This window comes from Lacerta agilis, chromosome 11, assembly GCF_009819535.1.
Source record: "Lacerta agilis isolate rLacAgi1 chromosome 11, rLacAgi1.pri, whole genome shotgun sequence".
NCBI lineage: Eukaryota > Metazoa > Chordata > Lepidosauria > Squamata > Lacertidae > Lacerta > Lacerta agilis.
This window is the reverse complement of record NC_046322.1, coordinates 8,196,065-8,410,656: the sequence shown is the minus strand read 5'-3', so window position 1 is coordinate 8,410,656 and position 214,592 is coordinate 8,196,065. Positions and strand designations below refer to the sequence as shown.

At 47.1% G+C, this 214,592-nt stretch overlaps 5 protein-coding genes across 6 annotated transcripts; 3 read left to right on the top strand and 2 right to left on the bottom strand.

Annotated features, from left to right (window-relative positions):
• The first annotated feature begins 873 nt into the window (after positions 1-873).
• On the top strand, positions 874-12,636 carry ATP5F1A (ATP synthase F1 subunit alpha). The gene is made up of 12 exons (XM_033163713.1): positions 874-1,026; positions 3,984-4,062; positions 5,496-5,665; positions 6,395-6,568; positions 6,661-6,827; positions 7,364-7,512; positions 8,017-8,168; positions 9,253-9,477; positions 9,613-9,720; positions 10,603-10,747; positions 11,784-11,934; positions 12,320-12,636. Exons 1-12 carry the CDS (start codon positions 967-969, stop codon positions 12,399-12,401), a joined length of 1,662 nt encoding a protein of 553 aa, XP_033019604.1. The 5' UTR covers positions 874-966; the 3' UTR covers positions 12,402-12,636.
• Positions 12,637-17,262: 4,626 nt separating this feature from the next.
• Positions 17,263-72,648, top strand: PSTPIP2 (proline-serine-threonine phosphatase interacting protein 2). Its single transcript, XM_033164601.1, has 15 exons — positions 17,263-17,596; positions 42,676-42,776; positions 46,018-46,095; positions 49,531-49,565; positions 55,475-55,581; positions 58,221-58,283; positions 58,621-58,719; positions 62,032-62,077; positions 63,495-63,574; positions 66,325-66,423; positions 67,390-67,486; positions 67,823-67,901; positions 69,386-69,420; positions 70,536-70,598; positions 72,592-72,648. Exons 1-14 carry the CDS (start codon positions 17,525-17,527, stop codon positions 70,586-70,588), a joined length of 1,044 nt encoding a protein of 347 aa, XP_033020492.1. The 5' UTR covers positions 17,263-17,524; the 3' UTR covers positions 70,589-70,598; positions 72,592-72,648.
• Positions 72,649-79,233: 6,585 nt separating this feature from the next.
• Positions 79,234-154,582, top strand: EPG5 (ectopic P-granules autophagy protein 5 homolog). Its single transcript, XM_033163774.1, has 44 exons — positions 79,234-79,341; positions 89,738-90,640; positions 93,060-93,318; positions 94,805-94,941; positions 95,531-95,638; positions 97,099-97,172; positions 97,320-97,428; positions 97,514-97,628; positions 99,107-99,257; positions 102,093-102,248; positions 103,221-103,378; positions 104,737-104,891; positions 105,198-105,338; positions 107,092-107,256; positions 108,805-108,924; positions 110,179-110,438; positions 111,734-111,874; positions 113,048-113,192; positions 114,900-115,097; positions 116,517-116,627; positions 117,489-117,608; positions 118,553-118,719; positions 121,240-121,467; positions 123,828-123,951; positions 126,185-126,329; positions 128,192-128,363; positions 128,686-128,848; positions 129,637-129,779; positions 130,265-130,421; positions 131,164-131,358; positions 132,732-132,945; positions 134,508-134,668; positions 136,456-136,663; positions 137,405-137,480; positions 138,560-138,663; positions 140,720-140,895; positions 142,107-142,292; positions 143,573-143,782; positions 145,077-145,221; positions 146,962-147,204; positions 148,062-148,281; positions 150,532-150,747; positions 152,297-152,411; positions 152,511-154,582. Exons 1-44 carry the CDS (start codon positions 79,285-79,287, stop codon positions 152,691-152,693), a joined length of 7,734 nt encoding a protein of 2,577 aa, XP_033019665.1. The 5' UTR covers positions 79,234-79,284; the 3' UTR covers positions 152,694-154,582.
• A 6,051-nt stretch (positions 154,583-160,633) lies between these two features.
• On the bottom strand, positions 160,634-163,809 carry SIGLEC15 (sialic acid binding Ig like lectin 15). The gene is made up of 2 exons (XM_033164724.1): positions 163,410-163,809; positions 160,634-161,043 (listed from the first exon to the last, which is right to left on the bottom strand). The coding sequence occupies exons 1-2, from the start codon at positions 163,807-163,809 to the stop codon at positions 160,634-160,636; spliced, it is 810 nt and encodes a 269-aa protein (XP_033020615.1).
• A 12,340-nt stretch (positions 163,810-176,149) lies between these two features.
• Positions 176,150-206,292, bottom strand: SLC14A1 (solute carrier family 14 member 1 (Kidd blood group)). Of its 2 annotated transcripts, none has more exons than XM_033164620.1 (10): positions 206,227-206,292; positions 199,225-199,404; positions 198,245-198,380; positions 194,709-194,898; positions 192,827-192,955; positions 187,766-187,958; positions 181,862-182,009; positions 180,611-180,745; positions 178,215-178,264; positions 176,150-177,252 (listed from the first exon to the last, which is right to left on the bottom strand). In XM_033164620.1, the coding sequence occupies exons 2-10, from the start codon at positions 199,396-199,398 to the stop codon at positions 177,070-177,072; spliced, it is 1,338 nt and encodes a 445-aa protein (XP_033020511.1). In that variant the 5' UTR covers positions 199,399-199,404; positions 206,227-206,292; the 3' UTR covers positions 176,150-177,069. The 2 variants fall into 2 exon arrangements, with proteins under 2 accessions (XP_033020511.1, XP_033020512.1); XM_033164621.1 differs by having other exon boundaries at positions 198,245-198,377.
• Positions 206,293-214,592: the final 8,300 nt, after the last annotated feature.

Below are 214,592 nucleotides of genomic sequence, written 5' to 3'. Positions count from 1 at the left end.
GTGCCTACTTTATGTGTTTTCCCAGATAGTGTATTATTATAAACAGAAGACGTACCCGTCCTCTCCCACTCCCTAAGAAAGAGGTAACTAACTGGCAATGAGGGCCGCCTTTACTCAGGAGTAACACCCAATGACTTGAAATGGGGTTATTCTCAGTCATTTGGGATTTTAGTAGCGCAGCGATTTTAAGAGTCGGGAGCGATAAGCACTCTGCACGTGCTCAGAGGAGCTTCGCTCACTAGGGAAAAGCCCTGATCATGGAAAGCAGAGGGCAACCAGGGTTATTAAGCAGAGGCTCAAATCACAAACAAGCTACTACTGCTCGGCTGTAGCTGACAACGCAGCACCGAGCAGCGAGCCACGTGGACCTGGTAGGGGCGTGGTCAGGGCGTTGGACACGCCCCCTCGCCGGCAGTTTACACCTAAGGGGTGGGGTTAGTCCCTTGGGACCACGCCTCCCTCTTGGACGACCTTCGCGTCTCGGTGAGCGTGGCCTGCCCTCGCGAGGGGGACCGTCGGGATGCCAGGCGACCCCATTGGACTCCAACTCCCAGCATGCCTAATAACCGGCCGTGTCGGATGGGGACTTCTGGGAGTTGGAGTCCAACAACGCTCTCTGTCCCCCCCCCAAAAAAAAACACACACACGAAGAAAAATTGCAACCGCAGATAAAGAAACCGGAAATAATAATAATAATAATAATAATAATAATACTGAGGTAAAAGGCAACAGCAGAAGCGCTTCCGGGTCGTGACTTTCTCCCCCTCCGCTAGGCTTGAAGGAAAAGGGGCGTGGCCTCTTCCGGCAAAAAAGGGGGCGGCGCTGCGCGGCGGCCATTTTGTCCGCGGGTCCCTGGCGTGAGGCTTCTGCGGCGGCTGCAGGAGAAGCAAGAAGAAGCGGCAGCGGCAGCAGCAGCAGCGGCGTCTCATTCTCTCCCTTGGTTGTCCGCCTCCCTCTCCCGCCGCGATGCTGTCCGTGCGCGTAGCCGCCGCCCTCGCCCGCGCCCTGCCCCGGCAGGCTGGCCTGGTGAGAGACGCGAGAGGGGAGGGAATGAAGGAGGTCCGTGTGAGGCGGCCGTCGGCGCCGCCATCTTGGGGCCCTGCGGTTGACATTGAGGAGCGGGGGGGAGGCTCCGTGCTCTTGCGGGCCTCGCTCCCCTGCGAGGCTGCCTCGCCCTCCTCTCTTGTCCCTGGGCTCCACGGCGGGATGGGGAGCGGGGTTGTGGGAGCTCCCCGTCCTCTCGATTCCCTTCGCCCCTGGAGGCCTGGCAAGGTCACTGCGAAGGGAAACGGGTCCCCTTAAGCCGCTGCACGTTTGGGAGGGGGGGGGAGGAAAGTGAAGGCTCTGTGCCCGGTGTTTCTTCTTTTTAAATAAAGCCTTGTGATTTATTCTGACTTTGAAATGCGCAGCTGTGCTAGGCATTGGAAAGCATGGGTGGTTGGTTGTCAGCGTTAATAAATAAATAGCAATAGTAGTGGTTGTTCTTCCAAGATTTCGCCGTTTATTTTTTTTTTTTAAAGTTCGCAGGAGAGGCACTTTACACCTCTGCCTTGCTTCTCACTGAGCTGCGAACATCTTGGGCAGAAACGCAGTTGGGGTCCCTTTCCCTTTGAGGGTGCAACTGCTGCTGCACCTGCATTTCTGGCTGTCCCGGAACACGTTATCCAGTCCCCGTCCCCCGCAGTGCCTCCGCTCGATTTCTTCTTAAGTTTATATTTTCAAAGCAATTCCGTTTCTGCATCCACAGTCACCACGGAATGGTAGAGTTGGAGAAGACCCTGAGAGTCATCTAGTCCAGCCCCCTGCAATGCAGGAATCTCAACTGGATCATGCACGACAGATTAGTGTTAGAATATTGAGAAGCTTAAATGTCTTTAAAATGGAATTGAAAGCCTGTAAAAACAGAACGACCTGCAGCTGCTGATTTTGCAGCGACGGGAACCCAGATGAGGACAGAGTGGGAAAGAGAGAGGGGAAGGCCCTCCGCACAAGAGGAAATCCTTGTGGATACATGGAGCATGCATGGGCTCCTGGGTAGGGGAGAAGTAGCTGCTGTTGCAAGCATACTTGCCTCGCCTTGCAGCATGACAGCGCTTGTGGTGGTGTCAGCACAGCACCGTCTTTTGGTATTTGTGACCTTGGTGGCATCTAATAAGAGAATCCTTTGGCATTGCCTTTTTATGAGCTGCAGTTGCTCACCTTTTGCTTTTAATCGGGGATTGAGAAAACTTCCTTCCAGACAAGTTTGGGAACTTTGTTTCCCCCCTTAAAAAGACAAGTTCAGGGGTTGCAGTTGTAACCACTCATTTGGGGTCTCCCCTGTAGTTCTACATGTCTTGAAAGCCTGTCAGTGGTGGAAAGTCCTAGAGTTCCTCCTCTGTTTTGTAAGATAGGTTTATATCTTATTTATTTCTACTACTTATAGTTATTATTTATTAAAAATTTATGTTGCCCTTCCTCAGCGGATCATAGGGCAGTTTACAGTAGAAAACACTAATACAGCATTCTTTCTTGACAAATATTTCATTGTAAATCTTCATTCATTCTTTCCACAATATACTTTGGTGGTGCAGCCCTAGGTTTCACAGCTGTGACTGCTTCTACATATTTGACGGTTCCATCAGCTCTTCACAGTCCTGTCTTCACATTTGCCATTACATTACAGAGTTGATATATTTGTCCTTGTTATTCTTTTGGACCAATTAATGTTGAGAGAGTCCATGTGCAGTATTGCTAGTAGATTGTACTGAGGGTCATTCTTTAGAAAAGGCACCTTAAATGAAATTATTTCAGAATTCCCACATAGTACATGAAAAGAGCAACAAATGCTTGCATCCAATTTCACATGCAAGGCCTTACATGGGAGAGAGCTTTTTTAATAAAAAAATAAAAAACAAACCTGGACATCTCTATCCAAGAAGGTGTCTGTGATTTCCCCATATTTTCCCAATTTTCAGTACAGTGACTATATAGGCATTTCTTTTGTCTTGTGAATAGGTCTGTGCAAGAGTGATGCTATGAAAGAAACCTTTCAGATGGCAGGGAGCTAAGCCCATTCCTTCTTCCAGGATTCTACAGAAGGGGAATGGAGGATGCCACTAAAATCAATATATTTGGGTTGATTATTTCTCTTGCAATACCTTCCAGCCGCTAATACTGAGTAGTCTGTACAAATCATTAAGATTTTGTATCTTCTTTCTCTGTGTTAATGGTGCCAAAACCTTACTTGTTAAAGTCACTTGCAGCAGTATTGAATCTAAAGCTACAATCTTGTGCATTTCTACCCCATTTGCTACAGTGGGTATATAACCCCAAGTAAACCTGCATACTAGAAATTGACTGTACCGTATGTTCCAGATACTGCGGTGATGGATAACCTTTCAGAAACTGAGTGCCCAAACTGCAACCCAAAACCCACTTATTTATTGCAAAGTGCCAACATGGCAATTTAACCTGAATACTGAGGTTTGAGTTTAGAAAAAAAACACCAACTCATACATTTTTGGAGTGTGAGGAGCAGCCTGCGTGATGCGCACAGTTGGCTCTGCCTGACTCAGTCGAGGGGCACAGAATGGAGTAGGAGCAACTGGGCTGGGCAGAGGTGCGGGTGATGTGAGAAATGTCCTCAGGTGCACATGGAGAATGGGAGGGGAACAGCCCAGCCCCACCTCCCTCTGGTTTTCTAGTAACAAACTCTGGCGAACTCTGTGCTGGGGTGCTGGCACACGTGCCCACAGAGAGGGCTCTGAGTGCACCCTCTGGCACACGTGCCATAGGTTCACCACCACTGAGATACTGTATACCAGTAATATACCTTTATGGTTGAAATAATCAATAGCTGATATATAAGAGCTAATAACTGGGATTAAGTAAACCCTGCAGGGAGATGGAGTGAGGAGTAGCAAAAACAGGAGTGTGATTTCATAAATGTCAAGAAAGTGATAAGTTGAACGTAAATGTCAAAAGATTTTTCTTTATGCTAGGTTTCTCGGAATGCTTTGGTTGCATCATTTGTTGCAACAAGGAACCTCCATGCCTCCAAAACAAGTCAACAGAAAACAGGTGAGTAAAAATAAATATTTGGAAACTCAACTTTGGTAATAAATTACGGTAGTGATCACTGTTAATTGCAGTTACAGGTAGGTAGCCGTGTTGGTCTGCCGTAGTCGGGGGGGGGGATTCCTTCCAGTAGCACCTTAGAGACCAACTAAGTTTGTTCTTGGTATGAGCTTTTGTGTGGTTGCACACTTCTTCAGATACCTGTTAATTGCAACTAAGCATTGATTTGCTGAAACATTTGGACCCAAAAGAAATACCGTATTTTTCGCTCCACAAGATGCACCTGAACATAAGACGCACCTAGTTTTTAGAGGAGGAAAGGGAAAGTCCGGGTTTTTTTATTATCAGCTCCAAGTTGTGCAGCTTCTTTTGCAAAGGGGGAAAGCCTCATTTGGGTGGGGGGTCAGCTCACAGTTTGCAGCTTTTGCAAAGGGGAAAGCCTTGTGGGGGGAGGGTTCAACTCACAGTTCTGCAGCTTCTTTAGGAAAGACAGATAATCCAATCAGCCAGTCATATGCCGCTAGGGAAACAAACAGCCTCCGTCTGCAGATCATTCAACAATGAAGGCCTGGGCAAGGGGGCGGGGCAGAAAGGGAGCCTCATCTCTCTCCCAATTGTTTGCTGATCAGCTGTTCAGTGGCTTCCTTTCAACAGCCCCTTCCCTCTTTGTAAAAAGAAAAAAGAAAAGCACAATCTGCTTTTGGCCCCATGGCAGTTCGGCTCCAGGGACCACCATTCACTCCATAAGACGCACAGACATTTCCTCTTACTTTTTAGGAGGGAAAAGTATGTCTTATGGAGCGAAAAATACGGTACATCGTTTTATGTAGTACTGTATAGCAATTACCTAACTGGTTACACTTCTAAATGTTTTGGATTAGGCATATTAACTAAAGTTTTAATTGTCTGTTGGAGTTTTAAGAAATAGCAACAGTTGGGCAAATAGAAGAGCACTTTGATTACCATTTAGCTTAATCATATTCATGCGTGTACAGAATCAAGAAATGAAACTGTTAAACATTCCATCCAGCTTGCCTAACTCATGCAAGCTTCATTGAGTAATTTGTAGAAAAGTGAGTCAAATGTTCAAATACACCTTGAAAATCTTGTTTGAAGGGTATAACAAGTCCACCCCAAAAAGATAAAACAATAAATTGTTTTTTTCAGATTTTACAATTGTAGATCTGTTCTCTCTATATATGGTGTCTTGCATGCCATTGGCTAGATTAGAGATGGACACCTAAGCTTTCATAGACTAGATAGAGTCTTGTCACCACACCACACAGAAGGATGTGTTATAAGCAAGATTCAGACCTAACCTATCTTGTTTAATCCAGACTACCAGAAATTTCACTTTTGATGTAAAGCGAGCCAAGATTCTAATGAGTCTCCCGGTGGCACAGGAAATTTCATTGTCATGACTTAAATTCTGCCAGGCACTGCTGAAGTATCCTCAATTCTTGAAGAGCGCATTCTGGGCGCTGACACCTCTGCTGAACTTCAAGAAACTGGCCGTGTGCTTTCCATTGGTGATGGTATTGCCCGTGTGTATGGCCTCAGGAATGTTCAAGCAGAAGAAATGGTTGAGTTCTCTTCTGGGCTTAAGGTAGGTTTCGTTTTCATTGCATCTGTATTTTTATTAAGTGCCTGTGTAAAACTTGTGATTCTTGGTTTGAAGGTCTCTTCATACCCTTTGGTTACATTGTGAAAGATACCTGATTATGAGTAATGTTGGGACTGGAAATTTGGTTTAAAATCAACTTGTTACAAAGAGGCTTTGCTCATTGAAGATACGACACCTGCTACTGTGATTATAGCTCAAACCTAATGTGCTCAGCCATCGCATATCTTATATGGAACTGTCATCACTGTCTGATACTGTTTTCAAACCTTATAGCAGGGGTCCCCAAACTAAGGCCTGGGGGGCCAGATTTGGCCCAATCACCTTCTAAATGCGGCCCGCAGACGGTCCAGGAATCAGCGTGTTTTTACATGAGTAGAATGTGTCCTTTTATTTAAAGTGCATCTTTGGGTTATTTGTGGGGCCTGCCTGGTCTTTTTACATGAGTAGAATGCGTGCTTTTATTTAAAATGCATCTCTGGGTTATTTGTAGGGCATAGGAATTAGTTCATATTCTTTTTTCAAAATATATTCGGGCCCCCCCACAAGATCTGAGGGACAGTGGACCGGCCCCCTGTTGAAAAAGTTTCCTGACCCCTGCCGTATAGCTTGGTAGACTTCTGTTGGTTGTGGGAATCTGCCCTGCCAACACTTGACTGGAGCGTCTCATGAATGCATCTTTTCAATTCCTTCTTAAATTAACTTTCTTTCTAGGGTATGTCCCTGAACTTGGAGCCTGACAACGTTGGTGTCGTCGTATTTGGTAATGACAGGTTGATTAAGGAAGGGGATGTTGTGAAGAGAACAGGAGCCATTGTAGATGTCCCAGTTGGTGAAGAGTTGCTGGGGCGTGTTGTAGACGCACTGGGAAATGCCATCGATGGAAAGGTTGGTGTGGCAACGATATTTACTGCTTTTGCGTGTCGGTTATCAGTAGTGAGCAAATTTGGGAAAATGACAGTGTTGTCTTCCTTTTAAAGGGTGCCATCGCTTCCAAGATTCGCAGGAGGGTTGGTCTGAAGGCACCTGGGATCATTCCTAGAATCTCTGTGCGAGAGCCCATGCAAACTGGCATCAAGGCCGTAGACAGCTTGGTACCAATTGGTCGTGGTCAGCGTGAACTGATTATTGGAGACAGGCAGACAGGGTAAGGAGCTAGTGTCTTGCGTAACTCAAACTGCTTTGTCCTAACTGCTGTTAAGTTTTCTGTAATAACAAAACTGCCCTGGGAATTCAGAAAAGTGTCTTATTCTCAAAGCTCCCATTTTTCAGAGATCCCTTCCACACGTTGATTTGTTGGCCAAGGACCCCAATCCCCCTGTCTCAAATCTCCTGGGCTTCGTAGAAGGCTCTGGGGCATGTTTTTAAGGTGTATCCAGTTCGGGCAGTGCACTGCCTCTACAACAATCTGCCAATGAATTCCTGATTATATTCAGCTCATTGTAAAATAATATTCATATAGGCAGAGAAGCTTGTCCGTGATTATTAAGCTTGCACACAATTATGTTGTAAACTGCCCTGTGATCTTCAGATGAATGGTGGTATATAAATTTAATAAATAATAGTTATAATCATTTCCTCATTGAGGAAACCCGGGGTTCCCCAAAATATAGCTTGAAATCCTTTGTAAAAGCTTTGGACAGGCTTTAGAAAACGATGTTAACTGACCTATTCTCCTTGCAGGAAAACTTCAATTGCTATTGATACCATCATCAACCAAAAACGATTTAATGATGGGACTGATGAAAAGAAGAAACTGTACTGTATTTATGTTGCAATTGGCCAGAAAAGATCCACTGTTGCTCAACTGGTGAAGAGGCTCACTGATGCAGGTATTTTGCACAAACTTCCTAGATGGAAGTGAAGTCTGTGGAAATTGATAGCATAAATGTTTTTCAAACTGTTTTTATCTGTGTATGATTGATCTATAACTGTTTTATGTACACAGCTTAGATGTTCTTGACGGCAGAATTTTTGTCAAGTTCCATGTCCCCGTTACCTTAGTACTAAGCTCTGTTAGTTAAAGAGCTGCTTTACTTTCCTGAAACAGCAGCTTAATTTTAAATGCTAAATTTGCACAACTTACAGTGTGCCAGGGTAAGGACAAATAGGAGAAAACATTCCCCCCTAGTTCCTGCAGATACAAAGAGAAATGACACGCTTTTGTAAACTCTGCCATATACTGTGGTATAGCCTCCCACTTTAAAATACTGTGAGAAAATGGTATGGTGTGATGGGAGAAAATCTAGTAACTGAATGGCTGTTAGCCAATCTGTTTCCACTTCCATTTAATTAGAAACTGACACTGGCAAAATGTTTTAAACCATTTTTTCCAGATGCCATGAAGTACACTATCGTGGTCTCTGCTACAGCCTCAGATGCTGCCCCCCTTCAGTATTTGGCTCCTTATTCTGGCTGCTCCATGGGCGAATTCTTCAGAGACAATGGCAAACATGCTTTGATCATCTATGACGACTTATCCAAACAGGTTTGAATGTGCTATTGGCTTCTGAATTTGGGGGGGGGGGGGGTGGGTGCAAACTTGGACCTTAAGATTATTCTTGGAGCAGGTGAAACAGATGTAACGTCTGTCTTGCATAGAGATGTGAAGGCCCGGGGGAAAAAAACCAGAACATTTTGAGGGGGAAAACTGGGTTTTTTTCTGCTTATTTCCTGAAGCCTTTTTTGTTTTTTCCCGAAAAATTGGAAAAAATAAAAAATAGATTATGGAATGTTTTATTTTAACATGATGAATAAAATATTTTAAGATAAGGGGTTCAAATATTTTATAAATCATTTCTAAAAAATATATATGGTATCAGATTATTCTAATTTCTGTGAGGACTAGCAAGTCCTAGTTACAAACTGAACTCTCCAATGCAAGAACAAGATACATTTCTTCCTTTAGGAGGTGCTGTTGTCACCAGAAAAGAAAAAGGTTTTAGTTTTGTTTTTGCATGTGTGTGGTATGCATTGGTTCTGTTCCTCTTCACTAGGCCTCAAAGCACTGGAAGAAAATATAGAGCAACAAAAAGGGCCTGAAAGTATATACTTAATTACAGCTCAGAAAATGATTCTGATTAAATTTCATGCTCATTCATTGAAACTTAGTCCCACTTCCTTCTTCAGTTCTTTTTATTAGAATTTTTTATAAAAAAAAATACTGTGGAGAGGATTGTTACTTCTGGATTTTAAAAAATTGTTTTGTGGAGTTTTTTTTTGTTCCACATAAACTAGTAAACAGTTCAGGAGATTGTTGCTCCATGTGTTACAAATACAAATAAATATTATTTTAAAAGTAAATTCTGTTTGTAATAATTGTTTGGATACACTATATTTTTAATATGCTAGTTGTGATAATTTTATGCCCATTAAAATTGTCCATAGTTATATTTTATGTTTCTAAAGTAACAGAATGACTTTCAAACTGGAAAAGAAAAAAGAAGTGCTAACGTAGCAAAAAAAAAAAATTCAATTTTTTTGAAAATTTCTGTTTCCCCCCCGAAAAAACGAGTTTTTTTCCGATCTTCAAAATTGCCAGAAATTTTACATCTCTAGTTTTGTATCAACAGGCTGTTGCCTACCGCCAGATGTCTCTGTTGCTGCGTCGTCCACCTGGCCGAGAGGCCTACCCCGGTGATGTATTCTACCTGCACTCCCGACTTTTGGAAAGAGCAGCCAAAATGAACGATTCCTTTGGAGGTGGCTCTCTGACTGCCCTTCCTGTCATCGAGACTCAAGCTGGTGATGTGTCAGCCTACATTCCAACCAATGTAATCTCTATCACCGATGGTCAGGTAGGATCCCAAAGCACTTAATTGAGAAACCACATACAAAATGTTTTGGGATGACCTCAAGTCCATATTGGGCCCAATTGCACTTCTTTAGTCACATTAGTGTCCGGTAAAATATTATATTGGTTTTTCCCACAGATCTTCTTGGAAACTGAGCTGTTCTACAAAGGTATCCGCCCAGCCATCAATGTTGGTCTGTCAGTGTCTCGTGTTGGTTCTGCTGCTCAGACGAGGGCTATGAAGCAGGTAAGTGTAAAATCTTAGTTATATTGACACTGGTTTAGCTAAGCATTCAGTTTCTTGCGTTTGGGATGCAGGATCACAGCAGCAGTATTGTTCTGTTCTAGCATTTCATTATCTCAATTAGAACTGTTGAATAAAAGAGACTCACGTGGCAAGCTAGTGAGTATTCTCTGGTTAACATACAGAATTGCATATTCCATGCTGCTGTCTTTGCAGGAATGGGTTTAGTAAAAGTTTAAGTGGAGGCTAGTTTAGCAAAACCAAGGTTGGAAATTTCTTGAGCAATAGCATGATATGCCGGACCTTTTCTATATCGATTCTGCTTAGGCCATTTTTGTCAAATTGTTGTACCTCCTGGTCCTGGCTCCTCTGACTTTAAGCAACAATTTCTGTAGGACAAGAGAGTACTCGTGAGTCACTTGCAAAATATTGGCAATGATATCTGACTGATATCATTAATCTGACTGATTAACAATGACAATAACAAAAAGGCACTAAATTTAGCTGCTGCGGATGACAACTGCTGAAACGAATTACAACTTCTGTATGAAAACATTGTGAGCTTTGTTCTGGTACTGAGAAATGTTTGGCGGCAGCTTGTTCCTTAATTCTAAGCCTGTGTTGGGCCGCTGAACTTCCATTTTGTACCTAGCACCAATTGGTGGACCTTGGCATCCTAGTAAAAACACAGTTGTTTGCCCAGGCCTGAAGCCTGCCCATCCCTGACAATGCCATATTTACTCTAGATAGTTAGCTGTGACCACTCCTATATTGTGATAGCAGTTCTGATGGTCCAGGAGGCAGCTGAAGACAGACTGGCAAGTGGAAAGTGTTCAGAATGATTTGCCTAGAAGAGGCAATAAGCCTGCCCACTCTTTTCTCTAGGTGGCCGGAACCATGAAACTGGAACTGGCTCAGTACCGTGAAGTAGCTGCTTTTGCCCAGTTTGGATCAGATCTGGATGCTGCTACTCAGCAGCTGCTCAGTCGTGGTGTACGACTGACTGAGCTGCTTAAACAAGGACAATATGGTAAGAATTCTGCATGACTCCTAGTTCTACCACACCCTCCCCATGTCACACAGGGGTGAGGAATATTTTTCAGCCCAAGGTCTGCTTTATTCCCTCTGGACAATCTCTTGGGGGGGGGCCCAGTGGGCCAGAGGCAAAATTGTGTAGTTTTCCTTTGTATTTTCTACACACTCACCTCTCTGTTGTCCAGCCAGGCAAGCAAGAGGCATTATCAGAGTTCAAGGGCACATTGCAGCCAGGCAGAAAAATTCAAGGATTGTGTAAAGCAGGGCCTCTGGAGTGTAGCCTGGGGAGGAGGTCCTGAGGGCCAGAGAGAGATGCTTGGAGGGCTGCGTTTGGCCTCTGGACCTGAGGTGCCCTTTGCCTGATGTAATAGGTGAAGGTTTGCTGAATGACTCCTCAGTTTAGTTGAAATCTTGCTGAGCACAATAAGTGTAGAAATGAAGCAGGTGCCTGCTCACGTTCCAGTGTTTAGAATGAGGTAGTCAGAAACCTTTCCTGACTTTGCAGAACCTTGGGTCCCCTCGGGGAGGATATAACTTCTTCCTTCCTCTTTTTCTGAGCTGTTAGGCCTAATGTTGTAGCATTGCCTAAATCCATCACTATCACTTCGGGTGGTGCTGAACAGAGCTTATGTCTGGGCAAAATAGAATAATTAATACAAAAAACCTTTCTCTTTTCCTGAATCAGTTTTTTTTGATCAAGGGAAAATGCTTATTTGCGGAAGATGAAAGAGAAGTTCATTGTGCATATGCATGTGTGGGGAGGGGGAAAGAGAAATGTGATTTTCCTGTGTCTGGTTAGGAATCTTGGCAGTGTTAAGAGGTTTTCCTGGAGGTCTCTGAGCAGAGAAGTATCTGCCTTGAGCAGCAGCTTGATCCTTTCTATTAAGGGGAGTGTGAAGTGTTCTTAACTTTCTGTACCAAATCCTGTTGCCCCCACTTAACTACAGTTAGCATAGGCACAGGTTTGCTGTGTCTTGTGGCTTGCTAATGACCAAGTGGTCTAACCCAAGTTTGCACATTTCTCTCTCTAGTTCCCATGGCTATTGAGGAACAAGTTGCGGTTATCTATGCTGGGGTCAGAGGCCACCTGGACAAGCTGGAGCCCAGCAAGATCACCAAATTCGAGAGTGCTTTCCTTGCTCATGTTCTGAGCCAGCACCAGGCCCTCCTCTCCACAATCAGGTAAAATAGGCTAGAAGATTTCAGTACAAACTCCTACTTGCTTGTGAGGCAGTCATATATTTCTATGGAACAACTGGAAGTTCTTACAATTCTGTGCATTATTGTTAAAGAGCAGCAATGACTTTATAAAAAAAAACAGTCCTAAGTTACACTTGGAAGAGCTGCTTCAAGAGGCTGCCTTTGGATGGCACACAGCACTGCATTTAATATTTAGGTTAATTTTATAATATTGTTAAATATGGTGATTTATGAATGATGGTGGGGGTGGGGGGAAGAGAAAGCTGGTGGCAGTAGAAGTCGCTGCAAAAGGGTTGAAGTGAAGGAGTAGTTGCTACACAGTCTGCTGTGGATGAGAGTTGAAATTTGTTTGGTTTTGCCTTGACAGGACTGAGGGGAAGATCTCTGAACAAACTGACGCCAAGCTGAAGGAAGTAGTCACAAATTTCCTGTCAACATTTGAAGCATAAACTCTTTAACAGTTCTCTATACAAGGCATATTTTGTCACTGAACGCTGGTAGCACTCTGGTTCCATTTTTTACCAGAGGCTTAATAAAAGGTATGTGTGAGTTGAATGTACAGATCTCATTGAGAATTAAAAGTTCCATGTAAAGAAGTCTCGTGGCCATAGTGCTCACTGCGATAGTGACCTGCTGGCAACCAACATAGGTGTGAACATGGCAAATAAAATCTTGCAAACCATACTGATTTTTCGTTAGGGTAATACTTTTAAAACTCGGTGCAAACATTGCACATTGTCAATTAAAGAACAAAAGCGTTCTTCTAAAGGCCATTTACCGTTGATAATGTGGTTTGCTACACATGTAAAATTAGGTGATAAAGGTCTAAGGGGGTTAGGCGGTTGGAATAGTAGGATTGGAGGGCGGGTATGGGTGGCTGCAAAATGGGCATCCCTGGTTTTAATCCAATGTACAAGCTGCTTGTACAGGCCAAGCTGTAGCCCTGCACCATTCTAAAAGGGGTTTACTCAGGTGGCCAAAACCACAAGTTTCGAACAGCCTCTTTTTTTCCTTTCATTGTCCACACCACCAATCAGAGACAGTCCACTCATGAGGCAACCACCTTAGGTGGCACATCAGCCTCCAAGAAGCACATCGCCTGCCGACACATTGCCAGAAAACTAGTCTCACCCCTATTAGAAATGTTTTGGCCTTGTAGAGAGAGAGAGAAAAAAGTATTGGAAAGAACCACACACAGGCCACTTCTCTAAAACACATATTGGAAAGGTAGGTGCACAAATGTCTCAACACAGCTATATTTTTCCCTATGTGTGTATTCAGGCCTATGTGCAAAAAGGTTGGGGGCATCTACTGCACCTTGAAACTTTGCTTCTGCCTTCATCCCTCAATGAGACATCACATCCAACTCAAGTCTTTCTGGCATGTTTTCAAGCACCTAAAACTGCCCTTAGCTGGAGGGTGGGGAAGAGAAGTGGTTCTCCAGTTTGCACATTTAGGATTACATGGCTTGTTTGACTGGGAGGTGCTTTTCCTTTGACTCTAGAACAGAATTTCTCTGGTTTTGGACTACAATTGCCATCACCCCTAGCCGGCAGAACCAGTACATTAAATGTATGGACCAGTAGAGGGCAGCACATGTACAGAAAATAAACCCTAGGGCACGGTGCAATAAAATACATGAAAGCATTGTGTTACGTGAACATGCCTGCTGCTTTGGCTTTGTTCATTTGACTTCTTGAAACCAATTGCCCAGCTTCCCAAGCTACTGTTCTTCTCCACTGCCTTGTAGTTAATAGCACCCAGCCCTTTCCTAGAACTTAGATAATATACTCCCTCAAAACCTGTTTCCTCATTCACCACCTCCTCTTTCCAGCCTTCACCATTCCTTAACACCCTGCAATTCAACCTGTTTCCTATTTTGACTTTACCCAACCACATACATTCCAGGTATTTTGGGCTAAGACTCCCATCAGTCCTAGGTACCGTAGCCAATGGTGGGAATTAAAAAGTCCAAAACTGGAGAGCACTAGGCAGGAGAAGGCCATGACTCTGGACCTGTGAGTTTCCTGACCATAAATGATTGTCATGCTCACTCTAGATCTTGCTTAGCCTCCTTTCCTTTTCATTTCAGGGAATGTGCTGCTATGGCAGGCATAGGCAAACTCTGGCCCTCCAGATGTTTGGGACTACAATTCCCATCATCCCTAGCTAACAGTACCAGTGGTCAGGGATGATGGGAATTGTAGTCCCAAACAACTGGAGGGCCAGAGTTTGCCTATGCCTGTGCTATGGGAACTAATAAGGCAGCAATGGGCGACCTGTTGTCATCCTGGTGCTGCTGGATGCCCAGCTCCCATCAACCCCAGCCAGCATGGGATGATGGGAATTGCAGTTCACCCATGTATCCAGGGCCACAGGTTCCCCACACTTGTTCTAAGGCAGCAGTCTCCCCTACTCCCCAGCAACATGACCAGAGGAGTTTGGAATCTCCCACGCAACAGCCCTTTGCCAGTAATGTGCAAGTGAGGCCTTGGAGCAATGGTGACCAGACACTTTCTCCCCACCCCATCCCATGGACCACATGAAAATTGCTGAGGATCTTTGTGGACCACCTAGTGATTTTTCCGTCCTAGTCATTGCTGGACGGTTTGTAATTGTATTTTATTGTGTTACAATTCCATAGCATTCAATATGAAATGCAATATAAGAAATAAAAGAAGCAATACAATTTAGGAATATTTAAGGTGATGGATATTCCTTCTCAAGCCACAAATCCAATGACACACTACAGACCAGGTGAATGAAGCTCGTGAGCCATGTTTTGGGAACCCCTGCCTAGAGATTAAATCCACACCTCTCAGCATGTGTGCATGGTGTGTGAGAGAGCAACTTTGGAGATGATAAAGAGGCACAAGATTAGAGAAGTCACACATGGAAAAGCCCCAGCAAAGAAACCTGACACGTACATTCCATTTCCCAGCAGTCAAAAAGTTTCCTTCCTAGCCCATGGCTTTTTCCTCTTCCATCAGAAGTCACGTATGTGACGGATGGCCAGTGCTCCATCTTGTTCACCTGTGCTGTGGCTTGCACAACCAGAGCACACATTTCCAGATCCCTTTTCGAAACCCCTGACTTAATACATTGTAATATATTTTAAGCCAATGCTGAGGGTTGAGATCGCAGCACTGGACTCTGGGGAAAGATACATGATTGATCCAAAGGGTCACCCACTAACCCTTGGATCTTGTTGGAAGAGGGGGGGTAGGTATCCCTCATAATAAACACACAGGGCCAAATAAAACATTCCATTGTACTGTGGAGCTGTTCCTGGTGTTAAGAGAAAAATAACTGCTTTAACATGCTGTGGGGTGTTAGGGGAGGGGGAGTAACTGGTGGGGGAGACGTCGTTTTCCTTCTGGGGTGGTTTGTCCACCTTTGTTCCCCACCCTGCACTCAGCTCTCACCGGTGGCTCCTAGAAGCTGTCGGTATGCAACAGCAGCCACACCCCGGGAACGGCTTCTACTAGTTGGCTAAACCAGGCATAGGCAAACTCAGCCCGCCAGATGTTTTGAGACTACAATTCCCATCATCCCTGGTCACTGGTCCTGCAAGCTAGGGATGATGGGAGTTGTAGTCCCAAAACATCTGGAGGGCCTAATTTGCCTATGCCTGGGCTAAACCAAGTGAGGGTAGCTGATGGGTCTCAAACCCTCGGTGAGTTAGGGAATTCACCTGCATGTGAAGACAGGCTCTGGTGGATTGAGCGGACGAGACCAATAGTGGGTCCAACAGTCAAGAAGGCGGTTTCTGCATGTTCTGTAGAGGGAAGTGGGAGGAACACGGGACTCATCAACCTGGGAAGGAAAATTCTGATCCTAAACCAGGGGGACTGACTATATATATATATATGTATCCCCCCCCCCGACAGAGCCTCCACAGGGGTACCATTAAGGCTCCCAGCCTGTGTGTGCATGTAAGCAAATGAGCACGTGTGTGTGTGTGTGTGTGCCAAACTGGGTCTTTTTTTTTTTTTAATAAGAAATTATTAAATTTTAACAGTAAAAAACACACAAAATACAACAAACATTACAAAAAAAGACTACAAAAAATACAAAAAACTTACAAACAAACACTTATTTAACTATCCTTATCCTATTTATAAACATTATTTTGGGACCTCCTCACAACCTCTTTTCTGCGTTCATTTCTAATCTTCTTTAGTAACTTTATAACATTGTAAAATCTTCCTTCTCACCTAATCTTAAACATAAACATTGATCAACATTTAACTCTATTTTTAATCTTAGTAAAAATCAACATAACATAATTCTAACTACTTCTTATATCCTATCTTAAGCTAACTTCTGGCATTACTGTAGCCTTAAATGTCCTCTGATTTCAATTTCAAATGTCTATCTTTTCGCGTTGTTTCAAATAGTCTTTAAATTTCTTCCAATCTTCCTGCACCGTTTCTTCCCTCTGGTCTCGGAGTTTCGCGGTCAGTTCTGCGAGTTCCATGTATTCAATCAACTTCATCTGCTGGGTCTTTGACCCGGGTGAAGGAAAGCCTAGTTTCGCCCCTGCTAAACCTCCGCTGCCTTGTGGGATATCTTTGGAAGAAGAAAAGACTAAGGCAGGAGTAGGCAACCTAAAGCCCGGGGGCCGGATGTGGCCCAATTGCCTTCTAAATCCGGCCCGTGGACAGTCCGGGAATCAGCGTGTTTTTACATGAGTAGAATGTGTCCTTTTATATAAAACGCATCTCTGGGTTATTTGTGGGGCATAGGAATTCGTGCATTATTATTTTTTTCAAAATACAGTCTGGCCCACCACACTGTCTTGAGGGACAGTGGACCGGCCCATGGCTGGAAAAGCTTGCTGACCCCTGGGCTAAGGAGTAAACCCTACACGAATCTGGAGTGGAGTCTTGTTCTCTTCCTCCTGGCAACTCCTGCGGCCAAGCTGGTGCCAAAAGTATTGTTCTGCTTTCCTTTGGACCACATCAGCGTAGCCAAGAGGGGGTTCTTCTCATCTGGGTAACCCAGAAACCTCCATAGCCACTGCCCAGGCTTGTGTCCCAGGGACGTGAGTGGTCTAAACAGGTCTAATATCGGCCTTGGAGCGAGATTAACGCCACACCCCATAGTCCTTTAACTGGACTAAACCGTCCAGGGGTCCTTTACATTTATTTATTTTTTTAACCCAGGGAGGTCACTTTGCTGCTGTTAACAAAATGGTTTGTCTTCACCCCTGGGGGCACACTCCATTGTCTGTCCAGGCAGAGGGATAACAACCACCACCATGGTATCATTTTGTGTGTTCATCCCCACGTTCCACCTAGATTAAGGGATGTCACTTATCCAATAATTGTGCAGCTTCCTGGGTTTCTGGAGACACTTTCCAGGAAAGTACACCTCCCTGCTAGTGTTTTCCCCACCTCCATACTCTTGCTCCATAGACTTCCTTGCTGTAATATGACCCTTGCGGGTTAATCCTCCCAGGACACCCAGTTTCATTCAGGTCTGTTCCGTAACACTCAGTCGCACATTACATCAAGGCAGCCTTCTTGGGTGCAGGAGAGACAGGAAGGAAAAGAGGACAGGAAGGTTCATGGATTTAATATGGAACACTTTTTCTACGGTGGAAAGAACGCTCTTCAAAGAAACATCTCTGCCAAAGGAGGTAAGAAAGCGATGGTTGGAGAAGGAAAGGAAGCACAGGTGATTTGGGAAGAAGTATTAAATCTTTGTTGTGAGTTCTGGCTAGAGGTCCTTTGGGGTTTACATGGGTCATCTTGGAGTCCCATAGCTAGCTGACAATCCTCCCTGCTGTTTCCTAGTGCTATAATAAGGAAATTTCCCGCAAAAAAAGGGAAAAGGTTGACAGCTATGTCTTGGACATATTCCAGGGACTGGGCAAAGGCATTTCAATCTAGTGACAAGCACATCCTTTGCAGGCAGACAACCGCCCAGATTTAATCCCTGGCTCAGGCAACTGAAAAGATCAGGCTAGCAGGTAGAGAACGTAGCTTCAGGCTGGATCTAACATGCAGCAGAATGAGGTACCGTAGTAGACTCCCGATGCAGGGTAGAATGCAGTTGCGGATCAAATTTACGAATGCTATAAAAGATAAAATAGAGTAGAGACAGCAAGGGAGAGCAAATAGTTTCTCCCAAATGGCTAGTTTTCTGCTTCTAGTTGTTCTTACTCAAGGGACCATTAAAAATAGTCTCTTCCCTTGCAGTTTGATTTGTACGGTCCATTCTGCCATCTCATATTGTTAAATATCCAACCTGGGCTGCTGTGAGATGCTGCCGGTCAGAGCAATCCAGCAGTCTGTCTCTTCATAAGGCAGCTTCATGTTAGCCTGTTGCGATTGTCTAGGGGTGCTTTCAAGACTGCCGCTGGTTTAGGGTAGGATCGGGTCTTTTGCAATAAAGAACGTCCTGACTCATAGTTCAGTCTCTTAGACGCTGTGGTACGCAAGCCGCTTTCAGACCTTTATTTCCCCCCTGTTCACACATACAAACACACACACACACACACTAGTAGTAGTAGTAAAACACAGCTTGCAGGCTGTTCGCCCACCAAACCCATTATTTGCTTACAGCCATGTGAAATCTGCCTCCCCCTCCCCCTTAGCTAGCAAAATCTTAGCGACCTGATCAGGAACAAGATTACCTGGGGGGTAGCTGTGTGGTGGGTCACGGGAAATTGCCTTAACACCCTTGTACTTCAGCTGTCTGCAGACAACTTCTGATGCAAAAGGACGGCACTTAGTCCAGAGCCCTCTTTGGTTTCTGGGCTGGCAATGTGGGGAGGCCGGTGCCCATCCCTCGAGGGAGGACGGATTAGTCTCGAGGGCTTCTAGTTGCTGACCCCTCTTTGGAAGCATTCCTCCTGAGGTTGAGTTACGATCAACAACAGAAAGAGCGTGTTTCTGTGTGCGCTTGGGACTTCCTCTTGTATGTATTCTTAACTGTCATAACCTGGAAACAAACCAGGAGATTGTCCTGTCCGACCTTCCTCATTGTTCAGCTGTATTTTTAGTAACTCTTGTCAGGCCGGGCAAACCGGGAGAACAAGTGGAATCTCCATTCTGTGCCAACGCATCTGACACATTGTGGATTGCAGTGCCTCTCGTTGCAAACTTTGCATGAGAAATGCTCCTGTAATTTCCATGTCCCAGTGGTGGGTGGTTTACTTGCAAATACAGCCGTAATCATTTTATCAGCTGTCAGCTTGTGGTGCTTTGAAAAAGTTGTTTTATCCTATGTTTTAAAATAAAATAAAATATTGTTTTGTGTTTTTATGTCTCGTGAGCTGCTTTGTGAGGGTTTTATGCCATGAAAGGCAACCTTAAAAATACTTTTATCTGTTCATGAGCCCGATCACTACCTTTTCTCTGGAGTTAATTGGTGCCTGCAAATGTTCCCTGGTCTCGCCAACACTCCAGCTGATCCTCTCAACGCACCTCTGCTCCAAAATGAAGCTCCTGTTGTTAAGCACAGGGTTGCCAACTTTTTTGTCCGACAGGGCTCCTCTATCTGTGCAGCACACGAAAATTCAACCGATGCAGCCTTTTCCTGGGCAACAGTCAGTAAGCGAGAGCTCCACCTGTTGAATGTTTGCCACTTATCAATCAGAACTACACCAGAAAGACCACAATCTTAACAGTCCCACCCTAACCATGTTGACTCTAAACAACCCCCCTGCTGGATTGCAGTGGAATTTGCATTCAAGGAAGTAGTGCCTTTAGCTGCTGCAGCAAACAATGCTTATTTGGAAGTAAATCAGTGTGGCTTAGTCGCAAGTAAGTGTGTGCAGGAGTGCTGCCTTGCCATTAGTCCAAATGAATTACCATTTCCAATGGGAGTTACTGCCAAGACAGTGTGCCTAAGGATTGCAACTGTGTGGCAATTGTAGTTTGTTAAAGTCGCTGGGAACTTTCTCTCTCTTTGGGGTAAACTACAGTTCTAACTACAATCCTAAATCTATACAATCCAAACCTGCTTTCTTGGAAGTAAAGCCCACTGAAATCAATGGGGGTTAACATCTGAGTAAACATGGTACAGATTTCCCAGAGGGAAAGCCTGCTAGTCTGTTGCAGCAAAACAAACTTCTGCAATACGTTAAAAGACAAACGAATTATGCTATAAACCTGTACGGACTATAGTCCACGCCATCAGACTTATAAAGTGTTGCTCTGAGTTATAAGTCTGCATAATATATATTTATTGGGACCTGTTGCTGCAAATTTGTTAAAGTTACCAGGAAGTATAGTTCTGTGAGGAGTGAACTACAATTCCCAAGGTTCTTGGGGCAGGCGTTTTAAATATCTAGTGAGTATGAAGCTTTAATTTTGGATCTCTCTAACCTGACTTTTGAAACTTGTGATCATGTACACGATTGTTGGGACTCAGCCTCCTCCTCCCCCCATTAAAATATCGTGTTTTAATTGTAACCTGCCCTGGGACCTTCAGGTGAAGGCTGGGCAAAATAAAATAATAATATAATTATTATTAACACCCCGTTAAACTCAGTCACTTTTGAGTAGCCACATATAAAAGGATGACGCTGTCCGTGCTCTGGAGTAGTCCTCAGATTGCCCCTCCTCCAAGTCAAGGGAAAGCCTCAAACTCCATTCCCCCCCCCCACCTCAATGTGTGCAAAAAAGAGGAAATTTGAGCATGCATTTCTTAGCCCTTTATGAGAAGCTACACACACAGAGAGAGAGAGAGAGAGAGAGAGAGAGAAATCCTTCTACACATTTTTTTTTATATTTTATTTTCATTTTTCAACATTGTTATTTGCATTTAAAACATTTCCAACTTTTTACACATCTGGGATTAATTGAATCCCCGGCCTTCCCCCCCCCCACCCCGGTTTCCAGTATCTCTGTTCTTTCTACTGCATCTAATTACATTTTCCAAATTCATTTTATCACATCCACTTTTAACATTAACCTTATTACATTACAAGTAATCCTGCTGACGTCTTTAAATCTCCGCAATGATCTTTAAGGTGCTCTGTGAATTTTTCCCACCTTCTACACAACTTTTAAAGACGTTTTGCTAGCGGGCACCAACTGCATCTCAGGGGCCTAACCCTCCCCCCCCCCCCCACACACAACCTTCCCCTTTTGTCCAATTCAGAGGGAAAGAACGGGTTCCCTTTTTTCGGGCTTTAAGACCCAGCAGAAAAGGGAAGCAGGGAAGGCACGGAAAATTGAGGAACTTGCGTGGAGCAGCTCGGCCGGGCAGCAGAAGCGGCAGCGGCAGCGGCAGCAGCCTGGGCACTTTTTGCGCACCTGGCAGAAGGTGGGGATCTAACCTGTTGCAGCCGCTCCGCAGCCACCATGCGGGAGACTCTTTTCAAGGACAACTTCTGGGTGAGAGGGGAGAAAGCGTGGGAGCGTGTCCGGTGTCTTGGAAGGAAAAGTTAGGACCCCCCCCATTAAGGCTTAGTTATAAGGGGGTTGGGGAGAGGGGGGCGTTTGGATACCTGCAGCAAAGCTGCACAGATGCAGCAGCGCAGACCCTGCGCCTCTAAGGGCGAATCCCTCCAGGTGCGCGCGTCCTCCCGGCGATGCAGCTGTTTTGTGTGTGTGTGCGCGGTGGTGGAGGGGAAGCACAGCTGGCGCAATTGCTCCCCATGGGCAGCTCTTAGAGTCACAAGGGCTGTTTGGGGGACTCAAAAGGGGAGGCGAGGCCCTAGAGGCTGGTTTGAGCCCTGTGTGGCGCCTCGAGCGAAGAGTCTTGCCCCAGCTGGAAGGTTGAAAGTAAGCAATTTATTTTGGCATAAAAGTTTTTTTTGTGCAGGTGAGAGCTGAGGAAATGGACCTTGGTCCCAGAAATGCGTGCCGCAGCGAATTTGTGCTGAGCTTTAAGGTGTTGCATAGATACGTAGAGTCACAGAATTGGAAGGGATCCTGAGGGTCGTCTAGTCCAGCCCCCTGCAATGCGTGAATTTGCCCCCTGCAAGGATCGAACCTGTAACCTTGGCATTATTGGCACCAGGGTCTAACCCATGGGTTGGTTGTGTGTTTGGGCTGTATGGGGATCTGGATTGAGCAGCGGCTGTTTCTGGCTGCTGCTGGTCCCACGCTGTCCTTAGGTCTTCTGCTGTCCTTCTCAGTCTCTTCCTTTTCCTGCCTGCCTCTTCCTGCTCATTCTCCAGGCTCTCAACAGAGAGGTGTGCCGCTCGAGTCCAGCATCCTGTTCTCACAGTGGCCAGCCAGATTCCTGTGGGAAGCCTGCATGGTGGACCTCAGTGCAACAGCATTCACGATTCCAGCCAGAAACAGTGTGGCGTAGTGGTTAAGAGCGGTGGACTTGTAATCTGGTGAATCGGGTTCGCGTCCCCGCTCCTCCACATGCAGCTGCTGGGTGACCTTGGGCTAGTCACACTTCTCTGAAGTCTCTCAGCCTCACTCACCTCACAGAGTGTGTGTTACGGGGGAGGAAGGGAAAGGAGAATGTTAGCCGCTTTGAGACTCCTTCAGGTAGTGATAAAGCGGGATATCAAATCCAAACTCTTCTCTTCTTCTTTGTCAATTGATATTGAGAGGCATAATGCCTTCGGAGCAAGATGCGGAACTTAGCCATTTTTAGCCTTCTCCTCCATGAATTTGCCTAACCTTTTAAAGCCATCCACTGTTGGTGGCCATTGTTGCCTTCTGAGGGATTGAATTCCATGGTTTATTAAACTCTGTGCTGGGTGAAAAACTTCGTCTGATCTGCCCTTGATCAACTTCTTTGGATGTCTGAGTTCCAGTGTTATGCGAGAGGGAGGAGGAAAGCTTTTCTCCAGCCACTTTCTCCATTCTGTTGCATGGGACCGTTCCCAAGTTCTAAAATTAGAGAGAGTGAGAAAAACCGTATCTGCTTTCTTCACACCATTCATAATTTTATAGACGCCTCTCGTGTCTCCCCTCCTTTTGCTCAGCTTTTTAAAAACTGCCAAGTCCCAGATGTTGTAATCCTTCCTCAGGCGAGTTGCTCCAGTTCCTTCTTGATCATTTTGGTTGCTGATTTTGGAATCTTTTTAAGCTCTACAATATCCATTTCGAGGCACAGTGACCAGAACTGTGGTTATATCATAGATTTGTCTTTTATTTTCCTGCCCATTCCTTATTATTCATAAAAAAGAGTTTTCTTATCCACAGCTGCTGCACACTGGATTGGCATTTTATTTAAAGTGCCTGCCATGACCCTAAGGTCTCCTTTCTGGTCAGTCACCGCTATTTCACAGCTTGCTAGCATATATATTCACTTAGAGGTTTTTTTTTGTTTTTGCCCTAATGTGCATCAGTTTACAGTTGTTTCCGCTGAATTTCATTTGCTATTTCAGAGCCCGTTCAACCAGTTTTGAGCGATTCTTTGTGGAGCTCTTCACAATCCCTTTGTTCAGAATGCCAGGATTTGGCCTTGGCTCATCAGTTGTTGTAATGGTCATGAGCATGTGCAGAGTGCTTCCCTTGCACTGTTGAGTTGTCTAGAGATAGGCCAAAAGATTCTATGATTAGTAATGGAGAGCCTCTCAGCTGGAATAGCGGTACCGTATTTTTCGCTCCATAGGGCACACTGGACCATAGGGCACACCTCCTTTTTAGAGGAGGAAACAAAAAATATTTTTCTGGTTTTCCTCTTCTAAAAGCCCTGTTTTTTTGAGGATCATCTAAACGTTTTGCAGCTTTTTTGCAAAGGGGGAGAAGCAAAGAGGAAAAGCCCCATTTTTATGGGGTTCAACTCACATTTCTGCAGCTTCTAAAGGAAAGGGAGCCTTTTCTACAGTTTCCATACAGATAATCTAATCAGCCAGTCACATGTTGCTGTGGAAACAAACAACCTCCCTCTGCAGCACATTCAACAATGGAGGGTGGGGCTGAAAGGGAGCCAGGACTCTTATCTCTCTCCCAATCTCTTGCTGATCAGCTGCTGAGTGGGGTTCTTTCAACACTCCCTTTTCTCTTTGTAAAATAAAAAAGCATGATCCTCTTTTGGCCCCTGGGCAATTCAGCTCCAGGGACCACCATTCGCTCCATAAGATGCACAGATATTTCCCCTTACTTCTTATGGAGCGAAAAATACGGTATATATCTTTTTTCTAAATTAGCCATTGCCAGCCTCCTCCTCTGACTTGCAGCTATTTTCTTATTTGGTAAATGCATTTATGGAATGCACTAAATTTATGCAGTGAATACTGGCATTTTCCTTCTAGCTATCCTAATAGGAACGATTCTGTTCCAGTTCTGTTCCATCTGCTTTAGAATCTTATTTCTCTCCCACTCTCTAAACTGGTGTACCATAGTGGCAAACAGTCCAATCCCAGATACAGTACGGCCTTTTGGTTGATCCTAAGTTATTGTCAGGGATGCTGGTGGCGCTGTGGGTTAAACCACAGAGCCTAGGGCTTGCTGATCAGAAGGTCGGTGGTTCGAATCCCCGCGGTGGGGTGAGCTCCCGTTGCTCGGTCCCTGCTCCTGCCCACCTAGCAGTTCGAAAGCACGTCAAAGTGCAAGTAGATAAATAGGTACCACTCTGGCGGGAAGGTAAACGGAGTTTCCGTGTGCTGCTCTGGTTTGCCAGAAGCAGCTTTGTCATGCTGGCCACATGACCCGGAAACTGTACGCCGGCTCCCTTGGCCATTAACACGAGATGAGCGCCACAACCCCAGAGTCGGACACGACTGGACCTAATGGTCAGGGGTCTCTTTACCTTTACCTTTAAGTTATTGTCTAACTGTGGATTTTGGAGGGGGTTTTTTTCTCTCTCTCTTATGAACTGATCGACCACTTTGAGAATCATAGCTCTGTGAGGGGAACGGGGTGGTCTCCTAACAACTCTCAGCAGCCCAAACGAAACACAGTTTCCAGGATTTTTTTTTTTTGGGGGGGGAGTCATGACCATTTAAAGTGGGATGATACTGCTATAAATGTACAGTGCAAGTGGCATCTCAGTGGATTTACAAAGCCAGGAATGCCGAAAAGGATACAGACCAGAGGAACAGCGAAAGGTGAAGGACGCAGCGATTGGGCATACAAAAAATCACTTGTACCATTTCAATTCCTGCATATTTACATAGTAACAAAGACACACAACGGACCTTGTCTCCCAGGGTTTAGGATCACACAGCAGGAGAGAATCTCTTGAAGGCCAACCATCTGAACTCTCTGCTTAAACCAATCCCTCTTCCCAGGGAACTCTGCGAATTATGCCTCTGGGAGGGGAACAGAGGTGTCTCCTTTCAACTCGCAGCACCCTTTACAAACTACAGTTCCCAGGATTCTCTGGAAGAAGCAGTAACTGGTAAAACTGGCCAGAAATGTCAGGGGGCAGCTGCCAAGTGTGGTTCCTTGGGGGTACACGCTCTGCATATCCTCAAGTGTTTTGAGGGGGCTTGCTTTTCACTTTCTACTGTTGCGACCTTCATTGTCCTGCCCTCAGCATCTTGGCCTGCCACATCAAGTGTGAAGCAATTCTCAGAAAAGGACCAACTGGAGAGATGGTTGGCTGGAGGCTGCCCTACCTGGCGATCACTCTGCCCCCCAGCCGGCAGCCGGTTGGGTAGCCGGGGAGGGGGAGGGGCGACGGTCAGCAAGCAAAGGGGGTGTCACCCAGGCACAGGTCACAAACCCCACCCTCTGCTTCGATGAGTGAACTGTCATTCTCCCAGCCCTACCTGAAGATGCCTGATATTGAACCAGGGGTCTTCTGCATGCAAAACAGATGCTCTACCACTGAGCTACAGCCTTAACTAACATTTTTTATCTGCAAGGAGTACTCAAGAAGCTTCTCTTAATCTCCTAGTCCAGCCTTTGTTAACATGGCACCCTCCAGAAGTGTTTGACTACAACTCCCAGCAGCCCATGTCACACCCTCTAAATTCTAAATATGCCCAATGGACCCCAAAAGTTTGGGGACACCCCCTCCCCGCTCTATTGCATACCTCCCTTCTTGCTTCTCCTGCTCCTTAGAGCTCCCCTTCTCCAATGTCTGCCTTCTCTCTCCTTGCAATCACCTCAGTCGGTAGAGCACGAGACTCTTCATCTCGGGGTCACGAGTTCAAGTCCCACATTGGGCGAAAGATTCCTGCATTGCCGGGTTTTGGACTAGATGACCCTCAGGGTCCCTTCCCACTTTACGATTTTATGATTTCAACACCACACAAAGAGGGTGCCTCTCTTCGCAACCGCTCCCATCTTTGCCTCATTTTCACCTCTTTCCATTTCCTCCCACCGCCTTGTCTTTTCAGGCTGAAAACCCGTGGGAAGGATTTGTTCCTTTCGCATGCACTTAACCGTACAGCACCTACTGACTGAGGCGGGTTAAAAATAACAAACGCTGTGGCACTCATGCTAATAGCAGATGCAGGTGGCGACAGCTGACAGAAATGGAAACAAGAGGCAGATATTGACATACTTGGCGTGTGTGTGTGTGTGTGTGTGTGTGAGAGAGAGAGAGAGAGAGAGAGAGAGAGAGAGAGAGAGAGAGAAAGAAAGAAAGAAAGGAGGAAACCTCGGTTTGCAAAAATATGAAGGAAATATTTAGGAAGGAGAAAGAAACCCCACGTTTCAGACTGAGGAGAGGGGCAGTGCCCTTCCTGTCAGGGGAGGCACCATTATATTAGGAAGTGCCTTGTGAGGTTTTTTTTTGGGGGGGGGGAACCCAAGTGTGGTGTAGTGGTTAAGAGTGGTAGACTTGTAATCCGGTGAATCAGGTTTGCGTCCCCGCTCCTCCACATGCAGCTGCTGGGAGACCTTAGGCTAATTCTGGGTTAATTCTGTGTCCAGGGCAGCTGTCTACCAGCTCCATCTGGAGCCAGTGTGGTATAGTGGTTAAGAGCGGCAGACTGGTAATCCCCACTGACCTCACAGAGTGTTTGTTGTGGGAGAGGAAGGGAAATGAGAATGTTAGCCGCTTTGAGACTCCTTAAGGGGAGTGAAAGGCGGGATATCAAGTCCAAACTATTCTTCTCTTCTTCTCATTGCTTGAAGATGGAACTAGAGGACACCTCAGCAAATGCATAATCGCAACCACGCATCTGTTGAGAGCAAGGCTGGTCCAGGACCTTTTGCCGCTTGTGGCAAACCAGAAAACGGCGCCCGCAACTCCCCCCATATGCCGCAACTGTCCCGTTTTAAGCGAGACACCCCCAATTGGCAGAAGCCACCCCAGCCTGTTTGGTTTTTATTTATTTGTGCTTCTGATACAATTCCTCATCAAAGAGAGAAACAGAAATGAGGCAAGAAGCAAAAGAAACAACAACTCTGAAATAGAAAAAAATAACAATGTTAGGATATCCAAAAAATAAACACAAAACCAGAAAGCGTTCCTCAGCTGACTTCACCATCCTCGCCTTGCATGGTTCCTTTCGTCTCCTCTTTTTCTCGCGTTTTCTTGGTTTGCCCCGTCTGTTGCAGCTGCTTATATAAACTTTAGTTAATTCCTACTCTGCTGAAGAAGCCACTGGAGGTGACCTGGGGAAATGGCACACAAAGATTGCCCTGTCTTTCTGGATCTGTCGCCCCTCTGGGCTGTCCCCATTAGCCTGCCGCCTGAGGTGGCTGCCTCAGCCAGGCTAATGGGTGGACCGGCTCTGGTTGAGAGAGGAGGTGTGTTTGAGGAGGTGCCTGTAGGGCAGAATCCATGGGTTTCATTGATAGATTGGTGACTACCTGTTGAGCAACCGTTTCCTGCACTGCAGACGTTTATTATCTCTGCGTTGGCAAGTTTACGGCTTGATTGCCCATCATTGCTGCCTGCAAAGGGTCACTGTGCTTCTGTGAATTCCAGCTGAATTGTCACGGCCTGCCCTTTTACAACTGTTCATCCCTCTGAGCTTGTGGCTCACCATCCGCCCACCTGCCTGCCCGGTTTGTAAACGGTGTTCCTGCAGCTGAGGACTGTACCTCATACCTGTGATGGAGGGGTCAGCAGCCCACGAAGTCTTATGCCGTGATAAATGAGTTTAGTTTTAAATGCATGCCATGGATGGGGGTGTAGGGGGCCAGCAGCTGGCAACTGCATTGCTGCCTGCTTTCGCTTTCCTCCCTTCGCCCTTTTGAAACAGCACCTGCCACTTCCTTCTTCCTCGCCAACTTCTCCCTGTCCCTCTTTAACCTCGCAAAACGGTGCCTGTGAAAGGGCAACCGGAGGTTTGCTCTCTGGAAGGCTGGACGTGTCGAGACGGTGGGCGAGCAGTTGCTCTTATTTATTATTATTGCATCTGATTTATTAATTGGCTTTTGAACCACTGTCTTGAGGCGATTTGCACATAAAACAATTTGAAATGCCAAAACAACAGGTTAACACACCGGTTATCTGTTACATCGACAGTCACTTCTCAGGTACAGAAGCAAGGGGGCTTGTCGGACTACGACTCCCAACATCCCTGACCAACTGGTCCTGCTAACTAGGGATCATAGAATCATAGAGTTGGAAGAGACCCCAAGGGCCATCCAGTCCAACCCCCTGCCAAGCAGGAAACACCATCAAAGCATTCCTGACAGATGGCTGTCAAGCCTCCGCTTAAAGACCTCCAAAGAAGGAGACTCCACCACACTCCTTGGCAGCAAATTCCACTGTCGGACAGCTCTTACTGTCAGGAAGTTCTTCCTAATGTTTAGGTGGAATCTTCTTTCTTGTAGTTTGAATCCATTGCCCCATGTCCGCTTCTCTGGAGCAGCAGAAAACAACCTTTCACCTTCCTCTATATGACATCCTTTGATATATTTGAACATGGCTATCATATCACCCCTTAACCTTCTCTTCTCCAGGCTAAACATACCCAGCTCCCTAAGCTGTTCCTCATAAGGCATTGTTTCCAGGCCTTTGACCATTTTGGTTGCCCTCTTCTGGACACGTTCCAGCTTGTCAGTATCCTTCTTGAACTGTGATGCTCAGAACTGGACACAGTATTCCAGGTGAGGTCTGATGGGTGATGATGGGTGTTGTAGTCTCACAACAGCTGCAGACCCAAAGTTGAGAAAGGCTGCCTTAGGAACATAGAAAGATACCTTGTCCTGAGTCAGACCATTGGTCCATCTCAGCCTACCTGGAGACGGGGTGTGTCTTCTGTATGCAAATCAAGATGCTCAGGATTGCCTCTCTCCCTATGAACCAACCTAGACCGTGGCATCATCTTCTGAAGCCCTTCTTCGCGTGCCTCCTCTGAGAGGTCTGGAGGGTGGCAACACAAAAACAGACCTTTTCTGCAGTGGCTCCCCATTTGTGGAATGCTCTCCCTAGGGAGGTTCAGCTGCCACCCCCATTATACACCTTTAGGCGCCAGGCAAAAACATTCCTCTTTAGCCAGGCCTTTGGCTGATTCACATCCAATGCCCTTTTAAAATGTGTTGGGGGGGGCGGATTACTGAGTTGCTCTTGTTTTTGTTCGTATTATGTATTTTGTGTTATATACTGTATATTCTGGCGTATAAGACTACTTTTTAATCCAGGGAAATCTTCTCAAAAGTCGAGGGTCGTCTTATACGCTGGGTGGAGAATCTGTGGTCGAGTATATCTCAAACTTTATATTTTAACTGGAAAAGTTGGTATTGTGGTTTTATGTTGTGAACTGGGACCTGTGGGTATAGGACAGTATACAAATTTTTAATCATCATCATCAACATCATCATCATCAATAATATTATTTGAGTTACAGCCCTCAAAGAGGACAGCTTTTGAATTGAGTCCACTTCTCAATGAAATGATTAGAGGACAAACAGGGTGCCTGGTCTGTATTAACAGAAGCTAGAGAATGGAGTTAAGCAGGACTGTGATTGGAAAGAAAAATGAAAGTAAGAAAACAGGATATGGGGTCAAGTCTGGATTGCTTAATGTGCTAATGTGAAGCTGCTCCGTGCGCGAGAAGTCAGGAAGAGAAGCGGGAATGGTGGCCAACACTTTTATTATGTGTAGAGCAGTGAAAACAAATCCCTGGCCCCGTCAGAGGATTCTGTGCTGCGATTTCTGTTGCGGAATGGCAGAGTTCAATGCAGCCGGGCAGTTTCTGCTGCAATCCTTCCTTGCCCACCCCACATATTTTAAAACTGCATTTTAATAACAGCAAAGAAATGTAAGAAAAGTTAGTTTGAGAGAAAGGGCAAGTTGTCACAGTTGCCAGCCAGGGGCGGAGCAAGGGGGTGTGTTGGGGGCGTTACGCCCCGTGTTCCACCCTGGGGGGGGGGTGGCACTCGGCGCGCCTCCCATGACTCCCAAGCCTACAGTGAGCAACGGCCATGACGGCCTATGCGGGCTGCCGGCAAAGTGGCAAAGCTCTCCCCCTTTCCCCAGGCTCGTTGTAGGCTTAGGAGGTGGGGGGCGCCGTTGCCACACTGCCCGGTAAAAAGCCTCACTCCGCGGCTTGCCGGTGGCAGTGTTCCAGTGCCATATGGACAGTGCCGGGGTCCTCTGCTCGCGGCTGCAGCCACATGCAGAGAAACCTCTGTTCGTGGCTGCGGCGCTGGAGCAGCACCGCCGGCAACCCGCAACGTAGCGCGCATGCACAGTGTCGCTACGTAGTGACGCATACGTTGTACGCATTGATGCTGTGTATGCGCGCTACGTAGCGACGCCCCGCCCCCGGGTGCACGTCAGGTTTGCCGCTCCGGGTGCCCGAGCAGCTACCTATGCCACTGTTGCCATTAAAGATGTATAGGATACATCAATACGATTTACTGAGATGATAACAAAATGGACCAAAAGGAAGTGAGGTCCGTAATTCCAAAGCAGCTTTTCTTAAACTTGGATCTCCAGCTGTTGTTGGATCACAGCTCCCATCATCCATAGCTACCAGGACCAGTGGTCAGGGATGATGGGAGATGTAGTCCAACAGCAGCTGAGGACTCAAGTTTGGGAAACACTGTTCCAAATGGTTCCATGGTTTGAATTGAAACAATTGAAATTTTTTACTCCAAAGGAGAGGGTAAGGAATAACTCTGAATTGTACTAAATCCCGACGCTCGCATAGAGCTGTGGTACCTGATGCTTCCGAGTCACCGTTTAGAATAAAATTAGGTAAAATGGCAAAGAAGCAATTTCGAGCACTTTGGTTCCCGGACACTTTTAGCGAGGTTCCTCCCCTCCAAGAACAGTGATTTGTTAAGTCTTGGAATGCCAATTGCAGAATCCTAGGCCCACTTCCTTGGGAAGGAGCCCCTCTGAATTCAGCAGGGCTTACCCCTGAACAGGCATGGAGATGGGTTGGAGCTCAGTGGCAGAGCATTTGTCTTGTGTGCAGAAGGTCCCAAGTTCAATCCCTGGCATCTCTAGGCGGGGCCGGGAGAGACCCCTGCCTGAAATCTTGGAGAGCTGTTGCCAGTCAGTGTAAAAAGAAAAGAAAAGAGAGAGATAAAGGTAAAGGACCCCTGGACGGTTTAGTCCAGTCAAAGGTGACTATGGGTTTGTGGTTCTCATCTCGCTTTCAGGTTGAGGGAGCTGGCGTTTGTCCACAGACATCTTTCCGGGCCAGGTGGCCAGCATGACTAAAGCACTTCTGGGACACTGATGGAAACCAGAGTGCATGGAAATGCCACTTACCTTCCCGCCACAGTGGTACCTATTTATCTACTTGCACTGATAAGCTTTCGAACTGCTAAGTTGTCAGAAGCTGGGACAGAGCAATGGGAACACACCCCGTCATGGGGATTCGAACCGCCGACCTTCTGATCGGCAAGTCCAAGAGCAGGGGTCGGCAACCTAAGACCCATAGGCTGGTAGCGGCCTGCGAGGCTTGTCTAACCACCCCATGGTGACCCCTGCTGCCCCCCGCCGCCCGCTCTTACTGGCGTGGCCCAGCATGGATGTGTGGCAGAAATAGCATGTGCGCACACGTGAGGGACAGAGAAGCGCCGTGCGCACAGGCTATTTCTGGTGCACATCCGGGTCGGAGGAGCGGCAGAGATAGCGTGTGCGCACGGGCGCTCCTCCGACCTGGAAGAGCACATGTGTACTGTGCGCACATGCTCCGGCCCATCCTCCAGACGGAGCGTGGACCGGCCCATCGGCGGGTAAGCTTGCCGACCCCTGTCCAAGAGGCTCAGTGGTTTAGACCACAGCGCCACCCACATCCCAGTCAGTGTAGACAATACTGAGCTAAATGGACCTTTGGTCTCATTCAGTAGAAGGCAGTTTCACAAGTTGCATTGTAAGTCTCAGCAGAGGTGCCAGCTTGCACTGAATATTGGGAGGTCAATGACGTGTGCATGCTGCCAGGAGCCGGGGGGGGGGGGAGCTGAGCATGGTGGCAGTGCCGACTCAATGGCAGGTGGCTCCTCCTCTCTTGTGCTCGGCCTCCTCCTGCCTCTTAACTGTCCTCGGCTCTGCACTTGGCCTACTCCATCCCCTGTTTGTTCAGAACATTGGGGGCCCCAGCTCCTTCCTTCCCAAAAATATTGGGAACCAGGGGACCCCAGAAGAGATGGGCCCCCAGGAGTCGGCACCCCTGAGTCTCGGTCAGTTCAGTGGGACTGTAGGCATGAGCAGAGTTGTGCTGTATCTGGAATTTGGTTTCCATCTGCCTCCGGTCACTCTTTCTGTTGCTCCAAGGACTCATCAGCGGCTGACTTGTCACCTTGAAACAGCCTGCCTACAGTTTCCACCGATATTCCTTCAAACACCTCCTCTGGGGTTATTTCTGTTTATAGCTGTGCCACAGATGGTGACCTAGTTATGTTCCCAGCCGAAACATTTGCACTGGCTTCTCTGCCTCCGGCACTGGTGAGGAGACATTGCAACCCTGATGCTGGGCTTTGTGGCACTTGGCTGCTCCAGCCGCATCTCGGTGGAGGACTTTGAGCTTTTAAAATTTCAGAGGCGCCTGTGTGATGCCAACATTCGGCAACCCCCCTGTCCCTTGCTTTCTGTTGTTGGTCATGGTTGCAGTTTCCCCTAAATCCACCTCTGCCCACCTGAAGCTCTCTGGTTATTCCAGGAGTGTTTAGGCTGGACCTAGCAAGGAGCAAATATGATCCTGCTGTTGCCAGTTTTTTAAAAACAAAAAACCAGAAAGGTGTGTGTTTCAGTCTCGTGACCGATTTACACCATCAAGTTCTCCTGTTGAACAGGTGCACAAATGTTTGCTGTGCCGTCAAACAGCCCGGCGCAGTTCTCCTAACCAGTGGCGAATCGGCTGTGTGGATTTGGGAGAACGCCAGGAGAGTTGTGCCGGATCAGGTCAAAGGCCCATCTAAGTTCAGCATCCTCTTCTTGCAGGTGACAAAGAGGTGACGTGGTTTGAGTTTCAAAAATGGCATTGAGAAAGAGGATGAAGAAAAACGCTTATAGTTTAATGGTGAATTTTGGATATACAGTGGTACCTTGAATTACGAATAGGTCGAAAAATTCGTAAGTCGAAAAAAGCGATTTCCCCATAGGAATTCATTGGAAACGAAAAATTCGGAAAAATTCATAAGTCAAGTAAACCGCATCTAAAATTCGTAAGTCCAGTAAACCCCATCTAAAAACGCCAACGGATGTCCTTCGGATGTCGGAAAATTCGTAAGCGTGCGGGCACATTTTTCATTCGTAAGTCGAAAAATTCGTATGTCGAGTAATTCGTAAGTCAAAGTACCACTGTAATGGAGATGTAAAAGATTTGGATTATTATAAAAGATGCAGGAGGAAATGATTGATATAGGATACACAAATGGGAGGAGGGAAATCCAGGAGATTCTATGGAATCTTGTCTTTATGTTGTGTGTTGGATATGTGATTGCAAAACTGTAATTTGAAAAACCAAATAAATATTTATTTATTTTTTAAGAGAGAGAGAGGGGATGAAGAAAACATTTTCTCCCTCTCTCTTAACTCTGGGAATTGTGGCCGCCCAATTAAGCTGAATGTTGGAAGATTCATTAAAGATAAAAGAAAGTCCTTCTTCACACAGCATCTAGTTAAATGGTTTAACTTGCTCCCACACGGCTTAAAAACTGAATGAGGCAAATTCGTGGAGGAGAAAACCATTGATGGCTACCAGCAGGGGATCCAGCTCCTAGGGGCCGAGTTCTTTTGAGCCCCTCTATATTTTTGGACTCCTTCATGGATCACTGCCTTGTTGTGGCGAAGGGCCTTGAATAACTCAGAGAAGCTATGAGCTGTGCCGTGCAGCGCCACCCAAGATGGACAGGTCATAGTGGAGAGCTTAGACTAAACGTGATCCACCTGGAGCAGGAAACTGGCAAGCCGCTCCAGTATCCCTGCCAAGAAAACTCCATGGACAAAGACAACAGGCATATAAAAGTTATGACGCTGGAAGATGAGCCCCTCAGGTTGGAAGGCGTCCAACATGCTACTGAGGAAGAGCGGAGGACAAGTACAAGTAGATTCAGAGCTGATGAAGCGGCCGGACCAAAGCCGGAAGGTCGCTCAGTTGCGGATATGCCTGGAAGCGAAAGGAAAGTCCAATGCTGTAAAGAAAAATATTGCATAGGAACCATGGTCCATGGGGTCACGAAGAGTTGGACACGACTAAATGACTAAACAACTAAACAACAACAACATATTGTTGGGGCCGGACCTCCTCCTTCTCGGCCTCCATACCCAAGAGATTATCTCATGCCCCAATAGCGTGGAGCCGAAAAGCGGAGCGCAGTGTGACTCCAATGGCCGGCTTCTCCTCCTCCTCTTCCTCTTGCCGTGGTGGGTTAAGGAGGGTCGATGCAACCTCCTGCCACTGGTGGTGCCAAGAGGAGGTGGACGGGGAGGCACTGGCCATTGAACTGTGCAGCCGCTGCATTCTTCTCCACCCCTGGCTTCTACTCTGACAACATGCGCATGATGTTGCCCCCCCCCAAATTGCCTTTGCAAGCTGGCACCTCTGGCAACTAAGAATGATAGAGGCTAAGCTCTGCCTCCACAGCTGGAATACCAGTTGCTGGAAGCCAAGGGAGGGGAGAGAGCTTTTGGGCTCAAGTCCTGCTTTCCTGTTTCTCTTGCTGGCTGCTGTGAGAACAGGATGCTGGACTAGATGGGCCCCTGGCCTGATCCAGCAGGCTCCTTCTTATGTACTTACGCTGGTGCTGAGCAAGGACTTGAGTCTTGCTCTCTCCAGTCAAAATTTCTCCGCCTAGGGCTTCTAGCACGCCTTATGAACCTGACTTACACTGAGTCAGAGCATCTGTCCTATGTAGGCCACTACTGACTCATCCGACTCACAGCAGCTCTCTTGAGATCTCAGGACAGAAGCCTTGTGGCTGCGAAGGATTTGCTCTGTTTCTTCAAAGAAGCTGTTTTGGCACATCACCCAGTTAGCCTCAAATGTGTCAACCCGGGAACAAAAGATTACCTTGTAGTCGAAGAAATAAATTTGGGGAAGGGCTTTTCTCAGAACCCTGAATTCCGGTTTCCTCGAGTTCTTTGCAACACTGAGGCAATGTGATTAATGCTGGAAAGGGGATCTCTGGTTCTCCCACACTGGCGTGACAATGCTGCAGATCGTGGTTTTGACGCTCAGCGGAGAAAGCTGCAACTGCACCTTTGCACAAACTTTCGTGGAAATTAGACAGTGTTTGTGGGAACCTCTCGGAGGGATTTGCCTGTGTGGTGCCAAACTTTGGACAGGTCAGGCTGCAATAAATATTGTTTCAAATGATTTCAGAGGGTTCCAGGCATTCACGCACGGTCTGTGGTCCTTTGGAAAACAGAGACATGGTGGAGACTCTTATAGCTTTAAGAAATGTGGTTTATTTGCTTATTTACACCTTCTGTCTGCATGGGAGGAGTCCAGATCTTACAGCATGGCTCTTTCAAGAGCCTTGTACCCCACACCAGTGCGTCTCTCCCAGCCAGCCTTCAGCCAGCCTGCCCAAGATGGATCCCAGTCTTTCTTCTTCTTCCTTGTCCTTCCCATAACATCCTGTCATTTCACACCCAGTTACTGTGGCAACCTTCCAAATCCCCAATCACACAGTGAGGAGGACAGTTCTCTTGCATTGTCAAGGGCTCTCAATGGCCCTGCATTGTTTCTTAATGGCCCTAGCTTGGCCAGGTCGTTTTGCATAAGCTAGCTCAGGATTTCCTCTGCAGCTTGTATTTCTCCCTTCACACCCCAAAGCATCAAAATCCTACCATTTATTAACTTTGAGGGTTTAGGGGTCCCCACCCACAAATCTCTTAACACTGTTGTAGTAACGTGGGGATCGTGATTCAGCAAGTGATTTCAGCTCTGACAGCATCTTCATGTAACACTCTTTATTCAGACAAACAAGTCTGGGGAACTGAGGAGAGGGATGCTACATTTATAGGGATAGAAAGACTGGCTAGAAAGGATACATTTTGGAGGGAACAATCTCAAGCAACCGCAAAGCTGCCTTTTGGTGGGAACCAATAAGACTGAGGATCCAAATGCAGCAACTTGAATGAACCAATAGTAGCTGTTCCTTCTGGAACAGGAATGCAGTTACTTTCCCCTAATGTGAATACAGGCAATAGTAATACAGATTTTATAACCCTTGTATCAATACACAACAACTGTGTTAGCTTTTTAAGAGGCACTTTGCCAAATCAGTGCCCTCCAGCTACCCCAACCAGTATGGCCAGGATAAAGCTGCTGCCAGTCAGTGGGGTGGACCGACGAGCAGATTCTTATTGTGCTAATCTGAGGGTCTGCTTGTGCATGGTAGCTGTGAAGAAGAAATTTTCCTGACTTCCTCTGTCGGAGGCAGGAATGCCTCACAGATGAGGAGAGCTCTGTTGCGCTCAGTTCCTGCTTACAGACGTCCCAAACGGCATAAAAATGAGCCGCTGATCAGATCTGGCAGGGCTCATTCATTTGTTCTTCTGTCACCCAGCCATTATGGTCCATGTTGCTCTGTGTTGTTGTGGGGTGTGTGTGTGTGTGTGTGTGTGTGTGTGTGTGTGTGTGTGAGAGAGAGAGAGAGAGAGAGACCCTTGCGCCTGACCATTGCAAATGCTCCACTGTGTTTTAGACAGAATCTCTGGAGTCCCCTTATTTCTCAGCCACCTCTGAGTTTCAGTTCCTCCACCAGATTGGAATCATAGAACCGTAAAGGTGGAAGGGACCCCGAGGATCATCTAGTCCAACCCCTTGCAATGCAGGAATCTCAAATAAATAGAACCATAGAATAATTTCCTGCCCTGGTCTGTGATGATCCTCTGTGTTGGCCTTTCAGCCTATCCCTACTAGGCAGCAGAGCTCACTGATGGCCTATATACGGTGGGGCTGAACAGCTGGAATTTGCTCAACCCACGATGGATGCAAGTTTTGTTTTTGGGCAGAGTCAACTTCCTAATCATCACATATGTTTTTATGATCCACTCAGAGCTTTTTTCCTCAGATGAAGAGTCCCATACAGTTTGTAATGCACTGGACTTTTTGCCATCAATCTGGTCTTGTAGTATATTTCAGCTTCATAGTCACACTGTAATAAAAGGGTGGCCATGAGACTCTTATTCTTAGGGTCATTGGTTCGAGACCCACGTTGGGCGAAAGATTCCTGCATTTCAGGGGATTGGACTATATGACCCTCGTGGTCCCTTCCAACTCTATGATTCTACGCGGGACTACAACTCACATCATCCCTAACCACTGGCCTTGCTTGCTGGGGCTCCTGGGAGTTTTGGTCCAGAGACATTTAGAGGGCCACAGGGTCTCTACCACAGCTGTTGAACTTTGATGTGCAGAGTGGGGCATGTGAATTTGGCTGGAGATCTCGTTCTACCCATTGCAATCACACCACGATAGATAGAGGTAAAAAGGTAACGGTAAAGGGACCCCTGACAGTTAAGTCCAGTCGCGAATGACTCTGGGGTTGCGTGTTCATCTCACTCTATAGTCTGAGGGAGCTGACGTTTGTCCGCAGACAGTTTTTCCAGGCCATGTGGCCAGCATGACTAAGCCGCTTCTGGCGAAACCAGAGCAGCACACGGAAACGCCACTTACCTTCCCACCACAGTGGTACCTATTTATCTACTTGCACTGGCGTGCTTTCAAACTGCTAGGATGGCAGGAGCTGGGAGTGAGCAACGGTAGCTCACTCCGTCGCGGGGATTCAAACCGGCAACCTTCCGCAAGCCCTAGGCTCAATGGTTTAGACCACAGCGCCACCCGCGTCCCATTCAATACAGCGGTAGAGAAAAGTAATTAAAGCTGTTTATTATAGGATAGGACTGTTTCTAGTTCTAAGCTAAATAACTGGTCTGGAGAAAGTAAAATCAGCCGTGCTTGCTCATTTGTTCTCAGACCACGGGGACCTCTCATCCCTAGGCATGAGAGAAGAGAGGGAAAAGGAAGTTGTAAACAGGATGAAACCTAAGATGTATCAGTTTAAACTTCAAAGGATAGAATCACAGAATCATGAAATTGTAGAGGGGACCCCCGAGGTTCCAACCCACTACAATGTGGGAATCTCAACTGTATCATAAATGACAGATGGCCACCCAACCTCTGCTTAAACATGAAGGAGAGTCCACAACCTCCTGAGGGAGTCTGTTCCTTTGTCGAACAGCTCTTACTGTCAGAAAGTTCTTTCTGATATTTAGTTGGAATCTCCATTCTTGTAACTTGAAGCCATTGGTTCGAGTCCTACTCTCCGGAGCAGGAGAAAACAAGCTTGCTCCCTCTTCCACGGGACAGCCCTTAAGATATTTGGAGATGTCTGTTGTACCTCGTCTCAGTCTCCTCTTTTCCAGGCTTTTGTTGTTTAGTCGTTTAGTTGTTTCCAACTCCTCATGACCCCATGGACCAGAGCGCGCCAGGCACTCCTGTCTTCCACTGCCTCTTGCACTTTGGTCAGACTCATGTTGGTAGCTTCGAGAACACTGTCCAACCATCTCCTCCTATGTCACCCCCTTCTCCTTGTGCCCTCCATCTTTCCCAACACCAGCGTCTTTCCCAGGGAGTCTTCTCTTTGGCCAAAGTATTGGAGCCTCAGCTTCAGGATCTGTCCTTCCAGTGAGCACTCAGGGTTGATTTCTTTGAGAATGGATAGGTTTGATCTTTTTGCAGTCCATGGGACTCTCAAGAGTCTCCTCCAGCACCATAATTCAAAAGCATCAATTCTTCAGCGACATACCCAACTCCCTCAACCGTTCTTCATAAGGCTTGGTTTCCAAACCCTTGATCATCTTGGCTTCCCTCCCTTTATTTTAACCCGATACAAACCCCTGTCTGCTAGCTGAGTTGTGCCCAAGCTTCCAACCGCTGCTCCAACACAAAAACCACGGGTAAAGTCAATGCATGGAGATTTGATAACCAAAGGAGGCCAATGGCAGCAGAAAGGATGGTGTAGTGGCTGGGTCTATTTGAACTGGTGGGACAGAAGGCAAGGGAGCCCAACAGAAGTAGTAGCCACAGCCAATCACTGGCCGAGCCCAATAATTTCTTGTCTCCATCCTCTTCCCTGCTGAATTGTTACAAGGTCAACATTGAGATTAAGGACTGGGAGGAAGGTGAGAGACAGGGCCACCCCCAAGTAAGAAGGCAGGCAGGTGGGGGAAACTGACCTTGGTGGGGCACTGCTTGCCCTAAAATGTGGGGATAACCAGTAATTCCCGGGGTGCCTGCTCCCACTGGTTATGATTGGGTCCGCTGGTTATGAAGCTGAAGGTTGTGAGAAGTTGTTTGGAGTTCGTTACGAAGGTTTCTGAAGGTTTCCGAAGGTTCCAGAGAGGAAAGGATAGGCAGAGCAAAAAGGTGTGGCCAAAAGTAAGCGGCCAAAATAAAATAAAGAATAAAAGACTAAGAGACTACAGTCAATGGTGGAGTTGCGCTCTCCCAACTACTACTCTGTGCAGCTTGGTTTCTCTTTCGCTTTCTCTCTTGCTTGTCTCGCACGGTTGTTCTCTCTTGGCTTGTCTCGCACACTCTACAGAGAGCAGGGGCCATTTATTGATAAACTGAACAACGTCATAACATTAACATACACCAATCACAGCATTGCATTTGGCTGAGTTTCCGGGCAGGAAACCGCTCTCCGACCGTTACTAGAGGCTTTTCTGGCGCACTTTGTTGCAAGCGCGGAGGGATCCAGATAGCAAACCTTGGCCGGATCTCTTTACCTTCCGTGCATTGCGCGGAAGGTTTTTGTGCTGCGGCAAAGTGCAGGAAGCACCACAAACGTATTCCCACACTAAAACTTCAGCATCCACCAGTGGGAAGGTAACAATGGACCAGAGCCATTGTTTCCAGTGGCGTAGTGGGGGGGGGCGAAGGGGGTGGGGAGCCCTGGGTACCACCCTGGAGAGGGTGACACTCTGGACGCCCCTCCTTGGCTCACCTCTGCCCACAGGCAGTGCGCCGCTACAGAGCGCTGTGCGCCACCAGCGAACCCCAAGCAAGCCTGGCGTGCAGGCGCAGCGTGCGGACGACGCATGTGTCGTACGCTGTGCCTGCGCACTGGGAGCGGCACACTGCCGGCGGGCCAGCCTAGGACAGGCTTGCTCGGGGCTCTCCTGCCAGCAGCGCACCGCTATGGAGCATTGCACGCCGCCGGCAGGCCCCGAGCAAGCCCGTCTAGGGCTCGGCCGCCGGCAGTGCGCCGCTCCCAGCACGCATGCATCGGACGCACACTGCGCATGCGTGCTGGGGGCAAAACCACGCCCCCGGGTGCTTCCGGGTTTGCCGCCCCAAGTAGCTGGCCGGCTTCCTCCGCGCCTGATTGTTTCTCAAGGTCTCCAGCAGGTTTGGAACTACAACTCCCATCATCCCTAGCTAGCAGGACACGTGGTCAGGGATGATGGGAGTGGTAGTCCAACAACAACCGGGGACCCAAGTTTGAGAAATGCTGGATTTGAAGCACGGCCTAGTGTTCAGGAGTTACAATAAGATGTCCTATTGTAGAGCGCTCTTGTTGCAGGTTTCCAGCCTCTCTTTCCCATCCCCTCTCCTGTTCCTCCTTGCCCGACAGTGAGTCATCATTCTGTACCTCCTGAGCTTCTAGATCAGGGGTCCTCAAACTTTTTAAACAGGGGGCCAGTTCACTGTCCCTCAGACACTGTTGGGGGCCGGACTAAAGAGGTGCCAGAAACATGCTCTTTTTCATGTATTTTTTTAAATAAAAAAAAAAAAACCTTGTTTCAAAATAATTGCCAGAACAGACACACAACAGGCGCTATCAGTAATAATATAAGTTACCTATACCTCACCTTTATACTTCATTTCTTCTGGGTTATTTTTGATGTTGTTGTTCCTCATGCATATGACTTTCTCTGCGTCAGGGTTCAGTCTGATTCCTCTCTTTCTGTATAAGAACAAGCATTAAGGAGGCCTCCTAGCCCGCTCACAGCTCCTTTATAACAGGCATCCCCAACCTGCAGAAGAAGAAGAAGAGTTTGGATTTGATATCCCGCTTTTCACTACCCGAAGGAGTCTCAAAGCGGCTAACAATCTCCTTTCCCTTCCTCCCCAACCAACAAACACTCTGTGAGGTGAGTGGGGCTGAGAGACTTCAGAGAAGTGTGACTAGCCCAAAGTCACCCAGCAGCTGCATGTGGAGGAGCGGGGACGCAAACCCGGTTCCCCAGATTACAAGTCCACCGCTCTTAACCACTACACCACACTGCAGCCCTCCAGATGTTTTGGGACTACAATTCCCATGACACCTAGCTAACAGGAGCAGTGGTCAGGGATGATGGGAATTGTAGTCCAAAATATCTGGAGGGCTGAAGGTTGGGGATGCCTGTTTTATAAGACCAGTGGTAACATTTGGCCCTGGAAAATATTAACCACTCTCAATTTTACCCCTGGACTGCCACCTGTCCAGATTTTAATTTGCTCTGAATTAATTTTAAGATGTATTTTAATTAATTGACTGCCTGTTCTTATGTTCTTTGTGTACTGTGTTAGTTTTATGATTCAGTTGCAGGTAGGCAGCCGTGTTGGTCTGCCATAGTCAAAACAAAATAAAAAATAAAAAAAATCCTTCCAGTAGCACCTTAGAGACCAACTAAGTTTGTTCTTGGTATGAGCTTTCGTGTGCATGAGCTTTCATATCTGAAGAAGTGTGCATGCACACGAAAGCTCATACCAAGAACAAACTTAGTTGGTCTCCAAGGTGCTACTGGAAGGAACTTTTAAAATTTTAAATTTTGTTTTTAGTTTTATGATGTTAGCCTCCCTGAGCCTGGCTCCCTCCGGGTAGGGCAGGGTAGAAATAAATTATTATTATTATATTATATTATTATTATTTTCAAATTTGGGGAAGTTTGGGTGGAGAGCTTTATTTTAAAGATTAACCCGCCACTATTTACATGGAGATTCCCTTGCACAATCAGCCGTTGTGATTCAGACTCCTCTTCTTGCTGGTTCTATTTGCATATGTTGCCTGTGTTTCTGGTGCTTCCCTAACTTTTAAGGTTGCCAAGGCTGCCACATGGGACCCGTGCGCACGTTTAGGAGGCAACCGGCTGGCGAGGCGCTGCTCTGGCGGGCATGGAGCTGGCCTGAGCGGAAGGGAGTAGGTTAGGGGCTGGCATGGAAGGGGTTCCTTCGGTGCCGTCCCACCCTCTGGCGGCTTAAAGGGGCAGCATGCCGTTATCAAGCAGCCAGCGCCTGCGGGATCGACCGCATTACCAGGGCTTTGTTACACGCACACATTTCTACCTTAAGTCTCTTCCTGCCCGGCCACTTCCAAGCCTTGGGCCTTGCGGGTGGTCCAGGTTCAGGACCCTGGCAGGCCGGATTTGGCCCGCGGGCCGTAGTTTGAGGACCCCTGTTCTAGATCCTTGCTGGGCTGTTTTTTTTTTTAAATAAAAAAGTTATATTTCTTCTAAATATCTTTTTCAATACCCTTTGCTCAGACTACAGATTTAATCAGCACAGCTGGTTACGATGGCATCATTCAGCACCTCAACGACGGCAGGAAGAACTGCAAGGAGTTTGAAGACTTTTTGAAGGAAAGGTATGTGCTGAAGACTTGTTGGACTTGCCATATCTATATCTATATACAGTGGTGCCTCGCAAGACGAAATTAATTCGTTGCGCAAGACTTTTCGTCTTGCGGAAATTTCGTCTTGCGAGGCACCGTTTCCCATAGGAACGCATTAAAATTTAATTAATGCGTTCCTATGGGGGGGAAAGTCCGGGGGGCCCTCCCGACCGGCACCGGAGCCACGCGGCGCCGCGTTTTAAGGCTGCAGGGAGCGAACAGCAGCGCTGCTGTTTGCTCCCTGCAGCCTTAAAACGCGGCGCCGGCTTACATTGTTACCTCGCCAGTTGAATTCGTCTTGCGAAAGACAGCCATAGACGAATTCATCTCGCGAGTCAACTAAAAACTTGCAAAACCCTTTCGTTTTGCGAGTTTTTTGTTGTGCGAGTCATTCGTCTTGTGGGGTACCACTGTATCTATATTAATATATTTATTAGTGTGTGTGTGTATATGGGTGTGTATGTGTGTATATGTGTGTGTGTGTGTATATGTGTGTGTGTGTGTGTGTGTGTGTGTATACCGTATAATGTATTATTGGTTTTTCATAAATTTATACACAATAATTTTAACCATTCCAGAACATAAAAAGAAAAAAAAGGTTCTTTCGAACCTTTGGATCTCCTCCCCTCCCTCCGTGGGTTCCATTTCCAAAAACATTCACCTTCCCCCCCCCCCCCGCATCCTTTACCATTATCCATCAAGTATATAATCATGGTTACCAAAGTTCATTTCGCATCACAAGTGTCATTGTATCCCTGCCAACGATTTTAACTGTCTACAGTGATCTTTTAAGTGTATTAAGAAGTTCTTAGAATATTTGGTCTTCCTGGTTTCTGATCTTCCCCATCAGTCTCGCCATTTCTTCATATTCCAATAACTTGGTCTGCCATTCCTCTCTAGTCGGTAATTCTTCTTCCTTCCATCTCTGGGCTAAAAGCGTTCTCGCTGCCGAAAAAGTCATTTATCTTCTTTTTGGTAGTTCCTCACCTATTACACCTAGCAAAAAAGCCTTTGGTTTTTTTGACAAAAGTTTTCTTAAACATTTTCTTTAACCCATTATATATCATTTCCCGTAACATTTACTAGTTTGTTGCATCTCTATCCCACCTTACCTCTGAGGAGCTTAAGGGGGTGTACTTAACCCCCCCTCCCTGTTTTATCCTCTCAAGAACCCTGTGAGGTAGGATAAGTGTCTTACAGGGAAAGGCAAGGGGTGAGATGGCTAAAGATAGCCTTGTCATGTATAACGAGATAAGAATCCAATGTCTTTGTTCAGACCAGGTCTCTCCATGGTTTTAAGTTTGGTGATTAGTTGCAATTCAGCCACTTCTCTTTCCAGTCTATTTCTGAAATTCCTTTGTAACAAGACAGCTACTTTGAGATCTTTTATAGAATGTCCTGGGAGATTGAAGTGTCCTCCTACTGGTTTCTCTGTCTTGTGATTCCTGATATCAGATTTATGTCCATTTATCCTTTGGCAGAGGGTTTGGCCTGTTTGTCCAATATAGAGAGCTGAAGGGCACTGTTGGCATTTGATGGCATACACAATGTTGGAAGATGAGCAATTAAATAGTCCTGAGATGGTATGTTTGATGTTGTTTGGGCCAGTAATGGTGTTGTCCGGGTTTATGTGGCAGCAAAGTTGGCATCTGGGTTTATTGCAGGCTCTGGTACCAGTGTCCATGTTGAGACCTGTTGTTATATTATTGTGGGTGAGGAGTTGTTTTAGATTGGGTGAGGTAGGGTTAGGCTGAGAGTGAGTGACTGGCCCAAGATCGCCCTGGGAACTTCATGGCTGAGTGGGAAGTTCGAATCCTGGTCTCCCAGGTCCTAGTCTAGCACTGTAACCACTATGCCACACTGTCATTCTACAATGACCCTCTCTGATGGAAGAGGAGCCTCTGTGACACTCTCACTCCCCGTTTCAGACTGGTTTGCATTTTTAACAATATAGCTAGAAGCGTGCAAGGGAATATTGAAAGATGGTTTCAGCCCAGCCCCTTTTGATTCCTGGTTCGGCTTTCATTTCCGGCAATTCGTGATCCAGATACTTTCCTTGAACTCTAAGTGACAGTTAATTGGAGTTAGCTTGTTTCACAGAGGTTGAAGATACAGTGAGATCCTTGTCTCACTTTTTGGAGGGCTTCACTTTTAAAGGGAGGACCTTGGAGCCTAGGGATGTTTAGCCTCTCATACAGTTGTGACTTCCTTAAGCTTTGCCATTCATTGCAGGGGCGCCGGAGAAATTTTGGGTTGCCTTGCACAGTGTGCATAGCTCTCCTTCGAAATTTGCACTTCTCTGAATTTCGCAGAGCGGTTTTCCAACCGTAGAAAATGTGCACGTTAGCGGAAAGTGTGCATAGATGAATGACAATAACATTTCAAGTTCTCCAGGACTCTTAATTGGGCGGCAAACAAAACAAGGGAGGAGTGATGGGGAAGGAAAAGGCTGGCTGAACAAACTCAGCCGCTTCAACAGCTCTGCCAGCTACTGGTCTGTTTCGAGGCATAATTCAAAGGGCTGGTTTTGACCTATAAAGCCTGATATGTCTTTGGCCCAGGCTATCTGAAGGACTGTATTCTCCCATACGAACCTGCCTGGTCTCTTGAGATCTTCAGGGAAGGCCCTTGTCTGGATCCTGCCACCCTCACAGGTCGGAATGCAAGAGAGGGCCTTCTCGGTGGTGGCTTTTCCCAGGCTCTGAAACTCCCTCCTTGGAGAAGCTAGGCAGGCTCTCTCCTTGTTGTTCTTCAGCTGGCAGGTGTTTTATTCCAATAGGCCTTTTTTTGTTTTTTTTAAGGGAAGGGGTTTAATTACGCTGTTTCTCATCATCTGTGCTTGGGTAATTTTTTTAAATAAAAAAAATATTGTTTCAATTCTGTTGAAACTAACGCCTCTCCTTCATGGAGGTTTCTAAGCACAGGTTGGATGGCTATCTGTCATAGTTGCTTACCTGAGATTCCTGCATTGCAGGGGGTTGGACTAGATGACCCCCGGGGGACCCTTCCAACTCTGCGGTTCTATGATTCTATTATTGTGCGAATCACTTTGTACTTGTTAATCTTCTACTGTATATGTTTTAGGCTTTCCCGTATTTTATATGTATTGCTTTGATTTCTGTATGCCAACCTGGAGTCCCTAGCTGGGGGGTGGGGGGTGGGGAGGCAGGATATGAACAAACAACCAAAAGCTTTCTCTTTTCCCACGCAACAGGGCATCTATAGAAGAAAGATACGGCAAGGACCTGATTAATTTATCGCGGAAGAAACCCTGCGGGCAGACAGAGCTGAAGTGAGTGGCTGCGGTCCCTAAGACTGTGTTGTTGTTTGAAAAAAAATAAAGGGGGGGACCCCATTTTTGGCTCAATCTCTGGACTTCCTTTGAATGAAACTCGGGGCAGATTCCAGCAACGTAGTTCCATCAACACAAGACGTTCCAGCTGTGTGATGGAAGGCGCTCGGGGAAGGGCCCCAGGTTCAAATCCTGGCATGTCCAGGTAAGGCTGGAAGGAGCTCCTGCCTCAGAAGCACTGGACAGCTGGCCGCCAGCCAGTGTGGGCGATTCTGGCCTGTGGAGTTCTGCCTTGGAATAAGGCAGCTCCTTTTGCCCTTACGAAGGCCCCCTCCACGCTTCCTGCACATTCCTGAAAATCTCTTCTGCCCTTTGGAGCAGATTTGTGGGTGTGAGTGGGGTACACATGGGGAGAGGAGGAGGAGAGGGAATTCCAATGTGCCCTCCGAAAATCACTTTGCTAAAAGGGAACTGCTTTGCAGAGAGCAGGTCTGTTTTTGGTCCAGAATTCGGACAGCCGCTTGCCCCTGGTCTAAAAAGTCCCTGAGTCTATTGTGAAAGCGAGGAGGGTTTTTGCTGGAAAAACACTTGCTGGTCTAAAAAATGTGTGTGACGTAACCCCAGTTCCCTTCATTTCTGCCCAAGTAGGCTCTTCCAGTAACTATCATTGCCCGTGCTCAGAATTCAGTTCCTGCTTTAGTGGAAACGAGAAAAGCATGTGGTTTCAGGGAAGCTCCACTGTTTTAAATTGCCCATGGTGCCTGGTTTTGCCGTACGGCGAAGCAGCCCTTTTGGGGAGCTGTAGGTAAAAGGGGGTGGGAAGGAATCCTTCGGCTTTTGTGGGTTCAGATGTGCTCGTAACCAGTGCTGGATTTACGTATAAGTTAAACAAGAGGCACGCGGGTGGCGCTCTGGTCTAAACCACTGAGCCTCTTGTGCTTGACGATCACAAGGTCGGCGGTTCGAATCCCCATGACGGGGTGAGCTCCTGTTGCTCTGTCCCAGCTCCTGCCAACCTAGCAGTTCGAAAGCACGCCAAAAAGTGCAAGTAGGTAAATAAGGAAGGTAGACGGCATTTCCGTGCGCTGCTCTGGTTTCAGTGTTCCTTTGCGCCAGGAGCGGCTTAGTCATGCTGGGCACATGACCCATGAAAACTGTCTGCGGATAAACGCCGGCCCCCTCGTCCTGTAAAGCGAGATGAGCGCCACAACCCCAGAGTCATCCGTGACTGGACTTAACTGTCAGGGGTCCTTTACCTTTACCTTTTTAAACAAGCTATAGCTTAGGGCCCCACTCTCTTGGGGGGCCCCCAAAAAATTAAAGAAAAGAAAATTGGATGTACATTTCCAAAATATAAGATAAAAAACAAATAAAATAAAACCTACATACAGCAACAGTGTTTTGTGTTGTGTAGGCTCCTATGATGTACTGTAAGTAATGGGCCCCGCCTGCTAGCCTGCTCCTTAAAATATCACTGGTTTGCTCATTTCTATATATAGGGTGCCTACATTCTGCATGGACTGGTTGCATGGCAACAGGTGCAAATGGCTTTAGATACCTCTTAGGTCCATAAATTACCATATAGCATATATTCAGAAAAAAACCAGCGACAATTTGTTGTTGACAATGGACAGCTGGACACATAAAGGGCCCCATTACCTTCAGTAGCTTAGGGCCTCATCAAACCTAAATACAGCCCTCCTCGTAACCCTTCTCTTGTTACCCCTGAGTTGTGTCTTGTATTTTTAAACTCCAGTTGTGTGACCATTAGGGCACGTGCTGGGAGCCATGGGAAAAGCTCTTAGGAGGCGTTTCCCTGTGATCCACTGACACGGGTAGGATTTGTAACTGGGCACACTGTTACACATTCAAGCTCCCCCTTTTTCGGTAGCCACAATGCACAAATAGCCCCTTTAAGGGGACTGGGGTCTCCGAAACGGAATGTGCAAGCCATGCTGAGTTGGGAGCCAAAGGAAACATTGGGAAATCCAAAGTGACTGGGTGCTGGTGTAGTGGTTAAGAGCGGTAGACTCGTAATCTGGGGAACCGGGTTCGCGTCTCCGCTCCTCCACATGCAGCTGCTGGGTGACCTTGGGCTAGTCACGCTTCTCTGAAGTCTCTCAGCCCCACTCACCTCACAGAGTGTTTGTTGTGGGGGAGGAAGGGAAAGGAGAATGTTAGCCGCTTTGAGACTCCTTCGGGTAGTGATAAAGCGGGATATCAAATCCAAACTCTTCTTCTTCTCCTTCGGGGCACAGGAAGCTCTCAGATACATTGGTTGCCACAATCCTTTTGTAGCGAGCAAAGGGTAGCCTTACAATTGATGTATTCTTATTTCATTTAGAAATACTGATACATCGCTTCATCAGAAATCAAAGATGTTTACGCCCGCTAGTATAAAATAATTACTTCAAAAAAACAGTGACAGAAACCACACATTAAAAACAGTCAGCGTAATAAAAAATATGGAAAAAATCAGCAAGTATTTATCCCTTATTTCTTTTTAGCTGCAGTTTATTTTAATCATCTTTTGAATATTTTAAAATAACCAATAATTTTAACATTTTGTTTATTTATTTTTAAAAAAAACAACCAGAAGTTTTTTTTTGGGGGGGGGGGTTCCCCCCTCATGGGAAACCACTTTGATTAAATTGTAGAAGTTTGGAAATAATTGGAATTATTTTGATATTAATTGGAATAACTGTGTAATTGGCAAAACTGTGGTAACATTGGGTAAATATTGGGAAATCAATAAAAAATAATAACCAAGTTATTTATTTATTTTGCAAATCAAGTGATATATAAATTTAGTTAAATCAATTAAAGCAACAAAAAAAGTAACAAAATTATGTACTAGGCCTGCCTAAAACAAAAGGGTTTTGATATCCCCTCTTCCTAGGTATATAACAGAGCAGCATTGCATGTATTTTTTACAAGTGTTACAGTGGAGAATGGGTGGATCTCTGCGGGGTACAGCCTGCTTATGGGGCAGTGTCCACTGGGAAGGTCTCTTGCACAACCCCCATGCAGCCAAGAGGAGCTGTGCAGGAGACCTTCCCCATGTTAAATCATCTGTGTGTTTGAGGGGGGGGTGTTGTTTGGATTTTGAGCCTCGGTCCCAGCCCCTCTTGAGAAATCTTGGCATATCTACGCGGCCGCCAAGTGCTTTTGAGGAGGTCCCTGGCAGTGGAAGAAAGAGACCTCACGCCTAGCCGTAAAATTTGTCCTCTGAATTTCAAAGGTTGCGTCACCCAGTGTTGAAACAAGGCCGGTTTATGCAAGTTCACAAGGAAGTCCTCTGTTCTTCGCCTCCTCCCGTGGCGTGCGGCGTAAAAACAGATTTCATGACTTCTTGCTCTCTCCAGGGTTTCCCAGATTCTAACTGTGTGCTTCTTTCTCTCCCCCCCACCCTCACTCTTTCTGCATTTCCTCCAGCACCCTGAGAAGAGCTCTTGAGGTTTTTAAGCAACGTAAGTAGCTTTTAAAGGTCTCTCGAACGTGCAAAACGGTGTCTAGGGTTGTGCGTGAAGCTAATGTGAAGAGATGGACAAACACATACACAACAGAGTGAAATCACTGGCTCGAAATACTTTGATATTTGCAGGTTACCTGCGGGGAGGGGGGGAGGAAGCAATGTATTTTTAGACAATTTTCTCTCCTCTCTCCCCCGCCCCCTGAATTTAATGGAACTCTCTGGCATTTTCATTTCCTTTACCCCATTTCCTCCCTAGAAGACTTACAGCAGATTGCAAAGTCTTATTTACTCTAAGAATGCAGGCAGTGGAGCTGCGTTCCCATTTCACGGCTGGAAACTGCCAAAGCCTTCAGAAAGCAGTGCTTATTGGGGAGGGGCACCCAGTACCTTTCCTTTTCTTTACCTCCTTATTCCATTTATCTTCCACCTTTCCTCCGAGGCGCTCAGTGCGGCACGCACAGTTCTCCCCCCTGCCCATTTTATCCTCACAACAACAGCCCTGTGAGGTAGGTCGGGCCGAGAATGAGTGACTGGCGTAAGGTCGCCCAGCGAGCTTGGTGGCTGAGCAGGGATTTGAACCCAGGTCTCTCAGGTCCTAGTGCAACACCCTAAACCACTATACCAGGGGTCAGCAAACCTTTTCAGCAGGGGCCTGGTCCACTGTCCCTCAGACCTTGTGGGGGGAGGGCGGACTATATTTTGGAGGGAAAAAATGAACGAATTCCTATGCCCCACAAATAACCCAGAGATGCTTTTTAAATAAAAGGACACATTCTACTCATGTAAAAACACACTGATTCCTGCAGCCCCGTCTTATCCATAGGGGCTGCTGGCGCCGGCCCCTCCAGGGGCGCCCCCACGAGCCCGTCGGAATACCGTCCGCCCCCTCCCCAACCCGCCCCCGCCCCCAAGGGCGGGCGGATGGGCTCTTGTGTGCCGCCAACGCAGCCCATGCTGCTCCCGGGCGGGCTGCGAGCTGGCTGCCCTCGCCTCCCATCTTGCGCGGGGAGCCCCAGCTGGAGCGCTGGAAGGGCACACAGAGCATCCCCCCACTCGTCCACCCCCCCTCCCGAGGGACGGCTAGCGCGGGAGGGAGGTGGCCCCAGAAGCGGAGAGGCGGCACATCGGGGGTGCCGGAGGGATCGCTGTGCCGCGGCGGCCGATCTGCCTAAGACGGCCCTGGATTCCTGGACCGTCTGCGGGCCGCATTTAGAAGGCGATTGGGCCAGATCCGGCCCCCGGGCCTTAGTTTGCCTACCCATGCACTCTACACCATGCTGGCTGTCCTTGCAGCCCTCTCATATTGCAGCCCTCTTAGCAGGCTAGGAAGGGAACAGTTGGGTAATAATAATTGGCGTAGTGGTTAAGAGTGGTAGACTTGTAATCTGGGGAACCGGGTTCGCGTCTCCCCTCCTCCACACGCAGCTGCTGGGTGACCTTGGGCTAGTCACACTTCTCTGAAGTCTCTCAGCCCCACTCACCTCACAGAGTGTTTGTTGTGGGGGAGGAAGGGAAGGGAGAATGTTAGCCGCTCTGAGACTCCTTCGGGTAGTGATAAAGCGGGATATCAAATCCAAACTCTTCTTCTAATATTAATACCCTGCCCATCTGACTGGGTTGTCCCAAAATTGAGGAGCAGGTCAGGATGCATGTTCAGAGCTTGTGAATGTCACGAAGGACCTCCCAAACTAGGCCGGGACAATTTTGAACATAGTTGCTAAACAGGAGATGTTAATTGCACCGCATGTGACTCTCTGGAGTTTAATAGTTCATGGTGTCCGATAGGGGACTAGAGATATCAGCAGCGGAGCTGAATGGGCGAAGTTGTCCACCCAAAGGATGTGCTCTGTGCTTCCCTGAGATCCTCTGACTCATTATAAGCTAGCATCATTTGTTTGCTTTCTTTCCTTTAAGAGAGGCTAAGGCACCTCATAGCAGGATCTGCCCAGCCTCCGATTCTGCCACAATCTCCTTGTCTTGATTTGCTTGATGGCTCTCTCAGCTACCTTGGTTTGCTTGATGGCTCTCTCAGAGCTCCTGTCTTTCCACCCTGGGTACATGGAACAGAAATAAACACTCGCACCGGCGACGAGAGTCATGGGCACAGAAAAACTGGCACGTGTTAAGGATCCTTGGGCGGAAACAGAGAGCAGTGCAACGCCAGGAATGCCTGCGTTTCAAAATGCATTTGTGGCACCTGGGCAGCGGTTCTGCAAAAGTCCACGGGGTTTCTAGGAACCCTGCTTGCCTGCAACGTGAAACGCGGGTTGGTGTTTTTTCCCTGGAAATTCTCAGCCTCGGAAGGCCACCAGCTTGATAGACAACCTCAAGGCAGGGGAGTTTCCCACGCTGCCAGTTTAGCGGCATTTTTTTGGTGTTGGCTGGACTGACCCTGGAATTCCCAAAGTCTGCTTTGTTCCTCACAGGGAGGAGCTGGCGAACAATGGTGAAAACGCGACTGGGGAAGCGTGAGAAAGGTCTCGTGGGAATCAAGGGCTCCTTCACCCTCGTTTCAGGCGTCTGAAGGGATTAGAACAGAATTCTATCAAACCCCTTTCGGCAGTTCACCATAGCCTTTTTTAAAAAAAGCATCAGTGAAGACTGTACAATAGGATAGAAAAGGCGAGCGGCTAAGGAATTGTTTATTTATCCATTCGAAATTCTTCCCTTTTCATGCCGTTGCTCAGCGATTCTCAAACTTTTTTTGGGTGCTTCCTGCCTCCCTTCGTTCCATAAACTCGTCCCTAGTGCCCCCTAAAAATCATTATTCAGAATAGCAATCCGAACAGTAGCCATTAATTGCACCTTCATTCCAAATTCCAATTCGAAACATTAAGTTTAATTCAGCAAAATTTGTGAACTTGAACCCATGGTACCAGTTTTGTAAAGTTTGATAGTCATTTACACCCAGGGGCGTAGCAAGGTAAATTGGTACCCGGGGGCAAAAAAAAATTGTCAACCCCCCCCCCAGGCATGGGATGGTCAGGTGGTACCCGGTGCAGAAAATTTCTTGTCAACACCCCCATTGACACCCCCCCCCCCCGCAAAAATGGTTTTATGTTATTTCATATTTTCTTACAAAGGAATAATAACAAATAATAAAAAAACTTTTTATTTATATCCCACCCTCCCCAGCCGAAGTCGGGCTCAGGGTGGCTAACATCAGATACATAACACTGGTATAAAATCAAACAATAATTAAATTACCTCCTAAAAACATCTCAAAATCAAATTAATTAGATGGCTTTCCACAGGGTTAGGGTTGGGAACAGTAAGTGCTCCACTGAACTGAAATTTCAGCCTTCATGACATAGGAAAACGGCCAAGTGAACAGCTATTTTGGTGGAGGAGGGTCAAGATATTAACCGATATGCATGAAATTTCATATATAGCTATATAACCCCTAGTATAGTAAGATAAGACCTTCGGAGCAGGCATTAAAAAAAAATTGTTTCAAAAAAAATTTTTTTTAAAAAAATTGTTCCTTGATAATTTGTCACCCCCTCCATTATGGGTTCCATGATCACTGCAGATGGTGACAGCAGTCACGAAATTAGAAGACGCCTGCTTCTTGGGAGAAAAGCAATGACAAACCTAGACAGCATCTTAAAAAGCAAAGACATCACCTTGCCAACAAAGGTCCGTATTGTTAAAGCTATGGTTTTCCCAGTAGTAATGTACGGAAGTGAGAGCTGGACCATCAAGAAGGCTGATCGCCGAAGAATTGATGCTTTTGAATTATGGTGCTGGAGGAGACTCTTGAGAGTCCCATGGACTTCGAGAAGATCAAACCTATCCATTCTCAAAGAAATCAGCTCTGAGTGCTCACTAGAAGGAAAGATCCTGAAGTTGAGGCTCCAGTACTTTGGCCACCTCATGAGAAGAGAAGACTCCCTAGAAAAGACCCTGATGTTGGGAAAGATGGATGGCACAAGGAGAAGGGGACGACAGAGGATGAGATGGTTGGACAGTGTTCTCGAAGCTACTAACATGAGTTTGGCCAAACTGCGAGAGGCAGTGAAGGATAGGCGTGCCTGGCGTGCTCTGGTCCATGGAGTCACGAAGAGTCGGACACGACTGAACAACAACCATTATGGAACCCGGGGTGGCCCGCCCCCTCGCCCCCCCTTGCTACGCCCCTGTTTACACCTCCAGTGCCCCACTCCTTGCTGCCCCTCTTGCCTCTTAGCACTGCCCTCCTTGGTAATCCTACTGCCTCCCTAGGGCACCTGTTCAGCCCCATATTAATTTGGTGGGGAGCACCTTAGCTGGACGGGAGCATCTCTACTAAATGCTGCTAAGCCCTGTCCCTGCAGACTGGTGTTTCCTTAGGGGCTGTATTCTGCAACATGTGACTGACGGAACAATTGTGCCTTAGTGGTGGATTTATACTGGAGCGTTCACATGGCATCCTGTTTTGCTAGTTGTTCTGCGACGGTGTTGTAAAAATTCTGTAACTGGGTCTGTCTCCAGAAGGGAGTCCGTAACCCCGGGAAGAGCGCTATAATTTAAGAGCCCCTTCCCGACAACGCAGCACAAAGACGAAGACAATACCGAGTCTCCCAAAGCAAGGCAGATGCCCCTGGTTTATTAGGAACTGTTGCAACAGGGTGTCTTGCAAGCAAAAGACCTAGAACAGTGGTGGCGAACCTTTTAGAGACCGAGTGCCCAAACTGTAAACCAAACCCCACTTATTTATCACAAAGTGCCTAAACTTGTTGAGCTTTTCTGGGGGGATCGCACAAAAGTTGCTTTGCTTTTGGGGGGCGCCCCAAAGCTGCTGAGCTTTTTTTGGGGGGGGGGAGAACAGAAATAAATGACAAATAATACCTTTGCTGGAATTAACACGCAGCGCCGACATCATCGTCTGCCAAAGCGCCAAAAAAACCCCACACACACAGCACAATAAGGGTTAAAAAAACGAACGCTGTTATGCCCAATCAGAAACAACTACTGACGCAGCAAATTGAAAAGCAGAGCAATCGCCGAACACAATCTCCAGCGACTAGCAAAAAAAAAAAAAAAAAGTTCAAGGTTTCAACAGCGGACGCAAGCCTGGGGAAAAAACAACAACAACAGCACGGATGGGCCACTGGTGCGCGTGCCAGCAGTGAGGGCTCTGCGTGCCAAATCTGGCACGCGTGCCATAGGTTCGCCACCACTGACCTAGAACAATGGAGCACAAGCTCCTATATAGACTTTTGAAATTGCCCCGCTCCAGCTCAAGACCACCCCCCCATACATCATACATACATCAGAATTACCGGTACATCACAAATTGGGATGGTCAGAGGAGGTAACCTGAGAATTCTCACACCTGTGCCATCCCTCCTTGACCCCTCCCAGACACACATTTCTGCAAAACAAAGGTTTCCTGCCCTGGCTGGTAAGGCTAATGGCTGTTCCTTTGTGAGGGAAATGGCCCATCTTCAGGCAGAGACTTCTCACCTCCTCCCTGCAGATGAAAATACTTGGCCAGCTAGGAGTCAAAATGGAGTGAGGCTTGTCTTTCTGTGCTGTTTTCAGACATGTGGCCTTATTTGTTTGGTACATTAATAACTATTATAATATATATATATGAAAGACCTTAAAATTCTTACAACAACAGTTCCCCAACATTATTGTTGCCGCTATAGAGCAATTAAGCAAGAAATAAAGTAACGAAACCTGCAACATTCACTGTATAAAAAATAACAATAAATCACAGTGTTTTAGTCGGAAACTCCGCGTCAGATGACCTTGGGAATGTTGTTGTTGTTGTGTTTCGGCCTCGGTTTCCCTTCTGCAAAGCGGCAGTAAAAGTGACGTTCCTTCCAGAGTTGGGTGGCTAGGAGGAATGAAGCCTGCCATTTACGGTACATTTCGTCCCGGTGATTCTTTTGTTCTGCCGCTCCTTGCTTTCAGAGGTGGACAGCGTTGGGCAGAGCCACATCCAGTTGGCCCAAACGTTGCGCGAAGAGGCGAGGAAGATGGAGGACTTCCGGGAGAAGCAAAAGCTGCATCGCAAAAAGGTCAGGAGCACGAGAGGGGCTGGAGAAAGTCATTGGAGACAGACGGGGGCGGCCGGTCCCGTTTTGCCGCCTGAGGCCTGTCCCGCTTCTCCTTCCTAGAGAATAGGGTATTCCACAAAATGTTGTCACTTGGCTTCTGCACTCGGGACAGCAAAGATGAGCGACAATGGCACTTGCTGGAATGCCTCCCTATTGTCGGTATTTTGGTGGCAATGGTGGGGTGGGCAGAACCCCACCTCTTGTGCTCCTGCCACCTGAGGAGGGGGCTTCACCCCCACCTCATGGCCAAGACAGGTGTGATACTGTTAACTTGGAACAAAGGTCCGAAATCGTTGTCCCTTCCCGACCAATGAGAACAAGGGACAGCGGTTGGAAAGGTAAATAAGAGTTTATTCTTCGAATCCAGAGACAGTAAAATGTGCATAACCACTGTCTGTGCAGATCCATCCTTTCAAATCCCTCACATCCAGACTCCCAGCAGCCTTAGCCAACCAGGCACCTTTCAGGTGTTTTGGATATCTGTTCCAGGAGGTTGGGAGTTGTAGTGCCAAACATCTGGATGGCACCAGATTGGGGAAGGGGGAGAGTGGCCCCTGGGCCGGATTTAGGTTTGATGAGGCCCTCAGCTACTGAAGGTAATGTGGCCCTTTATATGTCCAGCTTTCCTTTGTCAACAACAAATTGTCACTGTTTTTTGTGTTGAATATATGCTATACGGTAATTTATGGACCTAGGTAACGATAAAGATACTCCTGACCATTAGGTCCAGTCACGGACGACTCTGGGGTTGCGGCGCTCATCTCGCTTTATTGGCCGAGGGAGCCGGCATACAGCTTCTAGGTCATGTGGCCAGCATGACTAAGCCGCTTCTGGTGAACCAGAGCAGCACACGGAAACGCCGCTTACCTTCCTGCCGGAGCGGTACCTATTTATCTACTTGCACTTTGTGCTTTTGAACTGCTAGGTGGGCAGGAGCTGGGACCGAGCAACGGGAGCTCACCCCGTCACGGAGATTCAAACCGCCGACCTTCTGATCGGCAAGCCCTAGGCTCTGTGGTTTAGACCACAGCACCACCCGCCTCAATATCTAAAGCCATTTGCACATGCGGAATGTAGGCACCCTATATATAGAAATGAGCAAACCAGTGATATTTTAGAGAGCAGGCTAGCAGGCTGGGCCCATTACTTACATCATCATTATCATCATCATCATCATGTATACCCCGCCCATCTGGCTGAGTTCCCCCAGCTTATACAACACAAAACACTGTTGCTGTATGTAGGTTTTATTTTATTTGTTTTTTATCTTATATTTTGAAAATGTACCTCCAGTTTTTCCCCCCTTTAAATTTTTTGGGAGCCCCCAAGAGAGTGGGGCCCTAAGCTATAGCTTGTTTAGCATATACGTAAATCTGGCACTGGGTTGCCCAAGATTCACGTCTGTAACAGGTCCGACTTTATATCGCAAATAAACGCAGATCCACATGGCAGCACAGGGATTGCTGAGTTCAGGAGCACACATTGTGTTCTTCAGGTACAGGTAATCTCCACCATCTTTCAGTACAAATAATAAATAGGGTGCCCCTCCGGGGAGTGAGCACACAAACACACACAGTTGTGCTTGCCACTCCACCCTGCAGGTGGCAATTGCAGTTCCCGTTGTGTTTGGGAGCCCTAAAATGTGATGAACTCTGGTTCCAAGAAGATAAGAACCTCCATTCAGCACCTGAACTTTTCCACCACTGTTGGACAAGGCAGAGTTTTTTTTTGCCTGCCCATTTTAATTTCCTCATTCCTTTCACAGCTACTTCCCCCCTCTCCTCCACTAGTGGAACAAAATTCAGCTTGCACCTTAACCGCATAGGGCTCAGACCAGGTAACACAGCACAGCTTCCTTGTTTGAGGGCGATATCTTGCGTTTCTGCATTTCAAAGCTCTGGAGGAAAAGCTTTTGGCTTTGAATTTCCTTTTTGAGTTGAGAGCTTCCATAATTATACCCTCCCCGTTGAAAAACGGAGGGCAGGATCCAGCTATGAATCCATTATTGTATTGCACATTTCGGTTGGTTTTTTTTAAAGGAACAGTGAACTCAAAGCGACTTAGTAGTAAAATATAAAATTTTGGAACCAATAAAAAAATAAGAACCATAGTAGTATCGTAAAACTCTCCAAGATCAAGCCCAAAAGCCTGGCTGAAAATCCTGTCTCCTCTGACCTGAATCAACAGGGAAACTCAACTTTGGTTAAATTAAACCAAGTTTCTAGCCGCCATGGGTCTGCAAAGGGAATGAAAGAATTTCAAGCAGTACATGCGGAAGCAAAGTGAAGCTGCTGTGCTTTCGGCACGGTTGAATGTCTTTCGCCGGCGCTCTGCTTCAGTTATCAGGAAACGCAACCCTTTAACAAACCTCAAAATTCGGTGGAATTCAGATTCTCTGTTAGAAGTCCAAATCGGAGGCCTGTAACAAAGACATGACAATTCAGTTTTGCAAGATGAAGCGGAAGGCGTCCGCGGTTACTTCCTATCCTTGTAAAATGCGTGCGGCCTTCTATATTTAGAAAGGGGAAACGGATTTCTCTTTCCTTCCCTGTTTTGCTGAGGAACAAAAGGCTCCACTAACCCTGGTACTCTTTCCACAGATCGAACTTATAATGGATGCTATTCACAAAAACCGGAATCTGCAGTACAAGAAAACCCTGGACGTGAGTTAATTCTCCTCTGGTTCTTAAAATACCACTCTGGCAGTGGCGTGGTGAAGCAGGTGTAGAAAGCCTCAAAGCGGTTGGCAGAGAGAATAAAACAGCAATCGAAGGCACCTGCCTGGTGTCAAGAGGCAGGGAGTTCCAAAGGATCAGTTTCTTACAAACGCAGGGCAGATATTATATGTGACACCTGTGGCTGCGTCGCTGCCACAGATCGAAGCGATCTAGAGAGCATTGATGGGACGAGGCCGATCTCACAGGTAGCCTGGTCCCAAGCTGTTATGGTCTCTGTTGTAACCCTTTGATGTACATCCTTTGCAACCTCTCGCATCCTCAGGCCAAGAGGCTGTATGAGCAAAGGTGCCGGGACAAGGACGAGGCGGAGCAGGCCGTCCACCGGAGCGCCAACCTGGTCACGCAGAAGCAGCAGGAAAAGGTTAGGAAGGTGCAAGGGGTGGGGTTCGTGGGGAGAGGGAGCTGGGTCGGGCTGAAGTATGGCCCAAAAGTAAACGAGGCCAAAAAGTGGGAGATGAAAGAGGAAGGGCCATAGCTCAGTGGTGGAGAGCATGCTCTGCATGCAGAAGTTTGTGGCCCTGATCCCTGGCATCTCCAGTTTAGGCGTGGGAAAGAATCCTTGGAGAGCTATTGCTGCCAGCCAGTGTAGGCAATATGGAGCTGGGTGGGCCACTTGTTCTCCTCTCTCTCTCCACCACTGAGGCTGAAACGGACAGAAGGGATGGGTCAAAAGGGAGTGTGGGGATTTCCCCAACTTTAAGTGGACTGGAGCAAGGTCTAAGGGGAGGGGGCTGGTGATGTATGTTGGGGGGGGGGTTTCGAAGAAAAGCAGGGGAAGGGTTGCAAAAGGCTTAAGCTTCAGAGGGCCCTAACCCCAGAAGCGACTTTAGCCCACGTTGCTTATAAAGTTTGCTTTAAAAGGTGTGCCATGCATGTATATAACACGTCCCCAATTTCCCCTACTTTTCATACGCCCACCCCCCAAAGGGACCACAAGGATCATCTAGTCCAACCTCCTGCAGTGCAGGAATATTTCGTCCTGCGCGGGACTTGAACCCATGACCCTGAGATTGAGTTGTCTCATGCTCTGCCAACTGAGCTGTAACTCAAAAACAATAAGCCACGGGAAATTTGTATTTACACCAGTGACTTTGACATGTGAGGCAATTCAGTAATTTTAATCCAAATCTGAGATATAGTAGCTTTTTTATTTATTTAAAGAAATTGCGGTGATCTGTTTTGGAACAACCCCATGCAAGAAGACAACAGCGGCTACCTACACCTTGCTGCTGGTTGCAAAGCCCCCCTGCCCCAATATCAATTTGAGCTTCAGGGCCCCCAAAATGTAGGTCTGCCAATTGCCCGCCTTTCTCCTTTGTACCTTTGTACCTCTGACTTTGTGGAGAGCAGAGGAGAAGTGGGGAGGAGGACTGCAAAGGGTTAAAAGGATCCACGCAAGGCAGGCTTTAAACCTCTGGTGTTCAGTAATTTTAATCCAAATCTGAGATATAGTAGCTTTTTTATTTATTTAAAGAAATTGCGGTGATCTGTTTTGGAACAACCCCATGCAAGAAGACAACAGCGGCTACCTACACCTTGCTGCTGGTTGCAAAGCCCCCCTGCCCCAATATCAATTTGAGCTTCAGGGCCCCCAAAATGTAGGTCTGCCAATTGCCCGCCTTTCTCCTTTGTACCTCTGACTTTGTGGAGAGCAGAGGAGAAGTGGGGAGGAGGACTGCAAAGGGTTAAAAGGATCCACGCAAGGCAGGCTTTAAACCTCTGGTGTTCAGATTTTTGACAGGACGGGAGGAAACCCATCTGTCAGTCACTTAATCTCAAGGTTCCGGGTTCGAGTTCCATTCTGGGCAAAAGATTCCTGTATTGCTGGGGGTGGGACCTTATAATTCTAGGCTTCTGTGTGATGTCACGACGGTGTCATGGGTCACCTTGTCAATACTGGCCCTCAGCATGGGAGACAAAAAGGTTCCTCACCGTGATTCTAGGAGTTACTGCAGGAGATGGCAAAGTCTAGGGGGTGGGGGGAGTTTAGCAGGAGGGGATGTGTGGGGTTGTAAGGGGTTTGCGAGGACTGACGGAATATTCTTACTGTTAATATTAGCAGACAATGCTTTATCTCTCTCCCCCCCATCCTCATTCTTGTAATTTTTGCAAAAGAATTAAATTAAACAAAAAGTTCTAATTTTTATGTTTAAATATAATTAACGCGGGTGGCGCTGTGGGTTAAACCACAGAGCCTAGGGCTTGCTGATCAAAAGGTCGGCGGTTCAAATCCCCGCGATGGGGTGAGCTCCCATGGCTCGGTCCCAGCTCCTGCCCACCTAGCAGTTCGAAAGCACGTCAAAGTGCAAGTAGATAAATAGGTACCGCTCCGGCGGGAAGGTAAACGGCGTTTCGTGCACTGCTCTGGTTCGCCAGAAGCGGCTTGTCATGCTGGCCACATGACCCAGAAGCTGTACGCCGGCTCCCTCAGCCAATAAAGCAAGATGAGCGCCGCAACCCCAGAGTCGGACACGACTGGACCTAATGGTCAGGGGTCCCTTTACCTTTACCCTTTAAGTTCTATTTTTTATGTTTTAATATAATTTTTATTAATTTTCAATTTAACATCATATCATTATTATCCACTTTACCTCTGTGGAGAGCCCTTCGACCTCCTTCCCTCCCGCCTTGTGGCTTTCAAAATCGACCTTTGTATCATTGCATTTTATACATGTTCCAATTCTGATTTCACTCAACGACATTAAGATTTAAATAAAAAGGTTGAATATTTCTCATTACGAGTCTTCAGACAAACCTGCTAATGATGTTAATTGCTTACAAAAGTCTTTCAAATATTGTATAAATTTACTCCAATCCTCTTGGAATACCTGATCACGCTGGTTTCGGATTTTTCCTGTCAGCTTCGCCAATTCCGCAAAGCCCATCATTTTCATCTGCCACTCTTTTTTCGTTGGGCGTTCTTGTTGCTTCCATTTTTGGGCTAAAAGGATTCTTGCCACTGTAGTTGCATACATAAACAGTCTTTTATCTTTCTTTGGTTTCTCTTCACCTACTATACCCAACAGAGAAGCTTTTGGTTTGTTAACAAATGTATTTTTAAACATTTTCTTTAACTCGTTATACAGGTGAAACTCGAAAAATTAGAATATCGTGGAAAGGTTCATTTATTCCAGTAATTCAACTTAAAAGGTGAAACTAATATATGAGATGGACTCATGACATGCAAAGCGAGATAGGTCAAGCCTTTATTTGTTGTAATTGTGATGATTATGGCATACGGCTGATGAGAACCCCAAATTAACAATTTCAACTTTGGGGTTCTCATCAGCTGTACACCATAATCATCACAATTACAACAAATAAAGGCTTCACATATCTCGCTTTGCATGCCGTGAGTCTATCTCATATATTAAACTCCAGTAGCTAATGAAAACAATTGCTTACATAAATGGACTTTTCCACGATATTCTAATTTTTCGAGTTTCACCTGTAGATCACTTCCTAGAAAGCCTTCACCTCTTTGCAGGTCCACCACATGTGGTAGAAGGTACCTTCTAAACAAAATGAAAGTTCTAGGGACGGCTGAGGCCAGGCCTCCTTCCCTTAACCAAGATGGTGGTTGGAGACCCATCTGCCCAACTCTTCTTCACAGAGCTGCTCTCCTGGCTTGGCCAAACAACGACTGACCTCCTTCCTTTTGCTTCCCTTCCAGCTCTTCGTGAAACTGGCTCAGACAAAGACAGCCCTGGAAGATTCGGGTGAGTTCACGTCACCCGGAAAGTTGGCTTGCCAACTTTTGCGCGGACCTCTGCTCCGCTGCCTTTAGCAGCAGCATCTTGATCTGCAATGGGCCCTTCCAGCGCTACGTTTCTGTTATTCCGTTCAAATATCTGAAGGGCTGACAACATGGTGGAAGGAGCAACCTTCAAGTTACAAGAAAGGAGATTCACACATACATACATATCCTTTATTCGACCGATAGTCAGAAAAAAACATTTCTCAATACAAAATTATAGAACTAAAAAAACATCAGAGGGATTCACAATCAAAATAGGACAGCACTAGTAAACCTCATACAGATAACCCACATCGAGACATTCGATTTTGCGCTTCTGACACTTGAGCGCCAGGAAGAGGAATTTAGCCACACATAAAGCTATTTTCCCAGTGGGCTTATTCAGCAGATATGCTGCCTGCCTTTCTCTTAATCGAGAGCTAAACTGAGATAAATATGGGGCCATGAGATATTGCCTTAAATTGTTATAAAAGGGACAACTCAGTAGAATGTGTTCTGTGGATTCTACCTCTCCTAAAGCACAATGGCATGTTCTCTGATCATATGGAACTCCTCTAAATCTTCCCCTCAAAACCGCCGAGTCAAGAACGTTCAGTCTGGCCGCAGTGAGAAGTCTGCGGTATTCCACATAGTGGAATTCCCCCAGAAACATCCCAGGTTTCACGTGGGCTATGTCCTCGTGTCTGGCGATATCCCCCAATGTCTGAGCGACCATCGCTTTAGCATGTCTATACGACATGGACTCTATATAAAGGGAGGACAGTCCGCACTTCTGCACTTCCTCCACCACCTCCCCTTCCCATGGTGATTTAAAATTATCCCTCAGTATCAGAGGGGCCAAACCCACCGGTCTAAAGCATAACTTGAGCCATAGCCATAATTTCGCTTTCAGGGCCAGATACCCAAAGGCTTGGCAGCCGGTCGTCAATCTCATGACCGCACCCGCAACGGAAGGGGGAATCCTGAGAATGGCCCTGAGGAATTGCGATTGGATAGATTCCAATCTTACAAAGTCTCTACGTGAACCCAAAGCAATGCCCACCAGTAGTAGCGGAAGGACTTCCATTTGGAAGAGTCTCAGGGCAACTTCCACTGTTTATGCCTGTTTTCTGACTGAACCTGATGTTCAGAAGAACTTTCTGATGGGAAGAGCCGTTCAGTGGTAGAATGGAGTCCCTTGGAAGGTGGTGGACTCTCCTTCCTTGGAGGTCTTTAAACCGAGGTTGGATGGCCAACCGCCAGAGATCCTGTAGCTGTGATTCTTGCACTGCCAGTGGGCTTGAACTTGACCCTTGGGGTCCCTTTCCAATTCTATGTGTTTGGCCCATCTTCTCTTGACGTGACCGGATTGCTCTTTTTTTAAATTTCTCCAACTGCAGACAGGGTGTATCAGACGAACGTTGGTGCCCTGGAGAAGATCAGGGAAGAATGGAAGAATGAGCATGTCAAGGCGTGTGAGGTAAAAACGAATATAACAAAGGTTTGGCTGCCTCTCCTGAGGCGATGGGATGCTGGGGCAGGCGGTATAGCTCAGAGAGCGGTGTTGTCACAGAAATGTTTTGTTCAATCCGCCTCACAAGTGTTTTTGCCCGACTGGAATATGTCCTCGAAACCTTGATAATGTCTCTTTCTTGCCTGGTGTGTCTATGGAGAAACTAGCCTACTGTTTTTTGCCCTGGCCACTTTTTGCCCTGGCCCCTGGAATGCGGCCCCTGGAAGATTTCCTAGAAGGGAATGTGGCCCTTGGGTCTTAAAAGAAGCTCGCCTGTGCCTGTAAGAAAGGGTGTCTGCCACTAGCCGCTAGTCCACCCCCCCCAAAAAAGCTGTATGGGTGGAACTGAATGTGGCTACCAGAAGGGTACTCACAAGGGGATGTGGCCCTCAGCCTGCAAAAAAAGGTTCCCTGCCCCCTTATCCCAAATACTGGATTCTGGATTCGAATTCTGAACAAAAAGAAATAGGGTGGAGGAATCCAGATTATCCAGCAACAGCCAAAACACAGAAATAAGAGTGTGGAGGAAATTTCATCCCCCGCCTTTGAATGTTGTGTGTTTTGGATGGCGCTTTGGATGTGCGTTTGTGTAACAAAACAGAGGATTGCCAGTCACTTCCTCGAGCGGGTGAGGTTTCTTTGAAAAGCTGCAGGGAGGAGACCCACCCTGCCCCACGGAAAAGGGGGCAGCCCACAAGTAAAGTCAGAGTGTTGCAAGAAAACCATTTGCTGGGCAGGGATTACTTTTTAGATGCCCTCAAGTTCTCGAAAGCATGTCTCATATCTGCATTCTTTCTTGGGGAGTTGGAAATAGTGTTAAGATTATTGCATTCATGGCATTGATACACTGTGCAGGGAATTCCCTTCCTTCTTCAGAGATGCAGGCAGGATTTAGAACAAAACGTTTTCAAGAGCGGGGCTCTTTCCAGATGTTGAGGTGTGTGCAACACTGGTGGGGTTGTAGTTCAATAACACCTGGAGGGTGCCAGGCCGAGGTAGACAGTCATGACACGATTTTTTTTTTAGGGGGGGGGGAGTGTTATGTACTTTACTTTAGAATGCCTGACCAGAGCCCCTAATTGCTCATGTTCAGACTCTCTTCAGGCTTTTCAGTCAGCCTAAGCATATGAAAAAGAACTGGATTTCAAGAGTATAAATTGATGGCTCCCTTTGCCAGTTATGATCAGATTGGAAACCCAGCAGCAGTTTTATAGAGCTGCTTCGGTGTAGGACTTACTGTGCTTGGCTAAGATCCGGAAGACCAAGGTTATGTAACATACATAAGACGACCCCCGACTTTTGAGAAGATTTTCCTGGATTGAAAAGTAGTCTTATACGCCAGAATATACAGTAAATAATTTTCTACAGTTCAAACAATGCACCCAAGGCACCTTACATGATAGAAGAAGACCACATGATTGCAAAGTAACAAAAGTAGTAAATAAATCATCAAAAAATACACAGCCAAACTGAACAATTTCCACATAAATTGTTAAGATCTAAAATAAAGATTTTTTTTTAAAAAAATGACATCAAAAAGGCAAAACAAAAACCCAGTCCAAGAGTCTTAGCTTTTGTAGCTGGAGTCAGTCCGGGCCCTTGCGGGATAGAAATGTAAGTAACAATGTTATATCTGTAATGATATGGTAACAGATAATCCTAACAATGGCTGTGTGTGGATGTTGAGGAACATTCCTAAAAACAATGACAGGTCCAAAGGGAGTGTGATGCTTATGTCACAGTGCAAATTTGAAGGAGTCTTAGTTATTTTGACAAACAATAAACAAACAGGCGGTGTGGGTGGAGCCTGTTCAGAATCTAGCATTGGTACTTCATTTTCTCTTCCTTTTTTTTTTTTGAATATCAATTTTTATTATTGTTTTACGAAATGCACAGTAATAAACAGTAAGTTGCAAATAAAGATAAAGAATTGTACAACACAACCAGTTACAATTATTGTGTTTCTTAACTTCTAATACACTTTCTTCTTTTGTTGTTACCCCTATCCGGTATCCAATTCCATGTGTTTATACAATTCTGAATATTTTATATACTACTGCATTCTGCATGGTAGCTTATCTTAACTCATAAAAGAATTATAAATGCAAAATACATAATAGAACAAAAAAGGAAAAGACAGAAAAAAAGAAAAGCCCGACCTCCCCCCACCCACCCCCAATGTTGAAATACCAATAATAGATAAACAGTCCCAACACTATCAACAAATTTCCAATCCCTTCCGACTCCCTGTCATATCCCTGTCATTTATGAGTGTAAATCATCCTGTCCACATATCTTCAAATAAATCTTTATAACACTACAATTTCGACCCATACAACTTGCATTGTCTCTTCCTAGCTATCTGAGAACACAATTTTATTGGTTGTGTCAGTTAAATGCTGTCTTGCAATTCCCCCCCCCCCTTTGCACTAGTGAGTAGTCCCAGACGTTTGCACAATTTTGGGATTGCTTTTGAAAAGTTAGATTGACAACTTTCTGCCGTTTCTCAAGTCCGACGCTGATTGTTTCATTTGCTGATGTTTTAAAGGTGGGGTTTCTTCGGCATGGCTTTAGTTTCGTAATTATTATCTTTGCGTAAGGTTATAATTACTCCCAACGAAGGGAAAAAGACCAAAGCAAGCTTCTTTCCAAAGGAATTCAATATTGATATTTTGCCTCTGCATTCAGCGTTGTCCTCCGCCTCTCTCCCCCTGCAGTTCTTCGAGAGCCAAGAGACCGAAAGGATAAACTATTTCCGGAATGCTCTGTGGCTCCACGTCAACCAGCTCTCTCAGGAGTGTGTCAAGAACGACGAGGTAAGTAGAGGACCTCATTGTCTGCATTCTCCAGGACAGGGCTGAAAACCAAGAACTGCCCTCATCAGCCCTGGACAGCATGAACAATGGTCAGGGGTGATGGGGCCTGGAATCCCTCAACATGTGTGAGAGCAGTACATGTGAAAAGGATCTAGGAGTCTTGGTAGACCATAAACTTGACATGAGTCAACAGTGTGATGCAGCAGCTAAAAAGGCCAATGCAATTCTGAGCTGCATCAATAGGAGTATAGCGTCTAGATCAAGGGAAGTAATAGTACCACTATATTCTGCTCTGGTCAGACCTCACCTGGAATACTGTGTCCAGTTCTGGGCACCACAGTTCAAGAAGGATACTGACAAGCTGGAACGTGTCCAGAGGAGGGCAACCAAAATGGTCAAAGGCCTGGAAACGATGCCTTAGGAGGAACGGCTTAGGGAGCTGGGTATGTTTAGCCTGGAGAAGAGAAGGTTGAGGGGTGATATGATAGCCATGTTCAAATATATAAAAGGATGTCATATGGAGGAGGGAGAAAGGTTGTTTTCTGCTGCTCCAGAGAAGCGGACATGGAGCAATGGATTCAAACTACAAGAAAGAAGATTCCACCTAAACATTAGGAAGAACTTCCTGACAGTAAGAACTGTTCGACAGTGGAATTTGCTGCCAAGGAGTGTGGTGGAGTCTCCTTCTTTGGAGGTGTTTAAGCAGAGGCTTGACAGCCACCTGTCAGGAATGCTTTGATGGTGTTTCCTGCTTGGCAGGGGGTTGGACTGGATGGCCCTTGTGGTCTCTTCCAACTCTATGATTCTATGACATCTGGGGAACACAGCCCTGGACACAGAATTAACCTGCACCTCCATGGACAGCTGTGAGTCCAAAATGACTCCCAGGCTGTACACCTGGTCCTTCAGGGGCACAGTTATCCCATTCAGGACCAGGGATGACTCCTGCTGTTTTTCACCTTGCAGAACTACGAGGAGATCCGCAAGAGCCTCGAGCAGTGCAGCATTGAGAAGGACATCGAGTTTTTTGTGAATGCCCGCAAAACCGGCACCATTCCACCAAGTAAGTGGACCCTTGTCAGGTTCTGGAATCGCAGAGAGCATCACAGCAGTGGGTGAACCATCTCCCTTTTCGGTACCCATTTTTTTCTGAGAGAGGGGGAATGTCACTATGTCTGGGTCAAAAAGTTGCACACGGGATGGGGGGGGAGGGTTCTGGGCCTTTCCCCATTCATGATTCCTCCCAGCATGTTCTGCCCCCCAGCTGTAACGATTGTAGTGGCTTTCCCGTCCAAAATTTGGCCAAGAAGCAAGTGGCTTTTGCCGATGGTTCTGCAGACCGTTTTACAAAAAAAAGGCCGCTATGCCATCTGCCTGCTCTCCCTTCCGCTCTCTGCAGATCCAGTGGTCTACGAAAACTATTACAACACGCAGAAGAATGCAGCGCCAGGGAGAAATCAAGCCCCCGCCCCTGGGAGGTAAGGATAAAGGAGGGAATTGCAAGTTAACATATTGATTAAGTTGCATCGGGGACACCAGTGTGGCGGCAAGAATCGCAGTCATTTTGGTGGTGCGCTGCCTTTGCACAAAAGGAGCGATTCTCGCAACTGGGAAAACGGGAACACATCTCAAAACCAACTGTCCTAAAAAGAGTTTCATAGCAGTGCAATAAAACAGCAGCATAATAGCTAATGTAGCAACATGCAAAAAAAACAAAACAAACCCTCAACCTTTCAGTAGTATAAATATAAGATGGTATTAATGGCATTGCACCTCCTGGCAAGAACAAAAATGAAAAGGGAGCTGCACTAGTGCAGAATGTCTGTATGATACTGTGTTAACATGCAAGTGTGATCATAGTTGTAAACCGCTTAGAAGGCTTTTTGACATAGGAGTGAAATAATAATAATTAATAATAATAATTAATAATAATTAATAATAATGCATCCCCTAAAAGCTGAATTCTATTAAGTATTTTAGTAAACCTCTAGGTTAGATTACTGCAAAGCATTATACTTGGGGCTGCCTCTGAAGGCGGTTCGGAAACTTCAGCTGATGCAGAATTCGGCGGCCAGGTTGCTCACCGGGGCAAGACAGTTTGAGCATAGAACACCAATCCTGTGTGGAGAGTATCAGAGTCTAAAGAGTTAAGTGCTCTGCTGTGACGCACTGGTCACTGTGTGGGCAGTTCACATACGGGCTTTTGGTCTTTGTCTGTGTGTGCTGTTTTCTTGGTTTCGTTTTCCCGACCGGAGCGGTCATGGAACTGAGCACTCCGGGAGAAGATTTATTGTTTTTGTAAATAAACTCAGCTAGTTAAGAAGACAACGCTTCTGTAAATTATTGCTGTGCTGCCTTGGCAGTTACACACAAGCTTTCGCTGTGGCTTTGAACTCTGCTAATAGCCAGGAGTTGCCAGGCACAGAAAGCAAAGCAACGCAACGCAAGCGTGCCGGACCCTGGTAAACGCTACAGATTGTGGAACACCCAATTTCACAATCTAGCATCCTGGCCTGGCTGCCAAGTAGCTTCCGGGCCCAATTCAGAGTGCTGGTTTTGACCTATAAAGATCTCAGGACCGCAATATCTCAAGGACCGCCTCTTTCCATGTGAACCAACCCAGACCCTGCAATCATCCTGCAAGGCCTTTTCTGCATTGGCTCCCCATTTGTGGAATGCTCTCCCTTGGGAGGCTCACTTGCCACCTTCACTGAATATATTTAGGCGCCGGGCGAAAACTTCCCTCATCTCCCAGGCTTTTGGCTAATTAAATAATCTATGGCCTTTTAAAACTGTGTGTGTGTGTGTGTGTGTGTGCGTGCGTGCGTTATTGTTTTGTTTGTTCCCGTGTTAAGTATTTTTGTGTTTTTATACCGCAAAATTCCCTGTGATTCTCAAATGAAGGGCAGTATAGAAATTCAACAAATGAAAAAATAAATGAATTTTTCTTCTCTCTCTGCAGGAGGCCAAAGCTACCTATTCCTTCCAGCGGGCCATGTAAGCAACCAGAATTTTTCTTCCAAACCAGCTGCATTTTTTTAAAAAAGAATTTTGCTGCTGCTTCTTTTTATGTTTTTTTTTGGGGGGGGGGAAGAGCCAACACAGATCTCCATCATCTTGTTCTGCCCTGAAGCTCCGGGAATTCCTGTAGTATGATGGTGCTGTAAATTCTCTGGTCACCCCCAGACGTATCAGTATTTTCTGGGAGAGATTCAAGTTCATACCAGAAAATTTAGGTTTGCTCGCACGCTTAAAGTGGATTAAACCGCTCTGCCACCCACGTGCAACAAACCCGCTTTTTTTTTTTTAAGGTTAAGAAATTGATGGGGAGATTCACTGAAAAATGTGAGATGAGCTAATGTTTATTGGAAAGATGCATAACCACGAAGAATTCAGGATGAAGGCTATTTCTTTGTATAACCTCCCTGCAACAAATGCTCAGTAATGACCGGACAGAAGCTGAACCCGGCGATTCCCGAAGTTTTTGGAGCCGCCACTTTCTCGGTTCCATAAACTCATCTCCGATTCCCTCTACCCATCCCTATAAAAAAGCATTGCTTAAAATAGCGGTTTGCCCAGCCCACTAAGGAAGAGAACCACACTGCAAAATTCAGAACAATTGCACATTCATTCAAAATCCGACTGAAACGATTTAGTTTAACGGATTCAACAAAAATAAAAACCCCAAGGTTGAAATTGTTAATTTGGGGTTCTCACCAGCTGTACACCATAATCATCACAATTATAACAAACAAAGGCTTGACATATCTCGCTTTGCATGTCATGAGTCTATCTCATATATTAGTTTCACCTTTTAACTTGAATTACTGAAAGAAATGAACCTTTCCACGATATTCTAATTTTTCGAGTTTCACCTGTACGTAACACCTTGTTCATGAGAGTGCTTGGAACCCTGTTCTAATGAGTGTGAAGAAATGGTTTAGATTGCAAATAAAGAATAACAGAACCCCACCCACCCCAAAGAAAAGTTTGGGCACCCCTGGCGTAAGCAAAGCAAGATGCATGCTCAACAAACAGGTCTGCCGTCTTGTCGCGCACGTGCCCTTTCCATCTTTTGCGATGCTAATTTATTGTTCATCTGCTTCTTACAGTAGACCCCGAATACTCCACAGTGGATGGATACAGTTTAATACATCACCACTAGCCCAGAGAGTGTAAGTTTGTTGATTCCAAAAGGGACTTGATGAGAGTGGGATGCAGCATAGACGGGCCTGGTTTACGTCATGTCATTCACGGCTTATTTTTATTATTTATTAAATTTCTTTACCACCCTTCATCCAAGGGTCACAGAGCGGTTTGCAAAATAAAAACACAAAAATGCCTAACAGACAAATGCAATAATGCCTCCCCCCAGTTTAATAGGCCATGGATTGGTTAATTATCCGAAGGCCTGGGAGAAGAGGAAAAGATTTTGCCTGGCATCTAAAGATAGGTAATGAAGGCGCCAGGCGAGCCTCCCGGGGGTGAGAGCATTCCACAAATGGGGAGCCACTGCAGAAAAGGCCGGTTCTCGTGTTGCCACCCTCCGGACTGCTCATGGAGGCATGCGAAGAGGGGCTTCAGGGGATGATCTCAGGGTCCAGGTTGGGTTTGTATGAGAGAGGTGGTCCTTCAGGTATTGCTTTGTACAATAGGCTTTGTTGCAGCCACACCGAAACCAGAGGTTCCTACACAGGCATACATACCTCTCTCTCTCTCCCCCTCTCTCTTTTGGGGGGGTAACAATTTATTGATTTTCCAAAAATAACCAAAAAAGAAAAATATCATAAACAGATTAAACCATAATTTTGGGGGGGTCGACTTCCCTCCACTCCCCCTCTTGGTTCCATTATAATATAATGTGGTGACCCGCTAGACGAAAATAATTCGTCTTGCAGAAATTTTCGTCTAGCGGGTTTTTCGTCTAGCGAAGCGGCAATGACAGCCGCGCTTTCGCTAAACGAAAAAAAAAAGACGAAAATTTTTCATCTTGCGAGGCAGCCCCATAGACTTTTTCGTCTAGCGGGGCAGCCTTCCGCTAGACGAATGCCTTCGTCTAGCGAATTTTTCGTCTAGCGAGGCATTCATCTAGCGGGGCACCACTGTACTTGTAAAACCTTATATACTTAACAATCCAATATTAAAACCTTCATCTTATTACAAGTGACTTTTAGAAGTTATACTAATGTAAAAGTCTGTACACAAAGCTTTAAAAAATATGCATTGAGCAATTATCCTTTTTTATAATAATATGTCCTGCATAGTTCAGTAATTTATTTTGCCAGTCTTCTTTATTTTCTTCTTCATCTTCTTTGGTCGAGGCTTCTTCCTCCTTCCACAGGGGCTGGCTGGTCTTGGCCTGGCATCCAGTCTCTCCATCGATCTGCTTCCCCTTACCTGTGCAAGGCACATTCCTACTGTCATGTTAGTTGCAGAGGTACAGGTGTCTCCCCCTCCTGCTGCGACAAGATCTCCTCCCCTCTGGTCTCCTGGGACCAGAAGAGGCATGAAGAGGGAGGAGCAGAAACAGCTGCATTGGCGTAGTCTCAGATTTCTTGGGGGGGGGAAGGAACATCGGAGAGGAGGAGACTTAGGCAGCTGTGGGAAGTTGGGGACCGTCACCCTTCACAACTGCCTCATAAGGGCAAGACCTACTGTGAAGAGCTGCTGTGCCCATTATGTTTGACTCTCCTGAGTAGACCTAGGTTTTTCCAATAATGACTTGACTTCACTGACACCGTGTGAGTTATTGCTGGGCTGCTCATGACACCGACTGCCCATTGGAAGTGAGCCTTGTTCCAGCTCAGATGAGCATTTAGCGACCCCACTCCTGATTGTTCCTTTGAAGCCTCTCCCCACAAGTGACATCATCTAGGCCAGGTGGACTGGGCTTCCCCCTAAAGGCCTGGTGAGCCAAATGGGGAGGGCTGGCGGGCCAAATTTGTCCCTTCGGTCGGCGGTTCCCCCGCCCCTGTAAGAAACCCTCCAGCTTGGTCCGAAAATGAATTGGAAGACAGTTCATTCGGCACAGAATGGATTCCCAGCAACCTCCAGGATGTGGACTCTGCCATTCTGCACTCGCTAAAGCTTGCGGGAGCCTGACTGGCTCAGAAGTTTCCTTCGGTTTAGATGCACTTTGCTCACTTTCCATATCCTTCTTTTCTCCAGATCTTGAAGCCGTTCTGCCCAGCTGCCCCTCCCTGAGGAAAGCAAGAAAGAAAAGCCTGTTAAAAGCTTGCTTTCCAGCCCCCCCCCCTGTCCCTGATGACTGTGTTTTCGGCTGGACTGTTTAAAAGCAAGATCTCCAGAGGAGATTGTTTCATTCACAACGGAGGATGTGTGCCAGCGACGGAAAACAAACGAACAAAAACTCTGGCTTTTCTCACAATAAATCCAGAAGACTTTTCATTTCAAGGAGAGGGAGTGGGGGGTATCCTTAAGTGCTCAACAGCTGACGCAGTGTCATGTCTTGGCCGTTGGGTTTGGGTATGTGACTTCTGAATTCAGATCCTCATCTAATAGGGAAAATACAATGTGACCTTTGGCACATTGCTCGCTATCTTCCTGACCTACCTCACAGGGTTGTTGTGAGGGCTAAATGAGACAATCCCATTATGTTGTCCTGAACTCCTTTCAGGAAAGGTGAGATGCTAATATCAAGGCTAGTTTTGCTAGGATTGAGAAAAGCAGGTTGGAACGGGAGAGAGGGGTATGGCCTTGATTTTTCTTTTTTCTTCTAAAAGCATTAATCTGAGTCTAGTGAGGTCTAGAACTGAAGGACTCTAAACAATTCGAGCATTTAAAGGATTCCATCTTTCAATGAATCTAAATCAAAATCGGATAACGGCGCTAACATCCGGGGTACTTCATATTCTCCACTGCTGCGTGAACTCTGGTGGTGCAGAACGCAGCTTTCTGACAATCTTTCCATTTTTAAAAGAAAGGCAAAGGGTTGCTAGTCCTCATGGGGGTTTTTTTGAGAGGTGGAAAACGTTTGTGTCTGCGGCTTGTTGAAGGAAGAGGCCCGCAATCCAGAGAAAACCGCGGAGTGAGGCTTCCGTCCTCTCTCCCCATGGCTTCCAATCCCTTCTCCCGTGCCCAATTTCATTAACTAGCCTGGGCATGGCCCTACGTTTAAAGCATCGCCTTGTGAGAGGAATGGAGGAAATGTTGTGGGAATGAGGCAGCTACTGGTTATCTGGTACAGTTGTGGGGCTTCCTTCACACATCACCCCTCCAGGTGCGCTTGTGACAGTATCGGGGCAGTTATTTGCAATGCCACTTTTATTGCCGTATTTTTCACTCCATAAGACGCACCTTTTCCTCCTAAAAAGTAAGGGGAAATATCTGTGCATCTTATGGAGCGAATGGTGGTCCCTGGAGCTGAATTGCCCAGGGGCCAAAAGAGGATCATGCTTTTTTATTTTACAAAGAGAAAAGGGGGGGGGTTGAAAGGACCCCGCTCAGCAGCTGATCAGCAAGAGATCGGGAGAGAGATAAGAGTCCCGGCTCCCTTTCAGCCCTGCCCTCCATTGTTGAATGTGCTACAGAGGGAGGTTGTTTGTTTCCCCAGCGACATGTGACCGGCTGATTAGATTATCTGTCTGGAAACAGTAGAAAAGGCTCCCTTTCCTTTAGAAGCTGCAGAAATGTGAGTTGAACCCCATAAAAATGGGGCTTTTCCTCTTTGCTTTTCCCCCTTTGCGAAAAAAGCTGCAAAACTTTTAGCTGATCCTAAAAAACAGGGTTTTTCCCTTTACAAAAAAGCTGCAAAACTTTTAGCTGATCCTCAAAAAAAAGGGCTTTTCCCTTTGCAAAAAGCTGCAAAACTTTTAGCTGATCCTCAAAAAACAGGGCTTTTCCCTTTGCAAAAAAGCTGCAAAACTTTTAGCTGATCCTCAAAAAAAACAGGGCTTTTAGAAGAGGAAAACCAGAAAAATATATTTTTTCTTGTTTCCTCCTCTAAAAACGAGGTGCGCCCTATGGTCCAGTGCGCCCTATGGAGCGGAAAAATACGGTACTTCTGTTGCCTGCATAAGTTTGGGGGCTGATGCGCCACTTTGTGCCCTGCAATTTCCTGCTGGAATCCTGGAACTTTAATACCAGAAAGATTCCGTTTTAATTTTTTTTTGTCCCGCTTTTGTGCCATAGCGCAAGAGCTCCCCTCCTGACAGCAATAGTGGTGACAACGTGGGGGGGGGGGGAAGAGAACCATTGCGGCCCAACCATGGAAGCAGAATGATGTGGAGAATGATTTATACTAGTGGTGTCCAAACTTTTTTCAAAGAGGGCCAGATTTGATGAAGTGAAGGGTCATGGGGGCCAAACTTTTTTTTTAGGATTGAAGTTCTTTTGCTTTTTTTAGGGTTGGAGTTGTTGAGGTTTTTTTTTTTTTTAAAGATTTTAACCCAGGAAATAAACTGCCACAGGGGCCGGATTAAACCGACCGGCGGGCCGGATTAAACCCCCCGAAACAGACTTTGGACATGCCTGATTCATACAGTCTAGCATAAACCCACCGCAAATGCGCTATTACTGCATCAAGGACATGCTGCGGAATAGACCCAGGAAACGACGAGAGAAATCTCCACTCTGGAGGGGCACTTGCAGGTATCTTTCCTGTGACTCACAACCATTCCAGATTCTTCATGGGGGAGAGGAAGAACAAATGCCTACAACCAAACCAAACCTGTTTGTACAAGCAGGCGAACCTTTATTTCAGTTGCAGAACTTTGTTTCCCCTGCTGCAGTTCCCCCCCCCCCCATCCCTCTCTTTAGCACTGACAGCGGCTTTCTCGAAAATGAAGTCGTGCTAACACTTCCCTTGGCCTTGTAGAACGAGGAAGCAATGGTTTAACATGTGTGTTGTCTGGGCAGTTTGCATTAGCCGCCCTCTGTGGTCAATTTCCGCAACTGGATTTCAGCAGGTCTTGGGGGGAAATGTCTGGGCTTTCCCTAGCTTGTTTCTCAACTTAGGTCCAAACTGAGAGGTGTATACTGAAGGTCTTGGATATATGCCCAAATCTCTCTGTGTGATGGGATATCTTGGGGCCCCAAACACTGGGCAGGCAAGGAATGTCTTCTCAGGAATGAATGAAGGTCACTGGAGGCTGGTGGTGCCGACGTGGTGTAGTGGTTAAGAGCGGTGGACTCGTAATCTGGGGAACCGGGTTCGCGTCTCCTCCACATGCAGCTGCTGGGTGACCTTGGGCTAGTCACACTTCTCTGAAGTCTCTCAGCCCCACTCACCTCACAGAGTGTTTGTTGTGGGGGAGGAAGGGGAAGGAGAATGTTAGCCGCTTTGAGACTCCTTCGGGTAGTGATAAAGCGGGATATCAAATCCAAACTCTTCCGTTATGGATGTATGTGGAGTCCCTAAGACTAGACGGCACCTTGAATGCCCCCTTTCGGCAACTCCTGCAGCTAAGCTGGTGCCAAACGTATTGATCTGCTCTCCTTTGGACCACATCAGCGAGGTCGAGAGGAGGGTCTTGTCATCTGGGCAAGTCAAGGAATCCCATAAGCATTGCCCAGCCGTGTGCCCCAGAGAGGTCACTTTAGTGCTGCAAGCACTGCAAGCTGAGCGTAAGATGGATTGGCTTAAAACATGAACACTTCAGCACCCCTAACTTCCCTGCTGGGTTTCTAGAGGGACCACCAAATCCACAGCTTTGGATTTGGGACAGTGAGCAAAATCAGGCTCACTTTCTGTTTGCGGTTCCCAGTTAAACCACCAGTTGCCAGCCCTGTTGTTCTCTTGCCAGTGACGTCACCTGCAGCCTGGGGAGGCGACAGATCTGCCCCCTTCATCTTAGGGGGCTGCCTTATCAGATCTTGGTCCAGCTAGCTCAGTTTTGGACAGGAGATGCTCCCAAACCTTCCTGGAGATTTTTTTGGGGGTTCAACGTTTCGAACCTTCTGCATGCAAAACCTCCCCTTCTAGAAGCTCTTTGGCTGTTTGGTTTCTATGAAACAGTATGGCCCAAGCTTAACATAACAGAGTACACACTCAATAAACTTGGCTGGGGTCTTCAAGTCAATAGAGAGACTGGTCTAACCACTTTTGCAGTTCCCTTTTCTGTTTGCAGAAATTCCGTTTAGAGGAGACCCCCCCCCCCAATTCCATTTAATCCAAATTTATTACAGAAAGTAAAAGAGATGCAAGAAATGGTTTTCTCAGAACTGGCTTCTCTCCGTTGATTCCCCACCTCCACCCCTTTAATTATTTGATTTCTTTAATATGGTTGAAGGAAAGAGTTGCTGATTTGTGTCCCAGCTACTAGGGCTGGTGATTAATAAAATGTTGATTAAAAAAACACACACACCACGCTGTGAGACTTTGGTTAATTGAAATACTGTGTTGAAATCGCTTCACATAAGAGATTGGGTGAGCATTAATAGCTTGCGAGTTCCTGGCTATGGAAGGAACGGGAATGTGTGGAAATTGCTTGCATTTTTTGTGAGCGCAGAACAGTAAGATCACAGCTGGAAATGAGCCCACATCCGCATATTGTACTCGAGGGCTAGGAAACTTTTGCAGCCTGGGGAGTCACATTCTGTTTGGGGTAAATTTCTGGCTAGTTTACATACAAACACACACACACACACACACACACACTGACTCTTCAGCCCTCTGGGCTTGAGGAGCCCCACCTACCAGGGGCATACCCAGGATCAAAACTAGGGAGGGGCAAGCCATGGTCGTTCAGGTTCAAAAACCAAAAACAGCTTCAAAAAACAAAAACTCCCCCCCCCCCAAAAAAAACAGAAAGCCCCAAATGGCTGAAAACCTCAGTTTCCCAGGATCCTCAGTCCTCGCAAAGGAACTACTCACCATGCAAGGGAACTCAGTTTGCCAAGCTCCCTTGCAACGATGAATCCTGGCAACGATGAATTCGCCCCCTGACACTGCCCAAATCTCAGCCTGCATCCCCATTTGACCAAGCAGGGTGCAGGCTAGGATCCGGTCTCTGATAGGCATGCCAGCTCTTTGTCGGCATGAGGGAGGGGGAAACAGCCAGTGCAACACACACACACACACACACACAGTGGCCAACTGCCTCAGGAAGAGCGGAAGAGCTCAATTGTTATTGAGATTTTGGGAGGGGGAGAAAGACCAGTCTTGAGCTTTTTTTCCCTTTTAGGCTGCTGATAACTATTTGATTTTTTTTTTTTTTTGCTTCTGGGGGGGCACCTGCCCCCCGTCCCCCCCAGGTACACCCATGCCACCTACTCTACCTAATGGGTGGCGGAAGGAGCAATAAATGGAAGAATATGTCAGGAACAAGAGTCAGGTATATGTCAGCAATTTAAAAACCCACCGGTGTCAGTGAAGCTAACTCTTCGTTCAAAACAACCCAAACAGCACAGGCCCCTAGTGATCACAGCACCTCTTCCCGGGTAGGTCTTGTAGCTGCGAGGACTGAAGGTCCCTGCTTTCCCACTGCTGCCTAAGTCCCTTCCTCTCCAGGGTTTATTCCCAAGCAACTGGAGACAATGTCTGCACACAATCAATCTCTGCTTGTTTCATTTCTCTGCGTGTTCTGGGAGACCAGCGGGGGTGGTGGTGGTGGGAAGCTGGTTGCAGCAGGAGGGGGAGACTCCCTGGGTTTTTCAGCAACCTGCCTCAACTCTGCCTCCTCTCCAGCTTCAGGATCTGCATCGCTCTCTGCCACAGACTCTTCCTGCTCGCTAAGCCCTGTTGCCTCTTCAGCTCCTGACACTTCCTCCTCCCAGGCTTCTCCCTCTGGACACTCAACATTGACCCACCACCAACCCCCTGACTCCGAGCCTTCTTTCCTTGGGGGTTCCCCAGCTGCTGCCTCCCCCCACTCCTTTGCACCCAGCCAGCCTATGACAGTTAATGTGGACAGCAAGCTTTCTGCACTTCCACTGAGTCTCTGTTGTCCATTTTATGTTCTCCAAATCACTGACTTCTCACACTTCCCCGCCCCTCCTCATTCCGGATTTTTTCATGGGCACGCTGAAAATGAGAGGACATAAAATAAAAAAGTGCAAAAATGGCTGTGTTCATTGGCCCCGCGCAGGTTCCCTAAATAATCCTCGGGAGGTCATTGCAATAAATGTCATAAGAAAATTCTATGCAGCTTAATTGTAAAATAAAAATAAAAAACAAAAGTGAATAGTTTAAATTTGAGCCTGGGCTGAGATTTGTTTTAAGATGCTGCTATAACGCTGCGTCTCAGTCTTGGATTACTTGTCTCTGGGCATGTGCAGAGTTTCCTTTCCTGCACTAAGTAGTCTAATCAGGCAACCCTTTCTCACATGCATATACTGTATAAGATTACAAGGAGATTGTAGCAGGGAATAATCGCCCCCGTTATAGACCTTCATAGAATTGCCATTCCAACTCCAAGCCGCCAGGGGTCGCTGCTGCGAACAGATCGCCGGAGCTGCGGGCGCTATTTCTCCCCCTTTTATAACCCTCTTCGCCGCCCGTCGCTTCCGCGTCTCGCTCGGCGGAAAGGAGAGTGGCCGTAGATGTACTAAATGTAGAACTGACGCAGTGGCTCGACTTGGAGGCCAGGCTTCCTGGTTGCAGCCCGACCCGTGGGCCGCTCAGTGACGGAGGTGCGGGGTGAGAAAAGCAACACAAGCAAATAAAAAAGCAATGGGGAGGGGGGAAGGGGAGGGAAAAAAAGAGAAAAACCGCACTTTCGGCGTGGCTATAATTGTGTGTGGCGGTATCACTCTATTATGCTTCTCTTCTTATCTCTACGGTCCGGCGGGGAGGCGTGGCCTCGCGCCCACGTGACGCGACGGGATACCAGAGCAACAACACTAGAGGAGGGAGGGAGGAAGGGAGACCCTGCCTGGTCGTCGGAGGGCGAGGCGGGAGGTATGGCGGAGGCCGTGAAGCCCCGGAGCAGGCCGAGGAGCAGCCGGGGAAGGACCAAGGTAACCCGGGGAGCGAGCGAGGCAGGCAGGCAGGCAGGCAGGCGCCTTGTTACCCCGCAGGTAGACTGCCTCTCGGCGGGGAGGCTCCACTGAGGCTTCTCGCAGGTAGACTGCTGCTTTACAGGAGAGGCTTCACTTAGGCATTTCAGAGGCTGACTGCCTTTTTTGGGGGTGGGTGGGAGGGAAATCCATTAAGGCACCTCACAGGTAGACTGCCTCTTAGCAGGGTGGATCCACTGAGGCATTTTGTAGGTAGACTGTTTCTCATTAGGAGAGGTGCCATTAAGGCACCTTACAGGTAGACTGCCCCCTAGCAGGGAGGCTCCACTGAGGCTTCTCACAGGTAAGCTGCTGCTGTACAGGAGAGGCTTCACTTAGGCATTTCAGAGGCTGGCTGCCTTTTTTGGGGGGTGCGTGGGAGGGAAATCCATTAAGGCATCTCACAGGTAGGCTGCCTCTTAGCAGGGAAGCTCCACTAAGGCATTTTGGAGGTAGACTGTTTCGTATTAGGGGATGCTTCATTAAGACTTCTTACGGGTAGACAATTTTTTTGATAGGAGAAGCTCAATTAAGGCATCAGGCAGGTAGACTGCCTCTCAGCAGGGAGGATCCATTTAGGCGGCTGGTAGCCTGTTTACCAATAGGGGCCACTCCATTAATGCCTCTTGTAAGTAGACTGCCTCTCAAGGGAGAGGTTCCACTTAAAAAGCTGACAAGTGGTCTGTTTCTCAATACTGGAGGCTCCTGACAAGGACTAATGGTACCAAGTAGTATGGGAAACAGCCCTACTAGAAAAACTAACCAGTAACCTGAGACTGACACGGGGACAAATGGAAGAAGACACCTTCACCCCAGTATGGCTCCCCTTCATCACACACACAGCCCAACAAGACAATGACAAAAATCTATTGACAGCATAAAAATCAATATGGCTAACCTGATCCAAAACACCCACCAACCCCGACCTCTCTCACCGCCAAAGGAACACAAGCGAACAACAGAGAACCTACACAAACAATGCTGACACCAAACCCTAGATATATTAAGGAAAATAGAAAGATCGTCACCCCACCCCACCTCACCCATCCCATCCCACCCCACCTCACCCATCCCACCCACCTCTTTCCCCCTTCCCTCCCTAATGTCTCAACAACCAAATCTGATTTGTATAAACGTTACATGGAAAAAATACGAGAGAGACATTGCACACACTTTTGTAAATCAAGAAAGTCTTTAATAAAAAATAAAAAAGGGGAAAAAATACTGGAGGCTCCATTTAGGTATTCCGTTGGCTGCCTCTCAACTATGCCTGTCAGCAAGTAGACTGCCTGCCAGCAAGCAAGTTCCATTCAGGCGGCTCACAGGCAGACTGCTTCTTGGTAGGGAGGCTCTTTGTAGGTATAACAGAGGTAGACTGCCTCTCAGCAAGTGGGGTGAGGGAGCTCTCAATTCAGGTGGCCCACAGGTAGGCTCATTCTCTACACAGGGAGGCTTCATTTAGTTATTCTGCAGGTAGACTGTCTTTAGGCAAGGAGGCTCCATTTAGGCAGTTGACAAGCAAAACTGCCCCTTAAGGTGCCATTAAGGCACCTTACAGGTAGACTGCCCCCTAGCAGGGAGGCTCCACTGAGGCTTCTCACAGGTAAGCCAGTGTGGTGTAGTGGTTGAGAGCGGTAGACTCGTAATCTGGTGAACCGGGTTCGCGTCTCCGCTCCTCCACATGCAGCTGCTGGGTGACCTTGGGTTAGTCACACTTCTTTGAAGTCTCTCAGCCCCACTCACTTCACAGAGTGTTTGTTGTGGGGGAGGAAGGGAAAGGAGATTGTTAGCCGCTTTGAGACTCCTTCGGGTAGTGATAAAGCGGGATATCAAATCCAAACTCTTCTTCTTCTTCTTCTTCTTCTTCTTCTTGAGGGGAGCAGCCACTGAGGCTCACTCCCAGGTAGAGCTGCTCCTTGATAGGGAGGCTCCATCTTGCCATCCTTGCGAGGGCTTTGAAACGTCTAGCTGGCCAGTGTTTGAAACAAAAGGCTAGGCTATGGTCTTCTAGCAAAGCAGTTTTTACGTTCTGTCCACATTTGTGGAATTTTACTCTGGCAACCCATGATGGCCATGGAGATGTAATCAGATGCTGCTGCTGTGTCAGGTTTTCTGGACATCTTAGAGTTAATAATGCAAGAGGCGTTCTGATCCTGGGAGTTTAGCCTTGCCCACTGTAATACGGGCACTTTTCCTTTGTCTAGAAAAGGGGAGGTTTGGTTTCACTTTCCCCTTCTCTGCATTCATTCTGCCTTATTGTTTTGTGTTACTGCTGTATGTTAGTTTGCTGCAAGCATGCAGCTCAAGTCTGGAGGACTTGTGTGTGTGTGCTACTAAATAAAGTCTAGTTTAGTTTAGTAGCACTGGCGTCTGTCAAGTTATTTCACGACGCCACGGAGAAGCAGACCTAAAAAGCCATCGTGACGCTGTGCTTAACTCTGCAACTGGAGAACGCTAAGGGCGAAGCAGAAGTGTGCCTGGGCGCCATTGATGTCGGAGACGATCGTAAAGGTGATTGATTGCAGTGCCGGCCAGCAGCACTACTTGGGTCAAAGTTTTTATGACCCAATATCAACACTATCCAAAACAGGTTATGGGTTAATGGCTTAATTGCTTTATTGCCAAGAAGCTACGCTTTGATGGCGAGGCGTCCTGAGGAGATTGATTGCCAGGACGGGAGGTCTGCATGTCTGCGGGGCCGGCAGCCGATAGCCCAGCTGGAGGACTGTTTTGTGCCATGCTTTTGAGGCACAAAGCAGGGAAACCTCGCTGGTGAAGAGAAGCCGTTTTCCGGAGCTGGGAGCTGAGAGGCGAGTGCTGAGTTTGCAGCCACGTGAGTTACCTCAAGCCCCAGGGGGGAGATGGCGCAGTCCCATGAGAGTTTCGTGCCACCCTTTCCAAGGTTGGATGGGAGGAATTGGCAAGATTGGGCCAAGAAAATGGAGATATTTCTGATTGCTAAAGATCTTTGGACTTGTACTCAGAGCCCACCAGTTCAAGCCCCTGCTGCTGAAGCTGCTGCAGCACTTAAGAAAGACCAGAGGGCTACTGCTCACATAGTCATGGGCATAGAGGAAGAGCTGATGGTGCACATAGACGCTGCCACTAATGCCCACCAAATTTGGGAGTGTCTTAAGCGTGTGTTTCAAAGAACGTCAGCTGGTGCCAAACTTCATACAACTAGACAGCTGTTTGAGTTACGTTTGCAAGAAGGAGGCTGTGTGCGTCAACATGTGGCCAAAATGCTGGCACTCTTCAACAAGTTGAGACAGCTGAATGTTCCTTTTTCAGAGGAACAAAAGGTCTATATCCTTTTGAGCTCACTAGACCCCAGTTATGAGACTCTTTCCCTAACGCTGGAGTCCATGCCTGCAAGCCAGTTGAATCTGGACTATGTTACTGGGAGGCTGCAGGACGAACAGGACCGGAGGCAGAGAGAGAAAGGGAAAGCTGTTAAGGGGGGTTGCTTTTTGCCTAAGCCCAGGAGTGGAGAAAACGCTGAGAGCTCTGTTAAAGCTTTTGCAGCTAAGCGCTGTTATCTGTGCAATTCTGATAACCATCTTCAGGCAGACTGCGATCAGGCTGACTTCAAAGATGGTTTCCATGGCAACCGGGAGATGAAAGGAAGACCACGTCGTGGGAGAAGAGGACCTTCCAGAGCAAGCAGAGGAGGGGCTGGAGCCCACTGCAAAGCAGCTGCATATGCCTTGGTTGGAAAGACAGTTGCTACCCCCAAGCTGCGTTGGTTAATAGACAGTGGTGCGGGGAGACATCTAGCGCCACCTAGCAGCCAGTTGCGGAACTGCAGGCCGATCCAAGATGCAACTGCAGTCACTCTGGCTGATTCAACCACAAGACCTGTTACCAAAACTGGTGTTATGTTCATGCCTTGTCTTAATGATGATATTGATGTGTATGTTTTAGATGGTATGAAATTTGGTTTACTTTCTGTTTCAGCTTTAGATAATGCAGGTTATCTAGTCAGTTTTGGGAACCAGGTATGCACCATCTCCAAAGATGGGAAACAATTGGTCCAGGTGAAAGGCCATGATGGGGTGTATATGCTGGAAACTGACAACAGCGCCACAGAGAGGGCGCAGGGTGCTGAAACAAGTAATGGCATCTCTGAGGAGACTCAAGCTCAGTATGCCAACTTACCCACGCATGATCAGTGTTTGCATTTATGGCATCGCAGATTCTCGCACGTGAATTGGAAATATGTGCGCAAACAGGTAGAGTGCACTGATGGTTGTAAAATGAAGGAGTGCTCCAAGTTTCTAGACTGTAGAGCTTGTAAAAGAGCCAAAGTGCATTCTTGCAGCTACCCATCGTCTGATAGGGTGACCAAGCAAGCTTTCGAGCTTGTGCATGCGGATCTCTGTGGTCCGATGGGGGTGCCAAGCATGGGTAATTCTCGCTATGTTCTTTGTCTCACTGATGATTTTAGTCGAGCAGGTTGGATTTTCACGCTCAAAGACAAGGGGCAAACAGCGAAGGAGATTATAGAATGGGTGAAAGCAGTAGAGGTGGAATTTGGAACCCGCGTGAAAGCGTTTCAGACAGACCGAGGCACAGAATTTACTGCATCTAAGCTGCAGGATTTCTTTCGTGCCAAAGGTATCAAGCATAGAAAAACTGCTCCTTATTCTCCTCAAGAGAATGGTGTTTCTGAGAGGAGGAATAGAACAATGCAGGAGGCAGTAGATGCTCTCTTGTTTGATTCAGGCTTGCCAAGATGCTATTGGGCTGAAGCCTGGAGAACTGTCTGCCACACTCTTAACAGGACATACAGTTCCGTGATAGGGACCACGCCCTATTTTCTACTCTATGGAAAGAAGCCCAAGGTCCACTATTTTCGGACTTTCGGGGCAGAAGCTTGGGTTCTTATTCCCAGACATTTACGTAGAAAGGGCAGTCCAAGATCGCAAAAGTTGATTTTCTGTGGCTACGAGACAGGTTCGAAAGCCTGGAGATTTGCTTTCCCAAATGGCGATCGTTCACGAGTCATAATCAGCAGGAGCGCTGAGTTTTGTGAGCAGCAAGGCTGGAAAAGGATTCATGGAAATCCTGAGGTGCTCATAGATCCGTTCAGCGATCTTGATTATGAAGATCAACCAGTTACACCTGCCAGTGGTGCAGAAGGTGGTCAACCTGCTGGTGTTTCGGGCCGCATTCCCGAACACGACCAGGGTGCAGTGTCAGAGGGGGCAATCCCAAAGAGACAGGTGAAGACAGAACCAAGGAGTGCACCCACATCTCCAGAAGTAACTAGGAGAGGCAAGCGAGGTAGATCTCCAAGGTCCCCAACTGGGAAGCCCAGTCCAGGGGGACATAGCAAGCGCAGTAGGTCGCTTGGTGGTTCACCAGGCGCCAGGGACTCCCAGGCTGAGTCTAGCACGTCTGGGTCAGGGGGCGAGTCACCGGTGGTGCCACGGCGTTCCAAGCGCACTACAAAGGGGAAACCTCCTGACAGGTTCCAAGCCACTAATGTTTGGGCTGGTTTTGCTCACTGCGAACCGGAAAGTTTCGCTGAGGTGCAGAGATTACCTCAGGCAGAATCCAGCAAGTGGCAACAAGCAATGGAGAAAGAACTTAGTGCCATGAAATCTCTTGGAGTTTTCACGCTGACCACTTTGCCAGCTGGACAGCAAGCTGTGAGCTGTCGCTGGGTCTATAGATTGAAACCCACTGCAAGTGGAGAGCCACAATATAAGGCTAGATTGGTGGCAAGAGGTTTCAGTCAGAGGCCAGGAGTGCATTACTCACAAGTCTATGCACCCACATCCCGTAGTGAAACAATGAGATTGCTTCTTGCTGTAGCAGCGCAGAGAGGCGCAGAAGCTGCTCATTTTGATATTGATGTCGCCTACTTAAATGCACCGCTGCAGGAGGAAATTTATATGCTACCTCCTCCGGGTTTTGAGGGCGACAGGTCAGGTCTGGTAAATCTGCTGAGCCGAGAGGCAGCAAAGCCCAGTGTGATGAACAGCTCCAATGTTGGGTGGATGCTGATTGGGCTTGCGGCTCAGACAGGAAGTCAATTTCTGGAATGGTGGTAAAATTTGGAGGTTCGGTAATTGGCTGGAGGTCAAAAAAGCAGAGTTTAATTGCTCTGTCATCCACTGAGGCAGAGTTCAGTGCTCTTTCAGAAATGTGTCGAGAGCTTGAATTCTACAGGTGCCTAGTGCAAGAAGTGTGTGAGAAGTGTTACCTACCCATCACCATATGGGAGGATAACCAGCCATGCCTGAAGCTGGCTGAATCCGGCCAATTCAACGCTCGAACCAAACATCTGGATATTCGGTTCAAAAATGTGCATGAGAGCGTTAGGACAAATGTGGTCAAGCTGAAATATTGTCCTAGCGAAATGAATCTTGCCGATGGATTCACAAAGCCCTTGAGTTTCCAGAAACACGAAGTTTTCTGTGATGGGTTAAATGTTGAATGAAATGTATATATGTCTACCCAGGATTGCGAACAAGAGGGGGTGTCAGGTTTTCTGGACATCTTAGAGTTAATAATGCAAGAGGCGTTCTGATCCTGGGAGTTTAGCCTTGCCCACTGTAATACGGGCACTTTTCCTTTGTCTAGAAAAGGGGAGGTTTGGTTTCACTTTCCCCTTCTCTGCATTCATTCTGCCTTATTGTTTTGTGTTACTGCTGTATGTTAGTTTGCTGCAAGCATGCAGCTCAAGTCTGGAGGACTTGTGTGTGTGTGCTACTAAATAAAGTCTAGTTTAGTTTAGTAGCACTGGCGTCTGTCAAGTTATTTCACGACGCCACGGAGAAGCAGACCTAAAAAGCCATCGTGACGCTGTGCTTAACTCTGCAACTGGAGAACGCTAAGGGCGAAGCAGAAGTGTGCCTGGGCGCCATTGATGTCGGAGACGATCGTAAAGGTGATTGATTGCAGTGCCGGCCAGCAGCACTACTTGGGTCAAAGTTTTTATGACCCAATATCAACACTATCCAAAACATGCTGCAACGCAGGATTGCAATGCCATTCTTTGTATCCGGGAAGCGTTTGTTTATCGATGGATTAAGTGGAAGTTCTAGCACTAAGTTGGTGCTGCTCATGCGTGGCATTTCATGGAGTTTCGTAAGCAGAGAAGTCGGTTTGCAGCTCTGCAAGACGGCAACCATTTAAGTGTTGGCGGCGTCGAGAAACCACAAAGCTGAGGGAAGGATGGAGGAGGCAGTTAAATGCATGGGCTTGGACATTCGCTTTCACTTGGGGAAGGAGATTGAAGGGGGCGGGCGGGTTTTGAGGCAAAGCCGGTGAATACACAAAGTGCAGACAAAAGTGTCAGAAAAGAACAAAGGCATTTGGAGGAGTTTGGGATCCAAGTCAGGGTTTAGCGTTCTGCTGGTGGGCTTTGAAATGGTTCACAGATGCCTAAGAGGGAGAAGGCTTGTTCACACATTACTGGTATACCAAACCCAGCTGCAAGCTGTCTCTACATACAAGAGTATGTACGAAGGAGGGACATGGGTGGCGCTGTGGGTTAAACCACAGAGCCTAGGGCTTGTCGATCAGAAGGTCAGCGGTTCGAATCCCCATGACGGAGTGAACTCCTGTTGCTCGGTCTCAGCTCCTGCCAACCTAGCAGTTCGAAAGCACGCCAAAGTGCAAGTAGATAAATAAGTACCGCTCCGGCGGGAAGGTAAACGGCGTTGCCGTGCGCTGCTCTCGTTTGCCAGAAGCGGTTTAGTCATGCTGGCCACATGACCCGGAAGCTGTACGCTGGCTCCCTCAGCCAATAAAGCGAGATGAGCGCCGCAACCACAGAGTCGGACACGATTGGACCTAATGGTCAGGGTTCCCTTTACCTTTATGTATGAAGGAGCTTATGCTTGTTGATTTGATTCAGTTCAGTGACTGTGTACACAGGTGCAGATTTTACATGTGTTGCATGTAACGGGCGAACACACCTACAGTCGGAAGTGAGGCTTAGAAGCTCCTGGCTTCTAATACAGTGGTACCCCGCTAGACGAATGCCTCGCAAGACGAAAAACTCGCTAGACGAAGGCATTCGTCTAGCGGAAGGCTGCCCCGCAAGACGAAAAAGTCTATGGGGCTGCCTCGCAAGACGAAAAATTTTCGTCTTTTTTTTTTTTTCGTTTTGCAGAGCGCGGCTGTCATTGCCGCTCCGCAAGACGAAAAACCCGCTAGACGAAAATTTTCGCAGAATGAATTATTTTCGTCTAGCGGGGCACCACTGTATTTTCATATTCCTGCCTCTTCTCTCTCTGTCTCCTTTTCTCTCTGCTGCCTCTGAATCTCTCTGCGTCGTTGTGGCCAGTGCACATTCTGCCTTGCTTGCTCCACTATTCTATATAAATAAAGTATTTCTATTTCTATTCTATACTCCAAGCCCTCTGTGAAAGCAGCTTCAGCAAAAGAAAGAGGAAAAGGGATCGGTGGGACTCGATGGCTAATTTGTGTTGTCAGAGAGGAATAAAAGCCCCTTAGCTTTCATAAGCATCCGCCTGCAGTCATGGGGGCTAGAAACTTAATTGTTGCTCAAATGGACAAGGGAGCCCAAATCCTTAGGAATCTGATGGACACACCCTGGATTTTGTGTTGAAATGCTACGGCTGCCTTTTGAGGCTTCTCCTCCTGGCCTTTGTGGATAAGTGTTATTTTGCTGCTGGAAAAGAAAAAAGAAAAAAAAAAAAACGAGGTCAGATATGCTCATATATGACTGTCAGAGGCAGCGTGATCTGTGGCATCCTTTGCCAAGCTGGTATCTTGCAGATGTTTTGGGCTGTTCTCCCATCAGCCCCAGCCACTGTACCAGCAGGGTACCAGTTTGGCGAAAACTGAATCTGTGGCATTAGTTAACCTCGAGTCTTGGGAATAACGTGACTCTCACATGGGCATTTCCTTCGGCTCTTGGCTCGCGTTCAGCGTTTTAGTTTCCTCATCTCCCCCCGCTTTCATTAGTTGGGGAAGTGTTCCATGATGTGGCAAGCCAAACACTTCTGCGAGAAACGGGTGGGAGGTTGTTCGTTGCTGGTGTTTCTACCTCGCCTGTCACAACAGCTTCAAGGTGGCTTGCAGTAAAAACATTAAAAATACGACAAGACTCGGAACACACAAACACACACACACACACACACAACCCAGCTCTAACAAGCAATGAAAGAGCAGATTGCAGCAGGGGAACGCACACAGGCGATAGACTCTAAAGCGGCGAAACACTCTAAATAAAACATCAATTTAAAGCTGTACCAAATTAAAAGGGGTAGGTTGGTAATAGTTGTAGCAGTGAGCTCATATATGTTTATATTCGCTGGCTTTGATATAGGCTAATTGTATTGCTTTGGTGTTACCCATACCTGTGGGGCTTGAGGTGCTGAGCTCTGAGCTCAGAAAAGGGGAGCTACCTGCAAGGTTTGGGTATTTGGCACCTACGCCCTCATTTAGTTAGGTGAAATGATGTATGCTTCTTTGGTGTATAAAGAATGTATAAATATTTGCTTAGGTGCAGACAAGGCAGCTCCTGGCTGCAAAAGCTAGGAGAACTGGCAGGCTGTTTTGCTATGTCTACACCTTCTTTAATAGAGAATAATTAATAATAATAATAATAATAATAATAAATAAATAAATAAATAAATAAATAAATAAATAAATAAATAAATAAATAAATAATTTATTATTTGTATCCTGCCCATCTGGCTTGGTTTCCCCAGCCATTCTGGGCGGCTCCCAACAGAATATTAAAAACTTGATAAAACATCAAACATTAAAACTAACCTAAACAGGACTGCATTCAGATGTCTTCTAAAAGTCAGATAGTGATTTATTTCCTTGACATCTGGTGGGTGGGTGTTCCACAGGGCGGGAGCCACTACTGAGAAGGCCCTCTGCCTGGTTCCCTGTAACCTCGCTTCTCGCAGTGAGGGAACCGCCAGAAGGCCTTCGGTGCTGGACCTCAGTGTCCGAGCTGAACGATGGGGTGGAGACGCTCCTTGAGGTATACCGATCACTAGTGTTTTTGGCATTCTTTTTTGGTATCCCTGCACCCAGTCACTCCTATGAGCCCTCCTCTGGGCCTGTAGATCAGGATATCTATCTATCTATCTATCTGTCTGTCTGTCTGTCTATCTATCTATCTATCTATCTATCTATCTGTATCTGTGTGTGTGATCAAGCTACTCCTTCAATGTAGAGCATATCTAGGTGTGACAGGGACTAGTTGCTACCAGTCAGTGTAGACATTGCTGAGCTAGACGGATCAATGGCCTTACTCCCCATAAAGGACCATCTTATGTTACTATGAGTCTCTTGTTCCTCAAATCTCATTCTTCAGTGTTGCTCTCTCTCTCTCACCACCCCCAATTCTTTCCACTAGGAAAAAAAGAAAAAAAGTGAAGAGGAGGAGAGAGTCTCCTCCCAGCTGTCTCTTCCAGATTCTGTTAGAGATGGAGAAGAGCCGCCTCAGTCCTGCGACACCCAGGGAGAACGCCTTGCAGAGCCCGGGATCTGTGCCAAAGTCAAAGAGAGAGAAAACGTAAAGGGTGCCTGCGATGTCCCACCAAGTGCAGTAACTGTAGAAAATGAAGGATCTCCAGAAACTGCCCCATCGGAGCCCCCGATCCAGGTGGAAGAATTTGCAGGCAGAGCTTTGCAGGAGGAGAAAAGTATCGGGGGAACCACAGCCAGTCCTCAGAGCCTCGCCGAATCAGTCGCCCGGGAAACGGCACCCTGCGACCTGTCAGAAAGCAATGCTCCTTGCACGCCTTCTTTGCTGGGGAATGCGCAGGGCCCAGAGACGGAGACCGTACGCAGTGACAAACAGTCTGTTTCCCGTCCTTCGGAAGAGGTTCTTCCCGCCACCTGTGTCCCCAGCAAAGAAGTCGGAGAGCAGGTTCAGAAGTCCGCCCCCAAAATGCTCTACCCGGATCTCCCGCTGGAGCTGTTCAGGGAGAGGCTGGCGGCGGCGGTTGCTCCCATCAAACCGAAGGAGAGGCTGTACCCCGAGATCCCGGCAGAGCTGGAGCTGTTGCCTTTCACCCGAGAGCAGCTGAAGGTCTTTGAGCCCTGCTCCTGGCTGGAGAACGTCGACGCCTACATGGAAGAGTTTGGGGCCGTGGCGCATCAGGACAGGCACGAGTTCTTTGAGCTGCTGCTGAACTACTGGCGATGCCGCAAGCAGCTGCTCCTCGCCGAGGCGGAGCTGCAAACGATTGCCTTGGATTGCCAGAGTGCCAGGAGCCGGCTGTGGACTTTCAAGGATGAGCAGCAGCCCATCCAGGTGGAGTAACCGAAGCATGTTTCTAAAAACCGGTCCGTACGTTCGCGGAAAATCAGGTGGTTCAGCCCTCCGAAGACGTAACATTTTACAAAAAAATAAGAGATGCATCGTGGCGTAGTGGTTAGTGGCATGGGACGCGGGTGGCTCTGTTGTCTAAACCACTGAGCCTCTTGGGCTTGCCGATCAGAAGGTTGGCGGTTCAAATCCCCACGATGGAGTGAGCTCCCATTGCTCGGTCCCTGCTCCTGCCCACCTAGCAGTTCGAAAGCACACCAGTGCAAGTAGATAAATAGGTACTGCTGCGGCAGGAAGGTAAACGGCGTTTCCGTGCGCTCTGGTTTCTGTCACGGTGTCCTGTTGTGCCAGAAGCGGTTTAGTCATGCTGGCCACACGACCCGGAAAGCTGTCTGTGGACAAATGTCGGCTCTGAAAGCGAGATGAGCGCCGCAACCCCATAGTCGCCTTTGACTGGACTTAACCATGCAGGGGTCCTTTACCTTTTCTTACCTTTTTACAGCAGTGTTTCCCAAACTTGGGTCTCCAGCTGTTTTTGGACTACGGTTCCCAACCAAGCTGACCACTGGTTCTCCTAGCAATGGATGATGGGAGTTGTACTCCCCTCCAAAAAGCTGGAGACCCAAGTTTGGGAAACACTGGGTTAGAGTGTCAGACTAACTGGTCCAGTTGCTGCCTGTCAGCCTAGCCAACCTCACAGGGTTGTTGTTCTGGTGTTTAGTTAAATGAGGAGGGCCAGAACTGTGTGTGAGCTCCCTGGAGAGAAAGGCAGGATATAAACCCTGTTAAATAAATGTGTTTAATTTGCTGGAAGCCGCTCAGAGTGGCTGTGGCAACCCAGTCAGATGGGTGGCATATAAATAAATTATTATTTTTATTATTATAAAATGCAGCTATTTCAGAATGCAGGAATTAGTGGTGTGGGGGAATTTGCTTGTTTGAATTTCTCATCCCAAGAAATATTGAGGCCTAATATGCCTTGTTACTTAGCCTCCTAGACTGGAGTTTTTCCATAGCTTTCATCCTCGAGGGAACACCTCTTGACTTGTGGAAATGCTTCCGGCATGGGCTCCTGAATGAGCGCCCTGAGAGGGCTGTACCACACGCTTTTAAGGAATGTCTTCGATTGGCTCAGGAGTGCCCACACTCAGATACCGAATTTTTGGAGCTTTCTGTTTCTTTTAATTAGTACTTCGCCTTTTTATATTGTTATACACAGGGCGGTTCGCAAGCTGCGAAAACAACAAAATATACAAGGCTGCACATCTTAATAATAATAATAATAATTATTATTATTATTATTATTTCTACCCCGCCCATCTGGCTGCATTTCCCCAGCCACTCTGGGCGGCTTCCAACAAAAATCAAATACATTAAAATATCACACATTAAAAGCTTCCTTAAACAGGGCTGCCTTCAGATGTCCTCTAAATGTCTGGTAGTTGGCTATCTCTCTAACTCCTGATGGGAGGGCGTTCCACAGGGTGGGCGCCACCACAGAGAAGGCCCTCTGCCTGGTTCCCTGTAGCTTTGCTTCTTGCAGTGAGGGAACCACCAGAAGGCCCTCGGCGCTGGATCTCAGTGTCCGGGCTGAACGATGGGGGTGGAGACGCTCCTTCAGGTATACAGGACTGAGGCCGTTTAGGGCTTTAAAGGTCAGCACCAACACTTTGAATTGTGCTCGGAAACATACTGGGGGCCAATGTAGATCTCTCAGGACCGGTGTTATGTGGTCCCAGCGGCCACTCCCAGTCACCAGTCTAGCTGCCGCATTCTGGATTAATTGCAGTTTCCGGGTCACCTTCAAAGGTAGCCCCACGTAGAGCGCAAGCGAGAGATAACTAGAGCATGCACCGCTCTGGCGAGACAGACCGTGGGCAGATAGGGTATCAGCCTGCGTACCAGATGGAGCTAGTAAACAGCTGCCCTGGACACAGAATTATCCTGCGCCTCCATGGACAGCAGTGAGTCCAAAATGACTCCCAGGCCGCGCACCTGGTCCTTCAGGGGCACGGTTACCCCATTCAGGACCAGGGAGTCCTCCACACCTAGCAAACTGATCCGGTACAAATAAATTAATAATAAAAAAATTAGGGTTCTTAACTTATCAAATAAAGTAATATGTAATGATTCATTAGAATATAATAGCGCACAACAAAATTAACTCTCGGAATATCAACAAATAATTGCACAGAAATTCACTCTCAGCAGTTGCAACCGTCATCATCAGTAAAAACTTTGATACCCAAAATGCCACAATACATTAAAAAAGTCACGTTGGAAGATCGAATTGTGCAACAAGGTGGCTTAACTTAATAGAATTATTAAAAGGACCCCCCCCCCGCCCCCGCCCCGGCCTTAACTCCTCATTTTGAACATGCAACTTTATTGCGTCCCTTTGCAGGGCGTCTGTGCTGATCAGTGCAAAGTGTCCGGCCACCATCGCTACCAGACGGTCGAGATGAACGAAGGCGCTTTGGGAGACCTGAAGAGGCTCTTCGAAGCCCAGGCTGAGCACGTGCACCAGACCCTGGCCTTGCACTTGTACACGTCTGTGTTGTCCCGCCTGCAGGTGGAGTCGTACATCTACAGGCTTCTCAGCTGCTCTTCCTCGCTGAGGTCTGTGGGTATTCAGCAGCAGCAGCAGCAGCCGCCGCCACCAGGTGCGTGTATCCGAGTTATATTCCAATTAACTCCCCAGGGGCAGGGAGTATCAGGGACGCCGTGTGTGGAAAGCGGAAGAATTCCGCTCCCGTTCTGCAACCTGCATAAATTGTGCATTTGCTCATTTGACGTGCTTGAGGTTCATACTACCCGCTTGTACGTTCTGGCAATGCACGGCGGGTTCGTGGGGCTATTTTTTCTCGCCCTGCCCTCCCACTATCCACACAGTGTGTGAGAGAAGGGGCTGTGGCATACGTATTGGGGTGTTGACGTAGAACCCCTTTGTGAAAATGGAGGGGGGGGGTTTCCTGTTTGGCAGCTTCTCATGCTCTGGGCCCATGGGCAGTGGTGTGTGGCTGCTGAGAGCATCTGTGTGCGTGCACAACCCTGAAATTGCATGCTCTCTCCAGCCAAGGAGGAGGACTGCAGTCGTACCTTGGTTCTCGAACGTAATCTGTTTCGGAAGGTGCGACTATTTACATCATTAATTTGCATCTGCCCCCAGATCCCCCAAAGGGGTTACAGTTATCCCATTCCCACCCCTTTACAACCACCAGAGTTTGGGGCACTGGTTGATATGGTAGTGAAACAAAGAGTTATATAAAGATATGGAGATATGTTGATACACACTCATAAGTAAGAGTGAGTTTTACGTTTGAGTGAGTTTTACATTTGGGCCTGACAGGAAGTCGAAAGGGTTGAGCTTTTTGGTTGATACTGTTTTTCACTCTTAATTTCTGATTCCCCCCCTTTTTTAGGTTGTTTTTGGGGGAGGGTGGGAGGTGAGGATATTTGATTGTTTGTCTATTTTTTGTTTTTCTCTCTCTCTTTTGTGTATATATGGATTGATGAAATGATATGTTCGGTTAATATCATTCAAATTAATATAGATCTTCATGTAATAATTCAGAAAGGAGTGGAACAATAACCAAACAAAATGATGACAATAACTGTTAATGGTTTCTTTTTGGTAAAGCTTTTATTGTGATTTGTAGTTGTAATATCTATTGTATATCTTTGTTAAACAGTGTATAAATAAACTATTTTGTGGGGGGGGGGGAATACAACCACCAGAGTCAGACCAGGACCTGGGAGACCAGGGTTCAGATCCCCACTTGGCCACGAAGCTCACTGGGTGTCCTTGTAACAATTTAAACAATTTTATTATTTGTACCCCGCCCATCTGGCTGGCCTGCCTCGGCTACACCCCTCTCTAGCCTTACCCTAACCAACCTCATAAGGTTATGGTGGGGATTAAACGAAGAGGGGAAAAACCGTGTGGCCCACCGTGAGCTTTGTGGAGAAAAGCTGGAACATAAATGAAATCAGTCCATCACTAAGAGGCGGCAACTTGGTGCAGGCCTCCTCGTGGCTTGGCAAGGTTTCGAACCCAGCGCATGCTTCCTAGCAGAGGCCCAGTACTCTGCATTATTTCACCCCAACTGTGAGGCCGCTTAACCCTTTTTCTTCTCTCCTCGTTTGCAGTTCTTAAACAGGCTGAAAATGTTTCCTTGGACGTGGGTCCCTTGAAGGAATGCATCAGCGTCCTCTTCAGTTTCACACGCAGGGTTGTCGAGGATCCTCAGTTTGAGAGCGACGTGCTCTCCTGGCTGCAGAGGCTGGTGAGAAGCAGAGGGAGTCAGATCCATGCTAAATCTGGTGCCGGGGCAATCCTTTTATATCTATACTGTCCCCCAATTGACCTCGCTAAAGGAAGTCAAGAATAGCAATGCAAGGAGAAGAGGGTCTGGGGAACTTTGAAGAGGGACCATGCCTTTCAGTATGCTTCTGTTTTAAGAGATCCATCTTAACTGTGGCTTTGCAGTCCTTCCCTCCCTTAAGGATAAAGGGACCCCTGATCATTAGTTCCACTCGCGGACGACTCTGGGGTTGCGGTGCTCATCTCGCTTTACTGGCTTCTGGGTCATATGGCCAGCATGACTAAGCCGCTTCTGGAAAACACAGAGCAGCGCACGGAAACGCCGTTTACCTTCCCGCCGGAGTGGTACCTATTTACTTGCACTTTGACGTGCTTTCGAACTGCTAGGTGGGCAGGAGCTGGGACCGAGCAAAGGGAACTCCCCCCGTCGCAGGGATTCAAACCACCGACCTTCCGATCGGCAAGCCCTAGGCTCTGTAGTTTAGACCACAGCACCACTTGCATCTCTTGCCTCCCTTAACTGCCTTTAAAATTGTCTCCTGTCGCTCCAGGTGTCCGTCTTGCAAAAGGTTGGCTGTCCAGGGGACCACATTTTCCTCTTAAACCACATCCTCCGCTGCCCAGCCGGAGTCAGCAAGTGGGCTGTTCCTTTCATTCAGGTGTGGATATTTAATCTTTACTTCTTACAGGGATGTGCTGGGGTCCCATATTTCGCTGTCTCTTGGGCAGTTGCACTTTAGGAGGCAGGTGTGGGAGGTCTTGCCCATGGGGAGGCAAACTAAGGCCTCGGGGCTGGATCCGGCCCAATCGCCTTCTCATTCCGGCCCGTGGACGGTCCGGGAATCAGCGTGTTTTTACATGAGTGGAATGTGTGCTTTTATTTAAAATACATCTCTGGGTTATTTGTGAGGCATAGGAATTAGTTCATATTTTCCTTTCAAAATATAGTCTGCCCCCCCCAAGGTCTGAGGGACGGTGGACTGGCCCCCCTGCTGAAAAGGTTTGCTGACCCCTGGTCTTGCCCCACAAGAATGCCCCAAACCGCAAATGCCAAACTGCAAATTTTGCAGATTAGTGAAACCTTTTAAATGGGGGCAAGAGGACAAATGCAGTCGTTCTAGGGCAGGGGTTGGCAAACTAAGGCCCGGGGGCCGGATGCAGCCCACCAGCCTCGTTAATCCGGCCCACGAACCTTGCAGACCCTGCCACCTGCTCAGTCTAAACCGGCGTGGCACGGAGACCTCGCCGCGCAGGGACTGACTTCCATGACGCTGGCGTGGCTTTGGATTGGCTGCAGGAAGTGCCTGCAGTCAATCCGACGCCTCTGGGTGACACACCTTCCTTCCCGCTGATGTGGCTGTGTATGGCCAAGACCCGAGCGGGAGGAAGCGGTGGCGGCGGGGAGGCTGCCTCTGCCGCCCAGACCAGCGGCATGGGCTCTGGACCCTGCGGACCCCTGGCCAAGGCAGAGGACGACGAGGCGTCAGCTGGGGCGTGAGTGGCGGCGGCGGGAGGTCCTTTTAGGGGGGTTGCTTTCGGGAGGTGGGTGCTTTTGCGAGAGGGTGTGTCCAGCCCCCCACAAGGTTTGAGGGATAGTGGACCAGCCCCCTCCTAAAAAAGTTTGCTGACCCTTGTTCTAGGGCCACAGCATTACAGATTGTCGGGGGGTGATCCTCGGATAAAGAGCGCTATAGAAATGTAATGATAATGCAGCGTGTTTGAAATTTGAATGTGCAAAGGCTGGCCTTTTTTTTTATTAAAAGGGAAAAGCAGTTTAGCCTTCCCTTGCCCCTTGACACGCTTGTTTTCACAGGCAGGTGTGTTTTATCGTAGGGAGCATTTAAAGTATAATTCTCTCTACCTGAGGTCTGAAATGGCGCAGTCTGGGATGGGCTGCACCAACATATTTTCCTGCATATTCTAATCTTCTCTCAGAACTCGTTTTGTGTTTATCTGCCTTTGAGCATCTCACCTCAGCTCTTGTGGAGACCGTTTCCCCACCTGCATCTCCATAAATGGGATGTATCGTTTGCATTTCGATCTTGATTTCCCAGACACCTGAGTTGGAGTAGCACCTATTTCTTTTTAAACCCTTATTCAGTTTCTTGTTTGCTTTCAGATTCGGGTTCTGGATAACCCCTCGGGGCTCTTTCACTTCATGCAGTCCCTTGCTTTGCTTATGTCTCCTGCCAAGTAAGTATACGAAAGAGCCGCAGTTCCTCTCCGTGGTGCCAGGGGTGTTATTCTGCTTAGCACTGTGCAGGGAAGATGTGCTCCCCCCCTCCTCTTTTGGTCTCTGTGATCTAGTTTTCACAGCCTGCTGGGTTTTGCAATTTGCAGAAATCGAGGGGAGTTCATGTGCCACATGAAACCGAGCGAACGGAAGGCGTCATCCTCATCCGGGCAGGAATCTGGGAACTGGACTCTGGTGGATGAAGGAGGAGAAGAGGTACCTTTTAAGAAAGATGGCACTGTGCGCTTCCGGGACAGCGGGAGATGCCCGCCTCTTGATGCGGTGGTGTCTTTTGTCCTAGGACGAAGATTCTGAGACCAGCTGGGTCCTCCTCCTGGAAGACGACTTGATTGCGCTTCTGTCCCAGTTCCCCTTTCACGAGCTCTTCCAGCACATCCTCGGGTTTGATTCTAAAGGTAAGCAAAGTCCCCCAAGGGATATGCGTCGGGCAGTATGGAAACAGTGTGGAATGTCAACTGAAGTGTTGCTGTTGTTGTTCAGTCATTCAATCGTGTCTGACTCTTCGTGACCCCATGGACCAGAGCACGCCAGGCACCCCTATCCTCCACTGCCTCCCGCAGTTTGGCCAAACTCATGCCAGTCGCTTCGAGAACACTGTCCAACCATCTTATCCTCTGTCGTCCCCTTCTCCTTGTGCCCTCCATCTTTCCCAACATCAGGGTCTTTTCCAGGGAGTCTTCTCTTCTCATGAGGTGGCCAAAGTACTGGAGCCTCAGCTTCAGGATCTGTCCTTCTAGTGAGCACTCAGGGCCGATTTCCTTGAGAATGGATAGGTTTGATCTTCTTGCAGTCCATGGGACTCTCAAGAGTCTCCTCCAGCACCGTAATTCAAAAGCATCAATTCTTCGGCGATCAGCCTTCTTTATGGTCCAGCTCTCACTTCCGTACATCACTACTGGGAAAACCATAGCTTTAACTCTACGGATCTTTGTCGGCAAGGTGATGTCTCTGCTTTTTAAGATGCTGTCTAGGTTTGTCATTGCTTTCCTCCCAAGAAGCAGGCGTCTTTAAATTTCGTGACTGCTGTCACCATCTGCAGTGATCATGGAGCCCGAGAAAGTAAAATCTCTCAACTGAAGTAGCTGGTGTATATGGAAAGGCCGCAGGTTCAATCCTCAGCATCTCCTTGTAGGCCTGGGGAGAAAAACCGCTGTACAAAACCCTGAAGGAGCCGCTGGAAGTCACTGTAGACTAAGTGAGAGGAATCAACATTCGGACTCTGTGCAAGGCAGTTTCCTACGTTCCTCCTTAGTAGGTTGGGAACAGGAGTGAGCCCAGTTCAGTAGAACTGGCACCCATAACTAATACAGAGGTTAAGATTTTTTTAAAAAAAATTATAAATAATTTTATAAGTGGTGTGTCTTCGTTTCTCAATTTGACCCTTTTACACGGTTTTGCGTGTATCGTGTTATTTTACGCACGGTGACTTCCAGTTATTTTTATTGATCGTAGTTTAGTAATCATTTATTGTAATTGTTAAGAGTGAATTTCAGTTTAGTTATTATTTGCTGATGTTTCGAGAGTTAATTTTGCTGTGTACTATTATATTCTAATAGGTTATTGGATATTACTTTATTTGATGTAGGTCGTTCTGTTTTAAAGTTATGTTTTATCATGACTTTTTGTATTGGATCAGATTATTATAAGGTGTGCTGTATATTTCTGTAAACTGCCTTGTGCGTAGTCATGTAGAAAGGCGGTATACAAATTAAAAGTGAAATGAAATGGTGAAATAAGAAATGCTGGAATATATATGACAGCACACTTGCCGTAGTCTGAACTATATTCCAGTTTCAGCAGGACTTATTAATAACATGCTAATTCTCCCCCTCGCCACCTTTGCCAATGCTGATATGTTTTATCTGTTGCGAAGGCGTCTACGTTCCTGAGAAAACAACGCCTCAAGAGATGATGAAGGTCTTTGCGTTTGCAAACTCTTTAGTGGAACTTCTTGCCGTGGGACTGGAAACCTTCAACAGAGCCCGCTACAGGCAGTTTGTGAAACGAATCGGCCACCTCATCAGGTAAGGAGCATCGCTGGGCAGCAGAGGACCCTCCTTGAACAATGTCTGATTTGTGGGGGGTCGCCTCGTGTAACGGATCATCCCTTAGTCTGGGTATGGTCAGGAGCCCAGCGTATTATGAGTTAACACCCACTCTATGTGACTGGCGGCTCACTTGCAGGAGGCGGGGCTTTTCGCCCTTTTAAAAGGGGGGAATGGCAGTTGGGCGGTTGGTCAGGGTTAGAGGGTTAGAGGGTGAGAGGGTTGGAGAGAGCTCGTGAGAGGTTAGGCTTTGGGAAGGGAAGGAAAGGTCTGTACCCTTGCTATGTTGTAACAAAGCTGACTTACATGAAAAGAAGATTTGTAACAGTATTAACCCTGGACATCCATGTTGTTTAAGTTACCTCAATAAAGTTAATTGTGTTTCAACGTTCGTTGACTCTGGCAGCGCATCAGTGCCTTAAGAGGTGTGACTAAGGGGAGAGAACAAAGTTTTCCTGTGGAAGAGGAAACGGTTTGCTTATTCTCCTGTCATACAGAGGGCTGGGCAGTGAAGCCAAAGGTGCCACGCAGTTGCCAAAAGGGAAGGAAAACTGCAGTAGTTGGGAATCCGGGGAGGGAGGTCCCATAGGTGGCAAGAGGTTTTCGAACGTGGAGCACTGAGGTACCCCAGAGACATCTCCCATATGAACACTTTAGGATTCATTTTAGTCGTCAGTGAAACCTAGGGAGAGACACGGTTTGGGGAAGCATCGAAAGCGAGGGATCGGGAATAAGGGTCCCTCACACCTCGGCATCCCATCCCAGTTTTGAAATTGCCGCTTTGCTCCAACAGAAACACCTGAGAGGTTTTGTTCTTCTGCCAGCGTTAGATTAGCGCCCCGATGTATAGATCTTTGTGTGCAGCAGCAGATGTTAGGTGAGCATCTGTGTGCAAGGGAACTTGCCTGTTGTGCTGTGGTTATAAAGGTGGTGTCAGAGCCAGCGACCGGCAGAGCCAACTGATTCTGGCTTCGTCCCCATCCTTCTCTCTGCTGAGTCCTACAAGGGCAACACTGAGACTCATCTACACTTTCCTTTTGCCCCATGCTTTCTAGGCACAGGTCCACATGGGTGGCGCTCTGGTCTAAACCGCTGAGCCTCTTGTGCTTGCCGGTTCGAATCCCCGCAACGGGGTGAGCTCCCATTGCTCTGTCCCAGCTCCTGCCAACCTAGCAGTTCGAAAGCATGCCAGTGCAAGTAGATAAATAGGTACCGCCGCAGCGGGAAGGTAAATGGCATTTCTGTGCGCTCTGGCACTTGTCACGGTGTTCCGTTGCACCGGAAGTGGTTTAGTCCTGCTGGCCACATGACACCTGGAAAGCTGTCTGTGGACAAACTCCGGCTCCCTCGGTCTGAAAGCAAGATGAGCGCCTCAACCCCATAGTCGCCTTTGACTGGACTTAACCATCCAGGGGTCCTTTACCTTTTTTAGAATCAAAACATCTTAGAATTGTAGCGCCGTAAGGGGTCTGAGGGCCATGCAACAGCTTCCTATGGTTCTTTAAAGGTAAAGGGACCCCGACCATTAGGTCCAGTCGCGGAGGACTCAGGTTGCTGTGCTCATCTCGCTTTACTGGCCGAGGGAGCCGGCGTACAGCTTCCGGGTCATGTGGCCAACATGACTAAGCCGCTTCTGGCGAACCAGAGCAGCGCACTGAAACGCCGTTTACCTTCCCGCCAGAGGGGTACCTATTTATCTACTTGCACTTTGACGTGCTTTCGAACTGCTAGGTGGGCAGCAGCTGGGACCGAGCAACGGGAGCAGGGATTCGAACCGCCGACCCTTCTGATCGGCATGCCCTAGGCTCTGTGGTTTAACCCACAGCACCACCTGCACTGTGGGTTCTTTACATGTTTCCAAAGGGGCCTTGGGTATGTGTAGTTCAGCAGCTGTTGCATCATCCTCATTATTTACCGATCACAGAATCAGAAAATTGTAGAGTTCGAAGCGACCCCCAAGGGCCATCCTTTGTATGTCAGGAATCTAAGCTAAAGCATTCCTGACAGATGGCCTTCCAGCCTCTGCTTAAAAACCTCCAAGGAAGGAGAGTCCACCCCCCCCCCCCGAGGGATTCCGTTCCACTGTCAAATAGCTCTTACTGTCAGAAAGTTCTTCCTGATGTTTAGTCGGAATCTCCTTTCTTGTGACTTTAATCCGTTGGTTCCAGTCCTACTCTTTGGAGCAGCAGAAAATAGGCTTTCTCCCTCTTCCACCTGGCAGCCCTTCAGATACTTGAAGGTATCTATCTACAGTATGTCAACTCTCAGTCTTTCCCTTCACCAGGCTAAGCAAACCCAACTCCCTCCTTAAAGCAGCTTTTGCCAACTGGGTGCCCTCTAGATGTTTTCGCCTGCAACTCCCACCACCCCTGCCCATCGGCTATGGTGACCAGGGCTTATGGGAGGAGGAGCCCAAAACATTTGCAAGGCACCATGTTGGGGAAGGCTGCTGTAAAGAGTATTTCGAACCTCTGTCGGCGATACTTTTCCCATGTGAAATTGTGATCGGATGGCTGTCGGATGGCAAATGCAAAAACACCGTCTTCTGAATAATAATGGGGAAATATGAAACATTTGATTTTCTGTGTTGACATTCCTCCTGCAGAGTGGTTGCCCGGCAGGGCTGCCTTTTTTGAGAAACAGACTCCAGGCACTTCAAGCAGTGAGAGCAGGAGGCTGGACTACAATGCACCGTTGGCCAGATCCGGCTGCAAGGCTCTTGTTATGTTCTTAAATGATTTGTAGACATTCAGATTTTCCGCATTGTCCTGTTTCCTCTCCCCGATCCCCCTCTCTCGTGCCTCCTGCTGTTAGGATGACGCTTTGCTACGTGAGTGACCACTGGGCCCAGTATGCCAGCCAGGCCAAGGGCTACGGCTACGAGATGCACCCTTACTCTGTTGAGAAACTGCAAGTGGAATATGACGAGCTCTTCCTGAGGGCTGTCCTCCAAGTCCTGAAAGCGAAAAGGTAGGAAACGAGGGGCTGTGCCGGGGGTGGGGGGAGGCATTTGTGGCGGTTGGGGGAGTCCAGGCTGCATCTAGAAGAGACCTGTGAAGTCAGGTGGGACCCAATAGAAGCCCAGAACTCCAATCCTCAAGCCGTGGAGGAAAATGGCTTTTATCGGAGCTTTTCAGCATGCAGTTAATTGCCAAGGTTAGGGGGATAAGCGTTTCCTCTGCAGGAGAGGTGTGCCAAAGCTGACAAAGTGAGTGGCTGGACCACTTGAGCATCCTCTCTGCCTTTGCTGCAAGGGTAGCGGCCTGTGGACTATCTCACCAGAGTGGTGCATGTTCTGGTTATCTCCCGCTTGGACTACTGCAATGCGCTCTACGTGGGGCTACCTTTGAAGGTGACCCGGAAACTGCAATCAATCCAGAATGCGGCAGCTAGACTGGTGACTGGGAACAGCCGCCGAGACCACATAACACTGGTCTTGAAAGACCTACATTGGCTCCCAGTACATTTCCGGGCACGATTCAAAGTGTTGGTGTTGACCTTTCAAGCCCTAAATGGCCTTCTCCCACTGTACCTGAAGGAGCGTCTCGATCCCCATTGTTGTGCCCGGAGACTGAGGTCCAGCGCCGAGGGCCTTTTGGCGGTTCCCTCGCTGCGAGAAGCAAAGCTACAGGGAAGCAGGCAGAGGGCCTTCTCGGTAGTGGCACCCGCCTTGTGAAACGCCCTCTCACCAGATGTCAAAGAAATAAACAACTATCTGACTTTTAGAAGGCATCTGAAGGCAGCCCTGTTTAGGAAAGCTTTTAATATTTGATGAATTGGTGTATTTTAATATTTTGCTGGAAGCTGCCCAGAGTGGCTGGGGAGACCCAGCCAGGTGGGCGTGGTATAAATTATTATTATTATTATTATTATTATTATTATTATTATTATTATTATTCCTGTGCCCAAAACATTTCCGTTTGGTCTTCCCATTCCCAACAGGCTGGGGGTCTGGCTCTTTATGTCCGAGATGCCATACGGGACCCTGTCTTGCAATATGCTCTGGAAGCTCTTCTCCATCATGCACTGCGCAGAAAGCGAGAACCTGGAGAAGCTATGCGCCGCGGTGCAGCTGGCCGACTGCAAACACAGACTCAATGGTAGCGTCTCAATGCCCCCCTTCTCCCTTTCTTTCTTTGGGTGTTTGCGTGTTGAATTTCAGCCAGGTATATTGGGATGCTCATCTACCTGCGGTGTAAGCGCCAGGGCTGGTGTCCCGGGACCAAGCAAGTGGTAACGCAGGCAAGCGCCGATTCCTTCTGAATCCATCACTGCGATGCAGCCCTCTGGCCATCTTCCTGTGGTGGTGGTGGCGCTTTGGGGGCAAATGGGGGATCTGCTTTGGGGGCAAATGGGTGGGATTAGGCAGATGGTTTTTCTTTCTTTTCTTTTTTTTACAGCCGTTTGTGTGCTTCCACTCCCAATTCTTTGCCGCTAGGAAGAGATCTGCCCTCCTCCACCCCATGCTAGCTGCAGTGTGCAGACTTGGTCATGCTGGGAATCCATTCAGGCCCCCTATCTATTTAGAACGCAGCAGCGGTAGCCAATTTGGAAATAAACAGCTATTTGACTTTTAGAAAACACCTGAAATGTTTAACAATCTTTTATGTGCTGTAAGCTACCCAGACTGGCTGGAAACCCAGCCAGATGGGCGGGGTATAAATAATAAAATAATGATAATAATAGTAATAATCATTATCATCCTCATCCTCATCATCCCCGTGGAGGACCTTAAGGCCCACAAATAACAACACTTTGGAGGTCCCGAGCCACAAGGTGGTTAGATTGGTCTCAACTAGAGCCAGGGCCTTTTCAGTACTGGCCCCAACTTGGTGGAACGCTCTGTCACAAGAGAACAGGGCCCTGTGGGATTTGACATCTTTCCGCAGGGCCTGCAGGACGGAACTGTTCCTCCTGGCCTTTGGTTTGGACTCAGTCTGACCCATACGTTTCCCTCCCCTTATGGTTTTGATTTATGGGTTACTACTAAAATGAGGCTGCATTTTAAATTTTAAATTGTATTTTATCCCATATTTTAATTAACTGTTTCTTCTTTCTTTTACGTTTTATTGTAATTTTATTGGTGTTAGCTGCCCTGAGCCCAGTTCTGGCCAGGGAGGGTGGGGTATAAATAAAAACTTATCGTTGTTGTAATAAAAAGTTGTTGTTGTTGTTGTTGGCGGGGTATAAATAAAAACTTATCGTTGTTGTAATAAAAACTTGTTGTTGTTGTTGCTGTTTTGTTGTTGTTGTTGTCCTCATCCTCCATATGATGTTGGACTCAAGCTCCCCTCTGCCCCAGACAGCAGAGTCTATTTCTCAGGGACAGTGGGTGTTGCGGTCAGACAATATCTGTAGTTCACCGCTGTGACGCAGGGTGGAATGAAACTCCCGTTAAAGGAGGACCTCCTGTCTTTGCCCTTGAAATAAAACCAGCCCCCTCTTTTGCCACTGACAGACCCAGCCCACCTGGAGAATTTCGAGAAGTACCTCCAGTCGATGAACGGCTCCGAGGAGATCTGCCTGCTGACGACGTTTGCCCAGATGGCTCAGGCGAAACGCGATGGTGCTGACCAGGACTTCGTCAGAGTCATCGTGCTGGAGATCTATGAGGTGAGCCAGGAACAGTTCGATAGGTGAGCGGGAGGTGCGGTGTCGGGCGGAAAGCTCCGACCCGTGAGTGGCTTCCGCACTGCGGCTGAAAGGCGGAGCTGCGAAGCAAGCAGCCCCTGATTCGAATCTTGCCTCTGCTCCGAAAGCGCTAAGAGATGGCTGTGTGTCTGCCTCCTTTTCATGGGGCCCAGCCAGCCATTCGTCTGTCTGAAGTTGAGCAAGGCTGTTTGCTGAGAAATGGCGTTCTACCAGGGAAAGCCCCAGCAAGTGGTTAAAAATGAAATAAAAACCGCTGTATTTCTCCAGGTGTCTTACGTCAGCCTTTCCACAAGGGAGACTTTCTCAAAGGTTGGCCGGGAGCTCCTGGGCGCCATCACCGCTGTCCACACGAGCATGATCTCTGTTCTTCTGGACCGAGTCAAAGAGACCATTGAAAAGGTTGGCATGGTAAGAACCACGCTATGCTGTGCTGCTGGGCACAGTTGATGGATAATATCCTTTGGCCATGTGCAAACCACGACTTAAAATGCTCCCACCAGAATTGTATGCCAGCCCAGTCGTTTTGCGTTTATTCTGGTTCAGAAGGGCAACGGCAAGGACCTTTAGCTTCGCCTTCCGAATGATGGAAATCTCATTCACCCACGGCCTGATGTTTCACCGCCTGCCACCTCCCAAATGCACACCTTACAGCTCTTATCTGGGTAAACAGTAGGGACTAGAAGCATGTTCTGAATCACAGAACACGCACAGCCTTGTTGGAGATCGGAGCTTGGAGGACCAAAGAGCCATAGAGCCCATACTGCTAATAAGAGTCACCTTAGAAACCCATGAAGGGATGCGGGTGGCGCTGTGGGTTAAACCACAGAGCCTAGGGCTTGCCGATCAGAAGGTCGGCGGTTCGAATCCCCGCGACGGGGTGAGCTCCTGTTGCTCAATCCCTGCTCCTGCCAACCTAGCAGTTCAAAAGCACGTCAAAGTGCAAGTAGATAAACAGGTACCGCTCTGGCGGGAAGGTAAACGGCGTTTCCGTGTGCTGCTCTGGTTCGCCAGAAGCGGCTTAGTCATGCTGGCCACATGACCCGGAAGCTGTACGCCGGCTCCCTCAGCCTATAGAGCGAGATGAGGGTGCGTCCCCAGATTCATCCGCGACTGGACCTAATGGTCAGGAGTACTTTTACCTTTACCTTTACCTTTACCTAGAAGCCCATGAGCTGAGAGCCAAGGGGCAGGTGGGGCTTGGCAGCCCGGGAAAGTAGCCCATGTGGGAGAATGAAAAAACTCTCATCCTAAACCTCCACTGCCTTGCAGGATATCTTTCGGAAAATAAAAGGCTAAGGAGTAAACCCTGCACAAATCTGGGGCTGAGTCCCTGAGACTGTTGGGTGGCGCCTTGTTTGCCTCCTTCCGGCAACTCCTGCAGCCAAGCTTGTGCCAGACGTCTTGCTCTGCTTACCTTTGGATCCCATCAGCGAGGCTGGGGGGGGCGTGTCTTGTCGTCTGGGCAGCCCAGGACCTCCAGACACACTGCCCAGTCTTGTGCCTGGGGAGCTCACTTCAGTGCTGCAGTTTGACTCCACCCCCTAGGTACACTCCATTGTCTCTTGATACATGGATGCCAATAGAGGCTTGTGAAAGCGGGTCCAAGATTTCCATTCTGTTGCTTTATGAGCCTTTATTTTTGCAAGATTACTCCCTCCCAACGGCGTTGAAAAAGACTTCACTGTATTTTTAAGATGGTCTTTTTTATTATTATAATATTTTTAATTAGTTTTCAGTTACATTCCAATAACAGCCTCATTATAACAATACCAATTTATAATACAATTGCTAATACCAATCGTTCAGATACTGAATTATGTAATTTAGGTGGCCCCCCGCGTGCTAGAATTGATGGTTTTATGCTTTTCTTTATTTCTGCGTTCCAAAATCTTAACTATTTTCCATTACATTCCGGTCATAATAATAATCCCTTATACAACAACTGCAATATTAATAACTTCTATTCGTGTTGACGCATTAAATGTTTTATAAAACTACAAGTGAGGCGCTCAGACTATATCCTCATTCTTCCTGTGTGTGGCAATCATTCCGTCTGTGGTGTTTCTTCCTGTTCTTGTGAAACGTTATGTCTGTCTTTCCCTGGCTGTTGCCGTTCTCCATCATCTTCATCGACATATATCTGTCACCTTTTTCTTCTTAGGTTTCTCTTTATTTATTTAAAGAGCTGCCCATGCACCTCTGGAAGCCGTCTTCGTCCGAGGTGGCCCTGATCCGCGACTGGCTTCTGAATCACAGCCTCACTGAAGTGGAGAACAAGCTCGCCTGCATTATCCTGGAAGGGCTGAACTGGGGGCTCTGTGATCAGGTGCGTGTGGAGGAGAAAAGCAGCAGTTTTTAAATCAGTGAATTGAATAATGCATTAAATTTTTCAGTTATTTTTAATACCAGTACTTGGGGTGGGGTGGGGTGGGGACTGCAGGTGGCAGGCTCCCATTTTTTAAAACCCCTGCCGCCCCACAAACACACACACTTGTTCAGGAGTGAAAAGCTGCTTTAAATGGGCTTTTGCTGCATCATAAGGAATGCACCAGCTGATTGCAAAGTAAAGCCTGGTTTCAGTCCATAGGGAGGTTTGTGCAGATTTCACAGAGCCCTTTCCTACATGAGGGCTGCATTCATTTATGGGCAATTTTGTGAGGCCAGTGGGTGGGCGGGGACAGAGCGGAAACGGGCGGAGCAACGAATGCAAATTTTACCTTCCTACAAAAGGCTAGTTTTTATCCACATTGCAAATGACCAGCCAGAGGCTTGGGTAAATGGATTTTTTTTTTTTTTACCCATGGCCTCTGAAAACAGACAGTGATGACATCAGGCATGCCTCTGCAAGCCACCGCTGTTTATATGTCAGCATGCTCCCTTCTGGGTTGTTTTGCCTTCTCCCTGCTAGTGCGGAGAGGAAACAGGTCTGGGGCTGTTACTCTTCAAGGAACTCTGCTCAGTAAGCCAAGAACAACCCTCAGTTCATTGGGACTGAGGCAGACCGCAATCCCTTGTACAAACATACCTGCCCCAGGGACCACGGTTTACTGTGATGTGCTGGGAGGGTTGTACATTTAAGGCCTATGTCTTGGAAATAAGCAGTGCTGTCAAGTATCCAGTTTTCCCCAGGATTCTCCCTTATATCAAGCAGTTTCCCGCTGCTCTCCCTTATTTTTTATTTCCCTTAAATTTCCCGTTTTTAATGGAAGCAGCTCCTCCCCTGCTGGCCAGGGACTGGGTGGGAAGACCTCGCCTACTTGGAGAGAAAAGCCTCAGCCCTCAAAGCAAGTGGGAGCCGTTTCCCATGCTTTCAGGGGAGTGTATTCCTCCCCCTGCATCAGCCCCTATCCGTTGCCGCCGAGCCCCTCAGCCGGCCAATAAGGTTAGCTGGCGGGCGGAGCCTGGCTGCCTTTGAGCAGCTGCTGCTTCCTGTCCTGTTTTGATGGGATCAGACAAGAAGACGATGGGGCTCCATCGCGCGGAGCACATGGCTGCCCTCCTCTTTGCTCCGCTCCGAGCCCGAGCCCGCTTGGAGTTTACATTGCTGCTCCGCCCACTTTTGCTTCTGGCTCCGCCCACCACTGACATGTGACTGTCCCCGGGATAGGTGAGACTGCTGATCCCTTATTTTCAAATCCGAAACTTGACAGCTATGGAAATAAGTGTGAGTGGATCCTGAGCTTACAGGGCTAAAACAGCTCTTGGAGGACGCCCCGCCCCACTGGGAGTTTCACAGACGGGTACTTTTTCCTTTGTCCTCTGTCTGTACTGTCCGCTTTCGTTTTCGACCGAGAGGGAGGCAAGATGTCGGATGTCCTCTCCCGGAGGGCTCTGTGATTTATGCTGCTTGTAAATTCGTCATTCATATCGTCAGGGTGGCCTTCATCTCGACCCAGCGGTCCACGCTGAAGTTGCACTCATGGTCTTAGAAGCTTACCAGAAGTACCTCTCTCAGAAACCGTACAGCGGGCTCATCTCTGAAAGCATCAAGCAGGTACGACCTTCTTCCTTGAAAGCTTCCTGTTAGCTTGGCTTTTTCGCCCTGAAGTTTTTTTATTTAATTATGTTTTCCAAAATTCGCACATACATTTCAATACATAATAAAAACTCCCCCCCAACTTCTCACCTGCTTTTCCATGGTGTTTCCATTACTCACCCCCTGCTGCACCCTGCCTTCTCTCTCTTAAACCTTAACAAAACTGCCGTAATATTTTTTTTTTAAAAAAATATTTATTAAATTTTATATAAACAACAATCAATACAAAACAAACCAATGCAAAACAATACAACCATAAAAAAACAAAAACAAAAAACCTATACTATCCCTAACATCTATCCTTTACATTGTATCCTGACTTCCTCCTGTCTCCGCTGCCTGCGTTCCTTGTGAATCATCTTTAGTAATTTCTTACCATCTTGAAATATCTTACTTTACTATAAAGAATCATTAAACTTATCTAATATCTTAACTTCATACCTTCACAATTCCTACATCATAACCAAACTCTAAATCTACAGTCTAACTTTTCTTCCAAATTATATCTAATTTTCTACCATGCAATAGTTTTTTAAAGTATAATTTAAATTTCTTCCACTCTTCTTCCACCACGTCGTCCCTCCGGTCACGAAGTTTCCCGGTCATCTCAGCGAGCTCCGTATAACCCATCATTTTCATCTGCCATTCTTCAATCGTTGGTATTTCTTCTGTCTTCCAGAAAACTGCCATAATCTTTAATCCCTTCTATTGCCCATTGTGTCAAATCCTTCTTGTGTTTTCATCGTATAATAATACTTCTTTATACAATCCTGTTAGCTTTGGGGGAGGCAGCGACAAGCTGGGTTCCTGTAAACTGCTGCTGAAAAACTGTCCTGTGCTTCTGTTGTATGGAAGGTTGTGCAGTTGTTGCCTCGGTCCCCCCACCTTTCCATAAATGTCGATAAAAGCACAGGTGATGAAGCCTGTGGGCAGTGCAGATTTCACTGAACTACACTTCCCACACCATTCCTGACCATCAGCATTGCTGGTGCGCTGATGGGAGTTGGAGTCCATCAATCTTCCCTACCTGTGAGGCTTAAAGCAGTGCTAAGCGACTTTGCACTGCTGGAAGCTGCCGTGTAGTAGTAGTAGTAATAAATAATAATAATAATAATAATAATAATAATAATAATAATAATAATAATATTTGTACCCCGTCCATCTGGCTGGGTCTCCCCAGACAAACCAGAAGTCTCGTCTCTCTTTGCCTAGGTCTCCTACCTGGCCAGCGTCGTCCGTTATGGAGAGACACCCGAAACCTCCTTCAACCAATGGGCCTGGGGGCTGGTTTTGAGGCTGAAACTGCACGCCAACGACTACGGCATGCAGCAGGCCTGGCCTCCCTCTCCTGTCTCCCCTGCGACGCTCGAGCTGGTGGAATCGCCCACGTTTCACCCACTGTTGAAGGCTGTCCGGTCGGGTCTCCCCATTGGCTGCTACCTGGCGTTGGCCATGACGACGGTGGGGCATAGGTGAGTGCCAGGAGAACTCTCCTTTGGCTTGTGTGCTCATGTCAAGCATTCCTTGGCAGTGCATTTCTCGGTTTTCATGCATCCCCCCCCCCCCAGGCTTGCAGCTCGTTCACAGTCAAGCAGAAAGCAGAGGGAAGGGAGTTTCCTGCTTGGCAGGGGGTTGGACTGGAGGGCCCTTGTGGTCTCTTCCAATTCTATGATTCTATGATTCTATAAGTGCAATCATGGCTCAGCGGTGGTGGGGAGCCTCTTGCCCGTGGGGCTTATTTGGCCTGTGAAGCTGTGAGCCAGTGTGGTGTAGTGGTTAAGAGCAGTGGACTTGTAATCTGGTGAACCAGGTTCGATTCCCCGCTCCTCCACACGCAGCTACTGGGTGACACTTCTCTGAGTCACGCTTCTCTGAAGTCTCTCAGCCTCACTCACCTCACAGAGTGTTTGATGTTGGGGAGGAAGGGAAAAGGAGATTGTTAGCTGCTTTGAGACTCCTTCAGGTAGCGATAAAGCGGGATATCAAATCTGAACTCTCCCTCTTCTTCTTCTTTCCCCCCCAAACCATGCTGACCTGCTCCAAACCTGGCATCATAGTAACATAGGAAGTTGCCTTAGACAGAGCCAGACCATTGGTCTGTATAACTGACTGACAATGGCTTTCCAAGGTTTCAGGGAGGGGCCTCTCCCAGGCCTGCCTGGAGATGCTGGGAATGGAACTTGTCATCTTCTTCAGGCAAATCAGGTTCTCTGCCACTGAGCAATGGCCCTTCCCCTTGCTTATTTGTTAATTTATTAAACTTAATACACTGGTACCTTGGTTTTTGAACAGAATGCGTTCCGGGAGCCCGTTTGACTCCTGGAACTGTTCGGAAACCAAAGTGTGGCTTCCGGTTGGCTGCAGCCAATCGGAAGCCGCGCTGGATGTTCGGCTTCCGAAAATCTTTCGAAAACCGGAACGCTCGCTTCCGGGTTTTGGTCGCTCGGGAGCCGATCCGTTCGGGAGCCAAGGCGTTCGGCTTCCAAGGTATGGCTGTAGTTGCTTGTCATGTGAAAGTCTCCAAGCGACTTGGAGCAAAGATAGATTTACAGCACATAATATCATGGTGGCGGTGGGGGGAGGTGCCCAATGCATCTTCCTGTCTGTCTCCCCATAATAGCTTTGAGGCAGGAATCCCCTCAGAAGAATTTGTGTCAGCTTCCTGGAAGCCAGCAGGCATGGGAGCAGACCACCCTACTGCCTGTTATTACTGTTATCATTTTGTCCAATGGCTAACAAATGTTTTCCTCTTCTTATACTTTGATAGCGTTGAGAAGTTCTGCGCTGAGGGGATCCCACTCCTGGGCGTTTTGGTGCAGTCGCGGCATCTGAGAACAGTGGTTCACGTGCTGGATAAAGTGTTAGCGTTGTTCTACCCGTGCCAGTATTACCTGCTGAAGAACGAACAGTAAGCCCAAGACTGCCTCCCTTGCTTGTATCCCCCATCCATCCTTTCAAAATTCTGCTGTTACTGCATCTCAAGGCAGCTCTGTATAGGAAAGTTTTAAATGTTTAATGTTTTATTATGTTTTTGAATAGGGACCCAGGTGGCGTTGTGGGTTAAACCACAGAGTCTAGGGCTTGCTGATCAGAAGGTCGGCGGTTCGAATCCCTGCCACGGGGTGAGCTCCCGTTGCTCAGTCCCAGCTCCTGCCCACTTAGCAGTTCGAAAGCACATCAAAGTGCAAGTAGATAAATAGGGACCACTCCGGCGGGAAGGTAAACGGTGTTTCCGTGCGCTGCTCTGGTTCGCCAGAAGCGGCTTTGTCATGCTGGCCACATGACCCGGAAGCTGTCTGTGGACAAACGCTGGCTCCCTCGGCCTATAGAGCGAGATGAGCGCCGCAACCCCAGAGTCGGACACGACTGGACCTGATGGTCAGGGGTCCCTTTACCTTTACCTATGTTTTTGAATATGCTGGGAGCCGCCCAGAGTGGCTGGGGCAACCCAGTCAGATGGACGGGGGTACAGATATTATTAATTAATTAATTAATTAATTAATCAGGGCAGGCTGGTTTATGCAGCTCAGCCAGTGGGCCCTTTCTGAGAGTTGGTATATGTAGTGCACAGCGTTTGAAATTAGCTGGGCATTTTGCAAATGGCAACTGGCCTTTTGCAACAGGATTGAGATGTCCAGGCGCCACCTTTGGCGCCTAGCATCTCCACTTGCCTGGCCTGCTTCTCTGGGTGATTCAGGGGGGTCTGCAGGGTTTTTTTTTTTTGCTGCTGCTGCTGCGCTGCCGGGCACACCAGCTGTTTTGCGGGGTAGCGAGGTAGCAAAATACATGTCTTTTGCTGCTGTGCTACCTTGCAGACCCCCTGAATCACCTGGCAGCAAAAAAAAGAAATAAAGAACTTTTTTTTTTTTACTGCTATCTGTCTTTAAAAAAGAAATCCCAATCTATGTACAAAAAAATGGCGACTAGACGTTCTGTTTTGGTACCCACCGTCCCGTTCCCATCAGCCATATGGCTCCTAGCTTTTGTATCCCAGTTTCTAACAATGGTAGTGGGACAAGTGTACCTTTTTGACCTGGCAATTAAATTGGCAACTTGTTCTTTGTCCCCACCCCCACCCCAGGTTTCTGTCTTGCCTGTATCAATTCCTTCAGCTGGACAGTGGCGTCCCCCAAGGGATGACTCAGCAAGTGACGCAGAAAGTAACTCAACACTTAACTGGGACGAGTTACGGTGAAAACATCAAGCTGCTCAACTGCATGATTCAGGTCAGGAGATAGAAGCGTGTCTTCTTCGACTGTGGGCTCTTTTAAGGCTGGAAGGGAACCAAGGGACCAAACCACCCACCCCCTTGCTCCTAAAGATCAGCCTGCACGGTGCCAGAGTAGAATGCGCCACAAGACGACAGCAAGGAGTTATATGACAGTTTCAATGTTTCCTGTAAACTGCTTAGAGGCTTTACAACAATCAAGCAGCGTATGAATTTTTGTTAAAGAAATAAAATAAGAATTGTTGCCCCATGTAAACGAATGTGTGTGTCCACACAAGCGTGGAATCTCAGAATCATCAAATTGTCAAGTTGGAAATGACCCAAAGGGTCCCTTATTCCAAATCCCTGCAATGCAGCAATCTCAGTTAAAGAATCTGACAGAACGTGTGCAGTATTGCAAGTGTATAATGCAGCTTCCTGAGAATCTTGGCTCTTCCTTCCTTTCCCAAATCAAGCTTCTCATCCTTGGGCTCGACAAGATAGGCTTGAGAGCTTGTAGGTCTGTATCTGCTGAAATTTCAGGAGTTCCAGGGATGACTGAATGAGAGTGACAGTGGTCGGGGTGGGTTCAGGGTACATCAGTGCAGCTAAAATGTCATGACCCCGACCTCTGGAAGTAGCCAGGACTTTGATGCAGGGGAACAGAAGCCAGGACCAGCTGTGCAAGCAACATCAGTGTGTTCTGGGTCCAGGCAGAATCTCCAGTGCGGAGCCAGAACCTGCCAGCTGGAAGTGCCTTCAGCCGCCCCTTCCCCACCAAGGCCAATTCCCCTGAGGGATGGTCTTTGTCCATGCCAGGAGCCTCACGCTTTCCAGTGCTTGTGTTTGGCAAGCACTGCCAAAGAGGCAACAACGAAGGGACGAAGCCTAGGAAGGGTTACATGACCTCAGCAAATTGCCAACTCGGAACTGTCCAAGGTCCTGCGACGAGAGAGAGAGAGATACTGGGAGTCCTGGTAGTAGATGACTCAGTCAAGGAAGCCAAGTTGCATGCAGCTGGGGGTTGGAGGCTTGTAGAATCGCCAAGCTCTTCTGGATTTCTGACCATTTCTGAGGCCATCCCCAAGGAGATCCTGACGAAACATCAGGTAGAATTTTCAGACAGAGAGAGTTGTTCGGCACTGGGATGGGCTCCCTCGAGGTGCTGCACTCTCCTTCCTTGGAGGTTTTTAAGCAGAGGTTGGATGGCCATCTGTCAGGGATGCCTTAGTGGAGATTCTTGCATTGCAAGGGGTTGGACTTACATGACCCTTGGAGTCCCTTCCAGCACTACAATTCTATGACCACCCTGAGGCTCCCGTTAGAAGAAGCATGGGAAAAGGGTGGGCAAAAGACACAATGTCATTGAGTTGACTGTGCTGTGAATGAGTGAAAATCAGGCCCTGTACTGTGTGTGTGTTTGTGTGTGAGAGAGAAGCCCATGCAGTGAGCATTCCCAAGCAAATCCTGTTTGGACTGCTTTTCTGTCACCTGCAAAAATCTGTCTCTAATCGTGGCAGTGTTTGTGCATGCACACGAAAGCTCATACCAAGAACAAACTTAGTTGGTCTCTAAAGTGCTACTGGAAGGAATTTTTATTTTTATTTTTTATTTTGTTTTAATAAGAAGGGCTGTTCTCATGCCTTGTTGCTGCCGTCCAGGTGTTTGGGTTCTCTCCGCCCCTTATTGCGATCTCGTTTCATCCCTCCGCCCTTTTTCTTGGCAGACTCACATTTTTATGAGCAGCCTTCCCAACGGAGTCGGGCCAGCGGCCGTGTTGGAGTTCTGGGTCCAGGCCCTCACTAGCCAGCCGCTGTGGCACAAGGAGAGAGCCGTACTCTGCCTGATGGACCACTTGTGCCAAGCCGCTTTCCAGTTCAACCAAGAGGACTGTGTGCAGAAGCTGCTGTACCAGCAACACAAGGTATGGAGGCCCCATCCGTCCCTCTCTCCTGGGTTAGGAGATGCTTTAACTAGCAGGGTCTGTCTCGAGAGATGATGGAGTGCACTTCTTTGAGTGACCATCCCCTGGAGGTCCTGGGCTGCCCAGATGACAAGACCCTCCTCTCTCAGCCTTGCTGATGTGGTCCAAAGAAAGCAGAGCAACATCTTTGGCACCAGCTTGGCTGCAGGAATTGCTGGAAGGAGGCGTACAAGGCGGCATCCAACCGTCTTAGGGACTCCAATCTGGATTTGGGTAGGGTTTTCTTCTCCTGAAGATATCCAGCAAGGCAGCGGAGGTTTAGGATCAGAGTTCTCCTTCTCCTTGATGGGCTTCCTTCCCAGGCTGATGACTCCCATCTGCCCCTTCCTATTTAAATAATGGCCAAGTGACGCGGAACGTGTTGGGATGCTGTGGTAGCCTATTCCCTGCTCTGGAAGTGGGATCGACTTGTTGAGCTTTGGGAAGAAGAAGAAGAAGAAGAGTTTGGATTTGATATCCCGCTTTTCACTACCCGAAGGAGTCTCAAAGCGGCTAACATTCTCCTTTCTCTTCCTCCCCCACAACAAACACTCTGTGAGGTGAGTGGGGCTGAGAGACTTCAGAGAAGTGTGACTAGCCCAAGGTCACCCAGCAGCTGCATGTGGAGGAGTGGAGACACGAACCCGGTTCCCCAGATAACGAGTCTACCGCTCTTAACCACTACACCAAACTGGGATCCCTTATAACACTGGTACTCCGTGATTCTTGGGTGTGTGCCTATTTAATTCATGAGCGTGACCCACCCTTCTTCCCATGACCTAATGTAGGCTTCCTCAACCTCGGCCCTCCAGATGTTTTTGGCCTACAACTCCCATGATCCCTAGCTAGCAGGACCAGTGGTCAGAGATGATGGGAATTGTAGTCTCAGAACATCTGGAGGGCCGAGGTTGAGGAAGCCTGACCTAATGTTTAGAAGAAATCACCACTCTTGGAAGCTGAACCTGTTGATTGCCAACCTCTGGAGGAACGGAGAACGGATTTGCTCTATTTATGTGAAAGCTCTTCAGATATTTGAAGTTGGTGGCCCCCAGTGCTTTTTCCTCGTCTCTTCTCCCAGCTAAACTTGCACACCTTCTTTAACCCTTCCTGCTAGGATGCTCTCCAGACTCCTAAGCCTCGTTGCTGCCCTCTTCACACTAGAGTTTGGCTTCCCTGTGCTATATATTGCGCCAAACATTGTTATGTCAGATGCTGTTTGAAATGGTGTCCCCCGGCCTCTGATAACAGGCAAAAAGAGTGTTCTTCAAGCCTGAAGATGCTTCTGTGGCTTAAATCCCATTGCCTTTCAGCCTAAATCTCTGGCCTGCAATAGCTCAAGGTCTTCTCACCTGCCTTTTCTCTCTTACCCAAACTTACCAGAATGCCTTGGGCTACCACTCTGACAAGGGGCTGCTCTCTTCCTTAGTCAGCTGGATCGTGGCAGGAAACGTCACGCCTTCCTTCATCGAGGGAAACGCGAATCCCGCGCAGGTAGGGAGGTGCCATAGAGTTGACGTCCTAGGATGGGCTTGGAGGGTGTCGCCCACCTTTGCTCTCTCACTGGGAAGAAACCAGGGTGGATTTGATTTAAATTTAAATCAAATCACAATTCAAATTACCATTTAAATCAAGCCAGTAAGACTTGATTTAAATCTTTTTTTTTATTTTTACAGAAAGATTCATTCTTGCTGGTACAATCTTAATATTTACAAGCAGATGACGGTTTCATTTTTGGAATAATAGATTTTCAGAGTAGTTTTTACAGTTATATCAAAAATCACTGATTTGGTTATACTATTAGAAATACATAGACAGATAATTAGGAAATTATGGTGAGGTGTAATAAGTTAACTGTTTAAATATGGACAGCTTTTCTGCTCTACTTTATTGGAAGGAGAAAAACAATCATTTCCTTAATAACAATTTAAACAATTTATTTAACTAAAACAATAACATTATAGCATATGTAACCATGTTTGTTAACTGATGTGGTTAAACAATTATTAAAAACAAACAAACAACTTAGGCTGAGTTTTAGCACACATGAAAAACTTAAAACAAATCCGTATCTCCTGATGAATAGCCTTTGGACTATAATGTAACTTAAATAGAAAACTATCTTTAGAAATATTTTTCCTCCAAAAGCATTTCATTTTAAAAATCCAATTTAAATTTTAAAAAAATCTGATTTAAAATTTAAAAAATCTGATTTAAATAGAAAAAATCTGATTTAAAAATATATTTTTTAAATATTTTTATTTTTTATTTTTATCCTCCCTGGAAGAAACCATATTGAGTCTTGATGGTCTTCCCTTGGTAGCCTTGGTAGAACTTTGCTGTTATTACTTTCAGGTCTGGTTTGCGTGGACCATTCTGAATACGGAGTCCATCTTCGAAGAGGATTCCCAGCTTCGTAGAGTCGTGGAAAAGGAGTTGGTGGTCAGCAATTCGGCTCCTGATCAGGCTCTGAAGGTAGGACCAACATGTCTTCTCTAGGCGATGGATGCTGTGATGGATTGGCCCTAGGGTGGAGGAGGTATGACATCCCAGCGCAGAAAGAGTTAAGCCACCTTCGTCTTGACAGACAGTTCATCCTTTGGGGGCGGGGCTGTCCCCGGTTTAAAAGGAGGGAACAAAGCCGTTTTGGCAGTGGAGAAGAGGGAGGGTGTGTGTGGAGACAGGGAAGAAGAGGGGTGTGGGGCCAGGATAGTGGTGGTTAGGCTAGGATAGGATGAAGATCAGTTGGTTATACTGAAAGAGTTTATGATTTAGATGTACCTAAGCTGATGAACTATTGAAGTACTTGAAACATGATGTTCTGAAATAAATAAAGACTCTCGTTTTTGTTGAGCCAAGAGAAAAAAAAGGCATTTATTTGGTCCAGCGATATATGGATGCTCATGAGGAGGTGAACTCAGTGAAAAGACAAAACTGACCTGCAGGGTGATAGTTTGTGTCTTGGAGTTTCACTCAGGAGGGGCAAAGGGGTAGAAACCTCAGTAAGGCTATACAGTTACTAAAAGGGTTTAGCTAACTGATGCAGGGGGGGGGGGTATCTAATGAGAGAGAGCCCCAGAACTGATAGAGCTGAGAGGTATTCTCAACCCAGGAGCCCAGAGCAATATATATATATATATATATATATATATATAACAGGCCACGACAGCTGGACAAGAGAACCCCGTTACTAAGTTATCCCTAGTTATAATAAAAGGGGATTATCCACATAGACGGACCTCAAGGATTAAGGTGGGGTGGATAGAAAAAGTGACCTGGAACACCTCAGAAATAATACACTTAGTAACAGAGGGGTAGTTGGCAGGGAGGTTCGTCGCAGATGCCTTCTCTGAAAGCTTGTGATGGGAGAAACTGACTTCACGGAAGGCGAGGCAACCAACTTTCTTTTCTGTCTGCAGAAAGCTCAGAGCCAGCTGAAGCTGCCCATCGTCCCTTCTCTCCAGCGGCTGCTGATTTATCGCTGGGCTCATCAAGCCCTCGCTACCCCCGCCGACCACCCGCTGCTCCCGCTCATCTGGCAGAAATTCTTCCTCCTCTACCTCCACCGCCCGGGGCCGCAATATGGGTGAATTCACATCTGGAGGGGTTTTATTTAATTATCGTTATTTATTTCGTTTGTGTGTCTCTTCCCATGAGGCATCTCGAAACGATTTACCCTGTAACGGCATAGATAAAAGAAACGGCTAAAAACAATTGCACCCACAGAAACAATTTTAGGAAACAACTGCAAATATAGAGGCAGCTTAAAGTGACAGCATAACATCAGTTCAGATCCCAGGCAGATACCAGCTGGGATGAATGTTTTAGGAGGCTCATTGAAAGGGGAACACATTTTGCTTTTTGATTATATGAGTTGCTCTGCATGCAAAAGGCCCTTGGCCTCCTGTTAATCCCTGGCAGCCTCCCCAAGTGAAAGGGCTGATAGTTGCTGCCAGTCAGAGCAAACAACACTGGGGTAGACAGGCAAATAGTCAACCCCGTAAAAGGCAGGTTTTTATGTTCGTGTATGGGGGACGAGCAGGTGGCAGCTGAGGAATCCTGGTTAAAACTGAAATTTATCTTTACCAAGACAATAGGAACCTGCCTCTCTCTGGGCTCCCAGCTCCCACCAGCCTGAGCCAGCATAGCCAAATATATTTAGAAACGTGCATTAAGTTTCTTTTGGGTTTTTCTTTTAAAAAATTGCAGCAGTTGGACCAACTTAACGAAATAACTCATGCAAAAGCGGTGTGAACTGGAAGTGAACCGATTTGTCCGTCGCTAAGTTTCTTTTTTTTTTTTTTAAACAGAATTTATTGACATTTTCACAAAATAACACAAACCCAACCCCCACACCTACAAATATCAAAACGAATACAAATACACATAATGTCAGGATTCTTCTTCTTATCTGTATACCTTACTAAAAAAAAAATTTCTAGTTCCAAATCTTGACGTTTGACTTCCCCCGCCTATACACCTTCGGTTTTAAAACAGTACACTATTTCCTTAACAACTTTTCTCTATAAAAATTTAACTTTACTTAAAAAAGAAAAAACACCTTTGTCTTAATCATTGCGTTATAACCTAAAACTTAACCAAATATTCTTACAGCTAAACTTATTTCTTCTATCATTTATCATGCTGCTTTAACTTAAATTCAATATCTCCTTACTTATTTAAAATAAACTTATGATTAACAAACTTCACACTCCGATTTCGGATGCCATGGCAGACCATCTATATTACAATTAATTGGTTCAACCCACTCCCCTTCTGTCCATTATCTTCTCCTGTCCTTCACCAGAACCGGATCTCCTATTATATTCTTCTGAATGTCCACAGATCCAGGTTGCAACCACCACAAACCCTGCATCGAGCTCCAAGATGTTCATCCTCTCCATTCTGAGTTTCTCCGTGCCTTTGTGCCATGCTTCTTCTTCTTGTAGAAATCTTAATTCTATGTCCCTCGGCCCCGAGCTGCCACCTCGGAGTCTGGATATTAAAAATCTTTCCGTTCCAGGGCTGCTGCCACCCCCTGAAATCGGCCCCTGTTCCATTCGGATTTGCTCAGCCATCTCCAACCATCCTTCCAACACATCTTCCAGCTCTTTGCAAAAGTCTGTTTCCATTGAATAAAACTTTCGAAAAGCCTCCTCTGTGGAAAACAAATTCTTTCCATTTATAATCGCACTCAAGGCTCTTAATTTTCGATCAAGCAGTTCCAGTTGAAAGACAGTAAGCTTTTCCTCCTCCTCCCAGTCCTTCAGTGCCAACATAAGCGCAAAGTCCAACATCTTCGGGGGGGGGGGGAGGTGGGTATCAAGTTACGTTTCCTGTCTTTTCCTTCCTTTGTCTCAAATTTTTCCTACGCAAGTCCAAATCGCCGCCATTTCTTCCGATGCCAGAGTATAAAGACCAAAACTTCAAATGGAGATATTTTTTCCTCAGTTAACTCCCAAAAGGAGATCTCGACAGACTCAGCTTTCAAATTCTAAATGCTTTCTATTGATTGTTGTAGCAGCAGTCACTTAAAGAGTTAATTTCTTTCACCACCCGAAGGGAGAGAGGCGGGCTGCCTTTCTTCTTAATCCCAGAGCTTTCCCGGAATACAAAGAGTCAGTCAATTACTCACAGCTTCTGGTTTCTTAGCAACTCCTTAATGACAGGTAGAACAGAGACGCTCATCACGGACTTTGCCGCCGCATGTAAACATCCCGGTTGGGGCATGTCCCCTAAAGCCCGGCTCCGTGGTCCCTTCACCCCCACTCCCCCTTTACAGGGGGCGCGGGGGAAGGGTTCGGAGCACAACGGGCACAGCCGGGGAGCCCAGGGCACGGGACGCTCTTCCCGCGCCCCAACCGAAGCCCCGCTATGCGGCTGCAGGGCTTCTGACCCCCGGGATGAACTGGGTGCTTCGCAGCCGAAGCAGCCCACGACCATCCATAATGGCGCCAGCCGCCGGAAGCCCGATTTGTCCGTCGCTAAGTTTCATTATGATCACCTTAGTCTCTTTTTTTCTTCGAAAGGGAAAAGGTCTACATACCGCTTTTCTAAGCGATTTCGCTTGTGTCGGTTGTAAATGAGAAAGATTCTTCTTTTTAAGGTTACCTGTAGATGGATGCATTGGGAGAAGGTTCTTCCAGAGTCCCGCTCACCTCGGCTTATTAAGCGACCTGAAGCATCGCCTGATCGAGGCTGCAGACTTCCACCACTCAGCCAGCAAAGCGCTCAGGATGGAGAACCCGGCAGGGGCCAGCGAAAGCTTAGCAGAGAAAGAAGGTGGCAAGAAGGTCTACCTGACCTCCCCTGAACTGCACAAGGAGCTCGTCAGGTAATCGTATATCCACCATGCTCTTCCAAAGAAGACCTTGTCCTGAAGCAGAATCTGGGATGCTGGTTTTTCCGGAGGATCTCCTGGTGCCTCCAATCACAGTTCACCCGCCCCTTGCAGTAGAGCAGGCACGTCCAACAGGTAGATTGTGACCTACCGGCAGATCACTGGACGTCTGTGGTAGATCACTGGCTCCCCCCAAAGAAGCTCAACAAGTTTGGCTCCCCTAAAAAAACCTCAACATTTACGCCCTTCACTCCCCAAAACAGGGCTTTCCTCCTCCCTAAAAAAAAGCTCAGCAACTTTGACCTGAACCCCCCAAAAAGGGGGTAGATCACTGCCAGTCTTTAACTCTGTGAGTAGATCAGAGTCTCTTGGGAGTTGGCCACCCCTGCAATAGAGTATCCTGGTTCAGGGCATGGTGATGGGCTTTAGATGCACGGTCTCCACGCATTCTAGTTCCAGTGTGCTGGCCCCAAGGGTTTGTCCATGAAGCGAGGTCCAAGTCCAGTCCTGGGTCTAGGGGTCCAAAGGAGGTCAGTCCGGTGGGGAGTGAGGCAGGGAGCAGGTCAAGGTCCAAGGCAGGTTCAGGCACAAGGTTGCAGGTTGAGCACACGCTTGCAACTAAGTTGCTCACGCAACTTGGGCTGGGTCTGGCTGGCTTTTATCTGGCCCTATGCTTAGGGCGGTTCCGATCCTCCGGAGACTCGCCTCTCCTCCGGGCCTGGAGGCGAGCACTCCTCCTGCAGACACTTAACTCCCTTCGCCTCTCTGCCCTGAGCCTCTGTAGCTCAGGAGAGGCTGGTGGGTTACTGGACCCAGGGGCTGCCTCAGCTTCCTCTGAAGAGGTTGGGAGTGGAGCACCTGCAGGCAATGGGTCCTCCCTCCCATCAGGAGCCAGAGCAGACTCTGCTGATGCCTGCACCTGGGGATCCAGCACAGGTGGGGATCCTTCAGGCTCAAGCCCTGGCCCCGGCTCAGCTGGTTCTGGAGGCGGGGAATCCTGTGCAGGCTGGGATCCCTCAGGTTCAGCATCAGAGTCTGACTCCCAGGCCATCACATCCAGAGAACCCTTTCTTCCACGACCTGCCTCCCTTAGACTCCCCTCTATGTGAATCCTGCAAAGGATTCTGGGAAATGTTCTAGGGTGGGGGGAACCCCTTTTAGCTCACGGGTTACTTCTGCTTGGGGGCAGCCTCCTGGAAATGGAGCAATGTGTGTGAATGTTACCTTTGTACACCCTCCCTCTCTGACTGTCATCCAGGCATTGGCAAAGTCCAAGGGCACATTCTGGGCAGGCAATAACTCTTGAGGGGTGCGGCTTGGAAGGGTGTGTGGCCGGGTGTGTGTGTGTGTGGAGGTATTAATAAACATTTTTTTAATACCCTCTGGTTGGGTTTCTCCAGCCACTCTGGGTGGCTCCCAATAGAACACTAAAAACAGAATAAAACTTCAAGCGTTAAAAACTTCCCTCAACAGGGCTGCCTTCAGATGTCTTCTAAAAGTCAGATAGCTGTTTATTTCCTTGACATCTGGTGGGAGGGCGTTCCACAGGGCAGGCGCCACCACCGAGAAGGCCCTCTGCCTGGTTCCCTGTAACCTCACTTCTCACACCAGAAGGCCCTCGGCGCTGGACGTCTGAAGGGGGAGAGGCTAGAAGGACAGTATTTGGTTCCTCACCCTTCTTCTCCAGGTGTACAGTTCAGGGAGGGTGCTGGCAAAATTTGGGAATGCCTCCCAGAGGCGCTCACCCTGCGGACACGCAGCGGCAGGAAAGCTGTCTTACGAGGATCCTTGCTGTTATGCTCATTGACAAAGCCCACAATTTCCTTGAACACACTTCGAAGAGCACTGCCTTTAGATTTTTTTTCTGGGCTTGCATATCAGAAATTATGACCAAATCAGAGTCGCCAACTCCTAGGAGCCTGGCTCTTTTGCCCAACCCCTACTTTTTTGGGGTGGGGGAAGGGAGGGTGCTTAGGCCACCCTAATGTTTTAAAAAAATCGGGGTGAAGGAGACTGGGCGTGAAGCTGAGCACAGTGCAGTTTCAGTGACTGGTTCATTCTCCTGCCGCGTAAGGGAAAGGGGGAAGCAGCCAGCGACTGCAGCAGGAGGAAGAGGATGCCGAGCGACAGAAAGGAGGCAATTGAAACCGCACTGCCGCCATGTTTGGCTCCTCCCGACATCCGAAGGTCGTGCGTCATTGGCCCCCCTCCATCTCCCTCGCAAGTTGGAGCCTCTGGACCAAATGCACAGGGAGCAGCTTGCTCCGAACCTGGAGAGGGGTTGCTTATGTACGTTCAAGGAAACACAGCTGGGCCCACGGTGCAAACTTGGTTCTCCTTGTTATGCTTTTCAGGCTTTTCAACACGTATGTTTTGTGGCTGGAGGAAGAGAGCTTCCAGAAGGGCGACACGTACATCCCCTCCTTACCAAAGCAATATGATGCCCACAGGCTCGCCAAGATCATGCAGAACCAGCAGGTAACGTGGAGGGTCAAAGGTGAGGTTGCTACAACTCTGCCCCCACCTCCAACAATTAACTTCGCGGGTTGCCATTCCCTGGGAAATCCATCAACTCCCAACACTTTACTCTTCCTGGACTCTGGCGGAAACCTGCCTGTTCCAGAGGACTTTCAGCTTATTGATCTCTTCGTGATTTTTAATATACATGGTGTTTTTAGTGGACGCATTTTAATATAGTGTATCTTTTTCATGTACTGTAAGCCCAGCCTTCACTTACCGGGTGCCCTCTAGAGCAGTGTTCCTCAACCTTGGGTCCCCAGATGTTTTTGGCCTACAACTCCCATCATCCATGACCACTGGTCCTGCTAGCTATGCATGATGGGAGTTGTAGGCCAAAAACATCTGGGGACCCAAGGTTGAGGAACACTGCTCTAGAGGACTACAACCCTCAGGTGTTGGCTGGGGTCGATGCAAGTTGTAGTCCAAGGACTCAGGACAAAAGTGTGGAAGGAATTTTAAGGACTTTAGAAACTGCCCAGCCCAGGTGTGTGTGTGTGTGTTTGTGTGTGTGTGTGTGTGTGTGTGTGTAGACTCTGTAGCAACAGGAAAAATAAAGTTCTGCCTTGCTTTCGCCGGATCCTGCCTCCATCCATTCTTCTCCGACCGATAATGGACTTAGGGGACAACCCCGATTTCTTCTATAACACTCCCAAGTGCTTTTTGGACTTGGATGTCTTTAGAGAGCTGTTTGGATGATGTCCAAATAGGCAATTCCGTCAGAGCTATGTGTGCAGCATGTTGTCCCTCATGAGAGCGTGGCCTTTAGGATCTTGTTTGAAGTGGACACAGCAGCTTCATGGATCAAAGTGGCTCTCCTCCCCGCGATCCCGCTAATGGTGCTCTCTGATAATTTTTCTATCCGTCTTTAACCTAGTTCCCATAAGGCAGGCGTGGCCAGACTTGGCCGTCCAACTGTTTTGGGACTTCAACTCCCATCATCCCTAGCTAACAGGATTTATTTATTAGATTTATTTATTTATTAGCTTTATTTATTTATTAGATTTATTTACCCCCTTTCGTCAAAAGATCTTAGGGCGGTTCACAGGATAAAAAAATACAAGAAAGAAACACAAATAAGTAATTAAAACAAAAACAACAAAACAATAGCCCCGCCCCATCCCCCGAAATGCTGTAGAACAGGCATAGGCAAACTCGGCCCTCCAGATGTTTTGAGACTACAACTCCCATCATCCCTAGCTAACAGGACCAGTGGTCAGGGATGATGGGAATTGTAGTCCCCCCAAAACAGCTGGAGGGCCAAGTTTGGCCATGCCTGCCATAATACCACATGTGGGGTTCTCAGGAAACCTGACGTCATTCTCAAAACTCCATTCTTTCTTTGGGGAGGAAACCTCAACCCACTGGGCAGGTGCAGTAGTTATTGGACGGAACCACCATTAGGGAGGAGCTTCATGCAAGCCACGCCCCTTTGGGGAGAGGTTGGAATTTCTTTTTTTCTTTTTTTAAAGAATTTATTGGTATTTCCACACAAAACAACAAATAAAAAGCATACATTCTACATAAAAAACAAACACACCACAAAATACAAATAACAATCAAATAAAACTAATACATACCTATCACCCCACAGGAACACACCAATATAATTATTTTAACCTTGTTTCAGATCTTACTTAGGGGACTTCCTCACGTTCTCTCTTCTGCGTTCAGTTCAAATTTACTTTAGTAACTTTGTAACTATTTTAACACTCATTAACAATTATTCTTATTCCTCAACTAACATCTTATCTTATCTCTATCATCTTATTCATAACCATAATATCTAATATAAAAATCACAATCTTAACTTCTTATATACTATTTTAACCTAACATTGTATAGCTATCGCCTATTATATTCACTGATTTCACTTCAAATGTCCAACTTTTCACGCTGTTTCAAATATTCTTTAAATTTCTTCCACTCTTCCTGCACCTTCTCCTCCCTCTGGTCTTGGAGTTTCGCGGTCAGTTCTGCGAGTTCCATATTTCATTCCTCATGGAGGGGTTGAGGTTATGAGGAACCACAACAGACCATGAGATGGACACCTGTGGGATGTCCTCTGTTGCTCCGCTTCTCTACCCGTATCCGATGCCCCTTGCCGCCGCGATGTAAAAGAGACTGGGAGCGCTCCCTTCCACGGCCATCCATATTTGCCCACCCGTGTTTCATTTCTCTTGTTCCGCCGTAGGATTTGTGGATAGAGTTTGTGGACGTTGAGCGCGTTCAGCACGAATTCCAGGAAGTGCTGGACTCTTGGTTTCAAGTCAAGGTAGAGTCGCATGCAGCCTCAAGCACTTCTTCTTCACCGACGGACTTCACCGACCCTCTGCTAGGTAAGCGATGCTCACGGCGCTTAGAAACAGAACAACAACAAGAATATGTCCATGCTTTAGCTGAGACTTTTGCTTGCAGTACTTTAATGGTGCAGCTGTTTTGGATCGTTAATAGAGAAAAGGCATTTGTTACTCTGGTTTTCTTAATAATTGCAGCAGTGATTATTATATTTATACTTTTTGGTGGAAAAGTAAAAAAACCCCACTTAGATTAAAACACTCACACGAACTTTTATTCCCTATGTAGGTCTTCCTGATAAACTTATGCCGAGCCTACAATTCTGATTTGGCAATTCCTGTAATCTGTTTCTGCAAAACTATACGAGTGTTTTTTTAGTGTAGTGCAGTCTTGCATTTTTTAATTTTTCAAAAAATTGCTCAGAATAGTGAGTAGGTGAACCTCTCATCGTAATGGGAGATGGCTGAAAGAAATGATCTTCATGTTTCTACTTTGGTATCGTTAACATTAATCTTGCTTTCAGAGTAGAGTAGGGTAGGTGAGGGGTTATTGTTTTGCTGTTTTGTTTTACAGTACTTATTTACATGTTTTTATCCTGTGTTTTATTCTGTGAACAGCCCTAAGATCCTGTGTTGAAGGGTGGTATGAGTGAATGAAGGAATGAAATTAATAAATTCATTCATTCATTCATTCGTTCATCCCTGAGAAGGGTGAGTAGATTATCTAAATCTCCTTCCTTGATAATTGGCTAAAAGCTCTGCAAGTTTAGTCTGCTCAGGTCTTCTGAGTTGTAGCCCATATAGTTCTACTCAAGGTTGGCCCATTGAAATTAATGGATGCTGGTTAGTCATGCCCATTAATTTAATTCTGAGCGGAACTAAAATGGGATGGAGCCCCATATTTGGAAGTTGGCAGTCACAGGAAGAATCTGACGCCCACAAGCTTAGTACCAGCCAGAGGGCCTTTTTGGTAGTGGAATGCCCTCCCATCAGGTGTTAAGGAGATGAGTAATTATATAATGTTTAGATAACATCTGAAGGCAGCCCTGTATAGGGAAGCTTTTTAAGGTTAAATGTTTTATTATGTTTTTATATATGCTGGAAGCTGCCCAGAGTGGCCAGTCAAATGGGCAGGGTACAAACAAACAAACAAATAATTTATTATTTGTACCCCAGCTACTTTGGGTGGCTCCCAACAGAACATTAAAATGAAATAATCTATTAAACATTAAAAGCCTCGCTAAACAGGGCTGCCTTCAGATGTCTTCTAAAAGTCTGGTAGTTGTTTTTCTCTTTGATATCTGGTGGGAGGGTGTTCCACAGGGCGGGTGCCACTACCGAGAAGGCCCTCTGCCTGGTTCCCTGTAACTTGGCTTCTTGCAGTGAGGGAACCGCCAGAAGGCCCTCGGCACTCGACCTCAGTGTCCGGGCAGAACGATGGGGGTGGAAACGCTCCTTCAGGTATACTGGACCGAGGCTGTTTTTATTATTATTATTATTATTATTATTATTATTATTATTATTATTATACCTGCAAGCTCATAAGTAGTCATCTTCTGTTACGTGGTGACCATTCAGAGTAGTTAAAGCAAACCAGACTCAGACCACAGTTTGATATCCAGGTTTGTCAGATAACCTGCTCAGTAAAACCAAAGAGTAGTGGGGGAGCCAGGACCAGGAGGCGCTGGTGGGGGAATCCAGTTGATCCCGCGTTATAAAGTGCAGTGTTTTAATTTTCCAGAGGGGCAGCAACGAATGGCATTGGGCAGAAGTTCCGAGAGCGCTAGAGACCTTCCTTTAGGTGTGAAACGATTTCTCGGTGCAAATTTTGTTTTCTACCTGTTTGCTGGTCAACCAGAAAGCGGTGCAGCTGGTGACTGCTTCACATCTCCCTTCTCTTTCAGCCAAAGAGAGAATCATCAGCAGCTTGAAGAAGTACGACGCCCCCCAGCCCCCTCTCCCCCTTCAGCCGATGAAAGCTCCTGTGCCTGCTATTTCTCCCGCTAGCTTGGTGAATCAGAGAGAAGCCAAAGAGCTGGTTCGCGCCAACCTCAGCATTCTGCAGCACCGTGCCAAGTGAGACACAGACTTCCTTGTCGTTGTCTTTGTGCATCTCTCCGCTGTGTTGCGTTGAGCCCCTTTAAATGTAGCCCAGCCTCCAGGCTGCCTCCTCCCTCTCTTCCTTTGGACAGGGAGAAACCCTGCTGCAGGCCTGTGTTAGGAGCTCTGGGTGCTGCATGCAAACCTTTGGGGCATCACTCCCCCCTCTTCTTTCTTACGTGCAGCATCCACGGCTAGAAAAAGAACGCCATGTGCCTGGTAGCCTAAACGTTAGAGGAGAGCTCCGTTATTATTTTTTTGGTTAATGTATGGGTTGCTGCCATTACTGATTTTTCAGGTCTGCTGCGCTCCGAGAGTCCCAGCAAGTTGCTTTCAACAGCGAGATCCTGGACACGCTGCCGAAACTTTATAGCAACAGAGAAGAGCAAGTTACTCACCATCTGGAGTGTCGGGGCAGCTCCGGGAAAAGTTGCCAGGGAGCAGCTCTCGTGACAATCCAGGTTGGAACAGACACCTCTCCCTTCTACAGTTTGAGGGCCTCGGCCAGCCCCACACCATCATTGCTAAGCGCTATGGGGTGGGTTGTTGAGTACACGGGTTGTATTCAACTTAGGTAAAGGTAAAGGGACCCCTGACCATCAGGTCCAGTCGTGTCCGACTCTGGGGTTGCGGTGCTCATCTTGCTCTGTAGGCCGAGGGAGCCAGCGTTTGTCCGCAGACAGCTTCCGGGTCATGTGGCCAGCATGACAAAGCCGCTTCTGGCGAACCAGAGCAGCGCACGGAAACGTCATTTACCTTCCCGCCGAAGCGGTCCCTATTTATCTACTTGCACTTTGATGTGCTTTCGAACTGCTAGGTGGGCAGGAGCAGGGACCGAGCAACGGGAGCTCACCCCGTTGTGGGGATTCGAACTGCCAACCTTCTGATCAGCAAGCCCTAGACTCTGTGGTTTAACCCACCGCGCCACCTGTATTCAACTTAGCAATGTGCTAGACTGGTTGGACGCAGAGGGGTGGTGGGAGGAACCAGCTGGGGAACCCCCAAGGGACTGGTCCAGCGTCACCCAGTGAGCTTCATGGGTGAGTTTGGGAGTTGAAATATGGTCTCCCAGGTCAACACTCTGATCCCCGCATGAACAATTTTTCTTCCTTATGCCTATGCCTATGGATACTAGATACTTGCTCTAAAAATTCCAGGGGGAGATTCTGTGTCAGAGTCACATTCTGGGCCTCTGTGATGCTGCAGACCTTGCATGGGCCCTGCTATAACTCACTGTTCCCTCTTCAAGTTCGAAGGGAAGCACAAAAATGAAGCCATCAGTCAGCAGCTTCATGCGCTGAAGAAAGAAGTGAAGCAGCTGCAAGCAGAGGCCACTCAGCCCCCTTCTTTGAGCGTGGTGGAAGCCGCTGTGCACATGGAAAACTTTATAACGTAAGTTTCTGGGGCATCTCTCTCTCTCTCTCTCTCTCTCTCTCTCTCTCTCTCTCTCTCTCTGGCTATTCTTCTCTGGTCCTGATGATGTCCAGTGCAGGAAACTTCAGGCATACAGCTGGAATCTAGCTCAACATCTGTTTGGTGGGATAGAGCAAAAAACCTTTGTGCATCAGGCCATGGGCAGGACCCAAAGGACTCTGTGCAAGGTTCGGTTCTGGTCTTGGTTCTTTATAGCCTCTCCTCCTTCATACCACAGCCCCTCACAACCCCTTCAAATGTATTCTTAAAAGGCCACTTCTAACGTATCCCAAACACAGATGAAAGCTTCTTTCATCTTGAGAACCATCGTGCAAAGTTTGATTTTGACATTTTAAGAGATGTCTGATCATGGCAAAGAACTTCCCAGAATGGGTAGCAGGTTGAATGACTGCAGTGTGGCTTCCTGCATAATATGTTTCCTATTTTCATTTGGTTTTGCACAGAGCTTTGATAAATATCTACAAGCTTCAGTCTACGCCCGGGATTCACAGAGTCGGGATCAACCTGTTCTTCGCCGTGGTGGGATTTGTCTGTGACGAAACACAACGCCATCCGCCTACGAGGCAGTTCTTCACCTCCTGCATTGAGATCCTTGGCCAAGTAAGCTGGTCTGGCCTATAATTCTTTTTTGCTTGCTGCAAATGTTTTCTTTGTCACGGATGCTTTATGCCTAACTTACACCTCCTTACCACCTTCTTGAAGATATCCATGCAGCCAACCTCAAAAATAAAGTTGAAATGAGGATCAACACCACTTTTATTAAGCTTTTCTAATTTACATTTCAAGATAATCATTTAGACAACCTTAAATCCATGGCTTCCCTTCTTCTCTTTCCATGGTTCATTTTGCATACCATACATCCTTGCATATTCTCCATGAACTAAACCATTCAGTAATCCATTGTTACACCATCAAAACTCATTTACACTGTTGAATTTATCTTAATGCTACCAGTGTTTTTAAATGTACACAACTTTCACCCATATAATCAGTAAACATTTTCCCGTCTTCTTTAAACGTATATTCTCCTCCTCCTCCTCTTTTTCTATATGTTAAATCTGCAAGCTGCGGATATTCCTTCAATTTAAGTTGCCATTCTTCTTCGGTTGGGACCTCGCTCGTTTTCCTTTCACTTTTCTAAGGCCCATTAATAGGTCTGGAGTAAAATTGCCCTTGGTCCTTGCTTAAGTGCAGGTATATCTATTAACAGAGAATTGAACTGAAGACTGATGTTTCGTGGTCCAAGTGTAGATGAGCTGTGGCAAAGCGAAGCAGAATGGAGAAGCTTCTTGCTGTGCTGTGTCTTTGCTGAACAAACCCCTAGATCTAAGTCTCTTTCCAGGTGTTCATCGCAGGAACCAAATCGGAATGCAAGCCGGTGCTGCAAACAATTCTGAAGAATCGGAGGCTCTGCAACCTTCTCTCTCCTTACTTCACTCCTGTTGCCTCCCCGGAAGAATTCGTCAGCTTGTATGAGAAAGTTGTGTCTTTCCTCGGTGACGACAACAGTGATGTCATTTTCATGCTGCTCACAAAGGCAAGAGGCTCTCAAGCTCTCCTTTTTATGACCCGGGAAGTTAATCTCGCATGGGTTTCCCTTATTGAAGTGTGTGTGGGTGCACAGAGGGTGGAAGAATGTTAATGCAAGTACAGCTAAGCCAGACAATCTTACTGAAATGTACTCCTTTAACTTGTGGGTTGGAGGCTTACTGTGCTAAGATGTTCCAGCATAACAATACAAAGCGAATGAGCAGCTTCTTTCAGGCTAGTGTAGATGGAACACCCCACACTCTTAATCAGTGGCCCGATTCCCCATTACACTAAACTATGGCTTGTTTAGCTTACCTGTGATTTGTTTGAACACCTGAAAGACAGTTTGCTATTTTGAACTAGCTATGGTTTGCTTGTGGCCCACAAACCAGTATATTAGAATTGAAGTTTACTTACAAATCTCAGCTTGTGTGAGCCATAGTTTCTCGTTATGTCCAAGCCCGCTACCCTGGGGGTAACTCTGGCTTGTTTTGGTGCCCCTCTCCAGGTGCTTGCCTGGCTACAGAGGACCAAGGCAAGAGCAGTTAGAAAACGAAACCAACAGTAGGCAAAACAAACCATGGTTTCTTTGCTCGTCTGCAAGGCTGCCCCTGGTTTGTTCAATAAACCATGGTTCGAACAAGCCGTGGCTTACTGTTTGGGGCATATGCAGCTAGCGTTAAGAAATCCAGAATGCATGCTTGCATCCTCCCTACTGCTCTCAATGGATTGCGAAGTTCTTTTTTTGTATCACTAATCAGTGTTAACTTATGTTTTGAACCGCCATTGTTTGGAGCCGCTTCATTTTAACCTTGGTTGAAGACAAAGGGAGAAGAGAGGGAAAGTGGAATTGAATAAATATTCAAGGTCTCCCAACTTGTTTCATGCCTCTGATCAGCAACAGTTTGCTTGCAGCGGCCCTCTCTCTCACATTCATTTTGCAGGGGCAGGCAGATTCCTATTTATTGCTTTTTTGTCAGGCGCCAGAGAACTATGCTCACTACTTCCTTCCTCGGATCTCCCCAGTCCCCCCTGCCCCGCCCCACCATGCCCCGTCCTCAAAGCACTCTGGAGAGCCAGTGTGGTGTAGTGGTTAAGAGCGGTGGACTCGTAATTTGGGGAACCGGGTTCGCGTCTCCGCTCCTCCACATGCAGCTGCTGGGTGACCTTGGGCTAGTCACACTTCCCTGAAGTCTCTCAGCCCCACTCACCTCACAGAGTGTTTGTTGTGGGGGAGGAAGGGAAAGGAGAAGGTTAGCCACTGTGAGACTCCTTCAGGTAGTGATAAAGCGGGATATCAAATCCAAACTCCTCCTCCTCCTCCTCTTCTTCTTCTTCTTCTTTTTTGTGCAAATGCTCTTCCTCCTTTTCGTCTTCCAGTTTGACCTCCCTCAGTGGCTGCACAGCTCAAAGCCCCCGCTCTCTGAGCGGACCAGGCTTCTGGAGTCCATCCACTTGGCACTCAAAGCCTGTGGCCTTGAACCCGAGCAAGACCTTCTGATGCCTTTTTCTATCTTCTGCAAGCACTGGACTTGCCTTCTCCAGTACCAGTTCCCCGACCACTACAGCAGCTGCCTGCGGCTGCTCATGGAAAGTAAGTACCTGGTGGGACTCGACCTGAGAGTTTCCCAGCTGGCCTTCAGTTTCAAAGCAGTTGAATTGCACCGCTTCCACTGAAATTTGGTCCTACCTTTTTTTTGGGGGGGGGGGTGTCTTCATGTTTGGGATAGATACAAGTTCCCCTGCCCTGAAACGCTTCATACCCTGCAAAGAGAAAAAGCAGATTTCTGCAGCCTGCATCGAATTACCGAGATGCACGCTATTCATATGTAAACAAAGAGGTGCTGCTCAGCTTTCTTACATTTTATAACTTATTTTTGCGATTGTTCCTTAGAAAAAGAAGAGAACAAAAGTTAAGATGCTTTAGGCTTTTCTTGGTCTCTTGTGGACCTGCTGCGAAATACATAGCATTATAGAATTGTAGAGTTGGAAAGGGACCACAAGGGTCATCTGGTCCAACCCCCTGCAATGCAGGAATCTTTCTGCCCAACGTGGGGCCTGAACCCACGACCTTGAGATTTAAGAGTCTCATGCTCTACCGACTGAGCCAACCTCCACACTGGTTATCTTATACTAAGCCCCACCTAATGCACCTTTTTGGCCTGGCGGGCCACCCCTGTGGACCAATATTGAAGTGGGACAAACCGCCTGTCAATCACTGTAAGGACGTTCAGTGGCTGCTCATGAGTAAAACGCCAAACGCAGAACTTCTAAACTAAGTTCTTTATTGTGCAAGTTATGTACAGTGGAGCAAAAGTTCAAACGTCCATCTCATCCCTCTGCAGAGTCCAGGAATGAACCCTTCCGGTTCTTTGTCCAGCAAAAGAGGCGCGGGATTCTAAACCCACGCCTCCCCCTTCCACGTCCTTCCTGCCTGCGCCCTCGGAGCGTGGGAACCTGACCCCGTTCCCCGCTATCCCCTCGGCGTTCAGGCTCTGTGATGCTCTCAGAGCCCCTGCACCGCCTTCCTGCCTCCCAACTCCCCCTCCCCGCTGGAGGAATGGTCGCTTCCGGAGCTGGAAGGGGAGGGCGAACTGGCAAACAGAGGAGGGGGTTCTCTATATAGCAAACGCTCCCGCGATTCTACCACCAGCGGGGAGGGGGGTTTCCTGACAATCACCTTACATCCTTAAGAGTGCTTGGCACATGGCTGGTAGTCAGGGACATGGGATCTGTAGTGTGTGGGGACTTTGCCAGCCCTGCACTTGGCATTTCACCAATCAGGACTGGCGAAGCTGTTTTCGGCAGCAGTTGGCCTTGTCCTTGAGCCCCAGCCCCCTGGAGAACTTGGCAGTACAGCCAATCTGGCAGGGTAAAACTGGCCGCCTACGGCCTGTGAGTTTAACCCTGCTTATAGAAGGGATCACCTTCACAGCTGATCCAACTTTGTCTCTACCTTCCCACTCCTTACGTCAAATATAATGATGGGCGTGAGACAGGTTGGGTGTGTTTTGAGCGAAATGGCCTCATGGGCCAAATTGAGAGCTGGGCCGCATTTGACCTGAGGGCCGGCAGTTCCCGACCCTTGCTCTCATGTGATTTCTGGTTATTGGCACCTGTTACTTGGACAATCTGCTCTGGGCCTGCCCCCTTCAGGTTCCTCGGATCAGCTCCTGAGCCCTGACTGCTGGAAGGTGTCCCTGAAAGCCTTGGGCTGCAGCTCTGTGCCAGCGGCGAAGAAAGATGCCGGGAAAGAGAACGCCGGTGAAAGCATCGCGCCGCAAACTTCCGTGCAGCTGTTTCTGTCCGCAGATCAGGTGGGCGGCTGGTGTAGCGTTGCGATGTGATCTCGCGAACGAGGGGAAGTGCCGTAGCTCAGTAGCAGAGCATCTTTCTTTCATGCAGAAGGATCTAGACTGAGGTTTCATGGGCACCAGGGAATGTCCCCCAAAACACCATTTTGCCCAGGGGTCCCGAAACTAAGGCCCGGGGGCTGGATGCAACCCAATTGCCTTCTAAATCCTGCCCGCGGACGGTCCAGGAATCAGCGTGTTTTTACATGAGTAGAATGTGTCCTTTTTATTTAAAATGCCTCTCTGGTTATTTGTGGGGCATAGGAATTTGTTCATTTTTTTTTTTCAAAATATAGTCCACTCCCCCCACAAGCTCTGAGGGACAGTGGACCGGCCCCCTTCTGCAAAAGTTTGCTGACCCCTGATTTAGCCCATGAGTACCATGCTGGACGCGGGTGGCGCTGTAGGTTAAACCACAGAGCCTAGGGCTTGCTGATCAGAAGGTCAGTGGTTTGAATCCCTGCCACGGGGTGAGCTCCCGTTGCTCAGTCCCAGCTCCTGCCAACCTAGCAGTTCAAAAGCACGTCAAAGTGCAAGTAGATAAATAGGTACCGCTCCAGCGGGAAGGTAAAACGGCATTTTCGTGCGCTGCTCTGGTACGCCAGAAGTGGCTTAGTCATGCTGGCCACATGACCCGGAAGCTGTACGTCAGTTCCCTCGGCCAATAAAGTGAGATGAGTGCCGCAACCCCAGAGTCGGACACGACTGGACCTAATGGTCAGGGGTCCCTTTACCTTTACCTTTACCATGCTGGTAACGTCAAGCTTAAAGAACAGGCACTACATGTCTATGATTAAGTAGGAAGGAGGTTATTTAAAAGGATCTGCGTGTAGCAAGGCTTCAGTGACCCTCTGTCCTTGTTCCGTCAAAGCAAATGCAGTTTAGCCGCTGGAAATCTAACGTCCTGCCATCTAACGTCCTGCCAAGCTCATACCAGGAACAAACTCAGTTGGTCTCTAAGGTGCTACTGGAAAGAATTTTCGATTTTTTCCTGCCATCTGTTCTTTTGGAAGGTAGATAGAGAAAGATTCTGAATCTGTCCATGTAAGAGGGGTCAAATAAAAACAGTGAGCTTTATCCTGTTTCATTGTATATTTTATTCATAATGGCCCTTGTATGAAAAGTGTCAGGGAGGACAGAGGAATGCTATTTAAATTGCTTCTTGTCCGAATAGAATTCGTACGTCACTAGAAATGTAGATAGATTTTGTGCAAAAGCCGTAAGTCAAAGAAAGGAAAAGAATACACAGCTGCATAAATCGTCATAAACAGCTACAGTTCTTAGTTAAATCTCTTCCTCTTTTAAACTTTTATAACATTTTATTCTCTCTGGACACATATTTCAAGTGCATTCCATTAGTATATTGATTGTTAAATCCCATATCAATCGTTTTTATTGCTTACATAGAGAATTATGCAGAAATTCTGGTTTAATATGCTGGCTGTTTGCCGTAATAAACATTGATTGATTGATATTTAGCTGCTAGATGGAAGGAACTCTGGTGTGTCGCAGCCTAAGGCAGTTCCTCGAGTGACGCTGTTACGATGCATCATCTAAGGCAGAGCTAGGCAGGTCGCAGGCTGGGATCTACTGGTAAATCTCTGGGTCGCCTGCAGGAGACGGTCCAAAGTTTTCCATACTCTACTGGCGACAAAGTGAAGTGGCAAGCTCCCTGTCTGGGATGGCGAGCCGTGATCTGCTTTGTACATCTTGCCAGGCCTCGGCTGAGTCAGAGCTTTCTTCCTCTGCAGGTCATGGAGACGATCGACTGGCTTTCCGACTACTTCCTCAAGCTGCGCTTGTCTTCACAAGACTTCCGGAGCTTTGGCCTGTTCTCCAAGTGGGCTCCCTACATAGCCGAAGTGACCTGCTTTGCGGAGTATCTTGTCAACCGCCTGGTGGACTCGGAAGTCGACAACTTGGCACGAGAGCCAGTCGGCAGCAGCAGGACTCTGGAAGGTAACACACAGGCAAGAGTGTAAGGCAAACTGGCACAGCCGTCCTGAGATCCCTGTGCTTTGGGAGGCTGGCATAATGCCATGTAGGGTGACTGCTGCCATTGTGGCTGCTTGCCTTTGCCCTTCTCTCTCCGCCTCCCCCCTCCCTGGTTGAAAATGTGTTTTTGATATCTCCTTGTTTCTTGGCATACTGTTTTGCTGGCTTCCCTGGCATTTCACACTCCCCTGTGTACAGTCGTACCTTGGACCCCCAACACCCTGTGAGTTGGAACGTTTTGGCTCCCGAACGCCGCAAACCCGGAAGCGAGTCTCCCGGTTTGCAAACGTTCTTTGGAACCCGGACATCCGACGCATCTTCCTTGTCTTCTGATTGAGTGCAGGAAGCTCCTGCGGCCGATCGGAAGCCGCGCCTCGGTTGTCGGAACGTTTTCGGAAGTCGAACGGATTCTGTTTGACAACCGAGGTACGACTGTACTTGTTTTTGCAATCTTCAGGACTAGCAACTTGCTTTAATTAAAAGAAGCAGCATCAGCTAAAACTTGGGCTACTGAAGTTGCTGACAACACATAGTGCCAACTCTTGTTTTTTTGCATTGCAGGGGGTTGGGCTAGATGACTCTTTGGGGCCCTTTCAGCTCTACAGTTATATGATTTTTCCTCTTTTGGAGAAAGTGGTTAGATGTTTGTACTGTGAAAATATCTCATTGCTATGTTGCACATGTGTTTCCCCCCCTCCTTCCCAGCACTGCGCTCTTTGCATTCGGTCATCACCAGACTTTTTAGGCCTTGGATCCTGGTTTTGGAGAGAGAAGACACAAGGTGAGCAGGGAGACAAAGGGAGGAAACATTCCATGTGTCCATGAAAGGGCATTTGTGTGATTCCGTTTGTGATAATCAGTCAGCTCCTCGTTTACTTCTTTTTTGGGGTGGGGTGGGGAACAGCTTTATTGAATTTTAATAACGATGAGCAAGTTATAGAAAAAAAAGGAAAGGAAAGGAAAATGGTCTTTAAAAAAAATTAAATAAACACTAAGCTGTCACAGTTGCCAATAAGGAAAGCAATAGGATACAGCTGTGTGATTTACTGAATCAATAATGAAACATACCTGGAGGAAAATGATGGATAGTTGATACAATTCTGTGACTCCAATTACAAAAGGTTCCATGGACTAAATTAAAAGAATTACAAGTTTTTATTAATTTTTTTTATTTTATGTTGAAAAACAACAACCTTGGATTGTACTCTAAATCCAGAAGCTTGCATAGACCTGCAGTACTTGACACGCATGAGCTACAGTATTTGTATATAAAATAAAACTAGACCAAATGGCAAAGAAGCGATCTTGAGCGCTTTGGTCCTTGGACACTCCTTGCTTATTGATATGAATGCATGTTTTTACCTACAGCTCTGTTAAGAATACAGTCCTAACTTGGTTTTCGAACAGTTTAGTTCTCAAACGTTTTGGCTCCCGAACGCTGCAAAACTGGAAGTGTGTGTTCTGGTTTGCGAACTATTTTTGGAAGCCGAACGTCTGACGCTGCTTCTGTGGCTTCCGATTGGCCGCAGAAGCTTTCTGCAGCCAATCAGAAGCTGCGGTTTGGTTTCCGAGCGTTTTGGAAGTTGAACGGACTTCCGGAACGGATTCCGTCTGACTTCCAAGGTATGACTGTATTGTATATTTACTTAGTGACCGTGCTTCCTCTTACATACTGGGTATTTCCTGTGCTACAGTGGGATAGATGGACTACAATGGTCTGAATTGGCACAAGGCAGCTTTATAACCTTATATTGGTTGACCTCTTGAAATTGCAGTAGGGCGCCAGGTGGAGGGTAGTGGCTCTTGTCTAAAATCTCTCTTGTCTCTCTCCCTCTCCCCGCTTCTTGTTTTTTAATCAAGCAAACAGACCTGTTACCCCTGGTTGGAGAGCGATACTCCCGTGGCTACAAATATGGTGCAGTTATACGCACACAGCATAAGAGTTCTGCATGAAAGCTTTAAAGGTAGGCGAAAGTCCATACTGGGAACCATTAAATATACCCTTTAATATTCATGCCCGCCATGAATGTCTCCCTTCCTTAGTCTTTTTCTGAATTGCACATTATTTGTGTGTGGGTTTTCGTTCCCACTTTTGCTATCCATGCTGCCAGGAGGGTGTTTGTCCACCCAATTTCTCCAACAGGCGAGGCTTATTTATTTCTATTGTGAAGAAGAAACTTACTAGTTGCTTGCCATCCGAAGGTCTCTGTCAGGAAACGCCCCTCACCGCAGCAGGTAGCGTTCCCGGGTCATTTGCAGTACAGGGAACCACCCTCCCCTGTGCGCAGTTCGTCGTCCTCCTCCCCGAGCGGAGGAAGCGACCGCTCCTCCAGTGGGGAGGGGGAGATGGAAGCAGGAAGTCGGGGCAGGGGCTGTGACAGGGTCAGAGAGCCTCAGCACCAAGCAGGAAGTGGGGAACAGGGACCTTTTCCCCTTCCCCCGATTTCGCAGGGAGGAAGGACGTGGAAGGGGGAGGCGGGGGTTCAGGATCCCGCACCTCTTATGCTGGACCAAGAACCGGAAGCGGACATTCCCGGACTCTGCAGAGGGATGAGCTGGACGCTTTTACTGTAACTCCACTGTAAATATCTGCACAATAAAGAACTTAGTTTGTAGAAGTTCGGAGTCAGCCTGCTTCCTCATGAGCAACCACTGAGAGTCCTTACAGTCTCCAAGCAGCTTAACAGCAATACACACAAACAACGCATAAGAGAAGGCAAAAAAGTTGGGGATCATACATCAATATAGAGTCTAACGTAGGAAAAAACAAAAGCCTTACTGTTGCTGTTGGCATCCATTGTCTCAGGAGACAATGAGGGGGACCAAAGGAAAGCAGAGCAAGATGTTTGGCACCAGCTGGGCTGCAGGAGTTGCTGGAAGGAGGCGTACAACGCACCACCCAACCGTCTTAGGGACTCCGCTCAGGATTTCTGTAGGGTTTACTCCCAAAGATGTCCTGCAAGGGAAGGCTACCTCGTCTTTTTAAAAAGTAATAATAATTGTTGTTGTTGTTATTATTATTATTATTATTTATACTTTTCAGATTTCTACATTTCACTGATTTTACAATCATTTTGACATTTCGAAACTTGACTTCCTTCCCCCACTTTCTGCGTTTCCTTAAATTTATTTTTAATATCTTCTGCATATCCAAATTAGCTTAACTTGTTCATTTATTCATCTTCTTTAAATATATGCTCTTACGAAGCTGCAGGTTATTACAATAACCCTGCCAGTGCTTTTATCTGTTTACAATTTATCTGTAAACATTCAATAAACCATTATCATTCCTTTGTAAAACGTTTGTTATCTTGATTTCTTATTCTTCTGGTAAGTTTCGCCATTCCTGCGTATTCCATATTTTTTTTGTACCCATTCTTCCTTTGCTGGGACTTCTTTTCCTTTCCGTTTTGGGGGCAAGTCACATTCTAGCCGCTCTAGTAGCATAAATGAATAAGTTTCTATACGTTTTAGGTAATCCTGTCCCTATAATTCCCAAGAGAAAAGCTTCTGGGTTTTTTTTTAAACAAACGCTATTTTAAACATCCTTTTCATTTCATTATACAGTGGTAACTCAACTTACGAATTGAATCCGTTCCGAATGCACATTCGTAGGTCGAAAAATTCGTAAGTCGAAAAAAGCAATTTCCCCATAGCAATGCATTGGAAATGAAAAATTCGGAAAAAATTGTAAGTCGAGTAAACCTCATCTAAAATTCATAAGTCGAGTAAATCCCATCTAAAACCGCCAACGGATGTCCTTTGGATGTCGAAAAATTCGTAAGCGTGATGGTACTTTTTTCATTCGTAAGTCGAAAAATTCGTATATCGAGTAATTCGTAAGTCTAGGTACCACTGTATATCATTTCCCGGTAAGCCTTAACCTTACTACAAGACCACTACATATGTTAAAAACAACAACCGGGAAGGCTAATTCCATGGGACATCTTGTGGGCTTCCTATAGGCATCTGGTTGGCAGGATGCTGGGCTAAATTTGCCATTTCCGTTTTCCGCTCCAGGTAAACTGCTGCCAAGCCACCACGGGCCACTTTGGCTCCACCTGATGCACTATTGCGAGACGTGCACAGCCCCCAAAATGCCAGAGCACATTCTCTACACGTTCCATGCCGAGTTCGGCCGCCTCCCCTGGAAGGAGATGCATCCGGACCGGCAACTCATGGAAGAATTCTTTAAAGTAAGGCAGGTGCTTTGGATAGCGAACCATAGCGAGGGAGGGGGAACGGGGAAGGAAGTGAAGAAGGGGCTCCCTGTCCTCTTCAGGTGGTGCAATTCAAGGGGCAGGTGCCCCGAACCTGGGATGGCGAATGTGTGGTCCTCCCAGTGTGGTGCACTGGTTAAGAGCGGTGGACTCGTAATCTGATGAACCGGGTTCGCGTCTCCGCTCCTCCACATGCAGCTGCTGGGTGACCTTGGGCTAGTCACACTTCTCTGAAGTCTCTCAGCCCCACTCACCTCACAGAGTGTTTGTTGTGGGGGAGGAAGGGAAAGGAGAATGTTAGCCGCTTTGAGACTCCTTTGGGTAGTGATAAAGCGGGATATCAAATCCAAACTCTTCTTCTTCTTCTCCCAGTGGGTCAAGAAGTGGGAAAGTCTGGTGGGCTTAATGAGGGTCTGTGAGCCAGAAGTTCCCCACCCTCGTTGCTATTGGCTCCCGGTACGTTTCTGAGCACAATTCAAAGTGTTGGTGCTGACCTTGAAAGCCCTAAATGGCCTCGGCCCAGTATACCTGAAGGAGCGTCTCCACCCCCATCGTTCTGCCCAGACACTGAGGTCCAGTGCTGAGGGCCTTCTGGCGGTTCCTTTCCTGTGAGAAGTGAGGTTACAGGGAACCAGGCAGAAGGCCTTCTTGGAGGTGGCACCTGCCCTGTGGAACGCCCTCCCACCAGATGTCAAAGAGAAAAACAACTAACAGATTTTTAGAAGACATCTGAAGGCAGCCCTGTTTAGGGAGGCTTTTAATGTTTGATGGATTATTATCTTTTAATATTTTGTTGGAAGCCACCCAGAGTGGCTGGGGGAAGCCCAGCCAGATGGGCGGGGTATAAATAATAAATTATTATTATTATACCTAGAAATGAACTATAGCTGATTCCTGAACCTAGGGAAGTTTTTTATGTCTGATGTTTTATCGCTATTTTATCATCATCATCATCATTAATTCTGTTGGGAGCCACCCAGAATGGCTAGGGAAATGCAGCCATATGGGCAAGCTATAAGTAATATATTATTACTACTACTACTACTACTAATACTACTGCATGCATGCATTCTGCATACTGCAGCTTCCAAGTCGAGCGCAAGGGAAGCCCTGCTGTGGAGCAGCCCAACCTCAAAAGTCCGCAGTGCCTGAAACTCTTGCTTTCTTTCCTTTTCACTTTTTTCCAGGTTGAAAGAGGCAGTCCCAAAAGCTGCTTCCTATTCCTGGGCTCGGTTCTGTGCGAGATCAACTGGGTCAGCGTCCTCTCCGGGGCCTGGGGTCCCAACCCGCCTCCGGGAACTCAGGACATGATTGTGTGCCTGCTTTATATGGTGGTCCTTCTGGCAAAGGAAGAGCAACTTATAACCGGGGAGGTATGTCCCAGGAGTAAGCAGCTCCCCCACCCCACCCAACGGTTGTCTGCTAGACCCTCCCCCCCCAAATCGAGCTTCTCAGACGTTTCCCTGTGCCAACCAACCAGTTGGTGCTGATTTCTGCTCCACAAAATTCGGGAAAATTCCATATCCCGCAGTAGCAGCAGCAGGAAGATGCTACCCCCCAGGTCTCTTTCCGGACCACAGGACTCTCCCCGGGCCCTGCTCTGCACATTGCAGAATTGCTTTTGCCTGGCTGGAATATGTCCTTGAAAGGGAATGTTCGTGGGCCCAAATCTCTCTTGAATGCTTTATTTTTTTGGGGGGGGGGGTGGTTCAAAACTGCAATAAGGAGAGCCTCAGCTGGAATGTATACCACAGGTCAGCTAAAGGCACCAACGAGGTTGAGAGGATGCCAGCATGGCTGAAAGGGAAATTCAAGGAGGCTGTTAGGGGCAAAGAAGACTTCCTTCCGAAACAGGGTTGTGGTGTTCAGTTCTATACCCATTGAAGCTAATCACCGTGACAGCCTTAGGCCCAGTGATTTCAGGAGCAAAATAGAAAATTCTTTCCAGTAGCACCTTAGAGACCAACTGAGTTTGTTCTTGGTATGAGCTTTCGTGTACATGCACACTTCTTCAGATACACTGAAACAGAAGTCACCAGATCCTTAAATATAGTGAGAGAGTGGGGAGAGGTATTACTCAGAAGTGTGGTGGGAATGGGTGATCAGCTGATAGGTGTGGAAAACTGAAAAGAGAAGTGGCTGAATTGCAACTAATCACCAAACTTAAAACCATGGAGAAACCTGGTCTGAACAAAGACATTGGATTCTTATCTCATTATACATAACAAAGCTATCTTTAGCCATCTCACCCCTTGCCTTTCCCTGCAAGACTAATTGCAGCCGTTAAGAGTTGTCAACAGGTTTTCCACACCTATCAGCTGATCACCCATTCCCACCACCCTTCTGAGTAATACCTCTCCCCACTCCCTCGCTATATTTAAGGATCTGGTGACTTCTGTTTCAGTGTATCTGAAGAAGTGTGCATGCACACGAAAGCTCATACCAAGAACAAACTCAGTTGGTCTCTAAGGTGCTACTGGAAAGAATTTTCTATTTCGTTTCGACTATGGCAGACCAACACGGCTACCCACCTGTAACTGATTTCAGGAGGTGTGCTCTGAGTAAAGGTTAGCTGAAGGCAAAGTGTGGTGCTTTGGTTGGTTGAACCATGAACGAGATCTCCATTCCCCCCCCCCCCCCAAAAAAATATCAGGAGTCTCCGCTGCTGAACCTCCTGGGCCAGACCAGCTCCCTCCCTTGGCAGCACGTCAGCATTTTGTCCTATCAGAGCATCATCGGCTACTTCAACAGCCACTATCCTCCGTCCATCATCCTGGCCAAGGAGCCGGCAGCCGAGCTGATCGTCAAGCTGCTCAAGGCATCGGCGGGCTTTGGCGCCTCCTCCGACAGCCACATGCATCTGGTAAGGACAGCCCAGCGCGGGTGGGGACAGCGGCGGAATTGGGGGTCTCAAAATCAGCCGTGCCCAGTGCGAGGCCGAAATTTGGCTGCCCCCACCGCCTCTCGCCGTCCAATCTACCTCATAGTTGCGGCTTCCCTGAGGCTCTGCAACCAAACTGACCACGATCCCTCAATCTGCTCCTGGTGGGGAGGAGGGAGCCACTCCACCTTGTGGTTTCTGTGCTACGAGATCGCCTCTCCCCAAAGGCGCCCACTTGCCAGCTTAAATCGGCACTTTCAGGTGCCACATGCCATTCTGCATTTGTAAGAGCTCAACCTTTTAGTGGCAGCGACTAAACTTTTGAACTCCCGGACTATTGACATCAAGCAGGCACCGTCACATTTCGGTGTCTGCTAGAAACATTTTTTGTTTAGGCAAGGCTACCCAGGGATGGCGCAAGTTTTAATCTGGGTTTTTTTATTTTAAAAAATCTACTGCCGTACCTTGGTTTTCAAACAGAATACATTCCGGGAGTCCATTTGACTCCTGGAACCATTCGAAAACCAAGGCACAGCTTCCGATTGGCTGCAGGATGCTCCTGCAGCCAATCAGAAGCCACGTCGGACGTTCAGCTTCTGAAAATCATTCGGAAACCTGAACACTCACTTCCGGGTTTCGATTGTTTGGGAGCCGATTTGTTTGGGAGCCAAGGTGTTTGAGATCCAAGGCACGACTGTATTGTTATTCTAATTTATAGAACGTCTTAAAGGTAAAGGGACCTCTGACCATTATGTCCAGTCGTGTCCGACTCTGGGGTTGCGGCGCTCATCTTGCTTTACTGGCCGAGGGAGTCGGCGTACAGCTTCCGGGTCATGTGGCCAGCATGAATAAGCCGCTTCTGGCAAACCAGAGCAGCGCACGGAAACGCCGTTTACCTTCCTGCCGGAGTGGTACCTATTTATCTACTTGCATTTTGACGTGCTTTCAAACTGCTAGGTTGGCAGGAGCTGGGAACAAGCAACGGGAGCTCACCCCGTCGCGGGGATCCGAACCGCCGAACTTCTGATCGTTAAGCCCTAGGCTCTGCGGTTTAACCCACAGCGCCACCCGCGTTTTTATACAAAGTCTTAAGTTGTCGCTGTTAGTTGTTCTTATTTCTATTTTTACCTTTTTTGTGGAAACCGCTTTAAAGTTTTAATATACGCGCATACAATTAAGCGATGTATGAATTTTACGAAACAAATAAATTTAGAGCAGCTTCTGTGAAAAACACGGGAGGTGATGAGCTAACTGTTTCCTCCATGGCTCTTCCTAGGATGCAACCCCCAAGTGCAGGGCTTACATTCGCCAGGTTGTCCATTTCCTCAGCATCCTGGAGCAAAATGGGAAGATAACCCTTCCTGCTCTGGAGCAAGAGATGTCAAAGCTGTTGGATGATATTACCATCTTTAACCCTCCAGGTTGGTCTCTCTTTCTGTGTGTGTGTGTGTTTGTGTGTGTAGCTTGTGGAGTTGCAGAGAGAAGGGTGGAGTTCTGTAAGTCTCTTGAAATTTAAGAACGATTTCAGGATCTTTGGTCCAATCCAGCTGACCCCTTTTTTATGTCCTTTGGGCTGTAACTGCGTGGCTGAGCACCCGTTTCATTTGGAGCTCATCTCTGTCGCCTTTCAGGGCAAAGCCCGGCGACTTACGAAAGATAATTGAAACCATCAAACTGTTTCCAAAATTAAAAACAAACAAACACACCAATCCAATTAGGAAAACTTCAAAACAAAACAGCAGCAGGTTTTAAAAAACCCAGTTCGCTGCCCTCTTGGAACAAATAGCTTTTAAAAATGAACCTTTAAAACGGATGATTTGCCTTTTTAGGGGGGCTGAGGGCCACATTAACTCATGGCCAGCCCTCTGGGGGCCAAAGTGCAAAGTGAGCTTGGCAAGAATGACGTATTTCAAGGCTGCCTTACAAAAGACTTTCCCATCAGCTCCTCTACAGTATTTAAAACCATTTTTTCTTGTTCAGTTAAGTAAAAAAGGACACATTTGGGGGCAGCTTCAGACCTTAAATCGCAACAGGAGACTGCTGAGCTATCAGTACAAAGTTTCCAAGGCCACATTTTCATGGTCCTGTGGCTCCATTTTTGGGGGCACAGTATTGCAGAGGGGAACATGTGGTGTGCAATTTTTTAAATAAAATAACACACATTTTAATTGATTTTGTGGGGGAGGTTTAGGGGAGGTGCGCAAATCTTTTGGGAAGGGCTGTATATGGCAGGTTAGCCTCCCCTATTTTAAGAGTTAACAAAAGTGAGGCCAGGCAGACATTTTGGAGGAAGTTCTAGAGAGAAAAGGCTGCTGCAGAAAAGGCCCGCACCCCAACTTTAAGGGTCTCTGGTGGCAGGACTGGTACATACATGGAGTCCTGCTGCCTCCCGTTATTGGTAGTACAGTGGTATCTTGGTTCTCGAACGTAATCCATTCTGGAAGTCCGTTCGATTTCCAAAACGTTCGGAAACCAAGGCACAGCTTCCGATTGGCACAGGCAACCCAGAAACAATAGCTAACAGCAGCATCGGACGTTCGGCTTCCGAAAAACGTTGTAAAACAGGAACACTTACTTCCTGGTTTTTTCGGCGTTTGGGAGCCAAAATGTTTGAGTACCAAGGCGTTTGAGAACCAAGGTTCCACTGTACTGAGCGAGATGATACCTGGCATCTTCAGAAGTTGATGGGGATGAACTAGAAATTAAACTAATTTCTGCTCGTTTTGCAGTACAGTGGTACCTCGGGTTAAGAACTTAATTCGTTCCGGAGGTCCGTTCTTAACCTGAAACTGTTCTTAACCTGAGGTATCACTTTAGCTAATGAGGCCTCCCGCTGCCACTGGGCCGCCGCTACACAATTTCTGTTCTCATCCTGAAGCAAAGTTCTTAACCTGAAGCATTATTTCTGGGTTAGTGGAGTCTGTAACCTGAAGTGTCTGTAACCTGAAGCGTCTGTAACCCGAGGTACCACTGTACTGGGGTTCAGCAGAGCTGTTTTTCACCAGTGCTTGCAGAGCGCTAGATCTCACGAATCTCAGCCCAGTGCTTTGTGCAGAAAAGCCAGCCTTCCTCTTTCCTTCCCGTGATTTCAAATGCTTTGCTTGGGGTTTTTTTTTTTTAATTGAAAAAAAATACAAACCTTTTGCTTGCTGCCTTTGCAGACACAGACATGCAGACGCGCCACCTGGCCTTGAGCAGCCTTTTCACAGAAGCCCTGATGATGATGAATAACGCCAGCGTCGCCACGGCAGAGTCTCTCCGCGTCAGTCTGCGAGGCTGGATCGACGGTGCCGTGCACGGCTTAGGGGTGATGCCTCTCTTAACAGCTGCGTGCCAGAGTCTGGCGTCGGTCCGGCACATGGCAGAGACCACGGAAGCCTGCGTCACGGCCTATTTTAACGAAGGTGAGAGAGAGAGAGGAAGGCTTTTGAGTCATTGTCGACTCAGGGTGGTCCAGTGAAGCTGTCCTGTTACTGCAATGACCCCAGGGGTCATCTTCTCCAACCCCACCATGTTTTTGCCGTTGGGTGTTGTTGTAAGTGCACAGGGTTTCAGCATCCCAAGAACCTAAGGATTTAAACGAAAACCCAAGCTTCTAGTCCTTATGTTACAAAGACTGTAGCTGGCACCCATCTGTCTTGGGAGACAATAGAAGAGTATGCCTTTGTGGGTGAGGTCACACTGTAGGAAGGTTACAAGGCCTGCCGTGGCTGTAGAGACCGATATGGGAGAGACATGTTTTGTTGCAGCTGGGGCAGATGGAGGAGTCCGGATGTGCTGCTGCAGATGCACCGTGTCGTTGCTTTTCTCTGCGTTCCTTATGTAGATAAACTTGAAAAATATGGATGTGAAGCAGGCAGCTGAGGGGATATTTCACTGCCCAGGAGATGAATCCTCAGTGCTTCACAGTTATTTGTTCCTCCCCCATGGTAGGCAGAATCGGACTAAATCATTCACTTTTTTCTGCCTATTAAAAAATTGTACCGTTTTAGAAAGAGGCCATTTATTCGGGGTGCGGATTTGACCCTTTTGGTGTGCCATTTGGCCCCCATTCCTACTCCATACTATATTTAGTGCTCCTTTCGCCTCTTTGGGTTCTCTGTCGGAACTCATGGATATTTACAGATTTAAAGGAACTGCTTTGGAATTGAAGGAACATCTCAGAGCCCTGGGTCATTTGGGTTCTCTGACCACTTTAGCCTAACAGTGGTTCCTCTTCTTCTCTCTCCTCCCACCCCTCCAACTCCCGCTTTGTACAAAGATTCTCCACTCAGCCAGGATTTGGGCTGGGGGCCGATCGTGGCGTCCCTACAGGTCCCCGAACTCACAGCCGAAGACTTCCTGCAGGAGTGCCTTTCCCTGGGCGGCTACCTAACTCTTTACGTCTACGCTCTGCAGCGGGTGAATGCCAAGCAGACCCTGGACAATGAAATGAAAGTGCTGCTGTCACTGAGCAAGTGGCTGGAACAGGTGTTCCCCAGGTAAGGCATCTCGTGGTCGGGAGGGAGATGAAGACAGACGTTTGGAGCAGGACTTCTCACCTTGGCTACCGATTCCCAGGCAAATTCTTCTCTTTGGGCCTTCCAAAATGCTCACCGATAGTCAACGTTCCACAGGGTGGGCGCCACCACCAAGAAGGCCCTCTGCCTGGTTCCCTGTAACTTTACTTCTCTCAGTGAAGGAACCGCCTGAAGGCCCTTGGAGCTGGACCTCAGTGTCCGGGCTGGACGATGGGGGTGGAGATGCTTCTTCTTTGAGGCAGATTTAAGGACCCTCTCCAAAATGGGCATGTCTCTCCCACTTCCACCCTGGTTACCTCTGCGAAATGGGGATAATCTTTACTAACCGGAATGAGGGGAGTGTTTTAAGAGCTTAAATAGCGAGTGCTTAACCGCACAAGCTTTAAATCCCCAGAGGGCGACCGGGACGGACAAAGGAAAGCGGGGAGACTTTTAATCCTGCCTGTGGTTCCGTCAGAATTGCTCCATCATTCAGCCCAGCTGTGAGTGAGGCCGGCAGTCACGCGCTGGTGCTTCACATTGGAAAGTGTGGCTTTGGCGGAGACGGGGTTATTTTTGGAAGCCTTTAAAAATTAGCCAGCAGGGGAAGTTCACCCTCGTTGCTCAGAGCTGTGTGGTTTCTGTTGGCAGTGATTGTGTTTAAAATCCTTGTAGCTAGATCAGAGATGGATGGGCTCAGGAAACTGTCTGCCTGCACTCCTGGCTGCACAAAATGCAGTCAACTGTTTGTGGAGATGCCTCTTCACATACTTGCATGCAAAAGGTTCCTGAGTTCAATCTCTGGCATCTCCGGGTAGAACTGGGAGCCGCTATCCTTGCCTGAAACCTGGGAGAACCATTTAGGCTGAGTCAGCTTCTGCTGTTTAAATCGGAACACTGAGGACTAGAAGCTTGCCTTATTTTTAGGGAAAGGGCCTGTGAGGTTTCTGTAGTGGTTTCTCACGAGTAAGGAGGCCGGACTCCGGTTCATCTGTTTACAGGTTTTATTGTGCAAGTATATATAGTGCAGAACTCAAGAGTTCACATTGAGAGCCAGTGTGGTGTAGTGGTTAAGAGCGGTAGACTCGTAATCTGGGGAACCGGGTTCGTGTCTCCGCTCTTCCACATGCAGCTGCTGGGTGACCTTGGGCTAGTCACACTTCTCTGAAGTCTCTCAGCCCCACTCACCTCACAGAGTGTTTGTTGTTGGGGAGGAAGGGAAAGGAGAATGTGAGCCGCTTTGAGACTCCTTCGGGTAGTGAAAAGCGGGATATCAAATCCAAACTCTTCTTCTTCTTCTTCTTCTTCTTCTTCTTCTTCTTCTTCTTCTTCTTCTTCTTTTTCTTCTTCATCCACCTTAGTCACTCTCAGATCCCAGAAGTGGTGCTTTCCTGGAGTGCCCCTAGCAAAAGAACTTCGGCACCCCTAGTCTCCTCCTTCCCTCCTTGCGTTTCACCCCTCTACGTAATTGGGGCGACGGAAACGTCATTGCTCCCTCCTTGCTAGCCTGGCTGGGTGAGTGTCTGGGCTCTGGAACATCCCCCAGCCCTCTCCCCTCCAGGCTTCCCTCCTGCCTTTCGTTTCCGCTGGATGCTGTCCTGCTCTCCTCGCGGCGCTGGGGCTCTGTGTCCCTTGATAGTCCCTGCACTGCCCTGGGGGTCTCTGACGGTTCCCTGAGAGGCCATAGCTCAGTGTCAGAACACAACTGGAAGGTTTTAAGTTCAACTCTTGACACCTCCTGGTTGAGAGAGAGACCTCCCATCTGCCTGCAGATATATGGCAGATTAAGTTGATGGATTATGCAGAGATGGCAAAAATGACTGGAAGAATCAGAAATCAGGAAGACTAAAATTTTAATAAGGAATGGGAGAGATTAATAATTTACCTTAAAAACCATTGTAAAGAGTTAGAATTGTTGGTAGGATTTGAATAATGGTGAATTTTGGATATAATGGAGATGTAAAAGATTTGGATTATTATAAAAGGTGCAGGAGGAAATGATAGGACCCCTCTCCTGAAATATCGCTGCCTCCAGCTATAGAGGCAGAGCACGGCTATCATGGCTAGTAGCCCCCGAGAGCCCTCTCCAACTCTGTCATTTTCTGTAATCCTCTTTTAAAGTGACCCAAGTTGGGGTGATGGGCAGTTTCTAACGGTGTCTGGTTTTGTCTGTGTCTCTCCTCCCTTCCCTGTCACCCCCCCCCCCCCAAATCCTAACGATTCCCCTGAAAGCTCCACCAAGGACGAAGCTAAGCTGTTCCTTTGGTGGCACAAAATCCTGCAGCTCTGCCTCCTCCAAGTGGACCAGGACGATGCCATCCTGATGGAGTCGGTCATCCGCATCCTGATGTCTCTGCAAGGCAGGCAGAACCTGCTGGCCGAAGAGAGGCTCACCTCTGGAATCCTCGGGGCTCTCGGGCTGGGCAGGAAGTCTCCTTTGTCAAACAGGTGAAAATATGTTGTTGTTGTGATTATTAAGGAAAGGAGAGCCCAGAAAAAAATGTTGGGCTTTTCGGAAGGCAAGCAAGAGCTGCCGCTGCATAAGTTGCAACACAAAGGGCTTGCTGCATGGCTGGAATCTTGCCCCGTTCCCGGATACTCCATTCCATTCCCACTAACAGCAACCAACGTTCTACCATCCCAGGGCATGCCCAATCCTTCTTGGGTTGTTGAGAGTTTCCTCCCGGTTCTCCACCCAAGTCTGCTGATGTCTTCTTTTTGTGTGTGAAGGAGAAGGCAGGGGGTACTAGCCACAACAAAACCTGCACAAGATTATTATTATTATTATTATTATTATTATTATTAATTTGCTTATCTCCCTCTTCCCCTCCACCTCCTGCTGTGGCAAATATTTATTTTATCTTATAGATTCATAGAAGTGTAGAGTTGGAAGGGAACCCCGGGGGTCATCTAGTCCAACCCCCTGCAATGCAGGAATCTCAATTAAAGCATCCATGAAAGATGGCCACCCAGCCTCTGCTTAAATACCTCCAAGGAAAGAGAGCCCACTGCTTCCTAAGGGTGTCTGTTCCACTGTCAAACAGCTGTTACTTGTCGGAAAGATCCTACATTATTTTATTTTACCCTATCCCACCTTTTCCTCCAAGGAGCTCAAGACGGCAGACTTGGCTCTCCCCCCATCCTCATTTAATCCCCACAGCAACAACCCTGTGAGGGAGGTTAGGCCGAGGGAAACTCGTCTAAGGGCTCATCCAGTCTTCCTTTTGTGCCACGTTTCCAGGCACAGATTTCGACCTTAAAATGCCTTACCTGGGCATTTCTCACCCCTCGCACTCCAAACACAGGGTTTCCCAAACTTGGGACTCCAGCTTTTTTTGGACTCCAGCTCCCATCATCCCTAGGTAGCAGAACCCGGTAGTCAGGGATGCTGGGAATTGTAGTCGAGAAACAGCCAGAGGACCCAAGTTTGGGAAACACTGCTCCAGCACTTTCCCTGCGAAAACCTGCTCTTTACCGCTGGGTTGGAGCAAATGGCAAGGACGCGGAAAACCTGAATTCCCATTTGTTGTTCCGATTCAGCGTTAAAGGGTGTGTTTTCGCAGGGAAAGCACCGGGGCAAGAAAAAAGCGAGGAGGAGCACTCAGGCACAGTGTGTTTCTACTTGTGCCTAGAAAGTGCAGAGCAAAAGCTTGACAAAAGGATGCGAAAGATTCAGCCTTTCATCTGAAAAGGCCAATTTCCGCATCCTTGGTGTCCTGCTGTCCTCAGAGCAGTTTGCAGGGCTCTATCTTGCCCTCTCCTCTCTCCTGCCTCCCTTCTTATCCTCACCATAACCCTTCCAGTAGGTTAGGATGAGAGAGTGGCAGTGATCGCTCAGAGACGTAATGCAGGGTACAAATAAAGCCAGGCCGGAACTGCATATTTTTAGGTGGAATTTGTAGTGAAAGAGCTCTGTGTGTGTGTGTGCGTTTCTCTGTTTTCCACGGAGAGAGGAGCTCCCTGCCAACTCCCTTCCTTCTTCATGTTCTCGTTGAAGGTTCCGTGTCGCTGCCCGGAGTATGTCTGCTTTCCTGCTGGTCCAGATTCCGGTGGAGAACCAGATCCGCCTCAGGCCTGGCGTGGAGCTGCACCTCTCTGCCAAAGCTCAGCAGGTAGACTGGATGCTTCCTGGGCGGTTTAATCTGGTGCCTGTATCAAGAATGCTCTTTGCGTCCCTTGGTGGATGTAATAGCTCGTTTCCATCTTTGCAGGCTCTGAGTGCTCTCGATTCCATGGCTTCAAACAAACAGTACGCAGAATACCAGGAGCAAATCTCCCAAGCCTCCCAGTTTGTCAGGGACTCTCGCCGCTGCCTTCGCGATGGGCCGAATCTTCTGGCTATCCTCGTCAACACTTTGTACCCAGAAGTGCATTACTTGGACGCCATACGATAGCAGCGAGCAAGGGGGGGGTGGGGTGGCCTCATCCTGCCTCACGTTGCAATCGCGGATTATCTTCAGTTTACAGTCGGCAGTGACGTTGCACAAGTAGCTGTCATTCACAGGGTTTCACTTTGTCAAAGCGGTGGAACAGAGAGAGAGAGAGAGGGGGCAAAGATTAGATAGCCTGGTTTGAAAACCACCTTGGAGGTTTTCGTAGCTGGGCTTTAAAACCTGCACAAATCTCTCTCGCGTTTCCGCCAAGCCAAAACACTTCTCTGGCTTTTTTTGTTTTGTTTTTAATACAGTCTTAACGGCGTGGTCCAGGGCTTTGCGGGGCTCCGGTTTGGTTTTCTACAGAGTTTTACGAAGACCTCCGTGCTGGATTGTGCTTGAAGACTGTTAAGTGACTTGAGTGCTGGAGATCGCCATTTTGGAAATAATGCAGGGTTTGTTTGCCCCAGCACTTTCTCCGACTTGATTTTGCTTTCTGTGCCTTTTCTTCTTTCTTTGCTTGACTGACTGTGAAATTTGTGGGCCGGTCTGGACTCACTGGTCGTTACCTAATCAGGATTTTGGACCATCTCTTTCTCCCCCACCTCTTGCTTAATTTGCCTCCATCTACTTGTCCTCGATGCTTCTGACGTGTGATAAAAATGCAACCTAGTGAAGCAAACCTCCTGCATCTTTGCCCAGCCAAATGGACAGAAGCTGGATTCATTTGTTTAAGGGTTCTGTGGAAAGGGAGAGAGTCTCCTACGTCACTTCCTTATCATGTGCATGGAACAAGCTATTGCTTTCATACTCATTTTTATTATAAGGCAGTAAAAGGAGCCGAGAACAACAAAAATTCTGTTGGATTTCAGTAGCGTGGAGAAGACAGCAGCGTCCTAATTACTGGGGTGTTCTTAAGAGTTTAATTAGGAAAGTTATGGTTTTCTTGTAATGGTACATCGGACCATCGACGCTGGCAGGGTAGAAAGCCTGCAAGATGCCCAGGATCCTTCTCACCTGGAGCAGATGCAACTCAAAAGCTGGCTGCCCCATTCCTTAAAACACATGATTTGAATAGCTTGGATTCTTTCTGTCAATACAGCAAAGCAAGTTTGATTTCTCCCCACCCAACACTTTCCCCCTAAGCTGGGGTCACTAACCCGTGGTCCTACATGGAGAGATAAGCTTTATAGTAATCAGTTGAACGTTTACTGCTAAGTGTCCTAAGGAAGAGGCCGTGTAGCCTTTCTGGTGTGTGTGTGTGTGTGTCTGTCTGTCTGTCTTGTGAGGCTCGAATGACACTCCAGAAAGGTCTGTCCAAATCTTGCAATAGACAGAGTACAACTGGGGTTTTGTGTGTGTGTGTGTGTTTGTGTGTGCCCTTTATTTACCTGTGTGTATACGACGTGCCTCTCAAGCTGTGTTTCCTGGCTCACTGATTTGTTCAGTTACTGTTGCTTTATTTGAGTGAGTTTGCTAAGATTGTCCCCCTTCCTCCCGAGATAAAAAGAGATATTCATCACCTCCGCACCCACTCTTGGCACAACCCTCTATGCCTGGCATAGACAATGGGGTTCCCTGCAGATGTTGCTGAACTCTCCACCCCCATTGGCCCCCAACCGGCACGACCGGTGGCCACAGAGAATGGGAATTATAATCCAGCATCGTCAGGGGGGCCAGATGATCAGTTCATTTCAGTTTGCTGGCTTGCAACTGTCTTTTGAGTCTCATTGAAATGCACTTGGTACGGCGAAGCTGCTATGCTTTGGCAACAATATATGCTGGGATTTCGTTTGCCCAAATACAGATTCCAGCAAACACTTCAGGCACGTTCTGTGCATCTCTTGGGAATCACCCCTGCCCCCTTTCTGGGTTTAAAGATGCTTTTCCTTTCTGAGCTCATCAGTAAACCCCCTGCCCAAAGAAAAAAACCCAGAATGCATTTCTGTTTGAATACGTACCTGCATGCTCATGCCTTTAGCTCTGCTTGGCAGGCAAGGTTTTCTCTCTCCTAACTTTTCAGCGTCTCGCTAATCCCACAGTCTTTCCTTTCCTCGCGAAATTGCCAAATTATGCCAAATAAGGTCCTTGTGCATCGGGTTCTTCAGAACTCACGTTGTGGATTGAGCTTCCAGATACAGGACAAGGCAACTTGCCCCTATGGTGCACTGGTAATGAAATATCACTGCTTGGGTGGGACTTCACAACTGGAGGAAGAATTATTGCTGCTTTTTAGAGAGAGAAGAGGAAGAAGAGAAGCCTTCTGAGATGTTTCTTTCCCCCCCTCAGCTCAGAATTAATAAATTTATATTTAAAAAAAAAAGACTGTGAAAAGGCAGAAACTATTATGTGCGCATCGGGCATGATAGTTCTAATATGGGAGCTATTGTTTTGCCTGTGGTTTCAACAGGATGTGTGTTTATAGTTGTTTGTGTCTGCAAGGACCATGTGAAATAAAACAGTGAGAAACACTAGAACTATGATTGAGACTCTTATTGGGGATAGGCTGTTTTGTCATTGGGGTACCAGTTGGGTGTGTGTTGGCGGGGCAGTGGGGTGCTCTTCCCTTCATGCAAGGCTGGTTGAACATTTGAGGCAGGACCCCTGGCAAAATATTTTATTACACTTATGGTTCACCTTCCATCCAGCAAGAAAGCTAAGACAGAAAAATTACATGATCCCCGTACTGTTGCCCTTCCAGGCATTGACCAGCCCCAGTCTGGCTTAGCTTCATCAAGATAGGGATTTCGTTTGCCTTCAGACCAGACCTCCTGAGATTGACTGGAGGAACCCCTCACCTCACAAATTCAGGGTGGTCTGCTTGAAATCTTGCAAAATTACTATCTCAAGAGGATCCTAGGCCTTCCTCAAGGAACTCCGGCAGCTTACTTGAGAGTGGAGGTAGGATTACCTTCTGTGTCTGCCAGGGCCCACTTGAGATTCTTACGTTTTTACATCAACCTTGCAAATACCTCGAACACCTTACTGGCCAAACAAGCCTTTGTTTCTCTTCAAAAGAACACCACTTGGCAAAGGAAAGCACGATGGGTGATGGACATCTACAAGTGAAACTCGAAAAATTAGAATATCGTGGAAAGGTTCATTTCTTTCAGTAATTCAACTTGAAACTAATATATGAGATAGACTCATGACATGCAAAGCGAGATATGTCAAGCCTTGTGTTTGTTATAATTGTGATGATTATGGCGTACAGCTGATGAGAACCCCAAATTAACAATTTCAACTTTGGGGTTTTCATCAGCTGTACGCCATAATCATCACAATTATAACAAGCAAAGGCTTGACATATCTCGCTTTGCATGTCATGAGTCTATTTCATATATTAAACTCCAGTAGCTAATGAAAACAATTTCTTACATAAATGGACTTTTCCACAATATTCTAATTTTTCGAGTTTCACCTGTATGTGGCCATGCAAGTGCAAGCTTGCTGCCGTTGATGTTTATTTAATTCGTTAGGTGGCCGCGGTCCAAAAAGTTCTCCGAGTGACTTACAACGTGTTTGAAAGCACATACTCTGGTTTCTCTTCAGATCGTATATAAACCATTCGCCTTTTTACTAAAAGCACAAGCACAGAGGAATTATGGTGTAAACACGTTAATGCAAAACCACTTTCAATTCATAAAAAACCCATACAAAGCAAAGCAAGCCTCAACAGTGTTAGCAGAAGGCTTCAGCAGCACAATTTTAACAGCAGCAAACAACGTCCTGGTCCATCAAGATGTTCCATCGCAAGGGATTTGCTAGTTTTTATCCACTCCTGTCATTTTGCAGCACAGCATCTGTGAGAGATAATGCTCTGGGTGGGACCACTGCTTTGCTGCATGAAACCGCCTGAGTGCCGCATAGCGGAGGATCTTTTAACACATGTCCACAGCGTTTTAGTTATTCGTGCATGTACTGCTTAATGCCCAGATGGCTTTCTTCTATCGGTTTCACTCGGGCAGGTTTTGACTTATGGAGTTGATCCTGCGGTTGAGGTTTTCGTATGGAGAATCTTGCATGGGTTGCCTGCCGGTGAAAAGTGTCAACAACGTAAGTTCCAAGAAGCGGGAAGCAGGCCATGGCGGAAAGCGATTATTTTATTTATTTTTTTTAACAAAATTTATATAACAATCTTTTTTTTCTTTTTTTTAATAACCCAAACACTTTTAGGTCGTTTACAACAAAGAAAGCCCAACTGCTTAAAATTGAAGAACATCAACTCAAAATCCATTTGATTACCCCCTGTTTTTATGTCCCGTTGAGCAACCCTGTGGATTCTACTCCAAAATAAACTCCACTGAGTTTAATGGACTTCTAGGTTGCAAGTTAACTCCCCAATGGAAAAAGGCAGTGAGCTTTGGCTGGATCATGCCTGAAAGGTTTTAATTGGCGAAAGATGTTGCCATGAAAGCAACCACTTGGCTTCATCCAGTTCAGTGAATTTTAATGAGGTGAAGCTTGCTTGCTACGGTGCCAAGGATTTGTTTAATCCTGTGTTCCCCAAACTTGGGTCTCCAGCTGTTTTTGGACCACAAATCTCATCATCCCTGACCACTGGTCCTTCTAGCTAAGGATGGTGGGAGTTGTAACTGAAGACCAAAGTTTGGGAAACTGCTGGGTGAGGGAACCTGTGGCACTCTAGATGCTACTGGGCTCCCCCAGTCCAATCTACTTTGGTCAGTGGTCACAAATGGCGGGAGCTTCAACATAATTTCCTCACTCTTGTTTTCAAACCACTTGCGGCAGAAGACAGGGAACTGGGGCAGGGCTGTAGCTCAGAAGTAGCACATCTGCCTTGCATGCAAGAAGGTCTCAGAATCAGTCCCCGGCATCTCCCCAAGTAAGGCTGGGAGAGAGACTGGGTCTCAAACCCCAGAGAGCTGCTGCCAGGTGGACTGGTGGATCTGATTCATCTACGTCAGGCATGTCCAACAGGTTGATCGTGATCTACCAGTAGATCACTGGATATCTGTGGTAGATCACTGGTAGATCAGTGGCTCCCCCAAAGAAGCTAAATAACTTTGTCTCCCCTAAGAAAAACTCAACATCTTTGCCCTGCACCCCTAAAATGACCTGAACCACCAAAAACAGGGCTTTCCTTCCAAGAAAAAGCTCACTGTCGCTTTCCTCCTCCCTAAAGAAACTCAAGAACTGTGATCTGAACCCCCCCCCCCCCAAGGGGGTAGATCACTGCCAGTTTTTAACTGTGTGAGTAGATCGCAGTCTCTTAGAAGTTGGCCACCCAGGCCTGATCTACGTCAACTATGTCCTGAGAGCTGAGAGTAGTTGCGAAGAATGCTCTTCTCACTTCCATCTCCTGCAAACAGGTTTGGCAAAGCTCTCTTCCTAAATTCCGCAAAACCTGGGTTTCCGCAGCAGAAACAAAGAAGCATTACGGGGAACAAAGGGATGCGTGTCTCACTGCTTTCGGCTCTCTCAAAGGCCCTCTGTCTCTGCCATCTTGTGTAGCGGCAACTGCTACCCTCTTTTTTTAAAAATAAAATAAAATAAATGGGTGTGTTTGTGTGCTCATGCCAGACAATGAAGGAAAAAACCAAAAAACACTGTTGGAAAGTGGGCACCTTGAAATGTAGGCCATCAGTTGGCCAAGGGCAGAGATAGGGAAGGATGCCTCTGCTCTCAGGTCCTGCTTGTGGACTTTGTTGGTTTACTCTGAGAACCGTGCTGGCCTTGATGGGCTACTCGAGCAGGGCTGCTCTTAAGTTCTTATAATTGCAGTGTAAATTAAGTGGGTCGGAGGGAAACTGCTAAGTCATGCTGAAAACTGCTGACTCTTCTTCTCTGCCCAGATTCTCAAATATTCTGCACTTTGAAGTTGGGCAGAAACAAAGTGAAAGATTGTGTGTGTGTGTGTGTGTGTGTGTACGTGTGCTGTTGTTGATGGGTGGAAAGAATGAGAGTGGAATGTCCTAATTTGGCACAATTCCTTCCTCGCCAGGAAAAATAATGACCAGGAAGCAGGTGATGGGAAAGGCAGTACTAGGATAGATGCTCAAATGGTCTGTCTGCCCTATTTATAAGGCAGCGTCTTCTATTCCACGGATCTTTGCCCCCCTCTCCCACCCTGTGTCCACGTCCTGCAGTAGTTCCTTATGACAAAAAACTCTTTTAAAAAAACAGCTTGTGCTGGTTAGTGGCTATTCATGCACTTCTGAGAGTTGGGCTGAGATTCCACTTCTACTGTAGGTTTTTCCGGATAAAAAATGTGAAAGACCTACCAGAGCACCGTACAGTTTTGTATGCCGGCTGGTGGGAGGCAGAAGGAGCAGGCGGCATGTCGCAGTGCTCCGTCAACCAAGAACAAGCCTGCATGTGGAAATCCAGTGTATCAGGAAGGCCAGCATATTGGGAATTGGCACGGTGGCCCAAGCAAGCCCATGAAACCCTCTAGCTCAAGCTTCCTCAGACTTGGCCTTCCTTTGGCCTACAATTCTCATGATCCCTAGCTAGCAGGACCAGTGGTCAGGGATGATGGGAATTGTAGTCTCAAAGCATCTGTAGGGCCGAGTATGAGGAAGCCTGCTCTAGCTTCTGGCACCCACCCAGACCTGCCGACCCAATTTGAAGCTGAGATGTAAGAATTTCTTACCGTGATAAGCTGGTTGGAGCCATCAAGCTGCCTGTGATTTGATGCAAGAGACAAAAAAAGCAAAATAAAGAGAAAGGTGTATCAGTTTTCTTACTGCATCATTGTGTTCAAGTTAGCAAACACTGGAGAGCCAGCAAAAGCCCAAGTCCTTGATAGACAAGACCTGGTTCTTGCTGAAACTATGGACCTGTGTCTGGGCCATGGTATTTCAAGCTGCTTGTGGGGGTCGGCAGATTGAATGCTCCTCTGCACAAAGGTTCCCTGCATGTAGAAAACTAGATGTCAGGGCGTGGGTCCCTCCCCACTCTTGGCAGCCTAGTCTTCTCCTTGACACGCTAGTTGTCCATGCACAGGGATAGCTTCATCATTGAGGAGTTCAGTGTTCTTTGGTATAGAGCAAACTTCCCCCAACATGGTACACTCCACCTGGTGTTGGACTCTCCAGCATCCATTGCCTCTGACCATTAGCTGTGCTGGCTGAGGCTGATGGGAAATGGAGTCTCACAAGGTCTGGAATGCACACTCTGCAGGCTGCTTCTGCAACTCTGCTTGGGGCAGATTTCCTGCATGTCAAATTTCAGATTATAAGCTCCTCAGGACAAGGGCTTGACCTTCTGTATGCTAAATCAGGGTTTTCCCAAACTTGGGTCTCCAGCGGTTTTGGGTCTACAATTCCCACCACCCCTCTGGTCCTACTAGCTAGGGATGATGGGTGTTGTAGTCCAACAACAGCTGGCGATCCGAGTTTGTGAAACTCTGTTCTAAAGCATTGGTCTTCAGCTGGCCTGATCTGAAATGGGTCGTAACACCAGCAGCATACATCTTCTGAATATAGTGCAAAATAATAATAATAATAATAATAATAATAATAATAATAATAATAATAATAAAGAAATGGGGCCTAAATGCATGTTTGGGTTACAAGTGATATGATCAAGTTGACGACCTAAAACACCATGCATGCTGATGGTGCCAAATATCTAAAAACCAACACTCCCTCTGCAAATCCGGGCTGCAAAACTGGAATGTGAAACCGGATCTAGAGAGCCAGTGTGGTGTAGTGGTTAAGAGCGGTGGACTCGTAATCTGGGGAACCGGGTTCGCATCTCCACTCCTCCACATGCAGCTGCTGGGTGACCTTGGGCTAGTCACACTTCTCTGAAGTCTCTCAGCCCCACTCACCTCACAGAGTGTTTGTTGTGGGGGAGGAAGGGAAAGGAGAATGTTAGCCGCTTTGAGACTCCTGGAGGGGAGTGATAAAGCGGGATACCAAATCCAAACTCTTCTTCTTCTTTGGTTTCTATATGAATACCGCTGCTGTTCCTGCTACTATTGCTTTGTTTAATTAGGAAGCATCTCTGAGTGATTGACAACGCAACAGAAACATGCACCTACCTCTCTTCCAGAAAGCGCCAAGCCCCAGTATCGCCACTAGCGCCAGCATCTTAATCCCCAAGGCGGCAAACAAGAGGACCAGGACCCAGGAGCTGCCCCCAGCTCTGAATTTGTAGAAGTATACAGCCCCCTCTGCTCTTCCCAGGCTGTTAACAGCTGTGCAGGTGTACTTCCCATCGTGCGTCAGGCGCTGAAGCTCCTTGGTTATCTGGTGGGCCGTAGTTGAAGCCGAGATGATGTTGTCGGAGGGAGGCCCGGCCCATGTCAGGGTGGGCAGAGGCTCTCCTTCGGCTGTGCACCTTGCGTGGAAAGCGTGGTCCTGGCTGGTCTGGACGGAGATGTTAACGATCCTGGGGGGAGCTGCAGAAAGTCCCGAAATATGAACACAATGCAAATACAGTGGTACCTTGGTTTAAGAACAGCTTGGTTTATGAACAACTTGGAATAAGAACGCCGCAAACCCGCAAGGAGGTGTTTTGGTTTGGGAACTTTGCCTTGGGAGCAGAACATGTTCCGCTTCCTGTTGAGTGTGTGCCATTTGCAAATTGAGTCCCCCGCTGCTAATCAGAGGCTTCCTTTTGAGTCTGTCGGCTGTCGAGTCCTGAGCACCCACACAACACAGAGGTGATATTTGGAGCTTTTGATTTTGCTAAAAAAAATTGTGTTTTTGTGTGTGGCTTTTTCATTTATTTTTCATTTTGTTATCATTTTTTTTTTGTAAATAATTTTTATTGGTTTTTCCTCTGAATTTAACAAAGATTATAACAGAAAATTTGTAGAGATAAATAATACAAAAACTTATATTACAAAAGATTTATACCACTCTTATCTTTTACATTTACAATTTACATTCACTTCCCTTCTTTCTTCTTATGTCTTCTCTAAGTCATACATCTATGTTTTACACATCAACTGTTTTTCCACCGATTTAATTTTCTTTTTCTTTTCGGATTTCAATTAGTTCTTACAATCCCGTTTCAAAATTATATATCTTTCCTTATTTCTTAGGTATTCTCTTATATAAAATAACTACACGCCATGTGTTTTATGTCATCCTTTACATCTTACACACCTTCTCCAAATATTCCATAAACTTTCCCCATTCTTTTCTAAATGTTTCTTCCCCCTGTTGTCTTGTTCTTCGTTTTATGGGACTGACTTGTGACTGTGGCTTGTGACTTTGTTTTTGTGACTGCAGAAATGGATAAAAGCCTCCCATCCAAACAATCAGTGCACGTAAGAAATAAAAAATCAATTTTACTTTTTATCATCTACAATACTGTCTTATTTATTTTATGGTACAGTACATTGATTATTGCCTTCATTTTATAGATCAATGGTCTCGTTAGATAGTAAAATTCATGCTAAATTGCTGTTTTAGGGGTTGTTTTTCATCGTTTGGAATGGATTAATCCATTTTCCATTACTTTCTATGGGAAAGCACGCATTGGTTTAAGAACACTTTGGTTTAAGAACGGACTTCCGGAACAGATTAAGTTCGTAAACCGAGGTACCACTGTATATGTGTGTGTGTGTGTGTGTGTGTGTGTGTGTGTGTGTATGTATGTACATTCCCCCAGTGAACTCAAAACCCCTCCCTGTTAGGCCACCTAAACATTAGGAAGAACTTCCTGACAGTAAGAGCTGTTTGACAGTGGAATTTGCTGCCAAGGAGTGTGGTGGAGTCTCCTTCTTTGGAGGTCTTTAAGCAGAGGCTTGACAGCCATCTGTCAGGAATGCTTTGATGGTGTTTCCTGCTTGGCAGGGGGTTGGACTGGATGGCCCTTGTGGTCTCTTCCAACTCTATGATTCTATGAAATTATGCACAGTCCCAGTTTGCATATGGGGAAACCAATCTGGTACACTGTATTTTGCGTTGCGCATTGCATGATACTCCCACAGTTAAATTTATCTCCCCTTTTCAGATCGCCTTGGAAGGTCAACCAGATGATCTGAAAACTGAATGGTTGTTGACAGATGCTGATAAGGGCATCAGCTCTAAGGCGCACCATTCACACCAGCGGCAAGAAAGATAAGGACAACCTTTCTGGATAGCATAAGTTAAGGTTACCAGATGTTTTTCAATGAATCCAGGGACACTTTTCAGCTTCATTAGGAATGATAGGATTTTGTCAGGGGACTGATCTGTACATCCGGGGACTGTCCCCGGGAAACAGGGATGTCTGGTAACCTTAGCATAAGTGCCAAACCCTAGGGATGCTGACCAGAAGGAACGTTCCTAAATTTCTGACGTTGTACAATTGTTCTAGTCTGGCGCATGCAATGTCTTTTGTTTTGCAGCTGTGTGGTTTGTGCTCATACTGCACTGTGATGGCCGTTGGCTATAAACAACAAAAATTATTTATTTGATTTGATTTGAAATGGGACAACCAAATACAGATTTAGATGCTTTTTCACCTTCTCCTCTACACTCCATCATTTACCATCCTGCCTTTCACTCAGTTTGGGATCCGCCCTTTTTACCACAACGCAGGACAGCCGCTGCCAAGGCCGCTTCTTTCACATTGCCCTCCTCTCGTGCCCCAAAATGGGCAGGTGAATGGGCAGAGGCAGGGCGTTGAACAGGAACAGAGGCAATAGACTGTGGACGCCCCTCCTGGGTGTAGACCTCACTCAGTGCCAGCCTCTATGCCAACCTTTCACACTGGTCATCCATTTCCAGCTCTGCCCCCTTCCACCTCTATTGGATCTGAAGTTCCTCTCACCTATGAGGTGGAGCCTGATTCCCATCCTGCTCTCATACTTGTCGTGGAAATCCCCAGAGAACTCGACTCGGCAGAAGTATCTGTTCTTGTCGTTCCACGTCAGGCTGTTGATCTGGAGCGAGAGGTTGTTCTGCCTCGGGTTCCCCAAGAGCTTGTATCTGCCCTCCGAGCCAACGGTGGTTTTGCAGGGGTCACTTGAGCTGTGGGAAACACACTTGAAAACAACGGCCCCATTGAAAGGTTCTTTGACCCGCCAAATGGCTGTCAGGGTCTGGTCGTTGGTGTTCTGTGGGTGTGTGAATGTGCAGGGCAAGGCAACTGCCTTGCCAATTTCGCCGGTTACCTCTGACGGGATGTGCATGGACCAGCCTTTGGAAGAAACACCTGGAAGAAAAAACATTGATGATATTTAGTTAACCAATAAAACCTCACACAAGTTCTTACCCAGCCTGACCAAACTCAACTATATTTTTGAGAGCGCAACTGAAAGCGGAATGTGAGAATGTGACAAAATAAGTGTTTGAAAAGGGATTATCCTGTATAGGGAAGGACAACAGTTCCCATCGACATGGCAGGCAATGGGCATTGCCCCCTCACATTAAACAAAGCTAGGAGACTATTGTACAGTTCAGTTGCGCGTAGGGTGATAACCCTGAAGGGTCAGGTTATCTGGCACCCCGACATAAAATGCTGTGAGGCGTCCCTTTACCACGGCGATGGCGTGCATCTATCAAATGCAGGGAACAATATTTGGTTGGCTGACATAATTAGGGACATTAAGTATTGGTTGCGGGTGTGAGGGTATTGGCGGCGAGACCTTTAGGCTCAATTGGCGGTTAGGCATTGGAAAAACATCAATAGAGGTGAGAAGGGGAGGTAGCGCCATCACCTGCCCCTCATTTGAAGGGTATTCCATTAAAGGTTTCTGGGGGCATGGCCCTGTCCGAAGCCTAGGGAGATTAGGGCCCAAGGCACGCCCCTAACAGTGATCACAGGGGGAGTTCCACTAGATACACATCATTGGGGCTCCTCCAGGAGGTTAACCCTTCCCAGACTTCCAACACACGGGTTGGGGTCGGATATAGTCGGTTAGGGTCCAATGCCTAAGCCAATACCGCTCAACATCCGTAACCAATAAAGTTGTGGCCTTTACGCCCATTAAACCTATATCATAGAATCATAGAGTTGGACGAGACCCCAAGGGCCATCCAGTCCAACCCCCTGCCAAGCAGGAAACACCACCAAAGCATTCCTGACAGATGGCTGTCAAGCCTCCGCTTAAAGACCTCCAAAGAAGGAGACTCCACCACACTCCTTGGTAGCAAATTCCACTGCCGAACAGCTCTCACTGTCAGGTCTCAAGTGTCATTATTTCCTTCAGGGAGGGAGGGACATTGCCACGCAATTCCCATCGACATGGCAGGCAGAGTTCAGGGCAAGGCTCAAATTACAGAGTAGGGTCCGAGACAGAGCATAACAGAATCATAGAATTGTAGAGTTGCAAGAGTGGCTGGCTCCTTTAGCTATGGCTTCCCATTATGTGAAAACCAAGAAACCATGGTTGAGGGTTTCCAAACAAGTGAGGCTATGAAGCCATGGTACAAAGTGGATTGTGTGGGTGCTGCTGCGTTCTGTCTAAGGCAGAGTAAGAGCACACCAAGAGTGCTGCTGGAACAAGCTAACGACCCATCACAGTCCATCATCCTGTTGCCACAGTGACCAGCCAGATGTCTGCAGGACGTCTGCAAGGAGGACCTGATCCCAACAACGCCCGCCCCATCTGTGATTCCCAGCAGCTGGCATTCAGAGGAAACACTGCTTCAACAGGAAGAACATAGTCAACCGGACCAGCAGCCATTGATAGAGCTCCATTGGCTACCAATAGGTTTTTGATCAAGACCTGCAACGTCTTGGGTTTTGCCCTCCATTCTGTCCCATAGGGAATCGGGCAATTCCAAGAACAACATAAGGACGAGAGGGGGAAAGTTTTCCCAAAGCAAAACCCACCTTTCATAAGAGAGCAAAGCAGACATGCAAGCAAGAAGCTAGTGCCTTCCATCTTCTGGGCTTGCTGCGCCGCGAAGCTTGTTTGCTGATCTGTTCAGATCCACTCTTGGTTTGCTGCTGGGTAAAATGCTGAAGCAGTGATTCCACTCTGCAGAATGAATGTGACTGGACTTCCCTTATCCTGGAAAATGTGAGTTCACAGGGCTGGCCAGCTGATGAGTCTTTTTGCTAGCCATGCTGGGATGACTGTAAAAGCCATAGCAGAAAGAAGCCATTGGGTTCTTCTTCTCACAGCACTGCCCCCCCCCCCACCATTTAACCAGGGTGAAGGCAAGGGCTGAAATGACTTGGGGTTTTAACTAGTGCTGTGCTGAAAATGTCTCCCTTAAAAGAAACCAAACTCTTCATCGATTAATGAGAAAATTAATGAGAAACTACATTGCATACTAGAGGGACCCAGGTGGCGCTGTGGGTTAAACCACAGAGTCTAGGACTTACTGATCAGAAGGTCAGTGGTTCGAATCCCTGCCATGGGGTGAGCTCCCATTGCTTGGTCCCAGTTCCTGCCCACCTAGCAGTTCGAAAGCACGTCAAAGTGCAAGTAGATAAATAGGGACCGCTCCAGCGGGAAGGTAAACGCAGTTTCCGTGCGCTGCTCTGGTTCGCCAGAAAGCGACTTTGTCATGCTGGCCACATGACCCGGAAGCTGTCTGCGGACAAACGCCGGCTCCCTCAGCCTATAGAGCGAGATGAGCGCCGCAACCCCAGAGTCGGACACGACTGGACCTAATGGTCAGGGGTCCCTTTACCTTTACCTTACATTGCATACATGGGGAGAGAAATTTTAGGTGAAATTCTCATGGTCCTTGGTTGCAGAGATTGCTTTTTTTAAAAAAATAATCATGCATGCTTTATTGTTGAGGCTCAGGGGCATTTATAGATGCCCTTTCCTCCATTCTACAAATCATCTGCACTCTGCAGCCTTCCTGGGTGCCTATACTCCAGAGTAAAGCCCATGGGAAGACATCATGAGGACCCGCCCCCCAGTGGCGGAGCTTCATGCTCTGGCACCAGGGGTGGGAAGCAGGCGGGGGCGTGGCTGGTGCTTGTTCTGGGGGCGGGGTCCGCTGCCCGCAGGGGCGTGGTGCACATTCTGAGGGCGTGGCATGCAGCGTGGGGGGTGGGGCAGCCGAGATGGAACCCTACTGTGATCGCGCTGCCCGGGGCACCCCGCCCCCTACGCCCCACCCTTCCTACGCCAGTGCCCCCACCCCCCGACTCTTTCAGATCAGGAAACACAGGCAGACAAGGAGGCTGCAAAGTGCTAGAGAAATGTTTGTTGGAAAAGAAAACACATGCATCATTCTTGGCCGCTTTGCATGATCCTGTACACTTCTATCGTATCTATGGAGAAGCATATAGACCGCCCTGTTCTCCTTGAAGCAAGGGTGAGACAGAAAGGAGAATAAATGCACAATAAAGGCAGCAAGAGCAAATTTAACCCACACATTAGACTGATTGGGTTTCTACCTACCAGACGCTTAGAAGAAAGCGTCAAAGGTGAGGATCCAGCAGCAACAATTCAGTCATCCTGAAGTGCCACAGTAAGTGTTCTAATGTGCTTTGGAAAGCTTTGGTTGTGGCATTGCAGTCTTCTTGCAATCTCTTATCTGTTCCTCTTCTGATACAGTCCTTTGGCCCCCTAAAAGGAGTGAGCATGGCTATCTTGATGCACCAGTCCTCTTAATGGGCATGTGGTTTCCTGGTCCTCCTGTGTTTCACTCCACAAAGGCAGTGAGACACAACTGTGGTGCTAAGAAGCGAGCTTTTTGCCACAAGAGGGCAGTGGGGCTTGAAGGAGATGCCGTGAACTTGAGTAGGACTCTCCCCCCCCCCCCAATAAAACTGCCTTGCTGGGTGGTTGTGAGGGGAAATCTAGGCAAAACAAGGAGCCCCAGGCATTGTGCAGCTCATTCCGCCAGGTTTTATGTGAAACTGGAGAAGCTTATCTGGTTCTAAGTAGAGTGACTTGTGGAGCAAAAAGGAAGCGGAACCCTACAGGATCAGGCCAAAGACCCATCGGATCCAGCAGTCTGTATAACAAATAAAGGCTTGACATATCTAGCTTTGCATGTCATGAGTCTATCTCCTATATTAAACTCCAGCAGCTAATGAAAACAATTGCTTTCATAAATGGACTTTTCCATGATATTCTAATTTATCGAGTTTCACCTGTATGACTGGAAGGTTGAGACTCACCTGCTCCATCGGGTCAATGGCCCATCTAGTCCAGCATCCTGTTCTCACAGTGGTCAACCAGCTGCCTGTAGGAAGCCTACAAGCAGGATCCAACCACAGGAGCACTCCCCTCCCTGTGTTTTCCAGCGACTGCATTACTGCCTCTGGCCATGGAAGTAGAGTGTAGCCATTGTGGCTGGTAGACATCAGTAGCCCACTCCTCCCAGGATTTCTCCAAGGCTCTTTTAAACCAGCTAAGCTGGTGGCCATCAACTGCCTCATGTGGCAGCGAGTTCCGCAGTCCAGCTATGTGCTGCCATGAATGTGCCCATGTATGCTGTGAAGGTGTCAACATGTCTCATTCATCCACGAGCAGTGCCCTTGCTGACTTCCGGGGCCCAACGGGAACAGCACTGCTCGACTAAAGGGATATCCCATGGAGGATGGAGCATCGGAGCAAGCTTGTTTTCTCCTTCTCCGGAGCGTAGGACCCGAAGCAACGGCTTCAGTTGACACAAACGAAGTTCAGGGAGAACTTTCTGTCAGGAAGAGCTGTTCAACAATGGAATTGGCTCTCTCAGAGAGGTGGTGGACTCTGGAGGTTTCTAAGCAGGGGTTGGATGGCCATCTGTCATGGATGCTTTCGTCAACATTGCTGTATTGCAGGCAGTTTGACTAAAGGTAAAGGACCCCTGGACAGTTAAGTCCAGTCAAAGGCGACAATGGGGTGCGGCGCTGATCTTGCCTTTCAAGCCAGAGGGAGCCGGCGTTTGTCCACAGACAGCTTTCTGGGTCATGTGGCCAGCATGACTAAACCGCTTCTGGTGCAACGGAACACTGTGACAGAAGCCGGAGTGCATGGAAATGCCATTTTTACTTTCCTGCCACAGCAGTACCTATTTATCTACTTGCACTGGCATGCTTTTGAACTGCTAGGTTGGCAGGAGCTGGGACAGAGCAACGGGCACTCACCCCGTTGTGGGGATTCGAACCGCCAACCTTCCAATTGGCAAGCCCAAGAGGCTCAGTGGTTTAGACCACAGCGCCACCTGTGTCCCTGGCGGTTTGACTAGATCAGTGTTTTTCAACCTTTTTTGGGCAAGGGCACACTTGTTTTATGAAAAAAATCACGAGGCACACCACCATTAGAAAATGTTAAAAAATTTAACTCTGTGCCTATATTGACTATATATAAAGTAATTCTCTTGAATAGGAATCAAATAAACACAATTTTTCCCACGGCACACCAGGCAACATCTCGCGGCACACTAGTGTGCCGCGGAACAGTGGTTGAAAAACACTGGACTAGATGACTCTTGGTGTCCTTTTTGACCGTGCTGGATTACCAAATGCTACAAGTCATTTGCCTAGTTCTTTTTCTCAATATTTACATGGTTTCCGTAGTTTTGCACGCTGCCACCCCCAATCTCCGAGCGGTGTGAGATTCCATGGGTTCCAGGCAAGTGTTCACATTTCCTTTTGGAAATGAGGCACAGTGAATAGGATTTATTTGCAAGTATATATGGTCTGGGACTGAGAAGAGAAGACTCCCTAGAAAAGACCCTGATGTTGGGAAAGATGGAGGGCACAAGAAGAAGGGGATGACAGAGGATGAGATGGTTGGACAGTGTTCTCGAAGCGACTAGCATGAGTTTGGCCAAACAGCGGGAGGCAGTGAAAGATAGGCGTGCCTGGCGTGCTCTGGTCAATGGGGTCACGAAGAGTCGGACCCGACTGAACGACTGAACAACAACAACAATGGTCTGGGACACGGGTGGCGCTGTGGGTTAAACCACAGAGACTAGGGCTTGTCAATCAGAAGGTCAGCGGTTCGAATCCCTGTGATTGGGTGAGCTCCCGTTGCTTGGTCCCTGCTCCTGCCAACCTAGCAGTTTGAAAGCACTTCAAAGTGCAAGTAGATAAATAGGTACCGCTCCGGAGGGAAGGTAAACAATGTTTCCATGCGCTGCTGTGGTTCGCCAGAAGTGGCTTAGTCATACTGGCCACATGACCCGGAAGTTGTACGCCGTCTCCCTCGGCCAGTAACGTGAGATGAGCGCCACAACCCAAGAGTCGGACACGACTGGACCTAATGGTCAGGGGTCCCTTTACCTATACAGTGGTACCTCTGGTTATGTACTTAATTCATTCTGGAGGTCCGTTCTTAACCTGAAACTGTTCTTAACCTGAAGCACCACTTTAGCTAATGGGACCTCCCGCTGCCGCTGCGTCGCCAGAGCATGATTTCTGTTCTTATCCTGAAGCAAAATTCTTAACCTGAAACGTTAATTCTGGGTTAGCGGAGTCTGTAACCTGAAGCGCCTGTAACCTGAGGTACCACTGTAGCTATATGGTCTGAGCCTGCCATGGAGGGTTTCACAGCCTTCCTGACATCTCCACAGCCTTGGATTCAAGCAGAAATCAAACATTAATTTCAAGCGCTTCTCTTTCTGTCTCCAGCATGCTGCTTTGCTTCTAGCTCACATCACGGCAATCCGACTCTAAACTCAGGCTTTGCCCTATTCCTTGTTCTCCTTAATGGCCCGTCACCCAGTCTATCACCGCGACACAGGGAGCAAGCCTGGCTTATATTTCGAACACTTGCCGAATCCGGGAGTTGGCAGGATCTCGCCTACAGCTGACTCCCCGCCCCCCACCCCGCAAACTCATAACAACATTTTAATGGCTGAAGAGACTGTTGATAAAGCCTGCCCTGCCCGACTTTGCAAATCTCCAAGCCGTAAATTGCAGGCTCAAATACTTTTGTGCTCAATAAAATATATATATATTGCCCAGCCTTTCGCCGCAGCGAGGGGGTGAATCGGAAAGGGCAGTGGAATTTTTCCTTTTTTTGCCAGAGGGGAAAATTCCAGTCAGCTGAGCCACAGGGTGCCCAGGCCCAAAGCTGTGACATGGCGCTTCAGAAAGTGGAGCTCTGAGGTAAAGCTATGCTAACCTTCCCTTTGTGTGCATTTGACCCCACACGCAGCCAAGAAAGTGTTGAATGTTGAATTTTTCTTGGGTGTGTGTGTGTGTGTGTGTGTGTGTCAGGGAAGGATTACCGGGCCTGGCAGTCTTCCATCCTCCATGGTGCGGCGGTGGCTCTTGGTTTCCATGGCGACAGACTTGCCGCCATCTTTTTTTCCTCACATTGGAACTTCTGGAGGGGGGTTATGAAGCTTTCCAAATCTCTTCCTTGCCGCGGCTCACATTGTGGCAGCAGTTGCTAGTTCCGGGCTTTAAATACCCGATTCACATTCATTCAAGCTTCAAATGGGGTTATTATTGCAATATTTGTATTCTGTTCAGACACACCTGCCCACAATTTCTCTTGGCAGGAGTTCAGGGCCTTGAACAGCCGACAAGCAAAAATTCAAAGATGGGAAGCTTTCCCCTTTGCTACACAGCCATGCTGGGGAAATGTTCCTCCTCAGGGATGGGGGATCTGCAGTTGGATGGGACTCCGACTCCCATCATCCCCGGCTGATGGCTAATGCTGGCTGGGGCTGATGGGAGTTGGAGTCCAGCAACATTTTCAGGACTGCAGATTCCCCGCCCTTGATTGAAAGAAGGATGCTCACTAAAGTATATATGCTGTTTGATGAATTGAATTAATTCCTGTGCTAAAACCTTCATCAGCAATAGCAGCGATAATCTAACATGCCATATGTAAGTGAAACAGATAGGATGGACATCTTCTTTCTTTCCAACTGCTCCTGTCAGAGCACCCTGCTCTGCAAAATTGTGCAGAATTGACTTAATAATAATAATAATAATAATAATAATAATTTATTATACCCCGTCATCTGACTGGGTTTCCCCAGCTTCCAACAAAGTATTAAAATACAATAGTCTGTTAAACATTAAAAGCTTCCCTATACAGGGCTGCCTTCAGATGTCTTCTAATAGTCTGGTAGTTGTTTTTCTCTTTGACATCTGGTGGGATGGCGTTCCACAGGGCAGGCACCACTACCGAGAAGGCCCTCTGCCTGGTTCCCTGTAACTTGGCTTCTCGTAGTGATGGAATCGCCAGAAGACCCTCAGAGTTGGACCTCAGTGTCCGGGTAGAACGATGGGGGTGGAGACGCTCCTTCAGGTATACTGGACCGAGGCCGTTTAGGGCTTTAAAGGTCAGCGCCAACACTTTAATAGCTGTGTCAGGCCTGGTTTTCAAGGCAGAGATGGAACAGTTTTTAATAAAAGCAAAACTGAGAACACCCAGTGAAGCGTTTGAAGGTATGGGTTTTTTAAAACTGCATACTAGGGCTCATACAGCATGTTGGCATCTGTCTGCCTTGGGAGACAGTTGGGGAGTGCACCTTTGGGGGTGACGTCAGTGGAGGCAACCCATAATACTCATACCTTCTGCCAATCTGGTTGAACTTCTAACTGCTGCCTCCCTTGTTGTTTTGGCTGCGTTTGGAGCACTGGCCTGGCCTCTCCTGGGTGCAAGTCTGGGCATTGTGTCTGGAGGTCCTGTCCAGATGACAGGACCCCCCTCTTGGCTTTGCTGATGTGGTCCAAAGGAAAGGAAAGCACCAGTTTGGCTGCAGGAGTTGCTGTAAGGAGGCATGCAAAGCACCGTTCAACCACCATAGGGACTCCACTCCAGATTTCTGTAGGGTTTATTCCTTAACCTTTTCTTTTCCTGAAGATGTCCTGCAAGGCAGCGGGTATTGATTTTTCCTCAGGGTTTGCTCCTGAAGCCTTTATCCCAAATGAGTGTCACTGCAAGGCAGCAGAGGTTGAGGGTCAGAGTTTTCCTTCTCCTAGGTGGGCTACCTTCCCAGGTGGACGAGCCCTACCTGCCCCTCACCCCCTCTACAGCTCGTGCAGAAACCACCTTCTTGAGACCCACTGTTGGTCTCTCATCTGCTCAATCTGCCAGAGTCTGTCCTTGCATGCATGGAACATATCTAACTCACTGAGGGTTGGAGACCCATTGGCTACCCTCACCTGGTTTAGCTGGCCATACAAAGCCAGGGGTGCGGCCACTGTCACATACCCACAGCTTCTAGGAGTCACAAGCGAGAGCTGAGTTCAGGGGGTGAGGACCAGTGGCAGATGAACTGCCCAGAAGGAGCACCTAGTGTCCCCCACCGGAGATATTGACCCCAGTTCACTCCTCACAAAGCTACAATTCCCAACATCCTTAATGAACTATGGGGGAACATTTCTCTAATATTCATTGTGGCTACAAGATGCTGGGAGGGGAGGTTTAATGCTTCCTTCTCCAGAGATCCTGACACAAATCTCCCCCCCCCCATGCTGCACTGAGCCTTGGGGTGGGGGGAACCCCCATGGGTGCCAATGGGAGAGTGCAAAACAAGTGGGTTATGTTCCTTTGATTCCACTTGTAACTGTGTGCTTGAAGAGGGCAATGGGCATTGACAGATGATGAAACACTAATACAATAAAGGTGGCAATAGACATTTTATGGCAGCAATAAAAGTGGAATTGGCCTCTGAAGTGAACCTCTGGTGTCACAGTGTCCTTTTCATGACACCAGTTGGTTTGGCCCTACCATGAGGCAAAGTGAGGCAATCGCCTCAGGCGGCAGGTGTTAGAGGTCAGCTGCAGACATTTCCTTTGAGATTCCCTCCAACCAGTCCCCTCTGTTGGAGATCGATGCCTTTCATATATCTCCTAAACTAGCCTTCTGCCCTCAGGGGCACTGGAGGAACGTTATCCTGTTATCAGTGTTGAAGAAAGTTTTGATTGACAATCCACTTAGCTTCTGTACATGGGATGAAGGGGGCACCAACTTCTGCTTTGTCTCAGGCGGCAAAATTCCTTGAGCTGGCTCTGGACTCTGGCTGTTTTTAAGGATGAAGGAAGTTGAAAATATCTCCTATGTTTTACTCCCCCTCCCTTCTCAATCAATGAATAAGAAAATAAATTGCATTTGAAAATTATGAAAGAGGAGAGAACATTTCAGTGAAGATGGAGCAAGCTTGTTTTCTGCTGCTCCAAAGAGTAGGACCTGAACCAACGGCTTCAAGTTACAAGAAAGAGATTCCAACGAGAACTTTCTGACAGTTAAGAGCTGTTTGACAGAGGAATGGACTCCCTCAGGAGGTGGTGGACTCTCCTTTCTTGGAGGTTTTAAAGAAGAGATTGGATGGCCACCTGTCGTCTGTGATCTGTCATGTATAATCTAGTTGAGATTTCTGCATTGTAGGGGCTGAGTGACATGACCCTTGCGGTTCTTTCCAACTCTACAATTCTGTGATTCCATGATTCTATGCTCATGTGCTTGCCTTACTTCTGAGGTGTCTGAAGGCTGTTTGTAAATATATTTTTGTCCATTCTGCAAAGCATCTCAAAAGTGTTTTGCACTCTGTGCCCTTCCCAGGTGCTCACCCTTCAGTTAAATCCTTGGAGAAGGCACCCAAAACAAACTTATCCCCTGGATGTCCCCCACCCAGATCAGGAAGGCTGCAGAGTCCCAGAGAAATATTTAATGGAAAGAAAAACACTCCAAATGATAAAGTAAGCTCAAAATCCTGCACCCAAAGCAATTCTCAAGTGCCCCGAGAATGATGCACATGAAAAATGGAAGCCTCTTTCAGAAAAAGAGAGAAAGAAATTGGAGGAAGGATTTTGGCCAAACATTAGATGGAAGAAGTACAAGTCTCCATGTGACTAGTCATGGTGCAAAAGGCTACAGTATGTTTCAGTGAACCCCTTGGAGAGGGACTTGTGGGCTCAGGAAGGTTCGGAGAGGTACTCAGTGCAAGCAGGTTTTATTGAAATGGGAACCTGGCAGAATAGTGTTGGTTTGTTTTTTTAATGGCCCTTCACCCTAGGTCCATAGCTGTCAACTTTCCCTTTTTTGCAGGAAATCCCCTTTTCCCAGCACCGTTTCCCATTGCAAAAAAAGGGAAAGTTGACAGCTATGGCTGTTTCCCAATGCAAAACAACAACAACAACAACAACAACAACAACAACAACAACAAAAATGAAGGTTGACAGCTCTGCCTAGGTCTTTAATGGTAGGTTGATCTGCAAATACTAGCAGGTGGCTATCTATCCTACCCTCTGTGGGCCATTTCGACAGGTAGGTGAGTTTGGATGAGTTAGGCATACTCCTGAGTCATCAGTTCTGTGTATTCATTGGCAATCGTTGCCTGTGTTAGAGCAGCACCTTCCTTTGCAGTATATTTCAGTGTCTGCAAACTAGTTACGAAGGACACCTCCAAAGGGCTTCTTCTAAAAGAGCCATTCTGCTGACAGAAGCCAAGATGATTTTGCCTTGTTGCAATAGTGGAACATTGCTGCTCCGTACAAAACCATAGCTTAGGAAGTTCCATTGCTGAAAGTGTCCCAGCACCAGATCTTCTCCTCTCCGTTTCTTGCAATGTAGAGCAACGAACCTGGATGAAAAACCAGCTTTGCTTTGCTTTGCTTTTGCAGTCCAGTGCCTTAGGAGTGAATCAGCTTCCACTTAATTGCTTTGATATGGAATATCTGTTTCTATGATGCTGCCCTGCACATGATTTCCACCAGAAGGAAAACCGCAGGTGACAGCTCAGACTGCAGAAAAGAGAATGAGGAACTTCTAAGATGGAACAGCAAGCTTCTAATCTTCCAGTGGCTTCTGATGCCCCGAAAAGAGAATAGGAAACAGCCACAACTTGTGAACTTTGTCTATAGTTTTATTTGGCACACAGGAAACACCTTCGCTCCCTCCTTTAAGGCACACTTATTACAATAGCTGTAATAATATAGAAAACTATAAACACAGCAGTTCAAATTTCATGACCTTTATCCACTGCTGCTCAAGGATCCCCTTGTTTACTGCCTTTTCCCTAACTATAGTTTGCCAAGATAAACACAGTAGCAAACCGTGGTTAGCATCAAGCCTTCGAACCATGGCTTGAAGCAACTTTGCAAACTATGGTTTGGAGGAAAGGCAAGGTGCTAGTCAGCCCTGGCGTCCATATCTCAATAGGGGGCTCACTGCGAATATTGAAATTATAGTGGTTTCACTTTTGCTATATGGTATAATAGTTTTAATTGAATCATGTTATACAAAATGCTCGATATTCTTATTTGCAGTGCCCCTGAAGAAGAGGCATATTTTCAAATGCATTAGGCCAATAAAACCTTCAGATTTCACCCCTCCCATTTCTCCCTATTATGTTTGCTTTCTCTCCTTTTGTTTCTCCACTGGCAAAACACCAGCCAATTAGTGGCAGGAAGCATGTACAGAGTCAGACCATTGGACTAACTAGCTCAGTATTGACTGGCAGCAGCTCTCCAGAATATATATATATATATATATATATATATATATATATATATATATATATATATATATATCTGGGGTCTCTCCCAGCCCCTACCTGGAAATGCCAGGGATTGAACTTGGGAACCTGTGGTCTTCCAGATATTGGATTCCAACTCCCACCAGCCCCATTCTGCATGGGAGGCAGGAGACTTGAGTGCTTTCTGGCAGCTGCAGTTCTGGCCTAGGATGTTGGTCTAGACACTTCCAATGCCATTAAACAAGTGTTTATACTCAGGAGCGCTTAACACAGATTAGTTTTGCCTTACCTGTCCAGTGATCTGGAGTATGCGCTCTCATTTTGCAAATTAAAAACCCACCAGTCAACCATGGGGATTCCAGCAAGGTGACACAGACTATGCAAGTATGGTTAGCCCACATCTCTTCTGTTCCTTGTAATCAGACACGCCCATTGCATATAATTAATACAAAAATACTCTCCCCAAACATGTGCCTCTCCCATTGCTTGCTTTGTTCTCTCAATTAGATGTTCTCTTGATTGAATATCATCCCATCTAGAAATCACCAAAGCCTCTTTTCTCAGGAGCCATTCTGTTCCCGAAAGTAGTCTGGGTCTTCAATATGTCTCTTTTTCATATGAACTGGCCCCTATATGAGTGCTCAGTCTCCAGAATAAAGTTGGTGCCATCCAGCACTAAAGTCCTGTGAGTGTAACTTGCATACAATATTGCATTGTTACACACAATAACATCTTCCTCCTATTCCTTACAAGTGACACTGTATAGCATTGTTTAAAAACACACACACTGTGATTACACACACACACACACACACACACACACACACACACACACGTATCTTGGTGTTATCATCTCCTATTTCTTCAGAGGACTGGCTCCAGCCAGTGAACCTGCAGTTGGCCACCACAGATCTCAGCCCTCATTCGTTCCATCAATGTCACACCCCTTTCCAAACAGTATATTCCGCTCACTTCTGACTGGCATACGGAGAGAATTCCGAGACTTGCTGATCTGAGTGAAGTTATTTGTGACTTAAAATGGATGAAGAGCTCCATCAACAGCTTTGTTTTCCTTCTGAACTCTTTATCTTTCCTGGGAAGTCCAGACACCACTACAGACAGGAAGATGCACGAGGCTTAGCCCGTCACACATCGTAGGTGGACTTGGCGTTTTGTCCGTCGTTTCTCGTCAAGTAATAGGCCCGGTTGGCTTCTGGGTAGGAGACTTTGGAGAGAGGAAGTTTGTAGATGGCATCGTTGGTGGTAGTTAAGAGCAGGAAAGTGAGCGAAGATAAACAGAAAGGCCATGTTCCCAAAGGCATTCCGAACTGAGGGAGAAGAGAGGTTCAGAAATGGGGATCAGTCATTGGTCCTTTATCCCAGATTCCTAAGTGTGGTACTCATTGCACCTAGAAGAGACTAACCCAGTCTCCAATCTCCTTTTTGGACCTGAATCTAGATGCAGAACCCCATGGGCTGTAACCCCCCCCCCAACTTGTTTTGCTCCTTATTTGTTCAGTCCATCTGCCCACTTCTTGCTTTGTCAAACACAAACTTCCCCCAACATGGTACTTGGAGGAACTCGAATTCCTGTGTTCAGGGATGATGGAAGCTACTGTCCAATCACAACTGAGGTTGGGAAAGGCCGTTGCAGCATCTGTCCAAATGAAGAGTTCTGTAGAATTCTACAGCTTGCTCAGTGACATTTTGTTTGGTCCCCAAAAAGGATATTAGCCAATGGCAGATTTTGGAAGTACTTATTATGGACCAGGGGCCCATGCTTTTAAAGCATCTTAGGTTGGTTTGTTCATTTGCTCTGGCTGTGAACAGGAGAAGTGTGCATGCACACAAAAGCTCATTCCAAGAACAAACATAGTTGGTCTCTAAGGTGCTACTGGAAGGATTTTTTTATTTTTTATTTTGTTTTGATTATGTATGTGTGTTCGGGACAGTGGATTCCAATTTTATTTGTCTACTGGCTGTAAAACCTTTTGATCCAGCAGTTTACACACTTTTTAAATAATGAACAATTGCAATAAGACAGGAGTGCTATAGAATAGCAGCTTTACTTTTTTATTCCCCTTTTAAATCTCCCAGAGTCAGGAGCCAAGACCAACAAGCTCCTTTTTGTGTGCTTCCATTTTTTTTAAAAGGGGGGGGGGAATGCAGCCATCTCCTTGCTACTTACCCCCCCCCCCAGCACTCTTAAGGGGATGGTGACCTTATCACCAAGAAAGCGACTCTGAACACTTAAGGATGAATTCAACCCCTTAAAGCCTGCAAAACTCACCACGGATAACATATGGCCCAGTGCTCCTCCTGAGTAGGCAGTAAAAAGGGCTGAAGGGGAAAAAAAGAGGCAAGGGGGGGGGGGGAGAGAGACAAAGGAGAAGTAAATTAGACTAGTATATATGGCAAATTCTGAAATGGAGCAGGGCAGGGAGTTTGTGGGGAGAACGACTTCTTTTGTTTTTACGGGGAAAGGGTTTACGGTGTTATGCGAAAATTGGGCATGGCTTTCACAGCCCAACTCCCACCAGGGTCTGCTCATCCGTCTCTTTGCAAGGAGGGTGACTCCGAGGAGCCCAGAACATATTTTTAAACCCTTGGATAGTGACTGCCCCTGTAACAGAAAGACCGCCTCCAAGATGTCACAGGTACATCACAAAACGGGATGTGCAGGTAAATTGGATCGTGCTCAGAGTTCCCGTATCTCCAAAATATTTACGAGTCTGTCAGTCGAGATGCCTGACCACACCTGATAGCTGCCCTACCTGGCCTTTCTGAGAAAGTTTTTGAATGGGTGAATATCTTGACTGCAGCATTCATTGTCAAGGCCCTGTGCGATTCATACATAGATTTCTGCTCTCTTGACAGGTCAGCAAGGCCATTTAACTTGTCAAACCAGATTGCAGACGTTTCCTGCTACGTGACTTGAGGGGGGTCTCTGAGGTTGACTAGGGGCTAAACATGGCTGCCGCATTGCTCTCTGTACTACTTGAGACATGTGCTTTATGCACTTATGTATGTGCGTTCGTGGGACACAGGTGGCACTGTGGTCTAAACCACTGAGCCTCTTGGGCTTGCTGATCAGAAGGCCGGTGGTTCGAATCCCCACGACGGGGTGAGCTCTCGTTGTTCGGTCCCTGTTCCTGCCAACCTAGCAGTTCGAAAGCATGCCAGTGCAAGTAGATAAATAGGTAGCACTGTGGCGGGAAGGTAAATGGCGTTTCTGTGCGCTCTGGTTTCCATCATGGTGTTCCATTGCACCAGAAGCGGTTTAGTCATGCAAGTAGATAAATAGGTACCGCTCTTGGGCTTGCCAATCAGAAGGTTGGTGGTTCAAATCCCCACAACGGGTTGAGCTCCCATTGTTCGGTCCCTGCTCCTGCCAACCCAGCAGTTCGAAAGCACGTCAAAGTGCAAGTAGATAAGTAGGTACCACTCCGGCGGGAAGGTAAACGGCATTTCCGTGTGCTGCTCTGGTTTTGCCAGAAGCGGCTTAGTCATGCTGGCCACATGACCTGGAAGCTGTATGCTGGCTCCCTCGGCCAGTAAAGCGAGATGAGTGCTGCAACCCCAGAGTCGTCCGCAACTGGACCTAACAGTCAGGCGTACCTTTACCTTTTATGTGCATTTGTGCAATTATGAATGCACATTGTATTTATGCCCCCGTTGAATTCTTATAACAAAGACTCTGACAACATAAAGAAGCTGAGTGCAGACCACTGGCCCCTCTAGCTCAGAACTGTCTACATGTGAAAAAACACATTTTTCAAAAATCAAAAGAAAGAAAGGACACAGCTGAGTCTGGCCTAGTGATTCCGCTATGAGTCAAATGGAACTTCTGGACGCTGCTCTGATTTTGTTCCTTATCTCACACTCACTAGGGAGGGACCCTTGGCCAATGGCAGAGCAAATGATGCTCTGTATTCAGGAAGTGTTGGGCATGAGCAACCTTGAATTCATTCCTCCGGTCAGTAGAGGGCAGGGCTGAGACTAACAGCTAGTGAGGGGAAAATGCACTCTATGGTTGGTTCGTTCTCTCTCTCTCTCTCTCTCTCTCTCTCTCTCTCTCTCTCTCTCTCTCCTGCATGATGGAGCCATGGAAAACGAGCTTCCACCATGTAGGAATCCAAAGCCATTTTTGTAAATATGAAGAACGTGTAAGGAAAGAACTTACTTTTCTATTCCAATGGGATCCCTCTATTTTCCTTTTTTTACAACTTAAGTAATGCTAACGATGTGAGAATGAGACAGAATGGGTGGCAGAGCAAATGGGTAGACCCAGCTTCCAAGCTTCAAATTCTGCTATAAACTAAGTCAATGTATACTTTTTTTTAAAACCCAAGAGAAATTCCCGAATTCAATCCCTGGCACCTTCAGGGAGCATGTGATGGGAAATGAGCTCTCTCTGCTTGAGACTCTGGAGAGATGCTGCCAATCAGAGGATTTTTTGAATTTGAGTTTAGTTTAGTTTGGTTTATATCTTCACAACATCTCCATCTCGTTTCAGGGATTGTCACGGCCGAGTCTTTATACTTTTGTTCTTTGGTTACTATATCCCGTGACTGTCTTTTTGTCTTTTCGCCAATCAGAGGAGGCAATACTGGGCAACAGGGACAAATGCTCTGACAGATTCCTATGAGTTGCGCGAGCATAATAGGGACGAAACCGGGTACCTACCACAAGCAAGTGCAAGAAGGAAGGTCTGCCAGGTGAGGGCGTAGAACATGCCCCCGATTGCGATGCAGGAGAGGCAACTGTTGTAATTCCACAAGCCGGCGTAAATATTGTTAAAAGGTGTGGCTAGGCTCAGGGCTGCAAAGAAGACAGGTGAGAAGAAGACACGTCACTCCTGGGCTGAAGGCAGGGCGAGGCACCTTTGGCCCTCCAGATTTAGCTGAACTAAAATTTGGCCCATCCAATGGAATGATGGGAGATGGTGCCCCACTACATCTGGAGGGCCCACTGTTCCCCAGCCTTGATACTGTTATAGGAATTTTAAGGTCAAAGTGGGAAACCTTCCCATTGTCTCTTTCCTCACAAATCCTGTCTTAAGGGCACATTCAAGATATGAACAGGGTGTGAGCCTGTGACCTAGATTCAGGAATTAAGTAGTTATAATAACAAAAGAGTGGCCAAAACCCAGATAATGCAATCAGGTAACTTGCCAGACAGGAGATAAACAATGCACTCAGATTTCTGTTGTAGACCACCTTTTCTGTGATGTAGGTATGATGTATTGGGGGAGGTGGTCCTGGGCTACTACAACCCTTCTGTGATGTATGTATGATGTTTCTGGGGCTGGTCTGGAGTTTGAGGGTGGGCAATTCCAAAAGTCTATATAAGGGCGGCCACACCTTTGTTCTGGGTCCTCCTTCTCCCTCCTGCGTGTGAGGGAGCACCTTGTTGCAACAGTTTATCAAGATCAGGCTTACTAGCTGCTTTGCTTCTCAATATTCTCTGGTTGGTCTCTGTTATTTCCTCCTACCGATAGAGAACCTAAAAAGAGGACTCTATATGGGCTCTTGGGTACCCCATAAGGGAAAAAGAGCAGTTTTTTTCTCCTTATATCAATATCTATGGAATAATAGTGAACTGGGTGATTAGGTCCACACAATCTCTAGAAACCTTCTACCCTAGGATCTCAAGAGGGAATTTGAGAAGTGTGACTAGCCCAAGGTCACCCAGCAGCTGCATGTGGAGGAGCGGGGACGCGAACCCGGTTCCCCAGATTCCGAGTCTTCCGCTCTTAACCACTACACCACATGTTCTTCCCTCTTTAGACCGCAAGCATGGTTCGTTGGTTTTATCTGGCAAGCTAACCAGATACTAACATCTCAGTTGTAACCCCAGTTTGGCTGGATATCTATAGGGTGGAATACTTAGGATAATGGTTTAAGCCAATTCTGGCTGCCTAGGGCACTCTCATACCTGCAGGCACCCCCAGTGCCGAGCCAATCACAGCATGGATGAAGATGAGTGGGGAGGAAATGAACAGAGCCACCATGATAATGCCTCCAGTCCAAGGGTTATCGCAGCCGTACACTTGCCCAACTCCAACTGGGACAGACTGCAAAATCTGTGGAACAGGTATTGGGAAAAGATATATCATGTTTCAAGGTTGTATGACAACGGTCTTCCATACTAATGCCCCCATATTAATAAGGACCATCAATTTCCCAGAATCCCATCTCCCACCATACTCGGGTCTAAATGATTCAGGGAATTTATGACAGCATAGGATAGTGATTTGGCTCCAGTACTTTGGCCACCTCATGAGAAGAGAAGACTCCCTAGAAAAAACCCTGATGTTGGGAAAGATGGAGGGCACAAGGAGAAGGGGACGACAGAGGATGAGATGGTTGGACTGTGTTCTCGAAGCGACTAGCATGAGTTTGGCCAAACTGCGGGAGGCAGTGAAGGATAGGCGTGCCTGACGTGCTCTGGTCCATGGGGTCACGAAGAGTCGGACACGACTGAACGACTGAACAACAACAACAACAACAACAACAACAACAACAACAACAACAGGATAGTGATAAAATATATAATTCCTGATGTATATTCTCAGACTTCAATAGTTTTAAAACCTGGGTGTATTTGATTCCTGGATTACGTAACCAGGAACACATATCTATGTTTGCAGAGTGCAAGCTTTATGTAGGGCACTCTGTGTGTGTGTGTGTGTGTGTGTGTTGAGGTGGGTCCCGTAGGCATCTGTTTGGCCATTGTGAGAAATAAATGCTGGACTAGATGGGCCATGGGCCTGATCCAGCAGACTCTTCTTACATTCTCATTTGTGAGTCTCTTACCGGGGCTCTCAGAAACCAGGCTCTGGCATCTGAAAGCCCCTCTGGACTGGTGTTTTATTGCAGGTGCATTCTGCAACGTGATACTGGCACAATAGTAGCGTATGAGTGATGGCTTTATTCCGCTTGTTAGTCTGTTTGTTTCTGTGATGTTTTTCTCATGCTACCACATTATTGCTCTCCATAGGGACTATAGCTCAACAAAAGTGGGGGGAAACCAAACCAAACCAGAACATTTGCGATAGGTCAGTCTGGAGAGCACGAGGCTCTTAATCTGAGGGTCATGAGTTCAAGCAAAAGTTTCCTGCGTTGAAGTGGGTTGGACTAGATGACCCTTCGCGGTCTCCTCCAACTCTACAACTGTGATTCTATGAAAAAGGTTATGAGGTTTCAGCAGGACATTACGGGAGATGCTCTGATTGAAAACGAAGCAGTTTGACCACCCCAGAACTTTTGCAGACATGAAGAGTATTGAAAGCGGGGTCGCATGTGACCGACCCATTAGCATTAAGAACACAAATCACCATGAATGAACCAATTCACCAATGCTCTGTTTCCACAGCTAGCTTGGAATATCAAACACTGTTGCTCAAGGGCTCCATCTAGACTGCCTTGGTACCTGAGGGGCCCAGAAATAGGCCTCCCCTTGTCAGCCCATCACCCCCCTGGGTGATGGAGACCGTGGCTTCCAGATGTTGCTCATCTTCAGCCCCCGTCACCCTTGGGGTTGATGGGAGTTGGTGTCCAGCAACATCTGGAGCAGGATTGTCCCAAGATGTTTTGGCACCTGAGGCAGATCACAAAATGGTATCAGGAACAAAGGGGAAAGAAGTGATCCGCCACCCTGGTGGATCCTGCAGCCTGAGGCGGCCGTGTCACCTTGCCTCATCGGTGGGCCGGCCCTGGTCTGGAGGGCTGCAGGTTCCCCATCCTCTGTAGTGAGGATTCTGCAAGGACATTCCATTCATTAAATTCCTCCTTCTCCTGAAAGGAGATTTGGGCATCTCAGCCACTCGCACGGTGTGGATAGCTAGCCATCAACGTGGAGCTCCCATCTTAAGACGTGACACTATCTGCTTAGGGGAGGTGAGGGACACCGTTACTGCTCCCCCTCCAGTTGAATGAAGTTTGCGTCTGTTCCAGGGACATATAAACTGGGCTTTTGTGAGCTGAACTCTCGACCCCCGAGCTGGTATGTGCCCTTCCTTCCTTTCAAACAAGAAGCTAATGTCAGGCAGAGAATGTTATGAATCTGAACCGTGATGAGCCGGCTGCCGAAACAAAGGCCTCCTTTTAAATTAAATTAAATGCCCGGTGCACGAGTCTGCTCCAGCTTGACAGCAGAAAACTCATTACTGCTTTGGCTAAGTCGCAGGGGAGCGTTCCACTAAATGACGCTGCTGGCACACGCTTTTGGAAGTCTCTTGCGGAGATAAGAATAAAAAATATTTCTAATAACCTGTTAATCTCACATAATACGTCTCCCCTCCATGGAAGCTGGAGGTGACTGGTCTCAGTGCCAAAAACCCATTTGCCAACGGAGGCCCCAAGTTGTACTTTTCCACAGAGTTTGTGGGACGCAGTGCTGGTCACGTCAACAGAGTCTTGACGCGGCTCCCGAACGTACAATTCTGTGCATATCCCAAATATTTCACTACAGCTAACTGAGCAAGCGATTGGGGGGCCGGGTGTGTGGCCCTGAATCAATATGATCTTGAATCTAACTCCCAGGTTAGAAGAGAGAACGACAGGGAGCGATGAGGTGTGTGAAGAACACCATTAGGACAACTGGGGTTAAAATCCAGAGGAACATTTGAAGAAAAAACACAAAAGAAATACATTTTCCTTCCCTCCCCCCAACGTACTTTCGGGTGGAGAAATTTCTTCTCCATGCTTTGAGTGGGGGAGAAATTTGATTCTCTTAACTTCACTGATGCCGTGCGAGTTATTCACTTATTTGTTTTTTTTAAAAAATGGTTTCTATTAAATATTTTCTCGGTTACAAAAACACATACAGCGTCTCTGCTTTCAGTTCATAGAGTTTTCTACAGATCATTTATAATATTCAATGTTAGATGCTAATGCTATAGACCATATAAAGTTGGGGGGGAAGAGAAGTGGGGAGGGAGATGGAGGGCAGCAAATTTTATTCTTCTACATAGCGTACACATAAGGTTTTTGTGTCAGCATCACATGGGTCAGTCCTATTTCTATTCATTCATTAGTTTTTGTTGGCAGAGAGAGAGATTGGGGCACAGGGCATGGTTGGTTGCCTATACAGGTGAAACTCAAAAAATTAGAATATTGTGGAAAGGTTCGTTTCTTTCAGTAATTCAACTTAAAAGGTGAAACTAATATATGAGATAGACTCATGATATGCAAAGCAAGATATGTCAAGTCTTTATTTGTTATAATTGCGATTATTATGGCGTACAGCTGATGAGAACCCCAAATTAACAATTTCAACTTTGGGGTTTTCATCAGCTGTGCGCCATAATCATCACAATTATCGGAAGCAAAGGCTTGACACATCTCGCTTTGCATGTTGTGAGTCTATCTCATATATTAAACTCCAGTAGCTAATGAAAACAATTGCTTACATAAATGGACTTTTCCACGATATTCTAATTTTTCCAGTTCCACCTGTAGTTGACTGCAGTGAGTTTTGTTTGCGTGTGTGAGAATCGTTGGGTCAATTTAGCCATATTGATTCATATGCTGTGGGTGGGTTCCTGTTGTTGTCTTGTTGGGCTGCATATGTAACAAAGGGGAGCCCAAATGGGGTGAAGATGTCCTCTTTCATTTGTCCCCATGCTAGTTTCAGTTTGTTGGTTCTTTTTTCAAGTAGGGCTGTTTCCCATATGGTTTGGTACCAATGGTCCATGTTTACTCCTGACAGGTCCCTCCAATGTCAGGCTATGATGCTCCTGGCTGCCGAGAGATTGTGGCTCATGAGTACGTTGTAGTGTGCATGTGAGTTGCTTCTGGACAATCTGGAAGGGAATGTGGACCTCAGGCTACCTTGATTCATAAATTCAACCCCCTCCCCACATCTTGGCAGCTTCACACTTTGAAGGTCTCTTCGCGTAATTATTCAACGGGTGACCAACTGAAGCTAAAGCGGTTATAGCTAAGGCCATCCACTAGGTCGGCTGCTGAGCTTGGATCTGTTCACAGGAAGCGTGGCGCTGCCCCTTCTCCACCCGATCACGTTGGGCTGTTTATTTGCCCTCGTGCCAACGAGAGACCAAAGTCTCCGAGATCCAGGGTGTTTGGAAGTTGGAAAGATCACCTGGATGCCATAACATGTCGATTGGGCCCAATTAGGCAGTGAGGGGTGTTAGTTCGCGGCACATATAAAAGTCGATTGCCACAATAAAATCATATGCACAACTTTACCAGCCGGGTGTTTTTCTGTGGCTCTGGGGTTGTCACGTAAGCCAAACCTACAAACAGCCACTTTGTGGGTTAGGGGGCAAAGGAAACTGGTTTAAATCAGAGCAAGGTTTGCCGCTGCTATTTCCAGTTGGCTTCCGCGACCCGTGCCAGATCAGACCCTACGGAGGCCCCTGGTCAGTCAAAATATCAGGCCTCCCCTCCCCCACATTGAACTATGAAGGGCCGATTCTAATCTCCCTTCAAGATAACATCCATAATATTTTGATCTGTTGTTGAGGGCCCCCTAAAAGGTTTGGGTCCCAGAGGTCGGTGCATACTCTGCCTATTTGGTAATTCAGCACTGTTTGTGGCTTACCAAGGCAAATCTGGTGTTGGGCATGGGCCACAGACAACTGCTCACACACAGCATCCACAAATTGAGGAGTGGGCAGGGGATCCTGCCTGAAATGTAGTTGGTGTTTCTATGTTGTAAACCACCCTGTGTTCTTTGGATGAAGGGTGGTATATAAACAACAACAACAACAACAACAACAACAACAACAACAACGCCATTAGGCAGAGTGCAGTGACCACCTCAGGCAAACCATGCATCCTCACTGCTAAAAAAATCTAGGTTTGCCCCCCCCAATCCCTTATATTTCAGCCACCACATGAGTGGGTGAACAGGAACATTTAAAAAAGCTACTGAAATATTAAGAGCAGGGGGGAGGGAGATGGACACCACCAGGGAGGGGATTGCAGAAGCACAGGACCACTACCAAGAAGCACCATTTAGGCAACACGCCGTAATATCACCACACTGAAAGCCATAGGGCCTGAGAGGGTTGATATTGGGGGAGAGCAGTGGACTCGTAATCTGGGGAACCGGGTTTGCGTCTCCGCTCCTCCACATGCAGCTGCTGGGTGACCTTGAGCTAGTCACACTTCTCTGAAGTCTCTCAGCCCCACTCACCTCACAGAGTGCTTGTTGTGGGGGAGGAAGGGAAAGGAGAATGTTAGCCGCTTTGAGACTCCTTCGGGTAGTGATAAAGCGGGATATCAAATCCAAACTCTTCTTAAGTACTTGGGCCCCAGTATAGAAGCACTGTGAAACCACAAGCCAGGGTGAAACCTCGAGTCATGTAATCAACATATTAAAAACTGTATTTGAGATTTGGTGCTTATTTATACACATACACCCAATTAGGGCCAATGAGGAATGTATCAGAGTCGAAATGTGTTTGGGTCAAATTTTTACCTCCAGTACAGTTGTTATACATTGGTTATTTATTGAGTTATGGTGCTTTCTTAAAAGACTATTACCTGTCAATCACACAGTTTCATCCACATGTTTTTAAAATAGAGAATCATTTTCACTGGATTCATTGTCCAGTGTCCGTGACTCAAGGCTTGATCCCAGCTTGAAGTTTTGCAATTGTCTTGTCCCTTGGTGCAGAATCCCATTGTGCTCAGCCCAGTATAGAAGCAACCAGAATGTAAAGGGTAATAAATGCAGGAATCGGGCCTCGCAATCCTTCGTCTGAAAGTGGTTTGTTTCAACCCCCAGTTCCCTCATTCAGAGGGCCAACACCCCCCCCCATATGAATTCCCTAGGCTGAGAGATGCGAGCATTTGAAACGGCCCTTACCAAAGATGCGTCGGCCTCCCACCACGTTATGTTGGGCACCGAGGTCACGGGTTGAATGAGCGTCGAGGGGAAGAAGGGGTTGTGGTGGCCAGTGGCAGCCACAAACATGCTCAGAGCCAGGTTGAAAGGCAGCGTGAAAACCGGCAGGTCCCATTTGCTGAAGACCGAGGCTAAGGCACTCGTGAAAAGAGGGCTGGAAGAGAAGAACGAAAGAACATCACTGCACACAGAGAGGAAACACAACAGAGCTTAAGGGGACACAGTTTTGCATTAAAATGTGCTAGGCTAACTTATATGTATAGATGGACAGTTACTAATATTGGGTGGGATTCAGCTAAGAGGTCCTCATTGGCAGCAATGATTTGCACATGCAGAACAGGATGCTGTGCTGCCCACAGTGGCTGGGGAAACCCAGCCAGATGGGCGGGGTATAAATAATTTTTTGCATGCATGTTTTTGCAAGGCAGTTTCCACAAATATAATGCTACTTTCATTATTGCAGTGGTACCTTGGTTCTCAAACTTAATCCATCCTGGGAGTTTCGACTCCCGAAACCATTCGAAAACCAAAGCGTACCTTCCGATTAGCTGCGGGAGCTTCCTGCACTCAAGCAGACGCCACGTCAGACGTTCGGCTTCCGAAAAACGTTCGCAAACCGGAACACTTCTTCTGGGTTTGCGGCGTTCGGGAGCTGATTTGTTTGGGAGCCAAGGCGTTTGAGAACCAAGGTACCACTGTATATGCATTTTAAGTTACAGGTGGGTAGCCGTGTTGGTCTGCCATAGTCAAAACAAAATAAAAAATTCTTGGTATGAGTTGGTCTCTAAGGTGCTACTGGAAAGAATTTTTTATTATGCATTTTAAAGCACGTTTTAGTGTAGTATTACGAATTTGCACCCGGCCCATTGGCAGACCAACTCTTGCGTTGCAAAGATGCCTGCAAACGTGACATGAAGGCGGACAACATCAACCCAGCCACGTGAGAATCTCTTGCAGACGGCCGCAGTGCCTGGAGACAAGCAGTCAAGTCGTGCATCCATAGCTGTGACCAGAGGAGGAACGGCCGCTGGGAGGAGCATAGAGAGACGAAATGCCATGGTTCACCTGCAGCAGCACAACTGGACTCCTACATCTGCCCCAGCTGCAACACAACATGTCTCTTCCATATCACCAGTTACAGGTGGGTAGCCGTGTTGGTCTGCCATAGTCAAAACAAAATCGAAAATTCTTTCTAGTAGCACCTTAGAGACCAACTGAGTTTGTTCCTGGTATGAGCTTTCGTGTGCATGCACACTTCTTCAGATACATTGGGTGGGATTCAGCTAACAGGTCCTGGCAGCAGTGTATCTGAAGAAGTGTGCATGCACACGAAAGCTCATACCAGGAACAAACTCAGTTGGTCTCTAAGGTGCTACTAGAAAGAATTTTCGATTTTGTTTTTTCTTCCATATCAGTCTCTGCAGCCACTGCAGGTGCTGCAACTCTCCAACGGGTTGACTTCAGCCCCAAAACTGCACTCCTGCATTGTCTCCCGAAGCAGACGGATGCAAACAACAAATTGGCAGCAGATCTGCATTGCAACATTCAGGGGAGCACAAATTTTGCCGGATGGCTGTGTGTCAACGTGCATATTTCCCCCCAGAATGTGTGAATCAGGTAGATTTGCCTTTGTATGTAAACAGAATTGAATTTCCCTCTATTATAAGAATAATAAGGTTATTTTTAACTTCTATAACACCCTCCCATCCCTACTCAAAGGAAAACGGGGCAGCTCCATGTGTGCACAGACTTGCTTTTGCAAATAGGAGTCTTGAGGACCTTTGGCTCATACCCAATGTGTACACAGTTCTTTAAGCATTGGATAGCACGGAACCAGAAAACATTTAAATGCCTAATAATCGTATTGGGAGGGGGAGTTGGCTTCTGTTTATTTTTTTTATATTTTTACAGAAAGCCTGGAGAAATTGCAGACAAAATTCTACCCAGCTTGCTGCTGCTGCTTCAGAAGCCCCACAAACATAATAAACGTAACCGGCTGTGTTATAACATACAGACATACAGGACCAGAAGACCCAGTGGATAAGTTGTCTCTCCAATCAGCTCTTAAAAGAAAGTTCAAACATATATTAAAGTCTTTTCCACATGCGTTGGAACATGTAGTCCAAAACAAACCATATATGGCTGTTGTAATTCCACAAAATAGAAGTTAAATTATATACTAAAGTCCATTCCACATGCGTTTGTTCATGTAGTCCAAATGTAGTAACACAGCCGGTTACGTTTATTGTGTTTGTGTAGTATCTCGTACACAGCCAAAGGTTTGATGTTGTGTTGCCAGCTTCAGAAGCCCCAGCAGGCTTCCAGACTGTTGCTACTTTCTGGTGGAATTCAATCACGTACCGGCAAATGCGGGTTGCACAATGAAAGTTGTTTAGGAGATCTTGCGAAACAAACCCGCTTCCCTATCCAAATCGGACTGAATACAAAATTCTTTCCAGTAGCACCTTAGAGACCAACTGAGTTTGTTCTTGGTATGAGCTTTCGTTTTGTGATAAGGAAAGCAATTAGGAAAATGTGCTGGAAAGTGTAGGTTGACAGTTGCTTGATGCAATTTGGAGGGACCCCCCCTTACCTTTCTCCCCCATGCTTTCTAGGCATATGTTTGCATTTCCCCAGTCTGTTTCTGAGCCTCCTCCCATTTTTTGCTCCACAGCTTTCCCCAGGAAACCTGCTCCTTAACACTGAATTGAATGCATGCTCAGTAACTGGTTTTTTTTTTTTTTTTGCAAGTGACCCCAGTCCTCAGAGCCAAAGGGAGAAGTTTTTATCACATTGGCATCTTTATATTGTTTTGTTTTGGCGTAACTGGCTCATATTTCTCAAAGTGATAAACAATACGCAGCATGGAACGTAACCTTCCTGTTCAATGAATCTCATGCGATAAACTTGTCTCAGTTCGGTGTTCATTTTATATGAAGGGAGGGAAAATGTTTTCAAAACGAATGGAAAGAAAGGAACCAGTTAGTGGGAGTTTGTAGAACTATGTCGATGAAAAATCACAAAATAAAAAGAAACTCGAGGTGATTTTTGGTTTAGCAGGCGCACGGGGTGTAGTGAAGTGCAGTGGTGCCTCGGTTTAAGAACAGTCCGATTTAAGAACGATTCGGCTTACAAACTCCCCAAAACCGGAAATAGTGTCCCGGTTTGAGAACTTTACCTCAGTCTAAGAATAGAATCCGAATGGTGGAAGGGCACCAGCGGCAGGAGGCCTCATTAGGGAAAGCGCGCCTCAGTTTAAGAACAGTTTTGGTTTAAGAACAGACTTCCAGAACAGATTAAGTTTGTAAACTGAGGCACCACTGTAGTTAGAATATTGGAAAAACCCCAGACTCAATTACCCACTTAGGATGAAACCACATAATACATTAGCTCTGCGTGTGTGCCTTTAGGTGAAGGATTTTGTTTTGTTTTGTTAAGGAACCCACACCAAATATCAACATGGGTGCATTGTCCTCTGCTTTTTATGCAAAAACCCATTGCAAGCTTAATTAATGGTATAACAAAAGTTCGGGAGCTGGCCCTCTGGGTCATAGTTGCTTCTCTTAAAGGAGCCGGTTCTTTTTGGCATCCCTCTGTCTCGAGTGTGCCTCTGAGGGTGAAGTCAAACCACTGGAGGATTGCAGCACTTGCTGTGGCTGCAAAGACTGGTAATTCATAACTGCTACCTCCTGCATTGTTTTTTGCTGCATTAGCAGCATCCAAGTGACCTCCCCGGGGCGCAAGCCTAGATGACAAGACCCCCTTCTCAGCCTCACTGATGTGGACCAAAAGAAAGCAGAGCAATATGTTTGGCACCAGTTTGGCTGCAGGAGCTGAGGAAGGAGGCATGCAAGGAGCCACCCAACAGTCTTAGGGAATCCACTATGGATTTGTGTAGGGTTTACTACTCAGTATTTTCTTCTCCTGAAGATATCCTGAAAGGCCAGATATTTAGCTGATCATGCATACATTAGGAGGTGGGGAGAATCTGGATTGGGACCCTAATGGGGGGTATGATAGCTTCTATGGTTCCAGGAAGGGAGGAAGGAAGGAAGGAAGGAAGGGAGGAAGGAAGGAAGGAAGGAAGGAAGGAAGGAAGGAAGGAAGGAAGGAAGGAAGACCAATTCTCTCCCACCAACATGCTGCCAATCCAGATACATATTGGATTCCAGCACCCAACACCCAACATCTGATTCCAATTCAGATACTGGATTCCAGCACCCATCACACAATATCTGGATCCAATCCAGATATTAGATTCCAGCACCCATCACACAATATCTGGATCCAATCCAGATATTGGATTCCAGCACCCATCACACAATATCTGGATCCAATCCAGATATTGGATTCCAGCACCCATCACACAATCGCTGAATCCAATCCAGATATTGGATTCCAGCACCCATCACACAATCGCTGAATCCAATCCAGATATTGGATTCCAGCACCCATCACACAATATCTGGATCCAATCCAGATATTGGATTCCAGCACCCATCACACAATCGCTGAATCCAATCCAGATATTGGATTCCAGCACCCATCACACAATATCTGGATCCAATCCAGATATTGGATTCCAGCACCCATCACACAATATCTGGATCCAATCCAGATATTGGATTCCAGCACCCATCACACAATCTCTGGATCCAATCCAGATATTGGATTCCAGCACCCATCACACAATCGCTGAATCCAATCCAGATATTGGATTCCAGCACCCATCACACAATCTCTGGATCCAATCCAGATATTGGATTCCAGCACCCATCACACAATCGCTGAATCCAATCCAGATATTGGATTCCAGCACCCATCAGCTGCAGCCAACATGGTCCATACTTATGGCTGAAAGGAGTTGTAGTCCAACTATATCTGGAGGGCACCAGGTTGGCTACCATCGTTGTAGAATATAAATGCGCCTTATGGCCTGATGGTGAGAGGGGAACCAAGTGGAGAAACACACACACACACACACACACACACACATGCACACACGGAACCCAAAATACTTACCAAGTCATGGACATGAGAGCAACAGGAATCAAAAGCCACCAGTAATATTCGCCCTTGTCCGAAAACACAGCCATGAGCATCCCGACCAGCACGCCATTGTAGCCGTAGAGCCCCGCAGCAATGGCTGACCTGCGTGAGGAGCAAGAGGGGTTGGGAATGCTTACAATTGTATCCTTGTCCACAGTCGCTGCTGAAGCTGAGGGTCTGAGGAGCAGCCTTGATGACTGCAGGAGACCTTTGCCTCTGTCCCAGGCTGCAACCAAGAGTGATAACTGCCCTAGACTAATTGTTGAGGGTCTCTGTGGATTGCTGGCAAGGAAGGGATGATTCCTGACCACATCCCCTGAAATATACTCGGAGTTGAGTGTTGATTTCACGCTCTTTATTTCAGCTCATGGTAAACAGTGAGTCGTCCCGTCCCCCCCCCCCCGAACCTCAGGCCTTATATACATGATTTGCACAATGAGTGCTGTCTGATTGGTTGATTATGTTTCCCTCCTGGGGTCTGATTGGGCTGCTCCTGCAGGCCAATCAGGTTGTTGCATTCTAGGATCCTACCTGCCTATTTTTCTAGGATCCAAGCTTAGTACGTAACATCCCCTCTTCAGAGGTCAACATCCCTGCTTTGCACTCCATGTGTTTTTTCCTGGTTGGAAAATGTCCCTGAGCTCTGATAATGCCTCTTCCTTGAGTACATGAAGAGCAGACAGGAAATTTACACCCGCTGCTCAGTCCAGTTTTGCCTCTGATCACCACTGGCATGTGGCCCACAGAAGATTGCCCAGAAAGGAATGTGGCCCTCGGGCAGAAAAAGTTCCCCTACCCATGACGTCTACAAATCTTATTGTCCATGTGGCACATCCTATGCTCCATGCTGTTCCTGATTGGCTGGGGTCACCCATGTGACTAATCCAGGAAGCTGAAGCGACTGAGGCAGGGTTGGTGTGGGTAGGAATATGGCAGTAAACAGGATTGGGATAAAATGCCCTTTCCCCCCATGAATGTTTTTGTAAATATTTCTACGCCAATGAAATGCTTCTTCCAATTTGTAAATCAAAACTGGGGGAATATTTAGTGGATCCCTACAGATGATCACAGAGTATTTTCAGATTAGATTACTCACTTATTATTCCCCTCTGCTGAACAGTAGAATCATAGAATCGTAGAGTTGGAAGAGACCACAAGGGCCATCCAGTCCAACCCCCTGCCAAGCAGGAAACACCATCAAAGCATTCCTGACAGATGGCTGTCAAGCCTCTGCTTAAAGACCCCCAAAGAAGGAGACTCCACCACACTCCTTGGCAGCAAATTCCACTGTCGAACCGCTCTTACTGTCACGAAGTTCTTCCTAATGTTTAGGTGGAATCTTCTTTCTTGTAGTTTGAATCCATTGCCCCGTGTCTGCTTCTCTGGAGCAGCAGAAAACAACCTTTCTCCCTCCTCTATATGACATCCTTTGATATATTTGAACATGGCTATCATATCACCCCTTAACCTTCTCTTCTCCAGGCTAATTCTACTCACAGAACTTTCTGTGTCCAAAATTTCAGTCTCATGTATTGCAGAACATAGGATATTTCTGGAGTAGTCAATAAGCCCAGTAGCCTAATAATGATGATGATGATAATAAATTCAAATTTCTATATCACCCTTCATCCGAGGATCACAGGACTGTTTACAACATAAAAACACAAAAATGCACACCATAATAACAAATAAAAACAACAACACCCCCAGTTTAAAAGGCCACATATTATTTAATTGGCCAAACGCTTGGGAGAAGACAAATGCTTTTGCCCGGTCCCTAAAGATGTATAAGCATGTAAAACAAGAAAAGAGAAGGGATTTGAGGCATGAAGGAACAATTCAAGGGCAAACCTACCTCTCCTGGCACAGAATCAGTGCTGTTAATGTTGAGACAATGACTCCAATGCAACACGTCAGTGTGATCCAAGGGCTCTGGACGAGGAATCCGGCTATCATGATCAGACCACTGAGCGGGTTGCTGACAAACATCACCTGAGAGACGCCACGCAGGACCCAGTCGACGAACTGAAACACCAGAGGCTTATCTGAAAGAGAATGTCCCCATTGGAGCACCTAAGTGCAAAAAAAAGTGGCGCCCGAAAACGTGACTGAAGGCTCACACACAAGATGACGAGGGAGGGGTCCAAAGGGAGAGGCAGAAGAAGATATTTGCTGGATCAGGCCAATGGCCCATCTAGTCCAGCCTCTTGTTCTCACAGTGGCCAGCCACATGCATCTCAAACACGTCCCTAGCACAAGAACACCCTCAGACCCTAAAAGTTTTCCTATTTTCCAGGGACAGTCCTGGATTTACAGAAGCCGTCCCGGTTTCTGATTTGATCCTGGAATGTCCCGCTTTTCCTTAGGATGCCCCTGTTTTAATCAGAGATACGTTGGAGGGTATGGAGTTATCCAACCTTTTGAGCCAAGGAGATAACTAACTATACAACCTTTAGAAGACATCAGAAGGCAGCCCTGTATATTATATTATGGTATCTGAAGAAGTGTGCATGCACACGAAAGCTCATACCAAGAACAAACTCAGTTGGTCTCTAAGGTGCTACTGGAAAGAATTTTCTATTTTGTTTCGACTATGGCAGACCAACACGGCTACCCACCTGTAACTGTATATTATTATTATTATTGTTGTTGTTGTTGTTGTTGAATAGGACGCCCCCATTTTCATCGGAGACATTTTGGAGGGTATGCAACTACCCCTCTTGCAGTTTCCAACAACTGGAAGCATGACTGCCTCTGACCGTGGGGGCAGAGCAGAGCCATTGATAGCCTTATGTTTCATGAATTTGTCTAATCCTCTTTCAAATCCATCCAAGGCACATGACACAGTAACTTTGCTGATGCTAAAAAGGGTTGGGCCTGGATAAGTACGTTTCTGAGCACAATTCAAAGTGTTGGTGCTGACTTTTAAAGCCCTAAATGGCCTCGGTCCTGTATATCTGAAGGAGCCTCTCCACCCCCATCGTTCAGCCCGGACACTGAGATCCAGCGCCGAGGGCCTTCTGGCAGTTCCCTCATTGCGAGAGGTGAGGTTACAGGGAACCAGACAGAGGGCCTTCTCGGTAGTGGCACCCGCCCTGTGGAACGCCCTCCCATCAGAGGTCAAAGAGATAAACAACTACCTGACATTTAGAAAATACCCGAAGGCAGCCCTGTTTAGGGAAGTTTTTAATCCGTGATATTTTAATGTATTTTAATATTTATTGGAAGCTGCCCAGATGGGCGGGGTATAAATAAATATATATATAAGTGACCACCTGGGAATGCTGTGTACACTGCCTTGACCATCTCTGGAGGAAAAGCAAAAAACCCGCACACTTTTAACCAAGGCAATGTAACAAGACCAATAGCAAGCACAGCAATATCTGTGCCACGATTGTCTGCTGAGCAAAATGGCTGCATCGCACAGCCCTTGTGGAAGAGCTGTAGCTCAGTTGAAGCACATCTGCTGTGTGTGCAGCAGGTCCCAGATTCATTCCCCATCATATCTATGTGGGTCGGAATATGCTGCCTGAAATCATGGAGAGCAACTGCTGCCAGTCATTGTAACAAGGTAAAGGTAAGGTAAAGGACCCCTGGACAGTTAGGTCCAGTCAAAGGCAACTATGGGGTTGCGGTGCTCATCTCGCTTTTCAGGCCGAGGGAGCCGGCGTTTTCCACAGACAGCTTTCTGGGTCATGTGGCCAGATGAGATTCAAACCCTGGTCTCCCAGGTCTTAGTCTGACACTCTAACCCAGTGCTTCCCAAACTTGGGTCTCCAGCTTTTTGGGGGGAGTACAACTCCCATCATCTGTAGCTAGGAGAACCAGTGGTCAGCTTGGTTGGGAACCGTAGTCCAAAAACAGCTGGAGACCCAAGTTTGGGAAACACTGCTGCAAAAAGGTAAGAAAAGGTAAAGGACCCCTGGGCGGTTAAGTCCAGTCAAAGGCGACTATGGGATTGAGGCGCTCATCTTGCTTTCAGGCCGAGGGAGCCGACGTTTGTCCACAGAAGTTTTTCTGGGTCATGTGGCCCGCAGTACTAAATCGCTTCTGGTGCAATGGAACACCATGATGGAAACCAGAGCGCACAGAAATGCCATTTATCTTCCCGCCACAGTGGTACCTATTTATCTACCTGCACTGGCATGCTTTCAAACTGCTAGGTTGGCAGGAGCTGGGACAGAGCAACGGGAGCTCACTCCGCTGTGGGGATTCGAACCGCCAGCCTTCTGATCAGCAAGCCCAAGAGGCTCAGTGGTTTAGACCACAGCGCCACCCTCAATGCTGAGCTAGATGAACCCACATTTTTATCTATGTTTCCGCAGGACATTTTATTAGGTGCACTCACTGGATCTTGAATACTTTGCAAGCATCGAAAAAGCATTTAAACAATCACTGACTATGCACTGTCAAAATGCACATAGAGGCAGATTTTGGGGCACAAATTGTCACATCTTAGATCACTCCAGTAGGTCTTTGTTACCATTGTTTGAAAGTTTATGGTCTGGGACAGTTTCCAACGTGCATATTCCCAGCAGCATCTGGAGGGCCCTTATCACTGACAAAGTTGTAAAATATGAAACACATTTATTATTGTTTGTAAAAATAATAATATAAACCACACCGTTTTGCAGTTGGGAAGCTGACTGAGCAGTGCGTGAACTGCTGGCAGAGTTCATGCTGGAGATACCCCCCCCCCCAGCTTATTTATGTTGCTTATATCTAAGACGGCAGATGGCGTGAGTTTGTCCCTGCCAGCTTGTGCTGGGATTGCAACACACCCGCTCCATGTGTATAACTTAAAACTTCATGTTGGAATTTGGGCAAGATAAACTGATGGTCTGGGAGCAGGGTGGCGGAGTGGATCTCAAACGAAGGAAACTTAGGAATAAACGTATCGTGATATGTGCGTGGGGTAAAAGAGAGGACAGCGCCAGACCAGCAGGACAGGCTCCAGGATTTTGGGGAGCCTTCAGTGCGGAGTGACCAGGGATGTTTTGAACCCGAGGCTCCTGGCCGCTGAGCTCTGCTACCTTACTTCCTGTTCCCACGCACTGCTTCCTCTGCAGAAAAAGTGAACTGAGCTTCATGGTTTGATGGAGCCCCCTAGGCTGCAACACTGGACTAGACTGGACCATTGGTCTAATCCAGCAGGCATCCTCCATATTATGTTCTTCTTGGACTCAGGAAATGTGTCCTGAGCCCCAGTGGTGAGAGATAATGAAAGTTGTAGTCCATCACCACTTGGAAGACAACAGGCTCCCCAGGATTCTGCTGCTGGTACAGGAGAAGCTTTGAAGATGAGCAGGCACTCCAGCAAAGGTCTCCAGGTCCAAAAGCAACGTTGCATCATTCTGGTTCTCATCGGTGCATCATTTGCTATGTGCTTACCTTTCAGCCAGTCTCCCAACGCCTTCATGTCCCCCGTGATGTAGCTCAGGGCTCTGCAGATTTTCCCTGTCTGGGGTTGCATTTTGCTAGACTTTTCTCCAGCGTCTTCCATTTCCATTGCGGTGTTCAGACCCTGCTGGGAACAAAAGCAACAATACACAGGACTTCACACTGTGATCATGAATATCTCCCAAGTTGATGTGCTCCTCCTGTCAAGAGTCCAGGTTCACAGCTTGATAACACAGTAAGTGTAGCTAATTAGAAAGGAGGATTTATTGCAAAAAACAACAACAGATAGCTTCGGACGACTCTACAAAGACTCCGGCATCATTACTCAAGATGGCCCTTTTAAAGAGTCCTTCTGGGATCTACAGAAGATATTGAACTTACATCTCTTAGGTCTCTTGTTTTGTTTCCGGTCTAACAACCCTCCTATTCGCTGGCTTTTAGGACTGATTGGCTTAGCTCCAACCTCCTCCTGTTCCGACGAACTACCTCCTTGCCTGTTCGCGCCTAACTGATCTTCCGGAGAGCTTTGGCTGTGTTCCAGCCTGCTCTCAGTTCCAGCCCGGAATTCCAGTGCCCATGGGAGTTACACTGGGCACTGGCCGCTGTTCAGCATGCTGCAGATCTTTCTCTGTTCTGCAGCAGGCTGTGGAGTTTCTCTAGGAGCTGGCTCATTCCTGACACCTCCTTTTCCATGTTAGGACTAGAAGCAATTCAGAGAAGCCGGCCGGGGAGAATCAGCTGGCCCAAAGGTATTCCAGTGAAACCCACAGGGACAGCCCTCCCAAGTCCCATCACCCTCAGCCAGCAAGGCCAATGACCAGCAATGACAGGAGTCGTGGTCCAACTGATTCTGCCGGAACATGAAAAAGAAAAGGGGCTCAGGAATAATCATATCCACCCAGTAGGCCTTCCACCAAGCTGACCCCTGAACCTGATGCTGTAGATGCCGGCCATGTTCAAAGTATGCCTACCTGGCCTTGCAGCCTCTCCAGTAGTGGCATGCTTTGAGAGGGGTCGTGGGCATAAGCTGGGCAGCGCTGGCTCTTAAATTCAGAGTCATAAGGCTTGTGTCCATCTGGGGATGTGTTTGTTGGGACTAGAATGGCGGAGTGCCCGGAAATGTCGGCGAGAGAACATCCATCCATCTCTCCCTAGCATGGCATGTGTGATAAAGGTCAGGGAGAAGGAAGTCAGTAGATGAACCCATTCTCTGCCTTGGCAAGAAGTTTATTGTTTTATAGGTGCCTGGCCGGGTGCCCTTCATTCTGCTTTTGTTTGATTATATCTCTCGTGACTACTGTGCTAGCCTTTGTTGAATGAGATGCACAATGCAGGTGGAATGTCATCTTTTGCTGGTATCGCTTCCGCAAGTGCTTATCATCTGGAGCTTTTGCATTTCCAACACAACTGCTGAAAGGCTCTCTGCTGTAGTGGATGGTGGGACAACGATGCTTACCTGACTTCCCGGCAGCAGAGTCCCTGCTGCTTCTTGGGAGGTAGAGTGGAAGGAGCAAGGTAGCAGGAAGGTCAGTGCTGTGCAATTCTTCTGGCAGAGTGCTCCTGCTGGTGCGTTTCCACAGCGTCAATGTTACCACCACTTTGCCCCTCTCACTTCCTTCTGGTAAGCAGCAGAGACTCCACTGCCAGGAGGTTAGGTAAGTGCTGTCATCCTACCCCACCATCCACTACTGTTTCTCCTGAATTTTTGCCATTCTCCATCAATTAATGAGAATAGAAATTTCATTCAAAAATTATCAAAGGGATGTTGAAAATTCGGCAAAATTCTCATCCAAGTTTTTGGTTGTGCTTACCTTCCTTTTGAGGTGACCAAAGGGTGCTTGTGAGTATCCTAATAATAATAATAGTAATAGTAATAGTAATAATAATAATAATAATAATTTATTATTATTATTATTATTATTATTATTATTATTATTATTATTATTATTATTAATACCCTGCCCATCTGACTGGGTTTCTCCAGCCACTCTGGGTGGCTCCCAACAGAATTAAAAGCACAATGAAACACCAGACATTAAAAACTTCCCTAAACAGGGCTGCCTTCAGATGTCTTCTAAAAGTGGTACCTCGGGTTACAAACACTTCGGGTTACAAAGTCCGCTCGGGTTGAGAACTTTGCCCCAGGATGAGAATGGAAATCACGTGGCGGCAGTGCGGCAGCAGCAGGAGGCCCCATTAGCGAAAGCGTGCCTCAGGTTAAGAATGTTTTTGGGTTAAGAACAGACCTCTGGAACAAATTAAGTTCGTAACCCAAGGTACCACTGTAGTTGTTTATTTCCTTGACATCTGATGAGAGAGCATTCCACAGGGCGGGCACCACTACCGAGAAGGCCCTCTGCCTGGTTCCCTGTAACCTGACTTCTTGCAGGGAGGGAACTGCCAGAAGGTCCTCAGAGCTGGACCTCAGTGTCGAGGCTGAATGATGGGGGGTGGAGACACTCCTTCAGGTATAATGGGCCAATCCTTCCTTCCTTCCTTTTCTCAAATTATCTCGCCAGTGGTTTGCGCTCTGCAGCCTTCCTTGGTGCCCACAGATCAATCAAAGGCTTGAGTAAGACATCAAAAAGTCACTCTTTCCACAAGGGGCTTATTCAAATCAGGAAGCACAGGCAGTCGGGGAGGCTGCAGAATGCTATAGAAATGTTTAATAGGGAAACAAGAGAGATACACAGTCCTCGGCCACCTCTCAACAAGAAAATAAGCTCATAACTGCATGCTAAAGAAATTCTGAAGTGCCATCAGAATGAGATAGGAAAAGGGAAGACTTTTACTTTGAGGGGGAAACTCTGGAGAAATCAGAGGACAAATTTCAGCGTAGCAGTAGCTGTACTTATCTACTACAAAAGGAAGAGGGATCAGTGAATGATGGGACCATCACTATTCCTCCACTGAAATACCTGGGACCACACTTTACTGTACCACTTAAGTTGGAAACAATCACAGCACAATCCTATACTTCTACTCAAAAGTCCTGTTGAGTTTAATGGGCCTCACTCCCAGAAAACTGGGTATAGGACGCCAGTCTTAATTGGCCTCTTTCTGTGGTAGATTGAAACAAGTTGGACCTACAACAAAATGTTCCACAGCATCATTGCCTTCCTACTGGAGTGTTCCAGTTCTTGGAGGCAGCTAACCAGCTTCGCCCTACTCCAGAATATTTCATGCTGCTCTAGTTTTTCATACTGCTGTGGTCTTGATTTCTGAAAGCAATGGTTTGGGCCTTACGTGTTCCTAAGTAGCACCCACTTTGCTTTGGAAGCTCTTATCCTTCATCATCATCATCATCATTCATTACCTACGTGGGTTTTGCTATGTACTGAGCCGAATCCTAGAACAATAGGATCCAGAATGCAGCAGTCTGATTCGTCCGCAGGAGTCACCCAATCCAGCTCCAGGTGGAAGTGAATCAGCAACCTGATTGGCCTACAGGAGTAGCCTGGAATTAGCCAATCACGTGGGGCCCATTGTGTAAATAATGTATATATAGCAGACGTTTTGGGGAAAGATTCATTCCTTGCTACCATGAGCTGAATGAACAGCATGAAATTCACACTTGACTCCGAGTATATTTCAGGTTTACTGCTTTACTCAGCACCATTGGCAACACGAGTAGGGGACAAGCGGTTTTCAGGATGTTGCTGAACTTCAGTTCCCAGCAGCCCTGGCCATTGATCATGCTGGCAGAGGCTGATGGAATGGCAGAGGCTGATGGGAATGGAAGTCCAACAACTTCTGGAGAGGATCATGGGTTAGCCATCCCTGATGAGAGAGAGAGAGAGAGAGAGAGAGAGAGAGAGAGAGAGAGAGAGAGAGATGGCCCTAATGCACACAATAGGGATCAGAAAAAGTTGTGAGTGATTTGTGTTGGAAATAGCCTGAGGTCGACCAGTTCATCATGTTTGTGCAAGACGATGGAGTAGAAACAGGGCAAGGAGAACATTTAAATGGCTTCCCCCAAATTCCCCACTCTGAAGGGTATTGAAATTGGGGTGGCCATTCTCTGGAGGAAAGGGAGAAGAAATTCTACAACCGTTTCTTGAAGGCAGGCCCCCATAAGTGTTGGGATCAGCCTAGCTCCCACCCCCTCCCGCATGCACCAGCCCACCAACCACAAGCTCCTGTGTTGCAACCTGGCCGCCATTTTGCATCCACCATAAGGCTCAAGCCCTAGCGGTTGCATCAGGGAACTGCAGGTAGAAATGGCAGGCAACACACAAAAACTGGGAGAGAATATTCAGGGAGCAGAAGGCAAAATGGCCATCTTTGTTCACAGGGGGACGAGTGAATAAGATTCTCACAAATGTTCTTGGGGGGAAATGCCTTCACAGAGAATCCAGCACTTCTCTTTCTGTTCGCTGAAAAGCAGAAATAGTCAGAGGGAAACCCAACATATGCAGAGTGCCTTTCCCCCAGGTCTTGAACAAAAACTAGTTACCACTTGCAGAGTCGAGACAGGGGAACGAGAACGTGCTTTTGTAAAGAACGTGGTGTACATTTCACGCCTTGCAGTTTACATAGGTATTCTTTGCTGCTAAGGTTAGGAGTACATTTTCAGCCGGGTAAGGGAAGTGTAAGTTTTCTTTCTTTCTTTGCCTGCAATGTGTGTTGACTTACTCAACGGAGCTGTTTGGTTTACCCAAGAGCAAAGTTTACATTTGTTCGCTCCTCTTTTCGGCACGCTGGTATTTTGAACTGTGCCCCCCCTCCCACCGAGGCTCTCAGGTCCCCTCACCCCCTGAAGTGCCCACAGGACTGAAATGTTGGAAAGGCTCCAGTGGGAAGAAAGGGGTTACTACAGTACAGAGCTGTAGCAACTCTCTAGAAGCATGTAGCTCTATTAGTGAACTGGTTCTGACAGATTGACAAAAAGCAATAAAAAAAAAATCTGTTTCACGTGCAGTTGTAAAGATATGGCGAAATAATATTATGCAGGAGGAAAGTCCTTGGTGCTTCTCAGATCACAGGCCTGATTCTGACAGGATCTTCTTGGTTTGAGCACAGAATAGTAGATTGAACCCAATCCCCCCAATGCAAGGCAGAATCACCCCCAGATTATCTCACTCGTCAGGCCACACAGCAGTCACAGGCAGCAGTTATGAGTTATTGGTCTCTGCAGCCACAGCAGGCGCTGTGATTGTCCAGTGGTTTGACTTCACCCCCAGAGGCGCACTCCATTGTCTCTCGAGACAGACGGATGCCAACAACTTGTGTGTGTGTGTGTGTGTGTGTGTGTGTGTGCTGAAGTACATTCTGAAGGCGGGGGTGCAAAATTCAACAATGTTTAATAATAATAATAATAATAATAATAATAATAATAATAATAATAATTTTTTTTTTATTTATACCCCGCCCTTCCCAGCCAAAAAACCGGGCTCAGGGCGGCTAACACCAATTAAAATCACAGCAAAAAAAACCAAACATAAACACAATCAATTTAAAATAACAAATTAAAATACAAATTTAAAAATTCAATATTAAAACTACAGTCTCATTTACAAATAACCCACCAATAAAGAATGAAGCATAAATATTAAACAGAAACCAACCCAAAGGCCAGGTGGAACAGCTCCGTCTTGCAGGCCCTGCGGAAAGATGCCAAATCCCGCAGGGCCCTGGTCTCTTGTGATAGAGTGTTCCACCAAGTCGGGGCCAATACTGAGAAGGCCCTGGCCCTAGTTTCCCTTGACTTATTGGGATAGCAACCCCCTATTCCGTTTTATTATAATATTTTATTTACACCCTGCTTTTCAGACACACAGCAGCGTAAAATCTCAAGGCTTAAAAAAAACCACCAAGCCCACAGAACAAGAAGCAAATGGAGGGGTGCCGATTTCTTCTCCCAGAAGGCTGCTCTGAATTGCAGTGTAACATCAATCCTGGAGTACTAAAAACATTGTCAAGAAGCTGTGTCTGTTGGGTGTCTGTGCGCTGTTGTTTCATTTTGTGTTCCAGCCTTCAAAATTCACCTTGAGCCCCAAACAATGAGTGGAAAATGCCTAATTTGCTTCCCGAGTCTGAAATTTCGTTTCCTAGTGAGATGGTTAGTGAGAGTTTTAACCCGTTATCTAGGGTTGTAGAGAAGTGACAACCAAGTTTGGTAATATAGGGCCAGCCGTACTATTAGGCAGACCCAGGAAGCTGATTTTGGGTGTTATGAAAGGGCCACAAATTCATTACGATCAGTGTTTGCATTGCCAGTGGGAGACGCGGTTGTGGGATCTTCTGCCGCAGCTGCCAAAATATTCTGCATCCTGGTTTGTGGGGGGCTGCAGGTGGGCAAGATCCTTAAATTGCTGCACTTGTCTTGAGCTCACCCTGGTTCGAGTCAAGCTGCTGAACTCATCATCTATCAAGAATGCCCATTTCTGGGAAGCAGATATCGGAACTATCTCTGTATGAATTACATTCCTCGTGGATTTGCCGCTTTTAATCTTCTAGTTGGGAGCTGGTTAAGTAGCTAAACGCCCAGAGGGCACAAACCGACACCAGTCTGCTGATATCCATTAAACATCTATCCCACTATAGCCCAAGAAATTTGACAATTAGTTCCACACCTCTTGACAAGTCAATCATCCGTTTCTGCTACTAGGATGAAATCTCTCCCAATTTTGTCAGCGCGAACGTCTTCGAAACAAGCAAACTGCCCATCGGTAAGGATTAAGCATGAATAAAAAGCACAAGGCGTCTTCATTACAAAGCACTTGCTGTCTGTTCCTGCCTCTTATCTCTTCCTGCTGGTTGTAGTTTGTCGGGGACGCTCTTAACTGACAGCAAGAAAGCCAGATAAGCAAGATGAGCGGAGCAAGCCAGACCATGTTTACTCAGAAATAGATCCCACTGAGTTCAATGGGGTTTACTCCCAAGTCAGTGTGCCTAGGATTGCAGTCACAGTCAGTCTGATGGTGGGACACCGTAAAGCAACAAAGACACCTGCCACAAGTGGTTGCTGTGGAATTAGGGTTGGTTTACAGTGCAAACCTATATGCATATCCTTGGAATTAAGTTTTACGCAGCGTAGACCCATTGAAATTAGTGGAGCGAACTTCATTGTGTTCATTCAATTCAACGAGTGCTCTGAGTAAAGTTGGCAACCGAATTCAGTTTAATGGGCCTTACTCCTAGGTAAGGAAGTGTGAATCTTTCCGTTCTGGTTTCTCATTTTTCCAGACTTGCATTCAGTTCTCCACATTTCCATGACAATTCGTATTTTTTTAAAAAAATAAATAAATCATGAAAATTCATTAGCATTTCTGTTCAAATTTCTTCATACGCATTTTTTTGCCGGCTATTCCCCTTAAAGGACACATTTACACAAAGCAATTTCCTCATTTGCAATGCATTATGGTATGCTATTTTCATTAATCAATGCCTGATTAGGCAGACCTTGCCCTAGCACATGCATTTGGGTAAATGCTGCATTGCAAAATTCAGAGAAGGGCCGATGTCGAAGGACAGCTCCGTTTCGGTTTGCTCCTTGTTTTGGAAAAAAAAAATGCAAAGCGTATTGAATTTCACCACAATCCCTACTGTCAAGTAAGTGGGCATACAGGGTTGTAGCCTGAGCCTGCGCTGGCGCATCTTAACTCATGTGTCCCACTGAATGACTGCCTAACTGTGTGCATTCTTAGCAGTTGCACAGTTGCATTCTAGTTTGCTTTATTTCCTTCTGGATTGTTAAAAAAGAAAAAAAAAACCTTTTTCCAGCAAGGTGTGTAGAATCAGATACTTCAGAGAGCCCCAAACTAGGAAAGTGCACTTTTAGGGTGACGAGATAAAAAAGGGGGGCGGCGCTGCGGAATTACTACAGCAAACTTACACCTGTTGAAATCCCCCCTTTGGAATCCAGCTGTTTAAAAGTGCAAGGATCTTATTTCTCTTCCACATCTGACCATGCCAGGCACCCTGGCATTCCCACACTGGCTTAAACAAGCAAAGAAGTCATCTCTTCTTACCTTGAGCAGCCGCCCGGCCAGGAAGCCTCCTTCTCTGCCAAGTTTTATCGCTTCGCAGAGAGCGTGCAGAGACAGCGATAGTGGGAGGGTGCCTGCACAGCATCGCTTTATATAGCCCACAGAAACTCCAAGCATGCCATAAGTCATCCAGGCAGTCTTTCTCCTCCCATTACACACACACATACACCTGGCTCTCTCCCAGGTGGTCTTAGGAGGAGAGCTTTTTGCCTTCTTCCCCTCCTCTTGGCGTTTTGATCAAGTTGCTTGGAACTACAAAGCATGCATCCCATTTTCTCCTTGAAGTTTCCTTGCCTTCCCCGTCTCCCCTCCTCTGTGCACCTACTTTTCTCTCCAGCAAAGCAATATTCAAATGTAAAATCTCTCTCTCTCTCTCTCTCTCTCTCTCTCTCTCTCTCTCTCTCAGAGCTAAGTACATGTTTTCTTTCAGGGAGTGCAAAACTGTGCCTGAATTGCACCTGCTAGATTTCTTTGAGTGGAAGGAACATAAATTTGCCATGCCGCATAATGAGGGAGAGAGACCAAGGAGGGTGGTCAGCCCTTTAATATTATATGAAATGTCGGAATACACTTCGTGGATCCGTTAAAGATCCGCGGTTATTTGTTTATTTTAATGGTTGTTAAGAACTACTTTTCGTATCCTTACACTTAAAAGTGAAAGTGAAAGTAAGAATGAAGAGTCATTTTGCCATTAGGATTACTCCGCCTTTAATTTGTAGTTCCAGTGGTGTTTCAAAGTTATCAATGGACGTTTATTCTGCTTCCCGCCTTTTTGGAGGGCAGCAACAGTGGTTTTATTGGTTAAAATATTGATCGTGATGTCATACCTGTTCCTAAATAAAAGGCTGAGGCTCCCCGCTTAGGCACGTTCTTTTACGTTGGTTCAGTTGAGGTTTAGTTCAGTCAAGTTTAGTTTAAGGGGTTTTTGGGAGCGGGCTGGACGGGCTGGATGGGTTTCTTTTAGTTAAGTTCAGTTTGCGGAAGATCTTTCGGTGAGGTTTTAGTTAGGCTTTTAGGTTTAGCCTAGGGCTAGATTTGCGGAAGATTTATCGGTCTAGTTTTATTTAGTTTAGTATCGCGGAAGATTGGGCGCGCAGGGACTGAGAGCTTAGGGAAACTTAGCTTAGGGCCAGAAAACGAGCCTACGCGGGTTTGGCCAAAGCCACTAAAGATAGATTCGGTGTCTGTCGTCATTTGGGGAAAAGGAACAAAGGTTTCAGGATTTTTTAATTTCTATCGGAACTTAGATAACATCCTTGGTTTGGTTTCCTTTATTATTAAATGATAGTGCAGGAGGTTACAAGTGGTTCCAGTTCAGATTCGAGGCATTCATTCGTTTTCGAGGCATCCATTTAGTTTTGAGGCATTCATTTACTCACGCACCTTCGGAGTCATTTTCCGTCTTACTCAGCTACCTTCAGATTGTGAGACTTGGCCGGCGCCCTTGCTCATAAGCACGCGGAACGCTGGCCGCTTTCCCCCCGCAACTGGTACCTCGTGCGTGGGTGGCTTAGACTCACGCACGGGGAGCTCCAGCACCGAACCCCGGCAATGAAACTCCTGCTCTGGAAAGTAGCAGTTGAACCAAGGGCTTCAAATTACAAGAAAGGAGATTCCGACTAAACACGTGGGGGAAACTTTCTGACTGTAAGAGCTGTTTGACAGTGGAACGGTCTCCCTCTGGAGGTTGTGGACTCTCCTTCCATGGAGGTTTTTAAGCAGAGGTTGGATGGCCATCTGTCATGGATGCTTTAGCTGAGCCTCCTGCGTTGGAGGGGGTTGGACTAGATGACCCTTGGTGTCCCTTCTACAATTCTTCGATTCTATGATTTATCAAAAGCTTCACAAACAAAGCACTGTCTGCCAAGACAAGTGGATGTACAGATGTTAAGTCTTGCATGGCGCCACAGTGGGGAAGATGTGGCTCTCTGGTTGTGGCTGAAGTTCAGTTCCCATCACCCCTGGCTATTGGACATGCTGGCTGGGGCCAATGGAAGTTGTAGTTCATTGGCATTTGGAGGGCTGCAGGATACACATTCCTGCTATATAGCCCACCGGGGGCAGAATGCTGGTCTTCCACCAGTCAGCATTTCCTCCATAGATTTTGGTCCTGTTACATCTTCCTTGTGCTCTCATCTTTTGGGTGTGTTGCACTATGGCAGGGGTCAGCAAACCTTTTTCAGCGGGGGGGGGGGGGGGGCAGTCCACTGTCCCTCAGACCTGGGGGGGTGGACTATATTTTGAAAAAAAATATGAACAAATTTCTATGCCCCACAAATCACCCAGATATTCATATAATAATAATAATTTGTTGTTCAGTCGTTCAGTCGTGTCCGACTCTTCGTGACCCCATGGACCAGAGCACGCCAGGCACGGCTATCCTTCACTGCCTCCCGCAGTTTGGCTAATAATAATAATAATAATAATAATAATAATAATAATAATATGTACCCCGCCCATCTGGCTGGGTTTCTCCAGCCACTTTGGGCGGCTTCCAACAAATATTAAAATACATTAAAATGTCACAGATTAAAAACTTCCCTAAACAGGGCTGCCTTCAGGTATTTTCTAAATGTCAGGTAGTTGTTTATCTCCTTGACCTCTGATGGGAGGGCGTTCCACAGGGCGGGGCGCCACTACCGAGAAGGCCCTCTGCCTGGTTCCCTGTAGCTTTGCTTCTCGCAGTGAGGGAACCGCCAGAAGGCCCTCGGCGCTGGATCTCAGTGTCCGGGCTTTCATTTTAAATAAAAGGACACATTCTACTCATGTAAAAAAACCAGGCAGGCCCCACAAATAACCCAAAGATGCATTTTAAATAAAAGGACACATTCTACTCATGCAAAAACATGCTGACTCCCGGACCATTCGTGGGCCGGATTTGTAAGGCGATTGGGCCGCATCCAGCCCCCAGTCTTTAGTTTGCCTACCCATGCACTATGGTGCCACGTAGACCAATGAGGCATGTTATGTCACAGAACAGGACATTATGCTGGAGAGCTTGTTAATCCTCTTACGGCAGACAGTAATTCTTTCGTCTCCCCAGCTCTGTAATTCTCGCTGTCCTTTCCTGCAAAACTTCCTTTTCTATAAAACAAATGACCTATATTTGAAGCGGGGAGGCCTAACACGGGGAGAAGCAATGCTGATGGGATTGCCGGCAACCGTTTTGTGCATGTTGAATTGACGTGCGATGGCTGATATGCGGGTTCTTTTGGACCTGGAAGAGGATAGAACGGGGTTGGAATGGGAAGGGTGGGCTTATGTGCGCTGGAAATGGACCCATGCAAAATGGTCTCCACTGGTAGAATATACCCTAGTTTTTTCAGCTTTTTCAAACTTGGGGTTCCCCTGTAGTCCAAACCTGAATTAGGGACCCTGTTTCTTAATTTTTTTCAAACCATACATTTGTTGGGCAGCAAGACTGCTCTTGTTATTCACCCATGGTCAGACCGTAGCCCAATATTGGGTCCTGACCCAGAACTTCAAGACCGATGCTTTAATACAGGAGTGAGGAACTTTTGGCTCTCCAAATGTTGCTGAACTACAACTCCCATCAGCCTCAGCAACCATGACCAGGGACCAGGAATGATGGGAGTTGCAGTTCACCAACATTTGGAGGGCCAAAGGTTCCCCACTTCTGCTCTTACGAGCCTACTCATTTATGCCTTGGATCAAAGGAACTTCAAGGGATAGCGCAGTCAGTAGAACACGAGACACTTAATCTCAGGGTTGTGGGTTCAAGTCCCACATTGGGCAAAGGATTCCCACCTTGCAGGGGGTTGGACCAGATGACCCTCATGGTCCCCTTCAACTCTACAATCCTATGATTCGATGATTCAAAGGAAGAATTCAACAAATACAAGAATTACAATTCATCAAGAACTCAATTGCCCTCAAGTGTGGATTCTGGGCCACAAGTGACTCCTTAAATAGCTCACATCATATGTCCAAGGACAGAATGTTTTAATAGAATGTTTTGATTTGCTGTTCACAAGGGCAAGAATAAAAAATTTACAGAAGGCAATGAAACTAAGCAAACAATAACATTAGCATATTTGAACGTGTTGAGGGACAATAAAACCTTAATCAGTCTCCATATCGATATCCGTGAAGCTGTCTTCCCCACCAGCGAAGCAATTTCACAACGAAGCTGAATGCTCAGAGGTGCAGGATAGGCAGACTACAAATAAAGAAATTTATGGAATTTGGTCCCACAAGAAATGGTGACGGCCGCCAGCTCAGATGGCTTTGGAAGAGGATTAGACAAATTCACAGAGAAGGCTCTCAGAGCCTACCAGCCGCAACAGATATGTTCTAACTTAAAGTAAAACATCTCCAAGCCAACATTTCAATGCCGGCAACTTGAACAGAGGAACTTGCTGAAGAATGGAGGAACTTGACCTAGATGCCTGTCCCTTTAAGATCTTCAATCCCTCCACAGGGGGTGGTGGGGTGGTGGAGTCCAGCAAAGGGATGGAGCCTGGGAGGGTGATTTGACCCAGGGAACAGAAAAGCCTTCAGCTTCCTCTTGGACATCCTTGGAGCCAATTCCTCACGCAGAGCAAACATTGCTTGATCATGGAGTGTGGGCTTACCGTCGAAGCCAGAACTACCGGTATTTCTATTATGGAATTGATTTGAGAGAACCTCCCAATTAAACAGGAATTCGGAAGCAGGGGACTGCAGGGCAGTGACACCCCCAAACCATAAAGGGATTGGACAGTGGAAGTCTTCATCCGTAAATTGGCATAATTGGAGTGAAAGTAGTTCCAAACTTGAACACGTGGACTTTCTCATTTTAGAAACTAATCACGAGTCCCATCAAACCAGATGGCTCTGGGGCTGCAGATTAATTAACATGGAGCACAATGGTGTTATTGTTTGTGTGTGTGTCCTCTGAATGTTCCCTTGATCACATTATAGGTTGATCGCTAACTACTCAGAAATTCCCCAATACAGTACCTTTAAATCTGCAGCTGTAGTGGAAACCAAGGTAGCTGTTACTCCTTTCTCTCTTTCCCTCCCACCCCAGTCTTTTTTGACTGTACCCATCACACCGGAAGGAGGAGGATGTGCGGTTGGATTTGCAGAAGCAAGATGTAAAGATAGAAGAGAATCTTTGGGTTGTTAGCTGACAGGCCCCCTTGCACTGAATTGCATCATTTTGTTCCAGGCTGGCCCTACCATGGGGCAGAGTAAGTCGGCTGCCTTAGGCTACACAGGCTCTGGGGCAGGCAATGGTGGTTAGGTGGAGGACAGAGCTCTGTGTACATGCTATGGCCTACCCAGCACCCCTGAAGCTAGACGGTTGCTCTCGGGTCCCAGCGGAGGACATTGTCCTATTCCCAGTGTCAAAATAAGATTCAACTGCTGGTAGTCAAATTAGATTTTGGATGTGAAATTATGTGTGTGTGTGTGTGCATGCGCGATCTTTTTTCCTTGGGTACCAAAATCTCTTGGGTTGGCTTTGCTTGTGAAAATAATAACTCCATTGCTCCACCCCCATCGTTCTGCCCAGACACTGAGGTCCAGCGCTGAGGGCCTTCTGGCTGTTCCCTCCCTGCGAGAAGCGAAGTTACAGGGAACCAGGCAGAGGGCCTTCTCGGTAGTGGCACCCTCCCTGTGGAACATGCTCCCTCAGAACCTGGGGAGTGGTGGTGGGACAACAATGGGTGGTCAGAGGGAGAAGGCTGGGAGGAGGTGGAGGTGGAAACTGAAGAGGCAACAGGGTTTAGTGAGCAGGGAGAGTATGTGGCAGACTCCAGAGTCCAGAAGCAGAAGCAGGAGAGGAGATCTTTTTTAATGGTCAATAAAAGGATTTTATTTCCCCAGTATGGTTCCCCTTCATCACACACACAGCCCAACAAGACAATGACAAAAATCTACCAACAACATACAAATCAATATGGGTAACCTGATCCAAAACACCCGCCAACCCCACTCACACAGGAAACCAAAGATCACCACAGCCAAACACAAATGTACAATCACACCATACTCCAACTCCGACCTCTCTCACCACTAAAGGAGCACAAGCGAACAACAGAGAACTTACACAAACAACGCTGACATCGAACCCTACTCATATTAAGTAAAATAAAAACATCATCACCCCACCTATCTCCCCATCCCACCCACCTCTTCCCCCCTTTCTTCCTAATGTCTCAACAACAAAAACTGATTTGTAAAAACGTTATATGGAAAAATACGAGAGAGACATTGCACTACCTTTGTAAATCAAGAAAATCTTTAATAAAAATTTTAAAAGGGGGAGTGGGATATTTGGCCAAGCAAAAAACAGAACAAGAAGTCTGAGAAATTTTAAGTGAAGAAGAACCCTATTGGTTTGAACTCAGACAAGTTAGCTGCTTTGTAGCAAAAGATACAATTAAACAGCAAGTAAAAGAGAGTTTCATCTTGCGAAAGGCTGGACTGGATGAATACCAAGCTGGAATTAAGATTGCCGGAAGAAATAACAACAACCTCAGATATGCTGATGACACAACCTTGATGGCAGAAAGTGAGGAGGAATTAAAGAACCTTTTAATGAGGGTGAAAGAGGAGAGTGCAAAATATGGTCTGAAGCTCAACATAAAAAAAACAACTAAGATCATGGCCACTGGTCCCATCACCTCCTGGCAAATAGAAGGGGAAGAAATGGAGGCAGTGAGAGATTTTACTTTCTTGGGCTCCATGATCACTGCAGATGGTGACTGCAGTCATGAAATTAAAAGACGCCTGCTTCTTGGGAGGAAAGCAATGACAAACCTAGACAGCATCTTAAAAAGCAAAGACATCACCTTGCCGACAAAGGTCCGTATAGTTAAAGCTATGGTTTTCCCAGTAGTAATGTACGGAAGTGAGAGCTGGACCATAAAGAAGGCTGATCGCCGTAGAATTGATGCTTTTGAATTATGGTGCTGGAGGAGACTCTTGAGAGTCCCATGGACTGCAAGAAGATCAAACCTATCCATTCTCAAAGAAATCAGCCCTGAGTACTCACTAGAAGGACAGATCCTGAAGTTGAGGCTCCAGTACTTTGGCCACCTCATGAGAAGAGAAGAATCCCTAGAAAAGACCCTGATGTTGGGAAAGATGGAGGGCACAAGGAGAAGGGGACGACAGGGGATGAGATGGTTGGACAGTGTTCTCGAAGCGACTGGCATGGGTTTGGCCAAACTGCGGGAGGCAGTGAAGGATAGGCGTGCCTGGCGTGCTCTGGTCCATGGGGTCACGAAGAGTCGGACACGACTGAACGACTGAACAACAACAAAAAAGAGAGTTAATGTCATTTGGACATCTGAGTGCAGGTCATCATTTTAATGCCGAAGGACAGATCAGCCCGATTTACAAAATATTAACAGAATTAGATACATATATAAAGGATTTCCGAAATGTTAGGGAAAGGATTTTGGTTTTGATACAGACTCTATTAAATAGGAAAGAATATGGAAGAAGGTGCCTATGGCATCAGCCTCAGCAAAGATTCAAGAATCTACTCTTAAAATATTCTTTAAGTGGCACGACACACTTTAAACCAAATCTGTCCCCCTCAAATGCTGATGGTTTAAAAACACACAAAGCATTCCCAGTTATAGTGTCACTCAGTTGCAGCTTTGGGGGAGATGATGTTTCCTAGAAATTAATTTAATAGCAAAATAATAATGGACTCCATTTCCTTTGATTACTGGGAAGGGGCCACATTAAATGTGGTCTGGATAAAGAATTGTTTTAATATTTTCTGTTAGCTGCCGGGATGGTTCCATCAAGAAAGTGAAAATATTTAGGGAGATTAAATAAGCATTTATGGTGTAGTTAAATTTGGTCCATAGCTATTGCTCAAAATTGAACTAAGATTTGAAGGTACACTTGAAGACAGGGAAAATATTTGTTTTCAGCTACGTGGAAACAACGTTGAAAACGATGTTTCAATCCCTCCTCTGAAATATCTTTGGGAATTTTTGTAGCATTTCAGCTTTAAGTGAGAATATCATAAGACCTTGAGGAAAATATCCTGCCATTTATAAATAAGACAAATCTTTTTTAAAAATTGTTACCACCCGCCAACATCAATGATATACTAATAGCTTTTCCAGGGATTGCGAGTTAAATGATACAAATTTGCAATTTGTATGTGCGTATGTTTATTTTTTAAATTCTTTATATATTTTTTATTGATTATTATAATTTAACAAAGGGAAAAACATCTTAGTCCAACTGTTATTGTATGACATTACAAAATAAAATTTTACATACAACGTTATCCTGTCTGTATTTTGTCTTTTGTATCTTAATTAATCCCCTGTCAACAAAGGAAGGAAGGGGGGGGGAGAAAAAGAAAAAAGAGA

Coding starts and splice junctions, on each gene's coding strand:
- PSTPIP2 (XM_033164601.1), top strand. CDS start 17,525: ATGGATTTAATATGGAACACTTTTTCTACGGTGGAAAGAACGCTCTTC. Junction 46,096..49,530: donor TGCGGGCAGACAGAGCTGAA/GTGAGTGGCTGC, acceptor CATTTCCTCCAG/CACCCTGAGAAGAGCTCTTG. Junction 49,566..55,474: donor TCTTGAGGTTTTTAAGCAAC/GTAAGTAGCTTT, acceptor CCTTGCTTTCAG/AGGTGGACAGCGTTGGGCAG.
- EPG5 (XM_033163774.1), top strand. CDS start 79,285: ATGGCGGAGGCCGTGAAGCCCCGGAGCAGGCCGAGGAGCAGCCGGGGA. Junction 90,641..93,059: donor ATGAGCAGCAGCCCATCCAG/GTGGAGTAACCG, acceptor GTCCCTTTGCAG/GGCGTCTGTGCTGATCAGTG. Junction 94,942..95,530: donor TCTCCTGGCTGCAGAGGCTG/GTGAGAAGCAGA, acceptor CTGTCGCTCCAG/GTGTCCGTCTTGCAAAAGGT.
- SIGLEC15 (XM_033164724.1), bottom strand. CDS start 163,809: ATGTTTTTTCTTCCAGGTGTTTCTTCCAAAGGCTGGTCCATGCACATC. Junction 161,044..163,409: donor AATCAGGCTCCACCTCATAG/GTGAGAGGAACT, acceptor GACTTTCTGCAG/CTCCCCCCAGGATCGTTAAC.
- SLC14A1 (XM_033164620.1), bottom strand. CDS start 199,398: ATGGATGGATGTTCTCTCGCCGACATTTCCGGGCACTCCGCCATTCTA. Junction 198,381..199,224: donor TGGAGAGGCTGCAAGGCCAG/GTAGGCATACTT, acceptor TTTTGTTCCCAG/CAGGGTCTGAACACCGCAAT. Junction 194,899..198,244: donor GTTGGGAGACTGGCTGAAAG/GTAAGCACATAG, acceptor ATTCTCTTTCAG/ATAAGCCTCTGGTGTTTCAG.
- ATP5F1A (XM_033163713.1), top strand. CDS start 967: ATGCTGTCCGTGCGCGTAGCCGCCGCCCTCGCCCGCGCCCTGCCCCGG. Junction 6,569..6,660: donor GAAATGCCATCGATGGAAAG/GTTGGTGTGGCA, acceptor TTCCTTTTAAAG/GGTGCCATCGCTTCCAAGAT. Junction 6,828..7,363: donor ATTGGAGACAGGCAGACAGG/GTAAGGAGCTAG, acceptor TTCTCCTTGCAG/GAAAACTTCAATTGCTATTG.